Consider the following 271,903-nt stretch of genomic DNA (forward strand, 5'->3'; position numbering starts at 1 on the left):
AAGCTATATCCAAAACCAAAGAGAGAAAAAGAAAGGAAACATTGTCATCTTGTTGCTATGGGATGAAAAAGATCACTTTCATGCTTAGAATGGCGAGTTGCGGGGGTAGGGTTTCAAGGAGTAAGGAGAAGATGGAGGAAGAAGAGAAAGGAAAACAAGGGTTTCTTTGTTTTCATTTCCTGCCTCTTTTCAGTCGAAGTGTTGAAGGAGATATATAATTTATTATATTTTTATATAATTTTTAAAATGCCCCTGATTCATTATTATTTTCAGATTCTACCCTTATTTATGTCAAACTCGTTTCAATAAAAAATTTTATATTTTGATATTTTATTAATTAAAGATATTATTCATAAATAAACAAATTCTCCCTAATTTGGATCCAATAAAAATAGTTTAAAAATCAAATTCCAAAAGGATAAAAAAGTCAACCTCCAGTTCAAGAACAAAATTGGATTTTTTTGTTGTAGAGGCGATTTTCAACTTCCATATGTTGGGGTTTTTCTCAAATTTAAAAATTCTATAAATCTTATTATGATAAAACATTGTTAAAAACCAAAAGTACGATAAAATAATCTTTTGTTTTGATGTTCATAAAATTATTTTCATTCAAGCACTTTTAACAACATTCGCACACTTTAAAATAAGTTTGACCGGAATATAACTTTGTCAATACAACTCAAAATTAAGTAATCTTAGACTTGTTTGAAAGCTGATATTATAATATTTCTAATCCCAAAATATTTCTAATCCCAAAGTCTTATGTAAATCTAAATTCATTTGACTAGTCAAATTCGTTAGAGAACAACTATATATATAATTTGCAATTTAATTTTCCATAGACAAAATAATATTTCTCAAGAATAGTATAAATCAATGATGAGACTATTATTAGCAGACTATTGAAATTAGCTAACATAATCTGGATCATAAGTATTGAATCCTTACATTACGTGTCTTTCTCTCTCCTTTTTTTTTTTATTATTTTTTCAACCAAACATACGCATGCAACAACATGTAACTTAATAACTTGAACATTAGTCTTTTCATGATAAGCCATTGTAAGTGTCAATTCACAAATTTTTGTGATCAATATTTAAGCCGTTTTAGGTGTCGAGGTAGGTGGCAATTCTTGCTTATCTAGTTGCTTTTCATATTTTCCATTGTATTTGTTTCTATGTTTCTCCCCTTGGATTTTGGATGCTTTTTAGTCTTTTGGCTTTGTTTTAGTGGATTTTTTTATCCAAAAATATAATTTAATCTGATTTCAATATTTGAAGACGGAAAAGCTATAGCCCATAATCATCTAACGAAGGCTATGCAAAATCCATAGTCAATCAGACTACACACCCAATTGGATGATGACACGTGGGCTACAGTGTCGTGGTTCAACTGTTTTAACACTACAATCCTAGGGTTGTAATAAAAGAAATGTTGAATATTGTTCAATAAAGTCATTAACCAAAAAAATTAATTAATTATTTGTCCAGAGACATTGCCACAGTTCGATTCCTCCTTCACTAATGGCCATCATTGACCTTAAATGGATGTTAGGGAACAATGGAGAGTATTGGTCAAATTAAAAAAGAATCAATTGAATTATTTGTTCTGACTTCTGAGGCATTGATCCATAAATTTTTTTTCCGAGTTTTCCTCAAGCCACGGTGAAGGAAGAATTACTTCACTGATGGTCATCATTAACCTTAAATGGATTTCAAGGAATAATGAAGAGCATTGTCAACCTCTAACAAACCCTTGATAGGTGGGTGTGATGAAGGAAAAAATTTTCCATTTTTTAAGTAAAAGCAAGAATGTTTTAAAAAGAAAAAAAATTACAAATAAAGAACTGAGTTCAACAACCAAATAGGAAATTAATCAATCCAAACACAATGGTTCATTAACAACGGTAGGGAGGAGGGGAAGAGAGTGTGTGTGTGTGTGTGTGACTGTTGGCCTCTTGCGCCAGCTCAGAGAGTCTTTTCCCTAAACAAAAATAAAACCAAAAGGTGTGAAAGTGTATATTCCTATTTACATCATGCATGTCTATATGTTTACACAAAAAAAAAAATGGGGTACATAAAAATTACTTAACCAAGTGGTATGGTCATGTTCAATGAAGGCCTAAGGACGTCCCAGTAAGGAGGAGTGATATGATCCCGATTGAATTTCTTTCGTATGTCATTTTTCATTTTATTTCCCATCCCTCTTTTCCCATCTCTTTAACTCCATTTTCTGTTTAGACCTCTGTTTTTCCTGCTTTATTTTGTTTGGATCCATGTAGTTGACTTGTTAAGTTAGGATAAGGTTGAGTTTGTTGTTGTTATTGTTGTTGTATAAAAATTACTTACCTAATATAATAAGGTCTATATGTTATGGTAATCAGACTTGCTTAACTAATTCAATAAGTCATGGCATATGAACTTGTCATTATATTGATCATCTTTATGTTATGCAACCAAACACCAAACCCAACCAGATGGACCAAAATTGCCGGTGAGGTCATTTACCTAATGGCTCTAATTAGTTGTAAGTAGAGGGAAGTGAAGGAAAATTAAATCACTTTTGGAAAGAAAAAGAAAAGTTTGGTAATAATGATTATGTAATATACCTAAAATTCTTATCATAACTGGAAAATTTATTTTACTTGTCAAATCAAGATAATTTAATTGTAAAATAAAATGAAATTTATTACATAAACTTGGTATGTGTTGGAGTTAGTTACATTATCATGTGAGGTAATGATTACAACAGATTGTATTTTAGTATTGTTTTTAATGAAACACTCTAGTATTGATTTAATTTCATTTCTGTTCAATTTATAACCATTGCAATTAAACATAATCAACAATTTTATGATCATCCGACTTTAGGTTCTATCTATCGTAAGGTCTATACGTCATAGTAATCAGACTGAATATTCATTGGATTAGATATATTGTTATCTCAAAATTTCTTAACCACTTCAATAATTCATGGCATGTGAACTTGTCATTGTATTTTGATCATCTTTATATTATGTAACCAAATGTCAAACCCAACTACATGAACCAAGATCGCCGACGAAGTTATTCACCAATTAGTTGTGAGTTGAGGGAAGTGAAGGGAAATAAATCTTTCGAAAAGAAAAATAAAAGTTTTGTAATAATGATTGTCTTTTTCTTTTTTTATTTTTTGGTAAATAATAATGATTGCTTAATCTACCTAAAATTCTTAGTATATTTGATAAACATATTTTTCAATATAAATTTTATTTTACTTGTCAAATCAAAACAATTTGATTTTAAAGTAAAATAAAATTTATTAACCAACTTTGGTGTGTGTTGGAGTTAGTTACATCATCATGTAAGATAATGATTACAAAAATTTGTATTTTAGTATTTTTATTAATGAAACACTTTTTAAGATTGATTTAATTTAACTCCCTATCCATTTATTTCCATTTCAATTAAACATAATCAACCATCTGACTTTAGATTATATTCCCTTAATTTGATTTCACTTTCCTTTCCTTTATTTTCATTCGGAATATTTATTATTTAATGAAAATATCAAATAAATTGAAAGCAATTTAATTAGGTGGACTGAAGTGCCCAACACCTTCCCTAGTTAGCAACCTGACACAAATTCGATAATTTTGACAGAGTTATATGTTTTTTAATGTGCGTTCTAGACGCTAACATGGGTGGCAACTCCCTATTCACTTACCCCTCTAATTTGATGTCATACTGTAGTGACTATATGATGAACAATAACCAAATGAGAATATAAGACACCTATCTTTATGTCAAATTCATTTCCATTAGTGTAGGAGAGTGAACCAATCTTCAAGACTTGAGAACTTCAAAAGGTATGGTCCTGCTACAATGAAGGATTGATTCGTGCCACAGTGAACACTCTCTTTAAGGTTGTATTCAATCTTTGTTAGTGTACTTTGGGTGTTGTACATTCCAACCTCCAAGATAAAACAACCCTCTTAGGAAAACACAGAAGTGTTGCACTCATTATCTGGATTACTCAAGAATGAGTAAGGCTATGCCCAACAACCTGACACGAACTCGATAATTTTGTCGGATAGGTTTGAAAGGAGTTATGTGTTTTTAAAGGTGGGTCCTAGATCCTAACATAGGTCACAACTCCCTATTCCTTCTCTCCCAAGAGAGAATACCCCCTCCCCCCTCCCCCCCTTGAGTTCAGATCTTCTACCCACATGGGGACGGATGGGGATAGGTCCGAACCCTCCATGGGTGCGTGAGACCCACGCCCCATGGAGGGGTCAGATCTGTCCCCACCCGTCCCCATGTGGGTAGCTGATCCGGATTCTTGTTCTCATAGGTCCAAAGTCTTGACTGATGCATAAATAAATTAATCAGATCTTTTGCAAGATGCAAACACATACAGGTACATTTCATAATCATATATTTGTTTTCCTTTCTATCTTTGATATCGGGTTTGAAAATACAATCTGCTCCAAATAATTTTTACAAAAATAATTGAAATAAATTGAAAAAATTTCCCACATAACCTTAGAAAGAATCTCTTTAACAAATAGACTAGTTTTGCCATATGAAAGAGTGATGCAAAAAATTTAACTGTTAGACACCTAGGGAATGGTTTGAATAAGTCACATACCAAATGTTAGCCTCACATTCACTCATTTACCCTCCCATTTGATGCCATATAGTAGTAACTATATGTTGAATAATAATCAAATGAGAATATAAGACACTTATCTTTATGTTAAATTCGTTTCCACTAGTGTAAGAGAGTGAACCAATCTTCAAGACATGAGAATTACATGTCAAAATTGGCATGTGGGTAGGAACATTGGGGTCTACTTGTTTGCAAAATCCAGCCCCATCTAATTTACCATGTGGAAAATCTAAGTGATTGTTAAAGAGATTCTTATCTCAATAGTCGTGTGTAGAAAAACTAAATCTCAAAAGAATGTTAAAACATAGGATAAAAGGGTGGGAGGGGGGATTCTTGTCAGGTTCTGGCACATTTGGAGAGATGTCCTATATGTGCACCCTCTGGTTTCGACTTGTGGAGTAACATGTGTTAATTTGACTACTGAACTTCTAGAGAATAATCTAGATCGATCACGTATTAAATTTCAAACTCAAACTCAATCGTATATCCTTCTATGTATTTTCATGTACCCTCTCAATAATTTTCCCACTCTGTCATTAGACTCAAGATTATTAAACTTGGAATTGGTAACTAATTGGATCCAATCCGAATTGGCTGAGATCGGATAAGAATTGGTTAAAAATTGGCTAGAATCTAATGAAATCTACCCTAACCCTAGATTTAGAAAAGAGATCAGCCGAACCGAATCAATTGAAATCAAAATCAACCTTGATTGATTTCGATTTAAATCAGTCTTTTCGACTTTGATTCTTGATCGTTACTAGAACTTGTATTGCACCACCACCAAACCGTCTCAAAGTTAACTGTGATGCGGTGAAGATAGTGGATGATCCACATGGTAGAGTTGGATTCATTTTCAGGACTCAGTTTGGGGAGCCATTGTTTGCAGTGTCGGAACCTCTTCTTTTCTCGAATATCATCAGTGGAGAAGCATTGGCAATTTGTTCTACGTTACTTAGGGTGTCAACTGGTCGGGCTCGGTCGGGCCTCACCAATTTTACAGGCTACACCGTGTTCGACCATTTAGGCATTCGGGCTTGTCTTGGGTGGGCATGATACGGTTTCATTTCGATCGATTGGTGTTCGGTCTGTAATCGGGACAGCCTTATTCGGACTAAAAGGGTCTAAACTGGGTTCAAAACGGGCTAATGAGCCGTTTAACTCTAAATGGTCTCTAAACGGTGTGAGCTTACTTATCCCAACTAAAATAGCAACACAACAACGAATAGAAGCACATCTAACAAAGTAAGATCTAAAAACTAAAACTAAGCCTCATCTCACCTACGTTAAGTGTATCTAACCAATAAATGTCAAAGACCAACAAAGAAACAAACAAAAAATGAAAATTTGGAGGGAAGGGGAGGTAAAGTTTGTAAGTTAAAGGGTCGGGCTGTAACCGGGCGGTCTAGGTCGGGCCTGGAATCGATTGGTCCGATCGAACATCCGACGGGCTTGGACCCCACACTGGGACCCCCCGATTACTAAACGTATCGGGCTTTAGTGATCGGGCCAAGCCGGGCCGGGCTTTAATCAGGTGGGCCGAGCTTGGAATTGACACCCCTAACGTTACTTCAAGCTATACATGATAATCTTGACCATCTTTTTATTGAATTAGACATCTAAGTTTGATCAACGGCATCAACAATGTGCAGAGCAATTGTTGATGATATTAGATATATTGCTTTCTTTTTGGAGTAGTGTTATTTTTTTATATTCTAAGGGTAACAAATGTTGTAACTGATACCTACTTTTTAAAAAAAAATCGATTCATAATGTGTAAGATTGATTGGCCATTATCCACTCCTTGCCTTATGGATTTATAAATTTGGATGCCGAGTGTTTAACACATCTTTATCAATAGATTTGTTTTGTTTTTTAAACAAAAAAAGTTTTAATTTGCCGCCCAAATAGCAAACCTTTGGAATGAAGCTTGGCATGCTAGTGGGGACCTTAAGATGTCTTACAAAATTTGGAACCCACTAAAAATGTCACATGATAAAACAAATCCCGGTATAGGAGGAGAAGGAAAAAAAAAAAAAAGATATCTAGACGTGTCGGTCTAGTAAATTCCTTTTCTTTTCTTAGACCAAAGATAAGAGAACACGTCATGTCATCATATAACTAATGGAGTGGTTTGTGTGGGTTGCTGTGATTGTCTTGTCTTCTTTTTTTTTTTTTAAATAGTTTTAATGCGAAAAAAGAAAATAATAATAACAATTCTCAAAGGCTTTGCATTTCATTTGAATCATTGGTTGTTTGTCGTTTCCATTTTGGCTGTCATGGGCACCAATAATCGGAGTTTAGTCGTTAATAAGGATATCTCAATGGGGAATGTACTATTATGTAGGTAACGCCTACCAGCTCATTTCTGAAACCTAAAGTTTCTTTTTTACTTTCCATTTCTTGCAATTGAATTTGATTTGATTTGATTTGATTATAAACGTTGACCCAAATGTCATTTGTAACTCATCCTCCTCGTATGAGCGTAGATGCTTGCTTGCTTGCTGAGCCGGAAAACTTGACTTATTTCGCTCTGGGGCTGCTCAAATGACGGTAAAATTAACCACTAGAAACAGACTTTTTTATCAAATCAGACTTTGGGACCATTTATTTACGTATTCAGGATTTGAGAGAGGTTCTAAAGTTGGTTGGGCATCACAAAGGGTCTTCCGTTTGGACAGTGCGGAGAGTGTGGGGTTGGGATAATGTAACGATGGTCCCTCTTGTTGGTGGATTTTGAACTATTAAAATGATAAATTTAAGACAATTTATTATAATATCTCATCCCACTGCGTTTGATTGGATGGGAAGATTCGAGAGTCAAGTGTGAGGAGATAGGGAGACTGATAAGAGAAAAAGAAGAATGTTTCAAAGGGAGGGTGAGAGAGAGAGATTGATGAGTGGGTTTTGTTTAGTGTCAATTGGTTGTAGAGGGAACGTTGCTGGATTTTTTGAAGGTGGGTCGGTCAGAAGGGAACATTGTCGGATCCAAATGATTGGGATTCATCTCCAATTGCAACCAAACGGTTCGAGGTAATTGGAACGATTCTTCATCGGTCTTAATCCTAAGGGGGTTAATCTTAGAACCGTTCCATTTACTAAACGGTCTTAAAACTAGGATCCAGTCTTATTTACTAATGGGATGGTCTGGTTCTGATCTCCATCGATTCACTGTAAGAGTAAAATATCATGGGCAGCAAGTATAAGACTAGAAATACTATAAACAAATAGTACATACAAGACTTATCTGATTGGTATGGCAGATAGTATCGCACCGCATCAACAATACACGTCCTCTTGTATAACCCGAACAATAAATGGTAGAGTTGAGTCGCATCAAACGATGCTCTCCTTAAGGTTTTTAGATGCCCCAATTCTGCAATCTGGGTTGACCATGCATCTATACCCCCACGATAAAACAACTCTCTAATCACATAGGTTGCGTTCCAAATGTGATTACAAAGGGCGTCCAAAGGCTATATTCACTAATTCATCGACACTGAATGACTACGGTGGGGAAGAAAAAAATGTGTTTCAAAAACAATTGTTAGAGAATGAGCAAGACCTCCTCTCTTTATATAAGAGAGGAAGAGACACCCCTAAGGGATGTCTCCAAGAGATATGTCCCAACTCATGTATTTTTCCCATAAGGCTTGTTTGTTAGTCACTCAAACAAGTCTTCCAATAGGCACCTATTGGCTATTTAGGTGTCTATTAGGAAAGCAATCAACACTCCAACAAAACCGTATTTTGAATCTTTAATTTTAAAACAATTAAAAATCCAACAATCCCCCACAGATTCAAAATACCGATAAAACAAAACACTGAATTAGTGAATATATTAAACATAGTAGGAAACATCGTTGCAGGTGTCTTTCGGACTTGAACCTACACTAGGTCTGATGAACTTCGCTACAGAGTACGGGTGAAGTCAGACTTTTTGAACCTTTCCTCATTGGCGTAGCCGACAAGCTCATCATCCATATCCTACCAGTTGACCTTACGTGACTTAACCCGTTCATGACAAAATTGGACATTTTTAACCGGCCTTGTCCCTTATCTTGGTCTCATGGAAGTTTAAAGAGTTCGCCTTTAAAACTCTCATTGGTAGGCGGCCACACCTCCTACATCCACTAAGGTCAGCCAGTGTGCACCACAGTTAACACACCCCCACATTTCGTAGGATTTAGCTTGATTAAGAGTATCTAACTCATCCTCATTTCATTGTGGTGGTACTACTTTCCCAAGTAACCAGAATGAGTAAATTTTAGTAGTACTAGTCAGGTCATCCGGTGACTTCGTTTGTACCCTTTGAACCTAATTCAGGAGTTAAACCTCTTCACATAGGTTGGGTGTCCATCACATGACCTATGACACAGGCTTTAAACTCATTCCTTAAATGTATACCAAAATAATGGTCAGAGGCTATATAATAGTATTAGTCATTCTTGTCCCGACTATATTGAGCTGGTAACGTTACTTAGCCTCACCAGATATATGTAATCAAGACATAGTAGTCTTTATTTCTCTGCTGACCATACCCTTTGTATTTCGTAACACAATTTGGCTTTGGTCATCACCATATATCTATCATTTATATTCATAGCCTTATGGCTCCAGATCCGGCTTTCTTACGAAGCCATAAAAATAAAACCATGGTGGAACCTATAACTTAGGCTTTATATTACCAATTCCATGAACCATCCCCACCAACACATGTTTTTACATGCTACCTTTGAACCAAGGTAATCGTTCAAATATTTGCATAATTGAATCTAAACATATTTACTAGATTCAATTTTCAAGTAGAGATTATCATTCTACTTGGCTTTATATATCTCTTAAAAGAGACTCAACATGTAAATATACACATTCTCATAATAACCCCCACATTTCGGGTTTATCACTTTCAGAGATATAAGCCAAATTAATATGAGAATGCCCCTGTGAGAAAACTGTAGTTCCCACACTTCCATACTAACTTACCCATGCAACTTTACTTGCATATCAAAAATAGTATGATAATAAAATGAAATTTATGCTCCCATGCAATTTTATATATACATAATTACATGTACAAATACTTAATAGATTAAGCATTCGACCAATATGTATCATATAATGCCACTTGACTTATTTGATAATCAGTTAAGCTAGCAAATTTGGTACATGGCTTTATTAGCCAATACAATACATGGATATATCCACCAATTTCAAGATCATGACTTTCAACAAAATCATGGAGCATACAACGCTATCATTTATTATATGTATAATGTATACACAAAAAAGCTAGTTCAGAAATAGACTGAAAGAAAAAGCCAAAATCGGATACTATCATGACCCAAGCATCAAAATGGAATTATAAAATACCCATTCACCAATAACCGTATGCATGATAACATTGTTTCTCTAACATAATGCACCTCTTATTAAAAAGGTGTATCGGTCAAGAGGCCATCTCCGAATCTTGTGAATCACACCTCATCTGAAGAGGCACCTAATGAGTTCTTATGGAATCCATCGATCCACACTCACCCGATTCTCATAGCCCTCACAACCCCATTATGCTTTAAAAGAAACGACACAATGGTTCACAATATATGACAACCATTCCAACGTGCACAATTGAGAGACACTTGTCTCCTTTAGTTTATATACGAGTTTCCCAAATGTATCGGATCGGAACCAATGTGATACTTCCCATATGTATCCTGTCAAGTTCGACGGCTTTATGTATTGTTCTCATGAGAAGTCATGTAAAGTTTCCAACAACTTATATGTCACACAGTCTTTTTTAAACGATCATAATTTCTAGTGATCACCATTCATCAACTAATCATTGTGAAAATAGGAATGAAATGGGATCATAATTTCTAGTGATCACCATTCATCAACTAATCATTGTGAAAATAGGAATGAAATGGTCTCTTTGACAATTCCATCCATTCAAAAGCAAACTGAAATATACATATAATATAAAGCCCATGTCTAATAAAGACAAATTTGGGAACTGATTTTTAAAACAAGTTTCATTCATAAGTAGAGAGACATCACTTCAACATAAGAGGAAATGAAAGAAAATGCAAGTTGCCACTAACGGTTATAAGATTATAAAAAATCCCACTTTAATTTCCTATAACCAACCGCAACTTTCCAGAATAGTTGCACATGACTGTTTCATCCGTAGATTCTTCTCCACTAATTGTTCCAGCCACTAGGTTGAACCGATGCATGCCTGCACATGATGAAACGGCTTTGCTTTGCACATAGACCCTTGATCTCACCAGCCCCACGATTAAGCAAGCAATTCTTCTTCATGCTCGATATACAGACAGACCAAGACATTGAAAAAAATAAAAATAAAAAATTGCTCTCTTGTTGATAAGTGATTGACACATGTTGTTAGTCATTGTTTTCTCATTGAGATCTTGTACTCAATCCTTTCTCCCGAGTGACCAAAAATCAAGTTGTATACATGTTAACACATTATGCAAGAGAGACATACTCTTCAATCCGAATAAACCTTGAACGGTTTATTAAAGCAGAAAAACCAGAAACACGGCAAACTATTAAAAAACTATTTAAACGGTATGATGGTTCACAAACAACAAAGCCCAAACTCTTTGTTTTGATGATGTAAAACTCATAAACAACTATACATACATGCAATCTATATCAATCATCATGAATACCCATCAACCACTATCAACCAACAACTACATGTTTGGGAAGAGAATGTGTGGGTTCCAAACCCGACCGTTGCAAACCCTCACAATGATATAAGGCACAACAAAAAATTGATGGCCCACTGCCATGAACGATTGTGATGCAGAATTTCTAATAACTAAGAAATTCAACAGCCTTACCCATAAATCTTTATCGGTTTGTCGTAATAATCAGAATTGCAAACAAAAGACAATTCTATAGTCTTATACTCAATGTAAAAACCTTAAGATTGTAAGAGTAAAATATCATGGGCAGCAAGTATAAGACTAGAAATACTATAAACAAATAGTACATACAAGACTTATCTGATTGGTATGGCAGATAGTATCGCACCGCATCAACAATACACGTCCTCTTGTATAACCCGAACAATAAATGGTAGAGTTGAGTCGCATCAAACGATGCTCTCCTTAAGGTTTTTAGATGCCCCAATTCTGCAATCTGGGTTGACCATGCATCTATACCCCCACGATAAAACAACTCTCTAATCACATAGGTTGCAGTTCCAAATGTGATTACAAAGGGCGTCCAAAGGCTATATTCACTAATTCATCGACACTGAATGACTACGGTGGGGAAGAAAAAAATGTGTTTCAAAAACAATTGTTAGAGAATGAGCAAGACCTCCTCTCTTTATATAAGAGAGGAAGAGACACCCCTAAGGGATGTCTCCAAGAGATATGTCCCAACTCATGTATTTTCCCATAAGGCTTGTTTGTTAGCCACTCAAACAAGTCTTCCAATAGGCACCTATTGGCTATTTAGGTGTCTATTAGGAAAGCAATCAACACTCCAACAAAACCGTATTTTGAATCTTTAATTTTAAAACAATTAAAAATCCAACATTCACCTCCAAGAACAATCAAACGATTTATTTAAATCGAAATCATGTGTCCATAGACATACTTTCCATAGGTTTACGTAACCAAATGCAACCTAACCGTTGTAACGGTGGTTGAAGAAAAACTAGTAGTGGTGTGTCTTAATTTTATGTTAAAATGGTTAGGGATAAGTATGACGACAAACTGTAATTCGACCCTCTCAAGGGTAGAATGGTCATAATAATCTTTAAATAGCTTCCGTTAGTAACTAACAGAATTCACTTAATGGTTGGGTTTAAAAATTAAATAGTTTGGAAAGTAGTGGTAATCCGTGTACTTTTTAGAAACACATGGGGGCGGGGGAGAGTGTACTTTAGCAATTTATCATGGGAGGTCCGTGTAATTTACCCTAATTTAAATTGCATCTAATATTAAGTCACTTTCATCCAATAGAGTAATGATTGTAAAAGAGATTTTTCTCCTGGAATCTTAGACAAAGTAACGACATCTCCAAAGATTTCACGAGTTTATAACTCATTACTTAGGCAGAACGACGATGCTATATGGGTGTAGCAGGGAATGATGACGAAACAAATGTATAGAAGAGTGGGATAATGGATCTATATTTTTTTAAAGGCCAAATGTTCTCTGTGCCAGGGGCACAGGCTGCGTCCAAACACATGGGGGTGGGCAAAATGACCACTTTGCCCACTGAATGACAGGAACATGTGTTTGGGTGCAGATTGCATTGCGACACAAAGAACATCAGCCCTTTTTTTAAAATAAGAAAATCTCAATGAAGATATGTTTGGACCTCAATTGATTTATCCGTGACGATGTTCTAGACCTCAATTGATTTACAATTAATGGTATATTTGGACCCCATCGGACCCGTTATTAGGGGTATGTTTGGACCTCATTGAAAATTCGCAAATGATGTAAATATTTGGAATTATATATTTTAGGCTATTTCTTTGTTGGATCTAATTTTGAAAGTGCCCATTAAATTTGAATCATTGACATAGGTTTAAAATCTTCCAACCTTAATTTTATAGTATATAATTTGTAGGGTGTTGTAATTAGTTACTTATTAAGCTAGTTTTGCTCATTCCCAGTGTCATTAAATTTTTTTTTAGATTAATGGTTAAAGACTTTGAGAATGGTGTGACTTTTTGGCTAAAGATTTTGGGCGGACACTCCTTTTCGATGGTGTTGGTTTGATATAAGAGTCCTAGACTTGGAAGACAAATATTTTGTGTATTTTTTAAGGAAATGTTATTTTGTACACGTTGAGACTATGACCGTATGATTTGAACTAGCCTTAAATGTGTTTTGTTAATAATGCATTTGTTTGTGAATAGTTTAATTAAATTTTCCATCTTGATCATCCTCCTTATTAAACAATGCGCGCATAATGGTCAATTTCCTAAAACTAACCAAAACCTTTCAATCTAGTTGTTTGTTTTCATATACTTCTATTATTATTTTTTACCAGTGTACCTGAGAGGCCCGTAGGGCTTGAGGCCCGAAAGATTTAGCCCATCTTGGTGTTTATTATTCGTTTCTTGAGCCCATTGAGCTGGGATTCAATGTGGTTGTTCGGGGTTGACCAATCCCCCAAAGAATTTTTTTTAGAGTTTACATTAGGGTAATTCGAGAAATTTGTACATCTTTGTTTCCGTATAAATATTAATGATGGGGGGTTATTATGGTAAAGGAATTTATTTGTGAATACAAAGAGGCTTGAGAAAGAGGTTGTGTAACCCTTTTTCCATTGCCAGTGAAATTGCTCTTATCTCTCCGTGGACATAGACATCTTTTTAAACCACATAAATCCTTGTGTTGCGATTATGTATGATTATTTATTTTTTTATTTATTGTATTTTTTGGATCATGAATAGGTTTCAGTTTCTATAGTTGTGACTGATCCCAATACAATATCTAACAATATCGGTAAAAAACCTTTTTTGAATTTGCAAGTGATTCGGTACTGCCGATACTCATCGGAATCATACTGGTATTGGCCATGGCCGATATTGGATCCGATACCATGCACTATGTTGGGAGACAGGAGAATTCCAACAAAGACAAAAATTTCACACAACCGACCCATGAACCATAATTTAGAATGTCAGTTTGGAAATGGCCCGAATTAAGTTGGATAAATTTCCAAACAGGTCAAATATCAACAATTTGGATCCTCTACTGCCGAGATGCCTGGTAGGACCGTGCTGCCCAAACACGGTGCTGCATACAATGTCCGCCTTGCCCCTGCCCAAGCACCTTACCCGAGTGGGGGTAAGGCGGTCTTTGCACGCAGCATCGTGCCTGGGCAGCATGGTCCTGCCGGGCAGCTTGGCAGTAGAGGATCTGGATCCAAATATCAGTTTGAGAATACATATGGCAAACCGGGCTCAACCCAAGATGCCCAGCTTGCCCCGACCCAGGCCTGGAAATCCCAGCTATCATGGGCTGAGAAACCCAGTTTAGGGCCTTCAGGCCTTGAATTTTCGAGCAGGCCCAGGCTGGTCAGTCCAAACTTACCCCAGTGCTGTAAACTGTTGGGGAAGGCATTTTTTGCCCAGAAACAATCGGAGCCTTAAATCACCACGTGTATACTTCGTATTCCACAGCGTTACTGCGAGCATTTCTATGGTCTGGTCTGGTGTTTGCGTTCGAATCCATTTCGAGCGTTAGTAACTATTAAGGATATTGTTAAGAATATTACCTCTTGACCCTATGGTCCCACTTGTACACTTGTCATGTCCATGCCCTGTAAAGATGTAACAGTCTACTCCATGATTAGGGCATGACTCATTTGTCCTATATAAAGACACATAATAGAACTTGCTTTCCAAGAAAGCTTTTCAGTAATTCCAACTTGGTATCAAGAGCATCAGGTTGCTTTCTCCCTGAGATATTTTCTCTTTTTCCTTCTCTTTCGTCATGTCAGCATCTCCTACGTCTACTCAATCCACTGTTTCCACCATTGATAGCTCTCCAGGCTATTCTAACCTACTTCACTTTCTCTTCATTAAGTTATCTCCTACCAACTACCTCATTTGGCGTTCCCAATTTATTCCATTACTTATAGGCCACGATCTTATGGGTTATATTGACGGTACTACTCCCTGGCCACCTCAGGTTCTTCTTCCTATGGACTCCTCTGCTTCATCCTCTCCTTCTGTTAACCCCGAGCACCTCACTTAGCAGCGCCAGGACTAACTCCTCTTGAGTTGGATCCTCTCTTCTCTCACTGAAGGCGTCCTTGCACAAGTCGTCGGTCTAACCACCTCTGCTGCAGTCTGGAATCACCTCGCTGCTGCCTTTGCCTCTCAGTCTCAGGCCCGGATTATGCAGTTGAAGCTCAGTCTTCACAATCTGAAAAAAGGTGGTGACTCCATGGCCCAATATCTTCAACGCGCTCAGTCTATTGCTGATGAACTGGCGGTTGCGTCTCGGCCTGTATCTGAGGAGGACCTAGTTCTCTATACACTCGGTGGCTTGAACTCCAAATACTTGGCTTTTGTGACTTCTGTTACCACTCGCGAGAATCCGATTCTGATGAAAGATCTCCATGGTCTCTTGTTAACTAAGGAGATTAGGTCCGTTGTTTCTCTCCTGGATCTCGCTGGTTCCTCTGCTAATGTTGCAGCCATACAGCTTCCTCCTATTTCTTCGCCCACTGGTTCCTCCCCCGATCATTCTACCGACACCCCATCACAGCTTTCTGATTTTGGCCATCGTAGCTATTATCGTCATGGGCGTGGTCGCACAGGGTACTCTAGTGCTGATCATCGCCTTGCTTATGGTAACCGTTTTGGAGATTCATCATCTACTGGAGCTACTGGCCATCAGTCTGCACGAGGTGCTACTTGCCAAATCTGCAACCGTTTTGGTCATTTGGCTTCTACCTACTGCCAGCGTTTCTCTCCTTCCTCACCTCATGCCAACTTGACTGGCTCTATGTCTGGTTCCCAACTTTGGTACCCTGACACCGGGGCTACCCACCACATCACTCCAGATCTCCAGAACATCTCTTCTCCATCTGAGTACCATGGAACTGACTCTATTCGCGTTGGCAATGGCACAGGTTTACGAATTCTTAACACTAGTAGTTCTACCTTATTTCATAATTTATCTCCGCTCCATCTTACTCATATGCTTCATGTCCCTGCCATTAAGGCTAATCTCCTGTCGGTTCGAAAGTTTGCTTCTGATAATCATGTTATCTTTGAGTTTTCTTATTCCTCCTTTTCTGTTAAGGATCGCTCCTTGGGGAAGGTCCTTCTGACCGGTTGTGTTAAAGATGGTCTCTATCACCTCCCATTATCTTCGGCAAGTTCGTCGCTCCATGACTCTATCTCAGCTAGCTCCTCCCCGGCTGCCCTTCCTGCTACTCGATCCTCTCTGGCTCAGTGGCACGCTTGCCTCGGACATCCTTCTATTCAGACAGTCTGCCGTATCATTTTTACTTTTGGTTTGTCTTATTCTACTAATCAAATTTCTGCTGTTTGTCCTTCTTGTCAAGTTGGTAAGTCTCACAAATTACCATTTCCTTCTTCTACTACTGTTATTAAATTTCCTTTGGAGATTGTTTATTCAGATTTATGGGGCCCTGCTCCTCTCTTATCTGTAAATGGACACCGTTATTATGTTATGTTTATGGATGGTTATTCCAAGTTTTCATGGATTTATCTCATTGCCCATAAGTATGATGTTCTCCCTGTTTTTCAATTATTTAAATCTTTGGTTGAAAATCTATTTAGCACAACCATTAAATACTTTCAATCAGACTGGGGGCGGTGAATACCGGAGTCTCTCTCGTTTCTTGGCTACCTGTGGCATCACCCATCGCATCACCTGCCCCCATACCTCTGAACAAAATGGTTCAGTTGAGAGAAAACACAGGCATGTGGTCGAAACCGGGCTTACCCTGCTTCACCATAGTGGTTTACCACTCTCTTTTTGGAACCATGCTTTTGAAATGGCGATTTTCCTTATTAACAGCCTTCCAACACCTGTTCTGTCTCATTCACCTCCTACTTACAGGCTTTTCCATCACCATCCATCTTATGCTTTATTTAAAACATTTGGTTGTGCTTGTTACCCTCTTCTTCATCCTTTCAATTCTCATAAATTTCAGGAGAGATCTGCTCAATGCATTTTCATAGGTTATCCCTCTAAACAAAAGGGCTTTAAGTGCTTCAATCCACTCACAGGCAAAACTATTGTGTCTCGGCATGTTGTTTTCTATGAGCACTATTTCCCTTATCGTTCTCTCCATTCCTCTCCATCTCTCCCTTCCTCGAGTATTCCTTGGTTGAGCATTCCTCCTCCTACATCTCCTTTGGGTACTCCCTCCCCTCATGCCTCTTCAGCCCCAATTCTTGTCCCATGTGTGCCTTCTGCTCTACCTATTGCACCACCTGTTTCTTTAAGCCCAGCCCCACCTTCTCATGCTTCCTCAAGTCAGGTCGTGGTCCCCCCGGCCCCTACGCTTTCTTCTGTTGCTGGCTCGGTTATTCCACCACTTCCCTCTCATCCTATGGTGACACGCTCTCGTGATGGGACCCGCAAACCCAAAGTTCCTTTGTCTTATTATGCCACCAATCATCCTCTCCCATTGGCGTTGCTTACTTCTCTTCCCCGAGCAGTTGAACCCACATGTTTCTCTCTAGCCTCCAAGAGTCCCCTTTGGCGGGCAGCAATGGTTTCCGAATTTAATGCTTTAATTAGCAATGGTACTTGGATTGCTACACCCCCATCCCACAAAGGGATAAAATACAATAAAAGGGGTATAATTAGGATGACACGTGTCACCCCACACCGCCAGGATCTCGATGCAGTGGCTTGAATCACAGTCAACTCAATACAACTTATATGTACATCAGAGTGTGGGAAGAAATACATTTACAATAAAAGTAAATGTGTATTATTTTATAATTAAATTATGACACATTTGCTCTATGTGTGGTTTGTATAACATTGAATCTTTATTCCTTAGCATGCTCACCAAGGGTTTCACTTAATTTTGTGGAAAACCCCCTACTCTAGGTCAAACCTTTCATAATCTTTGTCTTTTATTAAAAAAAACAACACAAATGACATCAATCCTGTTATTGGGAAATTGGTGTTTTATTACTGTGTCATATTATTGTTATTTTATTATTGATGTTTTCGGCTTTCACGCCTATCTAGTCTTCTGCCTAGGTTTTATTATACAATCTCATTGTCTTGCAAGTCTTTTAAATAAAACCTACTTGTGTAGAGTAAATCGATATTCCGCTCGACTGTGATTCCAAGTGCAGAGCATCACGCTCTGATACCATATTGTTACACCCCCATCTCACAAAGGGATAAAATACAATAAAAGGGATATAATTAGGATGACACGTGTCACCCCACACCGCTAGGATCTCGATGCAGTGGCTTGAATCACAGTCAACTCAATACAACTTATATGTATATCAGAGTGCGGGAAGAAATACATTTACAATAAAAGTAAATGTAGATGCAAAAGAAAAGAAGCGTTTATAATAATAAAAGCGTTCAAAAGTCTATGTGATAGACAAATAATATATTACATCATTTCTCAAGAGGTTAATTAAAAGTAAGAACAAACAATAATTATTAGAGAGTTTATACCATACAGTTAATGAAACTAAAAAGGAATAAAGAAATAAGTATCTCGATCCAAGTGCCCCATTGGCATAGTCATCAACATCTTATCAACATCATATATATAAATCATCGATTGCATGTCAGCAACACCGAGCAAAATATATCCAAGAGAAAGAGCAACATGAATTTCCACCAAAACATCACTTGTAATGCATCTAAAAAGGTTACGCAAAGAGGGGTAAGCTCCACTGAGCCCAGTGAGGGGATGGGGAACATACAAGCAATAACATATAGTCCATGATGCATGAATTATTAACCAGTTATCCATCTAGCAAGCATATCTAAGTCACTAGGTACTTGCTACTGCAACAACTCGGAAAACATCACGGATCACTTATCTTATCACCGTCGATGAAACCTCAATTGTTACAAGGGAGCTCATGCCGGTAGAAGCCACTCGCCACCCAGAGGCAAACCCCGATAACCAATGATCTCACCTGACCTGGCGTTGTATCACTCCTCAGACACCACAGGTAGCCTTGGTTATCCAACACCTAAACCCCTGTTGGTAAGGGTCGTAGCAAGGGGATAAAAAATCCTAACTATTCTATATGAACTATCGTGTCGAGAGGTATTCTGGCACATGACGTCCCATACCATCTTGTACCGGGTACCAGCACAAAATGGGGCATGATAGACCATATAATAGCACTAACTGTATGATGTAATATGATACTATCGTATTGAGAGGTATTCCGACACATGACGTCCCATACCATCTTGTATTGGGTACCAGCACGACACGGCGCATAACAAACCAATTATAAGCATGATGAAGACATTAACAAGCCACATCCATAACGCATATATTCGTAATTTCCATAAATATAGTTATAAAAATGTAAGAATGAGTATGCATAAGAAATGACATACAAGTATAACATAATGCAAAACACTCCCAAATTAAGTCAAATCCCAACCCCACTCACCGATTAGTTCGCGAATTCGTTTATTAGGGTTCATCGTCGATCAACGTATGATAAGCCTCATCGTAAGAGTAATGGTGCCTAAAGAAGCGTGACAAAGCGAGTTAGGTGAGGTAAGAGGGATCTCGAAGTCTAGGCTTAAAGGTAACACAATAGAGTTTAGGTGGACTTTTGAGTGGAGGCACAGTGCCTGGGTCCACCCCGGGCAAAATACTCTAAAACCCATGACTGAAATCTTGGGTGGATTCTGGTCTGAGTCCACCGCTGGGTCCAGCATGAACCAGTAAGCATGCAGACTCACAGGTCGGACTCTGGTCTGGTCCACCTCTGGGTCTAGCGTGAACCAGTAAGCATGCAAACTCTGGTCTGGGTCCACTCCTGGGTCCAACACGAACCAGTAAGCATGCGGACTCTGGTCTGGGTCCACTCTTGGGTCCAGCGTGAACCAGCAAGCATGTGGACTCACAGGGAGGACTCTGGTCTGGGTCCACTCCTGGGTCCACCCTCTGCTGAACCCAAAAATCCCAAGGTTTGAGCTCCCAAATCCGATTTCACTCGGATTTTAGTCCGCAAGGACTTGGGGGAAGGGTCTTTAAACCACCTGGGGTCATAATACCTTAACCCAATCAAGGGATTGTTGGGTTCAAAGAATAAATCAAACCAAATGATTCAAAACTAGGGTTTCTCCATCAAGAACCCTAGATCCAAGAAATAGATCCCAATAGAAGGTAAAAAGAGGTCTTGAAGGTGAGCTTCAAGCCCACAAGTAAGTAGGATATCAAATCCAAAAGCATCCCTAGGTTCCAAATGAAATCCAAGGTCAAAACCCCCAATTGAATGATTTTTCCCCAAACCCAAAAGAAATTCAAGAAGAGAGAAAGAGATAGGTTCAAGAACCCACCTTGCCAAGATGAAGACTCCTAAAGTAGAGTGCACAAGTCCAAGATCTCCCAATTCCCTTCTTCTCTTCTTCTTCCTCTTCTTCTCCTTTCCTTCTCCTTTTTCCTCTTTTTTTTCCTCTCTCTACACCTCCGTGATTTGGCTAGGTTAGAAGAGATAGAGAGGCTAGTGAGTGAGTGCCTAATAGTTTGTGAGTGGATAGGTTAGTTTAGCAAAAGTGATAAACTAAGTGGATTAATAGATTCATCCACATAAATCCAAAAAATTTATTTGTCTTTAATAAGTCCCTAAGATATTTGTAATAGGTGAGTGGATAGTTGAATTAATCCACATAACTCCAAAGTCCTTATTTATCTCTAGTGGGTCCCTAAGATATTTTAAGATCCCACACTAAAATACAAAAGAAGATGATGGGGCTCACGATACCTTATCCACAATAAATTATATGGCAGGTGTGGACTCACCACCGGGTCTAGTTCAGGGTCTAGTCCACCAGAAATAGGGTAAACCTAAGGTAATAAATTTTTGGCTTTGGTCCACCTTTCGAGGGTTACGAAGGGAGCACATACACATGATAATTAAGGATTAAATGTTCACCTTCATGTGGTCACATCGGCCATCAGATCGAAATTCCACCCTTTTTATTCCAGTTAACTCCTTGACTGTCACGACCCACAATCACAGGTATTGACCGTTGACAACGCTGCAACATCTATCAGTGAAAGTTCAACGTGGTCCAAAGAATTAAGGTATAGTTTGGGTGCGGGTATAACATGGGTTCTCACTATTCCTCCTCAGGGTCGGCGGATTATTGGGTCCAAATGGATTTTTAAATTAAAAAGAAAATCGGATGGCACGATTGAGAGGCACAAGGCCCGATTAGTGGCCCAGGGGTATACCCAAGCCCATGGGCTGGATTATTGGGAAACCTTCAGTCTCGTTGTTAAAGCCACTACTGTGCGGACTATCTTGGCTATTGCTGTATCCTCCGGTTGATTGGTTCGCCAATTGGATGTAAGCAATGCCTTTTTACATGGCCATTTCACCGAGGAAATTTACATGCATCAACCACCGGGTTTTCAGGACCCCCAATTTCCTAACCATGTTTGCAAGTTACAGCGTTCCATCTATGGGCCGAAACAGGCCCCTCGGGCCTGGTTCCAACAGTTGAGTAATTTTCTTGTCACTTTGGGCTTTATTGGGTCCAAAACTGATAGCTCCCTTTTCTTTCACCGGACTGCCACTATTACCATTTTCATCTTGATCTATGTAGATGATATCCTCATCACGGGCAACTCTAGTAGTGCGATTTCCGCTGTTCTTGGATCCTTGGCCAAGGAATTTGCCATTGAAGATATGGGCCAGGCCCGTTTCTTTCTTGGGGTGGAACTCATTCCCAATAAGGATGGTATCCTCCTCTCTCAGCAGAAATACATATATGATCTCCTGGATCGCACTCAGATGACCGGGGCTAAACCTCTATCCACGCCTATTTCCTCCATTGATCGCTTATCCAAAGTCTCGGGTACCCCTTTGGCTGACCCAATAGTCTATCGAAGCCTAGTTGGAGCATTACAATATGCTACCCTCACTCGTCCCGATATCACTTTTGCCGTCAATAAAGCCTGTCAGTTCTTGGCCCGTCCGATCAATTTACATTGGCAAAGTGTGAAGCGCATCCTACGGTATCTAAAGGGTACTATTCTCCATGGGCTAAACCTCTATCGCACCTCTTCGGGTGCACTATCCGCGTTCTCTGATCCGTGTTCTACCTTGGGCGCAATTTAGTTTCTTGGCAATCCCTCAAACAACACACTGTGGCTCGATCTAGTACGGAGAGTGAATATCGGGCCTTAGCCTTGGCTACCACTGAGCTTACTTGGCTCCAATCGTTACTTCGGGAAATTGGGTTTTCTTCCTCCACCCCACCAGTCTTATGGTGCGATAACATTGGGGCCACCTACCTGACAGCCAATTCGGTCTTTCATGCTCGCACCAAACACATTGAAATCGATTTTCATTTCGTACGTGATCGAGTTTCGAATTAGGAGCTTCTCGTTCGGTTCATTTCTTCCCAAGATCAATTGGTTGATATATTAATCAAAGGTCTTTCCTCGACTCGTTTTGGGACACTTTGATCCAAACTCAACGTTCTCAAAGGTACGTTACATTTGCGGGGGGATGTTAAGGATATTGTTAATAATATTACCTCTTGACCCTGTGGTCCCACTTGTACACCTGTCATGTCCACTTGTATTTGTAATTCTGGAATGTTCTGTAAAGATGGCCTGTAAAGATGTAGCGGTCTGCTCCATGATTAGGGCATGACTCATAGGGGTGTAAATGAATAGTCGAAATCTGTTTTCGTATCCGTATCCATATCTGTTTAGCACTATTTGAATCCGTCCGAACGCTAAACGGATGCGGATACGAATAGGCTATAGCTATCCGAAAAGCTATATTTACATGTAAACGGATAAAATATCCGATCCGTATCCGTGTCCGTATCCATTTAGCACTATCCGAATCCGTCTGATAGCTAATCGGATGCGGATGCGGATATAACACTATCCAAACCGATTCCGATCCGTTTACAGTCCTAATGACTCATTTGTCTTATATAATGACACATAATAAAACTTGCTTTCCAAGAGAGCTGATGACTCATTTGTCCTATATAATGACACATAATAAAACTTGCTTTCCAATAAAGCTTTTCAGTTATTCCAACTGTAACCAAATCGCGCAGAGAGCAACCGAAGAAAGAATGGGGAAGGGAAAGGATTCAGATCCCCCATGTTTGCAGAAGTACGGTGTGCCTTTCTACACAGCTTCTTGGGTTCCATCGAAGAAGATCCTTGCTCAGAAACTGAAGCAAAAGCAAGAACTATCGAAGGAAGGTGAGGAGATCGCCACTGCCGATGGATCCACATCACCGCTGGATACTACTACAGCCAATAGGAGCTACTTGGCGTTTGCAGGCGGCGGTGGAGAAGGCCGAAGCGGAATCCCTAATGCAATTATACTGGCAGAATTCGATTTAGCATCTAATTCTCTCTCCGAACAGCCGGTGCGTAGTATCCCTTTTTAATCACCTTACTTCGGTTTGATTTTCTGGCTCTAATAGGACATGTCATTCATTTTATTGGGCAATTGAATTCGATATTTGCTAATGATCTATTTCCACATGTTACGGATGAACTTCTTCGCAGTAAAACATCTCCTTATTTTCGTGTAATTTTGGTTTAACTGTTTCTATGTACATTGAAATTTGGTTGTATTGATGGATGTTTATTGGATTTCATCATAATTTCCAGTCTCAGCTGTCTTGATGATAGTTTTGACGCTTCTAACCGTAAGAAAAGAGTTAGTTTGGCAACTTATCACTTAAATCCGTGCAGTGGTTTTGATCTGAGTTTTTCACTGTTTCAAAGTTTTGATATTGATCCTGCTAGAAGCTGTAGAATTTTGATTTTCTTCATCTATTCTTTATTAGAAGCGAACTTGCTGTTTTCCATCTGTCGGACTGCAAGAGGCCGAGAGCATCCCTGCCGAGTGATTGTTTGTTAATTTATAGTGTGCCTTCCCCTGTTGTTTAGATCAATTGATTTTGCATCTCCACCTCTTCTTGGTGGGCTTCCCTCATGGTTGCTCTGGAGAATCTCAACCCACAGGGCTATGTACTTGAGTCCTTCCTTTTGTGAGTCTGAATACAAATCCATGACCTCCATTACACCTGCATTTTGCCGACTAATTGTTTTATCTATTTAATGTGCTGCAGAAGCTTCCTGTTCCAAAGTATATGTTTCAAACAATATTGCATCCGTTAATACCATTTATCCCACTATTGCTTTTCAGCAATTCGATGGTTAACTATTAAAAATGGAAAAAGTCATTCTTATTTCATTAAAAGGTCTACATTGTCATGACAGGTGGCTAAGCTTGGAACTGAAGCTGATTTACCATACAGAATGGCTGTCCATCCAGGTGGAGAAGGCCTTATTTGTTCATTACCAAAAAGTTGCAGGTGTTGTATTCTTCCTTTCCTTTGACACTACATTGTTCTCTTATTTTCTTTTACTTATTAATTTGATTTTAATTGTACCTCAACTTCTGTCCTTTTTATAAAGTTATTACTGAGGCCTCAACTTTGTGGGTTATGACTTTGATAGCGGAAGCTTTCTTCACCTGCTGATTTCACTCTTGGGTTCTATACTCTATATAAATATCTAAGGAAACAATAACCTTTAGTGTTAAGTTAGGGTCTAGCAGATCTTTTATTTTCACTGGATCTGGAATCCTATCGAATTTGAAAATTATCAATCTGATCTTTGCACTCATGTTTTTATGAACTATGATTGGTTTGTGATAATGCAATTTTTCATGTAGATGGTTTGAGTGGGATGTTCAAGAGAATGAAGAAACCTGTAAATTGGACCTGATATCCTCTGAGAAAGTGCTGACCCAGTTGGAAGATATTGGTCAACAGTTAGCAGTGACCTTTAATAGTGAGGGTTCTGTACTTGCTGTTGGCGGCGAGGTATAGACAATCCATGCATTTCCCTTTTTAATTGGATATGTATATGAGGAAGTATGATCCATGCATTTCACTTTTTAATTGGATATGCATATGAGAAAACATGATATGAAAAGGAAATCTTATGATATAATGAGGAGTTGCTTGGTGCCTAGATAATTTATTCTGTTTGCATTTGTTCCTAATAAACTGCAAGTTGCTCCTTTCTATTCAAAGTTAGATAGTTTGCATTATCATCGTTTTAGAAAGGATGGTTTGGGAAGCTGAGCATTTGATTGGTTTAAAAGATGGTAGGCTTCTTAGGTCCATCTTGAATTAAGTCGTTCCATTATCAGAGACATAGTACTATATCTCGCCGAGATTTTGACTCTACCGAGACGAAATGTTACTTCGAAATGAAAAAAAAAATAAAAAATTAGGTCATTTCGTTTCAGAAATTTCAGAAATTCCGGTTTTAAAAAAATGCACCGTTTTGAAATTTCGGGCATTTCGCTCATTTCGAAAATTTGCACCCCGAAATGGCCAAGCAAAACTCTGAAAAAATACAATGTTATGGCGAAATTTTGCTGAAGTGTTGGTATCTCGGAAAATTCGGTATGGCCGAAATGGCCCTCTGAGATGAAATTTAGTACTATTATCAGAGAAGAATAGGGTATTGTCCCAGTATAGATCCAAACAGAATGGAAAAAGTTGTCATTTTGAGTCTTGTAATTAGATTTAGTTCAGTTTGTGTTTCTTTGTATCTTGTTTACGATCTTTAACTTATTGATTCGATGGTACCATGCTGTAGTGCTCATTTTATCTAATTCGTTTATTATTCTGCTAAACAACAACAACAACAACAAACTCAGCCTTTTCCCAACTGAATGGGCTTGGCTACATGGATCCGTGCAAACAAAGTAGGGAAAACTGAGGTCTACATAAATAAAATGAAAGTAAGACGAATGAAAAAATGAGGGACGAGAAATGATAAGTGAGAGTAAGAGGTAAAAGGCACAGCCCATACGTCAGGAGAATCTCAGCTAAATGGGATTGGCTACATGGATCCTTGCCCTCCAATAGGCTCTATCCGAGGTCATACTTGCTATTGTTAACATATATGATTAAATGGTACTTTGTTGTAGTGCTCTTTTTGTCTTATTTGTTTAGTTTTCTATGTGAGTGTATGGATGTTAATGATAAGCACGTGCTATATGTATCCTTTTTCTATTGCATGGAAGTTTTCTGGACCGCTTCAGATTCATGGACTCCAGTGTTGGATACACTTGAACCAATTATTATATATGTAGTCCTGCAAATTGCCAATAGTCCAGTGCTCAGCCGCATATTCCATACAGGTGTGAATTTGAATAAATCGTTGTTATTTCTTTTAGGCAAAAGGTTATGTGCATTGCCGTGCATGGTCATGCACCAAATTGTTGGATGGTACGATCGTGTACGGTTCATGGCCCTTCATCCCCATCTAATGGTTTAGTGCACAACCGTGCACCATGCACACCCTTTCAGAAAACCTCTCCCCTTTCTTTTATTAGTTACTTGTTTGAGTCAAGTAGGACCTCTCCTAAAGTAGTCACTGATTGGAGAGCTTAGGATCAATTAGATCTCTGTTTTATTTCTTTTTCTGTTTTCAGTTTTATAAATATGTAAGATGCTAGACCTCACTCACGATTTGATTGAATGGAAAATAATTTTGTTTGTTTTGGAAATTGAGGTTGTTGCCTCTATCATCTTTGCTCCCCCTCCCCCCCAATTGTTTGTGATTCTCTCTGTTCCCACAATCTGTCTCCATCTCTTTCCATCTTGCAATCGCTCTTCTCTCCTCAATTTCTTTCTCTTCCCACCGCTAGCAGATCCTTCTTTTGATCTGCATCAAGTTTGGGTATTACAAAGTAACTTTTGAAAAGAGGGATAAAACTGTAATTTCAGAAAACTTAGAACTTTTCTGGAAAATAAAATAGACTTGGGAAAAAACGAAATTCTGATTAGATTGGAGGGCTTCTGAAAGGGCCTTGGACTGGAGTTATTTAGAAGTATGTTTACTGAAAGATGCACGGTTAGTGTATGGTAAATAAACAGTCTCTGAATAGAGCCTGCTTGTTGCTTACTTCTCTTCCTGTGGCCATTTTCAATCACAAAAAACAAATAAAAATTAAAGCTCCTTTAAGTAGAGAAAATATGGACGTGTATCTATAAATGAAGCACCTTAAAGTGCTCTAATTTATAGAACGAGGCAAATGATAAACTACGTCTAATGTAGTTCTAGATTCGAATAATCAAACTAGGAACCAAACCAGGATCTTTTCATTAAAAGATAGTTCAGATTAGGAAAAATCTTGATAACCGAAAATCAAATGGTTAGAATGATCCCAAATTCCATATGAATTCACCAAATAGGGGCTGGAACAATTGCTGAAAATTTGGAATTGATCCAATGGTTAGATCAGCTGATATGGGGAAATCCTAGTACAACTAGGAAAAGGGCAAAACAGTAATTTAACCAGGAAATTCAGAGATCAGAGATTAAGGTGATGTTCAGTAATTGAATATAAATTTAGCCTATAAGAATTGGCCATAACAGATCACCAAAATAGGTATATTAATTGTGATCTTAGAAGAACAATATAACAATAAGGGCAGAATTGGAAATTGACAGCAGGAACAGATCTGCATGTCAGAATTGCACCAAACTGAAATCAAGTTCATGAATTAGGTTCAAGAACATTAGGTCAAAACTTGAGATGATTCTAACGGTTAGGTTTGGCTGGGCAGAATTTTTGCGAAAATCACCTTGCATGTGACCTTGAAGGGAAGAAGAATAGTTGCAGGTTTTAGGGTTTTAATGGATCTATAGTATTAATGGTGGATGAGGGAGGAAGGTAGGCTGGACAGGGTGTAGATTGAACTAGGGTTTAGAGGATCGATTGGAGATAGGTAGGCTTAGGTTGGAGGATTAGAAGAAGGATGTATGCTGTAACAGTAAACTACTTACTTGAAAAATAGATCTTCAGCAGTAGCAGTAGCTTGAAGAAGATAGGGTCTCCTGATCTACAAGATGCAAGGAAATGAGTAGAAGATCCTCCCGGTATTACCAGTCACAAGGAGTCAACTAGAGATCCACCAGTCCCTTTACCTTGATATGACTCACAAGGCAACACTCAACAGAGCAGGGCAGCAGCAATGGCAGCAAGCAAAAGCTTTTCTTAATCAAATTCGTGTTCAGCCCCCCTTACAACCTTATATAAAAGACTCAAAATTAGACTCCTACACTAAAAAAGAAAGGCCTAACCCATTTCTTAACCTACTAGGTAACTTAAACTGACTAGGAAACTGAAATAAACTCAAAATAGAGTCCTAATCCAGCCCAACTAAACAACTAAAAGAAAAACTAATAAAATCACTTAAATTGAACCATTGGTTCAAACCAGTTTTGGACGAGTTCAATTTAAAACATAAAAAACATGAAAATAAAATAAGTATAGGGCTAATCCCATATGCAACTCATGTACCCCAACTTTAGACTATAAAAGTGGCCTATTACATAGAAAACCCATCGGATCAAAGGCCCAACATGTATATTACCCAACCCTAGACTTATTCTTAATAAAAGAAGCCCAATTTGGTGATAAATCTGCATCAACATCCAGGGAAGCGTTAGTGCTTTGTCATTAAAGTAATTGCAAATAAGGTAAATGAAAAAAAGGTTCCTTCACAAAGTTTAGTTCACTCTTCATGACAAAAGATTTGCTTCCTGAATAGCTACTTTCTGCAATTTGAAGGGCTGACAATCATTATGATCTTAGATAAATAGTGCATTGTATGGCTATGGATAAGTTGCAAGTGGATAGATGCTTAGGCCTTAAAAAAAAGAGCTGACACAGGGTCAAGTTTCTATTTTTTTTTTTTTAGGGGGGGGGGGGTGTAAAGATGTTGTGCATGGTACAATATCAAAGTTCTCTCTAAACAAAGTCCGTTTTGTTTTTTTGGACGTCCATACCCAGAAATTTTTTTGGACCATAGTTGAAGGACTGTTCTTTAAGCAACGATTAGAAGAGCCAAAAGAGTAGAAATTATCTTAATATGGCATAAGTATAGGAAAATTATTGTTCTAACCTTGAGAGTGTTTCATCCAAAAAAAAAAAAAAAAAACCTTGAGAGTGAACTACCATCTCAAAGTTGCAGGAAAACAAAACAATTCTTTGTATAGAAATCCTGTTAGTGACTCATGCATTTGTCTTGTACAAACAATTCCCAGAAGAAATCTATCTTAATTTTTATGTTTCATTACTTTTTTGTTTTTGCTAAAGGTCAGCAATTTGTATTCCAAATAGAAATGAATAAGGTTACAGTGACTGGTATCTAAAAAAATAAAGCATTGCTATCTGCAATATGAACATTGGCTCTTCCCTCTTACGTAAATCTATAGTGAGGCATCCCTAGGGTTTCCCAGTTGACTACCTGAGCAACAAAAATCGGGGCCGAGTCCCAACTGTGCATAGTCCTTCCTTTTGCCGCATGGTTTGCAAGGGCGTCGGCAGCCGAGTTTGCTTCTCTGAAGCAGTGCGTGATGCACCATTGTATATTATCAAGATAAGCTGAGACCGCCCACCATTCCTGCATGAATCTCCAAGGTAATGATCGACTAAGTACTGCTGAAACAAGAGCTGCAGAGTCACTTTTAATCCACAGATTTTCCATGCTTAGCTCCTGTGCTTGCTTGACTCCAATGAAGAATGCTCCCAACTCTGCCATGTAGTTGGTTCCTACTCCTAGAAAAGTCGCAAAGCATCTTCTTACCATGTTCTGATGGTCTCTAAAGATTCCTCCTGCACCCATCAGACCTGGATTACCCAAAGATGACCCATCGATGTTCAACTGCCACCATCCGGCAGGGGGTTGCCTCCAGCACACCTCAATTATCTTCCTAACAGGGGGCTTTGAAATTGCACACTGCAGTTGCCTGGCTATTACAAGGTCATGAACCAATCTGACTTGCACCCCATGCAGCCGAGAGCAGTACATAACATCTCTAAAGCACATCTTTGTCACCTGCGATGAAGTTCTTCTGCAATTGTCATAACGTCGTCTATTCCGTTCCAACCAGACTTGTTGGCATGTAATTACTAGTAATGCATTCCTTGGTTTCGGGAGGGGAACAACCTTGGCTTTTCTTCGCCACCATGAGAAGAGCAACTCCATGGTTGGGAAGCCGCCCCATGTAAAATTAAATAGAAGCGCTATATTACTCCAAACCTGGCTGGAAAATGCGCATTCCAGGAACAGGTGATGGCCTGTTTCACTTGCCTCATAGCACAGATCGCATCTGGATGCCATTGAAACCTTCCTACTAATTACTTTGTTGTCAGTAGGAAGAGCATTGCATGCCAATCTCCATTCGAACACAGATGTACGAGGGTGCAGGTCCTTATTCCAGATCGTTCCATACCAAGCAGGTTTATCTGCTTTCCTTCTGAGTTCCTCCCATGCCGATTTGACTGTGAACTTCTCAGTCGCAGTATAAGCCCAAAAGCGCCTATCCTCCCTTGCTGATGGGTTTATGTTCAAAGTTAGAATCTTATTGAAAATATTTTGAAGAGCATTATCACCAATAGTCGGGAGAATCCACTGCCTATCTTCCACCACATCTGAAATATCTGACAAATTAGAAGTCAAATCTATTGGAGATTGATTGAGCTTTTTCCACCTGAAGCCAATCTGAGAGTCTGGATTCTGGATCAAATATTTTCTCGTGATACAGATATCAAAATCAAGTAATGTGGAGTACAGATCCAGATCCAGGTTGTGTGAAGTTTGTCCAGTTATGGTCTTCAGTAACATTCATTGTGATTAAGATGTGAAAACTCTAGTGAGCAACTTGATAAATTTTGTCACAAAATGATGTATTATATAATGTTCTTTGGTGCAATGCAGGATGGCTATTTGAGGGTCTTCAAGTGGCCAAGTATGGAAGTCATTCTTGAAAAGGCTGATGCTTATTCATCTGTGAAGGATTTGGATTTCAGGTGCATGGATGTAGTATTAAATTGGATTCTAACTTGATAAGAGCTAGATAACTCAAATTAAGTTCATCTTATATTAGCTTATGTTGGATATATCCTGACTGTTGTGTGGTTACGACATGCAGTTCTGATGGGAAGTTTCTTGTCTCCTTGGGAAATAGTGGCCCGTGTAGGGTGTGGGATGTAACCTCATCCACTGTTATAGCTTCTTTACCAAAGGAATCGGTAAGGATGCATATTTTAGTCTTCCTTTTATCTCCCTTACATGTGGCGTGCATACCATCTTTGGTAGTGGTGTACTGGTGTTGACTAGGAGCCTGCAATTCTAGGTTAACCAATTTGCTGGATGTGATGACGACGATAAATGATGTACAAATGTTTCATTCTTTCATTTTTTTTTTTGTTTTTCAAAAACATTCATGGTCATTTATTTTTGGTTTCCGAAAAGAATGTGCGTATCAGATTGTACAATCCTGTAAGTGGATTAAAGCCTTGACTTCAGGGTCAATCTCCATGGTGCATGATTCCTGCGTGTGAGACATGGGTAAAACAGAGCGAAGACTTTGTTTAATTCCTCGAATACTGAGATTTCTGTGCCTTTGATTTTGCTCTTATTCTTTATTTGTGGATTTCCAGGCTAACTGAATTTGTTTATAATATATAGGATGAGGTTTTCGGCTTCTGTAGGTTTTCTCAGACAAGTGATAATAATCAGTTTCTGTATACTACTGCTGTGCGAGGTGAATTTTGAGTATTGAGTGTTACTCTTTTCTCTTATCTGTTTTATAAGCTCACCGTTTTTAAATATTTTATGTAGATCGGGGAGGAAGCGTTGTATCTTGGAATACCAGCTCATGGAATAGAGTTGGCTCAAGGCAAATCGTCCGTGATCCTATTTGTGCATTCGACGTTTCTGCTGATGGAAGACTCCTTGCAGTGTAAGAGTTCTGAAACTGAACGCTTAATACTAAATGGTTTCATGTGCCTGTGAACTCATGAATCCTCACTATCCCTTACCTTTATGCCATGAAAATTGTTATACATTTGTTTACGCATGTGGTTATGTCTTATATTTTGGGCCATCGAGAGATACAATCATATAGATCCATCACTGAGGTTCATTTTTGGGAAACAATAGTGTTTGTCAGATCATTCGTCCCACTTTGATACTCCAAGTTGGAGTTTAGTTTCTGAGTGGGCACCATAAATGGTCTTTTCTGTCTCTTGATGAATGGTGTATGGGTGGGAATGATGGTAACGAACACCTCAAATTTCCGTTAGTAACCATTTAAATCGATCATCAGTGACCCCTCTGGTTTTCCCGATCCTCTTCTTGTTCCTGCATTAATCTGGGAATACTAAAAGGAGTAATGCTTGAAATGCATTCGTATGATTTGCTTTCAGAATCACTTATTGCCTAGAATCACATTCTTCACTGAAATCTTAAGCCTGTTGATTTTCTCATTGCTTGCCATGTCCTCATTTACAATTTTCTGTCTACATCAGTGCCAGCTTCAAGGCCAATATGAGTTTATAAAGTACTGTGCGTTTGTGGTTGGATTTGGGGACTCCTGATAAACTTTTTTGTTTTCTTTTTCACACCAATATTAAGCTTCCTCAATTGCCATGTGATTGTTCAAAAACAGTGGGACAGTTCAAGGAGATGTTTTTATTATAAACTCCCTCAATATGAAGGTGCAGACAGTGGTTAGAAAAGCACACCTTGGGCTCGTGACTAGATTAACGTTCTCCGAAGATTCCAGGTGTTATCACCATGCTTTGCCTCATTTACGTTCTCTCTTATTCATTATTTATACTGCAGTTGACTCCTTTGAGAGATTACTGTAACATTGAAGCCTGTGACTTTTGGAAACAGGGCTTTGGCCTCAGCATCCATGGACTCGAGTGCGAGGGTGACAGTAATTGGAGACCAAAAGAGGGAGAGTGGTATGTTTCTTCCCCCCCCCCCCTCCCCTTTTTTTTAATCTGAATCACTGATGAGCTCTATATGGTCTCTGAAATGTTGGAATTATCTAGCTGACACTCCATATATACGTATATGATCCTCAGATTGGAATCTAGGGTAGTATACTCAATACAGTGCTGGCTGGGTATTGGGTCCAAGTCTAACGATTAGCAGCTTGACAGAACCATTATTTTTATTTGGATAATTTTCCAAATCCAAATAGAGTATTGATGGATTCTTCCTGACAGCTGGGGTGTCCTTGGGTCAAATGGTGGAATCAGACCTTTTGTCAACCATCTGTCAGGATTGATATGTGACAGAAGTTTTACAATCAGGATGGCAGCCTTTGTATAAAAGCCATGAGGCTGGAATCTTGATCTGAAGCACCAGATCTAAATCCCTGCCCCCTTTTCTTTTTGGGTTATTTGTATCATTGCTGTTGAACCAGTATATGTTCAGTACCGTTAGATAAAAACATTTAGGTATGTCAATCCCCACCGTTCTATATAAATACCAATTCAATGGTTTTTGGCAACAGAATCCAGGGTTTCCTGTCCCAAGGATGTATGATCTACATGTTATCTACATTTTTTTTTTATGAGATGTTCTCTACATGTTAAATAGCAAATTGAAAATTTTTTATGCATGGGATTAATGGGGGAGCACATGTGGCTCTATGGGGAAAATATTTTCCTGTTTAGAACAATGATGCTCAAGGGCTGCATTCATGGTTGTAGAGCCTTAGGTGGCCCGTCAATACCGAGGACATCCCCGAATGTTATGAGGACCCCATTATTAGCTTACACCAGAATAGAGCATGGTGAGACAAATGGAAAGGCTAATCCATGTCCTCTCAAGAACTGTTTTCCATGTCTGTTCTTTAACCTTTAGACCGCACCCTATGAAATTGTATCCATTCGACAAGTTTAACAGCTCTGGAGATTGCACTCACCTGAATTGGTCCTGGTTTTACTGTGTGTATTATTTATGAGGACACCCTTTGTATTTTTATTTTTTTTTGCAGGAGGGAGTATGTGGATCATCATTTTTATTGTTTTATTTGCAATTCTGGTGTATTTCCTGAAGACTAACGGAGCCCTTCCGTACCTGTAAATTAGCTGGTCTTTCTGACTAACTGAAAGAAACTGTATTGTGTGGACAAGTTTTGTGACTTTTTGGAGAGTATAAAGGAGATAAAACTCAAAACTTACCAATGTTTTTGTTTCAGAATCCTGGTCACTCGAAAGATGATATCATGGAAGGTGAATAGATTTGGATTGGTTTCTCCCTCTCTCTGACCCTCCTTTTTTAGGATTTCATTAAACGTGATTGAGTTCAAATAGGTAATTAATATAGGGATTTTTTCTATCTAATCTCAAATCTCTCTCTCGTACACCTTGTGCAAATGAATCCTTCGACTTTCATTGGTTTCTCTTTTTTATCTCTTTACCGCCCTGCAACTTGCATTGGCATCGACACGGATCGGTATCGGTTGTGAATTGTACAAGTACAATTCAGTCAGTGCACGGTATTGGATAGGGTATTGGTCATTTGAATCAGATCAGGTATCGATCACCTACAAAACTGAAATGATATCGATATTGCATCGACATTGATTGGTCTTATACTCTTATCAGACAAATTTACCTTTTTCTAAAAAAAGATGATGATTTTTTTACTATTTTACCCTTACTCTACCATTTCATCAATAGAGTATCAACACAATATTGGGATCATGGATTGAAGAATCGGTTTCAGGTTGGTTGATTCGTATCAGTATCGGTGGAGACCAATATTGATTCCTGGCCGATCCCGTCTCGATGGACCAGTACAAACAAGGGTAAAAATTTAAAATAAAAAAATTTAATTTTTTTGAAGGAAACAGGGGTAAATCTAACCAATTCAGATCGGTAGAGACTGATATCAATTACTAAAACCTTGATCAAGATCTGTGACCTATGATACCCATGGTTTTAGTGCATATTATTGGATCGAATATCGGTCACTTGTAAAACTGATACGATACCGCTACGATATCAACAAGGATCAGCATTATTGGACAATATTGCCCCTGATTTCCCATTAAAAGAGGATTTTTTACTATTTTACCCATTGTCTGTACCATGTCACTGATATGATATCGGCACAATATCGAGATTGACCACAACCAAAACCGTTACATATCTCTTCGATACAAGCGATACGATACTGATATCTCAAACCATGGTGATACCAATATGTATTGTCGGATACGGACGATGCGATAATACCTCAAACCATGTTAAATAGTCTCGTCAAAGCTTTCAAATTAAACTTTAACAATTTATTTGTAAAGCCTAAAATAGACATGATTTTAAGAATTCATATAAAAGAGGGGGAGGAAAAAGAAAAATAGAAAAAAGAAAAAAAATAAGGGAAACGGAGTCAATTCTCCGTGAATTGATATCAAATGTGGCATTAGAAGAAGGTCATTGGAGAGGAATTCTCTTCAATGTCGTTGGAGAGGATCTGCCGGTAGTTATTCTCTATAGGAAACTACCATAGTCTAAGATTTTATGTACCTTAGATTCGGAATAGTTTCATGTGTTAATGATAATAGCTCTACTAATTTGGTTTTCCCTAAGGGCATCTTTGGTATCATTTCTCATTTTCATTTTATGCCAATTTTTCATTTTTTCATGTGTTGGTATCACTTTTGAAACTTGTTTTTATTTAAAATAAATGAAAACACCCCCAAGAGTCTATTATGGATTATGGCCACAATCTGAGGTAAAATAGACATTTGGTCGTTAAAATAGAAATGCAAGTCCCTCTTCCTTCTTCTTACAAAGAGAACTTTGGTTCTATTCATTTTTTGAAACACAGAAGGAAAAGTGGTAATGTTCTCTACCATGATCCCGATTGGTTTATTCCGCACTATCAAAATCACCATATCGGAATCACCAGACTCTCGTTTCTCCCTCAGCCATTTTGCCAGATTATCAAAAGGTTGATCGCCATTTATATCATAGACTAGTAACGCACCTCATGCTCCTCGATAGTAAGAGCTTGTGATTGCTCTAAATCTGTAAAAAGTTACCCATTCACATCAACTGCTAACCTCTTTCTTTGTATCGGTGTGTGTGTGTGTGTAACAATAAAGCCTTACAGGATGTAATTCCTAGAGTAACTTTTACAAGTTTACCCAAAACAAAAAAAAACCTTTTACAAGGTTTTCACTCCTTGTTTTGGGGAAGTGGAACTGGCCTCCATGAATTCTGAATCTACCGTGGAATTGATTAGAATTAGTCTGGAATCAGCTTAAATTGACCTGAACCCTAGGAAAAACCCCATTTGGGATTCAGATCCAGCTGATTCTGTTCTGATTCGATTAAAATTGGGGAATTAATTATGATTCTTAAAACCGTGGTTTCACTAATCCAACAAAAAAACCTCATAATTTAAAGAGTCTAGCCATTTGAAACTTTGTAAAATGATGGGATGAAAAAAAGGAATGGTGATTGTTTCTCAACGCGGCTGAAAATTTGTAGGTAGGTGGCTTGTCCCCAAGGTCTATTGTTCATGAGTTAAGTTTCAGTCCAAATGGAAGTTGCCAAGTGGGGAAAGAAAAAAGATGGGCAAAAGCACAAACGTGGTGTCATTTGTCTTCTTACATTCTCTTTTCTTCCGACAGCCTTGTGCGGCTCAGCTAGGTTTAACCCCCCCTTTATCCCTGACCTTCTCTTACCTCCTAACACTTTTACCCATCTTTGATCCTTCGACTCACTGGAACCCATCTCAATCTCAATCTCATGGAGTGGGACAAACAGTGGACCATTAATAAGAAGATAATTGATCCAATATGTCCTAGGCATACGAAGTAGTTGAGAAACAACGCATACTGTAGTAGTTGAAGAACAGCGTGTGATGTTGATTTGGGAACTCTGGTTCTCTTCATTTTTATTGTCTAAAGTTGATTTGGGAAAGAAAATAGGTGATGAGAGAATTTCTTAACTCATTTGTTCAAAAATGTAATAAAAATTAGGGAGAATGTTCTCTGTGTTGCAGCGCAGCCTGTGCAGGGGGCAGGGTGGTCATTGCGCCCACTCCCATGTGCTTGGGTGCAAGCTGCGTTGCGGCACAGAGAATAGCACCCCTAAAAAACTTTTACACATAGGTAGTTACCAAACTTATTTTTCATTCTACAATCTATTATGTTTGTTGTTATCAAACAGTTTTTCATTTTTTATCAAACTGGTTTTTAGTAATGATTTTTTTTTAAATAGGTCAAAATGAAAATAAAAAATGACATCAAAGAGAGCCTAAGTTTCTGGAAAAGTGGTATTAAGTATTAACCCCACTCTCAAACACCTCTTTTATGTCCTTTTTGTACTATTTGTTTTAAGGCTATGGAGTCATTAAATAAGGACAAAGGCATGTGTTATTACTGTTATACTGCTATTGAGTGTTTTAACTTCTAAGCAATCAGATTAGAAATTGACAGGCATAACTTCTAAGCAATCAGAAAAGAAATTGAGAGGCATTTTTTGATGGGTGAGCTTTTCGATTGGAATTGTGATGGTTGAAAGTCCATAGAGCACACAACCATTGTTCAAAATAAATAAATAAATAATAATCCAAAAAAGAAAAGAACTATCATTGCCATTGGGCAATGGAGCCATGGAAGATCCATACTAAGCTAAACATTACTATTCCATGGCTCCATTTTTGCGTAGCTGAACTTTAGTATTTATTTGTCACAAAAACAAGGGTCAGGACGTGCTTTAATATCATGTTCGATTTCTATTGACCAACTAAAAATAATATTTTAATGATTAAAGGAGAAAAAAAAATCTAAAAGGTCTATGATAAATATACACTTACCAAATTAGTTTTCTCCAATATCTTAGTTTTTGCATTTAAAAGTTTATCATCGTTATTCCTTCTCATATTCTAGCGACATACATTTAGATTGAGAAAAGGTAGTAGAAAAAAAGGTGGCAATGTGTAGTTATAACCATAATTCATGCCAACAATGCATGGTGTGTTTGTATTCCATATTCATAACTAAGGCATGCCTTTTAATAGCTGTTTTAAGTTTTAACAACACATGACTTGCATCTTATGAAGGCAATAAAATTTCTATTTATATAATCCTATTTTCTATTAGAAAGGCAAACGTTGCTTTAGATAGGCCGACCTGATAAGCTTATGAGGGTGACTTACCAATTTTTAGCCACACAACGAGATGAATAAGACATGACTAGAACAGCATGAGAGAGAGAGAGAGAGAGAGAGAGAGATTACCTCAAGCTTGAAATACACCGGCAAGTAGGGGTGAAACAAGGCGGGGTTGGGCAGAACCCTGGGTCCTCTTAGCTTAACTCAAGCCTAACCCAACCTTGAGGTTGGGCTGAGATATCTAACCCAGACCCAACCAACCTTATTGGGCTAAGCCCAACCAAGCCCAGCCCAATCCGGTCCTGATTGATCCTGATCGAGCCAGGTAGGTCTTGATTCTATGCATTAAAAAAGAAAAGAAAAGAAAAGAGACACATGATTGGCATCATATCTTGAACATATACAACTTTGCATCCGCATTAAAAAACAAAAGAAAAGAGACACATGATTGGCATCGCATCTTGAACACATACAACTTTGCATCACAAATCTAAAGAAAATGAAAGCCTTGGAGAGATGGTTTCTTACAATTTAACCCAAAAAACTTAAAATGTTAAATAGTTTTGTCAAACTTTCGTTCAATAGACAATTACACTCTAAACTAAGGGTGTTAGTCGATACGGTATCGGGAATCCAATACAATACAAAAGATAGAAAGCAAATATTGAAATTGTACCATACTAAATACAAACTGTATTTTCAATATCAATACCATACTGACTCGGTACGGTTTGTATTCAGTATTAAAAATGTTTTTTATTCGGTATCAAATATGGTTCTTTATTCGGTATGGATACAAATATTGTCACAACCAAAATTCATGAAAAATATGGGCAGAAAATCTGCCCATACCAAAGATGTAAGTTATAGAATTCCAATATAATATGGAGAAGGGGAAAGAGGAATTCTAGACAAAATTCGATACAAATTCGGTATAGTATAGGGAATTCGGTACGATATCAATACATACCAATGGTTTTGTCTTAGAAACTGATACTGTACCGTACCGAGAGAGATTCTATTTTCCCATACTGAATTTGTACTGGTACAGTTTGTTACGGGTTTATACGGTTAGTTTTGGTTCGAAATTGACACCCTTACTCTAAACAAAAATTTTAAAAAGTTTGCATAACCTAACACCAGACTGAGTCAGGCTTTGCCTAAGGCATCAACCTTGACCTGATCCAACACGACCCAAGGCTTGAAAATTTCAATTGTAAACCGTGCTCAGGGTTGAAAAATCCAACCCAAACCCTGTTAAGGCTCAAGACAAGTCAGGGCGGGGTCAGGCTGAGGAAACCAAACTTGCACCCCTACCGACCAAGGTTCTAAAACTCGGGTTTCGATTAGGTTTTGACCAGCCAGAAACCAAGTTTGTCTCGGTTTCGACCATATCTCGGTCGAAACCTAGGACTTTCTCCAGGCTAACTCGAACATTGGTTTCGAGGCCCAAAAGTTATTTTTTTGCCCTGATTCTTGTTGTGCTACCTATTTTTGACATTTTAAACCCAATCCATGCATTAGTTTCACATAGAGAACACTGAAAATATTACTTGTGGTTTTGATCCAAGTTTGATATTGTATATTATTCTTGGACATGGTATCGAATAAGGTTTGACGGTAACATAATTCCTTCAATATAAATGAGATTTAACCAATCTTGGATTTGTTAGAAAGCTTTGTTTTGATAGCTTTCCAACAAGTCCAAGATTGCTTAAATCTGATTTATATTGAAGGAGTTATGTTCCGGTCAAACTTAATTTGGTGTGCACGAATGCTGTCAAAATCGCTCTGAATGATAATATTTTTTTGGACATCAATACAAATGAATATTTTACCGCACTTTTGGTTTTTAGCAATGTTTTACCATATTAAGATTTATGGAATTTTTAGATTTGAGAAAACCCCCAGCATTAGAAAGTTGAAAATTGCACCTACCATCGAAAATCCAGTTTTTGTTTTTGATCTGGGGGGTTGATTTTTTTTTTCTTTTGGAATTTTATTTTTTAACTATTTTTATTGGATTCAAATAGAGGAATATTTGGTTATATATTAGACATAACTAAGTGTCTGTCCTAGTTTCGAGCCAAGTTTCGATGGGCATATGTGTCAAAACCAGTCGAAACCATCGAAATCCGGTCGAATCCTGGAATTTTATAATATCCCCCTTCAACTCGTCTCAGAAACCTGTGAAACCAAGTTAACTCGGGGGTTTCGACAGGTTTCAGTCGAGTTTTTCTTCCATGCTTAGGATCATCTCCCAGAAGGGTTTAAGGTATCGGTATTGGTATTGGTATGGATATGGGGATCAGATATCAGGGGATCCATATTGGTTTCACTAACCGTCGATCCCATATCGGTGGAACAATACGGATTAGGGATAAAATTGTTCAATTCGTGTCGATCAGTACTGGTGTTGTATCGATTTCTAGGATGGTCAATACTTGATCCTGGAAATTGATATGGGATGTTAAATGATTTGGCGATAGGATTAGGTCCATCAAATTTGTGTTTGAGAAAGAGGTTGTCAATGTAGTTATTGTTTAGGTAGGATTTGATGAATGTAGCATAACACAAATTTTAAAATACATGGGTGAATTAGTGAAAAATTTTAGTCAAGAAGAAAAGATTATTATAAGGGTGATCTGAATGAACATATATGGAAAGATCGTGGAGACGATGAAGCTGTACATGGAGGATAGATATGGTTTTGGAGAGAGGAATGAGGGGAACTTGAGTTTTAGATTTTGCTATGACTTGTAATTTATCCATTATAAACACCTACTTTGAAAAGAGAGACGAGCGTTTAGACCACCCGCCATAGGATGCAGAACGTCTACGGCGCAACTGCCCATCCTGCTTGTGCTGCAAAGATATAGGGCCGGACGCAAAGACCGTCGTACCCCCACTCGGGCAAGGTGCTTGGGCAGGGGTAGGACGATCTTTGCGCGTGGCCCTGTGTCTACACAGCACAGGTAGGACGGGCAGCTGCGCCGTAGATGATCCAAATCCCCCGCCATAAGGTTGCTGTGACCATTAATTAAACAAAAAGCATTAAATAGTTTTATGATGGGGTTTAAACCAGTGAGCATCTTTCCATTATTATCTCTAACTCTTTTTAGTTTTCAGGCTATTGACCAATATAGCCGTTACCATTCTAGTAACGCGTTATATTGGCTATCCTCAGTTACCTTATTTGTATAAACCTCTTACCATTAACCACCACATGTGATAATAGAAACCTTCTATTATTATCACATGTAGGATATAGCAACTTCCATCCTTATCACATGTACATTGCAGAAACCTTCTCTCGGAGTTTATTTCCTCTTGATTTGATTCATAGTGATGTTTGGGGTCCATCCCCCACCCCTTCCCCCGCTGGACACCATTATTTTGTAATTTTTGTGGACAACTATTCTAAGTTTATTTGGTTTTACCCTATGATTCGTAAATTTGATGTTTTTCCTTTGTTTAAAGAATTCCAACAATTGGTTGAAAGACAATTTTCACGCAAAATAAAGTCAGTCCAAATAGATTGGGGAGGGGAATTGCGCTCTCTTTCTTCTTATTTTAAGAACATTGGGATTTCCCACCGTGTCTCTGCGCCTCACACTCATAAGCAACAGGGCGCGGTGGAACGTCGCCACCGTCATATTGTGGAAACAGGACTCTTTCTTCTTACATATAGCTCCGTTCCATGCACTTACTGGCACTATGCCTTTGAGTTTGCTGTATTTTTGATCAATAGGTTACCATCTTGGGTTTCCAATGATGTGTCCCCATATCAGCTGCTGTTCCATCGTCCACCGGATTATTCATTCTTACGAGTGTTTGGATGCCTGTGTTTTCCCTATCTCCGACCATATAATGTTCACAAAATTGATTTTCGCTCTGCTCCTTGCGTGTTCCTTGGTTGCAGCCCTAACCACCTTGCTTATCGCTGCCTTGACCGTTCGTCCAATCAAATTCGATATGTTCGTCATGTTCGTTTCTCTGAGGATGTCTTTCCCTTTGCTTCCTCTTCCACCCCATCGCCATCGTCCCTTCCACCATTGTCCTACCCATGGGCTAGTGCTCCCACTGTGATTCCCCAACCTGCTAGGGTACCTTACCAAAACCGCACCATTCCCCTCCCCGCCACACCACCACCAGCACCATTACCATCACCATCTCCTCCTACGTCACCACCACTGTCCCCATCCCCACCACCATTACGCCCCGCTCCATCTGGGTCCCCATCCTCCCAACCCACACGAACTAGAACCCTGGCCGATCTCTACAGGGTCACCCAACCGATCGCCAACCTCCACACCATTGCATTGATCGAATCACCCCAACCCTTACTGATTCTACTTGTTTTTCTCAGGCGGTAAAATTCCAGGAATGGTGGACAGCGATGGTAGATGAATTTAATGCGCTTTTTCGCAATGGTACTTGGTCCTTGGTTCTCCACTCCCCCACCATGAATCTTGTGGACTGCAAGTGGGTGTATCGTGTGAAACGCAAGGCAGACGGGTCTCTTGAGCGTTACAAAGCGCGTTTGGTTGCAAAGGGGTTTCATCAACAGGAGGGAGTTGACTACAGTGAGACATTCAGCTTTGTCGTCAAACAACCCACCATTCGGACTGTCATTGCCTTTGCTGTATCTAATGGGTGGCCCATACGGCAGTTAGACGTACAGGATGCATTCCTCCATGGGGAATTGAATGAGGAGGTATACATGGTACAACCACCTAGTTTTGAAGATAAATCCAAGCCCAATCATGTGTGTCGGTTTCATCGCTTTTTGTATGGTCTTAAACAGGCTCCCAGGGCTTGGTTTCAGAGATTGACTACTTTTTTACTTGGCTTTGGATTCACTGCCTCGAAGACGGACACATCACTGTTTATTTTTCGTAGAGGCCGATCCCTTATGTATGTCTTGATCTATGTGGATGATATTTTGGTGACTGGAAACTCTTCTTCACAGGTACAGGCGCTGCTCTCTAGCTTGGCCACTGAATTCTCAATCAAGGACCTAGGCCCACTGCACTTCTTCTTAGGTGTTGAGGCCACCCCTAGGCGCAATGGCCTGCTTCTTACTCAAACACGTTATATTAATGATTTGCAACGGGCTGGTATGTCTGATTGCAAGCCCATATTGACTCTGATTGCTACAAGCACCAAGCCTTCACATGCAGGGGGTGTGGCTTTCAATAATCCCAGTCACTACTGCTCCATTGTGGGAGCCTTACAGTATGTTACATTGACCCGTCCTAATGTCGCGTTTGCAGTAAATAGAGTCTGTCAGACCATGCATGCTCCCACTGATGATGATTGGAGTTTAGTGAAATGGATCTTACGTTACCTCAAAGGTACTGCTACATCTGGTCTTCTGTTTGACCGATCGCCCTCTTTCACACTCCAGGCATTTTCTGATGCAGACTGAGCAGGCAGCCCTAATGATAGACGATCCACAGGGGGCTATGCAATTTTCTTAGGCCCAAACCTCATTTTGTGGCATTCTAGAAAGCAGAAAACAGTATCTCGCTCATCGACCGAATTTGAATACAAGGCCCTGGCCAATGCTGCAGTTGAACTTATCTGGCTTCAATCTCTATTCAAGGAACTCGGCCTCCCTCAGACTGCAGCACCCATACTGTGGTGTGACAATATAGACGCTACATATCTGTCAGCAAACCTGGTTTTCCATGCACGCAGAAAGCATGTGGAAATCGATTTTCACTTCGTTCGTGAACATGTTGCCCAAAAACAACTTCAGGTTCAATTCATCTCAACCACGGACCAAATAGCTGATATATTGACCAAGGCTCTGCCAAAGGCGTGCTTCCAATTCATGCGGGATAAGCTAAAGATCCGATGCTCGGAATCTTCATCTTGAGGGGGTGTATTGACCAATATAGCCGTTACCATTCCAGTAACGTGCTATATTGGCTATCCTCAGTTACCTTATTTGTATAAACCTCTTACCATTAACCACCACATGTGATAATAGAAACCTTCTATTATTATCACATGTAGGATATAGCAACTTCCATCCTTATCACATGTACATCTCATATAGGATTCTAACCCTAATGGGTCACCTTGTATTTATATATATACTACTCTTGTAACGATTGGATATTAGGAATACAAATACAACCTATTATCACAACACAGGCCAAAGAGATTCTCCGAAACAAGTGCCGAATCATCCCAAGAACCCATCGGGAAGCTCGGATATATGTAACATCGATTGCCGCCGTTGCTGTTTCCCAAGCTCCCATCATCTGGGCTATTAGCTCCGATGCTTTCCTTCCCAATTTCAAAGATCTGCGACACTAGCCCCTGGAAGAAGGTGGCCTAGATGACAAATTTATTTGATTCTTCAACCAGCCCGTTGCTGGAGCTGCTTCTCTATTAGTAGCATTCCCCGCACTGAAATTCCCCACTTCCTTCATTAAACCGTAGCCTTCTATTTGCTAAAAACTTTTTAGTAATTCATTGTTTAAACCATTAATGGTGTGTGTGTGGAGAGAGAGAGAGAGAGAGAGAGAGAGAGAGAGAGAGAGAGAGATGGTTTGTCCATATAGTAACATATGCAGCAACAGAAGAACATCACATCACTCGGAGAAGAATGAGATGAACAATGATACACTGGAGAAGAGAGAATGGTAGGGTTTGTCCAAACCTCCTTCCAAATGTTACAACTCCTATGGGTAAAATGAATCAACGATTGTCATTTGATATAATAAATCTATGGCTGTTATTTGTGGGTGGTGAGTTTGGACACCAATGATCGTATTATAGCTGACTTGGGAGTTGCCCTGGTCAATAACAAGTTCCAAGAGAGTTGTTTAAGGTGGTATGATCATGTCCAACAGAAGCTTAGGAATTCTATTATTAAGGAGGAATCATATCATTATTCTTTACTGGGGCATCTCTAGGCCTAAAATGACAATATGAGAAGTTGTGAGGAAGTACATGCATAGTCTAAGTCTTGTTCCAGGACTATGCCTTTTCCTCCTACCTACTCTTTTATCTTCCATCTTTCATTTTTCCTTTATTTCCCATCTTTCACTTGTCATTTTCCATTTTCTTCTCTTACCTCTTTTCTCATATTTTCATTCTTTTTTTCCTTATCTTGTTTTGTTTAAATCCATGTAGTCGACCCCATTAAATTGGAATAAGGCTGAGTTTGCATGAAAGTGTGACCAACATAAGGTATCTGAATTACATAAATTAGACAACCGAGTAGTGGAAATCAACCAACTTGTCTGACACACACAAGACAAGCACCTCCGAGCTAAGGAATCAGCCACACTATTAATCTCACTAGGAAAATGGTAAAATGAGCAATCTCTTAAATAAGTGGCAAGATGTTTACTATCCTGTAGGACACTAATCATCTCAACCGAAGGGGTTTACGGTTCGAGATTGAGAAGTAACACGAGATCCTTACAAAGCAACCCTACTCTCAAAGCTAAGGCTACACCTTAAAGAGCTGAGGAGAAGGAAGCAGACACCAAAACTGTCCCAATAGAGCCCCTCAACTATTTTGGATTACAAATTAAGGCCTCCCTTTTCCTACCTTAGAGAAGCATCGGAGGACGTTGTGCTTGAATGAAGGAGGGTTTGGAGGAGTCCAGGGTTGCTAAGACCCCGATGAACGAGTAGCGGGTAAAGAGTCCCTAGCCGAACCAGATGTTGACAGAACTCCTGAAAATTGAACTTCTGTCTGTTGTCTGATTTCCACAGGAGACCATTTGGTGCATTTAAACACTAAATCATTCTGAGCCTTGGCAGGAGGACCACCATATAATGGATGCCAATCTCGTAACTTCCTGTCCAACATGCTTATCGGAAGAGAAAAAGGTTTCCCAATTCTGTATGAGTTGAGGCATTGAGAATCGGAGTAGGGGGGGGGGGGGGGAGTCAAAAGAAAAGCGAGAGCCAAACAAGACTGCTCAGGTGAAATGGCAATCCAAAAGATTATGATCTACTGATTCTGCAGCTTCCCCACAACGTTGGCAAAGTGGATCGATGAGTGCCTGTCTTTTCATAAGGCACACCTCCACAGCGAGTCCATTCACATAGGCTCGCCGTATAAAACTTCAGATCTTTGACACTGTATTACAAGACCAAATCCTCTTCCGAACTCCTTTAGGGATGTGACATTGTAACCTATTAGTGGAAGTGGATGCTGAAGTGGTCTCTTTGCAATCAATCTAGTTACAAAGAAAGTGATATGCAGATTTGGTCGGTTAAATTCCATTTTTAACTCCACCCCAACTTCAGAAGTGGTCTCTTTGCTATCAATTTGGTTACAAAGAAACTGATATGCAGACTTGGCAGGGTAAATTCTATTTTTAACTCCACCCCAACTTCAGAATCCGATTGAGGAAAAAAGCCCAATTTAATCTTCTTGGTAGCAATTTTGTCTTTTGGGTAAAACTATAATTGGAAAACCAAGTTTTTAGACTCAAGTCGTCTTTTAGAAAACCTCATGACAAGGTCCAGTCAAACCTAATCAGGGCGACTCATGTTTTTCTTATTTTTCTAATTTTTAAAATTATATAAATTAATAAAAATTCAAAAAATAATACAAAAAAAATATAGGGGAAAAAAACGCATCATAAACTTGTACTTCATTGGAAAGTTTGGTAGAAATTTCTTGAAGCTTCTACTGTGTACGTTACAAGTTCAATGTTCCTCTGAATTTTTTTGTTTATATTAAATGAATAGTGGTTCATTAATTGGAAAGCAACGATGGAACCCTTTTCCTCATCCCCACCCCCAAAAAAGAGGCGAAGGTTCATTCATGGGGACCAATGTGACTAATTAAATAGACATGTATTCTTATTGTAGTATAAGTTCTATGCATGTCCATTTCGTACATTGTTCAATTCAGGAATATTTTGATCAATTAGACAGAAGAGAGGGATGTGTCACATGTTGTGCATCTTCTATGAATTATGGTGCTGTAGGGTCAGCACAAGAAGCCGAGTTACGAGGGCTACAAGAAAGGCTCCAACAAGCACTTCCATTGGCAGGACAACAAATGAATGTGTGGACTGATTCGCAGGAGATCGGGAATTGGCTTACCTCCCCGAAAGAACATCCTTGGCCTTATGAAATTTTTACATGGTTGCATGACATTTCTTTTCTCATTTCAAGAATTGGGTCTGTACATATTTTAAAACAACCTAGATCTTTTATTGCCCCTGTTGATAGGCTTGCTAAATTTGCTAGGATTAACTCAGTCTCTTCCAACTGTTTGGAAAACAATGTTACCTTTATGTTCTAATTAATAGTACTTTTCTTCACCCAAAAAAAAAAAAATTTAATGAGATTTTTTAAAATGATTTAAAAATGACTAGACTCCAAATTTATTTGTATCTTGGGTGAATAGACCGAGTCTCATATGACTTGAACAAGTTGTGACCGATTCTAATCATTTTTTACCCCAACCCTTGACCAAGTTTTAAAATTGACTCAACACAGACAACTAACTCCTATCAAAACCCGGTTTTCAAACTATGCATAGAAGTAAATGAAATGCAAATCAGATTTTCACACCACTTTGCGGTTGGAAATGAGGATGTTGAAGCTTAAAGTTGAGGGTGCATAATACCAAAAATATAACCTCCCAATGGGATCATACCATGTCACCAAGGAGCAAGTTATCCGAGATCCAGTGGATCACACCCAAGATCCAAATAAATGGTATATATACACAAGTATAACCCCCTTACAAATCATCTTCACTATTCTCAATTGTTGCTAAGAGAGATCTAACTTAAGCATCGGAGAATCCCACACTAGTGAAAATCAACTCTCTAGTATCCATCTTGTACTCTTGTACAGTTCCGAGCTTAGGAGAACCCTTAGTGGAGATTTCTTAACAGAACAGGGTGGAAGGATTGCACTAGTCCTTCCAAATATGGATGCTCTTGGCCAATGCCTACATCCACGGTAAACTAGCCATAATTAAGCACCTTTCGGTTGAGTCAAAACCAGCACACCACCATGCGGTTTGAAATGAGGATGTTGAAGCTTAAAGTTGAGGGCGGAAGGATTCCACTAGTCCTTCCAAATATGGATGCTGGGCAGAGGTTAAAAATTTGAGAAACTCGTAGTTTATAAAACAAGCCCGATTATTGCATGATCACAGACCCCTAATCCTCCTCTTCTCTCTTTAGATTTGCAAAGGAGCTTCCAAGAAATCCAGCAAATATTCTTCTTATCAACCTTCCCCCTCCAATACAAATGAATGGTTGCTTGCCTTAGTTTGGAGTGATGTGAAGCTTGCAATTTAAAATGTGATGCTGCAAAAGTATTCTGACATGGTCATTGATTTCAACATCACTTCTTTTTCAAAGTGAGGTATAACCTAATCCTTCCATCTTTGCATTCCATTCATAGTTTTTTCATTAATCCCTCTAAACAACTCCACCTAACCAAAAAAAAAAAACAAAAAACAACTCCCACCTTCCAGATCTGATGATTTCTAAACAATAACTATTTTTTCTCTTTTTTTTTTGGGGATGAAGATAAGCATTAGTTAATTACACTATTATATGAGTCCACTCACAAACACTACCACTCAAAGTGATGATCTAGTTTATAATTGGGTTGACGTTAGTTTGGGAATGTAGCATATAATACATAACAAAAAGATGCTAGCTAACCAAAGCCTAAGTAAAAATGGACATTAGAAAATGACACTCAATCGTGTAAGGGAAATCTCAGGGAGAATCAATATCAAAAGAATAGAATAGAACAGCACAGCACACTAGATAGATTATATCAACATGATCTCACTTACAAAAGAACTTTTAAATCCATTAAACAAACTATTTTAGTAAAGTGGCCAGACTCAAGAAATCAGTAATGATATATCTTTTAGGGAAAATTACATGATTAGCTACTTTTGGGTTTTCATTTACAAAACTGTCCACCCTATGTTCGAGTTAACAAAAATAGGCAAAAACAAGTTAAGGTTTACAAAACTGGACAAAATAGTGCCTCTCCCTCCCAAAATTATTTTTTTAGACATTTTTACCCTCTCGCTCAAGGATCCTCCGTTCCCTGCAACCCACCCGTGTCCCCGCCTTCGCCATTCTCTGCTACCCAAACCTGCCCCTCCCTTCCTTTCCCTGTGATTACCCAGGATGCTTGGGCGAGAAGGTAATGGTAGGGGTAAAAAAGTCTAAAAAAGTAAGTGAGGGAGGGAGAGACTATTTTGTCCAGTTTTGTAAACCTTAACTTGTTTTTGTCTATTTTTGTTAACTCAAACAGAGTGGACAGTTTTGTAAATAAAAACCCAAAAATAGCTAATCATGTAATTTTCCCTATCTTTTAAGGGTCAACAACAACTCCTCATACCTGCAAATATCAACATCAAAGACTATTTTATTAGCAATTCCATGATCTATATTCTCAAGTCTCTCTTTTTGGTACGGAAAGCATGTTAATGCTCTTACACACAAGCCATACAACTCACCAAAGGTACAAGAACAACCTGGATTCGCTCATAAAGGAACCTAAGGCACCAGGGCAGTACAGAACACAGATTACAGAGATACTTTTAAGATTGTGGCACCCAATAAGCTAAATTGTTCATGAAATCCCCAGAAGCTTGTCAAATCCAACAGGAGTAAGTTGAGTAACCAATGCCAGTTCCTCCCAGATTTAATTAAACCACACAATCAATGAAACAGTGCCAACCAAGTAATCAACTAAACTAGTGGAGAAGCAAGAATTCAGTTTTGATTAATTAAAGTGAAGATTTTCTAGTGTTGAATGCAATGCTCTTTTACCCAGCCAGAACTCATACAACACACCAAATGTATAAGAACAATCTGGATTCGCTCATAAAGGAACCTCAAGAACCAGAGGATTACAGGACTCAGGTAAATGAGTAGAGACACTAGTACAGAAATATTTTTCCAATTCTGTTACCCAAGAAGGAGAATTGACAATAAGTCCCCAGAAGCTTCCCAACGGAGCCAACCAATGTCATTTCCTCCTCCCACAGATTCTATGAAACCAAATAATCAACTAAACTAGCTGATAAGCAAGAATTCAGTTTTGATTATATTTCAGTTAAAAAGTTTTCCTAGTTTTAAATATAATGTACACTGGAGGACCAAAGCACATCAGAGAGACCCACCTGCCAACTACTCCTCCCCAATAACCCCAACACAACCCGTCTCCCTTCTCCTCAACCATCATTTTATCAATCACCACCACCACACACAGCAGTAACAGAACTTTAAAAGAAAAGTAACAAAAAACAGAGAGGAGAAAAGAAAAGAGATGGAACTCTGTACCCAACACATCCAAAGGTGCAAACTCCAGCACCCTCTCATTCCACCATCGCCATTGCCGTTGCCGTTGCCGTTGACGTTGCCGTTGACGTTTCCGTCACCGTCGCCACCGTAGGAGTCATATTTATCTTCTTAGGCCGCCCAACCGGTCTTTTTGGCTTTCCATCAACCTGTGCCGTCTCCACCGTAGGAGTCATATTTATCTTCTTAGGCCGCCCAACCGGTCTTTTTGGCGTTCCATCAGCCTTTACCGTCCCCACCGTAGGAGTCCTCTTTATCTTCTTAGGCCGCCCAACCGGTCTTGGTGGCTTTCCGTCAGCCTTCGTTGGCGTTCCAACAGTCTTTGTCGGTGTTCCATCAACCTTTCGCGGTCGACCCTTTCCTCTTTTCTCAGGCGATGACACTAAATTATTCAATACACCACCAGATACAACAGCATTACCAAAGGAATCACTGACCGGGGCTTGAGGCACCACCACCGGGGCAGGAGGCACCATCACAACCACTGCTGCCGCTGCATCACCGACAACTTTCTTCGGCCGACCACGTGGTCTACTACTACCCTTATTTACAATACTTGCACTTGTACTTGCTCCAACATCGCCGGAAGACGATAGTACAGTGTTCTTCCGTGGTCGACCTCTAGACCTAGGAATTCCAGCTACGGCACCTTTTCCGGTAATGTCGGTATCCACAAAGAGCCTTACTTTCGGTGACTTCCTCGGTTGCTTTGGTGGAAGGAAACCGTACAATGGAGTAACAGCTATGGGCCTGGGCTTTTTCGATTGCCGTTTTGGGTTGGGCTGTGTAACGAACCCATTCGAACCGGGAATAAGAATGGGCTTGGGTTTCGGTGGGCGCCCACGGGGCCTCTTCCTCTCAGGTCCAACAACTGGTGGCCTGGTTTTGGGAGGACGACCAGGGCTTCTTTTAGGCAATGTAGGTTGGGTTCCTAAAGGCTTGGGCTTAGGTGGGCGACCAGGGCTTTTCTTCTCCGGCACCGACAGAAAAGCAACACCACCACCACCAGAAGAAGATGAAGAAGCTATAGCTTTATTAGGGTTGGGGAGTTTGTAAGAGTGTTTCACCATGACTATAATACCAGTGTTCTTTAGCCTCTTCAGATGAGTAGTTAACAGAGATGCATGAGCAGATGGAAGATTTGAGTAGGTCGCATCTATATACTTCTTTATGGCAATCTTGCTTGAACCCTTTCTATCGTGAAGAGCTCTAATTGCAGTAGTAATCATCTGAGACAAAAATTAGGGATCCGATCAGAAACCGAGCAGAAATGAAAATTGAGCGAAGAATACATATATATAATATAAAAAAGATAGAAGAAAGTATGGGTTGGTACCTCTGCATAAGGAGGATGGTTTGGGGTAGAGCTGTGACTCGGAGGGGCAGCGTTAGCTATAACCGCAGGAGCAGCTTGAGTGGTTGTGATTAAAGCGGTGGACAAATCCAAGCGAGATGGGAGAGATGCTTCAGCTTCATTGGTCGGAGCTGGAAGAGCTGTCGGAGAATTCATGTTATTCGGAGCTGGAAGATCTCCGGTGCTCGCCGGAGGAAATGTTGACAACTCCATGCGAGTAAGAGAGAGAGAGGGAGAGAGGGAGAGAGAGAGAGATGTGAGATAGATCGTCTCTAATAAAAAGAGTAAAAATCCAGATGGAATCTAGACGGCTGAGAGTGGATGAGAGAAGTAGAGATCAACGGGTAGAATACGATACAGGGATAGAATGCGGGGATCGATGACGTGGAATTTTGTGTCTTTTTTCTTTTCTGTGTGTAAAATAAATCAATAACAAATATAAATTACGGTTTAAGATAAGCACAAATTCTATAAAAATTCTGCATCTCTAATAAGTAAACTATTTTTATTAAAAAAATATAATAAAGAAAATCACTATACTATTTTTTTCTGTCGACTTTATTTATTTAATTTCTTTTTGGTAAACCTGTCGGCGACTGACAAACTTCAGTCTTAAGCGATCCATCATCGAACTGAGGGTCGAATCGTCGAGAGATGGAACTGTTCCTGATTTCCCCGTTCCTGATCGTTACAGATTGAATTAGAATTGGATCTGAATCGGTCGTCATTCTTCCCGATATTCAAATTGGTTGATTCTAAGTTATTTTCTTTGTAATCCACCTTTAATCGGATATATTCATGGGCCGATTTTTTGATTTTTCTGAATTGTTTCTATTTTCACCATAAAATAGTTAGAACCAATTAGATCGGACTGGGTCAGGCCAATTTGGATAAAAATCTCTTTGAACAACTTCATCCCCGATTACAATTTTTTAGAACCTTGCCGTAATGCCAATTCTAATATGCTGAATTTTTTTTTCTTTTTTTGGTAAAACTAATATGCTGATTTGGATCAGATCAGAATCGATTGGGATTGATCTAAGGTTTGCAAACTCAACAAATTAGCTTAAATTGGCCAAGTTAATTCATTATTTATAACGATTTTACACTGTTAGGGTTAGTGATTACCTTAACCCTAGATTTTAGACAAGATTTGGCCAAGCTGGATTAGTCGGAATTAAGCTTGGCCTCAAGCCAATTCCAATCCTAATACTGATCCGGTCGATCTGATCATAATTTTAAACCCATGACCAGGGTTTAAAACAAAGAATAAGTAGTTAATTGGGCTTGGCCAAAATCAGCAAAATTCCATCAGAACCTTAGAATCCATGTATGGATCGCATCCTCCAAATCAACAATAATTAGAATTGGATTCAGCCAAATCCGATTCGAATTATACCGATACCTGATACAGGATCCGCCAGGAAGGGAGAAACTGATATGAAGTTTAGACATTAGCAGTGAGGGGCTTTTTCTAGTTTTAAATTTTTTTTTACCCGGGTGCGAAGTTAATTGTTTTTTCTTTCATCTTTGTTTTCTTCTTCCAAACATGATTGTAGAGTTTGACCTAAGATCAGTGATTCCTTTACATGTGTGATCAGTCGCCTCACAATTATGTTGGGTTTCGGGCCAATTTACAGTTGGGACCCAATAGACATTACATGCATCATTTTGACTGTAAATCCCAATTCCCAACACCTCCCCAACAGCATTTCTCCGGGTGTTCATGGGATTGAATGAAGGGCACATACACTAATGTTACTCAGAATTCTTTAAGAACTGAAGAGTGAAAAAAGATTCAGGCCTCAAGCTGTAAGCTAAGGTGCTATAACATCAATCATTATAAATGAAGGACAGTTGCACAGGGATGTCATCCTCGCCATGCAGTTAGAGGTATCTGATAAATGATCCACTTACCTAACCCAACATTGAACATTCCTTAAAAAACATGCAGACTCCACCCTAATTTTTTTAGTTGGTGATTGTTAATTAACAAAGACCCATATCTAGGAGAGCAACAGATTGACAATAAATTAGTCTCTGCTAGTCAAAACCATTGTGAAAAGGACCTCATCTGTGGTTCAGGCTTTCAAGGATCGGGAACAGAATCGACCAAGACCGATCCTGATTCCAGCTCGTCCGATCCTTGTGCAGAAACAAAAAAAACAGATGGCATTAAAACACTGATTTTGGGGCTGATTCCGGAGCCTGATCATGTTTTTAAACCATACTGTGGTTCCAAGGCACTTATCTGTGGTTAAGATGCTTAGGACAGGAAATAGGCAACTTGGATGAAAGTAAGCAACAGGCATTGCTAGCTATGAACAATAACTCAATTGACATTTTAAATTAGTAGCCGATACAATCTGCTTTTTCTGTACCTTGCTGTGGGGCTCGATATTTTGTGGTTAGTTGGGGAGGGACTAGAGCTTCCCTTTGACATGTTACAAGAAATTAATCAAAATGAAATTATTCGCGCTTCTTCTGGTAAAGTGAGTATCCAACAAGAGCAGACATTAAAAATGTCCATAAGACCTGTGGATATCAGACCATTTAAATGGAAGTTAATAACAGAAGAGTAACAATCCAACTGAGGCAATGGGTGACCAATAATTCAAGCTGAGGAATATCTAGTAGTACCGTATTAATTGTATGCCATCTTTCAAGCCTTTTGATACGTGACTGCATATCTTCAATTACGCCTTCCATGGGTGAAATCTCCCTACTTGCTGAGGATTCCGATGCTGTACTATTGCCCTGTCCAACAGAGGTGGCACAGAAATTCATTCAATTAGACACAGCCAATAGGAGATGTGTGTAAACATGCTATTGCTTGCTGAAATGCAAATTCATTGGCACATGTTACTGATTAGTGCCTACATTCGATTTTAATATATAAAATTATATACACAAGCACAACCCAAGTGCAATAACCAACCTCTCCAAGATGAACTATATCTAGTTGCTCTTTAGATGAAGTAAAATTTTCATTTCATGGAATAATCCTCTGTTAAATACTTGGAGCTCTAAATCTTAAGCTATGAAAAAATTCATATAACGTGGGAGGATAAAGGAGTTGAAGGTAGAGTATCAAAACATAGCATTGACTTCAAACAATGTGACTAAACACTTGGTGATATAATTGGAGCTGATTGAAGCCTTAACTTTTTGCCCACCCCCACCCCCACCCCCCCCCAAAAAAGGGTAAATTACACGGCGACCCCCTGAGTTTTGCCCTACATACAGTACGACCCCCTATGTTTCTAAAATATACACTCGGACTCCCTAAGAGTGGATGGTGTTAAGCATAAAATTTGAATGGTAATTTTTCCCTTCAATCAAAACAGCTCCAAATCCCCCTCTTGGAGACCTTAACAGCCACAGGGAGGTTATGGGATCCGCAGTGGTGGCCTCAAGGGCGGACGGCGTCCTATACCAGCACCGGTGAGTGCTCTAACGCCGGTGACCCTCTGATGAGGATTCCATAGGCTGGAAAAGAGAAAATATACACCCACCATGTCTGATTTCATAAATCCAAAACCGCAAAAACTAGTGGCCAGAATGGTCACTGCTAGCCACGAAGATAATCGGCGATACATTGGATGAGTCCGGCAGCGACCCTCTTGCGAGGATCCAACAGGCCAGAATCAATCCAATTTCAGATCTAAGTCCTCCATTGGTGGTGGTCCATAGGGATGTCTCCAGCCAAGATTTTGCAGCCTACAACATCACTGGCCTTCGGTGTCTTTCTGATCAGAGTCCTGAGGCTGGAACTCAAAACCAGTGAACCCATTGTAATATTCCCTTCGGCATCCTTCTGATCAGGTATTGGATTTGATGGCAGAGGCGACGGGTTCGTAGAAGGGGATGACTCGTCTTGGAAAGCAAGTGTTCTGACAAAATAAAATTAGGGTGAGTAAGGGTTTAGATTGTGGAGTTGCAGAGGGGTGAGGGCGGGTGAGGTTGCGGGAAAATGAAATAAGAAAAATACGAAGAGAGTGGGGGGGGGGGGGGAGGGTTAAGCCTGCGTGGATGGGGTTGCAAAGGGGTGGGGGTAAGGCATCAATGACCAACAAGTCAGCAACTAATGGGAATGCTCTAGCGGAGTGGGGCTGAGTGTAACAGGTAACCTAAACCCTGGAGGTCCGAGTGTATACTTTAGAAACACAGGGGGTTGTACTGTATTTAGGGCAAAACTCAGGGGGTCGCCGTGTAATGTACCCAAGAAAAAAACCCCTTAACTGAAACACACCAAACAGTTATGTTATTGAATCGCATTATAATCATTAGCATTTATACTTGTCACATATGCCACATTCTTTAATAGGAAGAGGTTATGCATTGAAATTAGCAGTGTTATCTGTGAGACAATATTATAATTCTTATATATATGCTCAATTATTTATGCATATGTATATGAATAAATACACACACACACACCAATCTTTCAAAACATGGACAAGTCTGCATGTCAAGATCTCTTTTCTTTTTTTTTTTCCGGGGGGAGGGGGTGTTGGAGGGGGTTACTTTTAAAAAGTCTAAGATTGTTGATATGCATCCTTTACCAAGTCTTTAAAGTTAACATGGTCCACATGGATACCTTTACCTAGTCCTAAAAGAGAACTTTTGACCTGGAATAATTATTTGACCAAGACAAGGAAAAAAACATAGTGGAATACTTCAAGAATAGATTTTTCAGTTTGTTTTGCAAATATCAACGCTATCAAGCATACCTGAGATTGAATAAAATCCACTAGTTCCTGCAATCTTGTTGCCTGTTGACTGTGAATTCCTACTGAGCTTCTCTCAAGAGGAGGCAAACTTTCTAGAATAATTTGAAGATAACTCTACAAAGTACAGCAAAATGTATAAAAATACTAAATCAAAGGGTCACAAGAAACATCATTGTGCTCACATTCAAGCACATAAATACAAACGAAATAAGCAAATGTAGACATTCAATTATAAAGGTATGCAAAACAAACTTTTGTTGTATATGAACTATCCAGGCTGAGTGCTGAACCAGCAGCTTTCACTACTTCTTTATTTGTTCCTTTAATTTGTACATAAGGACTTGGGACGTCTTGAAGATGATCAACCTCAATCAGAATCTGAGAAATGATAAATAAACAGTGAGAGTGGCATCTGTTTGGTAAAATCTCAGCATGAAAATTTCTTAAGTCTCACCAATAGAGAAATATTGTAACAATGGCTTGCATGCTTATATATTTCATATGATACCACCCTAGCAAATGAACCATTCAAAAGAACTCCTATTGGAAAACCCAAGGATTAAACACTGAGAAAATTGATTGTACAGCTTTCCCCACCTCTACCCCATTCAAAAACTCCTGATGCGGGCTCTTTGCCCTTGTGTGGGGCTGTGGCCATCTGTTGTTGTTATTGTTCTACTGTAATTTTTTTTCTTCCTTTTTTCAAGAAAGCACCAAAAGAAAAATAAATAAATAAAACTAAAAATAGACAAGCGACTCATATTTCCTAAAATATAAGGGAAAAACTTTATAATACATATGGATTTAAAAGTAATGGACTTGATTAGGAACACACAAGGGTAAAGGAACAACCACAACATAATAATTCTTTGAGTGCCCTCAAAGAACAAAAAAAGCAAAGGAAGGGGGGGGGGGGGGATGCAGCAGCAAGAGCAAACTCAAACAAACCTTGCCATCTTGGTAAATGAATGCAGATGCTTCAATGTAGGCTACAGCTTGATACCTGATTTTACATAATGTGTAGAAAGGCATATCAACTAGCATAAGTAACCATATTCAACAAGAAAATATGTAAGGATACTAAGTTTTAAATAATGTGAATGTGCTTCAACTACAAGACATGAAGGGGATGGTGGAGCCAGTGGTACAAAGTTTTCATAAAAAATGCTTTTGCTAGTGAGTTTCGCAAACCCATGACAGTCTTGAGGTAATAGCATTTTTCATGAAATTGTGCATCCTCAAAAAAACCCAGGAAGAATTTTTGTTATTCGGTATGTTGATAACAAGGTAGTGCTTAATCTCTATATGTCCATTTACTCTCTCATAGTCCAGAGATTTTCAAAGCTTTATTTTTCCACTTGGTGAACTTTATTTGGCTGAAACTTGACTTGTAGGCAGGGAACCTGTCCACAAAATCTGGGCCCCATCTGATCTGCCACATGGCAGATATTTGGCTATTCGGATAAGCTTATCCAAATGCGCTGTTCAGGAAACCTTTACCCTATTAATTTTGGTCTCTCAATAGAGTTCTTTAAGCTCTTTGTGGTTTAGCTAATGGATGTGGTTGATAGATGGGGGTTGGGTTGGCTTCAAAGTGGGGTTGATGACAGAGGGCATTGGGATCTGATTTTTCTCTAACTCTGCTGTATGTAGGTTTAAGCCAAGGTTCGAAAACTCGGGTCTCGGTGCCAACTCGGACCCTTGAAAAACCGAGTCGAGTCGAGATCTCGGGCGAGTGTTTACAAAAACATTTACTTAAATGATATTAGGCATAAATAAGTGTCTGTCTTGTCTGTCTTGGTTCCTGGCATAGATAGGTGTCTGTATACCACGAATTTCCAGCAAGATCTCGAGATCTAGCATTCATATAAAGGACCTATATGTAGGGATGTAAACGGATCGGATTCGGATCAGATACGGATCGGATGTGATCAGAGTCGGATATTCCCTGACCGAATTCGGATACCTCTAAACGGATTCGGATGCGGATCGGATTCGGATTTTTGACCATCCGTTTACATCTCTGCCTTGTGTAACCCGGACCTTCCTCCCCCTAGTGGATACAATTCACTCTCAATCCATATCTCTTAGATCATGATTCTCTTTTCATCATATTCTAGAACCTATTGAATCTTAAAAATCGTCAAAATAATTATTTATTTAATTTTTTATTATTAAGTATTCGGATTTTTTTGGACGATTTTAATCGGAGTATTCGGATTATTTCCCGGATATCTCTAAAGCGAATACGGATGCCCCTAAACGGACACGGATGCAGATTCGATTCGATTTGGTTATCCATTTACATCCCTATAGGCTATATGGCCATTTTCCTATGTCAAACTGAGATATCGACCGAGATATTGACATTTTGAGACTTGTAGGCAGTCTCGTCTCGGGATTTCGAAAAGCTGAGAACTCGGCGAGATCTCGTGAGTTCTCGAACTATGGTTTAAGCTAGGGTTGTCAGGCTCAAGAGAATCTTCCTCTTTTATTGTCCTTTTTTGACATGTCTTTTCTTTATTCCTGATCCCCACCAGAATTTTTTTTTTTTTTTTTTTTTTTGTGATTTCCATACTTGTCCTCAAATCTTGAATCAGAATTTTACATCCTTTTGCTATTACCTCTGGTTCAGTTGTTATTACTATTATTTTCCCTAAAGCCTTTTAAACCCATGAACACTAACCCAAGGAAGTTTCTTTAGAACTGCCTTTTAAGTTTCAAATTAATTGTCTTAAGTTTTCTTATAGAAACATTCCTTTCTATTGCTTCTGCTTGCTTAAATTGCTTGTTTGACGAATCTGGTTTGGGAAAAATAATGCTTGATGTAGCCTAGGTAGGACAAGCCCACTAGGAACCAGGGGAAACAAAGTTATGTAATAGGGCTGGCCGAATGGACAGATTTAGGTAATTAGGTCAAAAACTAGGGTTTATTTGATATTGAAGTGCAGGTTTTTGTGAGTCTAATGGTATAGGTTGGATTGAATTTGGTTGAGGTTGGAAATCTAGGGTTTCGGGTAGGATGCCTTATGAAAATGGACTGTTTGTGAGATCTAGGGTTTAGGGGCAGATTTTAGGAAAGGGGCTTATAGGGTTTTAATATGCAGGTTTAGGGGATCCTAATGATGTAAAGAAGTTAGGGTTTGCATGGGTTTTCAAATTCTGCTGTAGGGGGCAGAATTAAGTTGCAGGTTTAATGGAGGTCAAAAGTGATGGGAGAAGGGACATAGATCAGGTCTGTATAAAGGAAAACAAAGGGCAGCAGGTCCACTTATTGTAATGCCGAGATAAGGCAGCAGCTTGAAGATTGATAGAGCCTCCTGACCTTCACAGTGCAAGGAGTTGTAGGAGTCCACCCACCCTTCACCATCTTGAGTCCACAAGGATGCAAGCTCGCAGAGGAACAGAGGCAGCAGCACGCAGGCAGCATTTTCAGGTTGAAACAAGAGTTTTTTTTTATGCAAAATTTAGTGGGGGAGCCTGCCCACGACTACTCTATTTATAATAAGAAAGGGGGGCCAAAGGCCTTACAAAATATTCAGATTTGAACTAGGAATCCTAGTTCTAAATCCTAGATACAGTCCTAGTCAGATTAGGACTAGTGATGCCTAATCTGATTCCTAATTACAATCAGCATACTTGTACTCTAAATAGGAGTACAAGTTTAAACAAACAAAACAAACAAATAAAATAACCTATCCCTCTAAAATCGTGGAGGGAATAACTAAGCAACACTTGAGTAAATAAAAAGACTGTTTTACCCCTAAAACACTAAAAAACTAAGTATGAAAAAATAAGGCTCCAACAAAAATAAAGAACAGCCAAGTCATGGCTTCGGCTTCTTCTTCCTAGTGCTTGGATCTGCATCAGCTCTCCCCGGCTTAGAAACATTCATCTCCAATGAATGGGTGAATGCCATATAGCGATCATATAACTCCGGATCAAGCTTCTTGAAGTCAGCGGCATGGATCCAAGTGCTGTCCTGGCGTGGGCGACCTTTCCACTTGACAAGGAAAGTGTGGTAACCGGCGCCTCGACGAGTTGTCTTGATATCGTCCAGAACCTCTTCAATCACATCTTCTATAGTTGGCTTCAGTTGGGGCAGCCGCAACATGTTCTCTGAATCACCATCATCTGAATGATGCCCCGTATACAAATATAGATCAGCCACGTTGAAAACATTGCTTATGCCCATATCATCAGGCAACTCTAGAACATAAGCATTAGGCCCAATACGTTTCAGCACCTTGTATGGACCCATCTTCTTTGGATGTAGCTTACTGTTGACACCCAGTTGGTGTCTCTCTGGATTCACCCGTACCATGACCATGTCTCCAGGCTTGAACTCTACGAACCGGTGATGCTTGTCGGCAGTGGACTTGTAGTGATCAGTACTGGTACTGAGTGCAATCTTGCGTCGAACATTTGCATGCACTTCGGTGATATGGCGGAGGAATTCATCTGCTTCAACACTTACCCGAGCTTGAGGGGGTAAGGGAATGAGATCAATTGGACGCCGGGGTTGTATCCCAAGGAGAATCTCGAAAGGAGTACGACCGGTGGTCCTGTTCACGGAGCTGTTGTATGCAAACTCAGCAATGTCAAGGATAGAAGGCCATGTCTTCTCATAATCTCGGACCAAACACCGCAACAAATTTCCAAGGCTCCTGTTGACTACTTCTGTTTGTCCGTCAGTCTGGGGATGGAATGCAGTAGAGAACAAAAGCTTGGTGTTTGTCTTCAGCCATAGAGTCTTCCAGAAGTAACTCATAAACTTCACGTCACGATCGGATACGATGGTACTGGGTAACCCATGGATACGAACAATCTCCTTGAAGAACAGTTTGGCAATGTGGGAAGCATCAAGTGTTCTTCAACAGGGAATGAAGTGCCATCTTGGTGAATCTGTCAACTACCACCATGATGGAGTCAAATCTGTCTTTGGTAGGGGGTTGTCCAAGTACGAAATCCATACTGAGATCAACCCACGGCTGGTGAGGGAGCGGCAGTGGTGAATAGAGGCCTGTATTTTGTTTGGTACCTTTATCTAGCTAGCAAACTCGACACCTACGGATTACATGCTCTACATCCTTGGCCAAGTGAGGCCAATAGTACCGATCAGTCACTTGCAAGATGGTTTTATCCTTCCCGAAGTATCCTCTTAGACCTCCTCCATGTAACTCCCTGATAATGTAGTGCCGTAAGGACGAGTCGGGAATACAAAGCCGAGTTCCTAAGAATAGGTAACCATCATGTAATGAATATTTAGGGTGCTGTCCACCCTGCTCCAAATAAGCATATAGGGCTTGAAAGTCCTTGTCACTAGCATACTCATCTCTGATCTGCTCGATGCTAAGTGCATGGGCTGAAGAAGTGCTCAAGGTCAGGACTTTTCTACTCAGTGCATCAGCCACTGTATTTTCCTTTCCTGACTTGTATTTGAGGGCAAAGTTGAAATCCTGTAAATATGCAACCCATTTAGCATGCCTGGTGCTAATGGACTTCTGTGAATGGAGGTGCTTGAGTGCCTCATGATCAGTGTACAGGACGAATTCTTTGCCAATAAGGTAGTGTCTCCAATGCCGCAAGACCTGAACAATGGCATAAAGCTCTATGTCATAAGTAGAGTACCGAGTCTTGGCATCATTGAGTTTCTCACTGTAGAATGCAATAGGATGTCCATTCTGTATAAGAACTCCGCCTAGACCAACATGGGAAGCATTAGTAACAACTTCGAAAATATGGTCAAAGTTGGGCAGGCGTAGCACTAGAGCTTCAGTCATCTTCTTCTTAATCACTTGGAAGGTTTTTTGAGTTGCTGCTGTCCATGCGAACGGACCCTTGTTCTGTTTGGTGCATTTGGTTATGGGTGCCACGATGGCACTGAAATTGCGAATGAATCGCCTGTAAAAAGAAGCCAAACCGTGGAAGCTTCGCACTTCAATGAATGTCTTCGGAGTAGGCCATTCAACAACGCTTCGGACCTTTTCCGGATCAGCTTCAACACCCTTTGAAGAAATTATAAAACCAAGGAAAACAACCTTGGGCAGCATGAAGGAGCACTTCTTTAAATTTATAAACAGCTTCTCTTGCCGGAGCACTCTTAGAACTTGTTTCAGGTGGTCTATATGTTCATCTGGGTGCTTACTGTACACCAAAATATCATCAAATTAACAACGAGAAACTTACCGATGAAAGGACGAAGTACCTGTGTCATTACTCTCATGAATGTGCTAGGTGCATTTGTTAGGCCAAAGGGCATGACCTTCCACTTGAACAATCCATCTTTGGTCTTGAAGGCTGTCTTCCATTCATCTCCAGGCCAGATGCGAATCTGATGGTATCCATTTCGAAGATCAATTTTGGAAAAGATCTTTGAACCGGACAGCATGTCTAGCATGTCATCAAGCCTAGGGATTGGGAACCTATACTTGATGGTAATCTTGTTGATAGCTGTACTGTCCACACACATGCGCCACGAACTATCCTTCTTTGGTGTCAACAAGGCTGGAACAGCACAAGGGTTTATGCTCTCATCAATAAACCCCTTCTTGAGAAGCTCTCCAACTTGTTTAGTAAGCTCTTCATGCTCAGAGGGACTCATTCTGTAGGCGGGCAGATTAGGTAACATAGCACCGGGTACCAAGTCGATGGCATGTTGAATGTCTCTTTGATAGGTTGTGTAAACTTCACTTCAGGTTGGGCAGCAACCTCATGAGTCACCACGGCAAGAACCAAGCCTGTATCATGGCTGGTTTGTTCAAACTCTCTCTGTGGAACAGCCAACAACTTACTTCCAGATTCTGTCCCCTTCTGGTTGGTACGCATGACACGGCGTTGACGTGATTCTTCAGGCACATTAAGGGGGTACCACTTGATCTCCTCTCCCTTATGTTGAAACACACACAAGTTTTTTCTTCCTAGGAGGGCAACATCATTGTTATACAGCCATGGTCTTCCTAGTAACACATCAGTCATTCTCATCGGAATGATATCACACCAAATTTCCTCTGAATACTTGGGGGCCTGTAAGGGAATGTAACATCTCTTGTTTACATCAAGCTTATTCCCGTTCAATATGGAGACTTTCTATGGCATTGGATGTTTTTCAAACTTCAGACTTGCCTTCTTCACAAGGTCTTCAGAAACAACATTAACATAGCTGCCACTATCAACAATTATCTTGGCAGTGCGTTCACCTGTCCGCAAGTGAGTGTAGAAGATGCAACTACGTCGCCAATCTTCACCCTTCGATTCAGCACTCAATATACGTGCTACTATGTGTACACCTCGGGTATCTTCAAAGTCTTCACCCAGGTCATCAAAATAAGCAGCCCCATCGTCATCATCATTAGGGGGTAATGCATAAACACCCTGTTCATCAAAATCATCAGGGTCTTCTTCCTTTTCAGCTACATGAATCTGTCTCTGTTTTACTGGGCAGTCCTTAGCATAATGTCCCTTTTCATTGCAGCGATAGCAGGTGTTGGAATCACTTGTGGTCATTGGGGCTTTACCCTTATCCACACGAGAAGAGCTGCCAGTGTAGGGGGCTGTCCGTGTAGAACCAGCAGTGACATTATTACTTCTATTGTAACCATTAGTTGGTTTGGGGGCTGGAAAAGATTTCTTGGTGTCGACAGTAGTGGAGCCAAACCTTCTAGTGGTGTTCAATAGGTCTTCAGCCTTCAATGCTTTCTCAAAGTAGTCCTTAATGTCCAGAACATCTGCAACGCCAATAGCTCTAGTAATATCAGATCTTAATCCCAACCAAAATCGAGATAACATCTGAGTAGCATTCTCTATGGTATCAGTACGGGATGAAAGAGAGTCAAACTTCTGCATGTACTCAGATACAGTCATATTCCCTTGCCGAAGGGAGTTGAATTGATCTTGCATCTGAGCTTTATAGTGTCTAGGCAAGTATTTCTCTTTCAGATCATACTTCATATCTTCCCAGTTGGTAGGTGCATCACCTACGCGCTCCAAATCTCTCTCTGTCTTTCGCCACCATTCTCGAGTAGAGCCAATTAATTTGGTACGTGCCAATCTCATCTTTCGATTTTCAGACAAGTCAAACCAGTCAAAATAGTCATCTAGGGCAGCAAGCCAATCATAGAATTTATGTGGATCACCATGTCCATCATACTCTTTCGACTCTAGTTTGACCTTCTGTGTATCAAACCTCCTGTTAGTAGCTTCATCTCCAGTGAAGTAGGACTTCAAGTATTCCTCAAAATTAGGTCTTTGAGGTGCTTCAGTAGTTCTATTCCTGTCTTCTCTGTAGTCATCTCTGTCATACCTACGTCGATCCCTGTGATCTCTGTCATGTCTAGAATGATCTCTGTGGTCCCTGTGACGTCTGGGATGACCTCGATGATCTTCATCCCTTCCCAGAGTTCCATGTACTTCAGAATGAACTTGGAATCTGTCCTCCTCTACATATAGAGGATTGTTTACAAGAGGCACAGTTTGCCTTTGTTCTATTGCTGTCATTCGATTACCAAGAGCTTGCTGGTCTGTTGAAATCTTCTCGCAAGCATAGCCCCCCCCCCCCCCCCCCCCCACCCCCCCCCCCCCCCCCCCCCCCCCCCCCCCCCCCCCCCCCCCCCCCCCCCCCCCCCCCCCCCCCCCCCCCCCCCAAACCACCCCACCCCCCCCCCCCCCCCCCCCCCCCCCCCCCCCCCCCCCCCCCCCCCCCCCCCCCCCCCCCCCCCCCCAAAACCCCCCCCCCCCCCCCCCCCCCCCCCCCCCCCCCCCCCCCCCCCGCCCCCCCACCCCCCCCCCCCCCCGCCCACCCCCCGTCATGATTGCAGCCATTGGATCAGGTAGGGGTGGTAGTGGTGGATCCACAACAGGGTTGCCATGTTCTTCCATGGCTTTGATACCAATTTGATGTAGCCTAGGTAGGACAAGCCCACTAGGAACCAGGGGAAACAAAGTTATGTAATAGGGCTGGCCGAATGGACAGATTTAGGTAATTAGGTCAAAAACTAGGGTTAGGGTTAGGGTTTCGAACTAGGGTTTATTTGATATTGAAGTGCAGGTTTTTGTGAATCTAATGGTATAGGTTGGATCGAATTTGGTTGAGGTTCGAAATCTAGGGTTTCGGGTAGGATGCCTCATGAAAATGGACTGTTTGTGAGATCTAGGGTTTAGGGGCAGATTTTAGGAAAGGGGCTTATAGGGTTGTAATATGCAGGTTTAGGGGATCCTAATGATGTAAAGAAGTTAGGGTTTGCATGGGTTTTCAAATTCTGCTGTAGGGGGCAGAATTAAGTTGCAGGTTTAATGGAGGTCAAAAGTGATGGGAGAAGGGAAATAGATCAGGTCTGTATAAAGGAAAACAAAGGGCAGCAGGTTCACTTACTGCAATGCCGAGATAAGGCAGCAGCTTGAAGATTGATAGAGCCTCCTGACCTTCACAGTGCAAGGAGTCGCAGGAGTCCACCCACCCTTCACCACCTTGAGTCCACAAGGATGCAAGCTCGCAGAGGAGCAGAGGTAGCAGCACTCAGGCAGCAGTTTCAGGTTGAAACAAGAGTTTTTTTTTATGCAAAATTTAGTGGGGGAGCCTGCCCACGACTACTCTATTTATAATAAGAAAGGGGGGCCAAAGGCCTTACAAAACATTCAGATTTGAACTAGGAATCCTAGTTCTAAATCCTAGATACAGTCCTAGTCAGATTAGGACTAGTGATGCCTAATCTGATTCCTAATTACAATCAGCATACTTGTACTTTAAATAGGAGTACAAGTTTAAACAAACAAAACAAACAAATAAAATAACCTATCCCTCTAAAATCGTGGAGGGAATAACTAAGCAACACTTAAGTAAATAAAAAGACTGTTTTACCCCTAAAACACTAAAAAACTACGTATGGAAAAATAAGGCTCCAACAAAAATAAAGAACAGCCAAGTCATGGCTTCGGCTTCTTCTTCCTAGTGCTTGGATCTGCATCAATGCTATAATTAAGTTTGTACTGTATCTTGTCTTTTGTGACTGGGGATAATGGTCTATCATAGGTCACGTTTGTTACCCTTCTCTTTCACAAACCTGGAAAGAAAAATCACAAGTAACATAATGAAAGACTAAACGACCCAGCAGAGAAAGAGCAATAAAAGAGTAAACTAGAAGTAAAAGGATGAGCAAGGAATAACTTCCATAGAAGCTGTAGATGTCTGTTTACCCAGTGCAGTAAGGGTATGGAAATTTATCCCTAAACTGAAGCATCTGAGATGAGGATGACTCCCAAGTCCCAATGGATGCCTCCCAATTTAAGTGTCCCATCTATCATAAGATTCTGCTCTCAGAAAACAATGCCTGTCTACCTTCCCCAATTCCACCAATTATGTGATGTCTAATTTTAGTTGTTTCTTACTGCTAATGTGTTCTCTGTCACTCACTATCTAGTTTAATCAGCCGTATGGGTGGTGATTTGAATCATTTTGATACTCCAGTCAAATTACTTTAATTTCTTCAATTATTAAATAAATTATCCTATGTAGACTCTGTTGAGATTTGAGAGAAATGAAATATAACTAATCAGCCAGAGATTTTCCCAGATGATTAGGTCATAACATGCTACATACCCAAGGTTAAGAAGGCCCGCAACTGTGCTGATGCTGATATCAAAATCCACTTTTGGCTGTATGATGAAGTTCCCTTCCCTAATTGGCTAAAGCACAATCCAAAAACATGTTACCACAGCTGTGGCCATTGATATTATTAGCATATAAACTACAGAAAGGCCATGTGCTGTAAAATCATAACTACACACCTCCCGTATAAGTAACGCAAACCTTCCTTCGCATAGCCTAACTCGTATGCACTCAGATTCAGCAAGCTGTCCATTAGAAGGTATTCCAGGAAGCCTTAAATATATATCAATAAAATTTTGAACAGAACTGTAGAACTTTGCAGGGTCAAGTATTTTCAAAATGTCCTGATATGCCACCTGAAATGGATTACAAAGCAAGGATAGAGAGTGTTACAGAAAAGGCATCCAATATGAGTTTGAGGAAAGAAGCATTTATGAATGCTGTACCTGCTTATTACTTTTCAGTACAAACAGTGAACTCTCAGGTGAAAGAACAGGATCAAAGTCATTTCGGATTTTAACCTGTGTAATAAAATCATAGGACATAGTATCAAGTCGTCAAAACAGAGAGCACCATGACAAAAAAAAAAGCATAGTTCCAACACCAGAGCAAATAGTTACAAGTAATTCTACAGTAACCGAACTATGCTTTATGTACTTAATCATAAAGAGCATAAGCATTCTCAAATGAGACTCCAGTATACTAACATGTGCATGAACAAGATGGGGTTCAATGTGTTGCTGGAACATTGGAAATACTGTTGTCATAATCTCATTCTGGGACACAAAATATCCAACCCTGTTTTTGTCCCTTTGAACTCTAGCAATAAGATGTGAATGCACTCCTCCAACCTGTTTGTTGCAACTAAAGAGTTAGACCAGACAGAGTATTCTAATCAACTGAGACCAATTATGGGAATCTGGAAAGGAAGAAAACCATGGAAAATAGCCTTTTTCTAAGGAAACAGGTAAAAACTCTTTCTTACAACAGCTATCCACAGGTCAAGTGATTTCCGGATGTTAGGATGCAGAGCATATACCCCTTCTATGATAACCTGAGCAGAAAAACAAAGATAGATTTAAAGGATCAGGAAGGAACAAATCAAACAAGATTAACTAGAATATCAGATGCATAAAAAATAAAAAATAAAAAATAAAAAATAAAAAATAAAAAATAAAAAACTGGCAAAGTTTTAGCTGCAAAGATCAATAGTCGATCATTCAAGTTGCGAACCCAGATGTGTCTGAAAAATGGTCATTTCAACAGGAAACTACACAACTAAATACACTTCTTCACAGAAAAGACAGCCTTTTTTTTTTTTTTTTTTTTTTGGGTCTTTTCTTGTTTTTTATAGGAATATGGGGTGGTGGTTAGTTGTTGTTAGGTGAAGCGGTGTTTTGTACTTTTGAACCCAGCTCTACAGTACCAACCCATACAGAATGTACCTATTAATAGACTAGGAACAAGGTGAAAGAGAAATAACTGAAGTGTAGAAAATCACCCTTACGAAATAGATCTATAACCCTAATATATCCGTTAAAGGAATAATACTACCCCCAAAGTAAAAGATCCACATAACTTACATAATACATTAAATACTTCCCTTTAATGCAGGTCAAGTAAAAAATTTATAAAATTAACATTTTCACCCCCCCCCCCCCCCTAATTTCAGGACCATATCATTCCCAACCAAGCACTAAGTAATTGCATTACTGCACACCATCTACCTCCTTAGTAAGATAAATGGTAATTAAGGTTCTATCCATAAGTTACCAAGTAGAAACCATGCTTATGTCACTAATTACTTCCATATTTTCTTTTTAATCCTTGTTGGAAGCAACAATGCAAAGTGTGGGAAAATCTCTTAGAGAAACACAACAGATACTCCCAAAGCGTGGGCTGTGGCTTTATCACCATACCTACAATAAAATGAATCCCTTTTTGCTTCCATATTTTCCTTTTGATCCTTGTAAGTGACAACCTAGAGTATGGGGAAATCTATTTGGAAAGGGCATTTGATGACAACAGATACACAATGCGTAGCTCTATCACCTCATGCCACCACAAAATGAATCCCTTTTTTAAGCTCCCAAAACACCTTAAGAATCCCAATCCAAATACTAAATCAATATGACAAAGGAAACAACTTCTAGTCAGTAGTTCTTCCCCCTTACATTTGATAAGGAAAGTAATTCTACAGATGAAATTTGAAAAGGCCTAGTTATTATTACATGACCAAAGATAGTGCTACATAAAAAGGACTGGGAAATTATTTTTTTTTGGTGAATAAAAAATCTATTACCAAAGCCCGAGGTTGGCGAGAGGGAAAGAGGGGGGGGGGATATACAAAGGAGAGAAAGAGAGGGGGGGGGGGAACAGACCCCAGACCCAACTAAGAGGGGGTATGGGGCCGTAAAAGAGCACTATCTAAACCCCAGGATACAACAATGTACCTGTTCCTTGGGGAATCCAAAAATGTCGTATGAGGCAAAAAACTAATCTTAAAGGAGACATCCAAAACGATGGCTTTCCAAATCAAGTCAAAGGAACGAGAGTTGGAGTTCCATCTCCTAAGGTTCCTCTCCATCCAAATGTGGTAAAGAGCTGCGCCAAACACAAGCTTGCCAATAGTGTCACCGATAGAGCAGTCAGGTTAAGTCATGGCCAGCCAGAGCCATTCTCGAGCGAAAGGGAGGGGTAGCGAGGCCAAATAAATGAAAGGGCTTTTTTCCAGATGGTAGAGGTAAACAAGCAAGCGAAGAAGAAGTGGTCAATGTCTTCGGATCCACTCCAACAGAAGATACAAGAAGTGAGGACAGGGATTCTTCAGTGGAAGAGGAAGGTTTGGGTTCGAAGGCAAAGATTAAGGGTTCTCCAGGCCAGGAAGCTATGGCGAGGGATGTAACCTTTGAACCAAACTAGTTTGTGCCATAGGACAGTAGGGGCATGGATCCTAACTAGGTCCCAGACAAATCTAAAGCTAAAAAGGCCGTTTGTGGAGGGGAGCCAAATAACCTTGTCCACATGAGCTGGGGGGTAGGGGAAGTGGGGGAAGGGAATTCCAGATTAGGGAGAGGGTAAGGGGAAGAGGGTATGGGGGTCTCCAACATCCATGAGAGCTGATGGAGGATAGGGGGCTGACTTGGGAATGACGGAGGAGTAAATTGCTCTAGCCCCAAAGAATTTATAAAGGACTCCATTGGGGTGCCAGGGGTCAAGCCAGAGGGAGATGGAGGACCCATCAGCAATAGAAGTGGAGGTGGCTCTAAGTGCCAAGGGGCGAAGGAGGAGGATCTTGCGCCAGACCTAGGAGGAATCTGAAGGGATGGAGACGGTCCAAATGGAGTCATTTTTTAGGAGATGGGAGTAAACCCAATGGACCCAAATAGAGTCATGCTTAGAGGAGATTTTCCAAATAAGCTTTAGAATTCCGGCAGTATTGGAGTCACGGATACGGCAGATGCCAGGGCCTCCTTCAGATTTGGGAAGGCAGATGGATTTCCAGCTGACTGGATGGAGGAATTTGTAGGTTTCCTTCCCAATCCAAAGGAAAGCACAAAAGAGGGTTTCCATTGCTTTGATGGTGGCTTTAGGATAGGGCCAAGGTATTTCACTGGGAGGGAGCCCAAGGAAAAGCCCGTAAGGCGGAGGAGGGTGTCTCTGTCGGAATTCGAGACACCAGAGAGGAAGAGTTTGGATTTAAGGAGGTTAATACGGAGGCCAGAGAGACTCTCAAAGAGGTGAAGGGAAGACATGATGGCCGAGATGGAAGAGGGGGAGGCTTTGGAGAAGATCATAAGATCGTCCGCAAAGGCCAGGTGGGTGAGGTTTAGGTGCTTGCATTTGGGAATGGGGGAGATAAGGTGAAGGTCCGTTTTGGCTTGGATGCTTCTCGAAAGGACTTCCAAGGCCAAATAAAAAAAGAAAGGGGAGAGAGGGCATCCCTGGCGAATCCCAACTTTAGAGTGGAAGAAGCCGGCGGGGGAACCGTTGACAATAACGGAGAAGGAGGGGGAGGAGATACAAGCCAGAATCCAGCGGATGAAGGCGGGGGGAAAGCCCATATGGGAAAGCACATTGCATATGAAGTCCCATATGAGGGAATCAAAAGCTTTGTGAAGGTCAATCTTCATAAGGGCAGCAGGCGAGTAGGATTTTCAGTCAAAGCCATGCATCATTTCATAGCAGAGGATGATGTTATCCGCAGTGCTTCTGCTAGAGATGAAGGCAGATTGGTTGGGGCTAACCAGGGATGGGATGGCAAGCTAGATTCTGATTGCCAGGACTTTGGCAATGAACTTGTAAAGTAGATTGCAAAGAGAAATAGGTCTAAAATCAGACAGAGAGGAGGCTCCATCTTTTTTAGGGATGAGGTAAAGAAAAGTCTGATTAACCTGGGCAAGCTGGTTGGGGTTAAAGAAGATGTTGCGGATAGATTTGATGAGGTCTCCTTTAATATGGTCCCAATAGCTAAGGAAAAATCCCATGCTGAAACCATCCGGCCCAGGGGCCTTATTGGCTTTATGGGACAAGGTAGCATTGGTAATCTCCTCATCAGAAGGAATGGCAAGGACCGAGCTACCCAGAGTGGAGGGGGCAAATTTGTTTATGAGGTCAGGAGGGAGGGGAGAGGAAGGGGAATGGGAGGGTTAAAAAGGGAGGAGAAAAAGGAGGCAGCCTCGGACTTAATATCGAGGACAGAGGAAAACGGGGATCCATCCCGAGCAATGAGCAAGGTGATGGAGTTGGAGCTTAACCAGGCTTTTAAAGAACGGTGAAAGAAAGCCGTGTTTGAGTCACCAAGCTCCAGCCATTTAATACGGGATTTCAGGCGTAGAAAGCTTTCCTCCAGAGTGACTGGGAAATTACACATACAACAGTTTGTAGACATTCCTAATATCAGCAAGACTAAGCCACTAAAGATTTAATCGAGGTTCATAACATTGTTTTCTCCTTAGTTATCTAAGCTACCGGATAGGCAAGTTCCACAGGATTGAAAAGCTTCACTATATCTTCCAAGCCATAGACTCCAAACAACACCCAAAGACCAAGGCTTTCTTATACCTCTTCTTCTAAACCCTGGCTTGTTCCAGCTCCACAACAGAGTTGATAGAGCTGGAATCAACTAACAAATACCTCTCTCGGAGAAGAGCAATGGAAACCTCAAAGGTTAAAAACAATGTATCAGTTCCTAGGATACAGATTCAATGGCACCCAAATGAAATGGATAAACATTTGGCAGGCAGCAATCCCTCAAAATCAAGTGGTTGATGATAAGAATCAAGAATGTTGTGTTATATACTGCCGTCCACATACAGAACTAGATCTTTTTTTTTTTCCGGGTGAATAAACAATTCATTACCAAGGAGAAGGAAAAAAAATAGCCCTAGAAAAAGGGGGGGAAAAAGAATCAAAAACACAAAATACCAAAGCCTCAAACAGGGGAGGTAGAGGTTCAAATAGAGATGGAAGAGATACCCCAGGAAGCAACAATAATCCTGTTCCTTAGGGTGTCATTACAAATAGAGGGAGCAGCCAAAGAGTGCTTGGTTTTAATTAAAAAAGAAATGGAATCACAAATCTGGGCCAAAGTCTTGGAGTTGGCAGTCCATTTCCTGATATTACGCTCCATCCAAATATGATTGATGACCGCACAAAAAGCCAACTCGCCAACCAAGTCGCAAAGAGTAGAACCGGCAAAAGTCATATCAACCTAGATCCATTCTCTGTTAAAAGAGAGAATTCTCCTACTTCTAGGACAGCATTTTGCTAAGAGGCTTTTCCAGATAGAAGCGGAGAAAGGGCAAACAAAAAAGAGATGGTTAATATCTTCCACTGCGTACCAACACAGACCACACAAGGGAGAGACAGAAATCTAGCGATGACGGAGAAAGGACTGCGTTGGAAGGCAGCTAGAGAGAGCCCTCCAGGCGGTGAAGCAGTGTCTAGGCATGTGATGCTTGAACCAAAGAATGTTCCTCCAAGGAGCCTCTAGAACGGATAAAATCCCAAGCAGCTTTGGATGTAAAGGAACCAGAGGAGCTTGGCAACCAGATAACAAAATCTTCTCTTCGAAAGGGTCTACTAGCAATAGAAGGCAAGGCACTCAAAATATTAGTGAGTACAGGGATGAGAGAGGTCGGAGGAGACCAACCAGCCGGATCTAAAATATCAGTCACCCTAGCAAGCCTTGAAAGACCAGAGCTGTAAATAGTTCTAGAGCTGACAAGATGAGCAAGGATTCCCGTAGGGTGCCAATTATCCGGCCATAGAAGAGTAAACGACCCATCATCCATACGAGAACAAATAGCTCTAAGGACAGTAGGGCGAGTAGCAAGGATTTTGCACCAAACCTAAGAAGCATCAGATGAAATAGGGACTGTCCAAATAGAATCCGAGCGAAGCAACCCCGAGTAAATCCAATCAACCCAGATACTTCTCTTTTTGGAGGCAATCTTCCAAATCAGCTTAATAATTCCAGCCAAGTTCACCTCTTTGAATCTCCTAATACCCAAGGCTCCTTCTTTCAGAGGAAGACAAACTGAAGCCCAACTGATGGGGCGAAGAAATCTGGAGGAGTCAAATCCTTTCCAAAGAAAAGAGGACATGAGAGACTCCATGGACTTGATTATGGAGTGAGGGAGACCATAAATACTAAACCAATAAATATAAGATGACTGCAAGACAGATTTGATGAGAACCAATCGCCGTGCATAGGAGAGAAGCTTGCCTTTCCAAAGTTGGAGTCTAGACTTGATGAGATCTAACATAGGAGTGCAGTGAATTGGTCTGGATCGTGGTAATCTTGGTAGGGTCATTTCCACCCAAACAATCTCTTGAAACCTTCAAGCACAATGAATAGTGTAGCAAAAGAGAAGCAAATAATCAGTCCACACACAACTTCAAGAAGAGAGAGAAAGAAAAGAAGAAAAAATAACTCAGAATGCCTCTATCGTGGTGCTCTTGCTTTATTTATAATAATCAGCTATTAGACTCTTAGTAGGTACTATGAGTGAATGTCTAATTACAAGTAAGGAACTAAACTAACAATAAAAGACTAAATAAACTCTATGACTAAACATACATCACAATATGAACACTCCTATATCGTGATTAATACCAATGACTAAATTAATGCAGGACAATAATACCCCTGTGGTACATATCTTAACACTCCCCCTCCCCTCAAGCTGGAGCATATAAATCATCAATGCCCAGCTTGGAACAGCCCTTCCGGAAAGCAGGGCTAAACAGAGGCTTGGTAAACAAATCACCCAGCTGATCTACAAAAGAAACAAATGGAGTATCAATCAACTTCTTCATAACCGCATTCCTCACAAAGTACATTGAACTTCAATGTGTTTGGTTCTGTTAAAGTGTGTCAAAGTGTCTAGGTTCATCGTATATGTCAACATACATTGTCACATGTTCCATATGTTAGATAAGGATTGTGAGTCATCCTTAACTAACATTCTCCATCTATAAATAAAGTGGTGGCCTCTTTCATTATTGACAAGCCAAGTGATCCTCTCATAATTCAACTTGGTATCAGAGCTCAAAGTCCTAAGATTTTTGGGTTTTTTTTCTCTTTCCTGCTGCCACTAGCGAGGTCCCACTGCCAGTTCCTGAGGCTTCGGCCTCCCTTGTCAAACAAGATTGACTGAACCATGTATCACTGACCCTCGCTGACCAGTGTTCATTACACTGCTATTTACACCGCCACTCACCACCCCTATGACAACGCTGCCTCTACTACCTGGCTTCTAAGCCACATCCAAGGCTTCCTAGCCCCTGCCGCCATCACCGCCGGTCTCCCAGGGCTTCCCAAACCCTGCCGCCATTACCGCCAACCTCCCAGGGCACTCCCAGACCCTGCCACCACCTCTGTCGTTGCTCCAAAGGGCCCCCAGGCCCTCTACCGCTGCACCCCTACACTCGCCAGGCCCCCATGACCCTTCTTTGCTGTTGTTTGGTCATTACCAGCCCTTGTTTATAGACTCCTACGTCATCATGCTACGGTAGCTCCATCACACGTCTTATTGTTCATTTCATTCAACCTTCCTTCGGTTTGGTTGAGATTTTGGCACTATGACCAAGAGCATTGTTACTGCTGACTACTTGGGAGATCATAGGAGTAGTGAGGTGAGCCATCTTAGGACTCATAGCCATCACCCCACTCTCCAGCCGGGACCCTCAAAACTGAATGGCACTAATTATCTGGCATGGTCGCGTGCATGCCTCTTGACAATCCAGGGTAATCATTTTTCTAGCTATTTGACGGGTGATACACCAATGCCTCCTAAGAATACTGCCAAGAACACCTGGTTGGCACATGATGCCCTTGTCATATGTCTTTTCTTCTCAACTCTATGGAACCTATCATTAGTTCCAGGCTTCCAGCTAACGTAGTCCTAGATAGGTAGAAGACCCACTAGGAACCAATGCTACAGGATCTGCCATGAACAGACAGTTTGATTGGTGTAAAATATGGAATTAGGTCAAAATTATGGTTAGGGTTAGGGTTAGGGCTAGGGTTAGGTTAGGATTTGAATGGTTGGTTATGCTAGGCAGGGGTAGGGGAGTCTATCAATGAAGGTCTAATGATGGTTTGATGAGCGGAAGAGTGAAAATTTAATTGGTAGCAAGTTAGGGTTTCGGCTTTTTGAAAAGATGGAAGTGATGGAATCTAGGGTTTAGAGGTGGAAGTAGGGTAAGGGCTTCAGGTTGAGTACTCTAGGGGTAGAGAGGGTCACTCAGCCAAGGTATGGAGGTCTGATGATGGCTGGATATTGCAGGATGGTAATTTAGGGTTTTGGGTTTTAATGGGAATTAAGTGAAATTAGGGTTTTGAAGATGGGATGAGGCAGAGGTCTGGATCGAGTGGAGGGGGTGTACTAGGGATGTTGCGGTTTGAATTTGAAGTGATTCTATAAATGGGTTAAGTCTGTGAGTGATTTAGGTTATGGAAATTTGAAGAAAACAAAAGGGGGAAATTAGGGTTGGGCTGTGGAGGGTTTAGAAGAAGTATGGGGATGGAGATGCTGTCACACTTACTTGCAGTAGCAAGGAGTAAACGGAAACAACTTGTAATGGTTGTAGCTTGAATAAAAATTGGATCTTGGAACTTGACCTTGAAACTAGAACTTGAAGAGAACCACTCAGGCTTCACACCGCAGAGTGTCGATGGATCACACACTAATCCCACCAGCTTTGATCATACACAAAGCAAATCTTTAATAAAAGAAAAATTGCAGCAGCTTGCAAGAGAGAAATTTCATAAACAGTGAGGTAAAAAGGAGCCCCACGGTTTGCCTTTATTTATAATGGCCAAAGGCCTAAATTCCTTTGCAGCCTAGGAGTAGGAAATCCCTAATCCTTGGCTGAGTCTAAATACAAAACACGCCCTCTCTAAATTCATGTAGAGGTGTGGACCCTAAAACAAAACTTAAGTTAAGAAGATCTTTATGTTGATGAACTCTGCCAAGGAACTCTAGGATGCTGTGAAGCAAACTTATGCCTAGAGTAGCAATTATGCTCAGACATACGAGTTTCGCTGCCAGGTTCATGACACCTCTCAGAAGGAACTCTATTGGCCTATTATGCTACATTGACTGCTCTTTGGCAGCAGCTGGACTTTTATCAACCTGTACCAATGGCCTGCACTACTGACACTCTCACATTTTAGAAGGAACGGTAAATGGAACGTGTGTATGACTTCCTTACTGGTCTGAATCTGGAATATGACCAGATCGTATTCAGATCCTCAGTTGTGATACATTCTCTACACTACTTCAGGCATATAATCTTCTTCAGCATGAGGACAACCATCCTTCCGTTATGATACTTGCTATGGTTCCTCCTTGCTCTGCTTTAGTTTCCACACCTACCAGTACAGACTCCTCTAAACCAGCATTTGCTGCCTGCGAGCCCGTTAAGTGTGATTATTGTGGCCGGCCACGCCATACTCATGAGACATGTTGGAAGTTGCATGGTCGACCTAAAGGGGGTGGTCGGGGTGGAAAACAAGGCTCCCCTCGCTCTTAGGCTCATCTCTCTGAGACAATTGACAACTCCTTACTTGGCCTTGCTCTGCCTACACCAGCTTCTACAGTGCCTTTCTCCACGGATCAGTTACAAGCTCTTCAGTGCATGATGTCTCAGCTTGAGACTCCTTTGTTGACCCCTAGCCCTACCCCCACTACCCATCTTGCCCAGTCAGGTATTTTCCATGTCTCTTCTAGTTCTAGCTCTTCTTGGTTACTTAATTCAAGCACTTCAGACCATATGACTAGGAATCGTATTTATTTTGTTCATACATTCCTTGTTCAGGTAAGGACAAAGTGTGTGTGGCTGGCGGATCCTTACCTCCATTTCTGGTAAAGGTTATATCAAGTGTTCCCCTTCTATATCCTTGTCAATTGTACTTCATGTTCTTAATATTTGCGCTAACCATCTTTCTATCTATCGTCTAACTGTGGAATTAAATTGTTGTGTTTCATTTTATTCTACTCACTATGTCTTTCAGGATCTGGTGACAGGAGCAATGATTGGACATGGTAGGGTGCGGGATGGGCTGTATTATCTGGATCCAGCTCATACTACTGCATCTCCTCCTTTTTTGGCTCATACTTTGCACTCTGATAGACTCGTTCACCAGTGGCACTGAGGTCTTGGTGACCCCTCTTCGTTCTTTACATTTATTGGTTCCTACTTTGCTTAAAAATTGTAGTCCGGATAGTTTCATTGTGAACTTCCTTTTTCTGTTATTCATTTTATTTGTGGGGAACTTCTCGCATTGTCTCTAGAGATGGTTTCTGTTGGTTTATCTCATTCATAGATAACTGCAACCCGCCTCACCTAGGTTTACCTCCTTCACCATAAATCAGAGGCGTTTGCTTGTTTTAAATCATATCTGACCATGATCCGGACCCAATTTGTTACCAAGGTTTGGGCCCTTCACAGTGATAACGGCATTGAATATGTTGATGGTTGCTTTTGTCAGTTTCTGTATGCCCAGGGTATTCTATTTCAGACCTCTTGTGCACGCACTCCAAAACAAAATGGCATCCCTGAGCGCAAGAACCGTCATCTTCTCGAGGTTGCTCACTTTCTTCTTCTTACTATGAATGTCCCTAAATCTTACTGGGGGGATGTTGTCCTCACTGCAGCTTATTTCATCAATAGGGTTCCCTCCAGTGCTCTGGACTTTAAAACTCCCATTAGCCGTCTCCCTGATCCTTCCCTTGCTTCCTATCTTCACCTACGGGTCTTTGGTTGTGTCTGTTATGCTCACAATTCTTATCCTTCCCAGTCTAAGCTTGGCCCTTGCGCCTTTCATTGCATTTTTCTTGGCTACTCGTCCTTTCAAGAGGGTTATAAGTGCTATTATCCTCCCTCTCAACGACTGTTTGTTACCTTGACATGTCACTTTCCACGAGTCAGAACCTTACTGCCAGTCTTCTCTTGTGGAGGAGAATAGAGTACCACAGATTCATTCTGATCCATTTTTTATTGACATTGTTCATCTTGAGGGGGAGAATCTCCTAAGAAGGATTTGCTTACATACTCTCACCGAACAAAATAGCCTATAATTGACCCGTCATGTCCATCAGAGCTTCCTGATACTCCTTCGTCACAAACATGGAATAAGGATTTTCCTCTTACTAAAGTTGATGACACTAATCTTCCTATTGTTGTTAGGAAAGGTGTTAGAACTTGTACTAAACATCCTATTTCTTACTTTGTCTCCCACGAATCCTTATCCCTGTCCTATAGAGCTTTTGTTTCCTCTTTGTTTTCTGTTTCCATTCCATAGGGTTGGAAAGAGGCCATAGATGATCCTAAATAGAAGGGTGCCAGATGAAAGAAATCCAGGCCTTGCAAAAGAATGGCACTTGGGAGCTTGTTACCTGTCCAGAAGGGAAAAAGCCAGTCGGGTGCAAGTGCGTGTTTACTATCAAACATAAGGCAGATGATTCCATTGAAAGGTACAAAGCCAGATTAGTCGCCAAGGGCTTTACTCAAACCTAATGCATTGACTACCAAGACCCCTTTGCTCCAGTGGGCAAGATGAACTTAGTCTAAGCATTATTATCATACACTACTAACCTTGGATGGAATCTCCAACAGTTAGATGTGAAGAATGCCTTCCTTATGGTGATTTGGAAGAAGTCTACATGGACATTCCCCCTAGTTTAGAATCATCATCTACCACCGGCAAAGTTTACAGACTACAGAAGTCTCTCTATGGTCTGAAACAGTTTCCAGGTGCTTGGTTTGGTCATTTCCTCAAGGCCATGTAGAAGTTTGGCTACAAACAAAGCCAGGCTGAACATACCTTATTTGTCAGACATGAAGGTAGCAAGGTTACAGTTCTCATAGTATATGTGGATGATATAGTGGTCACAAGAAATGATGATGATGATATTTCCAAGGTAAAAGCACCACTTGCTGAGGAATTTGAGATAAAGAATTTAGGACATCTTAGATAATCCCTAGGAATAGAAGTTGCCCGCTCTGATAAAGGCATATTTATCTCCTAGGGGAAATATGTCCTAGACCATCTCAACAAAATGGGTATGATTGGGTGCAAACTAGACGATTCCCCCATTGAGGTAAATCATCATCTTGGTAGTGTAATGGCGGTGAGCCAATTGACCGAGAAAGCTATTAGAGACTCGTTGGCAGACTGATATATCTTTCTCATACCCGACCTGACACTGCATATGCTATGGGGATTATTAGTCGTTTTCTTCAAAACCCTCAGACAGCTCATCTCGAGGCAATGTATCAAATCTTGAGATACTTGAAGTCTGCCCCTGGCAAAGGAATCTTATTCTCAAAAAATGGCAACCTTAAACTCGAAGCCTTCATAGATGCTGATTAGGCTGGTTCAGTAGATGATCGGCGTTCGACTTTAGGCCATTGCACATTCCTCGGAGGAAACCTAGTCACCTGGAGAAGTAGACAACAATTAATGGCCTCCAAATCCAGTGTCGAGGCAGAATATAGAGCAATAGCACAGGGTGTATGTGAACTTGTATGGTTCAAGCTTTTACTCAGTGATCTTGGGATAACCATTGAAGAATATATGCGTATTTACTGCGATAATAAGGCTGTCATCAGTATTGCTCATAACCCGATTCAGCATGACTGGATAAAACATATTGAGATCAACAGACATTTCATAAAGGATTGAGTAAGGCTCTATTTGCATTCCTTTTGTCAGAACAGAAAATCAGCAAGCTAATGTGTTTACGAAGGGTTTACATTGTAAAGTTTTTCATCCCATTGTATGCAAGTTGGGTATGTGTGATATATATGCATCAACTTAAGGTAGAGTGTTAAAGTGTATCAAAGTGTCTAGGTTCATCATATGTGTCTAGATACATTGTGATGCAGGTTCATCATCGAAATGGGCTGATTTCTTTAGAAATTATAAGCCTAGGGTTGGGATATATATATATATATATATATATTGGGCCTTTGATCCCATGGGTTCTCTATGTAATAGGCCACTTTAATGGGCCTAAAATAGGGGTACATAGATTGCATACGGGATTAGCCCAATACTTAGTTATTTTCTGCCTTGGTCTTTTATTTGTAAACTTAAATTGAACAGATTCAACCTGGTTCAATTTAAGTGACTAATTCTTATTGGTTGTTAGGCTTTATTTCTTATTGGTAGATTAGGAATCTTTTAAGTTTTTAGTTTTAAATTAATTGTAACACCCCTTCCACGATTTATGTAAAGGAGGTATTTAATTTGTATTAGGTTTTGGGCCTTAGGCCATATTATAAATAAAGAGAATCGTGGGAGGCTCCCACACAGTTGAATAATTAAAAAAAAATAGATTTTTGTGCTGTCGCCATTATTGCTGCTGCTGCTTCTTGGAGTGTTGCATCCTTGTGGTTCTATCAAGGTGGAAAGGGTAGGTGGATTTCCTACGACTCCTTGCGCCGTGACGATCTCTAAGTTTAAAGGTGGTTCTATCCTTCTAAGTTCTCAGCTGCTGCCATTGAAGAACCTGCAATTCCAGTAAGTGATTTAATATTTCAGTCATTCCCTTCGTCTAATCCTCTACAGCGTACCCTAATCACCCCCCCCAATCGATCCCCATTAAACCCTAGAATCCCTGTCCAGCTCTATTCCCCCATCAGTTTACACTCAACTTTCTACCACAGATCCTGCTCAGTAACCCTTCCACTCGACCTTAACCCTAGGTCCATTCTCCCGTCAAAAAACCTAATTCCCCATCATTCATTAATTCCCCAAAAACCCTAATTTCCAGAACCAGTACTTCCAGCCACCCATTACTCATCAAACCTTGGCCGAATCCTCTCCTCTACCCTTAGAAAACTCGACCTAAAGCCCTTCCCTAAATTCCAAGTCTGAACCCTAATTTCATCTAATTTTTTATTTTCCAAAACCCGAAACCCTAACCCTAAATTTTCTGAAATTTAAAATCTTACTGAAACCTAACCAAACCTAGCTCACTAAACTCCCTAAAACCTGCCTAGTTTTATCATATAAAATACATTCTCATTACCCTACCCTAACCCTAGAAATTGACCTAAAACCCTAATTCTGCCCATTCGAACCAGCAACCCCTTTTAGATCCTGTTGCATGGCCTCTAGCAGGATCCTTCTCCTATCTAGAGCTACATTACATTGTGCACAAGTTCCATATGTTAGATAAGGATTGTGAGTCATTCTTAGCTAACATTCCATATTTGTAATCCCTTCTCCATCTATAAATAAAGTGGTGGCCACTGTCATTAAACAGAATATCGCATGGACTTGGGGAGAATTCTGATTACATAAAATCAGGAGCTCTGATCAGCTCCAAACTGGATTCGAGTAGGTTTACCAATAGGGTGAATAAGGCCCAGAAATACTAGAGATACTAGACACATCGGCTGGATGGATGCAGAGTAATTTCAGATCCCTATACTTCCAAGGAGAAAATCCAGAACATTATGCCTCCAGTCTCTATATGCAGAAAACTTGATTCTTGTAGGTAGATATCTCCATGGAAGACCAGAAGAAGGTAGTAGATCCAAGGAGACCCTAGTTATCTTCAAATCATCAACTAGGGCCTTGGATAGAATATAGGCAGCTGCAAGCCTGCAACCACAAGAACAGTCCTTTGATACCAGAATTGATGGTGAAAGACTGATTATAATTAATCTGATACCATCGTAGTATTAAATCTCATTTCGGCCCGACTGAAATATCTGTGATACCAAGATTTCGGCAAAATTTCGCCGAAATTTGGTATTTTTTCTGCAAGATTTCGGTGGGTTGTAGGCCAAATTAAGGCCTGAAACTTCTTGGAAACCTTATTTTAGGCTATATAAACACATGTAAATGTTCAAATTGCAAAAAATAGTCACCCAAAGTGGTATTTTGGATTTGCACCCTTGATTGGTAGTATATGGTCGAATACTAAGGTATAAATAGTTAATTACACATTGTTTAAGTACTAGAGAACATAATAAGCAATTTAAACAAGTAAGTCATACAAACATAAATGACTCATAAGTCATAATATTAAGTACATAATTTGGATGACATCAATATACTCTCCTAATACAAGTCAAGTGTATACTAATAATAATTATTGCGCTGTCCAAGATCAATCCCACTCATAGTTCGATGGAGCCGACGTGCATTGTCCTTTGACTGCAGGACAAATGAATGCCAAGTCATAGTTTGGGAGAAGAAACGAGTATAGTCCACCAAGCTTCAAGGATGTGCTAGGAAGCTTCAATGATGTGTTTCCAGTGATTCGGACGTTATTGTGGAGAGGAATCGAGTTGTAATGCACAAAATCTCCAAAAACCACCTTACACTAGCGAAATGGGACTTCCAGAGAGCTCTTGGTCGAAATTTCGACCGGGAATCAGGAGATATTGCCTTTTCATAACTGGCTTTTGTAACGTCTGACCAAAATTTCAGCGAGATGTTACAAACAGTCAAAATTTCGATATCTTGCCAAATTTTGACCGAAACTTTGTATTTTTTCAATTCGACAAGGCATTTCGTTTCGGTTTGACCGAAATATTCGAAATTTCCGAGATCTCAATGAAATTTCGTCGAGATTTTGAACTATGCATACCATGTAGAACAAGAGAAGAAAATAATCAGTCCACACACAGAGCTTGAAGAAGAAGAATGCCTGTATTGTGGTGCTCTTGCTTTATTTATAATATCAGCTATTAGACTCTTAGTAGGAAACCTACTAAGAGTAAATGTCTAATTACAAGGAAGTAAGGAAGTAAACTAATAATAAAAGACTAAATAGACTCTATGACTAAACATGCATCACGATACGGACACTCCCCATATCATGAGTAATTACAAACAAACTAAAGGACTGCAAGACAATAATATCCCTACAGTACATATCTTAATAAATAGGTTCGTTAATTACAATTTGAAGGGACTAAAATGGTCAATGATTGTGAACATCGTTGTCAAGGCTACCAGGTGACCCAAGGGGTTGGAGGGGCACCTTGGGTCACCCAGTATATGTAATATAGCAATGCTAATTTATATAATTAACGCTTATATGCAACATAGAAGCCATACCAATGCAAGATGATATAATTATGTTAGTAATGACCAAATATGAGAAACATATAATAAATCAAGCATAGAATATAATATAAGCATATTTATAAAAATAAAAAAACAAAGCAATAAACACATATCAACATAAATTAGTGAAGTGTAGAAAAAGTGATATAATATCAGACTTGCTGTCACAAGACCACAAGGAAACACTTAGGCGTCCAAGGCGGTTGCCTTTCTTGCACCAAACAAGACATGTTGCCACCTGGACGCCTATGTTAAGAATGGTTGTATTGTATCAGGGGTATATGTGTAAATATCCCCTTGTATTATTTTCTTATTTTTTGTCATTTGTATAAGACCAAGGGCCTAGGTGTAATTTACTATTCTTTTCAATATAAGCATGTTAGTCTCTAAGTTAGAGACATAACACTTGAACACCAAAACCGTGGCTGCTATCTTCTCTTTCTTCTCTTCTCCTTCTTCAACCTAAAATCTAACATGGTATCAGAGCTGTTTGCTCCTGGAGTTTGAAGGTGATTGAAGATTGTTTGGAAGGTGAAGAACAGTCTCTGTGAAGGAAAATAGCATACCTTCTCAGACCTGTTTCTCTCTTGTCTGCAGTCCAAATACTGAGCAACCAAGTGCTCTAGTTTCGTGTGGAGGTCTTGTTTCTTCTCATTGTGTCCTCCCACATCTCTTGGAAGCACCCAAGGAGTAGAAGGGAATCTCAGCCAGGCTGTTCTGCCTCTGTTTTCCGCCAGCTGCAGTGTTTTTTGGCCCTTGTTGCTTCAATAGGTTCTTGTTTGACCAGTTTCTTTGGTCTATTTGAATCGTTTTTTGGTAAGGAACAATACTCATCCTTGCTCCGTGGTTGTTTGATCAGTTTTTAGGGATTTAAAGGCCTATTTTCAGGCTATTTATCTCTGTTTTTCCTGGTTTTCTATTGCTGTATTTGTGGGACTGTTGTTGTGGTTGAGATATTTGTTATTTGGGCCTATCAAGTGTTTGATTAAAGGTCAAAATGGGTGACAAAGATGCTGCAACACCCCTGCCTCTTGTAGACACAGCCCAAACAGCCCCATTTCTTCCTTCCTCCTTTGAGAGTCCCAATATCCAACTCCCTATTGCCAAACTTGAGAACCACAACTATTTGGATTGGTCCCGGTCCATGAAATTGATTCTCCGATGTAGGGGAAAGATGGGTTACATCAATGGTAGTATACAGGCCCCTCTTCCGACTGAGCAAGGGTATCCCAAGTGGGACTCTGAGAATTCCCTAGTGATGGCCTGGCTTCTTTTCTCCATGAAGCCTGAGATTGGAAGAAGATTTATGGGCAAGGAGACTGCCAAGGACATTTGGGATAGTGTGGCCCGTATTTTTGATCGGGTTGGGGACTCTACTAAGGTATACCAACTTCTCCAACAGATTGTCAGCTTGCGCCAGGGTGAGAGAAGTATCTCTGAATACTATAGCTTTGTTGTGGGCTTGTGGGAAGAGTATGACCATTATAGAGATCTCCAGTTATGCCCTACTGATGAGGTCAAGGTGCATCGGTTGTTTGAGAGAGAGAGGGTCTTATTTCTTCTTGAAGGTTTTAATGCTGATTTTGAGCCTCTTAGGGTGCAAATCCTTGGCCGTCCAAGTCTTCCCTCACTGGAGGAGGTGTGTGGATATCTACAGAGTGAGGAGACCCATAGGGGTGCTATGAGGACTGCCCCCACTGTTGAGCACTCTGCACTTGTTTCTTCCATCCCTCAAGACTCCACCAAGGGGGCCGATAAGGGGGTTGCTAAGGGAGCTATGAAGGGTCGATTCCTATGTGACCATTGTGGCAAGAATGGGCATACTAAGGATTTTTGTTGGGATTTCCATGGGAAGCCCCCTGCTGGTTCATCTGGAGGGCGAGGACAGCGGAAGAAAGGGCCTAAGGCTCATGTTGGAGTTGTTGAATCTGATGAATCCTCTCTTTCCAAGGAGGACATTGCTGCATTTCGCCGGATTGTGGCTCATTTGGATGGTTCCTCTGCCACTTCCTCAAGTTCCTCTGCCACCAGTTCTTCCACTGCACTGCAGGCTTCCTCCTCCGGCCTCACCTTTTGGGTCATTGACTCAGGTGCCACAGATCATATGACTGGTAGGTCACAGCTATATAATTCCTATTCTGTTTGTTCTGGGAAAGATAAGGTAAAAATTGCTGATGGTACCTTCTCTTCTATTTCTGGTAAGGGAGATATCCAAGTTGCACCTTTTTTACCCTTGAAGTCTGTTTTTCATGTTCCCAACTTTGCCACTAACCTTCTTTCTGTTAGTCAATTGACTAGATCTTTGAACTGCTTTGCCACCTTCTTTCCTACCCATTGTCTTTTTTAGGATTTGGTGACGAAGAGGGTGATTGGCAGTGGTCGTGAAGCTAATGGCTTATATGTTTTGGAGACTGGTACTTCCCCTGTTCTGCAAGCTCAGTCCTATGTTTGTGGGCAAGACGGTGGACGTACTTAGGAGGATATTCTGCTATGGCACCGTCGCTTGGGGTACCCCTCCTTTTCTGTTATGAGAAAACAGTTGCCACATTTGTTTACTTCTTTTCCTGTCTCGCATGTTTTTCATTGTGAACCTTGTCTAGTTGCCAAAAGTTGTAAAACAGTTTATGCATCTAATGGTAATAGATCTACTTCACCTTTTCATCTTATCCATACTGATGTTTGGGGGCCCTCCCCTGTTACTTCTTTGCGTGGCTTCCGCTACTTTGTTTCTTTTATTGATGACTTTTCTCGGGTTACTTGGGTTTTTCTTTTGAAACATAAGAGTGATGTCCATGTTGCATTTACAAACTTTTATGAGTTAGTATATACCCAATTTCAAACTCGGATCCAAATTGTCCGCTCAGACAAAGGTGGGGAGTATATGTATAATGGTTTGGAAACCTTTTTTCTGACCATGGCATTATTCATCAGGTGGCTTGTGTTGATAACCCTCAACAAAATGGGGTGGCTGAAAGAAAAAATCGCCATCTCCTTGAAGTGGCTAGATCACTTTGGTTTACCATGCATGTTCCAAAAACTTTTTGGTCTGATGCTTTATTCACTGCTGTCTTTCTTATTAATCACATGCCTTCTAGTGTCTTGAACTTCCAGGTTCCTCTTGATCTCTTGCCTTCAAGGTCCTCTTCTTTTTCTCTCCCTCCAAGGGTGTTTGGGTGTATTTGCTATGTCCATATTAGCAAATCTGCCCGCACTAAATTGGATCCTAAGGCCCTGAAGTGCATCTTTCTTGGGTATTCCTCCACCTCAAAGGGGTATAAATGCTATCATCCTCCTACCCGTCGGTGGCTCCTCTCTAAGGATGTTCATTTCTTTGAAAACATTCCGTATTTTCAGTCCCCTCTTCAGGGGGAGTGTGGTGGTGGTGTTGAAGGTGAAGAGATTCCTGAGTTTGTGTCATTTCCTTTCTCCTCTCTTGTTCCTATTTCTCCTTTCCAGCTTGACAAAGGGAAGAAAAATTCTGTGGATATTGTTGTTGAGGGGGAGCTTCCTAGTGCACAGGAAAACAGATAACACGGGGAGTTATTGGTGTATACGAAGGATAGGAGAAATCTTGCTTCATGGCTTCTTATAAAGAAGACCTGCCAAAATCTTTCTTCGTCTCCTCATCCTGAGCCTTCATCAGTTGAGACAGGTATACCTTCCTCTAATTCTCCATTCTCAGACTTAGATCTTCCTATTGCTCACCGAAAGGGAACTCGGGCATGCACTAATCCTATTGCCAAGTTTGTTTCCTATGATTCTATCTCCCTTACAGGTAAAGCATTTACTGTGGCTATCTCATCCATCTATATTCCCAAGAATGTAACAGAGGCTATGGCAGATCCAAAATGGAGAGAAGCAATGAACACAGAGATGTTGGCTCTTGAGAAGAATCACACTTGGGATCTTGTTGAACTCCCTAAAGGGAGAATCCCGGTTGGGTGCAGATGGGTATTCACAGTCAAGTTCAAGTCTGATGGTACTGTGGAAAGATATAAGGCAAGACTTGTCGCCAAGGGGTATACATAGGTGTATGGCATTGACTATCAGGAAACCTTTGCTCCAGTGGCCAAGCATAACTCCATCCGTGTACTTCTCTCAATGGCTGCAAATCTTGATTGGCCATTGTACCAACTTGATGTGAAGAATGCATTCTTACATGATGACCTAGAAGAAGAAGAAGTATATATGTACTCTCCTCCTGGGTTCAAGCATCCTGGTGATAATGGGAAAGTGTGTCGACTTAGGAAGGCTCTCTATGGACTCAAACAGTCTCCTAAGGCTTGGTTTGAAAGGTTCAGACAAGCCCTCCTACAGAATGGCTACACTCAAAGTCAAGCTGACCACACATTGTTTATACAGAGGAAGGGCAGCACTAGTATAGCTCTCATTGTTTATGTTGATGACATTGTGGTCACGGGAAACAGTGAAGCTGAAATCTCAAAGCTTAAGCTTTATTTGGCTCGGCAATTTGAGATCAAAGATCTTGGTCTATTGAAGTATTTTCTGGGGATTGAAGTTTCAAGATCTAAGCAAGGGATCAATGTTTGCCAAAGGAAGTTTGTTCTTGATCTACTTAAGGAGACAGGCTACTTAGGATGCAAACCAATCTCCTCCCCTATTGAGCAAAACCACAAACTAGGGGAAGATTGTGGTGAACCTTTGGTGGATGCTGAAAAGTATCAGAGGCTAGTAGGTAAACTTATCTACCTTTCACTCACCCGACATGACATCACCTATGCTGTTGGAGTAGTGAGTCAGTTTATGCATGCACCCAAGATGGGACATCTTGATGCAGTTTATAGGATCCTCAGGTATTTGAAGTCATGCCCTGGAAAAGGTCTTCTCTTCTCTAGGAATGGTCACTGAGAATTGAAGTATATACGAGATCTTGATTGGTGGGTCTATCTCTCGATAGGAGATCCACATCTGGATCTTGTACCTTTGTTGGAGGCAATTTGGTCACTGGAGGAGTAGAAACAACCGGTGGTAGCATGTCAATCTTGAGCGAGTTTAAAGCCATGGCTCATGGTGTGTGTGAAGTCTTATGGTTGAAGAAGCTTGTCCAAGAATTGGGGTTTGAGACAACTGAACCTATGAGTCTATATTGCGGCAACAAGGCAGCCATCAGTATTGCTCACAACCCAGTTCAACATGACAGGACAAAGCATGTTGAGGTTGACAGACACTTTATTAAGGAGAAAATAGACTCTAAGGCTATTTGTACTCCCTTTGTGAAGACGAATGAACAAGTGGCTGATATCTTCACCAAAGGACTTGGCTCCAATCACTTTAGTTTTATGTGCTGGGTATGTATGACATATACCACCCAGCTTGAGGGGGAGTGTTAAGAATGGTTGTAGTGTATCAGGGGTATATGTGTAAATATCCCCTTGTATTATTTTCTTATTTTTTGTCATTTGTATAAGGCCAAGGGCCTAGGTGTAATTTACTATTCTTTTCAATATAAGCATGTTAGTCTCTAAGTTAGAGACATAACACTTGAACACCAAAACCGTGGCTGCTCTCTTCTCTTTCTTCTCTTCTCCTTCTTCAACCTAAAATCTAACAAGGTGCACCCTGACAACCATGACTGTGGATTTGACTAAGGGGTTTCAGTAAGAATTGGTTAAGACCAACTCGATCTAGAGAGAGAAGTAGAAGAAAAGATGTGTTGTAGGCACCACTAAGAAATATTAAAACAGTTTATGTACCTAGCATTAAGGGTTATAATGACTTACACCAGCAATGAGTGAGGTATTTCAAGAGGCTAAGTTTAACTACGAAAAAGGTAAACGGCTTTTATTGGATTAACAAAAGAAAATTATAGGTGGAAGTGAAGTGAGAGAAGCCATATGGCAATGATAAAATTAAAAGCAAAAGTGGAAAAAAGGACAAGAGAGAAGAGCATAGCGTTTTCTTTCCTGTTTAGTTTTCTTTGGATGTATATCCTCGTATACCTTTAAAGCCAATAAAGCCTTCTCATTTTCTGTCACCCTAAACTAAAGTAGTAGTAATAAGAACAACAACAACAACAACAAATACTCTTCACTTACTTTTACTAGGGGGAAGCACATGCACACATATATGCTGAACATGCAGACTCTTGGGCCAAATTCTGGCCTGATTATTGAACTTGAGACAATACATTATACCGGTCTAAGGCCTCTTGGCATACTGGCATCGATCGATTTGGCATAATAAATAATAATCGCGTGAACAAGCTCAAGCATGATGAAATACCCCAGAATTTTGAAAGCCTAAAAGTGTTGATAAATAATTAATTATCTATGCACGGGTATTTTCGTAACTTTACACCTCAGGGGAATTTCCGTAATTTTACACATCAAGGGAAAATCCGTAAATTTATAATTATTTTTCCTTATTACCATTGTGTGTAGAACTTAATTCTAGAGATAACCTAGTTTTGGATGACTATGAGTGGGGTCGATCCCAGACGGCGGAGTAACTATTATTAGAATATTTGTAAACATTTGAGTCACTTGATGACTACTTGACTTGTATTGGGAATTTGGGATATTCATACCATCTTGTTAGTTGTTATTAACTTATTGTACTTAATATTATGACTTATGACTTAAGTTATGACTTATGAGTCAATGAGTCATTCACTTTATGTTTCCAAGTGACTTTACTTGTTTAAATTGCAAATGAGTCATTCACTTTATGTTTCCAAGTGACTTTACTTGTTTAAATTGCTTATTAATTATTAATTTATTATATCCTCTAGTACTTAAAGTCTTAAACAATGTGTATGAGTAATTAACTACGTTATACATTAGGATTCGACCGTATACTGCCAATCAATGGTGCAAATCCAAAACACCACTTTGGGTGACTATTTTTGCAATTTGAACATTTAAATGTGTTTATATAACCTAAAATAGGGTTTCCATGAAGTTTCAGGCCTTAACTTGGCCTAAAACCCACCCAAATGACCTACCGAAACCATGCAGAAAAATGCAATATTTCGATCAAAATATCTGAAATTTCGGATATTTTGGTCAGCCCGAAATACCGAAACGAAACAAGTTTTCGAACCTGGGTAGTCAGTGGTGTATATTAGTCACAGAGTGGGTGACAATAGTAAGTGATTGTAAGGGGGCCATTTTCCTCTCGTATTGTGAGTGGTAGCAGCCTATTTCCCTCTGTGCCAGCTAAAGTGACAAAAAGGGTGATTTCAAATGATAGAGTTCTATTAAATATGTATCAAGAAAGTGTTTTATCAAGTAGTGTTGTTTTGAGAAAATTTAAAGTGTTTGATTTAATTGTCGTGAATGCTTGGTTGGTGTTATTGTATTGTACTCTTGCTATTTTCTGTCTTACTGGACTGTTTAGCTCACCCCATTTTTTACATCATAGAGGATTGAGATACTTTTGGTGGAGAGTTCAAGGGTGACTCAAAGATTTATTTTCATTACTCATTATTTTATTTCATTAGATGGATGTAATAGGGAGCAATTTGAGAGGAAAACTCCGATAGATTGGAATTTGAGATTTGAGTTTGGACAAACATTAGACTGCCACCAGAAGGAGTTTTTATGAGATTTAAGGCTATTGTTTGAATATTTTATGTTTGAGAGTTGAATTTGATGATTTGTTTTGAACAATTCCACATGGTTTTAGCGATCATTTGATCAGCGCTCGTGAGGGTTGAACCCCTACCTTTATCCGGTTTGGGTCATGACAAATAACCTTTCAACATGTAACATTTTCATGTTCAAGGAATTATTACTTATAAAATGTAGTAGATCTTATTCTCTTAGCATTAGGATATTTTGTTCCTTTCTATAAACAAGTTTTATGAGGGCGGGCCTTGGTGCAACGGTAAGGTTACTCCATTGTGGCCAAGGGGTCACGGATTCGAGTCTGGAAACAGCCTCTTTGCGAAAGCAGGGGTAAGGCTGCGTACATTATGACCCTTCCCAGACCCTGCAGTGGCGGGAGCCTCGTGCACTGGGTACACCCTTTTCTCTAAACAAGTTTTATCATACATAAAATATCAAAACAAGAAATTGCGCAACCAAGTATTTAAAAACATATGCATAAGAAGCGAAAAAGATACCACTCCACAATCTTCAGAAACTTGAAGTTCCTTGAAACCACTCCGAGTACATGCCTCCAAGTCAAATATAGGAACTTTCGTTCTTCGGCGGTTCCTTATGTCATCAATGTTCTGCAAATAGAATATTTGTTATAAGATCACAAATGACATAGAAAACAAAATTACTCATACGCTCTTGATAGCTTATACACAGTCCATGTAGAAAGGCTTTCTCTACATGGTCTGGCCTTTTATGAGCCATGTGGAGAGCTCATTTGGTCAACCACGGGATGGGAAGGTCACCCCTTGGATTAACCACATGTCAAGCTTTGGGTCCTATCTACTGTACGGTGGACCATGTTAGGACTTTTACGCGCATCTTTTTCAGTGGTAGAACTACAATTATCTCAAAGCGGCCAAAAGTTGAGATTCCCAACCGAATTCAGACCTTTATATATCCAAGCGGGAGAATGGAAATGAGCTGTAACTTCCAAACTCATAGATCATTATGTAGAGAACATGTCCACAAATAATTGAACACCAACAGAACTAGATTTAAGACCATTCCGTTATCAAGACTTTGAGCTGACAATAAACCAAAGAAGAGGGTGTAAGATAAGGGAAACAAGAAATCAACATCTTACCTTTGAAAGCAAAGACAGATCCAAAGTGCTAAAGTCATCATATTTGAAGTCCTTTACTTGTTCAGATTTGTAATAGCTTTCAAGTGAAATAACTTCACAACCAACAATATTTGCCATTTTATGAGCCAGGCTAGTTTTCCCAGATCCACTTGGGCCTCCTGTAATAACAAGAAAATTAATGATCTCACAAGTCATAGCACAAATATAAATAAGCATCGCAAGGCTTCAATATAGGAAATACAGTTAATCCACACTAGCAGCTATAGTAGAACTATTAGATAAAATTACTACTCAAATAAGACATTGAACCTCAAACATTCAGAATGGTCCTAGGATACTGGTCCTGCATTCTGAAAAAAGGATGCAGTTCCATGAATCTACAGGTGTTAATTTTAAACAATTTAGAAGTTAGTACTATAGAGTTGCTGATAGCCATGTCAATCAGTGACAAACAGGGCAAGATGCACCCAATAACAGGGAACAGAAATGCACATTCAAAGAACTAACCATTAGTTTGCAGTATGCTCCCATCAAGAAAAGAGAGGAAAAAATAAAAGGCATATTCTATAGTCAAAATTTCTACAATTAATCTTAAATTTCAATATAAATACTTATCTAAAGAAGATATAACTCAGAATGTTTGTATTCTTGTGGGTATGTATGTAGAGAGAGAGTATACAGTCCACATTACCAATGCCTACAACAACTGGAAGGCCCTTATTCTCCATCAATGCCTGGGAAAAGAAAAGGAAAGTTCACTTCAATCCTTTTATTCTAATGAACAGTATGTATCGATGAAAAGTATTTACCAACTTCCTTAGGCTCCAAACTCCAAAAAAGAAACCTGCAGAACACCTCACATCACCTTATCCAATAATACTTACCTGGATTGCTTGAACAGAAAGAAGCAAGCCTCTATCCAAGTCATATGAATCAGGCATTGGAGCAAGCTGCATGGTATCCCTGAAAGCAGAAGAATCTGCAGTTGCTTCATGAGAGAAGCCTAAACTTATGAGGTTATAATAAATGCTATCTACTCATTTAGTAACCAACAACACAACACAAATTAAACAGAAAAGAGAGTACTCTGGCAAGAGGAACCATAACTCTAACCTATGACCGAACTGCCAGCATGTGAAGGATCTGAGGAAACGAAGCGCCATGTTGCCAGTACAGGCTCCATGTTGGCCTTTGTCGGGGATCGAGTCCATGGCAGAGATAGATCCTCAAGCCTGTTAACAAAGTTTGGAGTAACACGAATTGGCTTTGGAGCATCAATTACTTTTTCCTGACGCTCAAATGAAGATTTAGCCGACACAGGTGGTGGTGTGTTAAGACGTGGTACAGCTGAAAGTGAAGATATCGATTTGATCAAGCACCAATAAAGATACATGGAAAAGGAACCATGAAAAGGCTAGCCAAAAGAGAATAGTGAAGAAGGAATGATGCCCAGTTCCCCACCTTGAGTTTCCAAAATCAATTCTAGATATGATTTAGTGATCCATGGTCCAGTGATACCCATTTTCGAAGCTTCTGCACCCACTACCTATATAAAAAAACCAATGTATGATGCCCTTCCATGCCAAGGATATTTTTATTTGATCAGGATATGGTACAACCTAATTAAGCTTACAAAGGAAAAGTTCAAATTGTTAACAAATAAATAAAACTTTAAAAAGTACATAATATATTTAACAGTAAATAATATACTTCATATGCCCAAAGCTATTCAAGGAGAAAATATAATCTTTGATTTCAAAGAAAGTAGGCAGGAAAATACATGATCTTAAATTTTTTTTTAAAAATGAGTATTTAACGTAATTAACAGGAAATGGGAATAAGTGACAGCTGAAAGTTATGGTCTTATGGAAGACGTCCTCACTCTTCAGTGCCTTAACACTAAGGCTAATATTCTGGCTATGCATAATTATGATGATATGGGGACCCTTCAAATGAGCTTAAATGAATTACTGAAATTTCCAGCAAATAGACTTCAGAGACCTATCTTCGGTAAAGTACGCATGCTTCTATTACAATGTGATTGCCCTCTCCTTAACATGTGAATTCTCTCTATTTTAATTTTCAAAAAAATTATACAACTCTCAACCACCAACTATTGCTCCTCAATCATTCAAGGTTTCAAAATCCTCAACCAACCAAAGGCCCATCGTCACAAACCTAACCCTAGAACCCTCACTCAAACTCTAGTTAACAGAAAACCTAAAGCCTAAAGCCTCCTAACTACAATGTAGGAGATTTCACTCTTTACAAACACTATACTCGGTACTGCCTTAGTTTTAACTATTTGTATCACCCTTTTCAGTTCCTTAGCTGAATTCCAATCTCACCCAACTTTCATAGTTCATACTGTACCTTACACCTTATTTTATAACCTGCAAAAAATCCCAACTTTGTTTTCATATTAAACTTTCACATGTAAACCCAAGAGTTGATAAAACATAGCTGTTTTCATTAATATCCTACATCACACCAAGTTACAGTTTCTATTCTGCACATAAAACTATGCACAGCAATAGAAACAAGTGCAATGTAATTTATTCACATCACTTTTTTAGTTTTATTTATGCAATGCATTTGTGATATTATGCTGCGAATCCAGAAGTTACAGAAAAGAGTGCAGACATATGACAGCTTGACCCCTCCAATGAACCCAAGCTAGGTCATGCTCTATGTCCAGTAGAAGTGTGAACACTTGAATGTAAACTGACATGAAAGAACAAATCTGCTTGCAAGCAACCACTTAAATGAAAACTAAGAGTACTCAATCATGTAATTGCAGTACACAACTCCAGCAGAATGTAAAATCCAGAAGGGTAGAAAAGAGGAGTTACAGAACTAGAACCACTGATCCCAAAAAGCTTTAAATAATGAATCCATACTTTCCTATCAGTGCCCCTCAACACCATGAATGTCTCGCCAAGTGTATCAATGGTTTCAAGTGACATTGACAAGTTGCCAATACTAACTGATGTGGATGCACGTTTATAACTGACTACAACAGTGTAACCCAAAGCCAGCAGACCACCTAAAGTCATCCGCCCAACCTGTTATAGGAATCATGAAGAAAAAAGGGTAAGAAAGCTTTCAACAGATTAGAAAAAGCATGCACTAAAGGGGAAGACATTATAAAATTCTTCTCCAGATAAAGATATCAATTTTCATAACTATCATTCACTAATATTTTCATTTACAAAAGGAGTACACAACAAATTATTTATACGATAATCGCATAGATATTTAACCCCAGGTTAGAGTAAAGCTCTACTCAATCCTGTTAGTGTCACTAATGGGATTTCTTTAAGTAAAGGTGGTGCAAACCCGAAATGGTTAGCATGCCAAGATCGAAACTGGTAGGGGATAGGGTCTGAACTGAAATGGGTTTAATTAGGCTAAGGTTGATTAGGATGGTTGGCTGCTGGTTTTGATGGAGGTAATGAAAAGGCCATGGCTAGAGGGCTATAGGAGGAAGGTTATGTATAGAGTTTAAAGGCAACAAAAGGGGTGCAATGGAAGAAGGGTGGATGGACAGAATATAAGATGTCTTGATAGCTTACTTGAAGATGATTTGCTGTAATGGAAGATGGATGCTTGAAGATAAAGATGATAACTAAAGATAACTTAGACAACTAGAGTCCCACTAGTGTCCCAGCCGTAGGAGTCCCACCCAAACCACCAAGGGAGATCCACCCAAGGCCACTTGCTAACAAGTAAAAGACTCACAAGGAGATTGATTTGTTGGTTGTAATTCATACTTCCATGAGCAGCCATGGTCTCTTTATATAGTATGAGGAGAGAGGCATAAATGCCTATAGGTTAAAACCACCAATGACTTACAAACATGACTTTAGTAACCTACTATTAATGACCATGACTTTAGTAACCTACCACCAATGACTTTAGGTTACAACCAAGACTTTAGTAACCTACCACCAAAGACTTTAAATTACAACCAAGACTTTAGTAACCTACCACCAAAGACTTTAAGTTACAACCAAGACTTTAGTAACCTACCACTGATGACTTTCAGTTACAAACATGACTTTAGAGAAACTAAAAGACAAGAATAAAGAGGGCCAGCCAAGGTGGTCTCGATCCGGTCCTAGGCCCAAGAGGATTAGCCATGGGCTAGGCCTACTACTGTTGGCCAGACTTGGGCCTATGCACATGAATCCTTAGTTGGGTGGGCCTTTGGCTGCTGCTGGCTGTGGGCTTGGACTGGGCCTTTAGCCTAGCATACTTCTTACAAAGTAGTGATCGGGCCTTCTTGATGGTGGGCTGTTGGTTGGACCAACTGGATGCTCGCATCAACTCCCCATGTTAAAATCATTCATCCCCGATGAATGCTGGATAGTCATGTACTCTTCATAGAGATCCGGATCAAGGCGTTTGAAATCATCGGCATGGATCCAAGTAAGACCAGTTCTCGGTGTCCTTTCCATTTGACGAGAAACTTGTGATACCCCCATTACGAGTTGCAACATAATGGTCATCAAGCACGTCTTCAATGGTATCCTTCGGGCAGCCTTGAATTGGGGAAGACGAAGGGTGTGCTCGGTATGGCCATCATCGGAATGATGACCAGTGTAAAGAGTGAGATCGGACGCATTGAATACATTGGTAATGTTCATGTCGGTGGCAACTCTAAAAGATAAGCATTAAGACCAATTTGCTTGAGCACTTTGTAGGGACCCATCTTTCGTGGGTGCAACTTGTGGTTGGTTCCAGACATAATCCTCTCAACAGAATACGAACCATAACCATGTCACCGGGTGAAAAAGTGACTAAACGTTGGTGCCGATTAGCATTTAGATAAGAATCATTGCTAAGGGCAATACGCCGACGCACATCTACATGTACCTCGGTGATGTGCCTAATAAACTTATCCGCCTCAATGCCGACTTGAGCATTAGGAGGGAGTGGGACCAAGTCTATCGGACGTCGGGGTTGGACTCAAGCACTATCTCAAAAGGGGTGCGACCGTGGTGCGGTTAACCGAGCTATTATAGGCAAACTCGGCTATGTCAAGAATAGGTGGCCAAGTCTTCTCGTAATCCCTTACCAAACAACGAAGGAGATTACCTAAGCTCCGGTTGACAACTTCTGTTTGCCCATCGGTTTGAGGATGGAATGCCGTAGAGAACTCCAACTGGGTATTGGTTTTCAACCATAGCGTTTTCCAAAAGTAGCTCATGAACTTGACATCACGATCCGAAACAATAGACTCAGGGAGTCCATGAAGGCGAACAACTTCTTTAAAGAAGAGTATAGCAATGTGCTGTGCATCAGATGTCTTACGGCATGGGATAAAATGGGCCATTTTGGAGAAACGATCAACAACCACAAATATAGAATCATGCTTGTCTCGAGTTGGAGGAAGATCAAGCACAAAATCCATACTTATGTGAACCCATGGCGAATGTGGAACGGGCAACGAGGAGTACAAACTAGTATTTTGCTTAGTTCCTTTCGCCAGTTGACACGTACGACATTGTTTGATCTCATGCTCAACATCCTTGAGAAGGTGAGGCCAATAGTAACGATCAGCAACCTGTAGGAGAGTCCTATCACGCCCAAAGTATCCACCTAACCCTCCTCCATGTAGTTCCCAAATAAGGTGCTGCCTTAGAGAAGATGCGGGAATACATAAACGAGTGCCCATAAACAAATAGCCATCATGTAGTGACTATTTGAAATCTGTCCCACCTTCTTCGCAGGTGTTATAGACCTCGGAAAAATCCTGTATCATGGGATACTCGGTCTTTACATGATCAATGTTCATGGCATGGGCTAAAAAAGTATTGAGCACCAATATTTTTAGGGCTGAGGCATCGCCACCACGTTCTCCTCGCCGCCTTGTATTTTAGAGCAAAGACAAACTCTTGCAAATAGGCTACCCATTTGCATGTTTTTGGCTAACCGACTTTTGTGAATGCAAATGCTTGAGGGCCTCATGGTCTGTAAATAAGATAAATTCTTTTCCAATCAAATAATGGCGCCAATGCTTCAAGATTTGGACCACAGCATACAACTCCATGTCATAAGTGGAGTAACGCCGTTTTGCATCATAGAGCTTCTCACTATAGAATGCGATTGGGTGTCCAACTTGCATAAGAACGCCACCTATACCAACATGGGAAGCATCAGTAGACACCTCAAAGATGATGTCAAAGTTGGGAAGTCGTAGGACAGCGCTTCGTCATACACTTCTTAATTTGAGTGAGGGCTTTAGTAGCAGAGTGTCCATTCAAATTTTCCTTTGCCTTTGAAACACTCTGTTATAGAGCCATGATGGTGCTGAATCCTTTGATGAAGCGCCGATAAAAAGAGGCCATGCCATGGAAACTCCGGACTTCGGTGATGGTCTTTGGAATTGGCCATCGACGATGCTTTGAACCTTCTCGGATCAGCTTCAACGCCTTTGGAAGAGACAATGAATCCAAGGAAAAGAACCTTGGGCAGTATGAAAGAGCATTTCTTCAAGTTGATATATAGCTTCGCCGAACGGAGAACTCGCATCACACGGCGTAAATGCTCCAAGTGATCGGTTGTGTCCTTGCTATAAATCAAGATGTCGTCAAAATACACAACCAGAAATTTACCAATAAATGGGCGCAATACCTGAGTCATCACCCTCATGAAAGTACTAGAGGCATTGGTAAGTCCAAAAGGCATGACTTTCCATTCATAAAGTCCCTCTTTAGTTTTGAAAGCCGTTTTCCATTCATCTCCGGGCCGGTTGTGGATTTGGTGATTCCCGCTCCTTAGATCTATCTTTGAAAAGATATTGGAGTTGGAAAGCATGTCCAACATGTCATCGAGCCGAGGGATTGGAAATCTGTACTTCACAGTGATCTTGTTGATAGCGCGGCTATCGATACACATTCGCCATGTACCGTCTTTCTTTGGGGTGAGAAGGGCTGGTATAGCACAAGGACGTATGCTTTCTTGGAGAAAGCCTTTCTTCAACAATTCTTCAACTTGCCTCCTTAACTCCTCATGCTCTGTTGGACTCGAGCGGTACAGGGGCAGATTTGGTAAGATAGACCCCGGCACAAGGTCGATAGCATGCTGAATGTCCCTCATTGGGGCAACTCGTCTGGAAGTTCCTCTGGGATAAGATCTGCAAAATCATTCAAAAGAGCCTGGATAGGCTTAGGATAAGTAACTTTGGGGATGGGGATATTTGCCTTTGTGACCAAGGCCATGACAAGGCCTGTTTCAACACTTGTTTTTACAAACTCCCGGCGTGGTACAGCTAGAAGATTAACACAACCGAAGGTACCTTTTTCCAGCTTCTTGTTGAACTTTTGAGTTGGTGTATCGCTGGCTGGTTGGCTCTGCGGCTTTGAATTGTGCAGATTCATTGGATTGAAGATGATCTTCTTTTCTTTGAAAACGAAAGAACAAAGGTTCTTCTTACCGCCAAGTGCTACATCATTGTCGTAAATCCATGGTCTACCAAGTAGAATATCGGTCATACTCATAGGAATGACATCACACCAGATTTCTTCTTCATAAGAACCCAACTTAAGGGGAACCGAACATCTTTGATTCACCACTATAGAGTTCCCATTGAGGAGGGATACCTTATATGGTTGGGGATGTTTCTCGGCTTGGAGGTTGACCTTTGCAATAAAACTTTGTGAGACAACATTAACACAGCTACCGTTGTCCACAATAACTTGTGCTACTTTGGGTCCACAGGCCATTCTATTATAGAATATGCATTGCCTTCGCCAGTCCTCACCTTGTGTTTCAGCCACTAGAATTCGATGTACAACAAATACATTATGAGATTCCAGTTCCTCTTCTTGGTTTTCAAAAACCTGTTCATCCTCCTCATCAAGGGGTAAACCATCATTGATTTCAACATCATCATCATCATCAGGTTCAAGTTCAGCTATAGCAAGATTAACACATCGTACTTTCTGTGGATAGTACTTAGCAAAATGGCCAGTTTTGTTGCAATGATAACAAATTTGGCTTTTGTCACTCTCTTGCATAGGGGACTTTCCTTTATCAATAGTTTTAGGGGTAGCACTTGAGTGAAAAGGGGGCCTATTGTTGGTTGATTGGTTGAAAGTAGTCCTCCTAGCATCTCTAGTGGAAGTGTTAAAAGACCCAAACGGTAATTTTAATGCATCCTCACTTCCAAGGCTTTTTGATAACAATCCCTAATATCATAGATACTAGTAGTTCCCATTGCTCTCACGAACCTCAAGTTTCGCTGAAGCTTGAATTTGGACATGAGTTGAGCATCACCGCCTCAATACCAATTCGAGAAAGTAAGGAAGTGAATTGTTCCGTGTATTCAACCACGGACAAGGTTCCTTGACGAGGGTGTTAACCGATCATGAAGTCGATCGGAAGATAGTTATCTTTTAAATCATCTTTCATTTCCTCCCAAGATGTGATGGGAGTGCCCTTGGCAGCCATTCTATTTTCATGCATTTTCCACCATTCCGGGCAGACCAATTAATTTGGCCTTGACGAGTTTGATTTTTCTCAACTCGGGCATCTCATACCAATCGAAGTAATCATCAACAGCATTTAACCAATCAAGAAATACCTGGGAATCGAGCTTTCCATTGTACTCTTTCAGCTCCATTTTGACCTTGTGAGTATCGTCTTGCCTTCGGGGATGTTGGCCCACATTTTGCTCAAAATAGGTTCGCATGTAATTCTCAAAGGTTGGTGGCTGATGCGGTGGTGGTGGTGGTGGTGGTGCATGTATGTTGGTCCTTAAAGGAACCCTGCTGGCTGCAAACGATCCGGCTGGTGGATGATGCTCACTTCCAGCCTCCATGTTGTTGATTGGAGGGTGAGAACTAGAGGGTGGTCGCTGCTCTATTGCTAATATACGAGCTGATATCTCTTGCATGGAGTTAAGCATCTGCCTCATAGTAGCAAAAATTTCTTCGAGAGAGAGTGGGGGTTATCCTCTTCACCAGACATAGCTTTGATACCAATTTGGTGCAAACCCGAAATGGTTAGCACGCCAAGATCGAAACTGGTAGGGGATAGGGTCTGAACTTAAATGGGTTTAATTAGGCTAAGATTGATTAGGATGGTTGGTTGCTGGTTTTGATGGAGGTAATGAAAAGGCCATGGCTAGAGGGTTATAGAAGGAAGGTTATGTATAGAGTTTAAAGGCAACAAAAGGGGTGCAATGGAAGAAGGGTGCAGGGACAGAATATAAGATTCCTTGATAGCTTACTTGAAGATGATTTGCTGTAATGGATGATGGATGCTTGAAGATAAAGATGATAACTAAAGATAACTTAGACAACTAGAGTCCCACTAGTGTCCCAGCCGTAGGAGTCCCACCTAGACCACCAAGGGAGATCCACCCAAGGCCACTTGCTAACAAGTAAAAGACTCACAAGGAGATTGATTTGTTGGTTGTAATTCATACTTTCATGAGCAGCCATGGTCTCTTTATATAGTATGAGGAGAGAGGCATAAATGCCTATAGGCTACAACCACCAATGACTTACAAACATGACTTTAGTAACCTACTATTAATGACCATGACTTTAGTAACCTACCACCAATGACTTTAGGTTACAACCAAGACTTTAGTAACCTACCACCAAAGACTTTAAGTTACAACCAAGACTTTAGTAACCTACCACCAAAGACTTTAAGTTACAACCAAGACTTTAGTAACCCACCACTGATGACTTTCAATTACAAACATGACTTTAGAGAAACTAAAAGACAAGAATAAAGAGGGCCAGCCAAGGTGGTCTGATCTGGTCCTAGGCCCAAGAGGATTAGCCATGGGCTAGGCCTACTACTGTTGGCCAGACTTGGGCCTATGCACATGAATCCTTAGTTGGGCTGGGCCTTTGGCTGCTGCTGGGCTGTGGACTTGGACTGGGCCTTTAGCCTAGCATACTTCTTATCAAAGTAGTGATCAGGCCTTCTTGATGGTGGGCTGTTGGTTGGACCAGCTGGATGCTCTGCATCAAAAGGGGTTTTTCAGTTGTACTCATTATTATTACAAATAATATCTGGGAGTCAACTAGGATTATTCTGACTTACTTTATCTCTTTCCTCTTATAAGTTACCCACAGCTTAGATGTGATTTACAAAGTTAAAAAAGAACTAATGCAGATCCACTGTCCACAGTCTTGAAATATTGAAAAAGACCTCAAGAGGGATTACTCATAGGATAATAGAAGAGTATTGCACAGCTTTCCTATGAGTCATCACTCCCTGTCTCTCCCAGCCCTTTATAAAGAGAATAGGGATGGAAGAGATGAGAAAGAATACCCTTATCCATACATAGGAGCAATCACTCATCAGCTTATCTAGTTCCAAGTTAATTCTAAAAATTCCTTCTGCTTGACTAAAGATTGCCCATAACAACTTCTGGCTGGCTAGGATCTTTCTAAAACATAAATGCTTTAAAAGATGATTATGATCAAGCCTAGTCTTGTCTTCACTGTACCTAAGCCCTTCTGCTACACTGCATCACCCTATCTACAGTCCACAACTGTCACATACCACAAATGCTGTGTTGATTTATGTAACCCGCAAGGGTATATTTGGTCTTTTCCCCCTATAGCCGACTCATTCATTGGAGTCGGTTATGAGGGGGGTTTAATTGTAATCCCGCTCTTATGAATTTAATTATAAATAGAAGGGCTTGGTGATCACATTGATCATCCAAGCATTACAGCCATTACCATTCTCTTAACATGGTATCAGAGCTAGATTTGATCTAGGTTACAGAATTTTCTGTGGTCACTTCTCTTCTCTCTCTTCTTCTTCTCTTCTTGGTTCTCTCCTATCCTAAAGGGCAGCACTAATGAGGTGATCTATTGATCTAGCTGCTGCCCTATATACCACCTCGATCAAGGAATGAAATAATTTTTTTTGGATCAAAAGTTTCTGCTCCCTTCTGCGATTGCGGAATCTTCACCTTCTCCATGATTCTAATCTGCCTTATTTATCAACACTTTCAGGCTTTCAAAATTCCGAGGTGTTACACTTTCTGAAATGAGCATGATAGACCAAAAGAACAGAGATAGCGAGGACAAGAAAATTAAAAAAATGGCCAATAAGAGGGTTAAATGATGTGGCCAACGGAAAAATTAAAACAAAGTGTCCTATAAGTAGTTAGTTTTTGTAGTTAATTTACTATAGATGGACAACTGACAATTAAAACTTCAAAGAAAGTGTCATTACCCAGTGTTAGTCCAGCCTATACAGGGTCCTAAGAGGGGTGAGTTTGGAGACAGTCCTAATCTTCGGCATTTTTTATGCAATGTGGTCGCTCTCAAGACTTGATCGAACCAGGGCATTTGCCCTAGCAGCCCAAACCTTTACTAATGCTCCAAGCAATGGCCCCTTAACTTCAAATAAAGGAAATTGTATAATTCTTATCCTATGGATTGCCAACAAGATAAACCTCTTTTGGTTTCTGCCCTGGTGATGTGCACATCTTTTGCTGCAGGGCTTACAAGGCATAGTTCGAAAACCCACCAAAAAATTGGTGAAATTCTGAAAATTTCGATAATTTTGAAGGCCCCGGGACGAAATAGCATACAAAACATGAGACTGTCAGTGTTTCGACTGAAATTGTGAAAACCGCAACAAATTTAAATTTTTGGAACTTGTGTGATTTCAGGTTCCAGCTCTGAGTCTATGGTGGCTTCGATGCTATGGGCTGCATCGGTCGAGGACACGGATCAATTCCTCGACACTGCTATGGAAGATTCCGGAGAGTCTTCCCAACTTGCCCTTCTGGAGTCGGAGGACCCCGATGGATCCCTGCACCAGAGTTACCTGTGTCGGATCTGCTGGCTAGACTGCTTGCAGGACCTCTCCTTTAATTAAACCCATGGTAGGTATGATTTACTTGTATTTTATGATGCATTGTACGACCAATTAGAGTTATAGGGGTATTTTGGTAAATTTGTCGCTGTGGAACCCACGTCCCCAGTGGGGAATCCTATTTCCAACATTTACCCGAACCCGGATTATCCTTGATGTCATATGACATCATTATGTAATTAGAATTAACCAATAGGTACAAAATTCTATTAAAAATCAGGTTTAAGAATTAGTTTTAAAAACTGATTTTAGTTTTAATAAACCAAACACACCTTAGTTATTACAACTATATATAATTAAACCATTTCACTATTCACATATCTAAAGCTAAGAGAACCGAATTCAGACTTAGAACTTGGAGAAGAAAATAGAGAAAAGAGAAGAAGAAGAAGGGAAAAGAGGAACTTACCTTGGGAGATTGGTCTTGGCTTTGAATTGGAAGCTTGGAAACCTCCATTAGAGACCTTGGAGCATAAAATCTAGGCTGCATCTCCTATCCCTGCTGCTGCATCATAGGTAGGCTTCAATCCTTGCTGCTCCCATCTATTTCTTCCCTAATCTCTTCTCTAAATTCTCTCTAGTTGTAGCCTAAGCTATTGGCTGCCATTAATGCTTGTAAACCAAGCTTTGATTATGAAATCATGCCCAAATAATTACCGTTTTGAACTGAATTTCAGTTCATACATGGCAGTGACCTGTAAACAGCCCCATAAGAACCCAATCCCTAGCTGAATTGTTCAATTTATGAACCCTAAGCAATCAATTTGGGTTTAATTGCTAAAAATCCGAAGTTGGATCTTAACTTATGAAATTGAACCTTCAATTGTATGGACCCACTTTAGATTAGGGTTAAATTACCAAATTGGACCCTTGCATGTGAAGATCCATGCATTAGGAACAAAACCCCCAAGTCTGCCATTTGAATCGGATGCAGAACCCAGGTTTGAACCGGTCGACCGGTTCACCTAACCCCTGAATCTGATTCAACATTTTATGACCAAATTGCCCTTCAATGCTTGGGTATTGACCTGAACTTATTCCTGACCCTAATTCTTGCTGTTTTCCAATGTTTTAGGTCTGTGTTTGGGCTGTTTACCTTGTGTTTGTCTGTATTGTTGGGATCCTTGGAAGGTAGTTGATTTAGTCTAATCTACAACCTTAGGTAAGGGAATTTGACTTAATTTATGAGTGTTTGTTGCCTTAATTTCTACTTGTTCGATATGCCATGCCATGCATCATCATTATTATTGTTCAGAGCATATAGTTTATTAGCTCTATAATTTTGCATTAGATTGCATGTGATTAGGCTGCATTGACATGCTGCATTGCATTGATATGACTTGATTACTATACAATGATGTTTATGTTGCACTGTTTACTCTAAAATTGAATTGTACATATATATGCCATCATAATTAGATTGCATTGGGCTAGGATGCTTCATAACCCAGTGCTACGACCCTTACCAACAGGGGTTGAGGTGTTGGATAACCCATGGTAGGTCCAAGGGGTAATACCAAGATGCCATTCACTGTCCCCATGTTAGCGATTTGCTCCGCTGTGGGATTAACAGTAGGGTTAGTCTTTGGGGATCTACTAGGGTCCGATGGTTCATGCCGGAACTAGTGGGCCTTCACCGTAGTAGAATGCTTTCGCTCGGGTGACCGATGGCTACATATGATATACCGAGACCGAGGCTAGTATGCTGCTACAGTAGCACTTATACCTCATGCGACTTAGAATCCATGTTAGGAGCATACTTACTTAGGACATTCATCATGACTGTGTGATATGTTTGCACGCATTTCCTTACTGGGCTCAGTGGAGCTCATCCCTTGTGATCACTTTATTTTTCAAATGATATTACTCCTACTACTTCTGGTGCATCTATGGGAGTCTCCTCCACTCAGGACACTCCTTCAGTTCTCGGAGTTGACACTCCTCTCTTGGTGGAGCATGATGCTTCGTGTTCCTGCGACGATTGTGCCTTCACTTGAGCCACCTGGCTGACAGGCTACCTCTTTCCTTTCTCTTTTTGTATAAACACTTTTGTATAGACATGTATATAAGTCTTTTTGGGATTTGGGTTACTTTTGTGATCATACTATGTAACTCAAAGTTTCACTTAATATATATACTACTGTTATCACTAGATCTTCTTTATTTACTGTCTTATTCTTATATTAAATTGCTTCTGCTGCATTTAATTCCGTAATTGTGAATGAGAATTGCGAATAGAGTACAACACTTGCGATCCTGGTGGGTTGGTTGGATGTGTCCCACATCCAGTCACACTTGGCCCTTACAAACCGGGCCGGGGTGTGACAGAAATCATTGTTTCAACTGAAATTTCAGCGAATAGGCAATATTACACAAGGTATACAACAAGGTTCAACGTTTACTGCCAATCAAGGGTGCAAATCTAAAACACCACTTTGCAATTTTTAAGATTTGATTTAGCATAAAACAAGGTTTCTCTAAAGTTTCGGAGCCTATTATAGTCATTTGCCCACCGAAACATCAAAACAATATAAGCTGAGAAAAATACAAGGTTTCGGCGAAATTTCGTCAAAATTTAGGTGGTTTCTCCCTGACCGAAACACAGAAACGAGAAAAGTTTTAGAACCTAGTGTCACTAGGATGCATTGCAGTGGAGCAGTTCCTGGTTCCCCAAGGTCTTCATCAATTCTTCAGTAAGAAAACGAGATCTCAAACAGAGATGGTGATCCAAGTACACAATATTATATAGGAATGTATCATGAGGCCACCAAGGACTTCTTTTATATTTTTAGAGGGAGATCAAAAGGAAATTTTTAAAATAAAATTGTCAAATAGAAACGCTTAAAAACAAATTATATAGGAGACATCTAGGGCTTATACAAAATATAGCTTACATTTTCATAGGTAAATGAACCTATTCAACAGCAAAGAGACAAATCAGCAGCAATCTCGGAAAAAAAAAAAAAAAGGAATAAAAAATCATAAAGATAGTGTACATAAAAAATAGAGATTCCAACAAACATAGTTCGGGAACTCACGAGATCTCGCCAAGTTTCTCGGTTTTTGGAAAAGCCGAGACGATACTACCTGCGAGTCTCAAAAGTGTAATATCTCGGCGAGATCTCAGATCTCGGTTTCAACCAATTTTTTTAACCCACCTACCACTTAAATACCTCACCTAACTCGACATATCTCGGCGAGATCTCGGATCAGGTCCAGATGTCGGGTTGACCCAAAGTTGAGGCTTCGAGTTGGAAAAGAAAAAAATGCACCAACTCGGCGAGATCTCAACTCGTCTCGGTTTTTCCAAGAGCCGAGTTGGTACCGAGACCTGAGTTTTAGTACCTTGCCGACAAACAATTACGTCTAGAATCTAAGGCCTCATTCAATTCCAATATCCTCATCATATTTTCTGCAATTTTTACTCACATTCACCTTACAAATAAATTCCTATCACAAATCCACAATTGACACATGGAAACCTCTAGGCTGCCCAGTTATCTACTAATCAAAATAAGTGCGTGCTAATTTCCCCAACCTAAAATCTAGATCCTTCACGACCATTACCTAGAAAAGGAGGGAAATATATAAGCATCCACATATAGAGAATTATCGCATAGGCATGACCTATTTTTCACACAAAAAATTCCATTTACGTAGTCCTACATAAACAGATGCCCTGTCCTAGATCTCTCACATCCTCCTTATCAGGACTTGCATAAGCTGCTCCCCCCTCCCCTTGGAAAGCAATATAAGGCTTTTAATGAGTATCAAGTATACACGCCACCCAAGACCACTGTGCTGCATCACTTTTTCTACATTGTGACAACTCCCCTAACGGACCAGGTGATGGTTCACGGTTGCTTACCTGGATTTGTCTTGGTTACAGGAACTAGAATTACCATTGACACATAAAAGCCACTGCATTAATTTTGTTCTCTATCATGAAAATATGTGGAATACCAGTCTTCCCAAGATAAAATTTTCCTTGCAATCATCATGAATTTTTTCTTGTTGCTTATCAAAAGATTACGAGAAAGTAATTAAAGTCCTGCACGAGTATCAGTAAAATGTCCATTTTCTTAGTAATACAAACATTTTAGAATTAATGTGGTAAGACATCTCTACATCAAGCCCAAAAAAAATGTTCTTGCATAATCATGCTAATTAATGGTAAAGAAAAAATATACATTTTCCATTATTTTGTTTTTCTTCAGTCAGCAATTATAAGACCAACATACAGAAACCAATTAGCATACAGGTAAGGAGGTTCAAATGAATCAGAGTTGATTGCAATTACAGAACAGAGAGCTAATATTCCTTCAGATAATTGTATGATTTGTATCTAGACCAACTAAGACCTTCCCCTGGTATGAAAATATAAATTACCTCGAACTCCGCTTTTGGTCTAATTATATAATTTTTGTCAACAATCCTCTGATCACCTAGTGATAAATAGTATCTGATGCCAGACTGCCGCACCTTTATCCAATCATTAATCCTTGCTTCTTCACTTGCAGATGGTGGCCTAAGGTACATCTCGATGAAACTGGAAATAACATAATGCCTCAGAAAATTAATCATAGTTGTAAAAGACCCATAACACAAACCTTCTTTTTCATTTGGGATAGCATGAAGTGCTGTTATTGGTGGATAATGCTTAGGTCATGCTTAATTGAACTTCCATGCAAGAAGAAATAGATTCTACAAGGGGAACACTTTGCTGGCAACACTCACTTCTCTGGTTGAACTTCATTTCCATGAGAAAAGTAAGTTGAATGTCCATTTGGAGGCTGTTACAAAGGACTCACATTTCAGTCAAGTAGAAAGTTGACGAATATTAACTCAATGATGAAGCAAAGATGATACACACACAGAAAAGCTATATCTGACCAGACATGCTCATAGAAACATCAATAATATAACATAGGTGGACCAAACTATATCTAATAGCAATGCATCTTAAAGGATGCATTCAGGGGGATGGGGAATGTGTAGACATTAAGCAGAAACATAAATCCTTCAACTCCCACAAATACACATGAATGTCCATGTAAACTGGAAAGTTAGATCATTTACATGAGTGGGATGGTGACACTAATTCTACATCTAACATCTTGCAAGCACACCCTTGAAAATGCAAAGATTAAACCACCCAAAGGTAGATAAGTGATTCCTAGGATTACTAGAATGAGCCAAATTTCTTCATAAAGATGGTCAAAGAGAAACTCAAAAAAAAAAAAATGTATAGAACACCTTATAGTGATTCTTAGGAAAAGCCACATGTGATTCATGTCTGAATCAACCACATAGACCAATGTTCGACAATCCAGTAGAGGAAAGTTAACAAGTAGGATATTAAAAAGCAGAGCTGATCAAAGTATCAAAAAGAATACTTCTCATCCCTTACTCCCTGAAATTCAGAGTCACATAAGTACCTTATCCTGCACCAAGACAGAGTAATTGCTACAGACTACAGTAAGCGTGTCAATGATGTATGGGGTGATATCCAATCAATAGCAAATATCATTCAAGGAGCTCAGTAACTTTGGATGAATCTTGAATTGTAAAAACCTCGGGATACTTTTTCAGAAAGTATAAGGCTCAATAACGGAAAAAAAATGGCCATTTCTCAGTAAACATATGTTTTGAATTTTCTAAGGGATAGAAGAGTGGTCAATGTATTCTCAGAGCCCAGGTGAAGGAGAATCTACAAGAGCAGAGTTGATTGCTCTCAAGAGTGATATAGATACGTTATTAAGAAAGGAGGTTGTCTCATGCTATAGCAGAAGGGCATTCAGCTAATGTGATGAAATGGATGACAGATTGGAGTGGTGAACTATAACTTCTATGCCCACTTAATAAGGCCAATTCGTCAGCTAGCAGTTCAAATCAGTATACAGTTAAGTTGGCAGCCTAGAAGTGCAATTCAGGTTAAGAATAAACTAGCTAAGCAAAGGGTTGTTACCCCAAATCCGCTTTGGGAATTCTATTCCCTTGTGAGATGTTTTCGAGAGACCGTATTAGTATTGGTTTGGGTTCGTTTGGTTGATCATTTTATCAGAATTTTCTTCTATTTGTATCACTATGTAATTCTATGTATATTGATGTACCCCTAATCCTCTATGCTGTTGGGATTTGGTTCAATAAAGTTGTTACTCTTCCCAAAAAATTAGGAGGTTAGGAGGATTCAACTGATTTTCATACACAAACAGTCCTCCAATTCCACTACCAAAATGTCCATGCTGATAAGAACAAGCACTCGGTATTGATGCTTCAAAAGTCAATAGAGATCAACCCTTTCTTCTTATCCTAAGATTCCTCATAAGTAAATTGCAATCCCTGCCTCCTAAAATTTTAGAGTTTAGAATATCGTGCAAACTAATCCTGCCAAGACACGATTAATATAAAAGCATACAGCAAGAACATCATCTCAACAAGCTCCAAACTGATATGTTAAGGAATCATTAGGTCAATGCTTGACCAGTAAATAGAAATACTTGATACTACAAAGCCTGATATAATGAACTTTAGGTGAAGTCTGCAAGTTCTACACTTCTACCATGCACCTCATGATCCCAGACTAGAAAAAAAAAGGGTTCTAATATTAAGATTTCATGAGTCCTCTTCAAATGAAAGAACTTTCATGTCTACAATAAACTTATAGAAATGTCCATTATATTGATGCAACATCGGTTCTTGGATTATTACCCCCAAAAAAAATCGGTTATTGGATAAGAAAATTTTCTAAATACTACACTTTGTACTAGTGAAGTCTTGAACAATGAAAGACCGACGAGTATTTCTGCGTCGGCCTATTATTCTGTCCTGACGACATTATGGCAACAATTGGACTTCTACCATTCTGTCACTATGACTAGCCCAGTTGATGCTGCTTCATTTGTAAAGGAACGTGAAATGGAACGAGTTTATGCTTTCCTCATTGGCCTTAATCCAGAGTATGATCAGATACGCATTCAACTTCTCAATAGGAGTACCTTTCCTACTTTACTTGAAGCCTATAATATGACTCAGCATGAGGATCACCGCCGTTCTGTCATGATGCCTCCTACTGCACCTTCTCGGTCTGCTCTTGTTACTACACCACAGACTACTTTGCTGGTGGACAATACTGGTTCAGTCAGTAAAACTAGCTCTACTTGTCCTCCAGTACAATGTGACTATTGTGGCCACCCTCGTCATACTAGGGAGACTTGCTGGAAACTACATGGCCGTCTCAAGGGGGTTGGAAAGGGAGGGAGAGCTGGTTCTGCTCGTCCTCAAGCTCAAGCTAACTTGACCGAAACTCCTGAGGTCATTGGTACTTCATCTATGTCTGCTAAAAAACTTGAGACTCAGCTCTAACGTATGACGTCTCAAATGGGTATTGCATCTTCTACCGTGGCTGTGAAAACCCGCTAAAATTTGAACTTTTGGAACCTGTGTGATTTTAAGTTCTGGTTCAATAATTGCTCATGCTAGCCTCTAAGTTGTGGGCTATCTTGATTAAGACATTCAGACCAATCTCATGACTCGTCTATAAAGGCATTTCGAATAGCCAACTACCTTGGCCTTGAATGAGTCTGAGATGTCTGGCGGAAGACAATATATAAGCTTGGTATGCTGGATAGATGGTCTACGGAGCTTCTCTCTGTCTTAGGCCGAATCTCAGGTAAGAATCCCATTTTATATGTATATATATTGTATTTCTAATTAATTAGTGTATTAGGGGAAGAATAGTAATTTTTACCTAATGGGACCCACACCCTGTGTAGATCTGGATTGCCTGTGTGTCAACATATCCGGGCCCACCTTCATGGCCTATAAAGACTTAAGATATAACTTAAAAACTTGAATTAACTAATTAATTAACTTTAGAATTAGATTTGAAAATCACATTCCTAAAACCAATTCTTATTAAGCCATGACAAACAGGCCTTAGTTATGACTTAGTATATATACAATACTTAGCCTTCTATTTCATTCCTACCCTCTAAAACCAAAACCGATTCAGCTCTAGGGAGGAGAAAAAAGAAGAAGAAGGGAAGAGAGGAATATACCTTGGAGCTTTGATCTTGGACTTGAAATTGGAAGCTTGGACACCTCCATTAGAGAATTGGAGCATAAAAGCAAGGCTGCCATCACCTTTTCTTACTATTGTATCAGGTAAGCCATGAATCCATGCTCTTTCCACCTTCCCTTTCTCTAACCTTCAAACCTAATCATGCCTAAATGGATTTCTGACATTAAAGCTTTTAATCCAAGCTTAAACAATGGAAGTTCCGCCTAATTTCTTACTGTTTTAGTGTTGTTTGGGTTCAGCCCTACCTGAATCTTCATGGCTGTCCCAATATTGAACACAATTGCTGATTCAAATTGCCAATTTTTTTTTAATGGCCAATTCATAAACCCGAAATATGAAATTTGGGTTTGATTGATAAAATCCCAAAATTTGAGTTGATTTTTCAAATTAATTAATAAGGTTAGTTGGACCAACCTTAATATTGACTTAGATCATGAAATTTGGGGCATGCATGTCAAGATCTGATCATTTCAAGCAAAACCCCCAATTCTGCCCGTTGGACCGGATGCAAAAGCAGGTTTTGAACAGGTCATCCGGTTCACTATTTTGAGATGGTTTTGAACCTAATTGCTAGGGGTTTGACCTAGGGTTTCTTCCATGTCTAATTCTTGATATCTACCGCTGTTTTAGGATTGTAATTATCATTTGGGTGAGGTTAATTGGGAGTTGGATCATCTTCTTGCTTACGTTAACATCCAACTCTAGGTAAGGGGATTTTAACCTTAATTTCGGTGTGTTTGTTTTATTAATTTCTATTTGTTAAATCTTGTCATACCATGCATCGTAATAATACTCTAAACATGTAGTTTTATAGCTTTCTCTTTTTTTTGCATTAGATATGCATGTTATTAAGCTGCATTTCCATATTGCATTTGCAATTATTATTTGATTTCTTGGAAGTTAATACGATGATGATGATGATGTTGGACAGAATTACTGTATTATTTTATGATGATTCATTTGCCATCATGTTAGTATGCATATGGTTAGGATTATCATAAACCCAGTGCTACGACCCTTACCAACAGGGGTTAAGGTGTTGGATAACCCGTAGTATAGCCGAAGGGTATGCCGGGATACCATTCACTGTCCCATGTTAGCGTCTATACTCCGCTGTGGGAACAACAATAGGGTTGGTCATCGGGGGTCTGCTAGGGTCAGATGTATGATGCCTGAACTGGCAGGTCCTCACCGTAGTAGAATGGTTTCGCTCGGTTGACCGACGTCTGGTTATGTATTTCCGGAACCGAAGTTAACATCTACTACAGTAGCACTTATACCTCATGAGACTTAGTATTGCTGTTAGATGCATTCTTAGATCTAAATCATTCATCATGGACTATTTGCACTTGCTTATGTATTTCCCTTACTGAGCTCGGTGGAACTCACCCCGGTGGATATCCCTATTTTTCAGGTGACTTAGTTACTTCTAATGATGGATTTGTGGCGTTAGAGTTTGAAGTACACGATGCTTCGTGCGCATGTGATGATTGCGCACTCTCTTGATCTTGACCTGACAGTCCAGGCTATCTCTCTACTCTTTTATGCTTATAAACACTTTTGTATAGTGATAGAATAATTTCTTGTGTAGTTCTAACTTGTAGTACTTTGAGAACTGTATAGTTGCATCACAAGCTTTATCCTTTATGTAAATGAAATATCACATAGACTTCTCTTACTACTGATGTTACCTCTATTATTTAATTTGTTTCCGCTGCCTCTGATTACTGTATGTGTGAGATATGTTTGTAAATAGGGTACTACACTTGCGATCCTTGGGGATTGGTTGGATATCAGAGACATCCAATCTCTCCTGGCCCTTAAGCACCGGGCCGGGGTGTGATATTTAAGTGGTATCAGAGCAATCATGCTCTACTCCTATTTACAATCAAAATTCACAGTACAGCAGCTCTTAGACTCATTGATCTGAAGGTGAGTCTACTTAGGTTAAAATAAAAACTTCAACTAAAAACTATAAACTAAAAGAAATTTTGATTGTAAAATACAAAGTGATGAGAAATAGAAACTAAAGCTTTATATATAAATGAGTTGTTAGTACAAAATGTCAGCATTAAGTGCTGATTGGATTACAACTTCTTTAGACAAACTTAAAGAAAGTGCAAGTCTTTTCAACAAGAAACTAAAAGATAAACTATACTAGGAAGAGTCATCAAGTCATGGCTGGGTTGACAGTTCTATCCGATTGGGCCAAAATAGTAAATTAAAAAAATAATAATAAAAAAATATAATATAATAACTAATATATATATATATATATATATTATATACCACATATACATTATTTAGAATAGTAATAGTAGATATATAATACTATAATAAAATAGAACCTGAGATACATCAAAATAATAAAATAGATAGAATATAAAATAAGGCTAAACATGTATATTAAAAGTATGTATTACTGTAGCAAGTATGAATAGAGAAAGAAATTAAATACCTTATGATACTAACATATGTATTCTTGTGTCATTATTATTATTAATAATGCATATAGTGTATGATTCGATTGCTTATGTAATTGTAAAATATATACAATGTAATATATAATGCTATATTTCTTTTAGGGACTTCTACACCATTGATCGAGGGGTGGAATACCTTCAATTTCATACCACTCGCATCGAAAGTATCCTCCATAGATGGGCGGATATACTCCAATGTCTTCCTTAAGACATTACAATCTGATCACTATGGTAGGACAGCATCCTAATACCTATAGGAGGCAAAATGCAAGAGGGTGTGCACATGCAGCCTCTTCCTCCAATCCTGCTCATAATGATCCTCCAATCCTGCTCATAATGATCCTCCAGCTGAGACAGCAGCAACAGATGCAGCAGTGTTAGAGAATATAGATGAAGAAAACCAGAACCGAGAATGGAGGAAGAAGAGAGAGAGAAGAAGATGAGGAAGAGGAGAGAACTGTTAAACTTATCAGTCTCCCTCATAATGCTTGTATTTCTAATCTCAAATGACAAAAGAAAGGGGAACTCCTAATCAGATTAGGAATTCCTAATCATGATAGGATTCCAAGTTACAATAGGAAAAGAACTAGAACTAACAACTCAAACTGAAACTAAAACTAACAACTCACAGGAGAATTAGAACTTGACATAATTAGAAACTAGGACTCCAACTAGGACTAGGAAAATAGAAGATACACATATCAACCAAATCACTGCTCACGTGAGTGTCACATGAACAGTACTTCAACACTCCCCCTCAAGATGGATTATACAAATAAGTAAAGAAAGAAGATCCAGCTTGAACTAAAAGGAAAAAAAGGAACTCCATAATAATGCAAACACTCCCCTCAAGTTGGCGATACAAGGTATTAATGCCCAACTTGAACAAAATGAGAAGAAACTAAGTTGCAGAGAATCCAGCTTGACAGATGAATGTAGCTCCCAAATAAACCTTCAAGAACTTGAAATAATTGATCTTCAAAACCCGGACAGACATGATCAGCAAATCGGGACTAGAATTTCTTCTTAAAAAAGGCAGCTTTTAACGATCTTCAATAGCTAATCAGTGATGAATCTCAGATTGTCATAATGACATAAAATTTTGAAGTTAAATAACTAGAGCAGCAAGTAGCGGAAACGAGCTGAATTAGGCAGTGGAAACACACTGTATCAACCCAACTGAAAGTCCTCAAATAGGCAACAACAAAATATCTTCAATACTTTTCAATACTTCAATCTCCCCCTTACGGCAAACTCAACCCAATAACGAAGGATACCCAATGGCAATGGTGGAGAAAACTGATCTTCTATGTTTTGCACCAATATTCCAGCAAGTTTTGAGTTTGTAATGTCTGCAGGCAAGGAATTAAGTCTCGGACTGTATCGTATCGTCTCGGCCGATACGTCTCGGTATCGATCGTGGTCGATACGATACAGGTCGAGACGAATCTTTTTTTTTTTTAAATGCAAATGTCTCGACTGTATCGAGACGTATCAACCGATACGTACCGATACGATACGATCGATACGTATCGATACAGACGAGACTTTTTTAAAACATTATTTTATTATATTTAAAATAGCGATACGTATCGAGTCGTCTCGATATGTATCCACCGATTCTTATCGATCCATGTAACAGACTACTCAATACGTCTCGATATGTCTCGTTAACTTAAAACCCACATGCCCAAGTCATTCTCAGAACAAAAAATCGAGCTCCTAGCAGGCTGGCGGAAAAAACCTGGTTCCAGCTTTGAGAAACCCATCAAAAAACATATCTAAACTTGGTTTTTGGGTAAAATTTGTTGAGGGCTTTCATTCCTTTGCCAAAAACGACCCTAAAAGAGCTGATAGCTCATCATTCGGCGCATCTAACAGCCCACATTCGAAATCAAAAGGTGTTCTTGAAGGCAAAGGTAAGTTTTTGAAAAAAACCCAAAAAACTTGATTCTTTTGCTTAAATCTTTGATTTTTAGTATGTTTTTTGGTATGAATCAAAGGGAATATGTTAAACTAACATAGAAATTGCATTCTTTGTATACATTTACAAAGATTTGAGTTCAAAATCCATGTTTCTTTGCATTTTTTACCCAAAACCGAAAATTCCTTCTTTAAAATGATTTTTTTTTAATTTTCTTCTAAAATTTAAAACAAATGCTAATGTATATAATATATGTAGTACATTACGTATAGACAAGGATTTAAGTATCGGAATCGGGTATCGTATTGGTCAGGCGATTTTAAGAGATGTATCGTATCGGAGATACGTATCGATCGATGCAGAAACGCATGAAAATGATCAAAATACACATGAAAATACACTTTTGGACACAAAAAACAATATAAACAAGCAATTTGTGTCATATATCATGCATATATACTAAGAATTGTGAATAATCAATAAACAGACAAGTGCGGCACTTTGAAATTGTTATAAAAGATTAAAAGATGAAATTCCTTACATGTAGAGTCACTTTATTGCCATGAAGAATGTCAGGATGGATCAAAGTCATGTCTGTAAGGGTCTTCAACAATAGGAGCGACTAGGATGATATTGTATACTGTCCGAACATAAGCACAATACTGAGCCCAATCAAAATACTGATGGTAGTGATTCTCCAACTCATAGTAGAATAGTGTGTACTGCTCTGGAGTGGCTAATGTCACGACAGCACTTGGTTATGCTTCTGCTTGATTCTCTCCGTATCCATAACTTCCATACCCTACAGAAGCCCCATGTCCATACCCTGAAGAAGAACTTGATGCATAATGCCCATGGCCTGATGAAGCACCAGCATAATCAGAACTAATGCTAAGTGACTCCATGCCACTTATAAGCACATCACTATCATATGGATTGTGGGAGCGCTTGGCAGACTTGCCCTTATGCGGCTTCCGCGCGTAAGTCTTATGGCCAGTAGGCTCAGGACCATGATCCATATCTTGGGTAGTATGTGTGTATCCTGCCTCACATGTGAACTGAACCCCAGCACGATGTTGTGAAGCCTCATGGCCACCACCACTACTTCCAGCACCATGGCCACCACCACCACTACCACTACCATCATCATCATCGTCATCATCATCAGCAGCAGCAACAGCAGCAGCAATAGTAGCAAAAACAGAACCACCACCACCACCACCATCACCATCACCATCACCATCACCATCACCATCACCATCGTCGTCTTCATCCTCATCATCAACATGTTGTTGAGTTCCTCCATACGGATGACTTGACCTCGTCCTCTTGACTAAACCTTCTTCAGAGCTACTTTCATTTTCTTCAACATTAGGACAAGGATCTTGTGATGGTGGTTGTGTTGCATCCTCATCCATCTGTTAAATGATGCTCTTTATCACTGGATCAGGTTTGGTTGTCTGGCGATCCTCACTTAACTGATCCATTACCAATACCTTATCGGTATCCTCTATCCATGCTCTAAATGGATCTTCATCGTCAAGTAGGTGGTTGATGTCGATTGGGTTGACACCTACATCATCTCCTTCTCTTTCCAGCTCTAAATAATTTAAGCTTCAGCTTCATGTTGTAATGGACATACACTAGCTTCTCAAACTTTGAATAACTGAGACGATTCCGGGGTTTGGTGTGTATCAACCCGAATGTACTCCAGTTACGTTCGCAGCCACTAGAGGATGCCGTCAGGGATAACACTCGAATTGCAATTCGGGTTAAGTTTGGAGCACTAGTACCCCCATAATTGAGCTACCAATCAGCTGCACAATAATAAACTAAATATTAAAAGACAAAACCTTAAAACAAATTTTAAATGATATAATAAATTAGGTAAACCTAACTTACCTGGGCGTTGTGTGCTCCTAGCATGGATAACCATTCTATCAGCAAAACCACGAGTAGCCTCCCGAAAATACTTAGCCTAGAGAGGTATTAAAAAAAATAAAATATTAGTTCCACTTCCACCAATCACTCTATTCTTGGTTTCAATCATTTATACAACTAATTTAAAGATCCGTGGCCTCTACACCCTCTATCATTCGAGTATTAGATATCCGGATTCAAATAATATGTTGCACATGGTTTGTAATGGATGGTTAGAAACCTAGAAATTCTAATAATAAATAAATAAATAGTAACTTACTAACTACTAAGTGTTTAAAATAAAACCAAAGTCATATACTTATAAAATTACCTGCCCAATGAACATCTTGAACCAACATATTTTCCCATCGATCGGATATAATCTTCAAATACTTCTTGTTTGATGTTGGGTTATTCTCATGTATTTTTCTCTTTACACATCCCATGGCCTCTATCATCTTACCCATGGTCAGCTCTTTATCCCCATCAACTTCACCAAGTAGACAAAAGAGTGGCATCATACCATTATAAAGTCGGCCAATCGCAGCCCAAAACTTTGAGGAGGTGACAAGATCTTGAACAAATCTCCCAATTTCAGACCTTGCATAATTGCTAGTCAACCACTCAGCAGAGGTGAACATCTGTAGCAGCCCATGCTTTCGGGAAATGAGGCTATCAATTGCAATGTAATTTGTTGCAAATCTTGTTGTTGCAGGCCTCACTAAATCCCCATGTGTGTAACTCCTCATCAATGCCAAAACCCAACTATGGTTGTAAATAAAGTTGGTGATTTTCCTTGCATTACCAACCAACTTTTGGACCTTGGGCAATTCTCCTATGTCCTTAAACATCAAATCTATGCAATGAGCTGCACATGGTGTCCAAAATAGATGTTGCCTCTTTAACATAAACAACTGACCAGCCTTCTTGAAATTTGCTGCATTGTCAGTTGCTACTTGGACAACATTTTCTTCTCCTATGTCCTCCACAACTTCATCCATTAACTTGTACAAGTAATTGGCATCTTTGATTTCACTAGATGCATTGACCGACTTGTGGAAGATCGTCCTTCCATCATAGTAGATAAGAAAATTGATGATGGATAATCTTGTTGGTCCACTCCATCCATCACATATGATGGTCACTCCATATAGTGGCCACTTCTCCTTGAACCTCTCCACATACTCCTGCACCTCTTGGACAATATCATCCAAGTAAGGCCCAGCAATCTCATGAAGTGTGGGTGGCTTAACAGTTTTCCCACACCGCTGAATCTCTTTTACCATGACTTTGAAGTGGGGATCTTTGGCCTTATGTGGTGGAATCATAGAACTATGGAACCATCTGGAGATTGCTGTGCCTATCCTTTTACTAAGTGTTTTGGGTTGAAAGTTTTCTTCAATCCTCTATTGGCCAGCATCCCTTGGTCTGTAGACATTAGGATCCATGTCTCTAATATCTAGGCTCTTCTTTCTCTTACCCTTACCACTCTTTGTAAACCGGTCAAACATCCCCTTCACACTGGTTGCTCTACTAAGGCCAATAAGTTGCTTACCCTTACTTAGAGATGGACGACAAGAGGAGCCAACACCAATATCTACCGGGCCCTGGCTGGGTCGAGCTGATTGACTTCTAATCAATTGCTCAGCTCTCCGTTGTTGCTCTTTTGCTTCATGTCTTAATTGTTTCATCGCCAATGCCAACTCTGGGTCCTCCTCTGCTTCCATATCCGATCCTTCATAATCTTCAAAATCTTCCATCAAATTTTCCACCAATGCATCAACATCATCATGTGCTTGCTTGGATTTTTTTTTGGAATCTCTAAGGTGTTTTTGCATTGCCCTGCTTAACTCTACAGGGCACTTTGTACACTTGGAAACATTTCCATATCCTCCTGCCATGTGATCTTTTTGCGAGTTACCCCACCTCCAAGATGTTGGGTGTCACGGAAGTTCTTGTGTATGCAATCTATTATTGTTTATTTTGGTACAATAAGACCACCCAATGTCTTGTTGTCGCGGCATCGTCCTAAATACCAAACAAAAGTAGATAACTATATAAGATATATATTAAACAATATTCAAATCCACACATCAATAATTTATTATTTATACAAGTATAGACAGACATTATGATGCATGTCATGCATTGCATCATTTCATGTATTTACTACCTAGCAAAGTTGCCCTAAACAATATTTAAACATTTTTATATTTTCTACAACTAGTTACACATTATTTAATTTTTTAAATAATGAAAAAAAATGACATAATGTACTACATATATGAATCTAAGTCTTTGATTCTATTTCAGCCAATTATACATTTTATCAAACTATAATGAAAGAGTATAGATGGAAAAATCAGATTTTTTACATTTTTTAAAGTATTTTATAAATTCAGAAAATACCCAAAAAATAAAAAATAAAAATACAGATTTTAGGGTAAATGTATAATCTTCTTGGGATGTCATACATCTATACTTAATGTACTCCATATCTTATAAATATTACCATTTGTTTTAAAGTTAAGAAGAAAAAAAAAAATTCATTTTAAAGAAGGAATTTTCAGTTTTGGGTAAAAATGGTCAAAGAAACATGGATTTGAAACCAAATCTTTGTAACTGCATACAAAGAGTGCAATTTCTATGTTTGTTTAACATATTCTCTTTGATTCATACCAAAAAACATACCAATAATCAAAGATTAAAGCAAAAGATTCAAGTTTTTTTCAAAAAACTTACCTAACCCTTCAAGAACAGCTTTTGAATTCGAATGTGGGCTGTTAGATCCACCAAATGATATGATTTCAGCTCCTCTAAGTTCGTTTTTGGCAAAGAATTAAAAGCCCTCAAGAAATCTTACCCAAAAAGCAAGTTTAAATGTGTTTTTGGAAGGGTTTCTCAAAGCTGGGAAGAGCTTTTTTCCGCCAGGACTGCTAGAAATCGAGTTTCAAGTGACAAGAACGAAATGGCCATGTGTTTTTTAAGTTAACGATACGTATCAAGTCGTCTCGATAAGTATCGGTATGTATCGGTCGATATGTATCAGTATGTATCGGTCGATACATATCGAGACGACTCGATACGTCTCGATACGTATCGTTTTTTAAATATAATAAAATAATATTTTTAAAAACTCTCGGCTGTATCGATACGTATCAATCTTATCGTATCATATCAGTACGTCTCGGTCCATACGTCTCGATACAGTCGAGACATTTGCATTTTTTTTTAAAAAAGATACGTCTCGGCCTGCATCATATCAACCACGACCGAGATAGACTTAAATCCTTGCGTACAGATCCATGACATCCCAAGAAGATTATACATTTACCCTAAAATCTGTATTTTTTTTTTTTTTTGGGTATTTTCTGAATTTATAAAATACTTAAAAAAATGTCAAAAATTATGATTTTTCCATTTGTACTCTTTCATTATAGTTTGATAAAATGTATAATTGGCTGAAATAGAAGAGAAGAGTTAGATTCATATTATTTGTATGCTAATGTAGTATTTAGATTATTATGTCATTTTTTTTTCATTATTTGAAAAATTAAATAATGTGTAACTAATTGTAGAAAATATAAAAATGTATAAATACTGTTTAGGGCAACTTTGCTAGGTAATAAATACATGAAAATGATGCAATGCATGACATGCATCATATAGACATGTCTATACTTGTATAAATTATTGATGTGTGGATTTGAATATTGTTTAATATATATCTTATATAGTTATCAACTTTTGTTTGGTATTTAGGACGATGCCGCGACAACAAGACATTGGGTGGTCTTATTGTACCAAGATAAACAATAATAGATTGCATACACAGTGCAACTTCTGTGACACTCAACATCTTGGAGGTGGGGTAACTCGGCAAAAAGAGCACATGGCAGGAGGATATGGAAATGTTGCCAAGTGTACAAAGTGCCCTGTAGAGTTAAGCAGGGCAATGCAAAAACACCTTAGAGATTCCAAAAAAAAATCCAAGCAAGCACATGATGATGATGCATTGGTGGAAAATTTGATGGAAGATTTTGAAGATTAAGAAGGATCGGATATGGAAGCAGAGGAGGACCCAGAGTTGGCATGGGCGATGAAACAATCAAGACATGAAGCAAGAGAGCAACAATGGAGAGCTAAGCAATTGATTAGAAGTCAATCAGCTCGACCCAGCCAGAGCCCTGTAGATATTGGCGTTGGCTCCTCTTGTCGTCCATCTCTAAGTAAGGGTAAGAAGCCTGTTGGCCTTAGTAGAGCAACCAGTGTGGGAAAAATGTTAAGCCACCCACACCTTATGAGATTGTTGGGCCTTACTTGAATGATATTGTCCAAGAGGTGCATAAGTATGTGGAGAGGTTCAAAGAGAAGTGGCTACTATATGGAGTGACCATCATGTGTGATGGATAGAGTGGACCAACAAGATTATCCATCATCAATTTTCTTATCTACTGTGATGGAAGGACGATCTTCCACAAGTCGGTCAATGCATCTAGTGAAATCAAACATGCCAATTACTTGTATAAGTTAATGGATGAAGTTTTGGAGGATATACGAGAAGAAAATGTTGTCCAACTAGTAACTGACAATGCAGTAAATTTCAAGAAGGTTGGTCAGTTACTTATGTTAAAGAGGCAACATCTATTTTGAACACCATGTGCGGCTCATTGCATAGATTTGATATTCAAGGACATAGGAGAATTGCCCAAGGTCCAAAAGTTGGTTGGTAATGCAAAGAAAATCACCAACTTTATTTATAACCATAGTTGGGTTTTGGCATTGATAAGGAGTTACACACAAGGGGATTTAGTGAGCTTTGCAACAACAAGATTTGCAACAAATTACATTGCAATTGATAGCCTCATTTCCCGAAAGCATGGGCTGCTATAGATGTTCACCTCTACTGAGTGGTTGACTAGCAATCATGCAAGGTCTGAAATTGGGAGATTTGTTCAAGATCTTGTCACCTCCTCAAAGTTTTGGGCTGCGATGGGCCGACTTTATAATGTTATGATGCCACTCTTTTGTCATCTTCGAGAGGTTGATGGGGATAAAGAGCAGACCATGGGTAAGATGGTAGAGGCCATGGGATGTGTGAAGAGAAAAATACATGAAAATAACCCAACATCAAACAAGAAGTATTTGAAGATAATATCCGATTGATGGGAAAATATGTTGGTTCAAGATGTTCATTGGGCAGGTAATCTTATAAGTAGATGACTTTGGTTTCACTTTAAACACTTAATAAGTTACTATTTATTTATTTATTATTAGAATTTCTAGGTTTCTAACCATCCATTACAAACCATGTGCAGCATATTATTTGAATCCGGATATCCAATACTCCAATAATATAGGGTGTAGACCGGATCTATTGCGTGCCCTAAGGAAAGTTGTGAACAGAATGGAGCCAGATGTGGCGAAGGCCACACTTGCCATGGATGAGGTTAGAGCTAAATTAGTTGTATAAATGATTGAAACCAAGAATAGAGTGATTGGTGGAACTAATATTTTAATTTTTTTAATACCTCTCTAGGCAAAGTATTTTCAGGCGGCCACTCGTGGTTTTGCTGATAGAATGGCTATCCATGCTAGGAGCACACAACGCCCAGGTAAGTTAGGTTTACCTAATTTATTATATCATTTTAAATTTGTTTAAAGGTTTTGTCTTTTAATATTTCATTTATTATTGTGCAGCTGATTGGTGGCTCAATTATGGGGGTACTAGTGCTCCACACTTAACCCGAATCGCAATTCGAATGTTATCCCTGACGGCATCCTCTAGTGGATGCGAATGCAACTGGAGTACATTCGGGTTGATACACACCAAACCCCGAAATCGTCTCAGTTATTCAAAGTTGGAGAAGCTAGTGTATGTCCATTACAACATGAAGCTGAAGCTTAAATATTTAGAGCTGGAAAGAGAAGGAGATGATGTAGATGTCAACCCAATCGACATCAACCACCTACTTGACGATGAAGATCCAGTTAGAGCATGGATAGAGGATACAGATAAGGTATTGGTGATGGATCAATTAAGTGAGGATCGCCAGACAACCAAACCTGATCCAGTGATAGAGAGCATCATTCAACAAATGGATGAGGATGCAACACAACCACCATCACAAGATCCCTGTCCTAATGTTGAAGAAAATGGCAGCAGCTCTGAAGAAGGTTTAGTTTTAAGGACGAGGTCAGGTCATCCGTATGGAGGAACTCAACAACATGTTGATGATGAGGATGAAGACGATGATGGTGATGATGATGGTGATGGTGATGGTGGTGGTGGTAGTTCTGTTGCTGCTACTGCTTCTGCTGCTGATGATGATGATGATGGTAGTGGTGGCCATGGTGCTAGAGGTAGTGGTGGTGGCCATGAGGCTTCACAACATCATGCTGGGATTCAGTTCACATGTGAGGCAGGATACACACATACTACCCAAGATATGGATCATGGTCCTGAGCCTGCTGGCCATAAGCAGCATAAGGGCAAGTCTTCCAAGTGCTCCCACAATCCATATGATAGTGATGTGCTTATGAGTGGCATGGAGTCACTTAGTATTAGTTCTGATTATGCTGGTGCTTCATCAGGCCAGGGGCATTATGCATCAAGTTCTTCTTCAGGCTATGGACATGGGGCTTCTGTAGGGTATGAAAGTTATGGATACGGAGAGACACAAGCACAAGCACATCCTAGTGCTTTCCTGACATTAGCCACTCCAGAGCAGTACACACGATTCTACTATGAGTGGGAGAGTCACTACCATCAGTATTTTGACTGGGCTCAGTATTGTACTTATGTTCGGTCAGTACACAACATCATCCTAGTCGCTCCTATTGTTGAAGACCCTTACAGACATGACTTTGATCCACCCCGACATTCTTCATGGCAATAGAGTGACTCTACATGTAAGAAATTTCATCTTTTAATCTTTTATAACAATTTCAAAGTGTTGTACTTGTCTGGTTATTGATTATTCACAATTCTTAGTATATATGCATGATATATGACACAAATTGCTTGTTTATATTGTTTTTATTGTCCAAAAGTGTATTTCCATGTGTATTTTGATCATTTTCATACGTTTCTGCACCGATTGATACGTATCTTTGATACGATACGTCTCTTAAAATCGCCTGACCGATACAATACCCGATACCCGATACCGATACTTAAATCCTTGTCTGCAGGTGTATTGTACATAATCCCCCCCTCACGTGTAATAGTACAAGTGGACAAATAACGGAGATTATGTCAGAGATAGTGCAAAAGTATAAACTTCTAGAATTCTCCAAAGGTGCTATGGGTATGAAAAAAGGAAGGAATGGCAAAATTGCAATTTACTAGAAGTTTCCAAAGGTGTTATGGGTAAATACCAAAGGTATGGGATATGAAGGGAATTAGAATTATTGAAAGAGAACGGTGTTGAAAAAAAAAGAAGGCATGGCTGTAAGTTGGTGGAAATCCACTTTTAAATACAATCCAAGCCAAAGGGCAAACTGGTAATAAACCAGAATTTTCAAGGGTCAATTGGGTAGTCAAATAGGGGAATGGCAGAATTGTAATTTAAATGAAATCCATACATATATATATATATATATATATATATATATATATATATATATGCATAAGCAAGGCCAAATTTAAGGGAGGAGTGGCAATCTGGTAATAAACCAGAATTTGCAAGGAGTCAATTTGGTAGTTAAAGAGGCAATGGGACATGATGGGAATTAAAATTATTGTAAGGGGACAAACTAGGAAGGGACAATAACTAAAGGATATGTTTGAATTAAGGGTAAAAGGAGGGGCATATATGGAATCACAGAAATTAGAAAAAGACATGTAAGGGGGAGTCATCTCCTACCTCTTGATAGAAAGGAGAAGGCAGAGAACTGGAAACAGCGTATATGGAGAGAACTTCTCCATTCGACCGCCATCACCCTGAAATTTTGGGTGGAGAATCGCAACACAATGCCATCTTGAATGCAAGCAACAAAAAGCTGAATAACAAAGGTAAGGTTGAACAAAAAATTCCTGAAACCAGATAAAGCGGTAGTTATGGTTTCAGGTCTGATTTCAAGGGCATATTTCACAACTCCCTTTGAGTTTCGACCTAAAACTCAGTATACTGGGTCACCTCCAAGAGAGGTAATGGTACCCCAAGCCGCTGGAAGAAAGAAGATGCAACTAACAGGATCAACTCGATTCTGTTGATCGACTATTACTGCCACAAACAGAGCACAGTAAAATTGCTGATTCAGCAGCAAATCGAGTAATGACAGCAGATCAGCAAATAGCAGCAATCCATAGAAGGAAATAAATCGTAACTTGCAATAGCAGAATAGCAGCGGAACAGTGCAGCAAATACATATCGATGGAGCACAACATTAGTTCTTCAGCAGAAATTAATAGCAGCCAGATTCAGTAATCGATGCACACCCAACTTCAGGTATGATCTTCAGACACTATTTCAGCTGTCATCGAAACCAGTATGTGAAACCCTAGTTCCTCTTCTTCCTCAATGAACTAGGGTTTCCTTCTTCAAACCAGAATTTAAAATAGACTCTCAAAACAGCAATCTTGGAGAGAATCAGTCATTGGTAACCTAACTCTGATACCATGTACGAGAATATAGATGAAGAAAACCAGAACCGAGAATGGAGGAAGAAGAGAGAAAGAGAAGAAGATGAGGAAGAGGAGAGAACTGTTAAACTTATCAGTCTCCCTCATAATGCTTGTATTTATAATCTCAAATTACAATAGAAAGGGGAACTCCTAATCATATTAGGAATTCCTAATCATAATAGGATTCCAAGTTACAATAGGAAAAGAACTAGAACTAACAACTCAAACTGAAACTAAGACTAACAACTCACAGTAGAATTAGGACTTAACATAATTAGAAACTAGGACTCCAACTAGGACTAGGAAAATAGAAGATACACATCAACCAAATCACTGTTTACGTGAACAATGTCATATGAATAGTACTTGAACAGGCAGCCCCTGCTGTCCCTACCCCTCCTGCACAGCATAATGATGCAGAAGGTCGCCTAATGGAGAGGTTTCTGAAGATCCAGCCACTCACATTTGCTGGGATTACCCAGGACACACTGCAGCCCGTGAGATGGGTAAAAGAAATGGAGAAGGCCTTCAAGTTCTTAGGCTGTTCTGAGGAGCAGAAGCTTACTTGTGCTGGGTATAAGCTTCAATATGAAGCAGAGGCATGGTGGGAAACTACAAGGCCTATCTTAGAGGCTGCCCACCCAGTCTTAACTTGGGCAATCTTCAAAGAGGCTTTCTTTGGGAATTATTTTCCCACCAGTGTAAGGAAGAAGAAGGAAATTGAATTGGCTGAGTTGACACATGGACCTAGATCAGTGTTGGAATACCAACAGAAGTTCGAAGAGCTTTTCTTCTTTGCTCCTCCGCATCTAAGCATTGATGAAGCTAAAGCTCAAAAATTTAAGGATGGATTGAAGCCACAAATTGCCTCCATTATGACTACTCGAACCACCTAGGGTTACTCTGAGGCAGTCCAGTTAGCAAAGAGAGTGGAAGATAAACAAAGAGATGTCTATCAAGTAAACCAAGGTTCTGGCAAGAGGTCTGTACCATTTGGAGACAGAGAATACAACAAGTCCTCCAAGTCCTCCTATTATAGCTCAGCTCCATCTCAGTCTCAACAGAATGATTCAAAATCATCAACCCCCAAGCCGGTATATGCAAACCCCACCACAAGGGCTATTGAAGCATCAATACCAACTGCCAGTCAAGAAGCCAAATGCTACAATTGTGGCCAAGCGGGCCACTTTTCAAGGTCCTATTACAACCAGCCTCAGGGTCGAGTTATCTCCGTCTCTGCTGATGATGCTAGGGCAAACTAGACAATTGTTACAGGTATCACCCATGTCTATGCATCATTAGCATATTCATTGTTTGATATCATGTATGTGTATACACTAAGTCTTTATCATATAGGTACCAATCTTGTTTGATTGTCACAAAGCCTATGCACTGTTTGACACCAGAGCCACCCATTCCTTTGCATCTCCGTCTTTTGCAAAGAGAATGGTGATTCCGCCTAGGAGTTGGCGAGTGGTTTGGTTGTTAGCACACCCATAGGGTCAGTGATAAAACTAAGCACGGTATCTGGACCATGTTCAGTAAAGATTTTTGGCCAGGAGATGATTGCCCATTTGATTCAGCTTGATATGACTGACATTGAAGTCATATTAGGTATGGATTGGTTGGCGGCATACAAAGTAGATGTGCTTTATACAAAGAGGAAAGTCTTATTCAAGCCAAGAGACGAGAAAGAATTTATGTTTGTGGGTGACAAAAATGAAGACTTAGGAGTATAATATAGCTTAGGAATGCCTTAATAAAAAATAATAATAATAATAAATAAAAAAGAAGAAGAAGAATACTACATTGCTTAGATTAAGTAAACAAAAGAAAAAGGATAGGAGAAAGCTAGACAAATGGGAACTCATCTCACAACTGATACAAGGGGGTTTAGTGAAGATAAAAACATATATAGACTTTAACAAAGATCAAATAGGACTGCTAAGTAAAGCACAATAAAATCTCTAATACAAACTATAAGGAACTAACCTAATTTCATGGAAAGTGCATTGGAAATTAGACCCAAAGAAAGTACAGCACTATAGGTGACTGAACCCCCTATGAAAGCAACCCAAGAACATAGGAAAACTTGTGTAAACATAATGGGAAAGTTGGGACAGCAACCTAGTTAAGGTAGCAATGACTAAGATTCATTAGAGAACTTAGCTGTAAACATGCTAATAGGAAAGAATGGAAATCCTAAGACTAAGTAGACTAATAAGGATTAGGCTGATTAAATAATAAGAGCATAACTATTAGTTGATAAGAGATCTATTTAGAAATTTAGTTATATAAAGCGCTTAGAAATTCTTCTTTTATGTATTTTCATACTATCATTGATAAAAATGATTGGAAACCTAACCATTTTCATGTAAAAGAAGATCTAAAAGTTTGATACATCCTAGGAGTACCTTAAGTCCTAAAATAAACAAGAAGTTAGCTAAGATGACTCATTAGAACATTTTATCGAACACTTGGTACGCACAGCCTAGTATATAATTAGAAGAAGAGTTTTTGGATAAAAGAAGATTAGCAAGAAAGAACTTAAAAAAGAGGAAAGGAACCCAAAACGTCCCAAATTGCTGGACCAAAACACTAGAATCAAATTCCCAATTCAAAATAAACCTTAATGAAAGTAAATGAAAATAATTTAGATAACATTAAGTATATAATAATAGTATTCTTGGGGTATGGATCACACATCCCCTGAGCACCTTCGAGGATACAATAACCAATGATAAAGCTATAGTCTTATCAAATTCTTATAAAAAATATAAAATAAAATAAATAAATCAAATCAATTTCATATCCTCACAGATTACCTTATTCTTCATTCCTTGATCACTCTGTCCTGCGTAAGAAGTATAAGAATATTATGCATTGTGAGAATGCTTTACCAGCCTTAATAAACTAATACCCCGTTTTCCTGTGACAGGAAATGGTTCTATTGCGTAAATCTAACACTTCCCTATCAACATTTGTCGTTTTAAAAGATTGAAAAGGAGAAATATAATACAAGAGAAAATCAAGAGAAAAGAAGTAATAAGAGCTTAAAAGTGGGTAGAAATTTTGAAAGTGAAGAAGAATGAAAAGTGAGTAGTGTTGCATGCTTGAAGTGGGTTTAAACTATATATATATATATATATATATATATAAAGAGGATTAATGAGAGTATTACATTACACTAGAACATAAGAAAAGACAAGAAAACTAGGTTATGAACATGAGAGAGGATGAGACTTGAGAGACTGGCCTGCTGAGTTCAGGTATATAAAAAAATCGTATATACACTTATACATGAGTACATAAATAGAAGATACCTGTTGAGATGTGTTACCGATATTATAAGGGTATTTTGGGTTTTTATTTATGCTTTATTTATGTATTTGAACAAGGGTAGGATTGAAATTTGCGGTGACACTTCACGTGAACAATGTCGTGAACAATATCGTGAATAGTGCCGTGAATAGTGTTTCCCTTGTAATCTCTTTATTATTATTATTATAAATAGAGAGTTTGGCTGATCTCATTGATCATTGAAGCCATTCATGAAATTCCTGTTTTGTCAAATATGACACACACTTAGTAAACTATGAAATGCGTGCTGATAATGAGGAAGAAACACAAATCTTGCCCTCGTATGCTTACGATACTACTATTAAGTGTTTAGAATTTCTCAAATAAATGATTAATTCCGTGAGACACATAAAAACAATTAGACATATTTATACATACTCGAGAATAATAAATACGTTACTCTTCAAACCTACTTAGGGAGAATCATAGTTGGAACTAGATCCTCTTGCTATTACCTTCCCCTTCTTCCTCCAAAACAGCGGTTTGACTTCTTTGTAACCATTGCCCTCCTGTGAGCGCGCAATCACGTGCAAATGTGGCCTCTACTTCTGGACCTATCTAATTCAACTCTGATGTGGTCGTGGGAGCAGAATACAATTCCACCTACTCTACCGTCATTGGTAGGAATTCCTTAGTGTATAGCCTAAATGTCTGTGAGACTCACCGTAAGACTTGTCATGTAGTCTAACGAATAGGAGGAGATTGTCTTTTCTTTTCTCGTTACCTCAGTGTTTGGTCCGGCCTACCTTGGGATGTGATCCGTAGAACTCATTAGAACCCTTACATGAAATATTGAGAGTGATCCTGTGTACCCTTTTATGAACCTATGACCTCACATGCCTCTTAGGCGTACCATTTCTAGGACTTGTCAGTAATCTTATCGGGAATTAGAGATTTATTTGGTATTTAGGTCCAGTCATTGACCTTGTCCAATGGAAGTTTCCTGACTTATGTCTAGATTCCGTAGGGACGGTGAAAGATAGTAGGCACATAGTTGAGAATTAGTATGGTTGCTCAACCGTAACCGAAGAATGATCGAAAGAGATGTTTCGGATCTGAGGTTAGAGAGAGTGAGTAGCAACCATAGAGATTGAAGTTTATGAGAAATTTATAATAAGTGTTGGTATATCCAAGTGAGACTGATAGAAAAGTTGTGACTGAAACTGAATGATTTGATAGTACTTGCTCAACAATAGGTATGAATGGAGTAATGGGTCCCTGAATATCCCCTCCGTTATTGGGAGTGAGCAATAGGGATCCCATCAATATTCCAATTCATTCTAAAGTTGAGTTAGGCATTGATGAATCAGAAGTAATAGTCAACGACGAAGAAGAAGCCAAATAGAGTTAAGTGTAGCAGGACCTAGATCACATAGCATACACACACTGTAAAACAGTACTTAGTCACGATTCCCTTCCCTAGATCTTGCTATGCTCTGTTAGTGGTCTACATTCCTTCAGCAATGGCCATGTCACAATAGCTCATTCCTAATACGACGTTGAAACAACTCTGCAATAATTCTTGGTCCAATGTTCGATATCAAATTCGTTGAATAACCTCCAATTCAACAATGAAACTATTTAAGTTACCTATTACCTTCTTTAACACCTAAATACCAAAACAATTAAGGAACATACTTATTTTTACCTCAATATTTAGGTACCCTCTGTAGTTCTTCAACTCTGCTTTCAGCATCTGGTTGAACTTAAAATCCATTCAGCCCAAATCATATGATCAACCACTAGTACACCTTTCCTTCAAACTAGTCATTCATTTCAAAAAAATATATTTATATATATTGATTCAATATGCTAACCTTAGAATTATGATCTCTAATAATAGAAACTCTAGATTCTTCTTAAATACTTCAATCGTATGTATAACTATACTTCTTATAAACATCTTAGGTATGTACCACATCAGACTTCCCACTAAGCTTAAATTTACTTGTGTGTTTATTCTTATAATTGTATTGCCTATATAATTGTAATATAATCTCGAATATCTATATACTAGGTAAATTGCCTAACCAATATTTAAATCTTCTAAACCAGATCAAAGGTAATCATACTCAATTGTTATCACTAGGTTCACCCTGCAAGAAGGATGTCCTCACCCTTTCAGCTTACCAGCTACGTCAATTTCGAGGACGAAATTCTAATGAGGGAGGAGTGTGAAAACCCGCTAAAATTTGAACTTTTGAAACCTGTGTGATTTCAAGTTCTGGTTCAATAATTGCCCATGCTAGCGTCTAAGTTGTGGGCTGTCTTGATTAAGACATTCAAACCAATCCCATGACTCATCTATAAAGGCATTTCGAATAGCCAACTACCTTGGCCTTGAATGAGTCTGAGGTGTCTAGCGGAAGACAATATATAAGCTTGGTATGCTGGATAGATGGTCTACGGAGCCTCTCTCTGTCTTAGGCCGAATCTCAGGTAAGAATCCCATTTTATATGTATATATGTTGTATTTCTAATTACTTAGTGTATTAGGGGCATAATAGTAATTTTTACCTAATGGGACCCACACCCTTTGTAGATCTGGACTACCTGTGTGTCAACATACCCGGGCCCACCTTCATGGCCTATAAAGACTTAAGATATAACTTAAAAACTTGAATTAACTAATTAATTAACTTTAGAATTAGATTTGAAAATCACATTCCTAAAACCAATTCTTATTAAGCCATGGCAAATAGGCCTTAGTTATGACTTAGTATATATACAATACTTAGCCTTCTATTTCAATCCTACCATCTAAAACCAAAACCGATTCAGCTCTAGAGAGGAGAAAAAAGAAGAAGAAGAAGGGAAGAGAGGAATATACCTTGGAGCTTTGATCTTGGACTTGAAATTGGAAGCTTGGACACCTCCATTAGAGAATTGGAGCATAAAAGCAAGGCTGCCATCACCTTTTCTTACTGTTGTATTAGGTAAGCCATGAATCCATGCTCTTTCCACCTTCTCTTTCTCTAATCTTCAAGCCTAATCATGCCTAAATGGATTTCTGACATTAAAGCTTTTAATCCAAGCTTAAACAATGGAAGTTCCACCTAATTTCTTACGGTTTTAGTGTTGTTTGGGTTCAGCCACCTGAATCTTCATGGCTGTCCCTCTATTAAACACAATTGCCGATTCAAATGGCCAATTCATAAACCCTAAATATAAAATTTAGGTTTGATTGATAAAATCCCAAAATTTGAGTTGATTTTTCAAATTAATTAATAAGGTTAGTTGAACCAACCTTAATATTGCCTTAGATCATGAAATTTGGGGCATGCATGTCAAGATCTGATCATTTCAAGCAAAACCCCCAATTCCACCCGTTGGACCGGATGCAAATGCAGGTTTTGAACCGGTCATCCGGTTCAAATTGGCCCTGAATCTGGTTCACTATTTTGAGATGGTTTTGAACTTAATTGCTAGGGGTTTGACCTAGGGTTTCTTCCATGTCTAATTCTTGATATCTACTACTGTTTTAGGACTGTAATTATCATTTGGGTGAGGTTAACTGGGAGTTGGATCATCTTCTTGCTTGGGTTAACATCCAACTCTAGGTAAGGGGATTTTGACCTTAATTTCGATGTGTTTGTTTTATTAATTTCTATTTGTTAAATCTTGTCATACCATGCATCGTAATAATACTCTGAACATGTAGTTTTATAGCTTTCTCTTTCTTTGCATTAGATATGCATGTTATTAGGCTGCATTTCCATATTGCATTTGCAATTATTACTTGATTTCTTAGAAGTTAATACGATGATGATGATGTTGGACAGAATTACTGTATTATTTTATGATGATTCATTTGCCATCATGTTAGTATGCATATGGTTAGGATTATCATGAACCCAGTGCTACGACCCTTACCAACAGGGGTTAAGGTGTTGGATAACCCGTGGTATAGCCGAAGGGTATGCCGGGATACCATTCACTGTCCCATGTTAGCGTGTGTACTCCGCTGTGGGAACAACAGTAGGGTTGGTCATTGGAGGTCTGCTAGGGTCAGATGTATGATGCCTAAACTAGCGGGTCCTCACCGTAGTAGAATGGTTTCGCTCGGATGACCGACGTCTGGTTATGTGTTTCCGGGACCGAGGTTAGCATCTACTACAGTAGCACTTATACCTCATGAGACTTAGTATTGCTGTTAGATGCATTCTTAGATCTAAGTCATTCATCATAGACTATTTGCACTTGTTTGTGTGTTTCCCTTACTAGGCTCGGTGGAGCTCACCCCTGTGGATATCCTTATTTTTTAGGTGACTTAGTTACTTCTAATGATGGATTTGTGGCGCTAGAGTTTGAAGTGCACGATGCTTCGTGCGCATGTGATGATTGCGCATTCTCTTGATCTTGGCCTGACAGTCCAGGCTATCTCTCTACTCTTTTATGCTTATAAACACTTTTGTATAGTTATAGAATAATTTCTTGTGTAGTTCTACCTTGTAGTACTTTGAGAACTGTATAGTTGTATACTTGTATCACAAGCTTTATCCTTTATGTAAATGAAATATCGCATAGACTTCTCTTACTATTAATGTTACCTCTATTATTTAATTTATTTCCGCTGCCTCTGATTACTGTATGTGTGAGATATGTTTGTAAATAGGGTACTGCACTTGCGATCCTTGGGGATTGGTTGGATGTCAGAGACATCCAGTCTCTCCTGGCCCTTAAGTACCGGGTCGGGGTGTGACAATGGCACCATCCACTTCACCTACCACCCATCTTGCCCAATCAAGTATATTTCTGGCATCCTCCCAATATAACCCTTCATGTCGTCTTGCTTTTAGAGCTTCTGACCATATGACCGGCTCCTTGGAATCGTTTTCTTCTTATCTCCCTTGTTCGGGTTAGGACAAAATCCAAGTGGCTGATAATTCTTTTTCAGCTATTTTTGGTAAAGGCTCTATTTCTTGCACCCCAACCATTTCCCTATCCTTCGTTTTGCATGTCCCTAATCTCTGTGCCAACTTACTTTCTATACATCGTCTTACCGTTGATCTTAATTGTTCCGTTCACTTTATTCTACCCATTGGGTTTTTCAGAACCTAGCGACGGGGGGCAACGGCTGGATATGGTACAAGCTGGTCTTTACTATATAGATCCTGGTCTCACTACAACTCCCTCACCAGTTTCAACTCATATTACTCAAGAAGCCAGTGCTCTCCGACAGTTGCATCATGAATACCATTGTCTTGGTCATCCCACTTTTTATATTTTCAATTGTTTGTTTCCTTCTTTGGTTAAACAATGAAACTTGGATCATTATAATTATGATGTTTGTGAACTTGCCAAGCACACACACTCTTCCTATTTTGTAAGTGATAATAAAAGTTTGATTCCATTTTCTGTTATTTCACTCTGACCTATGGGGTCCTTCTCGGACAATTGCTTCGGGTGGGTATAAATGGTTTATTACTTTTATTGATAATTGTACTAAACTAACCTAGGTCTACCTTCTTCGCACCAAGTCTGAGGCTTTTCCTGCTTCCAGTCCTTCCATAAAATGATCCAGACATAGTTGAATGCACAAGTAAAGGTTCTCCAAAGCGACAATGGGACGAAGTACCTTGACGGCCCTTTCCTCCAGTACCTTGATACCTATGGCATCCTATCTCAAACCTCTAGTGTTTGCAGTTTGCACACCGGAACAGAATGGTATTCCAGAACGCAAGAACCGTCATCTCCTGGAGGTCACACGCTCTCTAATATTTACCATGCATGTCCCAAAGTATTATTGGGGTGACGTTGTTCTCACTGTAGCCTTTCATATAAATCGGGTTCCTTCCAGTGTTCTAGACTTAAAGACTCCTGCAAGTCAGCTTCTTGATCCCACTATTGCCTCTCACCTTCCTCCTTGTGTATTTGGATGCATTTTCTTTGCTCATAACTCAACTCCCTCCTGGTCAAAGCTTGACCTCAAGGCCTTCAAATGCATCTTCCTTGAGTATTCTACTTCTCAAAAGGGTTATAAGTGTTATCATCCTCCCTCTAGCAAGCTTTTTATTACCATGGATGTCACTTTCCACAAGGGTAAAACTTATTACCAGTCTTCTCTTCGGGGGGAGACCTAGAAGAAGAAAATCCTTCATCTTTGTTCATCATAGACACTGTTTCCTTAGGGATACTCTTTTCTTTTTTGTGATAGGTGATAAGATCCTTGTGTTTAGGTGCAGCATCAATCTCATTAGCTGGTCTCACCAACTCAAGCACCAGGTAATACATCTTTTTCGTTTGATGATCGTCCTATTGCCCTAAGGAAAGGAGTTAGAACTTGTATCAAACACCCTATTTCTAACTTTGTCTCCTATTAATCTTTATCTCCCTCCTACCATGCCTTTGTTTCTTCATTGTCTTCTATGTCTATTCCACAGGGTTGGAAGGAGGTTATTGTTGACCCAAAATGGAAGAAATGCAAGCCTTAAAGAAGAATGATACTTGGGAGCTTGTACCTTCTCCTAATAGGAAGAAACCAATTGGATGCAAATGGGTGTCCAAAATAAAACAAAATGCAGATGAGACCATTGCTCGTTATAATGCCAGATTAGTTGCCAAGGGATTCACACAGACCTATGTCATTGATTACCAGGAGACCTTCGCTCTAGTTGCAAAAATGAACTCTAATCGAGCCTTGTTATCTTGCGCTACAAATCTTGGATGGAGTCTCCAGCAACTGGATGTAAAGAATGTCTTGTTGAATGGCGATCATGAGGAGGAGGTCTACATGGATATCTTTTGTAGATCACAAGCCCATATGTACCCGCAGGAACAAGCCCCAAAACCAGCCCAGCAAGGTTGTGGATTCGATTGTCGTGAGAGGCAGCCTGGTCTGATGATGTGGCAAGTTTTTGTTGGTTAGATGGAGCATCACCTAAGGCAGCCCCAGCCCAAAGTGAAGCATGAAGAAGTTAAAAAGACCAAAACCCGGTTCACGGCACTGTTCACGTGAACAGTGTCAGAACCCCTTATTTTGCCTTGGTGTGAATGCTACTAGAAGATGCATGAAGACTTTTTAGAAGAGTCAATTTTGTCTATGTGCAAGGATTTAGAAGTTTAATTTAGTTTCTAATTTCAGATTTAGAAAGTAGGCTTAAGTTTCTATTTTTAATTAGACTTAGTTTCTATTTTATAGTTTCTAATTTTGTTCCTTGCATGTTGGCTGAACTATAAAGCCTAGTTTCTATTTTAGGTTTCTATTTTTAGAAGTTGTTATTTCTTTTAGAAGTGTAGAAAACCTAGGACCTGCAACCAGTAACCTTAGAGAGGAGAAAATAGAGAAGAAAGAAGAAGAGAAGAGTAGCTGCAAGGGGAGGAGCCGTATGTGTTAGTTTGCTTCCTCTCTCAATTATCTTATTTATAATAAAACCATTACAATCATAAAAGGAAAAGGAAACTAAATCTAATCTAAAATAAGTAACTAACTTAGACTAGGAAACTGACTCCTAACTCCTAACAATGAAAAACATAAAACAATAAAGGAAAACCATAATGGACTCAACCACAATAGGGACACTCCCCCTATCGTGGTACACTTCTCAACACTCCCCCTCAAGCTGGAGTATACAGATATCAAAAGAAAGGCTCCAGCTTGAACTAAAAAGAAAAAATAACTCCATAATAATGCTAACACTCCCCCTCAAGTTGGCGCATACAAGGTACTAATGCCCAACTTAAACAAAATGGGAAAAAACTAAGTTGCATCAGAATCCAGCTTGACATATGAATGCAGCTCCCCAATAAACTTTCAAGAACTTGAAAAAATAGATCTTCAAAACTTGGACAGACATGATCAGCAAACCGGGACTGGAATGTCTTCCAAAAAATGCAGCTTTCAACAATCTTCAATAGCTATCCAATGATAAATCTCAGATTGTCACAATGACATAGAATCTTGAAGTGAAATAACTAGACCAGCAAGCACCGGAAACAAACTGAATCAAGCAGCGGAAAAAAACTGTATCAACCCAACTGAAAGTCTTCAAATAGGCAACAACCAAATATCTTCAATACTTCAATATCCCCCTTACGGCAAACTCAACCCAATAACAAAGTAGATACCCATTGGCAATGGTGAAAACTTTGATCTTCTATGTTTTGTACCAAGTGTTCTTGCAAATTCTGCTCCTACAATGTCTGCAGGTGTATTGTACATAATCCCCCCCACATGTAGTACACGTGGACATAACAGAGATAATGTAAAAGATAGGGAAAAAACATAATATTCTAGAATTTTCTAAAAGTGTTATGGGTAATTAAAAAGGAAGGAATGGCAAAATTGTAATTTACCAGAAGTTTCCAAAGGTGTTATGGGTAAATACCAAAGGTATGGGATATGAAAGGAATTAGAAGAGAATGGTGTTGGTAAAAAGGATGGCATGGCTGTAATTTGGTGGAAATCCGCTTTTAAATACAATCCAAGCCAAAGGGCAAACTGGTAATAAACCAGAATTTTCAAAGGTCAATTGGGTAGTTCAAATAGATGGGCCAGAATCCAAATAAAAACCCAACCAATATAAAAGCCCAACAAGAGCTTGAGTAAAGAGGATGAGCCCGGACAGATTTTAGAGAAAGAGATGCCCAAAATGGGCTGGTTCGAAATACAGGCCCAACCAAAAAAAAAGGAAAGACCCATTTGAAAAAGCCAATAAGAGGGTGGCCCGGCCCATTTTAAAAAGGAAATTAGAGGGTGTAATGACACAAGATGGGGGATAAAAAAAGAAACGAAGGCTGTGATGCACGCAACCTTGAAAAGGGACTTGCGTGAAGGCAAGTAAAAAGGGAGGCGGAAGTGGGCAGTGACCAGAGAAAAAAATGGGTTTTATACAAACCGACGTGAAGGTGTTGTCTTCAACCTTCGACCAACAACATCTCAAGCAACCACGTTTTCAAGCTCTGGACGAAACCAATAAAGGCAGAAAAATGGATCTGTTCAATTCGATCCAGCAGAGAAATCCTTCAATCAGGCACCCCATCAAATCAATAACTTCGAGACCCCATCATCTCCTTCACGAAACCAGGGGCGGTAGTCGTGGATGCAGCGGCAACCAAGCAAAATCTCGCAAGGGAAGAGAAGTAGTCCAAAGGGAAGAAGAAAACCACAGCTGGCACCGAGAAGAAAACCACAGCTGCTGCACCATCCAACCAGAGCACCAAACACAGCAACCAGCCCAGCAGGAAATCAATATGTAAATCAGCAGGACCTTTTCTTCTAAAGAGGGTAGCACCTTCAACGAACAGAGGTTCTTCAGATGTTGGTTCGATTCACACAACAGCAGTCACCTTCTCCAACAGAATCACTCCACGATAACAAAAATAAAAGGGCAGTAATAGCAGCCCCATCCCCAAACAAAGAACACAGCCAGCAGAAAATTGCAGGTGGATGTCCTTCTTCTTCCACCTTTGAACCAATCCTCAAAAAGGAACAGCAGCAAGCAACCGACACATAAACAAGGCTTGATAAAAGCCATAAAACCAATCACATAGCCAAACAAAACTGGCTTCGAACTTTTAATCGACAGCCATAGCAACAAAAATCAAACAAAAAACTGAATATCTATAAACATGCAGCAGCAGTGACAGTGGCTGCTCACCATACCAGAGACCTTACACGGCTCTCAAACCGGCAAGACAATAATAACCCAGGGTAACTTCAAACCATGAGCTCTGATACCATGTAGAAAACCTAGGACCTGTAACCAGTAACCTTAGAGAGGAGAAAATAGAGAAGAGTAGCTGCAAGGGGAGGAGCCGTATGTGTTAGTTTGCTTCCTCCCTCAATTATCTTATTTATAATAAAACCATTACAATCATAAAAGGAAAAGGAAACTAAATCTAATATAAAATAGGTAACTAACTTAAACTAGGAAACTGATTCCTAACTCCTAACAATGAAAGACATAAAACAATAAAGGAAAACCATAATGGACTCAACCACAATAGGGGCGCTCCCCCTATCGTGGTACACTTCTCAACAAGAAGTTACTATTTCTTAAGATTCTAATTTTGTAAGCCGACCTATTCCATTAAATAGGCAGCTCCTCTTGTAATAGAGACAGAATTGGATAATAGAATTTGTGGCCAAGCTTGCCATCGATTATTGGATAGTTGTGGGTGAGAGAGCCATTCCCCTACCCCCTTCTCTTCTATCTTCTCTATATCCCTTTCTTCTTCTTCTTCTTATCCTTTTTATGTACTTCATATGTAACAGAAAGGTAGCTATTAAAAAAAAAAAAAGAGTTGTAGTTTTAATTTGTTATTTTCATTATATCGATCCTGCTGCAATCAATCTCCCGCTGGTTTCACTGGTTCGAAGTCGACTTTTGCATTAATATCCCTCCTAGTATTGACTCACCTACTACAACTGGCAAAGTCAGTCGACTCAGAAAATCACTCTCTGTGCTGAAGCAATCTCCTCGTGCATGGTTTGGGAGCTTTCAGAAAGCAATGATCAAGTTTGGCTACCAGTAGAGTAATGTTGATCATACCTTATTTGTCGAACACAAGGACAGGAAAGTCACTGCGCTGATTGCATATGTGGATGACATAGTAATTACTAGAGATGATGAAGTAGAAATTTCATCCCTGAAAAACTCAGTTGGCAGCTGAATTAGAAACTAAGGATATAGGAAATCTAAACTACTTCTTAGGGATTGAAGTAGCCCGATTCAGCAGAGGGATCTTAATATCCCAACGAAAATATATCTTAGACCTTTTTAAAGAAACAGGGATGCTTGGGTGTAGACCTATTGACTCTCCCATTGAAGTCAATCACCAACTGGGTAGCCCAGGTGGTGACTCTATCGATAAAGAGAAGTACCAGCGCCTCGTTGGAAGACTTATTTATCTCTCCCACACCAGATCAGAAATTGCCTATGTTGTGGAGGTCGTTAACAGATTTCTTCATGATCCAAAGACCACTCACCTTGAAGCAGTATATAGGATTCTTCGGTACTTAATGTCAGCCCCAGGGAAAAGAATCCTGTTCTCAAACAATGGAAGCCTTAAGTTGGATTCCTTTACTGATGCTAACTAGGCTGGCTCTGTTGATGACCGACGATCTACTTCAAGTTATTGTACATTCCTTGAAGGGAATTTGATGACACGGAGGAGCAAGAAACAATCTATAGTTTCTAGATCCAATGCTGGGGCAGAATATAGGGTGATGGCACAGGGAGTTTGTGAACTCATGTGGTTAAAGAAACTCCTCCAAGATTTAAAAATAGCACTTGAAGGGCCTATGAGACTCTATTGTGACAACAAAGCTGCAATCAGTATAGCTCATAACCTTGTTCAGCATGATAGAACAAAACATGTTGAAATTGACCGACCCTTCATCAAGGAGAAGATTGAAGATGGTCGGATTTGCACTCCATTTGTTACTATTAAGAACCAACTGGCCGATGTGCTCACTAAAGGCATAACAGTTAAAACCTTCCATCCTATTGTTTCCAAGTTGGGCATGTGTGATATCTATGCACCAACTTGAGGGGGAGTGCTGAAGATTGGTTCATTTCGGTTCTCTTAGTAAAGTGTGTAATGTAACTAGGTGCATTGGAGTGTCTACATCCATTATGCATAGGTTTAATATGTTAATTGTGTGATTGTGCGATTGTGCAATCATACTATTGAAATATGGGATATAAGGGTAGAATTGTTCTTGGGGTTTTATGTTGTGTTGCCCTACGGGCATTACTGTCTTTGTATTCTCATTCTTATTATTTTAAATAAAGGTGTGTTTTGTCTCACAGACACAAGTCACAATTCCCAAAACCATCAAGGTATCAGAGCAGGAAGAATCGACCTAGGGATTCCCTCCGCCACCGACGCTCTCTCTCCTCTTCCTCTTTCTCCTTTTTCTCTCTTTCCCTAGCACCGCCACAACCTACCACCGTCGTCATCCCTCCATCTCACCACCACCGCCACCAACCCCCTTGCGCCTCCCTCTCTCTCGGTTTCCCTTCTAGCATCACAGAGAGGCAGGGAACCGCAACTCCCTTTCTCCGCCACCCCTCGGTAGTGCTATCTCTCATCACTGAGGGTTTTTCCCTCTCTTTTTGTTTGTCTCCAGCCGTTTTCCATGAACTGAAAAGGCTATGATCCCTGTTTTGAGAAGTTTGTTTTTTGGATCTGTTGATGTTCTAAATTTTTCCTCTCTGTTCTATGGTTGAGTTTTTTCCCGCTCTTTGTTATGATGTCAGATACTTTTTCTGCTACATCTACTTTGGAAGGGCAAGTCTGTGGCCCTCATGATGGCTTCCCCACTTTCCCCGTGTGCCCATCCGGTTGGATGGTAGCAGTTATTTGATATGATCAAGATCATGTTACCTCAACATTGACTCCCGCGGGTTTGTGGGTTATCTCACTGGCACAAAAGAGAAACCCCTCACTGTAGATCCTAAACAAGACAAGTGGAGTTCTTCCAACTCCCTAGTGATGTCTTATCTGCTTCCCAGCATTACTCCACAACTTGCTCGTGGATATCTCCTATTAGACACGGCTGCAAAAATTTGGAAGGATGCTCAAGAGATTCTTATTCTCAGGTTGGGAATGATGCCCAGATTTATGAATTAAGAAAAAAACTTAATGAGGTCAAGCAGAACGAACTCAGCCTTTCTCACTATTGCTCTGAGCTGCGCAGTTTGAGGCAGGAGTTAGATTTTTATAACACATTACAGGCCTCTACTCTTGAAGATGTGATCAGGTTCAAGAAAAGAGAAGATAAATTCAGGGTGTATGATTTTCTTGTTGGGCTCAATGTAGGTATGATCAGCTTTGTGCCCAAGTTCTTAGCAGGGATCCCTTCCCCACTCTGGAACAGGCCTATTCCCTTATTCAACTTGAGGACACCCGTCGCTCTATTATGCTGCCCCCTTCTTCCCGAGACAGATCGGCTCTTCTGTATGGTCCTCCTGTGCAATCCAAAGATGGTTCTTCTCGACCTAGTGATCGTTCTGACAAGGAACCCATTAACTATGATTATTGTAGGAAAGAGAGACACACCAAGGAATTCTGTTGGAAGCTTCATGGACGGGCTACTTCCAGGGGGCGTGGTCGTGGGAAACCTTGAGCACACCATACTGAGACCATTGTATCTAATGCTCCTATTGGTGTTGCACCTTCTCCTCTTCCGGATGAGCTTACCAAGCTTCTGCGCCATTTGGTAACCAAGTTGGACTCCACCGGCTCTACCAGTTCTGCTTCTGCTTCTTCTTCCACCTTGATACCTTCAGACTCTGCAACCCCAAGTATTTCTTTTGCTTGTTTTTGTAACTCTACCCTTTCACATTCTTGGATCCTTGACTCCGGGGCCTTCGACCACATGACCGGTAAGGCCAATTTTTTCTCTACATATTCCCCATGTTTTGGTAAGGATAAAGTTCGCATTGTTGATGGTTCCCTTTTCTCTATTTCTGGGAAGGGGTCCATCAGTCCATCACATGCTCTCCCACCTTGTCATTAATTTCTGTGTTACATGTTCCAAATTCTACTACCGATCTTCTCTCTATTAGTCATTTCACTTCTGACCTTAATTGTAAAGGGACTTTTTTCCCCTCTCACTGTCTTTTTCAGGATCTAGTAACGGGGGAATGATTGGGTCTGGTAAAGCTGATGGTGGTCTCTATTTACTTGATGCTGCCCTTTTTCTCTTCGCCACGCTCATCCCACTGTTGCTGATTCTGTTGTTCCACCTGAATTATTACTTTGGCATCATCGTTTAGGACACCCTCCTGTGGGCACTTTAATTAAAACATTTCCAACGTTGTTTTCTAGTTGTAATCTTAAGGATGTTTTTTATGATGCTTGCGTTTTAGCCAAGCAAACTCGTTCTTCTTATTCTAGTTTGAATTCTCGAAGTGCTTTACCTTTTATGTTAATTCAATCGGATGTGTGGGGCCCTACCCACTGTTCTCCTCTTTCTGGTTATAAATTTTTTCTTTCTTTTATTGATTGTCATACTCATTGCACTTGGCTTTATTTGATGCATCATAAAAATGAGGTTTTTCAATGTTTTAAATCCTTTCATACCTTTGTTCGTACTCAGTATAATGCTCAAATTAAAGTTCTCCGCAGTGATAATGGTTGGGAATATTTTGATGGGGCATTTCAGGCATATCTTGCTTCTCAGGGCATTCTCCATCAAACCAGTTGTGTAGACACACTTGCTCAGAATGGGATGACTAAACGCAAGAACCGCCACCTATTGGAGGTTGCTCGTGCCCTCCTATTTGAAATGAGTGTCCCATCCCATTTTTGGAGTGAGGCAGTTTTGACTGTTGCTTACTTAATCAACCGAATGCCTACCCGTGTTGTCCAATTTCGCTCTCCTATTCAGGTTCTTCAAGGCTCCACTTCTTTTATTATTCCACCCAAAGTTTTTGGGTGTGTTTGTTATGCCTGGAACCATCAGCACCCCAATAAGTTGGAACCGCGGGATTTGAAGTGTATTTTGTTGGTTACTCTCCTACTCAAAAGGGCTACCGGCTACTTCCCACCGTATGTATGTGACCATTTGATGTTGTTTTTAATGAGGTTGTTCCTTATTATGATGTGGTATCTCATCAAGGGGGTGATCTGCAGTGCCGATCTGCTTGATATTATGGGTGTCAATACCTGGCCCGTACCGGTAGACCCGGCCGATACCGACCGGTGAAAAACAGTAACCGACACGACCGATTCTTAAATGTGCCGGGTTCATGAACCGACCAATTATTAATCGGTCGTTCCCGGTGCATAAAAGAAGGCTGACGGTTGCCTGACCGACCTGACTGAACGTATGAATGAAGTCGTTTTTTTATGAAATGACTGAATACATTGTGCATTAAAATATTAAACTTTCAACCGTCATGGTTCAAACTCAGTACTATTTCTCCAATACTAATATATAATATGTAATGGTGAGGATAAAGATGCGATATAATATATTATAAATTAAAAATAGTCTTGTCCCACACTCCACCCACGTCGCTTCATTTTACTTTTTACTTTCAAATTGCTCCACCGCAACCTGATCCATATCCCCATAACCCATCTCTCTCTTTCTCTCTATTTCTCTCTCTATTTCTTAGGTCTGGGTTATCTCCCTCCCTATTCCATCTAAGACGAAACCCTAAGACGGAATCATACACGAGGAAAGAAGAATTGATTTACAGAGGTTTTGCAACGCCCATTAAATACGACAGGGGTTTGGATCTGCTGTTACCTCCCTATGTACATGCACAAAGCTCCGCTTCTACGTTTGTGAAACCCCCTCAAGGGACCCAAAAGCCTCTGCATCTATCTCTATTAATCTCTCTAATTTTCTTCTTCTTTTTTTTTTTTTCTTCTACATCATTATCGCCTCTTCATCTACAGTAAGGAGGACAGTAAGAGGCGGATTTCATATGAATCTGATAGAATCGAGAAGCTCTTCAATCTCTGCAAGTAGAATCATACAGGACCCCTTACCAGCATTAGTCTGATACTCTGAACTTGCACCAATTATGACCCGGTAACCGACCAACCGAATGTCACCATGTCCATGCCTAACCTTTCAGTGACCGATTATATAAACGGTCAGGAACGGTGCAAGTTTTCAAATTAGGGGTGCCCGATTAAGCCCGACTGAAACCGACTGGAACTGGCCGATTGACACCCCTACCTGATATGCATGTGCCTTCTCTTCCCATGCCTTCAGTCCAGGGGGAGTCTCCTATTCCCATTCAAAAGGAAACTCAATCTGCTATTATTCCACCCATTATTCAGACCTATACTCGTCAACGTTCTTGTCGTGGGATGCAAATAGATACTACTACACCTGCTTCAGATCCACCGACTCCTCTTATATCGGATCCATCACCTCCAGGTAATATTTCTTCTCCATCACCATCTCCCATTATTTCATATCCCTCTTTAGATTTGCTCATTGCTGTCCGTAAAGGGGTTAGAACTTGTACGCAACATCCTCTTTCTCAGGTTGTTTCATATGAGTCTCTCTCAACTTTATATTGTGCCTTTGTTACTTCTCTGTCCTCTGTTTCCCTTCCTAAAACCTAGCAGGAGGCTCTTCAAGATCCCAAGTGGAAGGCAGCCATGATGGAGGAAATGCATGCCCTTGAGAAAAACGGCACCTGGGACTTAATAGCTCTTCCTTCCCAGAAAAAAAATAGTCAGCTGCAAGTGGGTGTTTGCTGTCAAACAGAATTCAGATGGTACTTTGGATAGATACAAAGCCAGATTGGTTGCCAGGGGATTTACCCAAACTTATGGTCTTGACTATCAAGAAACCTTTGCTCTTGTTGCAAAGATGAACACAATACGGGTAATTTTATCATGTGCAGTCAATCTTGGTTGGAAGTTTGATGCTGAACCAAGGGTGTATTCAAGGAAGAAGAAGAAGAAGAAGGCTGCTGCTCCATCAAGTCAGACTTGAACCAGCCCAAGTATTGGGCCAGTTTTGGACCAGGAAACACTGTTCACGTGAACAGTGTCACAGCTCTTAGTGGGGCCAGCTGGCCTTTGACCAGTCAAGATGTCTTTTATATTTTAGAAGCTTAATTGCTTTAATTTCTATTTTCATAATTAGAAGTTAGGACTTTCTATTTTTGTAATAAGTAATTAGCTTCTATTTTTTAAATTAGAAAGTCTTCACATCAACTTAGTTGTTGATAGTGTTATGTAACCTCGTTCAAGGATTATTAATACAACCCAAGGGGTCCAAGAGCTCCACAATTTGATTCAAAAAATACATCTCTGCTGCTATGCAAGTTTTGCTTCCATGAAGTTGTTCCTTGGTGTTCGATCCTTGGAGAGAGGAGCTGGTGTTTGATCCAAGCTAACTCCTTGCAATGGGAAGCCCAAGAGGTTCTTTCTTGTTGCTGATTTTCATTCCTGCAAGCCTTCAAGCCTTCAGAAGTCTCTCCCCCTTCAACCAAACTCCATTGCTTCTGCCCTGACCTTCATTCCCAGCTTACCTTCTATTTTTGACTAACCTTCTAATTCCATTCCCTCTCTCTCCTGCCCTATCCAGCCATTAGTTTTCTTCAAGCTTTTCAGCAAACCTTCCCCCCTCTAAGACCTCCACTCAATCCCCTTGTTAGCCCTATCTGACCTGCAGATCACCTTCCACAAGAAATCTCCCTAAACCCATCAAAAGCCCACTTTCCCAGCCTACAGACCAAATCGGCAGAGACAACTGCCCTGCTGCAGATCTGTTTGCCTAATCCCTTGACCTCCCTATCATTCCAGACCTATTCCCTCACCTTACCTTTACCTTAAGCCTATCCATTAATCCACCAATCCAACCCAACCTTAAACCTATCGAACTGAGCCTTTTTTCCCTGATTTCAGATCCTGTTTTGGGACTGACTGAATCTTCATTCCTATCTTACATTAGAGACTGGTATGTTAGGGTGTAAGCCAGCCGATACCCCTCTTGAAGCAAATGCCTATCTCTCTAGTAAAACAGGTGACCCTATAGATAAAGGGAAATATCACTGATTGGTTGGGAAGCTAATTTACCTATCCCATACTCGGCCAAACATCGCATTTGCAGTCAGCATGGTGAGATCAGTACATACATGACCCCTATACTTCTCATTGGGATGCTATTGTACGTATCCTTAGGTATTTGAAGGCTGCCCCAGGCAACGGAATTTTATTCTTCCCACATGATTATATGCGAGTGGAGGCTTTTACTGACTCTGATTGGGCTAGTTCTCTTGATGATCGTCGGTCCATTTCTGGTTACTGCACTCTTGTTGGAGGTAATTTGGTCACCTGGCGCAGCAAGAAACTGACTGTTGTTACTCGTTCTAGTGCTGAAGCTGAGTTTCGTGCAATGTCCCATGGTATTTGTGAATTGATGTGGCTCGAGGGATTGTTGAAAGACTTGGCTCTTCCTACTTTATTACCTATGTTGTTGTACTGTGACAACAAGTCTGCCATTAGCATTGCCCATAACCCTGTTCGGCATGACCGTACCAAACATGTGGAGATTGATCGTCATTTCATCAAAGAGAAGCTCGAACAAGGGATGATTTGCATTCCTTTTGTCAAGTCTGGTGACTTGTTGGCTGATATCTTCACAAAGGAGTTTAGTGAAGTTTTTTGTCCTCTTGTATGCAAGTTGGGCATGTGTGATATCCATGCTCCAACTTGAGGGGGAGTGTTGTAATATGGGATATAAGGGTAGAATTGTCCTTGGGGTTTTCCGTTGTGTTACCCTTGGGGCGTTACTGTCTTTGTATTCTCATTCTTATATTATAAATAAAGGTGTGCTGTGTCTCATAGACACAAGTCACAATTCCCAAAATCATCACATACCATATTTGTAATATTCTCAAGATTATAAATAAAGTGGTGGCCTCTGTCTCATCATCGACAAGAAAAATCAGTCCCTCTTTTCTCTCTTTCTCTCAACTGCTTTATATCTAAACAAAGAAAAAAATTGGATCAAAATAAAACTTACCAAAAGGATGGAAGATGACATGAACAACGTCTCCAAAAAATTTGAGCATCAATGGAGCTTTAATGTGGCAGATATTTGGGCCGTTAAAGTAAGCTTTCCTAAATGGACCGTCTAAGAAACCTTTACCCCTCCCTCCAATAACAACAACAATAAGAAAGAGAATAAAAAGGAAAATCAAGCATACTGGTAGTGTGGTACTGTATAAAATTCACATATAGAAGTTTTTTGCAACATAATTTTAAAATCATACATATATGTAACACAGAAACTTTAAAAATGAAATTAAGATAAAGGCAGTCCTTGTCAATTTGCAGTAGGAAATCTATATTAACATGACGACCAAAGAGAAAAAGAAGATAAAAGTATTTGCATAAAAAATAGAAAGAACCATTTGCTTGGTAGGAAAAGGCCAATTAATCTAGAATATCCACCAAGAATACGGTTAAAAGATAGGCACGAACCTCACTTTTACACTTCAGCTTGTAGATAGGTTCTCTAAAAGATGAGACAAAGCTGTTGTTGATTCTAATCTGCAGAATGAATCTAATAAATAACAAATTATTATTAAACAAAACTATAACAAGGAAATCAAAGCACCAACCTGAGCATGATGCAGGTCTGGTTCAATGTGCTTTCTAAATAATGGAAAAATGCTGTCAATGAGGTAATCCAAGGAACAAGAATCCCCAATGTCATATCGCACTTTTGAAAGAAGGCTAAAGTATACACCACCAACCTGAACATTTCGGAGGCAGAAACTTATGCCAGATAAAACAAACATTTCCGTGACAACAAAAGACTTCAAGAACAAGAAAGTACCACTGCAACTCGGATATCCAGCAAAGATCGCAATTTTGAGTGGAGAGCATAGGTACCATCGACGATTACCTGCACTAAGCTCATAAATCTAGGTACAAAAACGTTGAGGTGCAAAATTGCTGACACTTATTGTAACTGTAAGCATCTATTACAATAATTAGCCGGATTATACACCATAGACATACAGGCAGTGTTCCCTTCTTTCTTTCTTTTGTCCTTGGGGGGTGATTACGAAGGAACTCCCTTGGTCGTAGATACTAAAAGTCTAAAACAGAACATACATTTAATACAAAAGTCAAAGAGAGCTCACAACCCCCTAACAGCACGAGAAAGAAACATCAAAGAATTTCACTTAATGGTTCTGTTTTAGCCAAATGCATGAAAAATGTCTGATATTATGAAGTACAGTCATTATGTATTGTAAAATGTCAATCTAATAAGTTGAAGCAGGGCCAAAGACAACCACGAGACCATAACAATAATTTTTTCTCAGAAGAGAAGGGAAAAAGAATTTTGTAGTTCCAAAATAAAAAGTTTGTTTCAGGGTAAAGTTGGGCAATAATATCAGGAATAGCAGTTGTCAAACAAAGATTGAGGGCTTTCCATGCAAGATCTACCATAGGGCTTAATTAGGATTATATTCAAATTCCTATGATATATAAAAACAACATTTCACTAAAAACTTTTGCTGACTAAGATATAGAGAATAAACTAAAATCTTTGCAATATTATGTGACAAACAAAATACGTAAATACTTATAATGAATCCTGAGTATGTTTTCCATATATTTATGTGTTTCCATGGTAATTCATACCCTTAGGCAACTTAAAAATATTCTTCGATCCTTAATTTAGAAAGTTAAGGAAATAGAAATACTTACCACCCCAGACGTAGAACTCTTTACTGTTCTTGAACCAATACGTCTCTTTTTTTGAAAATCAAACAACGGTGTCACTGTATCTTTTCCCTTCATCAAGTCCTAATCAGGCATGGATTTTGTCAGTTATGCTGGCAGAGGCTTCCTCGCATGGTATTTCATATTAACTCATTGAAATTACTCTAGGTCCAAGAAGGTTCAACTCAACCAGGAAATGGTTGAGGTAAAGTTACCTCCTAACAACTTAGTCTATACTTCACTTCTGTAATCTCAGTTAAGAACTAAAAGCTAATGATTCAGAAAATTTAGAACAGGTTTCAAAACCCCCAACCTTATCCAATAATAACACTCAGCAAAGATAGAATTAGGACCACTTCATAGACAAACAAAACTAAAGTGAACAATGTAGCCAAATGTTTTCTAGAACATTTTAGTCCAACTGAAAGGATATCAATTGAAACCAGTACAAAAAATTAAATGACAAATTGACACTAACCTCAAGATTCCGAACTAAAGTATTGAAATCTATTGAATCTAGATCATTCCCATCATCAACTCCATCACGATAATTCTCCATTGATATGACGCTACAACCAATTACTGATGCAACCTTCTCTGATAAGCTTCAGGAACCAATAAATGTGCAATTATCAATCAAAATAATGAACTGAAGAAAATAAAATGAAAACCATCAATCAATGCAATAAGCAACCAATAATTATTGTCCAAATTCTCCATAACAACAACAACAATTAATATGACTACAGGTGACATGAGTACCTTGTTTTACCAGAGCCACTAGGTCCACCAATTCCAACTGCCACAAGGCCCTCCTTCTTCTCCCGGAGTTCTTGAACAGCTTTCACTAACAAATAATACCCGTGATCAAAGGACTGCACAATAAAAAATCCAACAATAATTAAGCTTCTAAAAGAAAAGCTCAAGGACAAGCAATTTAATTTTTTTAAACAAATTTTACACCTAATTAGACCAGCTTCTCCAGAGTATTCAAGAACGTAGAGAAAAATTTTAAAGCAGCGCCGGAAGAATAACTGATACAGAAAAGAAGGCAGATAATTATTTAAACCCAAGCTTGACATTTAAGTAATGTATGATGAGCCTTATTTTTTTCATATCTTACTTTACAACCTAACTAGAGAAAAGGGGAGGGGGGGTAAACAGTAGCAGTGCCTCTAGCTATTTCAGTCCCAAATGTTGGATGTCAAATACTTCATCAGCTCGCTAACTCAAAAATGAGCTACATAAATAGCCAAACAATAACAGTCTCTATCAGCTATGTAAGTCGGAAAGACTGAATGCCATAAATTAGACCACACTTAATGAAAGAAAAGCTTTACAAAAATAAAATTTCCAGACAATTAGAACAGTTTCTCCATAGTATTCAATAACTGGAAGAACAAAATTTAAAAGAAGTAACTTTACCGCCAAACTGGGGTTAAAAGAAAAAGAGGGGGATTGGGTGCAAACAACAACAACAACAACAGTGCCTATTAGCTATTAAAGTTCCAAATTTTGGATGCCAAATGCTTCATCCGCCTAACTCAAAAACAAGGAACATAAAGAATTAAACGATAACAATCCCTATTTTCTGAGTAATCGTATTTTCCATTCCTCATTTCTTACAACACCGATTCATAGGAAACAAACACAGAGTCGTAACAAGCAAAGAGCGGACGAGTAAAAACTAAACGGGAAAAAAAAAAAAAAAAAAAGATTTTTAAGAGTACAGGCACTCACAAGGTAAAGGATTGTTAAACAGGGAAAAGAACAAATTAGATTATTATTGAAGTCCATCGAAATCTTAGTGAAGTGCTGACAGAATTAGAAGCTTTTTTTCTTTGGTAATTTGCCAGAATCGATCGTATCGTACCACATGAAGGGGGAGGGATTGGAGAATGGATGAAGAAGAAGACGAAGTGGAGGCAGGTGGCTGTTGCACTTGGAAGTAATCTCGGCCACCTTCCTGGAATGCTCGCTGAACAACTTCGTTATCCATGGCCGTCTTCCAACTCCCAATTTGTTGCAGAGAGACCGAAGAAATGGGATGCGTGACGAAAATCAAAACGGTTTGGGGTTGCTTTCCGGTGCTTATTTATACTTTCAAGTTTCGTCGGACTTCGGACAAGCCCTTACCAATTGATTCTCCGAATAAGAAAGAAATAGTTGCCTTGTGGCTGTGGCCCTGTGGGGACATCTTAAAATATTCCCTTATCTTATAATTGGTTCGTCGAATGGCTGTTTCCTCTATTTCCACTTCTGGTTTTGATACTCCCAAACCTCAAGATTCCATTTCATTGCACGGAGTTTCTCCAAATCAGAACATCTGGTCTGGAATACTGGATTGTTAGTAGGAGGATACAATTTTCCTTCACCCATGGTGAAACCAAGAATAAAACACACTCTACCTTTATTGTGGTTGGATGAAACCCTGTGGACATTCAAGGGCAGTTTCGAACCTTTCGTACAATAGGGTATGAGAGATAATTATGACCATCAATTGCCAGGAATTTCTTTCGTGGGTGAAGCAAAACTTTCTTTGAAAACTAAAGGATGGGAAGACCCTTCCTCGTTTCCTAATTCCACCTATCTCTTAGTTCATTTTTTATTGTCTATATGAGTCCTGTTCTTAATTTTTGTGGTGGGGTGGGAAAGGGTGTGGGGAGGGTGTTATTAGAACAAGAGTCATGTCCATTGCTTAGAGCACTTATAAAAGGTTTGGATTACGAGGGCAAATATCCAGATTCGAGTCTTGAGGATAGTTGCTTTCCGCAAAAATATTTAAAGTTAAAAATTAGAACCGACTCCAAACTCAACCCTTCTAGTGCCTTGTGTAGGCGGGATCAATAATACTGGGTAATGGGCCTTTTTATTAGAACAAGAGTCCTAATGTAAATTTCCAACCCGTTTACTTTAAAGTCCAAAAGTGAATTTGATGATGTCCTTTTAGAATCAAAGCCAATGTTTTTTTTTTTGGTTAGGACACATGTAAACTTTATTAAGGCAGATTGACGCTAGAAGAACTCCGGACAGCCGAATTATTTACAAGAAAAGAGGGTGGTTGTACCACCAAACATGAGACAAAGTAAATCTAATAGCCCTTTTGACAAGGGAATGAGCCTCCCTAACAGTCTCTCGAGCAACATGAACAAAAACAACATAAGAAAATCACCAGTCACAACCAAATATTATCTACAATGATGCTAGACACCTAGTCTAACGAGGCTTCCAGTCCTTGTAGCGCAATCATAATTGAAAGGCAATTTGATGATCATTAAGGATGTAAAGTCAAGACACCGAGCAAGGAGAGAAGGGCATCTTGGATCGCATCTGCCTCAACTGTCGAAGCTGAAAAATCAAAACAGACCTTACATTCGACTACCAAAAATGCCCAAAACTATCCTAAAACAAAACTCCTCTACCAGCATTGTGAGTAGTGGCATCCCAAGCTCTATCCGTGAAACCATGTATAAATTGTCTGGGAAGAGAAGGCAAAATTGATGATTGACCCGGATGGTGGTTTTTAGTTTTCTTATGTTCCAATAAGACTGTTCAATAGTCAGATTTAACGCCATAATTGTAGTCATCTGATTAGGCAGACGATGGTTGAAGACTACATCATTCCTAGTCTTCAAGATCTACCACGATAGGGAAGACCAATGAAAATCAAATTCCTACCTATTGGGTAGATCTTTAGATATACGAAGAAAGAAATTGACACAATATTTAAAATGAAATTCTGTAAAAAGATTCATGTCAAGCCGGAGTGGTGAAGATCGCCAACAAGAAGCCGCAAAAGGACAAAGAAATAAGGCGTGTATAATGGATTCTTCAGCTCCAAATAGATGGGGCAAATGGTTGTCTAGTGAAAAATAGTTGGTTAACCGCTAATGCATTGGAACTACATCTTAAAGAAAAATCTTAACCTGTGGTAAAAAAAAATCCATCCTCCATAAAGATGAGCAAAACAAGTTATAAGATGGAGATGTTGGCCAATCTCCATTGCAAAAGGATATGTGATATGTTGTTTTAACAGTAAAGAGTCCATTTCTAGGATGAACCCAAGTCATGGGTATTACCGAAGGACAGAGGGATTTGGATAAAGGACATAACTTATTCTTTTTTTTTTTGGTAGAATGGACATAACTTTTGGGAAATAGAATAACCTGTAAAGAGAACTACGATCACATTCCTTATTCGGAGAGTATATAAGGACAGACACCAAATTCAAAAGTAAGTTAGAGGGAGGACTAGTTATACGGCTGTAGACACCAATTTTTGTCACCATCTTCGGCGATGATGACAACAGGACACGGACAGACATCGGTATCGCTCGCAAGAAGGACTCTTGTCCCTACATCTAAACCAAATCACCCTAACATCCATAAAATGACTCATAAGACCCTTTACTGAACACTGAAGGAGGTACTGCTCATCCTCTGCCACCACGGCGGTCCCACTGACCAAGCCCATGGACCCAGAATGGCCCAAAATAGGAAAAAGTGGTACTGTGCTCCCACGGCACCGTGGGGATGTGTACTTGATTTCTACTGCACCATGAAGGGATGTGACATCAGTTTGCTGACGTCACACACAGCGTCATGGAAAAGTCCCCCACGGCGCCGTGGAGGACTTATCTGGCCAAGGGTGAGGGTCCTCCCTCCCCTATAAATAGGAGGGTCCCCCTCCCTCCTAAACAGGATTTTTTGGGGTAGGGAGACCCTCCCAGCTCATTCTTTGGCCTATTTTTTTCCAATTCTCTCCCTCTTGAGCATCTGTTGGAGCGAGACTCCGAAGGTATGGGTAGATCCTTCGATTGCCCATTCGACTAAAGAGCGGTTCTTATCCCGCAACTTCGTTATCCCTTCAGTGTACGGATAACGAAGAATCCACTTCGCAGTCGTTATTCTGTCTGCATACAGATAACAAGAATCCTTTATATAACCGTTGCTCTACCTGAAGTTTGAGTAGCGAAACCCATCTCATATAGTCCTTACTCTGTCCGACAGGAGAGAAACAAGTCGATCATTCGTCTCCACCTGAGCCGTGGGACATCACATATTTCGCACTCGGTGCGCTTTCATTTATTTTGTGTATTTCTTCACAGGTATCTATCTCTTTCCTTCTTATTATTTTCTAGTATAATATAGACAATTAAAGTAACTCATTTTAATGTACATAGTAAATGATTTTTCCTTCTTTGTCATGATTAGTGCATCATAACTTAACCTTACATGTTAGTATATGATATATTATTAAGGGAGAATATTCAAAAACCAGCATCTAGTAGAAAGATCGGTTTATCCAGGCGAGGTGGGTGCCTAACACCTTCCCACCCTCGTAACCTGACTACTGACCCTGAATCTCTGACCAAACCATATGGAATCACGTAGCCCTTTTCGCTAACCCCGGATGGGGCTACACCCATTAGGTCCTAGGCCCTAATCCTAGGTGGCGACTCCATTCCTTTATAAAGCATGATCTCAATCCCCATGATAATATATCGGAACGATATGCCGTTGTTCATCGAAGCCAATTCTTGTCACCAAGAGGCTGAGGAACCCTCGTCCTGAGGACCACGGTACTTACAACGGCCACCAAGAAGGGTAGGTAACCAAGGGTCAAGATATATATGGGTGGCGGTCCCATTACCAATCTTTCGATGTAATCCTTAAAGAATGACAAATCTACCGCGTAGAAGGTTCCTCCAAGTCCACAAACAATTCTGTCAAGGGCTAGTAGAAAGGTAGGACCAAGGGAAATATTTCCACTTAAGGACTTGGACCCAAAGGGAATTTGGATTATGGAGTACGCGGCACCCTTGTCTAGCAAGGAGGGCCAAGTTAAAGTAGCCCAAATCATGGAATCTCATGCCCCCTTAATTTTTACTAAAGCACAAAATATCTCGTTTACGCCAATATACCTCTCTATCCCTATTATCTTTTCACAAAAATATCGGATAATTCTATTCAACTCAAACACAATAATGACAGTACAAGAGAGGACGAAAAACATAGATATGGCATATGAGGGAATGCACGTAGCTACTAATTTATTAAGAATCTCCTCCCCCGTAACGAAGAGAAGGGAGTCCTTCCACCCAGTAATTTTATCTTGAACCTTTAAAAATTATGTTAGAAAAGAGAGTAAGTTTGGATCGACCAAAATAGGTAGGTAGCCCAAGGTATTTCCCATGCTGTGAAACAACAGGAAACCAATAATAGTAGAGATTGCCTCCTTGATGTGGCTTGGTGTGTTTGGATTAAACATAATACTAGAATTTTGAAAATTCACCTGCTGACTTGAGGCATTACAATAATTACCTTGTAGGGTTACTAAAGTTTTGCTCCCAATAGTCCTAGTCTTGGAAAAAAAATGCAATCATCTGCAAACAGCAGATGATGTGATGTTGCCCCCTCCCCCCCCAAAATTGTTTTAATACCTCAAATAATCTGAGTTGATTCAGCTTGGAGAAGGTGACAACATAAGTCTTCTTAGCATAGGATGAATAAGTATGGGCTAAGTGGACAACCTTGGCGCAATCCATGCTGAGGTTGAACTTGATCGACAATGTTACTATTTATCTTAAAGTGATATGAGACTGTAGTGATGCATTGCATAATTCATCCTATCCATGGGTCAATAAAGCCCATCCCACGAAGCATTTGCTCCACAAAAGTCCATTCAACTCTATCATATGTCTTACTAATGTCGAGTTTAAGAACCATTAAACCTGATTTACTCTTATTAGAGCACATTTGATGCATAATCTCATGAGCGACATACACGTTGTCTAAAATAGCATGAGTAGGAATAAAAATGCTCTGATAAGGGCTGATGAGGTCATTAAGGAAAGGCTTAAGCTGGTTAACTAGGCATTTGGGAATGATTTTTTATATAATCGTACAAAGGCTAATGGGATTGAATTGGCTAAGATCAGCATCAGCCGCATGCTTTTGTTTTGGGATATATAAGCACAATATCAATATGATCAAACTGCCTAAACATATGACTAAAATTAAAGAACCATTGGGTGGCATATATTAACTACATCAGGGCCGACAATATGCCAAAAGGACTAATAAAATTTGGCTGGCTTACCATCCACAGTTGGAGCTTTATAGGCTCTAATTTGGAAGGTTGTATTTCAAATTTCCTCAGAACTAAATGGATGGTGCAAGGCAACGTTTGGGTAATATAGACTCTCGGGGAAACACATTGAAGAAACTGATGAATATTGGTAGAAGATGGGGATTTAAAGAGATCGTTATAGAGAAATCTGAATATATAGAGACAGACCTTTTGCATCAATAATCCAACTACCACCTGTCTTCCTAAGCTTGGTAATACAGTTGATATGTCTGCGCCGAACAGTAGCCCTGTGGAAAAAAATAATATTAGGGTCTCCTTACTACAACCACTTTATTCGAACTGTTGAGCCCAAAACTTCTCTTGAGAGAGAAGAGCTTCAAGATGACATCCATATTGTTCCTCGCCAACTTGGACAAGGCCCTATTTAGATCCTTCTATATCCTGTCGAGGTCGACAAACGCAACAACTATCTCATCACTACTATTAGTAAAGGTAACATGACTCTAATTGCACAGGTTAAGCCCATAAATTTTTAACTATCGAGACATACAACTTATAAGACACATAACCATTAGGATAAGATTTCCACGAATCAGCAATAATTTTGGGTAGGTCAGGATGATCTTTCCATTTTGCTTCAAAAAAGAATTTGCGCCTAGGTTTCTTAATACGAGGTAGAAAGCTTACATAACTGGGGTGTGATCAAACTCCACCAATGGATTGGAATCTATTAAGTCATTGAATTTATATATGAACAATTAGGCTCTCAACCCAGAAATCTTGAGGAAGGAAGCATTGAGAGATTTAATCATAGTTTAGTTGCACTTTGGTGGAGAATTTATAATGCTTTTTACTTTACGAGAGCAAAAAAACATGGGAAGCACGTTTGATAGTACCATTCTATTTATAAATATACTCCCCTGAAATAAACCGGGCACTAGAATACAAATGGAGAATAATTTAAGAAGGGCTTTTTCACTCTTGGGGCAAATTGACGTTGCAATGTCACTCCACTCAGCACGATGAAACCCAAGATACATCACGCCATGGCTCTCGGTCTTCCTCTTTCTCCCTCTTCCCGGGATGAATTCTTTCTTGTGTTGATTACCAAACATGCTATTTTTTAGCAGAAGTGGACCCTATAGTAGAGACTTGTAAAAACACTCTTAATGTGAAAACACTCCAAAAAAAACAAATGTATTGCAGCGTTATCGATAAATGTATATCATTTTTTGTAGAATCAATGTATATCATTCGAAATTAGAAATAATTAGTATATGCTCTAGTGTATCATAATAAAGCCCCGAGACAAATGATTTTCTAGTATAATAAAAAAAAATTTAAATTATGCTGAAATCATTCTCCACCTTTCTTATAATAAGCAATTTAGCCCCTCATTTTCAAAATATCACATATCCCCCCCCCCCAATGAATCTATTTATACAAATCCAAAAGTTGCTAATAGATCGATTTATCCTTCTGTTAGTTTGTCCATTGGAAACAAACATATATGACATATTGAAAAATGAACTTATATTATTTCATATTATCCAACAAAATATTAAATTGCCCCTTTTATGGTATGCAACTTTGCATCACTAATTTCTCAATGTTCCCCCAAGGGCTTCCAATCCTCTTCCACCAAACCAAAATTATACCTTGACCTCTTTAATATTTCCATAATTCCCTTCAAATAAAAGGCAAAAGTGAGTCAAACTAAGGTCTGACTCATAGAGGTCGAAATTAAAATCTAATTTTTTATTTATCTCATATCTCCCTACGATAAAATTCTCCATCCAATTCCTTTTTGTCCCCACAATACCCTTATAATAAAGAGCATAAACTGGGTCATACCATGATTACTGGGACAGGAAAATGGAGTTTCTAAATTTTTCTAGGGGCAATGTGGTCTAATCATTAAATATATGTTGGAATATTTTGGCATATATTGATATAATTTTACACATTATTTATGTAAAATTATATATTTAAAGCATAATTAAATAGTACTAGGACTTGGAAGTACAACAAATTTTGAGTTACATGAGTTTACTCTTGTTGAGAGACAAACTAAAATAGTGATTCTATTAATACTTTTGATAAATCAGAGGTGGAAATATAGTTTACAAAAAACCAAAGAGTTGCTTTGCCTATTAATAGAGATTGTTTCAATGACACATTTTTTTTTTAAAATTGAGCAATAACTTAAGCAATCCTAAGTTGTGTTTGGTATGCATTTTCGGAATGCATTCTAGGTCGATTTTGCATTCTCGGACGATAAAAACAACTATTTTTATCAGTTGAGAATGCAAAATCGACTCAGAATGCATTCCAAGAATGTATACCAAACGCTGCCCTAATTAGACATCTATCATGGATCTTATTACTTATACTTTTAAGACAAAGTTGCCTCGGATAAGCTGTTACATGATTACTAATAAGTCCAAAGCCCTAGTAATTGGCCTAGTGTCACGTGCTAAGAGTATATTAATTCTTATGTCTATATTAAAGGTAAGAAAAGGAACCAACATAGATTTATTCCTAAGGAGAAATTCAATTTGAATGCTAAAGAGCAAATGGAATTGCACTGCCCCATTAGGAGTGAGATGGAGTGTTCACCATATTATGGCTTTAAATTTCTAATTAAAAGAGATTTAGTACATGTTGAAGTTTGTTTCGTTTATACAAATTCAAATTGGTTTACAAGCCTTTTGACTTGTATCATGGAGGTTATGTTTTGCAGAAGCATTTTTCCTTTCAATTGAATGTTTTGACATTGAAAAAGGATCAATATGGGTGTATGTATATTGAAAAGCTATAACAGTAAGTGAATAAGCGGAAGGGAAAAGGCTGGGTACACTGTCAGGGTCCTCAACATGTGACATCCTCTCTCTTACCCTTTTGGAAAAGACTCCCTTACCCCCTGTGTCCAACCTTATGATTGGTGCATGCCACTAGCATACCAAAAACTGATGATATACCCAACCAACCCTCTTCCTAAATGGGATTCACTATTATTGTTGGTTTGTTACTCAGGCTGCGTTTGGTAACGGTCTGAACAAAGAACGCCCGTTCTTGACTAGAAACGTTCTTTTACGTTCTTGGTCTAGAACGGCGTCGAGACAAAAATGACCGTTTAGTAACGTTCTCAAGAACGCCATCGTAACGAAAATGGTGTTTGGTAAAATCTGTTCTTTCCTATTTGATATTAATTATAATAATGTCATTTCTTTGTCAATTATACCAAAAAAAGACTTGTAAAATCCTTTTCTCTTACCAACCTTAGCATAAAATTAAAATATCTCATTAACATAACCAAAGTAAGTATAAAAGATGCCAAATTTCAAAGATGCCATTAAAATTAGGTTCTTGAGTGGATTAGTGGCATAACTAACTATGCTATGAACAGTTGAATAAAGAGGGCCTTGGTGGACTCGAACCACCATCCTCTTGGAACATGCTCATGTTCCAAGCGCTCTACCAATTTGAGATAAAGGCCCATCAAGTTGTCAATGAATTAACACAACAGATTAAACCAAATTATATTCTCCATTCTTTTGGATTCTAGAAAGCCAGGAGATTCCATAGACTGAATGATCTTAACTAACTGAAGCACTTGGCAATTTTGGACATGAGAAGTAAAGAAATTTTTGTTTTTCAAAGAAAAGGCAATTAATACAAACAAAAAAACTTAGGCTCACTGTGCCTAGTTTATTAGATTCAACCACATTAGTTAGATACTTAACACAAATTTGCTACCTTGTATTGTTCAATCCGTTTTTCACACTCACCTGTGCTAACCTCATCTTGTGGAAGCTAGCTTTTGGTTCAAATGTTCCATCCAGCTTATTTAGTTTTAAAATTCTGCTCCTTGTCTATCACGAAGTATGATTTTTCAAACATTCTTCATTGATACTCCGGACTCAAACAAATTTTATTAAGCTAGAGACGATCGAAAGTAAACAAAAAAAAAGGGGAGGGGGAAAGAAAGAAAGAAGGAACATATATAATGGTCAGCATGAAATCACAATTTCCTAGTTGTGGAATAATGCAGGAAACAATAGGAGCGATTCGGAAACATCTTGATTTGTCTACGATGATTACGGTGTAGGCGATTTCACATGAAGATGACGATGCAAAGAATCTATCTTAAAGCTACTATTCGGCTTTGTGTTTGCTTTGATTACGGATGACAAAACAATATCCGGCTTTGTGTTTGCTTTGATTTTATTGCTTTTCTTTTGGTTTATCTATTGAAAGAGAGCTGCAAAATTGAGCTCACGAGACATGTAAATGGTTTTGGGAGAAGGTTAACAAGCGCCATATGAAAAAACATATTACATTACAATGGAAGGCGGGGAAGATACACGGCATAATCTGCTAGTTTATCCTATAGCAGATCGGAAAACCTTTTCCCAATAGTTTTATGACCTTCAAGGGATGGTATATATATATTTGCGTAAAAGAAGCATCTGGATATGTTAAAAACATATTTCCGATTGAGAAGGTTTGGTTCATCTGTTGGGATTGAGTATGCCTTTCAAGATGAGGTGAGACACGGGTCTTTTTCATGTGCGATACAACTATGTCCATACAGTGCGATTCAACCCAGTTCCTCTTCATGCCGACATAATATGCTCGTGTCATAGTCAATTTCAAAGATTCCATGAAAAAAACCAATTATTTCACATAACCACCGTTACAATAGAGCTTCTTAAGCGGAAGATGATTACTCATTCCTCTTATTTCCCTAGGATTAGTTTATTGAAGCAGAGATAGAAAAAGATGACGATTACTCATTCCTCTTATTTCCCTGGGATTAGTTTATTGAAGCAGGGATAGAAAAAGATCCCAAATTATGCCTATGATTTGTAGGTCCAACATAATTAATGGCACAAACAACCGACAACTAAGAGAAAAGAAGGTTTCTACCAAAAAAAAAAAAGAGAGAAAAGAAGGGATCATGTCTCAGAATTGAATAACAATCCAAGACAGACCTTGTGCGAGATGTAATAAAAGGGAAAAAGAGAAACCAAGTGCAATGTGTTGATAAATCGGAAGAGATGGAGAAAAAATGCATTACACAAAACGGAAATGGAGAAGAAGTACCTATAAAAAAAATGGAGAAGAAGTTCGTAGCGAGATCTGTTGACAGAGATGAAAATCTCACAACAATCGGCCAAGAAACTTACGAAAAACACTCTGATTTCAGGAAAAATGGCCAAGCAATCACAAATTTCAAACATTACACCATAAATCATACATCAACGCATGAAAAACATTACAGAAAAAATCGAAAAGAAAAACGAAGAACAAAGGCGAGATTTTCTAAAATCGAGCGGATCAAAATGCCTCTTGGAAAACCTAATCACGAAAAACTAAATCGAAAACCCAATTGGGAACCACACGGACCGAGAAAGCGAAAGTCACAAGAATGATAACCTAATTAGAGAGAGAGAGTCACCTTCTTGTTGTCAACTTCAGTTGCGAGGGGATCGTGCTAGAGAGGACCACTGTAGCGAGAAACCTTCAAATGTTAGGGATGTTGCTCCAAATCCCGAGACACAAGGGAGAAAAATCGATAGAGCCCTAATCGGATCTTCGTCCCAACAAACGACGAGAGAGAGAAAGACAGAGAGAGAGAGCGAGAGAGAGAGAGAGAGAGAGAGAGAGAGAGAGAACGAGACAGAGAGGCGAGAGCTAGAGAGAGCGAGAGAGAGGAAGCGAGAGAGAGAGGGATAGAGAGCGAGAGAGAGAGAGTATCGACTGCAAGTTTTCGCTGCTCTTCCTTCCCGGATGTCTCTTCCTTTTTTTTTTTTTTGTCTTCAAGGCTTGCTCACGAGGTTTTGCTCGTGGATCGCGCAATCGATCGTTCTTTGTTCTTTTGGTGTTCAAGACCTCGGTTCGTTCTAAAAGAACGAAAAAGCGAACCGTAAAGCCAAACACTTTTTTATGTTTTTTGTTCTTTTTGAACAAAAGAAGCATTAACATCTTATTACAACGTTACCAAACACTCTCAATGTTTTTATGTGATACTATAGTATATTTTGAATTGTTCCTTTTTTGTGTCTATTTTGTTGTCCAATGATGTTGGATTGTGTTATGTTGTAGAATATATAAAATGGTGTGTGGGTTCTACTTGTTGACAAACTTGTCAGATTTATATTTAGATATAACATTATAGATTCAACAAAAATACCAAAAATCTATTATAATATATAGCTAGTTCAAAATATATTTTTCATGGGAATAGGAAATGATCACGTCTCCAAGTAGTATTCCCCATTCAAAAGCTGCAATGTCGTACTTCAGATGGGGTTAAAAATTTGTGGACTGGTGAACCTCAAGATTCTTTGCTTATATTTTCTGGCCAATCTGAGTTTGTGGTCTTAAAATTAGAAATTGAAAAGTCTGGGACTACCAAACGGACGCCTGAAATATAGTAGTGGTGCATGGACATGTACACGGGAGGAGATGTATGTATGTGAAAGGGTATTTGAATTTTGGTATGAAATTTAACACATGGTAATCCACATCACATCCAAACATCTAGTTGTCACAATTGCCACATCATTTCCATGCTCATACAAAAATAACCCAATGCATGAAGAAACCATTTCCCTATTTTTACATCCAAATATGTTGATTTTTTTTGGGGGGGGGGGGGAAGGGGTTGGGACATGAAGCTTTATTGATAATCATGTGAGGGGCCTTGAACTCCAAATATGTCTTGGAGCTAAGGAGTGAAAATGGGCCAATCTGTCATACACACGCTAGACAGGGTCCTCCTGGCCAGGGTATCTACAACAATATTCAGATCCCCTGAAAAATATATTGAATTAGTTGTTTACGAATGTTGTTCATGTTGTATTCCGTTGTGAATTGCATAGAATGATTCATAGAAAACCATTATATATGGTTATCAGTCTTGGGCATATTTCTAAAATTTTATGTTGCATTTGCTATGCGTTCTTGGAGTGCATTCTAGGTCAATTTTACATTCTCAGATGATAAAAATAGTTGTTTTTATTGTTCGAGAATGCAAAATCGAACAAGAATGCTTTCCAATAATACATACCAAACTTAACCTTAGATACATTGTAATAATTCTCATAAAAATGACAAAGATGATTTTAAATAGTTGTTGATAGATAAAGTTTGCAGCTTAGAAATTGAAGCCATGAACTTTAAAACATAATGCCTAGAAGCATGAAACCTGCAATATATGATAGGCCCTATATGGCGGTCAATAGAATTAAGATCAAATGTCCATTTGAATTCAGTATGGGTCATTGGAACCTTATAATTCAACTATCTGATAGAATCAATATACTTGAAGAAACTTTCTCTCAATAGTTAAGGTGGGGGGGGGGGGAGGAAATAGATTTCTTAGAGAAACTTAGTATAAAAGATCCAGGATACTAACTTCTAAGAGCCTATTTGATCTTTCACCTGATTTGTCTTATTGATTCATTTTGATAGTTTAATTGTTTAATTTTAATATTTTATTGAGCTTACTAATGACAAAATTGGTTTGACTTAGTATTTTTTTTTAATTAAACATCTTAGAAATTAATTAAGCTTATAAAAAAGTTAAACATATATTGATCAGGCTCAAACTTGTTCTATATTTTATTTTCATGTTGATGAATTTGGGGAAATTTAACTTGTGTCTCTGAAACATCAGCCAACTTTATATAATGGAATGCTATAAGGTACAACTACAATAATGCCCCTAGGGCAACACTAATAAACCCGAATAGACAATTATACCCTTGTACCCCTATTACAACACTCTCCCTCAAGTTGGTGCATAGATATCAAGCATGCACAACTTGTTAACAATAGAACTTGTTAACAATAGAAATAAAACTCTTAACACTAAGTCCCTCAGTAAAGACATCAACTAACTGTGCATATATCTGACTGAACGAATGGAGCACAAATAATTCCTCGTCCAGCTTCTCCTTGATGAAGTGACGATCAATCTCAACATGTTTCGTTCGATTGTGTTGGACTGGATTATGTGCAATGTTGATTACTAATTTACTATCATAATATAGGCGCAGAGGCAGCTCGACTAAGACACATATATCTTGAAGTAGACTTTGAAGCTAAAGTAGTTCACATATTCCATGAGCTATAGCCCTGAACTCAGCTTCTGCATTGGACATAACAACTACAGCTTGTTTCTTGCTTCGCCAAGTACCAACGTTGCCACCGCAACGAAGGTGCAGTACCTTGAAGTAGGTCTTCTATCATCTGGACAGCCAGCCCATTCAGTATCAATGAAGTGATCGAGAAGAGAAGAAAACACCTTTTCCATGAGCGGATTTCAAGTATCTCAAAATTCTATACACTGCCTCTAGGTGTGATGAGAGGGATCATGCATATATTGACTAACCATACTAACAACAAAAGCTATGTTTGGCCTAGTGTGGGATAAGTGTAATAGTCTTTCAACCAACCTTTGATAGTTGCCTTTGTCGACTGGTTCACCATCATTGTCTTTGAGATCGGAATCAGGCTCTAAAGGTGTATTTGCTCGTTTACAACCCAATATTCTTGTATTTGACAAGAGGTCAATTAAGAGTGTACTTCCATTGAGAGAGGAAGATACCTTAAGCTGAATGTGTAACTTCTATGCCAAGGAATTCTTTTTCAGCTTACCTAAGTCTTTGATCTCAAACTTTGTTCCTAGGTAAGTCTTCAGTTGAGGTATCTCATCTACACTACTCCCAGTAATTACAATATCATCTACATAAACGATCAAGACTGTAATGTGGCCACCCGTCTTCTTATAAACAAAGTATGATCTGCATTACTCTGTTTATAGCCAATAGACACCATGGCTTGGTGAAAGCGTCCAAACCATGCCCTGGGAGACTATTTCAACCCATACAAATCTATCTTCAACTTACAAACTCTCCATTTCTTGAGATGCAAATCCAGGTGGGATATCCATATACACCTTCTCTTCAAGTTCACCATGAAGAAATGCATTATTGACAACCGGTTGTTGAAGATCCCATCATAGGTTGACTACACATGAGAGGATAACTTGAACAGTATTCATTTTGGCTACTAGTGCAAAGGCTTCCTGATAGTCAATCCCGTATATCTGTTAAATCCTCTAGCAACCAACCTTGCTTTATATTTGTCTATTGTTCCATCTGCTTTTTGTTTCACTGCAAAAACCCACTTGCAACCTACATGTTTCTTTCCTGGAGGAAGATGTACCAAATCCCACATGTCATTCTTCCCAAGAGCTCTCATCTCTTCACTCATTGCCTCTTTCCACCTTGAATTAACCAGTGCTTCTTGCCAGGTGTTAGGAATGGAAACAGAGGACAACAAAGAGACAAATGTATAAAAGGACGGAGAAACAAAACCATATGAAGCTACGTTAGAAATGGGATGCTAATTGCAAGTTTTACGGGATTTATGAACAACAATTGATAAATTAAGACTGGGATCACTAGAAAGAGAAGACTCACCAGATAGAGTACGTGGGATTTATCTTTTGAAGGACTTGAATCAGGTAAGACCGATTGTCTAGGTACGATGGTGGTGGTCTTGTCAACTTGCTTCTTACTGCGATTACGGATAAAAACCTTCAGAGGAGAAACACTGGATGGCTTCCCCCTGAACCGTGGGTTGTTCCTGTTCCTACAATGAGATTATTTCATATGAAAATGAGATGGAAAGTGGTATAGCACATCCTCCCTTGTGGATCAGGGAACATTTTTTTCTTCTTCTTCTTATTATTATTATATCTTCACTGCCAAACAAAACAAATCAAACTACGGGTTGGTGGTGCTGAACCGCTTTTAAGTTTCTACTTTCATGTTGAATCCTGAAGTGGAGTCCACACCCCTCACTCCTAACTTCTTCCCTTCCAAACTAAAAGTCAACTCCACCATCTCTCTCTCTTTTGACTAGGGATCATTAAATAAAACCAAGAGATGAAAGCGCCATATCTGTAAGATTATACAAGTTTAGATCATGGTTATTCTGCTGATCCATGTTCTTGATTGTTAATCCTCCACACCCCTCACTCCTGACTTCTTCCCTTCCGAACTAATAGTCAACTCCACCACCTCTCTCTCTCTCTCTTTTGACTAAGGATCAATATTAAATAAAACAAAGGATAAAAACCCCATATCTGTAAGATTAAACAGGTTAATCCCATACATAAAAATAAAAGATTTAAATCTTATCTGCCAACCTGAATTAAAATTTGCTAAAATCTAGATTCGTTGACCTATCTAAAATCCTCAAACATTAAAACCTTGGTTGAGATAGACCTTCACCAAAGAAATTCTTCATTTGTGCAACAATTAAATTGGCACATCATCAACCTACATGGCAAGAAATAATAGAGGGTGTAACAAATAAGCCCAATTTTAGGACGTGTTGGAGACTTTGGGTATATGGAACATATTTTCCCCTTAACCCAAACTCCCTAAATAGCACCTCTTAAAGCCATGTAAGTGTTCAACCCAGTTCATTAATATCTGTTCTAATAACTTCTTCTCAAGTTACTCTTGGTCTACCCTTGATCTTTTAACTCTTATAACCTAGATCAAATCATTCCTTCTTAATCCTATATATGCTTAGGTAACCTTTGTTGCAAATACCCATACCACATCAAATAATGCCTTCTCAACTTGTCTCTTATCAGGGTCACTCCTAAATAACCTTAAATATTTTGTTTTAATTAATTTGGGGAATAGAATGCTACCCAATCATGGCCTTGTGTGGTGACCACACCTAGACACAAAACCACCTTGGGACGCCCTAAAAATCCACCTTTACATGGGGGCAAGGAGGTCATTTTCAGGCGCCCCAAGGCGGTTCTATGTCTGGGCATGGTCGCCACGCTAAGCGTAGGACCAGGTAGTGTTCTTTCTCCCAATTTTTTTAAAATTTTGAGCTCATTCATTTTACCATATTCATTTCAACTACAGTTATATGTTGTTTCTCTGTCACTTTAACATTCAATTGCTAGCCACATTGTAATTTATAGAAGGGAGAGGGTTGAGCATGCGGCCAGCTTTTGGTAAGCTAGTGACATACATCAATCATAGGGCTGGAAAAGGGAATTTTTTTCCTATGCGTTCCTTGACTGGTGTGGTTCCCTAGTGCCTCTCACAAGCGGAGGGTGGACCCCACCCAGGCAGAGTGTTCAGTCAGGTGCCCCAAGTGGGTCCCAACCCCCTCTTATGAGAGGCACTAGGGAACCGTACCAGTCAGGGAACCGTAGACGATAACGATTCCTGGAAAAGGAGGGCAAGGAGGAATTTTCCAAAGGGGGGAGAGAAGAGGATGACACATGTTGGGCACCATGGCGGTATTTCCAGCCTTTTCCCTTTATAGTTACAAAATTTACCTAAAGAGTTTTTGTGAGATAAACGCAATAAACAATTGTCAACTTCACTTTCCTTGCATTGATTTTATGAGTAACATATTCCTTGATTTTTTTTATGAAAAAAGATTCTTCATTAATTTCTCATTCTTTATTTATTATTGACATTAAATAAGAAAATTATTACTTTGAGTTTCTTTCTACTATTTACTCTAATCAGTCTAGGTTTATCCATAGTTTTACTAAAGTTACATTCCATATATTTTAGAACCTTTAGTTCCAACTCGCATCTTTTATAATTTTATTTGACAAATTTTTTTAATTTATTTTTTAATTTTAGGAACCAAAATTATATTGTTAGCAAAAAAACCATATTCATTGTAAAATTTTGCAATGAATAGCAAGTGATTTAAAAAATAATTACGCATGTCATTTGTGGATTGATGGTTTCAACTTTCAACATGAAAATGACTTATTATTTCATGTGGGTCTCAAATCCAAAAACGTAAAGCCTAAAAACAAATTTTAATGGGAGTGTCTGAATGACACATCTGGTGTATTTAGAATTTGACACTTTCTTTTAATTATCTCTTGACTTATTCTCAAAAGTTCTTTAAGATAATGGGTATAAAAGGATTTTCAAAAATAATTTGAAAGTGACATCATTATGTCATTATCAAAATGCATCATCATCATACACATTTTTTGAATATGTAGGTGAAATGACACTATTACCTCGTTGAAAAATTGTTTATCATACTAAAAAAGTGCAAAAAAAAAAAGAAGAGTAAGGCTATACATGATTTAACACCTTGAGGGATATCAATAAGAAAATCCCAATTTTAATAGATGATGGAGATGTCGGTTATTGCAAACTTGGGGAATCATTTTAAGGGAGCCCATAGAAGAGTGTGAACTAGATCTCGTTACTATGTCTTGCCTTAAACTATTGGTATATGAAAAAGTTCTCCACGATGTTAGCATGATGTTAGTGTACCATCACCCTCTCACATGAATTTTTATTTATTTTCTTTCTCTTACCTAGATCATGTGGACCCCATTTGGATTATATCCTTTATGGTGGCCATTGGTATGACATGGGAGATTCCCCAAATTGGAGTCGTGGGGAAACCTTTCCCCTTGGTATATTATTACTAATTAAGCAGCCTTAGAACCTTAGTGTTAACCACTAATGGAGGGAAGAAGCTAATGAGGTAACAATGGTGGATGAGCAACTTCTTACTCCATAAGTTGTTACTACCTACATATCACATCGATATTGTTAGTACCTACCTGATACCATGAGAGTAGTTGTTCAATAACTACTCTACGACCACTCTTCCTATAGTTGAGCTGATCAATGACTACGTACCCTTGTTCTGCCTGATTTTATTGTATGTTCTCACTCCCTAGAGCTCGAGGTGTCGATATTGGCAGAGATTTAAATTGAGTGCCATCTTCTTTGTTGGCTTGAAGGTTTATATTCTCCTTAGTCCTTTTCTTAACGATCTTGTTACTCATGACGATCTCAGCATATTGAACAAACCATGTTGGTACCGATGCTATACTTAAAACAATAAACCCCTCAAAACAACATGATCAATTTGATCACGAATCATTCTTGAGAGAAGGATCTCTAAACAAGCAACATATAAGAGTGCACCAATGAGGTGAGAAGGAGATCATTTCACATGAGGAAGAAGAAGAGAGAGACAAAAAATACTAGTGTACTCTTCATTGGCGGTGTAGAGAAACTTTTTTCTTTTATTATTATTATTATTATATACTGCCACTATCAAACAAAACACATCAGAGATCAGACTAAAAGGGTTGGTGGTGCTGAGCCGCTTTCTAGTTTCCACCCTCGTGTCTGAGAGTACTCAAGTGGAGTCCACGCCCCTCACTCCTGACTTTTTCCCTTCCAAACTCAAAAGTCAACGCCACTCTCTCTCTCTCTTTTTGTTTTGACTGGATCACTAATCGTCTTATCTGTCCTGTTGTCCTTCTGGCTTTTTTACCTGCTAACATACGCCGTGCTTCCATCACAATGATCTCACAAATGTCAAATGGTTTTTTTTTTTTTTTTTTAATAAGTTCTGTTCCAAAAGATGCGCCGTTTCCCCGTTACACCTGATTGCTTAATGCGTAGGTTAAGGGACGTAACCTCCACCACGTTTCCAGCCCCAGTCGTCGTCATCATTTTCATTCCCTCGATCACTTTGCCTATAAATAATTAAAAAGAAAGGATTACATGAGAGGAGTGGAGTGATCGTACACTCAGCTTTGGATCAGTCATGGAAGGTCTCCCTTCTGGTTATCGTCCCAACGTTGGAATCTGTCTCATCAACTCTGAAAACCAGGTACTCTTTGGATCCTCTCTTAATTCCTTTCTTTTTTTGTTTGAAATTTATACTCCATCTTTAACTATACTTAGCAGAGCAGAAATGAGATTTCCTTAAGATTTTCAGAGCCCTAGAGTTCAGAGTTCATGCTTCGTTTTTTCATCGGTTATTTTGAATTTCCGTGAACTAATTGAGAATTTGACTAGATTTGTGGTGGCTTGATGGATTGAGTGTCTTTATTTTCATTTTGAATCAGATTTGATTTTTTTTTTTTTTTTTTAAAAAAAACCAGAGAATTTGGAGTGGTTACTGGTAAGAGGTTGGGGCGTGATTTTAATCTATGCGAATTATAGTTGCTGTACTTGAGTTTAAGATTGCTTGGCTGAGTTACTGGAAAGAACAAAATATTTAAGTGGAATTCATCTGCTGGCAAAGTGGAAAGAACTTAAGAAGCTTAACCAGATTGTATTTTGATGTCTTGGATGTATACTACGGATTTAATAACAAACCTGTATTATTTGTTGCTTGTTTTGAGTGACTCTCCTTGTTGTCAGCTAAAATTAAGCCACTTCGGTATAATCATAGTTCTCTTAGAAGTAACACATCTTAATGGCGGAGAAGCCCCCCTCTCTCTCTCAACCTATCTAGCTTACTGTCCTCACAATTCATTAATTTTCATTTATCTATAAAGTTTGTTATTGCTGTTCTTTCCACAGTGTGTATGTGAATCTTATCTGTTTGGAGAGGTCCTGTGGAGCAAGGATACTGACACATAAAATCGATTTCTAAATTATTTGTGCAAATGTTACTGTTTTGAAATATCAAAATGATATAGCATCTGTCACAGCAAAAGTTGAGACAATTAAGTGTCCTTTTGAGTTTTGACCTGAGCTTCTATTGCAATAATGATGCTTGTCTCTGTTCCTTCTTTCCACTGTGTTACTACAGTACTTGCATGAATCTTCTGTTCAACCTGTAAAGTAATTCTGTGGATTTTCCATGCAGGTATTTGTGGCTTCAAGATTAAATGTTCCTGGAGCATGGCAGATGCCTCAGGTAATAGACAATATGCTTGTTTTAGAACATACAGGCACACACACTGAAAATGGAACACATACTTTACGATAGACCAGACAATTATTTGCAAATGCATAAACTGTAAAAGATTCATGACCACAGGGATAAAGGTTATTGCCTGGTCACTTGTTACATAATTGGCAAGTGCCTATAGCTTAGGTAGCTTGATGAGCCAAGTTAATTCACATTTTAATTCATTTGCAACAACAATTTAGCTTTATCCCAACTAAATGGGGTCGGCTACATGGATATTTGCCCCCCAATCAGCTCTATTCGAGGTCATACTTGATACAAGGCCTAAGCTATGCATTTCTTTCCTCACCACTTCTCCTAAGGTCATTTTAGGTCTGTCCCTGGCTCTTTTAGCTCCTTCAATCTGAAACAAATCACTCCTCTGTACTGGAGCATCCAAAGTCCTCCATTGAACATGGTCATGCCACTTCAAACGACTTTCTCATTGCTTGATCATGTATCGGAGCGACTCCCAAATCAACTCTAATATGATCATTCCTTAATTATAATTCATTTAATGCTCTAATATAACATATAACTATTCAAAATGACATTGACATATTATGTATATGCTATTATTTATGAGATGCATGTCTTTATATGATGTAAGATGCCAGATAGAGGTGTGGTGACAGAGATATCATTATTAACTTCTAGAAATACCAGGCCTACATACGGTTATGAGTATCCTCTCCTGTATGCTAGTAACATGCTTTTTAGTTTTTTAAGCCATGCATCTTGTTTAGCACTCCTCTCTTGCCAAATTGAATAATATATTTTTTTTAATATTTATGAAGTTTCTATCAGTAAGCTCATTAGAGTACACTGCTTAATTATTTTTTATGGAAAAAACAAATAAGTAAACGATTAAGATTTAAGGTAATTACAGTGGTTATGAGTTGGAATGGGAAACTCATACTCTGGAAGCATCCTTGTAGTATCTGGTACCAATATTCCAATATTGGTATATTCTGAAGTGCTAACAGTGTTCAGATATTTGGGTCATGGTGTATGTCTAAATTGATAGTATGGCCTTCAAAGAATTAAATGGCTGGACAGGATTTGTTTGGCCGACCCAAGTATTTGGAGTAAAGCTTAGTCAAATTGGTTGTGCTTATGTAGACATCCATTGTACATTTGTTAATATGGCTTTACATTTTCATTGATCTGCAATTGATACAGAGTCCGTTGTTTCCGTGTCCAGTTGCATCTAAGTATACCACCATGCAAATGATATATATCCGAGCTAATTTTTGTAGTTGTGCATGACACTAATTTGTATTGGCAATATCCATGTAGGGTGGTATTGAAGATGGTGAAGAGCCAAGGTCCGCAGCCCGTAGACAACTACGTGAAGAAACTGGAGTAGTGTCAGCTGAAATTGTGGCTGAGGTTAGTCAAGAAAAGGTTCCATATAACAGGTTACTGCTATTATAGTTTTGAATTATAACATGCCCATACATTCTTCTAAACACGGAAGAAATTTGATGAAGCTTTTAGCTTATGCATGTTAGAGAAACAAAATACGAAATAAGTGAGAATGCTGCTGCAACTTTTGGAGAAAATGCATTTATATGCCCAAGAAAGTTTCCCGGGAGGGGGGGGGGGGGTTTGAAATGGTGCTTGCTGAAGAGAAAACAGTTATTGTCTGTATTGGCATCTGTTTCCTAAAAGATAAAGAAAGAGCTATACAAGCACAGTACTGATAACTACTCGTTCTCTGTTGGTGGTGTACTTGTCTACTGTAGAGCAAGTAGCGGAAACTGTTCCTATGATGTTCTTTTGTCAGTTTGGCTTTTGACATATTCATGGCATTTATTTACGTGGGCCAATATAGATACATATTGGTTTGAGAAACCATGGAAGGTTTACAACCTTTAGTGTCACTTTCACCAAACTTGGATTGAATGCTAAAGAACGGGTGATATAAAACAGAAAAGCTATTGTTTTGATTAGAGGAAGAAGCTAGAAAATTGGCAGGCCTCTCAGTTTCTCTCCATGTTTGTTTTATTTCCCAGTGGGAAGTTCTTCTCTTGAGCCATTGTTATCGGCTTTTTTCCATGTATGCTTTATCTTGCAATGGCAATACTTATATGCAACAGCTTGAAGGAATTTTTTCAATCATATTCTGAATTTAATGTTAATTCCAGCATGGTGTGATCTCTGGATACTATTTCAATGAATTAGCGGTTTGATCTATAATTTTCCCCAGTCTAGCTTAATAAGTAGGCTGGGTAAAACTATCAGAGAGCTTTTCATACTTATGATTGGAAACTTTGTATCAGCAGGTTCCTCATTGGCTGACATATGACTTCCCTCCTGCTGTAAAGGCCAAAGTTAATCGCTTATGGGGAGGTGAATGGCATGGGCAAGCAACAAAATGGTGTGTTACACTTAACTAAAATTGCATCATTTTTGTCAACAACCATGTTAGATTAGCGTTTCTAGGAATGGAATGGTAATAATACTAAAAAAACTAATTTTTGGGGGAGAGTGACTTTTAGTTTAGGTTGCATTTGCACCTTAATTCCTTTCTACTAATGTATTATGTATGCATTTGCTTACAGATCTTAACTATGCTGCCAGAATTAACGGCTTGAATTTTTGCGAAGTAAACTTGCTTAATCAGATAGAGATTAGTTTCTGGGGTTCTGTGAGCCTTATTTGAGTCCATTCCTCATCACATCACCCATGATGTGAATTGGAATTCCCTCTGGCCTCTAGTCAAATTGTTTTGCATCTGTTGATAGTCATATTTACTATTCACAGGTCAGAGTGATCCCGCGGGACTTAATGTCCTGAATGTTTGTCAGTGGACCTTATTTACTTCACTTAAATTGGTTACTGATGGTTAATTGGATATTGATGGTCTGATCAGAAATATTGACAGTCCATTCCTCTTCACATCACTTCTGATGTGAATAGGGATAGCCTCCAATTAAATTTTATTATGATGTAACTCTACAGTCACTTGATTCAAAACTCTACGGAATAACTCTTTTACTTTATTCCCAGCTATATACTCTGCAATCTTGTTCTATAGTTCTTAATGGATTTTTTAGTTCTCATTTTGACATTAAGTTATTGTATAAGTTTCCACTATTTCTGTAAGGTTTAGTACAAAGGCTCAGTACCTTGACGAAATTTAATAAAAAACTTAGATTTTCTTTCTGTTTTGTATTGGACACTATGGAGCCATATTTGTGTTTTGAACCATCATTGATCAGTGAAGCTTTATCTATGAAACTGTACTGTTAGAGGCTTCTGTCGGCTGAAATATGTCCGCTAGTAAAATCTGTGCTAAAGGAATTGATATCAAGCCAAGCCATCTCCAAGAAAATAAAACTGCACTAGTGGAGAGTAATTGCTTAACTGTAAGGGCTGTGATTGTGTTTGTCCTCTGGTTGCAAGTTAAGCAGTGATTGCCTTGGTCTGGGATAGTCAGGTGTGGAACTTTTTTTTTTTTTTGGGGGGGGGGTGGGGGGAGAAGGACAAAAAATATTGACATGGGAAACTATCTATGTTTTAATGGCCAAATGCTGGAAGGGGAATGTGCTGGTAGAGCTTTGCTCTGTTGGTGCATTGGTGGTGATTCTGAGGTTCCGGGGTCTTCTCATTTCTCGTGAGTAAAATTACCTTGGGGGTAAGGAGATTTGAGGATTTGGTGGAGAGGAATGATTCCTGTATTTCCTTAATGGGTCATCTTGTGCCTGGACAAACAACCAAGAAAACCTTCTCTTTTCTTTTGGGAGGGGGGGGGTTATTTGTGGACAGATAACCAAGGAAAACCATATCATTTTTAGTTGCATTTGTTCAGTAGTACTTGGGAGGGTCACCTTCGTAATTGTAGAACAAAAAAATTATCACCCGATAAATGAGAAGCATTTCTTTTGAGGCTCCCAAATTTGTTGACTTAGTGGCATCGTGGTGACCATTCTTTGTTTTTTAAACCAGATTTGAAGACACAAGGTAAAGAAATCTGAAATCTTCCTGGTTAGGTCAAATAGTAGCAGATTTGGGAATCATCTCACTTTTGAGTAAGTGATAGTCACTTTGGACTCTTTTAAGTGAAGAGATGCAAAAGAGTTGTAGGGATTTAAAACCTCATGCATAACTCAGTTTGCCCTTATCATTTTCCACCCTTTTTCACCCTTCTTAATCCCAGGCATTAGGTCTGCATAAAACCTAAAATCATATTTCAATCTTTATTTAACCTCTCTACAAAAATTATCTGTAGTTGAGGGATATTTCAATCTATATATTGATAATCTCTTCAAAACTACTAACTTTTTCCAGCTGCCCTACTTATCTCATCATCCTTCTTTCTTGGACTTGAAACTCTATGCGTAAACCCTTATTCATAAACTACTACAACTTTCTCCATTAATTCCTTTCTTTTCCATATAAACCTAGTTTCTTGCTGAATGTGATGTCATGGAGGTTGATCAAAAAGGAAAAAATTGTTCTTCTCGATAACTCCCAAGGTCAATCCTGCTTCAGGATGTTTAAGCTGAGATAATAAGCTGCTGGATTGGACTCCCATGACATGAGGGGATTTCCATACTTTGTAGAACTCGAACTCCAAAATTTCAGGGGGTGAGGTTGTGTACAATTGCTCCTCCCAGACCCTGCAGTAACAGGAGCCTTGTGCACTGGGACACGCTTTGTTTTTTTTATATGAATTCTTATTAGTCATGGGTATAAAATCCAAAAGATATCACAACTAAACCCCAAGAGTGCTGATCTACACCACCTGGTCCAATATAAATTAGGTATTAGACTGCTCTTTGGGCTCTTGAGGATCCAAACAGAGATGCTAACAAGAAATCTTACCCGAGACAAGAAAGTGAACAATAGGCCATATCTCAATACTGGGAATCAAGTATGGGACAGAAGATAAATGCAGAGAAGTTTGATGGATCCTTACCACATTTGAAATAATTTTTGAATAACAAGCATGCATATTCATCTATGAAACTTTGCTGAAAATTTTCATTAGTCTTATTCAGAGTGAAAGGAATTAAGCATGAATTGCCGCAATATCTATTCAAATTTAAACATTACATATATCAATGTGAAATTGGCAGGTTTCTCATGAGATTAACTAAAGATGACAGTGAAGTCAACTTGGAAAGTGGTGAGGCAGACACCGAGTTCTCAGAGTGGACATGGGCGGATCCTGAAGAAGTCATTGAGCAGGTATGTTCCACAAACATATTTTCAAATTATATTTATATTCAGCTTATTGTTGTATCAAAGGCTTACTAGCCCATATGGGGAAATTCTGCAGGCAGTGGACTATAAGAGACCAACATATGAGAAAGTTTTGGGAACCTTAATGCCTTACTTCAATGGAAAAGAGGCATCGGGTAAAACGTAGATTCAGAACATGCGCAGGTGAAGGGTGTGGTTTTTGCTCTGTTGGTGGTTTAACTTGATAAAATTTGTACTGGAGTAAGCTTTGCATGTTTGTTGTAAATGACATAGCATTACAATCTTCAAACTTGAAATGTTGTTTAATAGAAACAGTATCTTTGGGCTGCAATCTATTTTCCTTTTATCCTAGTGCAGTGTGTGGCAATTCAAGAATAGATAGTACACCAAATAAACTTCTCAAATTCTCATGGTGATTCTAAATTATCATCTTACAGAAGCAAATAGAATTTGATGGCCTACGGTTAAAAATGTTAAGGAGCATTAAGAAGGCCTTCATGTGAAGAAGCTGGTGCTAACCCAGTTGATACTCATCAAAATCCTTCTTGTATGGTCTCCAGTTTAAGGATGTGCTTTTATAAATTGCGATCGAAATAAAATGCACATCAAATGTCTTGCTCACTTGTTCTGTATTTTTATTCAATTCAATTATTCATTTCCACAATTGATTCACTGCAAACTGAGTGTTGCAGCTCATCATATCAAACCAGTCGTAAGGAGTGCATATATATCTCTTGTGTTCTGTCAGTGCAAGGATCCTTGTAGCCGAACCCATTTAGTTGGGATAAGGCTGAGTTGTTGTTGTTTTCTTTTTTTCTTGGTTTTATCTGTTTACCCCTCATCTATTTCTCTACCTATCGCTTGTTAAGCAAAATTATTACCCCCGGCCCATTGGTACTGCCTAGCTTACCGACACGGGCAGTGTGCGTATCCCTCTCCCTATAAATATATTGGAACACAATATAGGGAAAAGCTTACAATGTTAATTTGAAACTCATTATCCAATCATATTTTTACCTTTTAAATAAATCTCGATTTATTTTACATAGGAGGATGAAAATTTAATCCTCCAATTTCATGGTGTACTGTATCGTGGTAGAGGGGGGAAAAAGTCCCATCATGCCTCCACTAGGAATTCTTTTCATCATGCCTACCGCTTTCAGCAAAGAAAAGTCATACGAGTCCACTTATCAAAATTTGGTGGATTAGTTCAATCTCATGACTTGTCATGTATTTAGACTTTTTCATTTGATTTTTCAATGATTCTTGAGTTAATACTAAAATTCACTTTCTAAATTTTTTCAATCCAAGATAGGTATTTTCTTCACCACATGGTAAGAGAAAAGAAAATCCATCAATGGTTGTTCTTTGTACGTCTACCCCCTTACGGTACCGGTTGGGTAATACCCTTGTATTATAGGGGGATCCCCTATAGAGGCCATCTCACACCCTCGCTTGTCCGAAATTTTACTCGGAAAAGATGATGATGTTGACATATCCACCAAAATTTGGCTAAACCAAATGCCACATGCAAAGAGCATGATTTTCTAATTTAAAAAGTATAGGAAAGCTAGCACAACAACTTGTGCCATTGACCGCCTACTGGGACTCAGTCCTGAGTCTATTGATACTGGATCTCACTATAATGAGTGAGTCGGGCTCACGTTCACGTACGTGAGTAAGGCAGGCTAGGAGAAGAAAAGATATTAGGGGTGAAATGAGGCCTGGTTTTTTAAAATCCCAGCCCAACCACAATCCAGCCCTGTGGTCAGGCTAAGATATCTCAACAAAGGCTCAACCCAGTCTAGTCCAGGCCTTATTGACCCTGATCATGTCAGGTAGGACCGAGTTGGCCCTAATTGACCTTGTCCGGCCTTTTTTTATTTTATTTTTTTATAGCCACTTGTGTCCTCATATGCATCACCAAAAAAAAGGGTAAAGTACACACACACCCTATAATGGATTTGGCTCCTGTCCTCCCTATAATGGATTTGGCTCCTGTCCTCCAGTGGCAGGAGCTGAGCGTCCAGCACCACCTAGGATGAAGGCACCTGACATGTTACTAATCCAACGGTAATCTGTAATCCATTTTCCATCTTTCATTCTCTCGTTCTGCCAAAACCCGACCCAAAAAATACAAAAAGCCATCCTAGATTGAAACCCATCTGATTTTCACTTTCGTTTTCCCATTCTCTGATTTTCCTTACTTGAACCAGATTGTGTTTGAATTGATGATAACCAACACATTCAATTTCTGTGAACTATTTTTTTTTCCTCAATGGACAAATAGGGAGAAAGAATAACGTGTAATAGGCTTTAGAGACACGGAGCCGTCGGAATTCACCTGCGATGGGGAAGAACAATCGCAGGCCGTATCAAATCGACTTCTTCTTCCTAATCTCTTTCTTCTTCTCCTTCTTTTCCACTTTTTTCCTGATTTATCTTGCTTAACCCTAGTAACCGCAATCCATACCTTATTCTCTATCGTTTCCCCCATCTTCATTTGAGTTTTTCTCTGATTTAGAAACCCTAACCGAAATCCCCATCTCATTACCACCGGTACCTTACCTCTATCTCTCCATTTCTAATTAAATCCCAAATCCCTATTGATTCTCCATTTCTAATTAAATGCTCCTCCTACTTCCATTGAACATCCTTTTCCCATGTTTAAATCCCATTATCAAAACCCATTGCTTCCCATAAAGCAGTGGAGTTTTGAAGTATAAACCCACTATAACTGAAAAAGCAGTGGAGCTTTGTTCAGAGATAATGGCTTACAAGTATGTAGAAACCCACTAAGAATGTAGAAACTTGGGAGAATCGAAATCAGCAGCATTAGGAATTCAGAGAGCTTCCATTTTCATGTCTTAGGTTTTTTTTTTTTTTTGGTGAATATAAATTTTTTTTGGTGAATTCATGTCTTAGTTAATACTGCACAGAAAAGAAAATATTTCCAGGAGAGAATAGGAATCTTTTAGGGCGTGTTTGGTTGCAAGTGAAATAGGGAATGAAAGTGAAGGGAATTTTTTTTCCCTTTTAAGTCGTTTGGTTGCAAAGGAAGTAAACTGAAATTAATTTTACTAAGATGTTTGGTTGTCTATAAAATTGATATAAAATCATTGTAAAATTTTTTAAAATTTGTAATCCAACCTATTATACTAGCTTTCATTTATTAAGGTTCTTTCTTAATAATTTATAAAAAAAAAAACGCTAACCAATGTTGTAGTGCGGTGTGTACCTGCACCCAGGGATAGTTGCACGAAATGACCGGCACAACCCCTGGAAAAGCGAAAAGGACCAAGGGGTGTACCAATCATTTCAAACTTTTGCTATATATAACAGAATTTTAATGAATTTGAAATAATATTTGAAAACACATCATAGCTAACCTGTTGAGACCCACAAACCACTTACACACAAATGTGCATAGGCAATTAGCTTTGAATTCTAACAATTTGGATGGTCAGGAGAGGGTATCACACATCAATGGGGGGATATTATCAAACATTCATAGTCATTAATGACCGTTGAAGCAAAATCAACCTGTAAATTTGGGCTAATGATTCAAAATGCAAACATTCAACATACCTCTTCTGCATTTATCTACACCCGACTGGCTTTTTCCTCAATCAACCAAATAGTACGTTTTTCTTACCAAAAAAAAAAAAACCAAAACAAAACAGAAATGACCACAAACTAGACCAGCCTCAATGGCATGTCTGTATTAGATTGCAATGTCAAGTTCCTTATTGAAGTTTTCCAGCTACAATGTGAGCATTGCATACAAGGGCAAGGATAGGGTCACCACCATTCCTAGGTAAACATAGTTCTTCCAAAATAGTAAAGCCCTAGGTCATTCTCTGAAAACTTTGGTTCATGTATCCCTTCAAACTATTTAATCTGGCCATGACTTTGGAAGGATCGCATCCCATTTTCAATCAAGTAATGGCTCTAGGAAGAGCGTCCTACACCAAGAAGAGAAACACATATAAGAACACTCATAGAAATACTTCAAGCATTCCTCAAAAGAAATCAAAGACCTGCTGGTATCCTGGATGGCATAGCATGCAATGGCAGTCCAAAAGGAGCTTGATGCAATCAGTGGAACAAGAAGAAAAATGAAGGGAACCCAGTGAATGCACTGATTTTTACATAGTAGATATCAAATGGGGACCCATTAGGTGATAATTTTAAACATCCCATTGACAACCCACAAAAACAACTACGGAGAAGACAGGCTTCCAGATGAAAGAACATAGATATATGACTAGAAAAAAGAAGCATAAAGGAAAAAGTTTTTGTAGCAGAAAACTTCTTCATATAAAGTGGTTTGGTAGTTCATCAACATGTCTCTTTCCCATTGGAAACTCATCTCTTAGGTTTAGTTCAAATGCCACAGAACAATTCTCTCACTGTAGATTATCTCATAAACAGATGTTGGTTAACAGCAGTAAATTAATGCATGAACGCAAAAGTCAGGTTAGCAGCTGTAAGGTTAATTACGCACAAAATAGTAACTTAGATTATATTTCCACAAAAACATACTAGTTCTTGTCATAGACAAGGGCCTGGACAAATTTCATAAAGGCAATGTTTCTCTTCAGCAGCACATTACCCATTACCCTCTCCCAAAATTTCCATCAAATTCATGACCACTAATCAATGGATACAAAATTACATGAGAGATATATGCCTTTAATCCAGCCAAACAAAACATTCAATAGATCATATACTAATGAGCAGGGTTTTAAGTCAAATATGACTATATCAGCAGGAATAAGTAACTGAGGCATGGATGTAAATAAAACATGAGCTCATGCAAGCTTTCATCTCTTGGGCTTTCTTCCCACATACACAATACCTAATCAAATATGCTTTTGGAACAGTAAAGTATAACCACAGCACCAACATCCTTACCCCAGTTCATTGGAAGAGTCAGAATCATACAGACTACAGTGAACTGCTATAAGCAAATCATGTACCTCAAAACATACAAAAAAGGATCACACCAGAAAACAAAATAGTAAAGATACATTGAGCTCAAAAAATGGAAAAAGAAATTTCAGCAAGCACCATGTTACCCAAACACAGCATTTAAGAGAGAAAATAATAAAGAAAAAAGATTGAAAATCACATTGTGTTACATGACTGAAATAACATCAGGAAAAAAAAATTACTATTGGGCTTCTATCACATTGTATGTGTTGCTAGGAATCTGACTTGATTTCTTTTTCGCAACCTTGGCAATGGATATTAAGTATAATCTCACATTAACAATCATGGAAAAAGAAATTAAAAAGAGAGAGAGGAACAGAATTCATACAGAAATACAAGGTTTGTCTAGGAACACAAACCAAGGCAACAAAAGAAAACTAAACAAGGAACCTTCCAAGATAAACCTAAAGACATGATTCCAGAATCACTAAAATGATAAGGACAGACCAAACCAACTTTAAATATCCCAACTACAAGAACCAAAAACCAACCAATGAAAAAAGAAACAAAGGGATACATAAGACACTATAACTGAGGAAAAGAAGCACAGACAAACAATACATGAAGGAAATAAAGAAGGTTCCAATGAAAACCATTTATAAAGTTTTTTTTTTTTTCATTGAATTCAGGCCTGATCTCAACTTGGTTCTATAGTTAATAGCTTCTTTGGACAAACATCTATGATCTAAACAGTACTTCAGAAGTATTTTAGTCTGTTATAGGAGAACCATGTGGGTGCATGGATGGAAACATATATTATCTAACAGTACTTAGAAGAATTTGAATCTTTTCGATTTTCTAAAGCTGACACAAGTATTAGTTAATTCTAATTCATACTCTTGTGTTCTATTATATATGTTCTTAACTATAAAACTTTAAAGAATCAAAGTATTTTCACAGTAATCAGCAATAATTTATTCTCTAATTGAGAATAAATTGAGAAAGTGGAAAAACAAAAGGCAACATGATACACTAATTGTTTAACCATAAGGATAAGCACACGGTTAAGACCCTAGACCACATGCCTTTACAATAACTAAACACCCCTCCCAAGTCCAAGCAAGACAAAATTCCAAATGGCAGTCCACATCTAGAGTCTCCTACTGCACCATTTTGGATGATGTTATCTCTTCAAGGAGCCGGTGACTTCTCATCTCTCTAAGCCAGCGGGACAGCATCGACCCCCTGTATTTTGTTTCTTATAAGCTAACTTCTCAGGGAAACAAAGGAAACCATATACAAATTACCTTCTTCGTGACCTCAGGAACTTCAAGAGTCTTGGGCTGAGAATCTAAAGACAATTTCTGCAGTAAATCCGCAGCTTCTATGGTAGGAAGAGTTGAGGAACAATCTAAGTTTATGCAACCAAAGACATCTACTAAAAACTAAATTGTTCTGCCTCCCTGTAATGGTTTGACAACTCAACTAAAAACTAATTGAAACATTTAAAGACCAAAATACTAATACTAATTACAAGTGGGTCATTGAACTCAACTAACAATAACTTGATGCTAGACTGATGTAGATTTAGAAAAGATAGCCACAAGTTAAAAACAAAATAATTCAAAATTTATTCCCAAAGAATGTTAGAAAACATCACAACTCCGTAAACAATTTAAAAGTAAGAGATGTAGCAAGCAGTGGCTTACTCATACCAAAAATGTTATATATCCAAGCTTGTAACACACCAGATACGGAGCAGATCATATCCAATTCCTTTTCTTGACAGGTCAAAGTGAATTATATATGGTATAAAAAAGCCTCTATTGTAGTGTACAAGGCCCCAAAATCTAGACATCGGTTGTAAGAACATTGAACAGAAAACGATCTCCCCCCCCCCCCCCTTAATAAGCAGAAAAAAATCCAATGCTTTTGATAAAATATCCACTCCTTGGGATTCAATACAACTTGAAGCCCACTTAAGTACCATTTTTCAGCTCCTTTAGTGACTTAATGTGAGGGTTTACTATGAACTTCAAAAACTCTCATTTTATTACCCTCTTACCAAAGGCTACAAATCATAGCACAGCTCCCATAATTTGCTACACCTTCTATTCAGTCTGGTTCAACTCCAGCCTCAACAGAGGCTCTTTATATCCTGAGACAGTAAGTCAGTGACCAACTAACCCCAATATCCAGTCTACTAATGCTGTCATGTTGAGATAGGGTATCAGTATCAGTGTTAAATATCCAGCAGATGGTAACTAATCAGATATTTGAATACAGAGGCAGCATTCGTTTAAGCACTACCTCTGTACCTCAAAAACTGTGTTAATATTTGGGTTGTTGGACCGTTTGAGGTTGAGATTGTCTCAAATGATGGGTACAAGGGGAGCAGCAGCAAATGTGGATATGAAGCACATGAAGAAGGAGATCCAGGAAAGATGGAAGGTGCACATATAAGGGTTCGTGAAGGAGAAGAATTTAAATACAGTGACCTTGTGCTCAGAATACCATGCAAACAAAGGAAACAACAAGGCGAAAAAAAGATAAACAAACTAATACATCATTCAAATAAATAAAACCAAATCTCAGACAGATGAACTTCCATTAAGATATTATACATAAGCTAAAAAGCTTTCCCACAAGTGCAACTCATCTCGATTTTAAGATTCAGGAAGCAAATAAAGCATCTCTGTGAGGATACAAAGCTCAGACAATTTATAGAGAAGAGAGAGAGAGAGAGATAGTCACACACACACAGAGAAAACTTACAGAGTAGATAGATTGTCGCTGGCCGAATTGAACGGAGATGGTGAATCTGCTGCTGCAATTACCGACTGCCACACTGGGTATTCCGGTGTTGTGAGGTCGCTACAATCGCCGAGGAACAGAGACGGAGACGAAGGGGGCAAGGGTCTGGGGATTTTTTCAATGAACCAGATGCAAGGTCTACCGAAGACTTGAATTGAAGGCCCCGTCCTAGCTTCGGAGCTTGCTCGAGCTTCGAAGCCTTCTCAGAACCAGCACCAGAGACGTTAGGTCTTCAGCTTCTCAAACGTTTGCAGAGATTCTCCAATCGACGAAACAACGAACAAAGCAAGGTTCAAGTCATTTCTCGGGTTTTGATTTTACTTGCGTTTTTTTGTCAGTAAATTAAAATTGCAGTGAAATTTATTTCCCATGGGAAACACAATTCCCTGACAATCAAACACCTAAAATTATAATTCATTGGAAAAAAAAATTTACTTTATATTAAAAAAATTTATTTTCTTTGCAACCAAACAAGCCCTTAGGTGTAATACAATATGATAAGGGGTTATAATTTTTTCATTTTCATGACCTAGGGGAGCTTCGTTCCTCTAGGGAAGAAGATGGAGACTATCGGAAATGAAGGGGGAAGAGTCCGAGAGAAACCAAAAAACGAGAGGAGGTTTTTGTATTTCCGGGTCGGGTTTTAGCAGAATGAGAGTATGAGAGATGGAAAGTGGATTCCAGATTACCCATTTCTATTTGACCGATGGATTAATAATATGCCACGTGCCTTCATCCTAGGGTGGTACTGGACGCTCCAGCTCCCGCCACTACAAGACAGGAGCCAAATCCCCCCTATAATGCACCCAATATTCCTCGTACCCCCTAAGCTTCTGATAAGTCCACGTACCACCCCTCAATATTCCACGTACCACCCCTGCTTTACCCCCCAAATGTCATTTAAGTCCACACCAGATATTAAATGCTAAAAGATGACCAAACTACCCTTTCTTCTATCTTTTCTAAAATTTGAAAAAACCTAATTGCCCTGACCTATTTGCTAAAATTTGAAAAGACCAAAATGCCCTCATCTTCCCCAAATCAAATTATTCTTAAAAATGATATTAAAGGCTTAATAAAGTCTTAAACGAAGGGTGTTAAAATCAAACCAAAACTGAACCGAGCCATTTACATCAAAACCATGAAACCGTTTAATAAATGATTTGGTTTTGGTTTTGAAACTGAGACCATTTAATTAAATGGTTTAAACCGATGGTAAACCGTTTAGAAAATCGTTTAAATCGAGACTTATAATAGTAATATGTAATGACAATAATTAATCATTAGTGGTAACAATAAATAATTTGAAAATATAATGGTACAAACAAACAATTATTTAAAATATATATATAAGAATTCAATTCTTGTATCCATTTCAATAAAAAATAATAGACATGTAATGGAAAGTAGCCGTTTGGATAAAAATAGTAAAATGAACCTTACAAAATGGTTTATAAATGGTTTCGGTAATGGAAAGTAGCCGTTTGGATAAAAATAGTAAAATGAACCTTACAAAATGGTTTATAAATGGTTTCGGTTTCAACATGTGAAACCGTTTATTAAACGGTTAGTTTTGGTTTCACCTAAAAAATTTGTAGTGAACTGAACCAATTGCATCGAAACTGAATCGTTTAATACCCTTTCTTTAAACGTGATATATAATAATTAATATATAGTTATATAAAATCAGGGTCAGACTAGACCGGGCTCAGCCTAGGCCTGGTCCATCGTGAGGACTGAAAAATCCAACCCAGGGCCATACTGCAAATAAAAAGTCCAATCTAGGCCCCCCTCTGTGGGCTAAAAACACCCAGCCCAAGCCTTGTTCGGCCCAAACTTACATCTCTAGGATATATAGGGGGAATGACTAACACTGTAGCACTGACAAACAATTTTCAATCTTGGAGATGGGAATTGAAGACCGACGAGGAAGAGAGACTCTACTTACTAGGTTCCGAGTTCTGACCATGATTTCAAAATTCAGTAATTGGGCTGGTGAATTGGCCGATTCGGATCGAAATGGACTGTGAGCTGTGGCTGATCTTAAATTTGGTGCAATCAACGGAGGAACCATGGTTTGAGGTGGGGGTGCAAGTTTGGCCCGGACGGCCCGAACCAGCCTTGGCCCTCCCTGAGCCTGAACAGGATCTGGGTTGAGATATTTGACCCTGAGGGCGGGTCAGGGCTGGAAATTTTTGGCCCTGAGTCAGGGTCGGGTCGGGTCGGGTTAGGGTTGAGGCTTTGGGCTAAGCTTGGCCTAGCCCGGCTGAACTTGATTTAAGTTATACTATAAAATATTTGTTGATATAATATATACATTATAAACTTTAAATATCACCCACATTTTTTTTATATAATATATTATATATGAAGACAATAAGTGATATAATACATTTTATTATAGTGTTATTTTATGTAAAATTTATAATATTCTCTCCGGCCAATTCCAGCCCATGCATTTCTTTCCCTCTCCCCATGATCAGGGCCAATCAGGGTTAGCCCTGCCCAACCCTGAGGGCGGGTCAGGGTTGGATTTTTCTGGCCCTGAGTCAGGGTTGGGTCGGGCCTGGGCCTAGCTAAGGGAACTTAGGGTTGGGCTAGGGTTCTATAAAACCCGGCCCAACCCGACCCTGTTGCAGCCCTAGTTTGAGGTATTGGATTGGATCGGCCGATGTTGGCCGGATCGGTATAGACCGAGACCGATCCCAATACCGATCCAATCCAGCTGTACAGAGATGGGTAAAAATGTAAAAAAAATTAGGTTTTTTTTATAAAAAAATAGGGATCAAAGTGTCATATTTACCCGAGTTTGGGCGATCCAGATCTGTATCGGCCGATCTGATCCCAATCCAATCCGATCCGATCCAGCCGATACCAAGATCATGAACCGAGGAATCACTAATTTTAAGTCCAATCCCGGAGCAATCGGATGAATCGGTAGAGACCTGCTTTGAGACGTTTCCTGCTGGTTCAGAGTCAAATGTAAGAGAGAGAAGGTTTCCGACTTCCAACTCATCTGATTCCAATCATCATCATCATCAATAAATATCTCCAAAATCTATCATTCCATCGCCACTATGGATGGCAAAGACGAAAGACTCGGTCGCCTTCAACTTGCCTACGACAATGTTGTGCGTCGGGTAAAGCAGCAGAGTAAGCACTGTATAGCCAAGGAAGTTTTGAAGAAAGGTGTATTACATCGCTTATCCATCTCTCCTTTTTATCAGAACCAATCTGTAGAGAGAAGAAGGCTAATCGAAGCCCGTCTTTGTGCTTTAATCCCTCAGATACTCGAACACAACCCTAATCACCCTCCTTATTCTGAGGTAGGTATTAGGTATCTTCAATTCCCCCCTTTTTCTCCCCCTGAAATAAACTGATCTTTGTTAAGGGTTTCTTTACGGATTAATCTGCTGATCTTGGAAATGGGGTTTTATATTTTTCAGATGATACAGAAAGCGATAGAGATGTTGGAAGAAAAAGATGACTGATACATCAATTTCCATTTTCATCAGATCAACCTATGTAAACCTGCCATGGGCTCATTCGCATCTTCTTCCTCACCATCTCCATAAACTCACTGAATCGGGTGAGTTAATAGTTGCGCCTAACTCTCGTTATTCGTTCTCATTATCAAACCCTAATTCTATCCCTGAGAAGCACAAGCAACCTGATGATGATGATGATGATGATGATGATGATGATGATGATGATGATGATGACGATGGTGATCCTTCGTTCTCGGGGACAACCATTAGAACCAGAGCTCCTGGGAACCGTAATAAGAATTTTAGGTCTGAACAGCAAGAAACACTACAAGAAGTACAAGTGGAGGAAATAGAAAGGAAAGAGCCCTCGTTACCGCCATAGCCACAGCCGCAGCAGAGGCAGCGAAGTGGGCTTTCTAGGAATCATGGGCGCAGACAACAAACACACCCAGGAGAAGGCTCAATTTTCCATTCCAGTGAGCCGTTTGATGTTGGGTCAGGGGAGAAGGAGATGGAGATGAAAGCCTCAATTATGGAGTTTAAGGAGATCCCACAGCGAAAGCGTGGTCGACGGAGCTGGCGTGGATAGAAGAATCCAGAAGAGGAGATTGGAACCGAAACAAAGGGATTAGTTGATCATGTTAATGGTGATATTAGCTCGATGATCCAACCCGTTTAGGAGTCTTTGCAGATGGTGCTGCATGCCACAGAATTCTACAGAAAAAGTAAAACAAGCAGAAGCGAGAACCACTGCTAATGATTATGCTAATGATCCTTTGAGAAAATTATAGCTACGATGAGATTTTCTACATTAAAAAATATGATAGATCATATCATAGATGTTGTGGGATACATATTGACATTTCTCTCATTTTCCATCATCTATTCATGATGGATGATATTATTTTCTAAGGTTAAATACACATGCACCCCTTAAATTTTTCAAAAATTCCACATGCCCCCTGAGATTTTGACAATTCCACATGCATCCCTTAATAATTTCACATGCACCTTCTGTTTTTTAAATTAATCATTTTTAAGTCCCGTTAAATGTTAACGGATCAGAAATTGAAGAATATAATGTATAGTTATACCCTCACTAGAGCATAATTACTGCAACGACCTTAAGTTAAAAAACAAAAACCACAAAAGTTGAAAAATATTTTACCCAAAACAACCATCGCCTTGGATGGTGATATACGGCCTAAAACACCCCAATTCTTCAAGCTAAACACCTATTTCTTTCCTCTTCCACCGCCAGCACTACCACCATCATCATCATGGATGGTGATATATATTGATATATGAGGATCTAATCACCTGCCAACGAAACTCAAATTTGATATTAACCAATTAATGGCCAAACATAAAGTTTGTATTTATTTAAGGATCCCAAAAGATGATTTCATGAGAGTTTGCACCAGAAACTGCAAACACCTTCTATGGATCATGCTCTTTTTTTTTTGGTAGAAAGATCAAGCTCATTCCATTGTTTCAGAGATAGTAACGAGGAGAGCCAAGAATGAAAGGAAGCAGTTAGAATCAATCCTTCTTACCAAAGTTCTCATCATCCATAATGCTGTAGGAAATTACAGAAAATGAAGTAAGAAGATTTAAAAAGAAATGGGATGTTGAAACATTTATGCTCAAGAAAGGTCAAGTATCTACTTATGATATCTAGAGAGGCATCAGCTCTTCTTATTCAACTAAAAATCATCTTACCCAATCAAGAAATTGAGTATTCGAGTCAGAAAGTTCATCATTTGGCCTCTTCAAATTATATAAAAAAGAGAAGAAGAAACAAATGAAGTTAAACAGGACGGAGAACTGAAAACCTAATTCCATAGTGGGGTGTTAAAACCGATAACGCCATCAAGGAGAAAATTTCCAAAAGGTAAGTGAAGAAGAAGAGAAGGGGGTATAAAAGGGTCTATTCACATGGACCCAAGGTTAGTTTGGAGATTAAATCAAAAGGGTAAATAGGTTATCTCACAAAAACCCAGGGTTAATTTGGAGATTATGAAAAATCTTACTAAGCCACATCATCAGAACTTATGAGAGGAATAGAATCGTGTCAAGAGCAGCGGGAGATGCTACGATCGTAACAAGAACGACGATGAAAACATTGCTGGCTTTCTGCTGTGGGGGAAAGGTGAAAGGTGTGACAAGAACGGCATGAGATTCTTCACATAATAATGTTGGAGAGTTTAGGGCAAAAGGTGAAAGGTGTGACAAGAACGGCATGAGATTCATCACATAATGTTGGTGAGTTAGGGGCACAAGTATTCCATAGGCTACTGCTACACGATGCTCGGTTCCGTTGGACTTCATATCCTAGAATGGTTTAAGGTATGGATATTGGTATGAATATGGATATCAGATATAAGCCTGTCCCATATTGAAAAAGATCCTGTCAATCCGGGCAGCATATAATCATGTGCAGCACCTGAGTAAGGTGGTGCACATTGACCGTCTTACTCCTGTTCGGGTAAGGCGTTTGGGCAGAGGTATGGCGGTAAATACGCACCACCTCATCTCAAGTGCTGCACATTGCTGCCGGGATTGACAGGAGCCGAGTCTAATCACAGATCCTAATACCATATTGATGGAACGGCAAAACTGTTCGATACGTGTAGATAGCCTGCATGAAATGAAGACCACACACAATAAAATTTGAAACAACCTCTTAATTATTGTAGCTCATGGCATAACCTATAATCTCTGAGATGAGTTGGAGCAATTTTTGTAAAACAATAAAACCTGGAATCTTCAGAAACTTCCAATTTCCACAAAATAGAGCGCATTCATTTCGTCGATCTTCCCCCACTGCAAGATTCTACATGTTAATTTTGTTTTGGGGCATTGTACAAGGTTTAGTAACAATGCAAGAAATCGTCGATTATTCTGGAGAGAAAAAGGCGAAGTATGGGAACGACATGAAATCTCAGGTGGAACTGGAGATAATCTTGAAAGGTTCCGGCTACTCCATACGCTGCGCTTCCAAGACTGTTGCTTCTGTGAACTATGCTATTGGAGTACTATGTCACGTTTCAGTCCTGCTTTTCTTCTTAGGGTTTTTTTTTTTAATCATTTTCTACTCTAGAAACCGTCTCTTTTCCATTCCCCATTACTATCACGGTAATCTTCTTTCCATTTCATTTTGTTTACCTTTGTAATTTTTCTGTTCTTAGTTTTTCCTTTTATTTCCTCTTGTAATCTTTCTGTTTCTCGGCTCTTCTTTTTGTTTTCTGTTTTCTGTTTCTTAGACTTCCCTTTTGTTTTCCTATTATAATGGAAATAAAAGGAAAAGCTAAGGAAAAGAAAAATTACAAGAGGAGAAAAAGGAAAAACTAAGAAGCAAAAAGATTACAAAGGTATACAAAAGAAAATGGAAAGAAGAATTAGATGGTAATAAGGAATGGAAAGGAGACAGGTTCTAGTACAGAAAATGATAATAAAAAAATCCCTCAGAAGAAAAATTAGGAAACGTCACATAATACTTCAATTGCATAGTTCTAAATCAATACTTTTCATAAGTTTTTTGAATTCATTCGGTGCTTTTTGGAGCAAGATATCCCACATCCCAAACATATTTATTGACAACTAGAAGAGACGGCAGAGGAGGAAAAAGAAACGAACAAAGGTAAGCACAGTATATTTTAAATTCTTTAAAAATTTCTGATGTATAGCTTCTCATTCTATTCTATTCTATATACAATTATAATTATTATTAATTTTTTTTTAACCTATTTTAGACAATCGAGACCTCTTGATGACGGATCACTGATGCGGATGAGCATCATCTCACCACAATTTTGCTTCAGTTATGTCCATACATCTCTTCCCAGGTTTGTTGATAAGTAATTGAATTGTTGTTTGAATTTTTTTTTTAAATTCCTTCGATTTATTTATTTGTTTGTTTTGGATTTTGTTTAGATCGATTGGTCGTAATTACTTAGGGATTTGAGGTTGAATGTAGATGATATCCAATTCGACTCCTCTATTTCCGCCTGCCCCTACTGTCATGTGCGCTCTATACACAAGCAAGGCGGAATGTACCGCCTTACCCCTGCCTGAGTGCATTGCTACAGCGGGGGTAAGGCAGTACTTTTCGTCGCGCTTGTGTGTGGGGACACACGGCAATATCGGGCAGGCGGAAATAGAGGAGTCGGATCATACCAGAGAACTCTCAAATGTTTTGTACCTAATGTTGGATGGAAACAAACCCGAACCCCTTCATCACCACCTAATTACCTAATTAGTGAGTTCAAGTTGATCAGGTCAGCCTACTGTAAAATCTCATTTTTTTTCCTTTATTTTGAATTCTCGGGTTGCCTGGTTCTGGTTCTAGTTCTTGTTTCTACATATTCTGATTTTCCTGGTTGGTAGGGGTGTCAATGGGCCGGGCTGGGTCGGGCTTATTCTAAACCCTAGCCCGATCCTAGGGGTCTTAAACTCGGCCCAAGCCCAGCTCTGTCAGGGCCTAACAAAACTTCAACCTAGGCCTGACCCGGCCCGGCCCTACCAAGGTTTACCCTAGCCCAGCCCAGCCTTGATTAACCCTGATTAGCCAGGGCCGGCCCAGGCCGAGGTGGTCCTGACTGATCCTGAATTCAACCATAGTACTAATAGGATGGGCTTTTATGCTCCCTCCATTGAAAATTCCTGAGTAAATACCAAATCTTAAGCAGTAGGAAAATGAAAGAGCGCAAAGATGGAGAAGCAGGAGATAGAATTTCTAACAATAAACTTACTGCCAAACTGTAGAACAATGTAAGAAATAATGGAGTAGAAATCAAACTAGAAAGAATCTATTCTAAAAAATTGAACTACCAAATGAATTTCTTATTCTCAAAATATTTTAGAATGATGCAACCACTAAAACAATTTCAATTTCTTGACAAAAAATCTATTTGTTGACTATTTTATGAAATCAATATGAATTTGAAATAGAAGTTATACCAAGGTTTTTCTACACTTCCCATACCCAGCTACGGTGCCAAGTTATCAGTCTCTTTCACCCTTATCCTAGATGTTTCTCACGGCGTTCCGCCATCTCTAGCATCGTTCTTGTCAAAGCTGGTAGGTCTAATCCATATCTATAGACTATTTTATAGATGAATTATTTTTTATTTTTTTTTCATTTATTCCCTTCCTACCTTTCAAAAAATAAGATCGACCAAGTTTGATCGCAGATTTTAGGGTTTTTGGAATAGAATTGTTTGCTGCATTTTCAGAGCTGAGACCTCGATACCAAGTTTAAAATCTGGGAAAGGGTTCCCCACACCTCCACTTTGGGGGAATCTCCCACGCCACACCAATGGTGGCATGGGATAATAATATCATTCGCATGGGGCTGCAAGGTCAAGGAAGGAGAAAGAAAATAATAAAAGATCCATGTGAGACGGTGTACGGGACATGACAAAAACATTTGTTCAAATATGTGATAGCTTTTAATAAAATATACCAAATCTAATAATAATACTTACAAAAAGACGGTGGCGATTTTATTAGAGTTAAGAAAAAAAAATTTTGGGTAAACTGGGATATTATTGCTGAAGGGGCAGGGCCTTCCATGCCAGGGCATCTGAGATCACATTCATAGCCCTAGGAACAAAAGAAATGTTAATAATATAGTATGAAATGCTTTTGATAATCATATTTCACTGAAGATATTTCTGTTATAAGATTTGATAACAACCTGGAGGACTTAAGCTAAATTAAAACAAAAACATGACAAGAGTAGTAACAGCAGAATAACAACAATATACTTGAATAAAACATATATGTCACTCAAATTCTTTTCATAGTTCAACAATAATTTCTAATGTCATGTAACGATCTTAATAAAAACGAATGACTTATTTTATTATTAACAAAAAGACAAATTATAATATTAAAATCAGCTTTGAAAACAAATTAGGTTGGAAAAATCATGCCTAACCACAAAATGAGCGGTAGGAGACTGGGGGAATGTTGTAAAACTCAACAAGGAAAGAATATTTTTCATTCCCTGTGAGTGCAGATATCAATTAATTAACGATACATCAAAGACTTTTGAGATAAGTTGGAGAAGAAGATGTCGAATTGCATGAGCTTTTCTTGACTATTCTGTACCAACACCTCCTCCGTTGATGCACCCACTTTGTAATTGTTTAACCATTTTCTATGAGGTCAATGGAGAGAGAGAGAGAGAGAGACGCGTATTAACTGTTGTAATAGGCTTCACTACTGAGAGGGGGTGAATCAGTAGTCACAAAATTTTGTTCTCAAAAACCAAGTCCCATTGACGGCCATCAACCTCAAACACACACGACGGGCTGACAAGAGCTGTTTTAGATAACCTGTAAGCACCACTGGTTGGGGTACCCCATTGGCTAGTTATTGTTCGTGTGTATCCCCGCCTTCCACAAAGATTGTTAAGGCAAACCAAGAATAACATTCTCACTTTGCACACACCACAACACTTCACAATACACAAGCAACAATCCACAACACACAAAAATACGTGGTTTGGCAATATGCCTATATCCACGATGCAATACCCATATTGGGTTTCGTATTTTTCACAAATACTCTTCAATCACTGCAACAACAATGAAGGCTTCGATCCTTGATCGTACAAAGATGAAGAGCACTAAGACAAAGCAATTGTTACACTAATCGTGTCCATGATGTATGGGTTGACATCCAATCAATAGCAAATATCATTCAAGGAGCTCAGTAACTTTGGATGAGCCTTGAATGTTAAGAACCTCGGGAGAAAGAAGTGGCCATTTCTCAGTAACTTCGGACGAGCCTTGAATGTTTGAATTTTCTAAGGGATGGAAGAGCAGTCAATGTATTTTTAAAGCTCAGGTGAAGGTGATTCTACAAGAGCAGAATTGATCAAATTGCCCTTCCTGCTAAACTAAGAAGGCGGTTTAGAGTGGGTGCGAAAGAAAGTTGAATCCATGTGGGAATTTGATATAGAAGGAGATCATCATTGAGAGTCTCAAACGAAAGGTCGTGATTTGACGCGAGTCTTCAACAAGGTTGAAGGAGGTTCCCGATATAACATGGCAACTTAGCGTATCCTACAATTGGTGGGTTATCTTGGCCACGTGTCGTTTGCCTGTTGGTTGGTGATACCAATAATAATAATAATAATAATAATAATATCATATGTTGACCAAATTGCCTTTCCTGCTAAACTAAAAAGATGGTTTAGAGCGGGTGGTCTCGCCGAAAAAGATTGGAGAAGGGGAGAGATGGGGGTAAAATTGTCAAAAGAAGGTATTTAGTGAGGCTGTAACACAGACAAAATTTTGCTGATACACTTGTAACATGAACGCTCCTTGTACAATGCTGACAGCCAAAGAAATGCGATGCTTAAGGAGTATTTTAGAAAATACTGAAACCTATAAGGGTATCTATGAACCCAAAAGGGAAGTGAATGATTCCATTTTCTTGGTTGCTAGTCTTGTACCACGAACATTCGTGCTATAAGCGCAGCAGCAAAATTTAGGGTAGTTTTGTAAACCCAAACCCAAAACAATGTTTTTTTTTGTTTTGTTAAAAGTGGTTAGTTTTGTAAACACAAACCTAAGAGTGGCTAATTAGGTAATTTTCTTATTTTTTGGGGTAATAATTATAATTTCCGACATTTTTTTGGGTAATGTACTTGAAATTACCCTTAGAAAATTTTCTCGAAATGGGTCGGTCAGACTCAGAGAACCCTCTAGTAGACGGTCTATTGGGTCCACTATCTTGGACATGGTTCCCTACATGCTCCAACTGGTTCCCATTTAAAAAAAAATACTTTAAAATCAGAATGAGAGGGAGAAAGGAGAGAGATATAGAGAGGAACAGAACTAAAGTGGCGCTAACAGGCAACTGCAAATCTCGGAGACGGGGGAGTATATAATTCCGTCTTTCCGTCTTCCCACAAAATCGGGAGAGAAAATTGGAAGTAAGCAATTTAGAAGGTAAGAATATGATCTGATTCCGATCATCATCATCATCATTAATAAATATCTTCTAACGTTTCATTCTATCGGCGCAATGGTTAGCGAAGACGAAGACGAAGACGAAAGGTACGGTCGCCTTCATCTCGCCTACGACAACGTCGTTCGTAGGTCAAAGCAGCGGAGGAAGAAGTGTATAGCCATGGAAGTATTAAAGAAAGGTGTATTCCGTCGCTTGTCCATCTCTCCTTTTCATCAGACTCAGTCTGCAGAGAGTAGAGAATTAATCGAAGCCCGTCTCTGTGCTTTACTCCCTCAGATACTCGATCACACCCCTAATCACCCTCCTTATGCTGAGGTTGGTATTACCTTACTTACTACTCTGGTTTCCCATTTCTTTGTTGTTTTGGTGGGTTTTTCATTTTTGAAGGATTACTCGACTGATATTGGAAAATGGGGTTTTTTATTTTATTATTATTATTATTTTTTCAGATGATACAGAGAGCTATCGAGAGGTTGAAACAAGAAGGTGGTTCCTCTGAATTATCTATTTCGACTTACATCAGTTCAACGTATGCAGACTTGCCGTGGGCTCATTCGCATCTTCTTCCTCACCATCTCCGTAAACTCACTGAAGCGGGTGAGATAATAGCTACCCCTAACTCTTGTTATTCGCTTTCATCATCAAACCCTAGCCATAGTCCTGAGCAGCAGCAGCAGCAGCAGCCTGATGACGATGACAATGATGATGATGATGACTTCCCGGAGACAATCATTAGGACCAGGCCTCCTGGAAAACCTCGGAAGGAGCTCTCACAGAGATCCCAACCGCCGAAGAAAGGACGAGGGAAACGTACTAAGAAATCTAGGTCTGAACAGGAAGAAACCACCCCACAAGAATTAATAGTGGAAACAGAAAGAAAGCAGCCCTCATTACTGCTGTTGCCACAGCCGAAGCGAGGTGGGCTTTCTAGGAAGCGTGGGCGCGGACAACAAACACTTCTAGGAGAAGCAATTAGAACTGAACATTTTGATGGAGAAGGCTCAATTGCCCATCCCAGAGAGCCGCCGGATGTTGGGTCAGGGGAGAAGGTGATGGAGAAAGCCTCAATTGTGGAGTTTAAGGAGACCCCACAGAGAAAGGGCGGTCGACGGAGTCGGCGTGGACAGAAGCAGCCAGAAGAGGCTATAGGAACTGAAACAAAGGGATCAGATGATCATGTTGATGATGCTAGCTTGATGATCATCCCTGTTGAGGAGTATTTTTCGCCGCTGCACTCATTTAGTTCTCCTGGAGAACTTGTGAACCAACCAGAAGAAATGAGGATTGTTGCTAGTGATGTCGGAAATAATGATAGTCCGACGATGGTCCCATGTAGTGAGGCAACTAGGGCTCTGGTAGGAGAGATGGTATTCTCTGTAACTAATGGTGGGGAGCCTTTGCAGATGGTGCTGCCACAGAGTTCTAGAGAACCAGTGGAACAAGCAGAACCGAGAACCACTGCTACTGATGCTAATGACTCCTTTACGGTCTTATCCAGTGTTGCAATTATTGCTGAGATGGAGGACAAGGGAGCTCTAGCTTCGGTTTGTGAAGATGGGGAGCCCTTGCAGACACTGCAACAGCTGCTACCAAGTCCCCATAGGGACAGGCAGCTAAATCACCCAGAGTTGGAAACCTTTTCTACTGATGTTTGTAACTATGATTCGATAGATTCTGCTTTGGAGAAGGAAGCTTCTGTAACTGAGTGCAGGCAGTTCTTGCAGCAGCCGCAGCATTTGAGTGCCCATGTGGATGAGCGGCAAAAACATCTAGAAGTGGGAAGCCCTGCTTCTGTTGCCAACAACGATGGCTTGATAGTTTTATCAGTTGGGCCTCTTACGGTTGTGGAAAATATGGTGAAGGAAAAGGAAATGCCTGAAGAACAGCTGCCTCAGGAACAACAATTGTCCCTCCAATGTATTGATGACGATGTCATTAAGGAATGTTGTTGGAACTCCAAGTCTCTTAAGAAGGAGAAAGAAGGGAAGCCAAACAAGAATTCAGAGTCAACTAGGCGATGGAGTTTACGTCTTGCAAAACAATGTCAGCAAAGAGAGGAAGCCCAAACCGAGCCCCTGACTGGTGCGCTGCTCGCTCTACCCAATGTTCAAAGAGAGGAGGAGGAGGAGGAGGAGGAGGAGCCTTCGGTGATTGAGGCAGAAAGGAAAGATAACGAGAAGCAGCCATCAGAGCAGCAGCAAAAGCCAAACAGGAAAGCTGAGCATCTCAAGAAAGAAAAGAAAGGATTAGGAACGAAAACTGAGCTTTCGCAGCAGCGGGAGAAGAAGCAGAAGCAGCAACCTAAGCAACTCAGAGAAGAGATGAAGGAATCAAGAACAGAAATGGAACCTTCACAGAAGAAGCAGAAGCAGCAGCCGCCTAAGCGTCACAGAGAAGAGCAGAAGGAATCAGGAACAGAAATGGAACCTTCACCACAGATGAAGCTGAAGCAGCAACCTAAACGTCATGGAGAAGAGCAGAAGAAATCAGAAATAGAAATGGAACCTTCTCAGAAGAAACAGAAGCAGCAACCTAAACTTCATGGAGAAGAGCAGAAGAAATCAGGAGCAGAAATGGAACCTTCACAGAAGAAGCAGAAGCAGCAACAACCTAAACGTCATGAAGAAGAGCAGAAGGAATCAAGAACAGAAATGGAACCTTCACAGAAGAAGCAGAAGCAGCAACCTAAACGTCATGGAGAAGAGCAGAAGGAATCACGAATAGAAATGGAACCTTCTCTGAAGAAGCGGCGAGATAAGCATCGGAAGGAGAAACCAAAAGAAATGGGAACAGAAACGGAGGTTTCACAGCAGCAGAGGAAGAAGATCAGTACGAGTCAAAAGGAACCACAGCTCCAGCAGAAGCAACAAGCGCCGATGGGGCAAAGCAAGCGAGGTAGGCCTCCCAAAGGACTGGGGCTCCAGCAGAAGCAGCAAGTGCAGAAGGTGCAGGCAAAGAGAGGTAGGCCTCCCAAAGGGCTAGGGCTCCAGCAGAAGCAGCAGGGGCCCAAGGGGCAGGATGAGAGTATCGAAAAAGAACCAAACCAATTGGGCAAAAAAACCAAGCCATTGTACATGAGTGTGGCTTCAGGGGTTGGTGATGTCCAATCAGGGAAATCTCAAATGGCTGAAATAGATCAGGAGCCATTGGAGCCACAGAACATAGCAAGGGATCAAGGCAAGCCACCCAAGAAGGAGGTGCCTGTGCAGACAAGGGGCCGAGGCAGGCCACCCAAGAACAAGAAGGAGGAGGTGCCTGTGGAGACAAGGGGTCGAGGCAGGCCACCCAAGAACAAGAAGGAGGGGGTGCCTGTGGAGACAAGGGGTCGAGGCAGGCCACCCAAGAACAAGAAGGAGGAGGTGCCTGTGGAGACAAGGTGTCGAGGCAGGCCACCCAAGAAGAAGGTGCCTGTGGAGTCAACTGTCAAGGTTCAGAGTTTAGGTAGAGGAAGGCCTCATAAGAAACAGAAGACAAGAAGTTAGGTGTTCTGTGGTGTGTGACAATGGCACTATGTGGCTCTGCCTGTTTGGGATCATACTGTACATGCTTGTTTAAGTTACTGGTGTATCCTTTTTGTGTTTTTGGTCTTTTTTGATGTTTCACTCTGGGTGACACAACTTCTGTCCTGCACTCTCAAGTGTGAAAAATATTTACTCTCAAGTGTGAAAATATGTAAATATTTTGCAGTTCAATAGCACCTCCGGGTACAACAGTTGATCATTATCCCTTGTGGAGTTTCAGTTTATTTGGATGACAATGCTTATTTAGCAACCACTATTAAAGGAGAGATCTGGATCATTTATATTTGCTAAGCTCGTAGCACCGTAGCAGAACCTTAATTTATTGGCATACGTCTTTCCTGAGTAAGCTTAAGTGATGCTGATAGTTGTTCGATTGCCCTCCTTTATACAGGCATTTTCACTTTCCAGGGTGCCAGCTCATGCTCTAATGATCATAGATCTATACCTCCATCTCAATGGCCTGGCTGGCATTGCTTTTTTGAATGTGCCTCTTATATTGGTTTCTGAATTTTGTTTCTGAAAGCTTTGATTCTTTGACTTTTGAGATAATGGACACAGTCAACCAGTGTTGGTTTATAGGCCTCCTCTGAGAATCTTTTGGAGGAATAGCTTGCACACAGAGTTGGTAATCAAATGATTATCAGTTGGAACAGGAAGGACCTCAAGACAGAAACATGCTCCTGAGGAATGTGTAGGTACATTTTAGCTCTACTAAATATAACAATACTTCTAATCTAGGTGGCCCCTGCCAATCCTGACAAATGTCCTAAGAAATCTTTTTCATTGTAGAATTCATAATTCATGTAGCATCCATTTGTCATAGGTTCTATCTGATTATTGTAAGAGAGATGCAAAACTTTCCTTGTACAGGGAAAGTAATCGAGATTCCCTTCTCCTATGCTCGATATGCTTCAACATAGGGTAACAGAGCGTTTCAGGGGAAAAGGACTCGGTCATGCACAGATTAAGAATTTTGTCCTTGATGTTTGAGCAATGTATATCAGTGCTCATTTGCAAGGCTGTCATCTGAATTTCAGGTTTTTCTTTTCCTATCCCAATAAATGGTCATATGGATTGATTATCACATTGTGTAGATGGTTGCTTCACTGTTTCAGAACCTCTTTACTGTATCATGGGTTTGGTATCAAGTTGTTTTAAATGGTTGCGGTACTATTTCATAACCTCTTACGATATCAGTACCAATTGTTTAATTCTTATGTTAGCTAAGTAGCGAACAACATAACAGCAAGCATAATTGGGGGAAGAATCATTCTGAAAGATGTTCATTTCTGTTCATGAATATGGTTTAACAATGTTTCAGTTTGTCCCACAGTCCCACAGCATAATGTGTAGCCATGTGCAACATATAACATGCATGATAGCCAAAGTTTCGTAGAGATGAAGGCTCAGTTATATTTTTGTTATCTGCATGCTATTGTATGTTGAATTGATTAAGGTATATATAAGAATCTTATTGCAGGTATAGAGTTTTTTTTTTTTTTTTTTTTGGTGGGAGAGAGAGAGAGGGGGGGGGGGTGTGTGTAAGGGGATCCCATGCATTCTCATTAGTACATGCAATTGGTGACAGCAGATGGCATTTTAAATTTATGAGGTACTGTCTGAAGGTCTCCTACCTGTTTCAGGGACATGGTGTTGGAAAGGCCTTTGTTGAGCAGCTTGTAAGAGCTTTACTGCAAAGTGTACTGCTAAAATATGAAGGTATGACCACTGGATCTTGTGTTATGGTTAGATGGATGATTTACCATATATATGTGTTTTTCATAGATTATGACATAGGTTATAGAGGCTGGACCTTGATGCAACATTAAGGTTGCTCCATTGTGACCAAGTGGCCACGGGTTCGAGTCTCAGGAAACAGCCTCTCTGAGAAGCAGGGTTAAGGCTGCGTACAGTATGACCCTCCCCAGACCCCGCAGTGGCGGGAGCCTCGTGTACTGGGTACGCCCTTTTTATAATTGTTTGGCTGAAATACACAACATATACTGAAGTAAATTTCTCTCGGTTTACTTGTATACTTAGCTTTTGATAATTTTTCTTTCCTGATGCTTAGAAGCATATATTTGTGTGTTGATTCTTTTTGTTGGAGACCAATCTGTGTTTGAAACTGCTTCAGCAATTATTTGGTTAAATGGAATTGGTGCTGCAGAGGGCTCCTCAAGAGAGTTCAATTTGCAGCATAAGTGAAACTGGCAGCGTTTACCTTTTGGTTTTGTACCATCAAAATAGTTACAAAGCTAGAAAGCATAAACTTTGGCTTCCACAAAGATTAATGGGCCACTTCTTCACTATTTGGGAAAATCTCATCGCACAGACCGTTTTGATAAGCTGCCTATCCTCATTATGTCATGTGGAGTGATAATGTGGCAGTTCTGACCATTGGATAGATAGTACATGATCTAAATTACCCACTGGAAAATTCTGTGTCGGCTGAAATTTTACATATGAAAAGGGAATCTTGGAGTCCAATTTTTCACTTGTCACTTTTGCTATCGATTAATATGGCATGACGAAATATTCAGTTTCTTACCATTTCATTGATTTTTTTTTTTTATGGGTGCTTTGTACAGAGTCTGCTTTGGAAGCCTTGCTTAAATAGTCGTAAAAAAGTGCCATGTGGTAGATCAGATGTGATCTAAATTTTGCGGATAAGTCTTTTGCTCTCATGTCAAGTTTGAAGCCAATTGAAGTTTGTGAAGTAGCAAATTAGAGCTTTGAAAATCCAGGCTATGAAAGACAGTGCAATATTGACCAGAGTATTAGGCTATAAATATGACAATTTGCTAATCTTAACTATTTCTTATTTATTGAGCATGCATGCCCAATACGAGTATTTGATTGAATTAGGCTATGAAATATGACAAGTTGCTAATCCAACCCATATCTTCTCTACTTAGTAAAATACGCATTGCGTGGTTTAAGGGATCTAAATCAGTTTATGACAATTTCTATCTGATTTCTATTCAGATCGGTGGGAATCACTGGATCGATTCAAACTTTCCGTTCGTATAGGTATTTTTACATGGGATTGATTTATTAAACTGAACACGCATTTATAAATCAAAATAGCAACTTAAATGGTATCTAAAGGAGTGTAACAACCCAAGGGTGAGAAAGTTAGGTATATGAATCGAATGAAATCAAATAAAATAAAATCTAATTTGATTTGGATTCAATCTAGAGGAGTGTAACAACCAACATAGCTTAAAATCGAAATGGCTTTCGGAATTCAAGAGAGAGATAGACACATAAATCAATCATTGTGTTGTAATAGTTTTTATCATATTATGTTTTCAACATAGCCTAAATCAAAATGGATTTCGAAATTGAAGAGAGAGATAGACACATAAATCAATCAGTGTGTTGTAATAGTTTTTATCATATTATTGTAGACACTGAATTTTGTCACCCCCCGGCGATGATGACAACAGGACACGGACAGACATCGGTATCTCTCTCAAGAAGGACTCTTGTCCCTACATCTAAACCAAATCACCTTAACATCCCTAAAATGACTTATAAGACCCTTTTGCTAAACGCTGAAGGAGGTACTACTCACCTTCCCCAACTACGGCGGTCCCGCTAGCCGGTTAGCGGGCCGTGGGGGTCTAGGGGGGCAGGCAGCCCCCCTGCGGGGGTATAGGGGGCTTTGCCCCCCGACAGAAAATTTTCTGAAGAGTCAAAAGGGAGACAAAAATCCAAAAAGACCAAGCCTATGGACCCAGACAGAACCCCAATACTAGAGGAGCCCATTTAAGGCCCAAAATCAAGGAAAAGTGGCACTGCGCTCCCACGGCGCCGTGGATACCTCCACGGCACCGTGGGGGCCCACCACGGCATCAATGTATTTTTTCCACGGTGCCGCAAAGGGGTGTGACATCAGCCTACTGACGTCACCCACGGCACCGTGGAAAAGTCCCCCACGGCGCCGTGGAGGTGTCATCTGGCCAGGGCTGAGGGTCCCCCCTCCCCTATAAATAGGAGGGTCCCCCTTCCTTATTTTACAGAGTTTTCGGGCAGAGAGACCCTCCCAGCTTGTTTTTACCCCTTTTTCCCCTGATTCTCTCCCTCTTGAGCGTCTGTTGGAGCAAGACTCCAAAGGTATGGGTAGATCCTTCGATTACCCACTCGAGTAAAGAGCGGTTCTTATCCCGCAACTTCGTTATCCCGTCAGTGTACGGATAACGAAAAATCCCCTTCACAGCCGTTATTTTGTCTGCATACAGATAACGAAAATCCCTTAAATAGCCGTTATTCTGCCCGAAGTCTGAGTAACGACACCCATTTCGTATAGTCCTTACTCTATTCGACAAGAGAGAGGCAAGCCGATTGTCCGTCTCCACCTGAGCCGTGGGACATCACATATTTCGTACTTGGTGTATTTTCATTATTTTCTTGTATTTCTTGACAGGTATCTGTCTCTTTCCTTCTTATTATTTTTGGCATAATGTAGACAATTAAAGTAATTCGTTTTAGTGTACATAGTAAATGATTTTTCTTTCTTTATCATGATTAGTACATCATAATTTAGCCTTGCATGTTAGTATAGGATATATTATTAAGGAAGAATATTCGAAAACACGCATCTAGTAGAAAGACCGGTTTGTCCGGGCGAGGTGGGTGCCTAACACCTTCCCACTCTCGTAACCTGACTACTTACCCTGAATCTCTGACCAGACCATATGGAATCTCTACACCCATTGGGTCCTAGGCCCTAATCCTAGGTGGCAACTCCATTTCTTTATGAAGTATGATCCCAATCCCCATGATGATATATCAGAACGATACGCCGTTATTCATCGAAGTCAATCCTTGTCGCCAGAAGGCTGAGGAACCCTCGTCCCGAGGACCACGGTACTTACAATTATGTTTTCTTTTTTTTTTTCCGAAAAACCAGAAGTTAAGAGAATGATTTCCTTCACGAGATGGTGATAATTAGCCACCCAGATGGTGTGACCTTTTGAAAAGCAGAGCTGAGAGCGGAAGGTTTTACAGTCTGATGGAGTCTTTGGAGATTTTTTGTGGATATTTGCACATCGTATCAACTTATAAAGCTTATCCTATTAATCAGAACTTGAAAGAGGATGAAATCCTAATCCATATTTTGCCCGAAATCTCAGAATTTCTGATCTACCTTGGCTCCTCTAATGGCGGAAACTGGAGAGAAAGACCTCAAAACCATGACAAGAAGATTGTCTTCAGTGGCTAATCATCTTATTCCGCTTCACTCTACTCCAGACCACTCTTCCATTCATCTTTGTAATGCTTCCAAGAACGACAGCTACCAACGAGTACACGGGGAAGTTACGACTCAAGAAGCCGTGTGGAGACCCACCCTCGACAAATCAGGGAGGGAGTTTGTGGATATTATCTATGAGAAAGCAGTAGGAGAAGGAATCGCAAGGGTTTGTGTTTATTTATTTACTTTTGTTCACCCAAAAGGAAAAAAGATGACAAATTATGGTTTATAAGCAAAACCTTGCTTTGTTGCTAAGGTTAAAAGGAGATGTTGATGGAACAACCCAGAAAAATAGACTGGATTAGTTCCCTGTATATGGATTTGGTAAAATTGTTTTTGAATTTCATGGGGTGATATCTATTTTAGAAATTGTTTGGTTTGAATTTTGCAGCTTATTTTAGTGAAATAAAAATCAAATGGAATAAAAATTCTGAAATAGCTGAAGAGCTCTTTCAAATTTGAAATTGAAATTGATTTTGTTCTTGCTCTTTAATGAGCACATGGTTAATTTGATTTTATGTTAAAAATAAATACCACCATTCTTCTTCTCCTGATGTTCCCACCACCACCACTCTCGAAAGAAAATATATAGAATTTATTCTCAGAAATTGAACTACCAAATGGATTTCTTATTCTTGAAATATTTCAGATTGATATAACCAAAACAATTTCAATTTCAATTTCTTGACTATTTCATGAAATCAATCCAAAATTGAAATAGAAACCATACCAAATCTGGTCCAAGTTCACTACAATTGGTTCTTTTTTTCCACTTGTGTTACATTTTGCTGGAATTTTTGGTATAGTAGCAATAAATCAAATGAGTATATACACATACAAGTTGGCGGGTTCCTATTATTATTATTATGATTATGATTATGATTATGATTATTATTATTATTATTATTATTATTATTATTATTATTTATGAGTACCATTGATATACCATTGAGATTGTATAGTGTGAATTTGAGGTGTTTAATAGACTAGGAGAAGGCTGAACATTACCTGGATTAAAGAGGTGAGACAAGATACTAGTTAGCTGTTAGCAATTGATATGGCCTTACGGTACAGCAGGACAGAATTATTCCATCTGACCTGAGTAGTTGGGATAAGGATTAGTTAGTTTAATTTAATCTCTCCCCCTTTGTTTTAAGTTTCTGTTTGCTTGGATCTTTCATGGTAAATAGATTCATTGAGTCCGGGACTGGGTCGGACCAATTTCAATAATGGCCAAATTATAATAGCTAACAAGTTTTTTTTTTTTTGTTGTCAGTTATTGCCCTTTTCCCTATATATGACGGTGCTCATTGTTAATGTTGAAAGTTTGCATTTCAGGGTACAAAGGCTCTTTGTAGCGGTGGTGATCAATCACCGAGTAGCACAGATGGATATGTTGATTTAGAAAATTTTGGTCTTCTTAGTGTTCTAGACCTACAGGTGGTATTTATTCTGAGAGAACAGGTTTTTCAGTACTGTACAACCTTCTTGTTAATCCTTTTTGTCTGTTGTTTTTACTTGTTCTTATTTGTTTCCCTGTAATTAAAAAAAAATATTTATAGCGCGATAAACATTAGTCTCCTTAAGAATTTAGCAGCAATATATTATCTATTCTTTTCCCAGAATATACTCCTGTATTATTTCTTAAATTCTCCTTGTTTTCATACAGATACAAATTCGTCGTCTCCCTAAACCAGTAATTGCCATGGTAAATTCTTACTCAGTTTTATCTCTATATGTCTGATATTCCTGTCATTTGGGGTGTGAATTAACCTTCTTTGTCTCATCTCCAGGTTGCAGGCTATGCTTGGAGGAGGACATGTATTGCACATGGTATGCGATCTAACAATTGCAGCTGATAATGTTATTTTTGGTCAGACAGGCCCAAAGGTCCTTGTCTTGTTCATCTTGTCACTTGTTATTACACGACTAAAATTTTTGACCAGACATTATTTAAGACTGACATGCGATGATGAAACTTTGTTCTCTTTGACTTAGATCATTGATCATTTTCAGGATGCCAGTCACTTGTGATAATTGAAGTCTTAAGAAACCTCTGAGGTCTAAACATCACTTGAAACTTAAGATTCAATACTACAATTTATAATCAAGTTAAATGCTATTTCATGAAATTTCCGAATATGGATTGCTGCAAATGTGTCTTTTACACAGTAACCATTAAAAACTAACCCAAATCTCCCCTCCCCACGAAAAGAAAAGGTATCCTTATAATTTCTTTGGCTGCTTCTTAACAGAATGCTTTTGAGAATGTGAGTTTATTTGTCCTTAATAGTGTACCATTCTAACAGACTCTTCTTCTTGGCCAATTAATTATAGAGAAGGCAGGTCACGACAATGTTTCAGCATGTTTAAGATGTGTGATGTTCTAGATTGTCAAATTAGACAAACAACTAGATCAGGCCATGGTTATCCTGTTTAAGGGTAGAAAAGAAGATTACTGAGATTGTGTGGCCAAAACTGTCGCTGGCTGCTTACACATTTGCATTTTAGGTATTAGTTTCAGCATCCCTACAGATCTCACCCCTTTTCCCAATCCCCTTCATTGCAGCAAGCCTATTTGAAAATAGAATAGTGCTTCATCTTTTTATCAGTTGCTATTAACTGAGATGGTTCACATGTGGAATGACCTACATTACCTGGATATGTCAAAATCCATACTCATTTCCTTGCCATACGCAGGCAAAAAAAAGCAAATGACCGCAATAGTTAAGGGTCTGGTGATGGAAGTTAAAAACTCTAGACAAGGAAGGGGAAAGCCCTTTGGATTGATGTAGTGCGAGTGAAAAGTAGAAGAATTATGAGCTAATGTAAGATGTGGTCCTTGACATGGTGGAATTGTGGAACAGTATTCTTATAGCCAACTAATCTAGTTGGGATAATGGAATTAGATGTTTGAAACTCTGGTCAACATCGCCATATACACTCATTTGGATAAGGGAATTGAAATATTTCAATAATCTTGGTTGAAATTGATTTATGCATATTACATGATCTCTATCAATATCGCTTTTTCAAAATTGATGTCGGTAAAATACTTTGGTTTCTGTCACGACTGAAATCAGGATTGAAATTAAAATTTGATTATTTGGTTGAGAAAGTGTCATGATAAGTGATGGATTCTCAAGCTATTCTTCATGTATGATTATTGCAGGTTGGGAGCTTTGATGCAGGTTACGGAATTTCCATTATGTCTCGCTTGGTAAGCCACTAAGAAAGAGATACCTTATACAGAACCAAAGTATTGGACACAGTTCTAAAACAATTTAAAGCTCCATTAGCTGCAGCTTCCTGAGCTTCTTGCTGCTAATATGCAGTTCCCCCATCCCCAATTTCACTTTGGGTTCTCCTCTGGTTCTCAAGTCCAGCTGTACATAGCATCATCCATTTTATGCTCACATGTGAACTTGTTCCAATTATCTGAGAGAGGATGCAGTCTACACTATAATTTTTCTCTTGAATCTATTATGTCTGTCGTTAACTTCTAGAACTTCTCTTCTGCTCGATCAGATCGGTCCTAAAAAAGCACGTGAAATGTGATTTTTGGCAAGATTTTACGGTGTCTCTGAAGCAGAGAAAATGGGCTTAGTTAACACTATGGTGCTAGTTAGTTCTTGATCAAGTCTTTAACCACTTTCTATGGCAATGCATATAAGAAACACTTTTAGTTCTCCTCTTACCACAGGCATCGTGCACTGACAGAACAGACAATATAGTTGATCAGGTCAACAAATGATACCTGATTTTATCACTTTAACCAGCTTGAAGATTTGGAGAAAGAAACTCTTAAATGGTGTAGGGAGATCCTAAGAAACAGTCCCACTGCAGTTTGGGTTCTTAAAGCTTCTCTCATTGTGGTTGATGATGGTCATGCTGGTCTGCCGGTATCTCGAAACTTCTTAGATTACTTTTAAGGCCCAAGGTTAGTTGTGTGATGTAGTTTCTTACACCATAATAGTAAACACCTTGGACTGCATGATCCATGTTATTTTGCACTGTGAGATCATCTGATATGGTAGCTTTGGTATTCATTGACACAAACAGTGGAAAAGTCCCTCACACACTAGGAACTCAATTTTGCTATCATTCTTATTACAGGAGCTTGGGGGAAATGCTGCTCTTATAATTTATGGCATCGAGGAGGGGAATGAGGGGAAGACAGCCTACATGCAAAGCAGACGCCCAGATTTCTCAAAATTTCCCCATCGCCCTTAGTATTAATTTGCTATTCTCATTGATGGTGTAAAGAACAGGTTGTATCATAGGTCCTTAACCCAAAGGGATGATCAGTCATTTCATTGATAATTACTGGTTATGTTTCATTTCATTTTGAGACTTCTCAAACCTTGAAATAACAGTTTTTATCTGTGACGTGTACGACTCACATGGCTAAGCTGGACCATCTATGTGTAGGTATCTTCTGTATCATCCATATGTATATTATCCTTGTTGGCCTCTATCCAATTCCCTACAGATTTATTGCAGTTTCCCCTCTCTCTGTTGTGGTTATTTCAAGGATGGGACAATGACTCTTTCACCTTGTTGCAATTTGCAGAGACTGATTCACATGGGGGAACTTTTTTTTTTTTTTTTGAAGAGACTGATGAGAAAAATGAAAGTACGTGGATATATGTTTTGGGCTGTCGCCACAATGCTTCTAAGAAGATGCCTGCCCTCTAGCAAGATGTAAAAATAAATAAGGGTGAGGGATGAGCACGCAACCCGTGTTTCTAGGCATATATACATGCCAGAGAGGGGAAGGGGTTTTGGTGGGCTACGAATCATATACCACACATCAAATGAACAAAGGAATATAAGGTGGCGTGTATTAGATGGTCGTGTGCTTGCCTTTACAACAACAACAACAATTCAGCCTTATCTCAAATTCTCAATTAAATGGGGTTGGTTACATAGAATCTTACAAAACAAAGTAGGGAAAAACTAAGGTCCTTGCAAAGGGAAAAGAAAGTAAGAGGAATTATGAATATAACAAAAAAAAAGATGAGAGAGAAGTAATAAATGAAACTGAAAGTAAGAGGACAGAGGTATAGCCTGATAAAATAGGAAAGTCTTAGCTAATTGGTGTTGACAACATGGATCCTTGCCCTCCAATAGGCTCTATCTGAGTGCATGTTTGGTGCAAGACCCAGTTTATGCATGTCATTCTTCATAAACTATCCTATAGCCATTTTAGGCCTACATCTAACTCTTTTAACTCCTTCAATCGGGATCAGGTCACTCTTTATAGGGGCATCCCCAGGTCTCAGATCACTCCTCTTTTAGCTCCTTCAATTTGTGCCTGCCTTTATCCCAGTAAAAAAACACTTTGGTCATACTTTTGTAGAAGAAAACAAGTAAAAAATCCCTTTATTCAGGCTTGTTATTTCTTTAATGTTAATCGATTAGAGAGTGTTATATTTAAAAATGGCAGTAAGTTGCCCTCATCGGAGTCTATGGGAGGTCCTTTTTCTCTAGGATGTTCTAAAGTCTGTACTTTAGTTTTTGGTCGAAGGTTTTAAAGACAGAATCACTCACTTCTTGTTCTTCTGAAGCTTGATACTTCTGATTTTCTCATATGAGAGTATAATGATCAGTTTTTATACAAAATGGACTTTCCCCCAAATTTCATTCATTCATATTGGAATATATTGATTATCTCATATGGGAATATATTGATCAGCTTCTATAACATGCTCTGTATCTCCGGTGTTCACTTCTCCTTACTTGTTAATGGTTCCAACACCAATCGAAGCCTATCCCCCTTAGAGTTCAACCTATTATTGCATATATCAAGACCCTAACATCTTATTTTAGTACATGTAATTTTCAATATCTTTCTAAGGAAACCAACTTAATGGCTGACTCCTTAGTTTGGAAGGCCTTGTCTACACCGCATACAACCACTTGGTCAAATTCCACTCCATGGTTGATGGAGCTTTGTAATTCCCCAACCATGTGTTTCACATGTGCATCTTAATAGATTTTTGTTTACCAAAAGAAAAAAAAAACACTTCTTAGTTATATCTATCCCTATATATCAATCCCCTTAAATCCTTGGTCTTCTTTACTAGGACTACTAATGATGTTAAAGCCTAACTAATAGACATCTTGGGTGTTCCTGAAGGACATTTCGCTATTAAATATTTGGGTTTTCCTTTGATCTCTTTTAAACTATTTGCCCAGTATTGTTCCCCTATTTTGGATAGACTTTGAAAGATATTACAATTATGGAAGAATAAGATTCTTTCTTTTGCAGGGCCGTCTTGAACTCATCAGATCAATTATGCAAAATTCATATATTTACTGGTCTGGTGTTTTTGGGCTTTCGGCTTCCATCATTTTTAAGATTGAATATCCTATGTCCTCTTTCTTTTAGAAATCTCAAGAAAACCCTAATTTTCTTCATTCTATAAGTTGGGCAACAGTTTGCCTTCTGAAAAATGAAGGTGAATTAGAACTTCGTAAAGTAAAAAGAAGCTAACTTTGTAGATATCACAAAACTTATCTGGAAAATAGTATCTAGACAAAAAGGTATTTGGACTTATTGAGTATATTCAAGAAAGCATTTTGACTGATTGAGTATATTCAAGATACTTAAAGTTAGCTTCCATTTGAAGTGCCTCTTGCTCAATTGATGCATGGTGGCCTTGGAGAAAACTTCTTAAATATAGACACCTTGTTAGGGCCACCATTTGATCAAACATTGATGATGGTTGTAATACTTATCTAAGTCTTGATATATATATATATATATATATATATATTGGTAAAAATTATGTGTTGATAATTGGTATCTAAATGATGTTCTTATTTCCAGGCATGAGGATCGAATCAGATATGATGCAAGATCTGATAGGATGGCCAAAGTTTCTCTATTATCCGAGATGGAATTTGGTGTCCAGGGCCTAATACTTCCAATAATCTAATTGAAATTTGGTCATTTTAAATTCCATTTTGTTAAGGACAAGAGGGAGTGGTGATTTGGTCCTATGGCATGCAAATTCTTCAAAGAAATTCACCTCTGTCTCTGTTTGAAATTTGATTAGATCAAAATTAAAAAAAGTTCCATGGCACAGGATTATTTGGTTCAGATCAATAATTTTATTGCTTGAGTGCTTTGACTTAGTCTCTTCCTACTGAGGAGTTTATTCTCAGGAGAAATCTTTTCATAGTTAATTTTTGTCTTTGTTAAAATTCTCAAGAGAATGTTTAACACCTATTCTTGTCCTTTTTCAAGTTCAGTTCGAAAAAAGACGCTTAGCAAGTATTGGCCACATCAAAAAACTATCATCCCCTTTTCGAGAGGATGGAGGTGGATTTTAAAAAAAATTAGTGGCAAATCAGACATTATTGGTAAACCTACCTTTTGCGCTGTGATTCATAAGGATGTAAACAGATCGAATTCGGTCGGATAGTGGCATTATCATATTCGTATCCAATTTTATTCGGATGGATTTGGATAGTATCCTATTAGTATTCGGACGGATTTAGATAATTTTCGGATAGTGATTTTTTGAATACAGATTCTCCTAAATGGATATGAACGCGGATCAAATAAGAATTTTCGACTATCCGTTGACATCTTTACTATTTTGTTGATGAGGGTTAGGGTTGAGACTTGAGAGTTCAACAACTACTCTTTCTTCTACTCTTCTAAGTCTTTAATTTTCTTACGTTTTTTACTTTTGATTTTATCTTGTATTTATTTTAATAGATATGTGATTGTATGTATCACAGTGCATAAAACAATATATATAAACTAATAGAAAATCTAGAAAAAGAATCACATATATTAACTTGTAAAATTATAAAAAAAAGAAAATAAAATCCAATAAGGTAACTTAATCAGCTAGACAGACACAAAGATATATTTTAGACATTTTATTACATTTGGATTACTAAATGAATCGGATAATAATCGGTCAAAAAGAGGGTTTATCATATTTGTATCCGATTAGTTTTCGGACGGATTCGGATTCTCCAAAATAGATACAAATATGGATCAAATACGAATTTTTTGCTCAACCTTAACCCTCATCAACTTACACAATTAAATTAATCTATTTGGCATGCTATAGAACAGATCAAGGAAGTTATTTCTTTTGAGTTCAGAAATATACTTCTTCTCATTCGTTTTGTGAGCCCAAATACAATGACAAATAGGCATTTAACCCTGGTTTTTTTATGTATGCTGTTTTTTGATGTTTGACCCTTCCCCAACTTTTGATGTATTATTCTTTCAGTAATTGTTTCTCCCGCCCCCTTGTTTTTTTTTTATTTTTATGTATCATCATTTAATTAGTTGTAGGGAAGCAGTTTTCTATACGGGAGTGTGGTCTACGCTAGCACTCCCATGTGTCTATCTCTCTCCTCCTTAAAACAAGGGGGTAGGGGTATCTTTTCACATGGGGAGGAGAGAGATAGACTCATGGGAGATCTTTTTCCCTTAGTTATATATAGTTCTCTTATGGTTACTCTTTTTGCCATGCCAATGGGCTTTGTTTTTGTACTCTATTTTTTTCTCTTAATTTCCCAGTCACAATCCCCTTCCCCCCCCCCCCCTCCCCGAATTTTTATCGTCTCCTGTTATAGCACGGTGCTGCAACGCATCGTGCAGCGGCTGCAGAGGCCATGTGCACCATATGGGGCCCGTTGTGCCACATGGCCTCTGTAGCGTCGCACGATGTGTTACAGCACCGTGCTGTAACAGGAGAGGATAACGATTCCTTCCCCCCCCCCCCAAAAAAAAAAGAAGCAACCTAAAGTGTATCGGTCGATGGTTGATGGTGACGTGGACATAGTTTGGAAAGTTCAACTCGAACTTGTAAAAATATTGCCTAATCTGTTGTGGATATCCCGTCCTTTCTAAAAACAATTGGAATCGAATCAATTGAATCAGTTGATTTGGATCAAAATCAATCAAGACCAATTTCGATTCTGGGTGAATGAAGCTCAACCCCGTATAAACCGAACCTAAACAATACTAAACCCTGTAATGTGCATCTAGGCGTAGGAGCCAGGCAAGGTTCACGATTGGGTTGCGTTCTTTCTCCCTATAAAGTTATTTGATTTTTTTTTTTTTGTTAAAATGAGCTTATATTAGTAGGGTATCATAATAACTTACAACCTATTGTAGGTCTTTCCATTAGCATCATTCCTTAATATCATGGAAAGAGCCTCTGGAAGACTATCAATACAAAAGTGCACTTCATGTGCAGAATGCAAAAACCCAACCAGGTATTCCGCACAACTATTGCTTACCTTGAGATGATGGATGAAGCTACAATTGCAAAAGTTGCAAAAACTATCATGCAAGTCACGTATTTCCTCAATCAACCACAAGGTGTCCCATGGGGATTGGAAAATCCCCACAATCATCTGAATTGCCACTAGAGAATCAGAGTGCACCTGAACCTATTGTACGTTAAAAGCCTTTGCTCTCAATAAACCACTTCTTATAGCATAGAATTCCACACGAATAATATTGTTATCCCTAATTCCTCCAGCCAATGCAAATACAGGCTCACCCAAGTGATCTCGTCCAATTGCACCATAACCACCCATCTCCTGTTTAACAGATCCATCACAATTTAGCGCAACCCAACCAAGCGGCGGAGAAGGCCAAACAAAAGGTGAAGGCACAGGATGGAGTAAGACACGATGATACCCCCATCGACTAAAAAATTCTCTATTTAGGGAGCTGTCCAGAATAACAGATTGAATAGCAGAGAATTTCCCTCTAATATCATGTAAAATACGTTGATTTTTAGAAGCCAAATCTAACACTGCTCTTTGTTTACCAGGCTCATTTAAACCCCTAGTATTCCATGCCCCTATTTTAATCATCTCAAGGTAATAGAGGTGGAGCATTGCAAAGGATGCTCCGACCCGGGCTTCGATCACGCTCGCGAGGAACTATCGAATCCTCAACAACAACTTCTTCATTTTCAATAGTCTCCATGCTCTGTAGAGCAGCAAAACGATTTCCATCAGTTGGCTTTGCACTTGTCCCAGTAGAAGAGCTGATCAAGCCCGTACCAGACCGGTCAGACCTGCTTGAACCAGAACAGCCATTCATAACAGAATTAAACTAAAGATTTGCACTAAAACTAAATCGAAACTGGAATCAAATCAAACCAATCCAAATCGAACCAAAAACTGGAAGTAAATAGAACCGTTTAACAGTTGGAAACCCCAGATAGTGACCTTTTGAAACAACAGGGTCAACAGTAAACAGCCTGAGAGCGGAAATTTACAGCGAGTCTCTGGACAATTTTTGGGGTTATGTCCACATCTTATCAACTTATCCGGCTTATCCAATTAATCAGAACTTGAAACGAGATGAAACCCACATCCATGTTGTACGAAATCTCAGAATTTCTGATCTACCTTGGCTCCTCTAATGGCGGAAAATGGGGAGAAAGACCTGAAAACCATTACAAGAAGAGTGGCTTCAGTGGCTAATCATCTTATGCCGCTTCACTCTCGTCCAGACCACTCTCCCATTCATCTCTGTAATGCTTCCATGAACGACAGCTACCACCGAGTACACGGGGAAGTTCCGACGCATGAAGCTGTGTGGAGACCCGCCCTCGACGATTCAGGGAAGGAGTTTGTGGATATTATCTACGAGAAAGCAGTAGGAGAAGGAATCGCAAAGGTTTGTTTTTATTTCTTTCTTTTTGTTATGTTCTTGGTCACTCAGCAAATGATTGATTGACTTCCTTTCCGTGCTTTCCCTCCGATGGTTGATAACTACTTTATGATTCTGGGTTCAGGAGTTCCTGAATACGGATTTGGTAAAATTGTTTTTGAATATCATATCCAAAATTAGAACTTTCCACGATATCTCAATGGAGCTATTTCTGCCGCTTCAATGAAACTTCGTGAGAAATTGGCAACCAAGTTCACTACAATTGATTCTTCTTTTTTCCACTTGTGTTACATTTTGCTGGAATTTGAAGTATAGTAGTAATAAATCAAATGAGACTGCAATTATATACATATTCAAGTTGGAGCATTCCCAAGGCATATCTCAGTGATGTAATTTGTGCAAGGATCATAGTAAGCCGAGTGACTTCCTAGGCAATATTCCTAAAGCGACAAGAGTTGATAGGGTTGATTCCTGTTTATTTGTATTATGTGCTTAGATCTCAGTATATTGAGAGCACTGTTGGGGGTAGGGAGAGGCTTACAGCCTTTCTACCACTGGTGGTTGGGGCCATTCCATCATTTCGATGCCATTGGTTGTTGTCCTTGAATGCATAGCTAGACCTTTACTTCAATGTATCTTTCATTTGGTTGTAGATTACAATCAACCGGCCAGAGAAAAGGAATGCCTTCCGGCCACAGACTATTAAAGAGCTCATTCGTGCTTTCAACGATGCCAGGGACGATAGTTCAGTGGGAGTAATTATCCTTACAGGGAAGGTACATTCTCGTTCACATTTTTTTAATTGAATTTAATATGAAATAGTCATCATTTAATTTTTTTAATTTATTGAATTTTATATGGAGTCATTGTTTATCTTTTCAATAATTCATATTTTGTACACTTCCACTGGTTGCTTATTTCATCTGTAAAACCTATAATGATCTCAATATTGAGCAAATGAGAAACAAATACTTACATAAAATGACATGTGGATGAAACAAGATGGATGAGTGGCAGAACTAGGAACAAGAGATTCATAAATAAATAAATTCCAGGGAACATATGAGTAGCATCAAGAGTAGACAAGATGAAGGAAGAGTTTATTTATTATAATTTTTTTTATGAGTGCCATTGAATATACCATTTTTTGTTTTGGCTAAAGATCAGCAAAGAATTGTATTACTAAACAAAATAAGAGATAATGTACATCGAATGACCAAGCTACCATTGAATATACCACTGAGGTTGATATGGTGTGAATTTGAGGTGTTTAATTGACAAGGAGAAGGCTGAACATTACCTGGATTGAAGAAGTGAGAAAAGATACCAGTTGGCAATTGCTATGGCCTTAGGGTACAGCAGGACAGGATTCTTCCATCTGACCTGAGTAATTGGGATAAGGAATAGTTAGTTTAATTTAACGTCTCCCCCTTCGTCTTAAGTTTCTGTTTTCTTGGATCTTTCATGGTAAATAAATTCACCGAGTCTGGGTCAGACCAATTTCAATAAGAGCCAAATTATAATAGCTAACATGTATTTGTCAGTTATTGTCCTTTTCTTTATATATGTTGGTGCTTGTTGTTAATGTTGAAAGTTTGCATTTCAGGGTACAAAGGCTTTTTGTAGTGGTGGTGATCAATCACTGAGAAGCACAGATGGATATGCTGATTTTGAAAACTTTGGTCGTCTTAATGTTCTAGACCTACAGGTGGTATTTATTCTGAGAGAACTGATTGTTCAGTACTGTACAACCTTCTTGTCCTTATTGTCTGTTGTTTTTCTTGTTCTTATTTATTTCCCTGCAATTTAAAAAAATATTTATATCGAGATAAACGTTGGTCTTCTTAATTAGGCAAGCCTTGGCGCAATGGTTAAGTTGCACTATTGCAACCTATTGGTTGCGGGTTCAAAACTTAGAAACAGCCTCTCCTGCGAAGCAGGGTAAGGCTGCATACATTTGCCCCTCCCAGACCCTGCAGTAGCGAGAGCTTTGTGCATTAGGAAACTTTTTTTTTATTTTTTTGTAAACATTAGTCTTTTTAAGAATCAAGAAGTGGTATATTATCTATTCTTTTCCCGGAATATACTCCTGTATTATTTCTTAAATTCTCCTTGTTTTCATACAGGTACAAATTCGTCGTCTCCCTAAACCAGTAATAGCCATGGTAAATTCTCTCTCTCTGCTTTTATCTCTATGTGTCTGATATTCGTGTCATTTGGCCTGTGAATTAACCTTCTTTGTTTCATCTCCAGGTTGCAGGCTATGCTGTTGGAGGAGGACATGTATTGCACATGGTGTGTGATCTAACAATTGCAGCTGATAATGCTATTTTTGGTCAGACAGGCCCAAAGGTCCTTATCTTGTTCATCTTGTCACTTGTTATTATGTGACTTAAATTTTCAACCGGACATTATTTAAGCCGGACATGTGATGATGAGGCTTTGTTCACTTTGACTTGACTTACTCGGATCATTGATCATTTTAAGGATACCAGTCACCTGGTGATAATTGAAGTGTTAAGAAACCTCTGAAGTCTAAACATCACTTGGAACTTAAGATTCGATACTGCAATTCATAATCAAGTTAAATCTATTTCATGAAATTTCTGAATATTGATGGCTGCAAATGTGTCTTCTACACAGTAATCACTAAAAACTTACCCAAATCTCCCCTCCCCACGGAAAAAAACAAGTATCCTTATAATTCCTTTGGCTGCTTCTTAACAGAGTGCTTTTGAGAATGTAAGTTTATTTATCCTTAATAGTGTACCATTTCACATACTCTTCTTCTTCGGCCAATCATCGATAGAGAAGACAGGTCACAACGATTTTTCAGCATGTTTAAGATGTATGATGTTCTAGGTTGTCAATTAGACAAATAACTAGATCAGGCCATGGTTATCCTGTTTAAGGGTGGAAAAGAAAGATTACTGAGATTGTGTGGCCAAAATTGTCACTGGCTGCTTGCACATTTGCATTTTAGGTACTAGTTTCAGCATCCCTACAGAGCTCATGTAACGCCCCAAATCCGGATAAGATATGGGGCTGGCCCTCACAGACCACCGTTAGAATATCGCAGCGGAAATACTTTAAACATTCCTATAATCATCTGTAGACTCTGGCATCAGCCATCATACTTTAAACATTCATACTATCACATCCCTATTACTACTATCATAATTACATTACTGAAACTATGGCTATACTTTTATATCAAAAGACTATCTGTCAATATACACCTCAAGTACATCAATACATCAAAGGTCTGTGATCTCTCTGATCAACTACTTGGAAGGCCTGACGTCCTGCCTTCTGCTCTCCGGATATAATCCATACACTTGCACTCAACATGTGCATACTCTGTAAAAAGATCATAAACTGTGGGGTGAGCTCAACTAGCCCAATGAGAAGAATAAATTTCACATCATGCTCATGAATGTAATCAATCATGCTATGCTGGGCAAATCATGTTATTAACATAATATGTAAATCTGTATACTATAACTAATCATACATATAAGAACATGCTTGACATTTAAACTAACTGGGAAAACATGCTTACTGAAAATATCTTTACTGTGCTTTAACTATTCTTTACTTAGAGTGACATCCACATGCTCCTCCCTCAATGCTTCTCCCTTTTCTTGCCCCTAACTTTGGGACTGAAAGGATCTAGGTCGTATCTTGAGAGTCGCATGGGTGAGCTCTCAGTCTCTATGCTATTTTCTTTCCTATCTTTGTCTCTGTCTCTTTTCTTTTTATCTTAGCATTAGGATCATGACATACTAGGATATCTTTCATAACAATACAACATGTTATGCTAAACATATCATATATTTCATTTCTTATACAACGTGCAAGAGAGTGCTATGTCATAATCTCAAAACATGCATAATAAATCTTAAACATGTTGTGCTATGAAAACAATGTGATATGACAAGAATTCCCTCACCTGTCTGTGTTTCTACTGTACTCAACAGTGCCTTTGACAAATCTCTGTCACCTTTCAGATCAAACTGGACCCGTACACGACATTTCATTCACATTAGGCTTCTCTTTTATACTCTTGGAATGATGATATAGTCCCCCACCATCCATACTTAACTAAATGTCTCTATAGCCCTACTTGGGCATCTTTTCACCACCGGTTGATCCCTAAATCGGACCGGTATTCAAATTGGGAAAACCTAAACCCCAAAATAGGGTTTTTACTATTTTTTCTTCCATAACTCTATGGAATCTCATCCCCTTTCTATATAATTCATTTTAACACTATCACAACACTATTAGGGAACTTTCTAACGGATTAGATCATCTTAAAACACTCAAAGTATCGAAAGGGGCTTAGGGTTTACCTTTTTGGAGCTTCAAAACCTTAAAAGGAGAGATTTCCTTTGGTTCTTGTGTTTCCCTTTCGATCCAAAGAGCCTCAACTATGATTTGGTGCTTAAATCTTCAAGATCTTGAGCCTCAAGCCCTCTCTATCTCTCACTCTTCCAAGTGTTAGAATACTTAGAAATGAGTTGAATTAGCTCTTTTAAAAGACCTTTTTTGGCGCAACCGGTCAACTGGTAGGAGCAACCGATTGGACTACTGACCTTCTGATATGGCCAACTGGTTGTCAGGACTGGTTGGTCACTGGCTGCTTACTCCGAATTCCTCTGGTTGACCTTTGCTCATTGTTTCAGCCGTGTCTCAGCCGATACACATCCAAATGAACTGATTCTTTTTCCTATGGAAAGATAACTCAATGTCCCATGTTTTTCATGTTTTGGGCTTTTCCAAATTCTGACTTGATGGTCTTCTAAAACTAACGTGAAGTTGACACTTCATCTCAAATCATACCTCTAACTGCTTTTCTCTTTATTGTGGAACGCCGGTAGGGTCCACACTATTCTTAGGGTCATCCAACCCACTCAATGCTATAAATCATATAAATCATATTTACCTGTAATGTCAATAACTGTCTGTTGGGTTAACGTGAACCGGATTCCATTGAAGTGAACCCGCATTGTACCTATTAGTCATAAACCTCAATAATCAATACTTTTCAATAAATCCTTTTCCGGGGATGGGGTATTACAGCTCACCCCTTTTCCAAATCCCCCTCATTGCAGCAATCCTACTTGAAAATAGAATAGTGTTTCATCTTTTTATCACTTGCTATCAACTGAGATGGTTCACATGTGGAATGACCTAAATTACCTGGATGCTTCAAAATCCATACTCATTTCCTTGCCATACCCAGGCAAAAAAGCCAATGACCGCACCAGTTAAGGGTCATGTGATGGAAGTTAAAAGCTCTAGACAAGCAAGGGGAAGCCCAAAAAGGACTTGGATTGATGTAGTGTGAGAGAAAAGTTGAAGAAGTATGAACTAATGGAAGATGTAGTTCTTGACATAGTGGAATTGTGGAACAGTATTCTTATAGCCAACTAATCTAGTTGGGATCATGGAATTAGATGTTTGAAGTTTTGGTCAATATCACCAAATATACTCGTTTTGATGGGGAAGGGAATTGAAGTATTTCAACAATTTTGGTTGAAATGGATTGAAGTTATGCATATTACATGATCTCTATAATCACTTTTTCAAAATTGATTTTGGCAAAATACTTCGGTTTCTGTTAGAAATCAGGATTGAAATTAAAATTTGATTATTTGGTTGAGAAAATGTCATGGTAAGTGATGGATGCTCAAGCTATTCTTCATGTATGATTATTGCAGGTCGGGAGCTTTGATGCAGGTTACGGAAGTTCCATTATGTCTCGCTTGGTAAGCCTCTAAGAAAGAGATGCCTTTTCTTTTGGGCCCCACATTACCTTGTCCGGTGGCTACAAAACCAAAGTAATGGACACAGTTCTAAAACAATTTAAAGTTCCATCCTTTTCTGCAGCTTCCTGAGCTTCTTGCTGCTAATATGCAGTCCCCCCATCCCCAATTTCACCTTGGGTTCTCCTCTGGTTCTCAAGTTCCAACTATACATAGCATCATCCATTTTATGCTCACTTGTGAATTAGTTCCAATTTTTTGAGAGGATGCAGTCTACAGTTTGATGTTTTTTTATTCTATTACATCTGTTATTAACTTCTAGAACTTCTCTTCTGCTCGATCAGATCGGTCCTAAAAAAGCGCGTGAAATGTGGTTTTTGGCAAGATTTTACAGCGCGTCTGAAGCAGAGAAAATGGGCCTAGTTAACACCGTGGTGCCGGTTAGTTCCCCATTAAGTCTTTAACCACTTTCTATGGCAATGCATTTAAGAAACACTTTTAGTTCCCTTCTCTTACCACGTGCATCGTGCACTGACAGAACAGACAGTATATAGTTTATCTGGTCAACAAACGATACCTGATTTTCTCATTTTAACCAGCTTGAAGATTTGGAGAAAGAAACTCTTAAATGGTGCAGGGAGATCCTAAGAAATAGTCCCACTGCAGTTCGGGTTCTCAAAGCTTCTCTCAATGCAGTTGATGATGGTCATGCTGGTCTGCAGGTATCTCCAAACTTCTTATATAACTTAAGGCCCATGGTTAGGTGTGTGATGTAGCTTCTCACACCATAATGCTATACACCGTGGACTGCATGATCCATGTTTGTTTTGCACTGTGAGGTCATCTGATGTGGTAGCTTTGGTATGCATTGACACAAACAATGGAAAAGTCCCTCACACCCGACGGTCCTCAATTTTGCTATCATTCTGATTACAGGAGCTTGGTGGAAATGCTACACTTATATTTTATGGTACCGAGGAGGGGAATGAGGGGAAGACAGCCTATAAGCAACGCAGACGCCCAGATTTCTCAAAATTTCCTCATCGACCTTAGTATGAATTTGCTAATGTGATCACCGCTATTCTCATTGAAAGTGTAAAGAACGGGTTATATTCATTTTGAGACTTTTCAAACCTTTAAATAACAGTGTTTCTGTGACGTGTACCGACTGGCATGGCTAAGCTGGACCATCTATTTATAGGTATCTTCTGTATCATCCTTATGTATTTATCCTTGTTAGCCTCTGTCCAATTCCCTACATATTTATTGCAGTTTCCCCCTCTTATCTTCTGTATCATCCATATGTATATTATCCTTGTTTGCCTCTGTCCAATTCTCTTATCTACTTAAAAATGATGAGAGAGATGGCAGGAATGTTAGGGGGCTCGTATTAGGTGGTCGTGTTTGCCTGCCTTTTTCCCAATAATTAAATACCTTGGTCATATTTTCTGGGAAGAAACAAGTAAAAGAATCACCTTATTCAGGCCAGTTATTTCTTTCATGTCAATCTGTAGGAGAATTTTGTCACCCACTATAATTTCAAAATAGACAGTAAGTTACCCTCATCGGAGTCTATGGGAGTCCTCTTTCTTTGAGAATCTTCTAAAGTTTGTACTTTAGTTTCTGCCCGGTGAGAAGCTTGGTAAAAATTTCCATCCTTGAGGGTTTTTGCATATAAAAAGAGTAGATTTTTCCATTCCATAAAACCAATCCGCTATACCCGCCGAAGAAAAGCTGCCACTCCACTAAAACGAAAAAGAACACATAGAAGAAAGCAGTTATGCAGAAGATGGCGATACATAAGATGAGTCTCAGAACCGCTACTACAACCTTGACCTTTTGTTGGTTGCTACTCCATACATGGCCAGAATGCCAGATGACCAGGAAATAGATGCCATATTTTTACTAAAATGATCTTATTATAAAGTGTATAATCAATCAATGCTTAGCTGAGTTGGTTGCTCCGGTGGTAGAAGTCTAGTGTTCAATTCTCCAGAGTTGCTCTTATACAAGGTAAACAAAAATAAGTAAACACAAGTTTGACATTATAGCATTCACAATGCACAAGTCCATGTCCCATATCAAAATAGAGTTCCTATGCTACTGATTGCTTGTTAGCCTATAGAGAAACAAGAGACTGAAAGATTGGGTCATATAATCATGAGATGCAGCATTGATAGAGACAATGGTATCATATTGGACTTGGATCTTGAGTTAATTAAGGTTGATTCAAGATTGGATTGCCAAAGTTCTCGCTTCTTATGTAAGGTTGCTATAGTAAACCTGCTCAGGATGCAATGTAGGTACTCGTAGAATCTCCCTTAATGATACTGAACCTCCATACTGGTTCTCTTGCTACAGAACAAAGGGCTTTCAAACAATTGATAAAAGTTGTCCCTCTCAATAAGGTGAAATGAGTGTCGGTTGAAATGAATGTTACAACTGCTTTTCTTAAAAGCTCGAACAGTAATGTATATCAATACCACAATACATATCAATACTCACTGCTCATCAAGCATCTACACACAATCCTACATGGCTGCACGTGACAACACTCGTACAGAAACTCCATCACGTGGCAACGAAGGAAGAGATTAAAAGCTTGAACTGTCCTTACTTAGGCCCTGTTTTATAACCGATCTCATTCTGCTGATTCCATAATTTTTGGGAGTAGGATTGGTGTTTGGTAACAGCATTCTGGTATCAAATCCAGAATAGAAAGACCAGAATCAACGTTTGGCATGCACTGACAGAATCAATTCTGTTTCTACACCATATAAATATGAAAATGCCATGGTACAAATTTAAATACCATTCTCCAATTTTGCATATTCCTAATATTTACCAAATTGCCATCATTCATACTATATATAATGTACATGAACCATACATGAATATTATCAGCAATGTTTTTTTTTGGTAATGAATATTATCAACAATAACAACAAGGATCTTGTGCAATGCACAGGGATATTGGATTAAAGAATAAATAAAACATTCTAGATAAATAAATATTAAATAACTTAAAAACAATAAGTAATTAGGAAAACATATTAATCCAGTTAAATAGATTCATGTTAATATTTCAGATTTAAGATCATGTTTAATTCAAGCATCAATATGGTAATTATATTGTAGCAATTAATTCCTTTCCTCATCCATCCTTGTTTTGTTGAAGAACTATTGTTATAAATTATATTATTTTGATCATTAGAAGAACAAATGACAAAATAATAGCATAGTATCAGTAAGTCAGAGTAAATTATCGAAATACTCCATTCAACTTCATGATCCTCAGCCATTGAGGTAAAGTCTCATAGTCTATCTTCTACTCGGCCTCCATGGCTACAAGCAGAGAGGACGCCAAAGAATGCAATGTGATCAAAGCTTCAAACCTTTGGACAACATCTACTCAAAAATTTCTATAGCTTCTCTGAAAACACCATGAAATGCACAAGCAGCAATCAAGGAAGTCCATGTAACAATGTCTGGGTCTGCAATTGAATTAAAACACTGAAATGCACTGAATACCGCACTTGGCGTATGCATTAATGAGGGCATTTGCTATTGACAAGAAGGCCAAACCCATTTTCACTACATGGGCATGAGCTTGGACTATTTCACTGGTTGCAGGCAGACTGGCACATGAACCGAGGGTGCTAGCCCATTTAAGTTCTTCTGGCATTACAAATCCTTGTTGAATCATATTCTTGAGAAGCTTCATAGCTTCCCTTCCAACGCCAAACTGTCAACCCACAATCATGGTGGTCTAAGACACAACATTGCGGGTAATCATTCCATCAAAAGCCCTGCGAGAATCCACCATAAATTTTTTTTTTTTGCAAAAACATGTTAACAAGTACACTAACCACAAGAACATCCACATCAAAGGAGAGCCTAACAATAAGGCCATGTACCTGCCTCCCAATTCGCAAGAGCCCAAAACCCCACAAGATTTTAAAGACTACTAAAAGTAAAGTCATCCCCATTTACACTGTCAGACCGCATCAACTTAAAGATACAAAAAGCCTCTTTCGCCAATCTGTTATATGCATAGCAGGAAACCACCATATTCCACAAGACCATCTCTCTAAGAAGAATTTTACTCATCATGCATCTTCAACTAAACTACACTTCAAATAGATATCAATGACCACTTCCAACAAAAGAATTCAAAGCTAATTTTGTTTTGATAATAAAAGCAATGCAACTGTTTCCCAATCTCAACGTCATTTAGCTCAATGCTGATGCAGAGCAAACGAATAAAAGTGATATCAGCTCCACCATATCTACAAGCATTTCCTTGAAATATAACAAACCCAGATTGCGGGTTGACTGAAAACTTCTACCACAGCCAACAGCCGCAGATATCATTGTATTACATGACACAACATTTTTTTCATCCATTTCATCGAACAACCTACATGCATCCACAAACTCATTATATCTCAGATACATACCCAAAAGCTGGTTTTGAAGAGATTGTCTATGATAAAATCCTAATTTAACGATTTGTGAATGTACTTGTCTTCCTTTCAGGAAGGAAACCCAGTTTTGCAGAAATTCTCAAAACGTTTGAACAAAACAAAGCACTGATACATTGGCATGGTTCACTCCAAAGGTCTCCATTGCATCTCTGAGTAGTCTAACAGAAAAGACGTGAAAGTCTTATTACATGGGTGGTCTTCATGTTCTTCACCATTTCCAGAGTTTGAACAAGAGCATTAGATGATGACTGATAAGTGACGCTTGAAATTAGCGGCGCGCTTAAAAGGTAAGATGAATTTACAAGACATGGAACCAAAAACACCGTCGCTACAGATGAATATTGATGAATCAGGAATCACACAGGAAAAATAATAAGGCTATGGCGATGGCAATTGGGGGGATTTTCAAACAGGTGATGGCTGTTGGGGATTTTCAGAGGGGAGATGATGATTGTGGGTTGGGGTTGCAGGTGCGGGGATAGTGGCAACGATGGGCGATGGGGGTTGCAAGATGGGGTTGTGCAGGGAGACGATAGTGGTGGTAACCATGGAAGAAAAACTCGATCGAAACCTGTTGAAACCACCGAGTTAACTCGGTTTCGCAGGTTTCTGAGACGAGTTGAAGGGGGATTTGATAAAATATTCGACCGGTTTCGATGGTTTGGACTGGTTTCAACACATATGCCCATCGAAACTACGGGAAACTTGGCTCAAAACTAGGAGTCTAGGACAGACAGTATTTATGCGTAAAACCAAGACAGACACTTAGTTATGTCTAATATCATTTAAGTAAATGTTTTTTTATTTCATTTATTTAAGATATTATTCATAAATAAACAAATACCCCCTATTTGAATCCAATAAAAATAGTTAAAAAATCAAATTCCAAAAGGAAAAAAAGTCAACCCCCCAGTTAAAGAACAAAAACTGGATTTTCGACGGTAGGTGCAATTTTCAATTTTCTAATGCTAAAGTTTTTCTCAAATCTAAAAATTCCATAAATCTTAATATGGTAAAACATTGCTAAAAATCAAAAGTGCGGTAACATATTCATTTGTTTTGATATCCAAAAAAATATTTTCATTCAGAGCGATTTTGACAGCATTCGCGCACACCAAATTAAGTTTGACCGGTACATAGCTCCTTTAATATAAATCAGATTTAAGCAATCTTGGACTTGTTGGAAAGCTATCAAAACAAAGCTTTCTAACAAATCCAAGATTGCTTAAATCTCATTTATATTGAAGGAGTTATGTTCCGGTCAAACCTTATTCGATACCATGTCCAAGAACAATATACAGTATCAAACTTGGATAAAAACCACAAGTAATATTTTTAGTGTTCTCTATGTGAAACTAATGCATAGATTGAGTTTAAAATGTCAAAAATAGACAACACAATAAGAATCAAGGTAAAAACATAACTTCTGGGCCTCGAAACCAAGGTTCGAGTTAGCCTGGAGAAAGTCCCAAGTTTCGATCGAGATATGGTAAAAAACTGAGACAAACTTGTTTTTTGGCTGTTCGAAACCTAGTCGAAACCCGAGTTTTAGAACCTTGGTGGTAACCATAGTTCAAAATCTCACCGAGATCTCGACGAGATCTTGGAAAACCCGGAAAACTCGAGCTTCTCGAGATGAGTTATTATACGAAACAAAAAAAATGTAAAAACTCGAAAAACTTGATCGAGATTTCGAATATTTCGAGAATCTTCAAGAAATCTCGGTGAAATCTCGAATATTTCGAGAATCTCGACCTCGTCAGTACTCATAGAGTCATAGTATTGTATTGTTGGGACTTGGGAGTTAAGACATGGAAGACTAGGGTAGTAAGGTGTCAATGACTTATGTATTATTCATTGTACGTAGGTTGGGTGTCTATGTAATATGCATTGTGAACACTTCATTGTATCTTGTGGTTTGTAGTAAAAACTTTTAAGCCTTTAACTATTTCTTAAATTAAATAATTATTCAATATTATGTACATAATTAACTTGTTTTACTTGCCAATTATGTCTCATATCATTCAAACAATGTGTAGAATAGGCAATATTACATTAAGGGTTCAACCTTTACTGCCAACCAAGGGTGCAAATTCAAAACACCAAATTGGGTGTGTTTTTTTTTCCAATTTGAACATTTAAGTATGTTTATTAAGCCTAAAACAAGCTCACCTTAAAGTTTCGGAACCAACTATGGCCATATGCCCACCAAAACATAATTCTGAAACACAAAAAAAAATAAATAAATAAATACACTGTCCCGCCGAGATCTTGGAAAACTCGACCTGGTTGAGACCGAGTTTTAGAACCTTGGTGGTAACAACAGCAGCAAGGGAGGCGGGAGGAGGAAGAGAAGGAGGAGGTCGAGCAGTCGGGCTTCAATAAAAATCAGGATTAGACACTTCGGGTTGTTCCGAAATAGACAGAAAATCAAAAAGATGTTCCGCCTATCCTGATTTTGGAGGGCCTTTGGGCCGATCTGTTCTCTGGGAACATGAAATCAGCCAGATTTGCCAAACAGAATTCCACTACCGCTTTATTCCCGTGGAATAGGAATTAACGGAATCAAGAATTAAGAGTGCTATCAAACAGGGCCTTAAAAGCTCGACCTGTTAAGTAAGGCAATTATAACGTACATCAACACAACAATATATATCAACATTCCCGCACGTACAACGTCTACACATGGTCTTACACATGACGACACTTATACGGGAACACCATCACATGGCATCACGGAGAGAAAATGTCATGCAGCTTGTATACACACAGTCTTGCACCCCATTGCACTTCCCAGGGATCGAACATTTGACGTCCTTGCTCTGATATCATTTCACAACCGCTTATCCTAAAAGCTCGAGCTAGTAAAGGCAACAACAATGCATATCAACAATCAACTCCAAAAAGTGTCAGTTGGTGGTAATTGGACCAAGTTTAGGCTTGCTCAAAACAACCTCTCAAGTCAACACATATACAAGAACACAAGATGATAAGCAAGGATTCAAACTTTCACTTCAAAATTGAAGAATGGTTTTGAAGATAGGATCATGCTTAGACTATAAAACTGATTCTATTTGTTTCATACTTCAAGCACATGAAGCTCTCTAATGTATATTTGTAACCTCAAGGTAAAAACAAGGTAGACTATCAATAACAAGGCATCTCTGATGACCATTCAATAATATAGATACAACACATTTTCCAGAGTAAATGCTAAATTGCATGGAAGGGAACAGTCAAAGGGTAATAGCAAAAGAAGAGCTTCTCTTTAAATTACAAAATTGCAGATGATTCGCACCTATTTAATGTGACTTCCACTTCCTTAGAAGTTCTTCATACTGATATGACTTCCCTGATTTGGAAAGACTTTGTTTCAGCTTTGACAATGTAGAAGAGGTCAACTTGATCCTTCTTTCGATCATATCCTCTGCATATTTGCATGCTTCTGGAAGCCTATCAAGGTCACGGAGACCCCCAATCAAGAAGTTTCCAGTCTCCTCCAAACCAGACATTCCATTCTCAATCATGCACTTCCAAACCTTGATTGCCATTTGAGGATCACCTATATCCAAGAAAATCTTAATGGCCGAGGTGCAATTGCTCTCACTGGGAATACACTCATTTTTAACCATCTCATTGAATATAGCTGAAGCCTCCCTTAGCTTCCTACTCTTTATTAAGAATTGAAACAAGAGATTATAGGTATTTGAATCAGGGAACACTCCATTGAAGACCATTTCGTCCAAGAATCGCTGAGCAATGTCATAGTTGTTGCTATGGCAATACAGGGTAATCATACTATGGTACATCTGGGTATCAGGTCTGAAGCCACTCCTCCCCACCATTGCATCCCAGAGGGAAGAAGCACTACGAATATTGCTGGTCTTGACAAACTCCTCCATTGCTGCCTTGAAGAATCTCACCCCAGGGAAACACCTTTTCTCTATCATGGCGTCAAAGAACTTCATAGCTTCATGCATACCGTCATGATTCTTGAGCAATGTATTCAAGAACGAGTCATAGGCCGGGACATTCCGGGGGTCCCAACCAATATCAACCACCATCTCCCCAAAAGTCAGCCGAGCACAAGCAACATTGCCTTCATTCTCACAACCTTCAAGTAAAATTGCATAAGTATCCGCATCTGGTCGGATCTTACCCTTGGCAATGTCCAAAAACTGCTTCGCCCTAGCTGTCTTCCCATCTCTGCAAATCGCGCTGAGCAGCGAATTCAATGCGATAACGTCCCGGGGAATTCCATACTGGTCCATAACCTCGAACGTCATGATGGCCTCATCAACACGGTCGGCAACCACATAACTGCTGAAAACGGAGGCGAACGTCGCCAGGGACAGCAAAGCTTCCGCCTTCATTGACTTTATGGCATCCCACATTGCCTCGAATAAACAACTCTTCCCTAATAAGTCGACGACCAAGTTCCACGAGTAGGGGCTATGCTTGTCGTTCAGCTGTAAACCGGTCCAGCGGAAGAACTTCACTGCCTGGGCAGGAAAACTATACGAATGCTTCAGAACCTCTTCGACATCTTCGGTGGTAACTTTAATTCCAGTATCTCCGAGGATCTTCTCGACGGCAAGGGAAGGTGAACTGGCAATGATTTCACAGAGTATTTTCACTTTGGGGGACAAATTGGGGTTATCGAGATACGATGTGAAAGTCGGACGCTTACTCTGTTGCTGCTGCTCATGAGCTTCACTCCGAGTGTCTCGAGTCGACAAGGATTGGTGCTTCTTGTTATACTCTGGTTTCGCAGAAGAATCATCACGGCCCCCTCGCTTTTTACTCCGATCCATGAGAGCAAACAAAGAAGAAAAAAACCCCTAGAAGCTATGAAGAAATTTGCAGGATTTCAACCAATTCATTAAAACTTTTAACTCAGGTATCCTAAAGCCGAAACCCTAGAATTGCAGAGGAGAGAGTGAGTTGGCTGGTAACAGCGGAGAAGAGAGCACTTAAATCGCCTTTTAATCGGGTTAACCCGAATATAAGGACCCATTTCCTCCAAATTCGCGCGGGTCGTTTCTAATAATTAACAAATTTGACGCTTTTACCCCTAGTCATCATATATAAAGGCTAATTTTCATTTTTCACATCCTACTCTGATCTTCAGCTAAGAAGTCAGAACGCTCCAAGAGAAGGTAATCTCTTCTTTCATTTTCTCTTTCATTTTCGGATCCTTTTGCCACTTTATGTATTTCTGTATTGTGTTGTTAATTCTTTTGTTCTTGTGAAGCTTTAAAACCAAAGAGCAAAATTGATTTTTTACAATGCTTTGATATATCTGAAATTCATACAATGGAGCAGTTGGGAAAGTTGAGATAATTTGTTGTGTGGAATCCATTTCTGATAAATGACTCACTTCTAGATCAGCATGTCTTTGTTGTTCAATCTGCCCTGCTTGATAGCACTAGAGAGTATAGAAGCTCCAGTTTAGTACACTTGGTAAGGTGTAATATGCCATAATACTAACAGGACCCTATATTCATAAATCTTCTTCTCCGTTTGTTTTACTTAAAACCATTTCCTTTTTGAAGCTTGCCCCAATTGATCCTACAAAGAAGAAGGTTACAGCTCAGAATCCCACTGAATCTATGGATAAATTAGCTGAAAAGACAGAGAACTTGTCAGGTATATTTGAACTCAAGCAACTAATTCATTTCTTGTACAAAATTTCCTCAAGGTTCTATCTACTGAATCCTTGTTTGCAACTTATTCTGTTATGTACAATAGCTTGCATGGGTTTGCATCAATGGGAGGGATGCATACATGGCAGTAAGGGTATAATATGCGTTGTATTATTGTGAGTTGTTGTTAGTTGTATTATGTAAAACGTTGGGTTAGGGCTAGTTATACGTAGTGGGGTGAGTTGAAGGGGAGAAGTTATAGGAGTGATTAGTGGGTTAATTAGTGGGTAGTCATGGATAACTACTTGCACGTGTATTTAATCAGAATGAGAAGTTGGAAAAGATAGACTTTGAAGACAAAAGGATTCCTATAACTTCTCTTTTGAGAAGGAGGTCCGGCTTCCTCAATTAAGCCAAAGACGTCATGGGTTCGTAGATCAAGCCACTTGTATTCGAGATCTCCGACATATCTCGGTTTTTTGAAGGTTCGAGACGAGACAGTGGACGAGTTAAGGAAACAACCTCGACTCGAGATCTCGGTATTTTACACTAATTGTAAGCTTTCTACTACTAAATTATGTGTAGAATAGGGCCTATTAGTACAACGTAGCCTCCCAACCGGGGTATGAAGTCAAACTCCTATTTGGACTTTGATATTTAAAAATCTGATAGTGCCATTATGTTTAAATGGCCCAAAATAGGCTGTATATCAAGTTTCATGACTTAACTAGGTCAAAAACCCATCAAAACCTGGCTTCAAGTTCAAAAAAAAATGCACCAACTCACCAAGATCTTGGCCGAACTCGGTTTTCTGCCTAGCCGAAACCAGGTCCGAAACATGAAGTTTAACCATGTTCTATCCATTTTCCTATATTTTCTCTTATTTCAATGTCCCTATTTATCTCTTTCTATTATCTCTTTTCTCACCACGTGTGCACATATCATATTCACATGCAGTTACTAAGGGAGTTGAAAATACTTTTGTTTGAATGAAGATGATGAAAAAGAAGAAACAGGTAATTTGGCAAGCGCTCCACATGAAAGACGTCAATCTTATTTGTTAATGACCTCTTTTGATAACAAGTGAATTATATTGTGGTGACATTGTAATACGGGTAGAGACTGATTACTCTACGAAGAGATAGGATGATGCAGATCCATGTGGATCTGGTCCAAGACCAACCCGTAGGGCCAAGAGCCAGCCCCAGTTAAGTCCAACCATGGGTTATGCTTGCCAGGGTTAGTCCTTGTGATATTAATGCTGGTGGGGCCCATTAAGTTGACTCCAAAGAGCCACCAGACCTGAATTTAATTTTCTTAAAGTGTCTTTCCATATTCCAATGTGTCTTTTCATTTTCCTAGTTAATGAGTTGATTTCTTTTTCTAGGTGCTTTAATTAAACTTTTCGGTTTTCAAGTTGGGTCTTTTAAGTTTCCTATGTAGGAGTCCAAAAGTTTGTGTCAGTCATTAATTTTACTTGGTATTAGTTTCTAGGTAATTTAATGCTTTATTGGAGTTAATTTCTAGGTGATTAATGCTCGAGTCCAAGAGTCATTTTTATTTTCTTTATATACTCATGTAATCCAACAATGAAAGATAGATTTGAAGAATGAATTGAATATTGGATTTCATTGGAAATCAACAGGTGTGTTTGATCACCTTCTATCCCTCCCCTCTCCTTAACGTCTGCTCTTCTTTCTCTCCCCCTCTCAATCTCATCTTTTCTCCTCTCTCTCACGATACTCCCTCTCATCCCCCCCCCCCCCATCTCTTTTTCTCTCTTCATCCAAGATCAGAATCTGATCTGAAAACCTCGTCTTCTCCCTTAATCCTATCCCTAACCTCCCTATAAACTAGATCTGATCTCTATTACAGATCTGAACTTTCTGCCTGCGTCAAATTGGTATCAAAGCCAAAAGTTCCTACAATTGTTGTTAGATCTCAACCATGACAGGGCAGCAAAATATCACCAATCCTGAACTCTTCAAGTATTATAAAGAACTTGCCGAGAGGCAAGAGAAGAACAAAGCCAAGTTCAATATGTTACTTGAAGAAAATCAAAAGCAAATGGCTGAAATTTTTGCTTTCATAAAGAGATCCGGAAAACAACCTGAACTGAAGCCATCTTCCAATCCTGATCCAACAAATCCTCAAGTAATCACTCGACAATTTTCTGATAAGGATTATGGCATCAAGATTGAAGTCCCGGAGTTTGATGGCGAGAAAAGCTACGAGGTTTTTCTTGATTGGTTAACCAAAGTTGAAAGGATCTTCACCTGTAAATCCTTTCCGGACAAGAAGAAGTGTGAGCTCATCCTCACCAAATTCACTGGGTATGCTTGTTCCTGGTGGAATGATGTTCTACATTCAAGGCTTATCAGGCACCTTGGTCCAGTTACAAATTGGGAGGTCATGAGCAAATCTTGAATGAAAAATTCATTCCTCCTAGTTTTGAGACGGATTTCTTCTATAAGATACTGAATCTCCACCAAGGAAATCAAGGTGTGGCTACCTATACTATGGAGTTCCACAGGGTATCTTCAAGGTGTCACTTTATGCAGACAGACCAACAGAGAGTCATGAGATACATCAGTGGGCTGAATACTGAAATTCGGCTAGAGTTGGCTAATACCGACTTTAGGTCCGTTGATATTGCAGCTGCCTATGCCAAGACAGCTGAAGAGAAGTACATCCACCTGAAGAGCATGTACAAAACTCCTCCTGCTTATAAATCTACCCCTAGGTTTGAGGAAAAAAAGTTAGAGCCACACCAAGTTGAGGCAAGGAAGCCAGAAGCTTCCCAAGGCAGCATGTGGATGAAGAGTATTGTATGCAACCATTGCGGTGACAAGGGTCATTTCAGCAGCAAGTGTCCAAAGAAGATCCATCCTTTAAATACTGTTGAGCAACAACTCGAAGAAGATGATGTAGAGATTTGTGAAAGTCTTCCAGCCGAAGATGAGTATGATAATGACGAGGTTGAAGTCCACTCTGCTGTTCATACTTCTTTCTCCAACAGCTAAATAGCTAAAGCTCCTCTCTTGCGGCAGAAGGGTATTCTGTTACATGGCAATGATTCTACAGCTGTCCATACAATTGTTGACACTGGCGCAGAGGCCAACCTCATCTCTGCTGATTTGGTTCAAGCACTTAACCTCCCCCAAAAAAGGCTCTACAAGAAGGTTCATGTGCGAGGTTTTGGACCTAGAGCCTAAGAAGAGGCTGTTGCCGTAGTCCAAGTGTACTTAATACTTGGGTCCTTACATGATCAATTGCCTTGCCTTGTCACATCCTTGAGGCATTGTGACATTCTTTTAGGAAGATCCTGGCAATGAAATGCTGGAATTCTATATGATGGTGCTTGGAACACTATCCAAGTCAAACAAGGAGGCCATACATTCCTGATGTCACCATACAAATTGACAGATATTCTTCAGCGACAATTTTCTCCTCCTAAGTCAAGTCAACCCCCTCTGCCTTCCTATGGATTCACCTCACAATCAGCCACTTCAAGACATGTGCCACCTCATCGGCGATCAATCCACAAAGGAGTCTTGGGAGCTTGACCTAACTCGATGGAGTCGAGTTCTTTAAAGAAGGGGAGAGTTGATGCAAATCCATGCGGATCTGGTCCAAGACCAACCCACAGGGCCAAGAACCAGCCCCAATTAAGCCCAACTGCTGGTTAAGCTGGCCAGGGTTAGTCCTTGTGATATTATTTCTGGTGGGGCCCATTAAGTTGACTCGAAAGGGCCACCAGACCTGAGTTTAATTTTCTTTAAGTGTCTTTCGATATTCCAACATGTCTTTTCATTTTCCTGGGTTAATGAGTTGATTTCTGTTAACAAAACAGGAATTTCGTGAATGGCTTGAATGATCAATGAGATCAGTCAAGCTCTCTATTTATAATAATAATAATAAAAGAGATTACAAAGGGAAAGACTGTTCATGACACTGTTCACGACACTGTTCAATTGAACAGTGTCACAGCCCAAATTACAATCCTACCCTTGTTCAAAAGTACATAAATAAAGCATAAATAAAAAACCAAAAATACCCTTATAATATCGGGTAACACATCTCAACACTCCCCCTCAAGTTGGGGCATAGATATCACACATGCCCAACTTGACTAGACTAGGATAAAACAACTTCCCACTCAATCCTTTGGTGAAGACATCAGCCAGTTGATCTCCAGACTTCACAAAAGGAATACAAATCTGCCCACTCTCTAACTTCTCCTTGATGAAGTGTCTGTCAATCTCCACATGTTTGGTACGGTCATACTGCACTGGATTGTGAGCAATGCTAATTGCTACTTTATTGTCACAGTACAACATCATTGGAAGATGAACAAAACCACGGATATCAAGGAGTAAACTCTGAAGCCACAGTAACTCACATATGCCCTGGGCCATAGCACGGATTTCAGCTTCAGCACTAGATCTTGCCACAACATTTTGCTTTTTACTCTGCCATGTGACTAGATTTCCTCCAACAAAAGTACAATAGCCGGAGGTAGATTTCCTGTCAGGGTTACCACCCCAATCAGCATTTGTGTAAGCCTCAATGCGAAGATGGTCATGAGGAGACAAAAGGATCCCCTTTCCTGGAGCTGACTTCAAGTAATGGAGAATACGAAGAACAGCAACCATGTGAGTGGAATAAGGATCATGCATGAACTGGCTCACAAGACTCACAGCAATGGCAATATCTGGTCTGGTGTGGGAGAGATAAATCAGCTTGCCATCCAATCGTTGATATTTGCCCTTATCAACAAGTTCACCATCCTTCTCTTGTAGACGGGTAGTAGCTTCCAAGGGAGTGTCACAAGGATGACAACCAAGCAAACCAGTCTCTGATAGTAAATCTAGAACATACTTTCTCTGGGAGAGAAAGATACCTTTTGGAGAACGGGCAACTTCAATCCCAAGAAAATATCTTAGCTGTCCTAGATCTTTTATGTCAAATTCCAGTCCCAAGAAAGCCTTCAGGTGAGAAACTTCATCTGTATCATTACCAGTCACAACTATGTCATCAACATAAACTATGAGAAGAGTGACCTTTTCTCCCTTTCGCTTGATAAACAGAGTATGATCAGCATGACTCTGTTTGTATCCATAGGAGACCATGGCTTTATGAAACCTACCAAACCATGCCCGTGGAGATTGCTTCAACCCATAGAGTGCCCTTTTGAGCCTACAAACTTTCCCATGGGTCTTGTCAGAGGAAAAACCCGGAGGAACATCCATATAAACCTCCTCTTCCAACTCCCTATGAAGAAATGCATTTTTTACATCCAACTACTGTAGGTCCCAGCCAAAGTTGATAGCACAAGATAGTAAGACCCGAACAGTGTTTAACTTCGCAACAGGGGGCAAATGTCTCCTGGTAGTCGATCCCATAAGTTTGAGTGAAGCCTCTGGCCACAAGCCTAGCTTTATATCTATCCACTGTTCCATCTGGCTTTTGCTTGACAACAAATACCCATTTGCACCCTACTGGTTTCTTACCCGAAGGAAGAACAACTAGCTCCCATGTCTCATTTTTAAGTAAGGCCGTCATTTCTTCCATCATGGCTGCTTTCCACTTTGGATCTGCAATCGCCTCCTGCCATTTCTGAGGAATAGAAACAGAGGAAAGAGAAGAAACAAATGCACGATAGGAAGGAGATAAAGCATTATAGGAAACAACATTGGAGATGGGGTGTTGGGTGCATGACCTAACGCCTTTACGAATAGCGATAGGTAAGTCAAGGGAAGGATCCTTACCAGATGATGTAGTAAGGTCTGGATCTGGATCAAGCGCAGACGATTGTGGAGGTGGTATGGTGGTGGTGGTAGTAGTCTCAACTTGTCCTATGCGCTCCCGGGTATATACCTTATCAATAGGGATTTGACTGACTGGTCTACGCTCCTCCTGAATAGGAGCCACTATAGGAGCTGAAGTTACAGAGGGCTCCCCCTTAATAGAAGCCGGAAGAATAGCAGACACATCTTCAAAACCCTGATCTTGCTCCCCCTGAAGAGGTGTTTGGGAATAATATGACAAGGACTCATGGAAGATAATATCCATGGAGACAAAAGTACGACGAGAAGGTGGATGGTAACACTTGTATCCTTTCTGGATCGCAGAATAGCCCAGAAAAATATACCGAATGCTCCGTGGATCAAATTTCCCATGAGGATGATGATTGCGGACATAGCAAACACAACCAAAAACTTTGGGGGGAACCACAAAGGAGGAGGAACCCTAGAGGAGATCAATGGGGGAACGATCATCAAGGACACGGGTAGGCACACGGTTGATGAGATAAGCAACGGTAAGAATGGCATCACCCCATTAGTGAGAAGGAACTTGCCGTACAAACATAATGGCCCGGGCTACCTCAAGGAGATGTCTATTTTTCCTTTCAGCAACCCCATTCTGGGCTGGTGTGTCAACACAGCTGGTTTGATGGACAATACCATGTGCAGCCAAATAAAGTTGGAACTGACCCTCCATGTACTCTTTGCCATTATCATTGCGTAAAATACGCAAGGTGGCATTCAATTGGGTCTGAACCATACGATGAAATAACTGAAAACAGCGGAAGACCTCACTTTTATGGTTCATCATGTACACCCAAGTGGCACGAGTATAACAATCAATAAATGAGACAAACCATCGATGACCAGAAAGGGAAGAACAACGAGCAGGGCCCCACACATCAGAATGAACCAAAGCAAAAGGAAACTCACTTCTTTTATTTAATGAAGAATAACTGGAACGAGTCTGTTTGGCCAAAACACAAGCCTCACATAAAAACTCATTCCTATTACAATGCTTAATCAAGCTCGGAAACAAAAGAGACAAAGTACTAAGGGATGGATGACCAAGTCGACAGTGCCAGAGATGCAGGTCAGGGGACAAGGTGGACTGTAAATGATGAGCTGTAGAGGAAGCCGAATGCAAAGTAGAAGGCTGACCTGGGTCAAGTAAGTAGAGACCACCCTGCATCTTACCACCCCCAATCGTGTGCCCCGTCTCTAGATCCTGTATGACACAATGAGAAGGGAAAAAAGTCAGTTTGCAGTTCAAATCTCTAGTTAGACTACTAATAGAGAGAAGGTTGATAGAAAAGGATGGAACATGCAAAACAGATTTTAATGAAAGGGTAGGTGAGCAGCATATGGAACCCTTCCCATTAATAGGAGAAAGGGAACCATTAGCTACTCGAACACTATCTTTGCCAGAAGATGGAGAATAAAGATGAAATATATGGGAAGAGCCAGTCATGTGGTCAGTGGCACCAGAATCTATAATCCAAGGACTGGATACAGCCGATGCACACAGACAACTGACTGGAGTACCTAAGGCAAAATTAGAACCAGGAGGGGCTGCAGGTGTAGATGCCGTGGTGGAGGCAGCGGAAGAGGCCTGTAGCATGCGACGGAAAGCTAGGAGCTCATCCCGAGTAAACCCAATGTCAGATGAAGGGGCAGCAACAGTAGTAAGAGAATCAGCCATATGAGCCTTGGGCTTAAACTTCCCACGGGCTTTCTTTTCCTCAAAATCAGCAGGCTTCCCATGGAGCTTCCAGCAGTGAGCCTTAGTATGATAGAGCCTGTTGCAGTGTTCACACTTGACAGGACCTTTAGGGATAGTAGTACCACCATCAGTAGCGGTAAGAGAAGGAGTACTGGAAGCAACTTGCAAGGCGGAGCGATCAACAGTAGAGGAATGCAGTATAGCAGCTCGACGAGATTCCTCATTATGAACCAAGGCAAAGGCCTGCTCTAGGGATGGAAAAGGGGACTGCCCAAGTACTTGCACTGAATAGGATCAAACTCCATAATTAGTCCAGCCAAAAAATCATAGACACGTATTTTGTCAACGTGTTTGCGATAGGCAGCGGATCGAGCTGAGAGAGGGCTGATAGTCGGAGTAATGATCCAATTGCTGCCATATGTTCTTGAGGGCAGCATAGTATTTGGAGATAGAGAGCTCCTGTTGGGTAGTGGCATTAGCCTTCTTTCTAATCTCATAGACCTGTGCATCATTCCCCGTACAACCATAAGTCTCTTTGGCACCATTCCAGATAGTATGGGCAGTGTCCAGTAGAAGAAAATTGTCTGAGATATCCCATTGCATAGAATGGATCAAGTAGGACATCACCATCGCATCATTCGATAACCACTTGTTGAGCTGAGAACCCTCTTCCACTGGTTTAGTTGTTGTCCCAAGAAGATGGCCAGTGAGGCCACGGCCAGCTACTGTCAAATAGGTAGACCGAGACCACTTCAGGTAGTTAGAGCCATCAAGTTTGATTGGGGCAGCAAGGGGAAGAAAATCAGTCTGGGGCTGGCCATCAATGCCAGAAGAGGCCGAAGAAGAATCTGAACCAATCATTGCAACAGGTAACCAATCTTCAATGAAGCAGCAAACAGCCAAAAAATATCCAAAAAAAATTCTGGAATCGACCCCCAATAGAAAAGGGCTGTATTAGAGCAAAAAATCTCAGATATGTAGGCTGGGAATGATGTCGAATGAAGGCAACAAGGGTGCCAATCAGATGCAGCAGGAACTAGCAGCCCAACCCCAAGATCGATTAATGTCAGGGTTTTGAAAAAAACCCTGAGAAGATAGATCGATAAGGGGCTGGGGTCTTCAACCAGTCTGATGAAGTGAATAGGGGCTGAGAACAATATCAAATAAAGATCCCACAACAGAAGATGCAGCCGAAACAGATGTAGAGGCCTGATCTCCCAAAAAAATAGGAATCTTCAAATCACGAGACAGTGCTTCAGCTCCACTCGATCCAAAAAAGAGGCATAAAAAAGGAGGTATATTGGGGCAGCAGCTAGATCATTACGATCACCTCAGTAGTGCTGCCCTAATGGGAGAAGAAGAACAAAAAGAAAGGAAGAAAAAAGAAGGGAAGAAGCTCGATGGAGGGAAGGAGAAAAAAATCGAAGGGAGGGAGGTGGGTTTTGAAAACCTAGATCAAAGTGTATTTGGCTCCGATGCCATGTTAACAAAACAGGAATTTCGTGAATGGCTTGAATGATCAATGAGATCAGTCAAGCTCTCTATTTCTAATAATAATAATAAAAGAGATTACGAAGGAAAACACTGTTCATGATACTATTCATGACACTATTCACGACATTGTTCACGTGAACAGTGTCACAGCCCAAATTACAATCCTACCCTTGTTCAAAAGTACATAAATAAAGCATAAATAAAAAACCAAAAATACCCTTATAATATCGGGTAACACATCTCAACAATTTCTTTTTCTAGGTGCTTTAATTAAACTTTTTGGTTTTCAAGTTGGGTCTTTTAAGTCTTTTATGTAGGAGTCCAAAAGTTTGTGTAAGTAATTAATTTTACTTGGTATTAGTTTCTAGGTGATTAATGCTTGAGTCCAAGAGTCATTTTTATTTTCTTTATATACTCATGTAATCCAACAATGAAAAAAAGATTTGAAGAATGAATTGAATATTGAATTTCATTGGAAATCAGCAGGCGTGTTTGATCACCTTCTATCCCTCCCCTCTCCTTAACGTCCTCTTCTTTCTCTCCCCCTCTCAATCTCATCTTTTTTCCTCTCTCTGACAATACTCCCTCTCACCCCCCCCCAACCCTTCTTCTCTCTTCATCCAAGATCAGAATCTGATCTTAAAACCTCATCTTCTCCCTTTATCCTATCCCTAACCTCCCTATAAACTAGATTTGACCTCTCTATTATAGATCTGAACCTTCCGCCTACGTCAATGGGGATGATGATCTGAATGGTAGTAAACCTCATCAATATTTTTTAAGGAGAGAACTTATCATGTCAAGCAAATATTTAGAAACATGAACTGGATGAAGTGGACCCCGGTTCCCCTGTTACCCTGTTCCCCTATATGGTTTGATCTGTGCCCTAAACTTGGTAGGCATTAAAACTGGATCAGAGCAACCTAGTGGTTGAACTGGATGGTTATATACTTATATCCCCAATCATATTTGAAATCAACTGTTTTATTCTTATTCTATTATTGAATTTCAAGTTAAACTGCTGCTCACCCAGGATCAGTCTACACTGGTTGGATTGGTTGCCAACTGGTCCAGCTTTTAAAAGAATTAATTTCAATCGAATGCTCTTCTATGGAAAGAAGCTATATCCAAACTAATGTAGGACTCTCTTCTTAAAATACCTTTCTCACACCATGCCATGATATGATCTCTTTGAAATTAAGATTGTTTTTACCATCAGAGGTCAACTTCTATCTTTTGGGCCATGTAGGAGATAATAAAGAAGAACGGATATGACGAGGTATGGCTCTCTAAGCTCAATAATTATATTATTATTATTCATTCTCGTTTGGGATTCTGGTGTACACAACGTTTTGAGCCACTTGGTCAGTTTGAACCATTGGTTAGATAAGACATCCCCTGGATTGGTAACATGTTAACATTATTGCTTTAATTTTATTGGATTTACCCTCTTTATATTTTCAACCCTTAATCTGATTTGCTCTTTTGTTTAACTTTTTCTCCAGTCTTTAGTCCTTTTTTTTGGCCATGTGAAAGATCCTACTTGCACAAAATCTTACAGGTGGATAGAAAACAGTATGGCCTTTCTGTGGATCACATTTGAGTGTCAAGAGAGATCTCCCATGGTTATTATAAGCAGCTTGTTGCACAATAAGCTGTCCTTAATTTAAAGGTAAATTGCACTACCAAGATTATTCCCGCCTTCTAATATGAATGAGAAATAGCATTGTGGTTCCGATTTATAGAGGCATAAATCTAATGAGTGATACTATGAAACTATAGGAGATAGTTATTGAAAATCACCTGAGACAAGAATATACTATTACGGAGAACTAATTTGGTTTTATGCCAGGAAGATCCACGACAAAAGCTATTTACTTAGGAGACTCGTGAAAAGATTTAGAGATTGCAAGAAGGATCTCCATATGGTCTTTATTGACCTAGAATAAACAAATGACAGAGACCCTAAAGAGTTAATCTAGCAAGTATTAGAGAGGAGGAATGTTTAAAGTAAATATGTGGACATAGTTAAAGGTATCCATGCGTACAATCTCGATTCCCCCCCCCCCCTTTACAAATTAGAAATTAGATAAAATAACAGCCTAACAAAATAGAAACTTCTACCCTCTTGCTATCGAAACAGAATAAATCAAAGGGAGAAAGAACGCCACCCGGTCGCACCAGACACGCTGCCTTTGCACCCTGACAGGGGTGCACGAAATGACCGCCGCACCCCTGGTCATTTCCAGGGTTCCAAGGGGGTGCGGCGGTAATTTAGTGCGCCCCTGTGTCACAGCACAGGGGCATCATACACAACCGGGTGGCATTCTCTTTCCCAAAATCAAATTAGAAACTATAATAATAGAAACTTATCCAAGTAGAAAGTAGTTAGTGTCTGAGAAAATCTCAGAAATCCTCCTCAAATTAAAACTATAAAAATAGAAACTTATCCAATTAGAAAGTAGTTAGTGTCTGAGAAAATCTCAGCAATCCTCCTCCAAGCCAGCTGTCCAAGTGGGCCCCAAGAATGTCTCTCAAAAGCCTTCTACAAAGCTTAGCAAAACCTCCATGCATAGTCCAAGCTGGGCCCCATGAAATCTGAAAAGAATCTCTCCCTTTAAACTGTTGATCGATGGATACTTTGGGGCAGAACCTAGTTGGATCTATGGGCCTAATTAACCCCATCACATAAGCTTATATGGGCCTGAACATGGCCTAAACCAATGGCCAGATTAGACTGAAAATATCTTGGCCCATGTGAATTAAATAAGGACCTTTTGGCCCATCCCTATAATGCTATCACCTTATTTATTGGCACTTATCCTGGATTATTTAACCAGAGACACTCAAGATGAGGTTCGTTGGTTTATGATTTTTTTTCTGATGATATTGTTTTGATGGATGAGACAAAAATATGGATTAAAGCCAAGTTGGAGTTATGGAGATCAACTTGGGATTCAAAAGATTTTAAGATGAGTAGAACAAAGGCGGAGTATATGATTTGTAATTTTAGTTACACTAGGACGGATAATGATGTGGTGAAAATTTAAGAGAGAGAAATTCCGCGAAGTGATTATTTTAGGTATCTGGGCTCAATCATCAATAAAGAAAGTGATATAAATGATGATGTTTCGCAGAGAATTAAAATAAGATGAATGAAGTGGAGAGGTGTATCTGGAGTGTTGTATGATTGGCATATTCCTTTAAAACTTAAAAGGAAAATTTTATGGGACAATCATATACCGGCTGTGATGTATGGTGCAGAATGTTGGGTAGTTAAGAAGCATCATATAGATAAACTCAATGTAGCTGAGATGTGGATGTTGAGATGGATGTGTGGCAAAACTAGGAAGGATAAAGTAAGGAATGATCATATTAGAGCTGATTTGGTAGTAGCTCCGATACACGATAAACTACGAGAAAGTCATTTGAGGTGGCATGGCCTTTAGATGCTCCAGTACGGAGGAATGATTCGATTCAGATTGAAGGAGGTAAAAAAGCCAAGGGCAGACCTAAAATGACTCTAGGAGAAAAGGTGAGGAAAGACATGCATAACTTAAGCTTTGTATCAAGTATGACCTCAAACAGAGCTGATTGGAGGGTAAGGATCCATGTAGCTGATCCCATTTAGTTGGGATAAGGCTGAGTTGTCGTTATTGTTGTTATAGTCTTCTGTTATCCTCATGACGTCAGAAGAATTCTTGTGAAAACACCTGTAAAACTCTGTGACAAGGTAGTTTTGCTCCTCTTCTCCAATCCCTGTCTGAGCTCCTCTTGTACCTCCCATTCTTACCGAGCTAAGAGAGTTTAAAAAAAGAAGAAGAAAGGTAGCTTCTAGCTTCTGGCTTTCTGCAGATGTGATTTTCATTTTTCACCCAACCTCTACTCCTCTATTTTGTTCACAAATTTTAGCTGACTAGGCCAAAGAATGGAAACAGAAACCAGTGTTGAGTTTCGCCTTTCTCCTGCAAGAAACGCTTCTTTTGGTCATGACTACAAACAACAGTTGCCTGTGAGAGTAGAAAAAAACTCTCACGGACGCTCCGAGTTGCCCCACCAATGCAGGTGGTGAGGTGGAGATTCATCCCAACATCTGAACCATAGGGAAAGGCAACCATAGTTAACAGAGCAGGACTGAAGGAAGCAGCAGCGGCAGCAGAAGACCAATAAGGATGTCTTGCCAATAGAAGCGGAAGTAGCTGAGCTTTTGTTTCTTAAGCCCCAGTGCTCCAATTCAGGTTTCAAAATAAATTGATGCCTTTTGACACATTCAAGAAAATGTTTCACAGAGCAGGACTGGTTAAGGTTGAGCAATAAATGAAGTGGGTCATGTATCGCCAAAACCCACCATGCTGCTGTCCATATACTTTAAAATCTGTTAAGTTGTGCAAAGAAAGGAAAAAAGCATTCTTAAAACAGCATTGCCAAAGGTACTTACGTGATAACGGTTGAGGCTAGAAACTTGCTCGGGTACAGCATATTGTTCAACAGTATGGATCTTTAAGACTTCAACTATATCTAAAACTGATGGGAGCCATTATATTCTCTAAAAGCCCTAGGCAGTAATTTTGTTGATTTTCTTCGTCAATCATTTCATTGTCCTCTCACTGTAGGATTGAGTGGCAGCGGAGCTGATTTGGGATAGCGGAACATATTTACCATTCAATAATTATTAGCCCAATTAAACATTGAGTCCAAACAAAGATAAACTTCCTAATGGAAGCTATGAAACTAGTTAGAACTCAACAGCCATTCAATATAATATAAGGGAATAAATAAGAGCTAGAGAGAAAGAGAGACACAAGCATTTATAGTAGTTCGGTAACCTTGCCTACATCCACTCCAAGAAGTTCCTCACTCCCTGCATATCCACTATCTCAATTGCTTTACCCGATAGCAATGAAAACCTTACAAGGTAGTTTTCTTATGGCTGACTACACAACCAATTGTTTTGCGGGCTCACAACAAACCCAATAGTTTTTCAGGTTCACCATCAAACCTGGTGTTTCTCTCCAGTTCACACCTAATCTTAACAAACTCCATTAAAGGAGGTGTTGAGTTTTTCAACTCAACCATGCACAGCCTCTAGAAGGCGGATGTACAAATACATGCTTATTACAAATCCCTCTACGTGGGGAGAAAATAAGTTAAAGTACAAATCAAATACCTCCTTAAGGTGGATATTCAAAATGAATGCACAAACATTTTACCTCTTGAAGTTGGATCTTCCATTAAAGCTCACATGGCTTGGTTCTTCTCCTCAAGATCCCTTGCTTAATTTCTCCAAGTTGGCTCATGGGTGTTCTTGAGATCCTCCAAGCTTGACCCTCATCTGTCTTTCAAAATATCACCCAAAGGGTGTTCCAAAGACTGTTCAAAAGACTTGTTGAATCATGAAGGGCTCATAAATGATTCACATTTACAGCAAAAAAGGAGCCCTAAAATGTGGCCTAAAAATTAGCTCCAATGGGTTGACTGCTAATTCAGATGCTTTTAAAACAGCGTTTGATTTGGCGTCTGTGGCTCATTTGATTGATTTGTAAACCGGGTGCTTCAGCTTTATACTTGGGATTTGGAGAAGCCATCTAAGCCGGGCCACCGCCCGAAATTTGCCCATCCGGTCAGAGTATCGATCCAACTGATACTTTGTCCGGTTCCTAGTGATTGTTGCACAGTGAATCTTTTAATAGCCGTTATCAGAACCTGTTGGACACCGGCGTGCCGTTTCTTCGTCTAGTGTCAGTCCGGTTACTGAGTTCATGCCGATTGCTTAGTCCGGTTGAGACTGAACACTCTCGGGTGCCTCCAACCAATTGATCTGGTCGAACTGGTTGCTAAGGCCAACCGATTGGATGAACAAATTTTCGGCAAAGCAAGGGGATTTTAGTCCTGGTTTTTTGACAAAATATTCTCCAAGTATTTTTTCAATTCAAAACCCTACTTTAAGTTCATTCCCCGCCAAAGGTTATTTTACCAAAAAGTCCAAGTAAGGGTATACCAGTTGTTTTAGCCTTAGGTCTTTTTGATATGGGAAAATCTCTAATACCCTAAGTATGAGAACCACCTTACATACACTTAGGATTACGGAAATGAAACACAAGTTACAGTACATAATCCTAAGTTCTAGAGAGTTATCCATTTGGTGAAGTCACTTTGGTGTGTATCCACTTGAAGCTCTTGACCCTCAGTTTGTGATTTTGACGATCTCCAACTCGGATAGACTTACATAAGGCTCTTGACCTGCATTGAAGATGTCACTTGCTGCCGCATATGGGAAGGCCAAGCTCATTAGAAACATGACCAACCAAGGAACCAACACAACACAAACTATCTAGCACACTATGAGAGAGAGATTAAATATACCACTAAAAATAAGCTTTTTCACCTTTGAACCAAGGTTCTAAAACTCGGGTTTCGACTAGGTTTTGACCATCCAGAAGCCGAGTTCGTCTCGATTTCGACCATATGTCCATATCTCAGTCGAAACTTGGGACTTTATAGTTTCTCCAAGCTAACTTGAACCTTGGTTTCGAGGCCCAGAAGTTTTTTTTTTTGCCCTGATTCTTGTTGTGCCGCCTATTTTTGACATTTTAAACCCAATCCATGCATTAGTTTCACATAAAGAACACTAAAAACATTACTTGTGGTTTTGATCCAAGTTTGATATTGTATATTGTTCTTGGATATGGTATCGAATAAGGTTTGACCAGAACGTAACTCCTTTAATATAAATCAGATTTAAGCAATCTTGGATTTGTTAGAAAGCTTTGTTTAAAAAAAAGCTTTCTAACAAATCCAAGATTGCTTAAATCTGATTTATATTGAAGGAGTTATGTACCGGTCAAACTTAATTTGGTATGCGCGAATGCTGTCAAAATCGCTCTGAATGAAAATATTTTTGTGGACATCAAAACAAATGAATATTTTACGGCACTTTTTGGTTTTTAGCAATGTTTTACCATATTAAGATTTATGGAATTTTTAGTTTTGAGAAAAAACCCTAGCATTAGAAAGTTGAAAATTGCACCTACCGTCGAAAATCCAGTTTTTGTTCTTGAACTGGGGGGTTGACTTTTTTTCCTGTTGGAATTTTATTTTTTAACTATTTTTATTGGATTCAAATAGGGGGTATTTGTTTATTTACGAATAATATCTTAAGTAAATGTTTTACAAAAACATTTACTTAAATGATATTAGTGTCTGGCCTGGTTCTGGCCTGGTTTCTAGCAATAGAGCATAAATATATGTCTGTCCTAGTTTCGAGCGAAGTTTCCCCAAATTTCAATGGACATAAGTGTCGAAACTACCAAAATATGGTCGGAACCAATCGAAACCCGGTTGAATCTAGGGTTTTTCTAAAGTCCCCCTTCAACTAGTCTCGGAAACTTGCGAAACCGAGTTAACTAGGTGGTTTCGACAGGTTTCGGTCAAGTTTTTCTTCCATGCTTTGAACACAATTAAGGAATCACCAAAACCATTCATAGACGTGTAATGTCTCAACGCTCACAACATAGACCCTTTTTGTCTGGCTAAAGATCTTCTAGGATAAAAAAGGGCATATTGCATGAGGCTCCCCCGACTGTGGAGTCTGGAGGTAATGTACCAAGCCTTACCCCTGCTTTTCGGAGAGGCTGTTTCTCGACTCAAACCCTCAACTACTTGGTCGCAATGGAACAACCTTACCATTGCACCAAGGTCTGCCCTCTTTAATGGCCTTTTAAGATAGCATATTTAATTATTTGGATCACTCGTGATAAAAGTTGGAAATGGAAGTCTATATTGTGGTGATCATATCTCATTTTTTTTGTAGATTTAACCATGTTCACCACTTCACTTTTGTTCTTCTGAGTGAGATGCTATATCCCACTCATTCTCTGGTCAGGCATGAATACCATATATCCAGACTGACTGGCTATCTATGGGAATCTCCCATGGTCATTTATTTCAGATGTGGAATTTGTATGACATACTTCTGGTTTGTTCATATCATAGTTGTCAAGGCATTTCCTAGGCAACAAAGCGTTCCTTGAGGACCAAGGCAATCAGTCGCCTTATGTGTCAAGGTACCCAGAACCAAAACTTGATCATCTTGCCTTCCATATTTTATAAATTTCAATCATTTCACTTTTCTACATTACATGTTTTTATAGTCTCATGTAATCTCCCTCATGCTCTATATTTTGACCTTCATAATCCTCCATTGTGTATATATATGCATTTATAAGATGACAATTACCTGAAAAATATGACCTGGAGCCATGACATATGGCACTCACTTTTGGCTTCAGTGTTGCCTAGGTGTTAAGGCAGCTGGCCATCGCCATTTCTCAGCTTGGCACCAAGGCAACTATGGTGTATATATATATATGTTCTGCACATTATCAGCAGGTTATTTTTTGTCAGAAGATTTTGCTGGGATGATGCTAATTTCTGAAAAAAAGGGGTACTGTTTTTTTGGTTCTGTCTCTGCAAACCAGGTAGTTAACCGTGTTTTAATTTGCAGAATGCATAGGCAACCAGAGCATGTAATGAATTTCTTTCTGGTTGAAATGGGAACCTGTGGATCAACAAAGATTAGTTGTCAAGGGAAGATTGCGCCAAAAATTTTTGAGGGGATTCTTCAGCGATATATCAGTAAGCTCATTTTGTCATCCAGTTTATACGTTCTCATTATTTATTTGAGTGTCAGATCATGTGCCCTTTTTAACATTTTAGCTAATTCTTGATGCTTTTTACATGTAACTTTTGGTGATGTTCCTTAATAATATGAACATATGCCAGTGTTGAAATTTACCATGCTCTTTATTTCTATTCTATTCATAAAGGATGTGTTCCAGGATGGTGGAATCCTGGGCTGAGTAGTCATGACTTGACATCTATTGGTCAGACTTGGCCCACTTAGGAAAACGTTTAGAGCTCCTCTACAGAGCTATCTACCCAATTGAATAGTGCATTTTGATTTTATTTTGCTTAAGCGGCTTAAGCATATGGAAAAATAGTTTACCAAATAATGAGGTGGTCCAATCACAGCAAGGGGTGTTCTAGGTAGCTTACCTGGTGGTTTTCCTAGCATGATAGCCATGAAATATACGGGGTTTTAATCAGGTATCCTGTACTAACAATTTCTTAGATAGAAAAGCAGAACATTTAGCATTTTTTTAGTAAAAGCAACCAAATTATTAGAAGGAAAAGGGTAATAATGCAGCATGAAGTACAACAACAACAGAGGCAAAGGCCCGATATCCCAAAAGGACTATTCAAAAGGATAAGAACCCAAATACAAAGAGTGTCTAACTCACTCCCCCCTTGCAAAAAGTTCCTTTTTTTAATTATGAAAATATAGTACGAGGAAAATGCTAAAAACCAATAACATTACATGTTTTAATTATGAAGTTGTTACCCTAAGTATCAAATGCTCAACAGCAGACACCTGAATTGGACCTCAGTACCCAATCAGGTAGGAAGCATGGACTCAATCTGATGATTGGGTCCCGAGAATGGACCCATATTGTACTAATTGGAGATGAGTTTATTGAGTACTCCACTAACTGTTTAACCTATTCAGGACGTACCATGGTTTGTTGATATTGTATGTCCAACCTGAATTGGATTTTCTATTGGGAAGATCAACTTAATGGGATCGTAACCAACTGTACCTACATGTTTTCCTTGATCATTCTCCATGTTCTTCTACTAACCACAAAGGAATATATATGGAAGGCTGATGTAGCCAGTCCTGCCATTGAATAGAGGACCCTATTGTGGTGAGTAAAATAAAAAGATGGATGGTTAATGTGCTGATCTGAAGTCTGGTTTTGGGCTGATCATAAAAGACCAGACACTTTCTAAGGTGGAGTGGAAGATCATTTCATTTTCGAAAAATGATGTTGGTTGTTGCTTGCTTTTTGTCCTTTATCAAAGGAGGCCTAGGAGAGATATATGCGTATATTATGTGATTTTCTCATACATGACAGAAGAATCTGTGGCCCTTTAAGTTGTACTTGAAGAGAGAGAAAAATAAGAAAGTGTGTGATCCTTGGCACAACGGTTAGTTGCGCTATTGCAACCTGTTGGTTGCAGGTTCGAAACTCGGAAGCAGCCTCTCCCGCAAACCAAGGGGTAAGGCTGCATACATTTGCCCCTCCCAGACCTTGCAGTAGGAGGAGCCTCATGCACTGGGACATTCTTTTATCCTACTAACTGTTACCAACAATTCCATAAGTGACTTAGTGGATGGCATTTTATTTTTTTTTTTTTTGTCAATCAGGAAAGATTGAGGTCTCACTAGGGACTAACTTCTAGGTAGAACCTGTTTAAATGGGCCTCACTTCCATGCATGAACCTTCTGGCTTCCTTGGCAACATCTCTGTTTCTCCTGACTACCTTATTCTATTTTTATTTTGCAGTATGGTTCTAGGAGGTCAGATGCTCCAATTAAGACTGGATTTGTTGCTCTTAATGGTTGTCACAAGGCAGGGTCATGATGCGGGCAATAATCTTCTTCTTTGTAGAGGTTAATTTCTACCATGGAAAGTCCAGAAAATGATTTTCCAGTTTCACTTAATTTTTTGATTCTGCTTCCAATTTTGACTGGCATATTTCATTTTTGGGTTACAAACTGTTGACTGGATCATGGATTATGATTTTCTTGCTTTTGTGATCTTTAAAAGCTTATTAGCTGATCTAATCCTTTCTATACACAATGTTAAATAATTACAGTTGGCTAGGTCTTCATATACAATATCCTAGAGGTCATCCAGCAAATTTGGAATGACTTGGAATAATCTCCTAGGGACCCAAGCAAAGGAAGCAGAAAATTCTGAGACTTGGTTACCACTTGCCACAATTCAGTGACTTCAAATAGCTACATATTGTAAAAGAGTTTTCAAATAGAGAATGGGAGAGATTTACTTATTAAACCTTCAGAATCTAATGCTATAATTTGTCTGGAGATACTTGATCCTTGGACAATTTTGGAACTTTCTAAAGTGATCTTAGGTCCATCACAGAAATAGATAAATCCACAAGTACTTAAAATTGCTGTTATACATTGGCCTTCATTGCAAATTGTACCCCTATACATTGATATTGACTTGTCACAGTTTTATAGATACAATTGTATTAGAAGTTTGGAAAAGTGCAAAATTTTAGGGATCTCTCATGATATAAACTTTAATACCTAGACTTCAGTTAAGAGTATTGGCTGATGTGGCCTAAATGCCAAATCACTTAAGGGAGTTGCTAATAGATGGTTAGATTCCTTCTCCAAATGGGTATCTACTGTGATGGTGGGTAGTTACCTATGGGAGTATAATAGTAAAAGTGGTTCTAGCCTTATTCAAGGTACGCACAAGAACAACCATCATTCTTGTGTATTCTGAGATTGACAAGAAGGCTAGATAGCAACCTCTTGAACGGTCATTATTGAGTTTTCTGACGATGTCACAGGAGCACACAGTAATTGTTGGAGCAATAAATGGATCACCAAAGTTGGACATTAACGTCTAGAGATACGACTTTTGGACCAAGGTAGGTGATCATCTTTTTTGTTTCCGCTGCCATAGTATGATCACTGCTTACAACGAGAAAATGGGATTCATGGAATTTGTACAATTGTTTGCGTACGTGAGGCATGGAACTGTAGAAATGTCTATTATTTTTTTCTTTCCTCACCTCAGTGTGGTAATAGCCAAAAGAAAAGAAAGACCTTGAATTGCGTGCTCCAAAGCCAAGGCACATATGCTCGTGTGGTCCATAATCTGTGGCATGGCTAGCAACACAAATAATTAATTCATAAACTGCACCACATCATCACAACCACTCTTGAATTTGTGTGATGTTTTATTGTTAATAAAGAAAAATTCAAACTTCAAAGAAGGGAAGATCAAGTTGACATTTCTTCCACATCTTTCGTTTTCTTTTCTTATTTTTTTCCTTTTTCTATTCCTCGCTACTTATTAAACTTCGTAGGACTAGGTTTCCTTAAGCGATGGTGAAGTAGGAATTCTTTCCCAATCATCATTGGCCTTGAATAGATGTCAAGATTCATGAATAATAAGGGAAAGGCCAAATGTTCTCTGTGCCCACGACGCAGGTTGTGCCCAAACACATGGGGGTGGGCAAAATGACCACCTGACCCTAAATGACCAGCCCATGTGTTTGGTTGTAGCCTGTGCTGCGGCATAGAGAACATCAACTCTAAAAGAAAACATTGCGGCATAGAGAACATCAACTCTAAAAGAAAACATCTGAGTCCAGATCAGCTCCCCACATGGGGAGAGGAATTTGTTAGAATTTTAGTTCTAATAAAATTCTATATGGACATAATTAAATCCCTAAACCAGGCTAATTAGGGTTTTGTTCTAATAAAGTGAGGTCATTAAGTTATATTAGAAGTCTAATGTGGACTGGCTTAGTGTGGGCCAGATAGATTCCTATTGGGACTGTGATGAGTCAGACCCTATAGGGATTACTATATAAGGAGAGCTAGGTCCCCCCTCTACCCATCACAACTTATTATTCTCAATTACTATTGAGGAGTGCATTCTTGAAAGAGAGGGAGATATTCAGTGTTCGTCGTCCCTACGCATTCGGTATTCTCATCAGATCAATTACTTTGGGAATAGAGGAGAAGCACCTAGATCTTTGTTCTTTATTTTTCGATGCAATCATCATCACTATGGATGCGAAACAAGGTCAGTGGTTCTATCCCTATTTTCTATTATTTATTTGATTGTGTTCTTGAACGTCCTATGGAGATCCTGGCTTTTGGGATTTTGTCCCTATTCGGATCAATTTAATCTAACATGTGGTATCAGAGCCTCCATAGATCCGTTCTTGAACCTATATGGATTCAAAATAATAGAACATAATAAGGGAATCGAAAAATTTTTCGATTCGAATCAAGGTGTTTAGGGTTTTTTCCAGTTTTCCAAAAATCCGTACGGACACTGGTATTCTGCCAATTTTTTTAGTCGGCGAAAACAGAATCTGATCACATGGGAGCGTAAAGCTCGCAAAATCAGAGTTTTCGGTGGGTGGATCACCGCCGGCGGCTGCCGGACCCGCTCCCACGCGCCGGCGGTAGCCGCGGGTGATCTTCACTCGTCGGCAGAAGTTAAAAAAAAAAACAAAAAAAAAACAAAAAAGGGAATCTGGGTTTTGCTATCGTGCGCCTGATGCTATCTATAGGCGATGCTAACGTGCGCCTCTCGGGTCGGGTCGACCCGGATTCTGATCCGAAAACCGACCCGCTAACCCGGGTATTGACCCGTTTTGGGTTTACCTGAATCCGGTTGGACCGGGGTCTGAACCGGTTCACTCGAAACGGGGGTTGAACCAAATTGATTTGGTTTGACTTTTCGGACCGGTTTGACCAGTACAGTCAATCGGATTTTGACTTGAACTTTGACCGGGCTTTCTGGGGGCTACGAGACTCCGTTTGGGGTCCCGTTTTTTGCGTTGGCTCTGTTTTTTTGTGCTCTACACAGTGGTGCCCTCTGTTTTGATCAGATATGAATATTTTAAATATTTTTGGTATTCTTTTGATGCATGCCCTATTATGGAATTTGTCGATTCGTTCCATTGGGAACCGAACTAATTTTTTGACTTACTGGAATACCTACTTTGATGAACAATACTGTTGGCATATTTGTGTTAATTTTGAGACAGTTAAGCCCCTTATCATAAAGTATAAAATAACACGATTTGTTTAAGGATGTAAGTAATTTTGGAATATCTCAAGAGAGGGTTCCATGGGTTCGACAGGATGCAGCCGCCAAAGCGACCTTCCTTGTTGGATTTATGAAACACCGGTCTCATACAGTTGTGGGATGTCCTTCAACTCTAATGTGTGGTCATACACCCAAAGGTGGTGGTCATGTATTGGTACTTGAAGGGGTACATATACAGTATGCATATGAACAGACTAACCCTAGAATTCTGCACACCCAAAGGTGGTGGATTTTGAAAGTTGAGCTGTATTCCCATGGCCACTGGTATGTAGGGATTTTTACAATTGCATGTTGGGAATTCAGCCCAAAGGTGTTTTCACAACGATGTGTGTAAAATTCTCATTAGCTTATAAGGTTTCAAGCTGTACTTGCATCATGCTGATTATTGTACTGTTCATTGTTTAAATTTTCAGTCACATTTTCTGTCAATAATAACATGGTCACTATTGAGATTCTTACTGGGTCAAATTTTAAGAAGTGGAAAGAGGACATTATGTTTGCCATGAAGATGGCAAATGTGCATACGTCCCTTGTTATAGATAAACCAATGGACCTAACAACTGATAGTACTGAGGATGAAAAATTTGTGCATTCTGCATGGGAAAAGAGTAATCGCTTAGCTGTACTATCTATAAAGAGATCGATACGAACACCTTAAGAGTGGTCTACGATAAATGTCTTGCGAGTATTCTTGGATGCAATTTCCAAGAGATACCAAGTTTCATCGAATGCTAAGATTGGGAGACTTCTGCAAGGGCTATTTAATATGGAATACCATGGTTCTGGGAGTGTTAGGGATTATATTGTTTGGATGATTGACTATCAAACCAAAATCAAAGCCTTAAATATTGTTCTTCCTGATGCCTTGATTGTTCATCAAGTTCTTAATACCCTACCTTCTGATTTTGACATCATCAAAACCAACTACCTTTCCCAGGACGATGTCTGGAGTATCGATGACCTTATTTCTAGGGTTGTATCCGAGGAAGAGAAACTACTTGTTATTTCCAAATCCCATGAGAGTGAAAAGTCTAAAAACCATACTCATAAGTCTGCCAATAAAGAGTGCGATCGGATTAACAATTTGGGACCTAAGAAAAACTCTTTCAAGAAAGAGAGTGATCGCTGCTTCTTTTGCAAGAAGAAGGGTCACATAAAGAAGGACTGCAACAAATACAAGACTTGGTTATCAAAACCCAGGCCATCAGGTAACGATTCTTTGGCTTTTGTTTGTGAGTCCAATCTATCATAAGCCTCATCCAGTACTTGGAGGCTAGACGGCGGGGCAACTAACTAAGTTGCTTTTACCATATAGGGATTCATAAACCGGAAGAGGCCAAATCAGGATGAATCAAGACTTGTCATAGGGAATGATGGATATGATTGACGTAAAGTTCGTGGGAGATATCATTTTATTACTAGTTTCTAGTTTTAATTTGACTGTAAAGAATACTTTTTATGTACCATCCTTCAGGCGAAATTTAATTTCGATTTCAGTGTTGGACATTGGTAGTTACCATTTTGAAATAAAGAACAGTATGATAAATTTGTTTCAAATAAAGTTGGTTCCTGCATTACGTCCAATGGATTGTACAGACTGTGTTTATCTCCCAATGATATCTACGCCTTCCATAACATTGAAAACGTTGTTTTCAAAAGACCCTTACCTAAAGAACGGTCTTTCACATTGTGGCATAAGATGTTAGGTCATATTTCTAAGGCAAGAGTGGAAAGACTGATAAAGTCTGACATCCTACCTACTCTCGAAAGTGATCTAGAAACTTATGTAGACTGATGTAAGGGAAAGATGACCAAGATAAAGAAGAAAACTGTAGTCTATAGTTCTGACCTGTTGGAGGTCATTCAAATTGACATCAGTGGTCCCTGTTCAGCCACATTGTGTAGAAATTTTTTATTTCATCACTTTTAACAGGCGACTACTCCCGATATGGCTATCTGTTCTTAATTAAAGAAAAGTCTGAATTTCTTGACAAGTTCAAGATTTTTAGGACTAAAGTTGAGAAACAGTTGGGGAAAGTTATTAAGATTGTTAAATCCGATCGTGGGGGTGAGTATTATGGCAGACATGGCGATGCTGGATAGCTTAAGGGCCTGTTTTCCAAATACTAAGAGGACTCTACAATAGTTGAGTATTATGGCAGACATGGCGATGCTGGATAGCTTAAGGGCCTATTTTCCAAATACTAAGAGGACTCTGCGATAGTTGGTCAATTTACTATACCAGGAAGTCCTGAGAAAAATGGTGTCGCCGAAAGGCATAACCGCACTGGTGAAGAGTATGATTAGTAAGACAAATTTTACCTAAGTTCTTATGGGAGAAGTTTTTTGAAAACTACTCATTTTATCCTTAACCATGTAGTTACTAAACCCAGAAATCATCTTAGAGTTTGGGGGTGCCCTGCAGAAGTAAAACTATATTATCCGACTTTGAACAAGTTGGATCCCAGGACTACTCATTACTATTTTGTTAGCTACCCGGATCATTCGAAGGGATATAAATTTTATAACCCCTGCGGAGACACTAGAATTATGGACTTAGGCGCGAAGTTTCTGGAATTTGATATGGCCAAAAGGAATGATTGTTCTCAGACTGTTCGAGATAGTGACATGGTTGGTACATTGGTACATGTTCTTCTACCTATTCAGACGGATGTGGGGCATACCACGCCATTAGTTACACCTGCTGGAGTTCAGGAGCCTGATATTGATAACGATCCTTGACATTCATGTAGCACCTGATGAGATTCCTCTCAATCAGGATGCGATTGAGGATCCTATCATTGATGCAGTTCCAGCTGAGATTTCTCAGATTCAGGGTGAGGCAGTGGTAGCACCATCACGAAAATCCATCAAGGGGAGAAATTTAGAAATACCATCTATCTATGAGGTCTATCTAAGAGAACATGACTACGACATTGGTTGTGTGGTTGATCCAGTTACTTATTCAGGCGTTGTTTCTAGTTCTCAGTTAGATTTGTGGTTAAATGTAATGAGAGATGAGGTGGAATCGATGAAACATAATGATGTTTGGGAGCTTGTTGAATTAAACCTGAGGGTCTTGCGGTGGATGGTTCAGACCATCTTGCGTGGACTCAAGAAGTCTATTTACGGTCTCAAACAAGCTTCCAGGCAGTGGTATTTGAAGTTTGACAGTGTCGTGACTTCATTCGATTTTGTGAAAAATAAAGCGGATCAGTGTATATATCACAAGGTCAGTGGGAGCAAATTCTATTTTCTCATATTTTATATGGATGACATCCTTCTTGCTAGCGGTGACCTAGGGATGTTGCATAAATGAAAGTAACTATTATCTAGGGAATTTGACATGAAGGACCTTGGTGAGGTTTCTTTTGTCCTTGGCATTGAGATCCATAGGGATCGTTCTCGTCGTTTACTAAGTTTTTCTCAGAGGGCTTATATTGATCGTATTCAGGAGAGGTTCAGTATGCTGGATTGCAAACCTGAGAATGTTCCTGTTCTCAAACTGAGCTCGACACAGTGCCCGAAAAATGAAGCTGAGAAGGATGACATAATGAGGTGCCTTATACTAGCGCACTAGGTAGTATCATGTATGCTCAGGTCTGTACCAGACCGAATATTACCTTTGTGATGGGTCTTCTTGGCAGATATCAGTCAGATCCTGGTCTTAGCCACTGGGTTGCTGCCAAGAAAGTATTATGGTACTTGTAGGGGATAAAAGATTATATGTAACATAAAGACACATTCCTGAACTCAAGCTAGTGGGTCATACAGATTCCGACCTTGCTAGCTGTGAGAATGATAGGAGATCCACATCTGGTTAAGTTTTTCTAATGGCAGGAAGGGTAGTATTATGGAACAGTACAAAACAAACATTGGTAACCACATTTACTATACAGGTAAAGTTTGTAGCATGTCATGGGGTTGCTACTCAGGTTATTTGACTCAGGAATCTCATAAAGTAGTTGACCATTTTAGATTCTGTGGATAGACCCATCCAGACATATAGTAATAACAGTTTTGCTGTGTTGTTTATAAACAACAATAAAGAACTTAGAGGGTCTAAGGACATGAATGTCAAGTATTTGACCATAAATGAGACAGTAAAGAAAGGTGACATTGCAGTGGAGCATATTGATACAGAGGATATGGTTATAGATCCCCTAACCTAAGGTCTTTGCCCTTGTGTTTTGAAAGACATATCATAAGCATGGGTTTAGGTGCATCATGGGATGCGGTTGGTTAGTGGGAGTTGTTTTGCTCCATTGTAAAATAAAGTTTATTTTCATCTGTAATTTTTACCGTGTGATAAATCTTAGCTTATATGTATCAGTTGTCATTGCATGCAAAATTCTTTTGAACACTTGGGTGTTTCATTTATTGACATGATGTATATATATCTAGTTTTAAAGACTTAAGGAATGTGTTAACCTTAAGCAAGGCTGGGGCATTAAGTTATTAGCCTAAAGGTATGTCTTGTAACACATAAAGTAAAACTCGAGTTATTCAAGATGAGACATACAGATTCGTTAGAATCATAAAGATTATTTCTCTAGTGAGCCTGTGCCACTTAAAGAAGAGAAATTTTGGACTGACAAATTGATAATACATAAGGAATCACTATGTGAGTATTGCCACACTACCACATTACATCCATGTTAGTAGAGTTGAGGGCTCTCGTGACCATGGAAGGCTCTGTGTCGCTTGATCATAGATGCAGTTACCGCCATGATTCGGTGTCTAAAACTCTATGGGATAGGATTGACTTTCTAATATGACCTCTAGACCAATTTATTTTAAAAAATTGTGCACATAAAGTTTTCTTAAAGAGTTGTTAGCTTGTGATTTGTTTTGGTCAAAACTGTTTTTAAATCCTTTTAAAAATAAGGAATTTAATGTAAGTCCAAGTGGGAGAATGTTAGAATTTTAGTTCTAATAAAATTCTATATGGACATAATTAAATCCCTAAACCAGGCTAATTAGGGTTTTGTTCTAATAAAGTGAGGTCATTAAGTTATATTAGAAGTCTAATGTGGACTGGATTAGTGTGGGCCAGATAGATTCCTATTGGGACTGTGATGAGTCAGACCCTATAGGGATTACTATATAAGGAGAGCTAGGTCCCCCCTCTACCCATCACAACTTATTATTCTCAATTACTATTGAGGAGTGCATTCTTGAAAGAGAGGGAGATATTCAGTGTTCGTCGTCCCTACGCATTCGGTATTCTCATCAGGCCAGTTACTTTGGGAATAGAGGGGAAGCACCTAGATCTTTGTTCTTTATTTTCCGCTGCAATCATCATCACTATGGATGCGAAACAAGGTCAGTGGTTCTATCCCCAACCCATCTTCCACCACTAAAGCGATGTCTGGATCACAAGTCAGCATTTAATGCACCATTGACTTGTATTTTGATACCCCATGGATGATGGGAGATGGGGAGGAGAGGTCACCATGTGGAGAGAGGATTAGTCTCAAAACGTTCTCCATCTTCAATTATTGATTAAGCAAGGAATTCAACAAAAGTCCCTTCCAATTCTAGGGTTGTATAAGTATTCTCTACAAGATCAAGAGGTTTGCCAGTCTTGCTCTTGGCTCCACGGTATTGACATCTTGGTGGTTATGGATTCTCACCAAATGGCTAGTCCGAAAGAAGGGTTGACATCTGCTTCTTTTGGTATAAGTTCTGATTTTATTGAAAAAGGGCAAAGGTTGGTTGGATCCTGCGTGGCCCTGTTCAAGTCCAATATGGCACACCAGTGTGGTAGGTTTCGAGCTCATATGTGAAAAGTTTCAGCTAATAATGGCACACCAAGGTGGCTGATGGAATGGCTTTGAAATTTGTTGTTTAACCACATGGTTTCCTACTCATGTGACTTGGATGTAGTTGTAAATCCCCTTGTAATAAAGTTTAGTGGAAAAAACAATGTAATTTTACTTCTTTTTCTCCTTTTCAATAAGTGTTTAAAATCCTATCGTTCAACATGTCAATTTGAAAAGGAATTGTTTTATTGATACACTTTAAGATGTCAAATAATTTGTTTTCTTTTTTTTTTCCATTTTAGTATAACATTTTTTGGGGAGAGCACTAGGGCTACATGCGCGCGGTCATGTCTCCTCTATGGGTGTGGCTTACCTACCCCCTCCCCCAAAAGAACATTTTCCCAACATGTGTGTTTTCAATGAGGGTAAATCATGTTGTTTTACGTGTACTAGATAAATGTGTAAGACAAAGACATCTGATAATGACATAATAAGAAGTCATTTACAAAATATTTTTAAAAATTCTTTTTTTATTCATATCCTAAAGAACTCTTGAGATTAAGTCGTAAAGGCAATTAAAATAAGGTGTTAAGTTCTAAGTACATCTATAAAGGTGTCATTTAGATAGTCTCATTAGAAAAGCATGCAAGACAGTGACTGGCCTTGATAATGCCATAATGGAAAATCTTCGTTTTTACTCTTGACTTAAAGAACTTTTAGAAATAAGACGAAGGGCAATCAAAAGAAAGTTACAATTGTTACATTCTCCACTTTGCTGACAACAAGAAGCACTCTGTATTGTACTATATTATATTGAGGGGAGACAAGACCTGATGAGTAGAATACAGGTTCACAAAAGAAGGCCAAAAATGGCGAGGGATCAAACAAAATGACCAATAGACATGTTGGAAAACATACCAAATAAATTGATAATATGGAACTTATCTCAGGCTTAACACTTGAAATGAAAGCAAATCACATATTGTAGGAGAACTTTATACATGAAAAAAACAAACACTTGGTGGATCTAACTTGTGTCATTGGCCACTCTCTTTAAGATCGTAGTCGCCCTCTACGGTGCAATACGATTTTTTGTGAATCGACCTCTAAGATGAAACAACCCCCTTAAGTTGCCTTCAAGTAGTTGTTGCACTCATTTACTGGGCAACACCGGGGGCACACTTAGGTTGTGCTCAATCAATAAGAGAAATGGAATTCAAAAGTCTCTCAAAATACTAAAACTTTATATATATATATATATATATATAGGGAAAATGTTCTCTGTGGGGGTCGCAAACCATGCCCAGACACAGTGGGGTGGCAAAATGACCGCCCCACCACCCCCATGAAAGGCGAAAATTTTATCCCCTGAGATGCCAGCGCGTACACTCTCATTGGTTGTCGCATGCACGTGGCCCCTACACTCCCCCCACACGCATGTAAAAGTAAACCCAAACCCCCCAAATAAGAGAGTATAGTGATCATTTCTTTCATGGAACCATACCCTTTATAGTTCCCAATGTACCATGTGAACCTTACTCTACTCTCTTCCCTATGTAATATTGAATTAAAGATTCCTCACTACTTTGTTTTTCTAGAAACAACATTGAAGAGGTCTTGAATTCAAAATATGGGAGAAAGAACGCCACTCGATCGTGTGTAGTGGCGTGTACCTATGTCCAGACAAAGCCGGGTGCTAATTGATCTGAACACCCGTGCCTTTCCATGGGGGCGGGATGATCATTTCATGCCCAACTGTGTCTGAGCACAAGTACACACCACAACACATGACCGGGTGGCGATCCTTTCCAAACAAAGAAAATAAAAGGATATGTTTTGAAAGTTTTTTTTTCTTTTATAAATTCATTTTGTTCAAGCATATCCAAATCCATCTCTCTGTTGCCACCCTGGGTCTAAGGCTCTGAGCCCCACAACATCCGTAATTGGCATATCGCAATCAACTTTCTCAGTAGAATAAATAATCCTCAGAGGATGCAATCACTCTCATTTCTTATTTCTCACACATTATAGAAAATTTTTTTGGGGGGTGAAATCACACATTAATAGATAGATATGATCATAGATGCATCTTTCTAATGGTCCAATCTTCTATATGTATATATATATATCATTCTCAGCTGTACGAGCTGCAATGCCCATCTTATGCTTATTAACATTGCTACATTCATGGTTTGAGGAATTAGAATTGGACCATCGTCGAATCTTTTTTTTTTTTTTGTTTTTTACAAAACTATCTGAGAGCTTAGAACTACAAGCAAATACAACATAGAAGTGAACCATATATGCTTGGGAACCATCAACCTTCTTAATAATTACTGAATCAAGGTTATCCTCGATTTTAGCCATGATCAGTCGTTCTCGTTCTTTACAGACCGTGTCTGAGACGGTCTGTAAAAAACGTTCTTTTGGCAAAGATTTCCTTCGATTCGTTCAGAAAGACCAATAAAACAAACCGATAAACCAAACAAGATTTTATGTTTTTTTATCAGTCGATTTATATTTTATTTTTAGGGTTCAGATCAATTTTGACTGATTCTACTTATTAATTTCAACCACCAAGACTTAAGAGTCATGACTTTAGATTAAATAACCTCATTTCCATGACAGAGAGCACGACGTCCGTGGTCCATCTTCTCCATCCTGAGTCCCGACCTTATCTCTCACACGTAATAGAGAGGGACTTGAAAATTAATCTGTCAAAAAAAAATAAAAAATCCCAATTAACTGTTATTATCTGATGGAGAAAGATTGACTGCTGTTTAAATAGAACAATTGCGGTCCAATTGCGATTTGAATTGATTCCCTTTAATTACATGGCCCATTACATATTTGGGTAATATGGAGTGGTCCGAGAATAGTCAGAATACTAGGGATTTGTCCTTTGGGCTCCAAAAGTGGTTTTTAATTGTGTGTGTATTTTTTTGTATGATAAAGATATGACTCGATGTTCTCTGTATCGTAGTGCAGGTTGCACCCAGACAGATGGGACGGAGCGGGGTGATCATTTTACCCACCTCCCATTTGTTTGGGTGCAGCCTGCACCCAAATATATAATATGGGATAATGTTCACTTAGGATAGCGCAGTCTCCAACAACGTCCCCCACAGTTTGCCTTTCTCCTTCCCATATGAAATAACCCATATGGGGTAGAGGAGAGAGACAGACTTTGAGGGCGCTGGCGAAGGCTACACTCCCCCATATTATTTTTAAGGCAAAAAACTTCCCCACACCACTAGAGTGCAGTTTCCTTCTCACATGTTTTTTTAAGGAAAATTATCAGCGCCACCCCCTGACGTGTGCTAATATTTTAAAGCACACCCACTAACTATCATAATATCAACCGTTACCCATTTTTGAATGGTGTTAACCTCTGAAATTCCTTTGACCAAAATACCCTTTATAGTAAAACATAAAAAACCTAGATTGATCCAATGACCGAGAACGAGAAAGATATTATCCAATTAGATTGATCCAATGACCGAAATTCTCCCAATTTTTAAATTAAAATTGATTAAAAAAAATGCAACACGAAAGATCCACAAGTTACCCAGGGCGCATGTTAGTGGACATCACCATAAACACAAACAGTGCAGCAAAGCTCATCAAACCATTTCTCACAAGGAAAACAGAAGGGTTTGTTTAAGATCGATATCAAAAAATTAGAATAAGATAAGGAAAAATCTGGGTTTGGGAAGGGGTGCAATGGGTGATTGTTGAGGTGGGCTATGGAACCTGGGGAGATTCTAACCGTTTTCCAAAATCTGATCCGACTGTCTCTCTCAGCCCTCTTCGACCACGTAGAGCATACCTTCCACACTCAACCCCATACCTCATCAACGCCACTGGTGTGCTCAACCCCAAATCACCCACCATAGCCAATGCCGCCATGGCCCATCGAAGACTTCGGAACCTGCGAAAGAACAAAAGGGAAAGTATCTCTGCCAGTAGAATAGATAATATATTTGGAATTCTTGATGGATTCTTAGATTTTGGTAGTTTGAAACTTCAACTTTCAACCACTACTTTCTCTTAATTTAATGAATTATTGCAGTGAATATGAATAATTTTAAATTTGATTTTTGGGCGGTGGGGGAAATTTCATTCTTCTCCCGTTTCATCATTAACTAGAGGAAATAGGAATGAGACGATGATCATGGGTGACATACAACCAATCTATCACCTCTGTTATTGCAAGAGGAGGAAGAAGAAGAAGAAGAAACAGAAGGGTTTCAGGTCCTTTACTAACCTGAAACACAGAACATTGATGGAAAAGAGAAACAGAAAACCCATTTCAGTGGTGAAACAAGCAATAAGCAAAGAAGGGCAGATTTTGTCGTGAGGTCTCTTTTCAGAAGATGGTAGGTTGCTCTGGATGTTCTCCAAGGTCGTCGGTTGAGTGTGAGGAAGAAGGGTTTGTGGGTGTCCTAATTGAAAGGGTAGATTAGGTAGTTCACCCACTAATAAGGGCAGAATTGTCTTTTAAAAAATATTAAGTTGCTGACATCAATACATCACCACTTAACAACTCTTAACTAACGATAGGGGGTCTGTGTGGAATTTGTTTGGTAAAGCAGGGGATGGCGCTGATATTATGGTAGTTAGTGGGTGTGCCTTAAAATATAGACAAATGTTAGGGGGTGGCGTTGATAATTTCCCTTTTTTTTAAGGGAAAATTACACTGTCACCCCCTAAGGTTTGGAATCGTTATCCTCTCCTGTTACAGCACAGTGCTATAACGCATCGTGCGGTGCTGAAGAGGCCATGTGGCACAGCGGACCCCACATAGTGCACATGGCCTCTGCAGTCACCGCACAATGCGTTATAACACCGTACTATAATAGGAGAGGATAAAAATTGCTAAGGTTTGTACTAAATACAGAGTGACCCCTGTATTTTTAAATTATACAACCACACCCCTTGAGTTCCCACTCCGTTAGTTAGGAGTTACGATTAGGGCTGCAACAGGGTCGGGTTGGGCCGGGCTTTATAAAACCCTAGCCCAACCCTAAGTCCCCTTAGCTGGGCCCAGGCCCGACCCGACCTTGACTCAGGGCCAGAAAAATCCAACCCTGACCCGCCCTCAGGGTCAGGTCGGGCCGACCCTGATTGGCCCTGATCATGGGGAGGGGGAAAGAAATGCATGGGCTGGAATGGACTGGGAAGAACATTAATAATTTTACATAAATAACAATATAATAAATTATATTATAACACTTATTGTCTTCATATATAATATATTATATAAAGAAATGTGGGTGAAATTTAATTTTATAATGTATAAATTTTGTCAATATATATTTTATAGTATAACTTAAATCAAGGTCGGGCCGGGTCGGGCCAAACTTAGCTCGAGGTCTCAACCCTAACCCGACCCGACCCTAACTCAGGGCCAGAAATTTCCAGCCCTGACCCGCCCTCAGGGCCAAATATCTCAACCCAAACCCTGTTCAGGCTCAGGGCGGGTTTGGGCCAACAGGGCCAAACTTGCACCCCTAGTACTTACGATGTTAGTTACATTTGCCCTCAAATGACTAATATACCCCCTTTCAAGGTGTGAACTTACCATTTTGCCCATAGGGCATCCCTAACTTCACACCCCTCTTCCCCTGTTACTCGAATCAGGGCAACCGTTCTTCTTGGTGGTTACCCCATTAAACTATCCAGAACTGATTTCTGGTTCATCACCATCATACTCTTAATTCAACCTCTACAATAAACCAGAGGCGGAAAACCCAAACATAATGGGAGTTGGATCTTCCTCCACAACACTCTGATGAGGCCCAGATTTTAGGAGAATGTCACTCTACTTCAGTCCTATGAAACCCAAATAACAATCTGGTGCAGCAGTACTCGATGCATCAGATTAACACACCTGAAGTTGCTCCTGGCGGTAAAGGTGAAACCAGACCTGGAACTGGTTTACTTGCTCGCAACAGAGGAAGGCTTGGGGAAAGAAACTCCAGGGTTCCAATCGCCTATGAAAGCCCTACCTTCGATCAAGATATTGGACTAGACATAGTTCTGCTGAAAGAGTTCCGACAAACCCACTTGATGAGGCATAAAACACCCCACCTATCAGAGGCTGCCACGTGGCCGACCCGACCTCAATCCGAGAACCGAGTTGGGCCGAGCAGGAAATGGGGCCGACCCCATATCCGATAAGTCACCTGACAAAGCCTGGTTTGTGCGAGCTTTCCGGCGACTGAGGCCGAGATTATACGGGTCAGCCAGGGACTCCTAGCCGACTTCATGGCCGAGACCAACCTCCTCTCGGGCCGACCTCCATGGCCGACCCCACGGGCCGACCTCGTAGGCCGAGCCCTCCTCCATTGAGGCTCCCATAGCACCCCACCGGGGATCTCCGGGCCACGTCAGCACATCCCGAGAATCACGGGATAAGGACCGAGCCACGATCCCAGCGCAACACAGAATCACACTCTACATGGACTCTTACCTTAATAAGAGTCCGACCCCGAAAATAACTCTCCACTCCGCTCTACGCGAGAGAACCTTCCGAAAGAAGGACTCCTACCATACTAGGACTCTCCCAACCGTCTCATCTCCTCCTTACTCTATAAATACCCAGGTATGGAGCTCTATTCCACATCTTGCTTTTTACTACGCAGTTACGCTGTCGCGTGAAGACCTGACTTGAGCATCGGAGAGTCCTAGGCCGGAGCCACACCGGCCCTCTTGTGCTCATTGCTTGGTTTTTGCAGGTTCATCCACGGGCGAACCAAGTACCGGAGGTTTTCACACGCAACACCATTGTTAATCACTCTTCTGCTAGAACAGAACCTGAAAGATTCCTTTGTTTAAATTCTGGGCGAGTATTCTTTTTGTTCTTTGATGACTTGGTTGAAATAAAGATGAAATGTCAGAGTCAAAAGGATGGTTCTTGGGATTCTGTTGAGAATTTAGTTCTGGGAGTGTGATATCGGAATCTTAGTACTTTAAAGCCCATTCTCTTATGATTTTGAGCATCATAAATGGAAAAAAACAAATGAACCAATGCAGTGTTCTTTATGATTAAATGAGGAATGAGATGATTTAGTTCAACAACGGACAGATCTTCTACGGCGCGGGTTGCCCGTCCTGCTTGTGCTGCACAGATATAGGGTCGTGCATAATGACCACCTTATCCCTGCTCAGTAAATTCCAAAAACCCGAGGTGCAGGAATCTTCCCAACCATAAAAAGAAAAGTTTCAGACCAAGAATTTTGAAAATCCTATGACCCCGACAGAACTATCAAAATCAGATATGATTCATGATTGGTTCTCACAGCCACTTCAGCTCCAACGGATAAAGTTCTCCCCAAACTCTTGGGCTGATCGGAGTTGAATTGATGAGAGTTCCAAGACCATCTTCTCCAACGGAGAAAGTTCTCCGCCAAATGGTTAATGGATCACCATCTCTTGAGGGTTCAAATATGTTGTCGCTTCCACCGGAGTCATCAATTTGACACAGATTATAGGATATTGGCAGTGTAACGATCCTGCAATGATTCTCTTCCTTCAAACCCTAAACGCTCTTTCGGATTCGACTAACAGGGGAAGGAGGTGTGAGAAGTTAGGGATGCCCTATAGGTAAAATAGTAAGCTCACACTCTGAAAAGGGATACATTAATCATTTGAGGGCAAACTTAACAACACCGTAACACTTAACTAACAGAGTGGGAACTCAAGGGGTACGGCTGTATAATTTAAAAACACAAGAGGTCGCTCTGTATTTGGTACAAATCTCAGGGGGTGGCAATGTAATTTTTCCTTAAATATACTGTTTTATGCTTGACTTGACATGTAAGATGCCAATATAAGCGGATATCATGTTGTTTCTTCTCTCATAAACCCATGGGAAAATGGTTAATTCATATTCAATTTTAGAAAACTTTAGTCTATACACTTTTAATAACTTTGAAATAATGGGAGGGTTCCCCACATTGCAGGTGTAAGAGAAATCTTTCACGCCACACCACACCAATGGCAATGTGCATGATGGTATTGTTAGTAAAAAGCCCACAACAGTCCAGAAGGAGAGAGAAAGTGCATTAAAAAGTCCTATGAGAGGGATTACTTTAAACAAATAGGATGGGGATTTTTTTTTCCCTTAAGCAAGTCGGATATTCAAAAACCTAACTATTGACTAATCAAAATGGTATACCATTCGCAAATGAAGGATTGACCAGATCAGCACTACCCACTTGCTTAGAATGGTTAATGCTTCTATCAATATTTTGTTGGGCAATATATCATTTTGATAGCTTGTTTTGGTAAGCTTATTAGAGTGGTTCATCGATTTTAAGTCAGTTTGACCATTGAGTTATACATCTTATAAATTAGAAAGGATCGAGTTTTCCTCCACCCACGGTGAATGGGATCTCATTCATCACAGGGTGGGAGAGGATGAGAAAGGGTACCAAGAGGGCATTTTGGAAGCATATTATTTGTGCATGAATCCTATGATGGTGAGTGAACCATCCTCTTAATCTAATTAGAAGTGAGTTAAATTTGGGATCCCATATTTTTTATTTTATTTTTTTGGTAGAAGATCCCATCTCTTCTATATGGCCTATGTTTTGAACTTTTACCCTTAACCCAAATGTTATTCAATCAAATATAAGGCTTATTTAAAGACGAGTGTGAGCACATGCATTGCTTATGGTTACTTGATTTTAAGGGTGTCAATTTAGGATCACTCTTTGTTCTTGCAAGTGATAATCACAATAAATAAATAAAAGGAATTTCTTATTGACACCTCTCAAGGTGTCAAAAACTTTGTAATTACTTTTTTATTATTTTGGAATGACCCAATTTTTTTTCATGAAGGTATTAGTGTCATTTCACATGTGTATTAAAAACAATGTGCTTGACAGTAACACATTTTCTTATGTATAAAAAAACAAGAAGATGTCGACAAGGGACAATTAAAAAAAAGTGTCGAGTTCTATATATATTGATCATGATTCCCATCAATAATTATAGTATTTTTTTTTGGTAGAACACAAATAATTATAGTTGAATCCAAGAAACATGGATATTACTTGGCAAGATAATGCACTAAAATAATGAAGAATCAAAGAATAGTGCTATGAATACTAAAGCATTCCAAGTTCCAACATGAATCTTATTTTCTATCACATCAAATGATTATTTGTTGTGGCACAGACATTTTCAACATGTTATTTGCACCACTATCTAGTTATGTTCATATCATGCCAATTTGACTGTTTCATGTCCTAATTGGCAATATAATGTTACAAAAGTTATGAAAATGTATCAATTCTACCGAAACCATTATTGGTGAGTGGTTTATGTAATTACACTCTCATTAAAAAAACAAAAAACTGAAAAAAAAAAAATTCCAGAATGTGTGTGACAATAGTTTTGCACATTGCCTATATAGGAAACCTTTTTTGATAAATGTTTCTTGGACAAACAAGTCCATAACAAAATACGCAGGCAATCCATCTAATTGTGACACATGGAATATTGATGGCATTTTGATCATTGGATATCTAAGAAGTGGTTTGAATCATAGTTACAAAAATCAGGAACGACAAAAAAACGAAAACAGAGGATACGGGTTTTAAACAATTAAAAATCGCAAATGGACGGTCAGATAAAATGGTAAAAAAAAAAAAAAAAAACAAATATGACAAAAAATGGAAAACAAACCGTATGAGTTTAAACGTTTATATTTCATAAAAAAAAAAGGGGGGCACTATTCTTATATAAATTGAGGGATTATTATTTGAAATACATGCTTCTAATCTTCAAAATAACTGTAACATCCAAAATTAATCCATATGTATATTCCACTAACCATTGTAAGTTCCAAGACATGTCATCTAATATCATTCAAATATATCATAATTCAACTCCAATTCATACACCATAATGTCCAAAGTTGAGCAGTGTGACTTGGCTATGGTGTTTCTCATTGTTGTCAATACAACCAACACACTCATTGAGTGATAAATGTTTAGTTGGAGTTTGGAATCATCACTTTAGAAACCCCTTTTTAGTAGATGTATAACTTTGTACTTCAATATTGAGGTCTATGTATTGACTTTGAGTTGAAGGTGATATAATGAGAAATATAGTCTTTCGAGTCATCTTTATGTTGGTGAAAGAATTAGGTCGATTATAGTTCGGGTGAGAAAGATACAGTCAAGATCTAGGTTGGTCCCATCAGATCGGAATCAGTATGGATCAATCAAGAATCTACTAGAATCAACCAAAAAATGCCCTAACCATGGAAATCTAGTAAGGATTGATTGGAATTGAGATCAATCTTGGCCAATATGATCCAATCCGAATCGAAATGGCTAATCTGATCCCAATTTAAAACACTGACTTCTTAGGAGTACGACATCTGCGTCTTCAAAGATACCTTCCTGAACTGGCAAACCAGGAAATCGACTCCACCTTTTTTTTGTTGTTATTTTTCCTTCTTTGACTGTAGGTATTAATTAGGTTGAGTACACGTTAAAGGTTGTCAGTTCATATGGGA

At 39.3% G+C, this 271,903-nt stretch overlaps 9 protein-coding genes, 4 long non-coding RNA genes and 1 pseudogene across 17 annotated transcripts; 7 read left to right on the forward strand and 7 right to left on the reverse strand.

The window, feature by feature from the left end:
* The first annotated feature begins 14,790 nt into the window (after positions 1-14,790).
* On the forward strand, positions 14,791-34,421 carry LOC122652473 (SEC12-like protein 2). Of its 2 annotated transcripts, none has more exons than XM_043846218.1 (11): positions 14,791-14,900; positions 23,447-23,780; positions 24,643-24,737; positions 25,100-25,250; positions 31,176-31,267; positions 31,390-31,489; positions 31,929-32,004; positions 32,082-32,202; positions 32,911-33,027; positions 33,141-33,211; positions 34,255-34,421. In XM_043846218.1, exons 2-11 carry the CDS (start codon positions 23,478-23,480, stop codon positions 34,341-34,343), a joined length of 1,215 nt encoding a protein of 404 aa, XP_043702153.1. In that variant the 5' UTR covers positions 14,791-14,900; positions 23,447-23,477; the 3' UTR covers positions 34,344-34,421. The 2 variants fall into 2 exon arrangements, with proteins under 2 accessions (XP_043702153.1, XP_043702154.1); XM_043846219.1 differs by having other exon boundaries at positions 14,880-14,896; positions 23,443-23,780.
* Positions 34,422-50,882: 16,461 nt separating this feature from the next.
* On the reverse strand, positions 50,883-51,175 carry LOC122652871. The gene is made up of 2 exons (XR_006331660.1): positions 51,070-51,175; positions 50,883-50,952 (listed from the first exon to the last, which is right to left on the reverse strand). It is a non-coding gene; the product is annotated as an uncharacterized LOC122652871 (long non-coding RNA).
* Positions 51,176-51,203: 28 nt separating this feature from the next.
* LOC122650910 (HMG-Y-related protein A-like) lies at positions 51,204-52,310 on the reverse strand. Its single transcript, XM_043844273.1, has 3 exons — positions 52,065-52,310; positions 51,280-51,957; positions 51,204-51,221 (listed from the first exon to the last, which is right to left on the reverse strand). The coding sequence occupies exons 1-3, from the start codon at positions 52,293-52,295 to the stop codon at positions 51,204-51,206; spliced, it is 927 nt and encodes a 308-aa protein (XP_043700208.1). The 5' UTR covers positions 52,296-52,310.
* Positions 52,311-54,380: 2,070 nt separating this feature from the next.
* LOC122651681 lies at positions 54,381-153,288 on the reverse strand. Of its 4 annotated transcripts, none has more exons than XM_043845165.1 (27): positions 153,037-153,281; positions 151,926-152,038; positions 151,642-151,768; positions 151,149-151,247; positions 150,268-150,336; positions 150,050-150,184; positions 149,910-149,978; positions 109,333-109,388; positions 109,284-109,290; positions 108,985-109,230; positions 95,631-95,795; positions 94,192-94,276; positions 93,844-94,077; positions 93,615-93,709; positions 93,422-93,464; positions 92,731-92,888; positions 92,108-92,218; positions 68,404-68,472; positions 68,126-68,269; positions 67,865-67,939; positions 67,598-67,774; positions 67,410-67,495; positions 57,764-57,818; positions 57,068-57,193; positions 56,816-56,929; positions 54,723-54,839; positions 54,381-54,617 (listed from the first exon to the last, which is right to left on the reverse strand). In XM_043845165.1, exons 1-27 carry the CDS (start codon positions 153,160-153,162, stop codon positions 54,552-54,554), a joined length of 2,967 nt encoding a protein of 988 aa, XP_043701100.1. In that variant the 5' UTR covers positions 153,163-153,281; the 3' UTR covers positions 54,381-54,551. The 4 variants fall into 4 exon arrangements, with proteins under 4 accessions (XP_043701100.1, XP_043701099.1, XP_043701101.1 ...); XM_043845164.1 differs by having other exon boundaries at positions 93,615-93,718; XM_043845166.1 differs by lacking the exon at positions 109,284-109,290 and having other exon boundaries at positions 93,615-93,718; positions 108,985-109,144; positions 153,037-153,279.
* Positions 153,289-171,736: 18,448 nt separating this feature from the next.
* On the forward strand, positions 171,737-178,599 carry LOC122652808 (nudix hydrolase 25-like). Its single transcript, XM_043846672.1, has 6 exons — positions 171,737-171,983; positions 172,971-173,021; positions 174,354-174,446; positions 175,343-175,437; positions 178,142-178,253; positions 178,345-178,599. Exons 1-6 carry the CDS (start codon positions 171,918-171,920, stop codon positions 178,432-178,434), a joined length of 507 nt encoding a protein of 168 aa, XP_043702607.1. The 5' UTR covers positions 171,737-171,917; the 3' UTR covers positions 178,435-178,599.
* An 11,195-nt stretch (positions 178,600-189,794) lies between these two features.
* LOC122650912 lies at positions 189,795-199,799 on the forward strand. Its single transcript, XM_043844275.1, has 3 exons — positions 189,795-189,912; positions 198,413-199,537; positions 199,768-199,799. The coding sequence occupies exons 2-3, from the start codon at positions 198,547-198,549 to the stop codon at positions 199,797-199,799; spliced, it is 1,023 nt and encodes a 340-aa protein (XP_043700210.1). The 5' UTR covers positions 189,795-189,912; positions 198,413-198,546.
* On the forward strand, positions 197,507-198,547 carry LOC122650911 (HMG-Y-related protein A). The gene is made up of 3 exons (XM_043844274.1): positions 197,507-197,809; positions 197,944-198,412; positions 198,513-198,547. Exons 1-3 carry the CDS (start codon positions 197,549-197,551, stop codon positions 198,545-198,547), a joined length of 765 nt encoding a protein of 254 aa, XP_043700209.1. The 5' UTR covers positions 197,507-197,548.
* Positions 199,788-201,075, forward strand: LOC122652809 (activating signal cointegrator 1 complex subunit 2 homolog). Its single transcript, XM_043846673.1, has 3 exons — positions 199,788-200,307; positions 200,362-200,665; positions 200,873-201,075. The coding sequence occupies exons 1-3, from the start codon at positions 199,816-199,818 to the stop codon at positions 200,974-200,976; spliced, it is 900 nt and encodes a 299-aa protein (XP_043702608.1). The 5' UTR covers positions 199,788-199,815; the 3' UTR covers positions 200,977-201,075.
* A 6,623-nt stretch (positions 201,076-207,698) lies between these two features.
* Positions 207,699-209,913, forward strand: LOC122652106. The gene is made up of 4 exons (XR_006331556.1): positions 207,699-207,712; positions 207,942-208,162; positions 209,445-209,492; positions 209,801-209,913. It is a non-coding gene; the product is annotated as an uncharacterized LOC122652106 (long non-coding RNA).
* Positions 209,750-210,117, reverse strand: LOC122652108. The gene is made up of 2 exons (XR_006331558.1): positions 210,049-210,117; positions 209,750-209,893 (listed from the first exon to the last, which is right to left on the reverse strand). It is a non-coding gene; the product is annotated as an uncharacterized LOC122652108 (long non-coding RNA).
* Positions 210,118-210,416: 299 nt separating this feature from the next.
* Positions 210,417-223,813, reverse strand: LOC122652107. The gene is made up of 2 exons (XR_006331557.1): positions 223,764-223,813; positions 210,417-210,500 (listed from the first exon to the last, which is right to left on the reverse strand). It is a non-coding gene; the product is annotated as an uncharacterized LOC122652107 (long non-coding RNA).
* On the forward strand, positions 216,609-223,973 carry LOC122652105 (1,4-dihydroxy-2-naphthoyl-CoA synthase, peroxisomal). Its single transcript, XM_043845778.1, has 10 exons — positions 216,609-216,950; positions 217,598-217,720; positions 218,551-218,652; positions 219,071-219,109; positions 219,198-219,296; positions 222,671-222,718; positions 223,060-223,155; positions 223,315-223,437; positions 223,652-223,821; positions 223,898-223,973. Exons 1-9 carry the CDS (start codon positions 216,693-216,695, stop codon positions 223,766-223,768), a joined length of 1,005 nt encoding a protein of 334 aa, XP_043701713.1. The 5' UTR covers positions 216,609-216,692; the 3' UTR covers positions 223,769-223,821; positions 223,898-223,973.
* A 2,056-nt stretch (positions 223,974-226,029) lies between these two features.
* LOC122650914 lies at positions 226,030-227,417 on the reverse strand (annotated as a pseudogene).
* Positions 227,418-230,352: 2,935 nt separating this feature from the next.
* On the reverse strand, positions 230,353-232,110 carry LOC122652104 (pentatricopeptide repeat-containing protein At1g77360, mitochondrial-like). Its single transcript, XM_043845777.1, has one exon. It carries the CDS (start codon positions 232,014-232,016, stop codon positions 230,505-230,507), a length of 1,512 nt encoding a protein of 503 aa, XP_043701712.1. The 5' UTR covers positions 232,017-232,110; the 3' UTR covers positions 230,353-230,504.
* Between the last annotated feature and the right edge of the window lie 39,793 nt (positions 232,111-271,903).

Source organism: Telopea speciosissima, chromosome 2, assembly GCF_018873765.1.
Source record: "Telopea speciosissima isolate NSW1024214 ecotype Mountain lineage chromosome 2, Tspe_v1, whole genome shotgun sequence".
Classification (NCBI taxonomy): Eukaryota; Viridiplantae; Streptophyta; class Magnoliopsida; order Proteales; family Proteaceae; genus Telopea; species Telopea speciosissima.

Bases quoted from the DNA above. Each gene is read 5' to 3' on its own strand.
- LOC122650911 (XM_043844274.1), top strand. From the start codon at position 197,549: ATGGTTAGCGAAGACGAAGACGAAGACGAAAGGTACGGTCGCCTTCAT. The intron at 197,810-197,943 runs GTTGGTATTACC...TTATTTTTTCAG, and splicing joins ATCACCCTCCTTATGCTGAG to ATGATACAGAGAGCTATCGA. The intron at 198,413-198,512 runs GTGGGCTTTCTA...TGCCCATCCCAG, and splicing joins GTTGCCACAGCCGAAGCGAG to AGAGCCGCCGGATGTTGGGT.
- LOC122650910 (XM_043844273.1), bottom strand. From the start codon at position 52,295: ATGGAGTTGTCAACATTTCCTCCGGCGAGCACCGGAGATCTTCCAGCT. The intron at 51,958-52,064 runs GTACCAACCCAT...TTTTTGTCTCAG, and splicing joins ACCATCCTCCTTATGCAGAG to ATGATTACTACTGCAATTAG.
- LOC122652104 (XM_043845777.1), bottom strand. From the start codon at position 232,016: ATGGATCGGAGTAAAAAGCGAGGGGGCCGTGATGATTCTTCTGCGAAA.
- LOC122652808 (XM_043846672.1), top strand. From the start codon at position 171,918: ATGGAAGGTCTCCCTTCTGGTTATCGTCCCAACGTTGGAATCTGTCTC. The intron at 171,984-172,970 runs GTACTCTTTGGA...TTTTCCATGCAG, and splicing joins TCATCAACTCTGAAAACCAG to GTATTTGTGGCTTCAAGATT. The intron at 178,254-178,344 runs GTATGTTCCACA...GAAATTCTGCAG, and splicing joins CTGAAGAAGTCATTGAGCAG to GCAGTGGACTATAAGAGACC.
- LOC122652809 (XM_043846673.1), top strand. From the start codon at position 199,816: ATGAAGGAATCAAGAACAGAAATGGAACCTTCACAGAAGAAGCAGAAG. The intron at 200,308-200,361 runs CAGAGGAAGAAG...CAGCAGAAGCAA, and splicing joins AAACGGAGGTTTCACAGCAG to CAAGCGCCGATGGGGCAAAG. The intron at 200,666-200,872 runs ATCAAGGCAAGC...TGGAGACAAGGT, and splicing joins GCCACAGAACATAGCAAGGG to GTCGAGGCAGGCCACCCAAG.
- LOC122652105 (XM_043845778.1), top strand. From the start codon at position 216,693: ATGGCGGAAAATGGGGAGAAAGACCTGAAAACCATTACAAGAAGAGTG. The intron at 223,156-223,314 runs GTTAGTTCCCCA...CATTTTAACCAG, and splicing joins TAGTTAACACCGTGGTGCCG to CTTGAAGATTTGGAGAAAGA. The intron at 223,438-223,651 runs GTATCTCCAAAC...TTCTGATTACAG, and splicing joins ATGGTCATGCTGGTCTGCAG to GAGCTTGGTGGAAATGCTAC.
- LOC122651681 (XM_043845164.1), bottom strand. From the start codon at position 153,162: ATGGATAACGAAGTTGTTCAGCGAGCATTCCAGGAAGGTGGCCGAGAT. The intron at 95,796-108,984 runs GTAATTTATATT...TTCCTATAACAG, and splicing joins GACCAAAAGCGGAGTTCGAG to GTTGGGCGGATGACTTTAGG. The intron at 92,889-93,421 runs GTAATGTGGACT...TTGTTATTACAG, and splicing joins TCCAGTTGTTGTAGGCATTG to GAGGCCCAAGTGGATCTGGG.
- LOC122650912 (XM_043844275.1), top strand. From the start codon at position 198,547: ATGGAGAAAGCCTCAATTGTGGAGTTTAAGGAGACCCCACAGAGAAAG. The intron at 199,538-199,767 runs GTCAGCAAAGAG...GAGCTTTCGCAG, and splicing joins TTTACGTCTTGCAAAACAAT to CAGCGGGAGAAGAAGCAGAA.
- LOC122652473 (XM_043846218.1), top strand. From the start codon at position 23,478: ATGGGGAAGGGAAAGGATTCAGATCCCCCATGTTTGCAGAAGTACGGT. The intron at 23,781-24,642 runs GTGCGTAGTATC...TTGTCATGACAG, and splicing joins ATTCTCTCTCCGAACAGCCG to GTGGCTAAGCTTGGAACTGA. The intron at 31,268-31,389 runs GTGCATGGATGT...TACGACATGCAG, and splicing joins GTGAAGGATTTGGATTTCAG to TTCTGATGGGAAGTTTCTTG.